Consider the following 288358-nt stretch of genomic DNA (forward strand, 5'->3'; position numbering starts at 1 on the left):
AGATTTCCCCCTTCTTTTTTTCAGCGACAAGTTGCTTGTTCAGTGTCAAAGGCCCAGAAAGTATTGAAGACAGAGACAGCCAGGCAACAAACATTTTAGACCACACCCTACTTGGCCTATAGCAGAATGATGGCTGGGCGGGGAATCAGTTATCTTGACTGGGCCTCATATGATATTCAGCAAGATAAGCTAGTGTGCGCCCCCAGTAGAGTGGCGATTGGTGGTGCGGTGTGTCGCGCTGATCACAGCAGTAACCGGGAAGTGCCGGTAATCAACTTTTTTCAGTTAGCGCTGACAAGGCGTGAGTAGGCCACTGGTCCCAGTTCCACTGCTTGCAGAAATTGCTAGCTCACTTGGCTGCCACCAGCCGCACCTGGCTGCCTTCCTCCTCCCAGTCCTCCTGACTGACATGCACACGGAGAAAGCCCGGGGCAAGGTTTGATAAAGACTTGGCACATCACTGTCTACATCACTGCTACAGCAGTCTCTCCCTTTGTCTGTCCCTGCACCGTGCTGATCTACTCACTGTCTATCCTTACTCTCTCCGCTGCCTCTCTGGCTTGAATTCTTTTAACTGTCTCCTGTGGTGGGATCCTTCCAGGCCAGCCTCCCAAGCTCCAGCCAGAGGTAAATCCCTCCCCCTGTTAAGGGGTCCCTCAAGGGCCACCGACAGCCTCCCTCAGCACTGCTTCTCCATCTTCCGCCAACTGCCCTGCTGGCATGGCTCATGTCTATTTAAAGTAATACTAAAGTCTCTTTTTTTTGTTGTTAAAAATGTTATACTTACCACTTCCGTGAAGTGGTTTTGCACAGAGCAGCCCAGATCCTCCTCTTTTCCGGTCCCTCTTCGGCGCACCTGTCCCCTCCTTCTTGTTGATTGCCCCCACAGCAAGCAACTTGTTATGGGGGCACCCAAGCCGGGCCGCAGCTCACTGTGTCCATTCAAACCCTGAGCTGCGGCTGGCCCCTCTGTCTCCTCATTGGCTCACTGACAGCAACGGGAGCCAATGGTACTTTGCTGCTGTCTTAGCCAATCAGGAGGGGGAGTCCCGGACAGCTGAGTCTCTCGTGCAACATCACTGGGTCAAGATGTGGCTCAGGTAAATATTAGGGAGGCTACTGCACACAGCAGGCGTTTTATCTTAATATGTAGAATGCATTAAGATAAGAACCTTCTGCTTTTACAACCAAGTTACAAGCATTTAAATGTAAGTTTTTTTCCTTAAAAAGTTTTTTTCCTTAAAATTCCCTCCTAAACTTGGGGTGCATGTTATACACCGGCACGTGTTATACGCCGATAAATACGGTATCTGCCTAAACTGAAGACAATTTTTTTTAAAACATTTTTTGGGGATATTTATTATCGCAAAAAGTAAACAATATTGGTTTTTTTTTCAAAATTGTCGCTCATTTTTTGTATATAGCGCAAAAAATAAAAACCGCAGAGGTGATCAAATAACACTAAAAGAAAGCTCTAATGTGTGAAAAAAAAGACGCAAATTTCATTTGGTACAGCATTGCATGACCACGCAATTACCAGTTAAAGCACCACAGTGCCAAATTGTAAAAAGTGCTCTGGTCAGAAAGGGGGTAAAACCTTCCGGGGCTGAAGTGGTTAAGGCAAAGGTTTAAAAGGAACCTGTCAAGATATAGATATAGGAGCTGCCTTTCCTGACTTATTTTTTAAAATGATATCTACCCCCTACCCCCCCACCACCAAACAAAAAGCAATATATTGTAGTTTTCCAGTTAAAAGGAGTGTCTTTGTTAGTTTCTTTTTAAGCTTTGTTTACCTTTATTTTCACCTTGAAATTCTATGAATAACACACATCCTGTCCCTGGGTGACAACGCTCACTACTTTTTCTATAGAGACATGGTTGTCCCCTGGCTGGGCTTGCCTGTATCTTTCTTTCATGGATGAGGAGAATTTACAACATACGTTTGTTTAGGAAGTGACAAGAACATTGTGTTTCTGGCAATAAGTATTTTCTGTGGTTGCTAAAAATTTTCTTATTTTTAGCCTAAGAAAAAGAAAACAAATGCAGCCGCCATGTCTAAGAACTGGTAAGCTGAAATACAGTGCATCCGGAAAGTATTTACAACGCTTCATTTTTCTGCATTTTGTTATGTTACAGCCTTATTCCAAAAATGGTTAAATTAATTATTTTCCTCAAAATTCTACAAACAATACCCCATAATGACGTGAAAGAAGTTTGTTTGAAATCTTTGCAAATTTATTAAAAAAATAAAATAAAATAAAATCACATGTACATAAGTATTCACAGCCTTTGCCATGACACTCAAAATTGAGCTCAGGTGCATCCTGTTTCCACTGACCATCCTTGAGATGTTTCTACAACTTGATTTGAGTCCACCTGTGGTAAATTCAGTTGATTGGACATGATTTGGAAAGGTGCACACCTGTCAGAGCACAAACCAAGCCATGAAATCCAAGGAATTGTCTGTAGACCTCTGAGACAGGATTGTATCGAGGCACAGATCTGGGGAAGGGTACAGAAAAATGTCTGCAGCATTGAAGGTCCCAATGAGCACAATGGCCTCCATCATCTGTAAATGGAAGAAGTTTGGAACCACCAGGACTGTTCCTAGAGCGGGCCTGCCTAGCCAAACTGAGCAATCGGAGGAAAAGGGCCTTAGTCAGGGAGGTGACCAAGAACCCAATGGTCACTCTGACAGAGCTCCAGGGTTTTTCTGTGAAGAGAGGAGCACCTTCCAGAAGAACAACCATCTCTAGAACATTCAATCAAGCCTGTATGGTAGTGGTGGTGGCCAGATGGAAGCCACTCCTCAGCAAAAGGCACATGACAGCCTGTCTGGAGTTTGCCAAAAGGCACCTGAAGGACTCTAAAGCCCCATACACACGATAGGACTTTGTACAAACTTTCCCTTGGATTTTTGTACAAAGGGCGTTGCCCAAAAGTTTGTCTTGCATACAGACGACAGGACATTTCCAGCCAACTTTCACCATATCACGTGGTTTTTCAGCTCTTTACCACCACCCTCTGGTCAACTTCTGTATTGTTGTCTGATATTGTGTGAATCTCGCCACTTTTATTGGCGAGATTGACACCTTGTGAGCCGGGTTGACACTGGTGCGGGGATCCTAGTTAGATCCCCGCCAATGCCAGGCACTGTGTTTGGTATGAATCCTGAGGGGGAACGCCGCGCCAAATTTTAAATAAAAAAACGGCATGGGTTCCCCTCCAGTGGCATACCAGGCCCTTAGATCTGGTATGGATATTAAGGGGAACCCCCTACGCCAAAAAAAACGGCGTGGGGGTCCCCCCAAATCCATACCAGACCCTTATCCGAGCACGCAGCTCGGCCAGTCAGGAAAGGGGGTGGGGACGAGCGAGCCGTGTTGATGAGGACAAGGGCCTCTTCCCAACAACCCTGGCCGTTGGTTGTTGGGGTCTGCGGGCGAGGGGCTTATCGGAATCCGGGATCCCACCCTATGTGAATAAGTATGGGGTACAGCGTACCCCTACCCATTCACCTAGGGAAAAAAGTGTCAATAAATAAAACACACTACACAGGTTTTAAAATTAATTTATTAGGCAGCTCCGGGGTCTTCTTCCGACTTTGGGGGTCTTCTTCTGACTTCGGGGGTCTCTCCGGCATCTTCCTTCTCTCTCTGGTGTCGTCTCCGTGCTCTCTGGTTCTTCTCCGGTGCCTTCTTCCTTCTGCCGGGCTCCTCCGCTATCTTCTGCTCTTTTGCCGCTCTTTTGCCAGCAGAGGAGCCCGGACATCTGGAACGTCTTCTTCCCTCTTCTCTTCCAGAGATGTTGACACGACGCTCTCCGGCTGTAATGCTGTCTGTGCGCTCTGCTATGACGTATATAGGCGGTGACCCCGCCCCCCTATGACATCACAGTCCCGGAGCATACTGGGACTGTGAGGTCATAAGGGGGCGTGGTCATAGGATGATATGACCATGCCCCCTTATGAGATCACAGTCCCAGCATGCCCCAGGACTCTGACCTCATAGGGGGGGCGGGGTCACCGCCTATATAAGTCCATCGCGGAGCGCTCAGAGACCATTCCAGCTCGAGAGAGCGTCGTGTCAACATCGGAAGAAGAGAGGAAGGAAGAAGACGATCCAGCAGTCCGGGTCACCGCTAGCAAAAGAGCGGGAGAAGATAACGGTGGAGCCGGCAGAAGATCCAGACACCGGGAGAAGATGCCGGAGAGACCCCCGAAGTCGGAAGAGGACCCCCGAAGTCGGAAGAAGACCCCCGAAGTCGGAAGAAGACCCCGGCGCTGCCTAATAAATTACTTTAAAAACCTGTGTACTGTGTTTTTTTTACTGACAATTTTTTCCCTAGGTGAATGGGTAGGGGTACGATGTACCCCATACTCATTCACAAAGGGTGGGGGGCCAGGATCTGGGGGCCCCCTTATTAAAGGGGGCTCCCGGATTCCGATAAGCCCCTCGCCCGCAGACCCCGACAACCAACGGCCAGGGTTGTCGGGAAGAGGCCCTTGCCCTCATCAACATGGGGACAAGGTGCTTTGGGGGGCCGCAGGGCGCCCCCCTCCCGCACCCACCCCCCCCATGTTGAGAGCATGCGGCCTAGTACGGCTCGGGGGGGGGCGCTCGCTCGTCCCCACCCCCTTTCCTGACCAGCCGGGCTGCGTGCTCGGATAAGGGTCTGGTATGGATTTGGGGGGGAACCCCCACGCCGTTTTTTTTGGCGTAGAGGGTTCCCCTTAAAATCCATACCAGACCGAAGGTCCTGGTATTCCCCCAGAGGGGTATTCCCTCTCGCGCCTGCCACAGTAGGAAAATGTGTTTTTCCTATTGCAGCCAGCGCGAGATGTACAGTACACTGTCGCCGAGAACCAGCGCGATCGGATCGCGCTGGAAACATTCTTGCGGCTGCGTACTGTAGTTTGTACAAAAGCCGACGGCTTTGTGTACGCACGATCGGACTTTGCTCCATCGGACTTTTGTTGCCGGAAAGTTTGTCCGTTCTCACAGCCAACAAAAGTCTGATGGAAACAGAAAAAGTTTGTCCGATGGAGTGTACACACGGTCGGATGTTGCTCCAAAACAGCTAATTTGCATGTTTGTTGTCAAAAAGTCCGATCGTGTGTACGGCCCTTTAGACCATGAGAAACAAAATTCTTTGGTTTGGTGAAACAAAGATTGAACTCTTTGGCCTGAATGACAAGCGTCATGTCTGGAGGAAACCAGGCACCGCTTATCACCTGGCCAATACCATCCCTACAGTGAAGCGTGGTGGTGGCAGCATCATGCTGTGGGGACGTTTTCAAGTGTCAGGATCAAGGGAAAGTTGAATGCAGCAATGTACAGAGACATCTTTGATGAAAACCTGCTCCAGAGTGCTCTGGACCTCAGACTGGGGCGAAGGTTCATCTTCCAACAGGACAATGACCCTAAGCACATAGCCAAGATAACAAAGGAGTGGCTATAGGACAATTCTGTGAATGACATTGAGTGGCCCAGCCAGAGCCCAGACTTGAACCCAATTGAATATCTCTGTAGAAATCTGAAAATGGCTGTGCACCAACGCTCCCCATCCAACCTGATGGAGCTTGAGAGGTCCAGCAAAGAAGAATGGGAGAAACTTCCCACAAATAGGTGTGCCAAACTTGTAGCATCATACTCAAAATACTTGAGGCTGTAATTGGTGCCAAAGGTGTTTCAATAAAATATTGAGCAAAGGCTGTAAATACTTATGTGATCTTTTTTTGTTTTTTTATTTTTAATACATTTGCAAAGATTTTGTTGAGGAAAATAATGAATTTAATCCATTTTGGAATAAGGTTGTAATATAACAAAATGTGGAAAAAGTGAAGCGCTGTGAATACTTTACCGATGCACTGTATATTTCATTTTTGTGCTCAGGTTTAGTTATCCATTAGGATCAGGGGCGTAACTACCACCATAGCGACCCATGCGGGCGCTATGGGGCCCGCAGCCAAGTGGAGCCCAGTGAGGATAAGAGCACCGCCGGCACAGTTTCCCAGCCAGGGGAAGAGAGAGGAAAGGAAGAGGCGAGCTGTCCGTATCAGCAGAGAGCTGAATTGTCAGATGTAAGAGCTTTCATTAGAACTTCCAGTGTTCCCGGGGCTCACGTCACATAGCTCCACCTTTTGGCCCGGTGCCTTTGATAGACAGAACGCTGATCCAATGCGGGACATGTGACGTCATCATAGGCGTCAGGCCAAGAGGTGGGGCTATGTGACGATGAGCCCCGGGAAGACGGGAAATTCAAATGAAAGCTATTACAGCGGGCAATCCCGCTCTCTGCTGATCCGGGTGGCTTGCCTCTTCCTCTACATAGGTGGGGCTGTATGGGGCACAGGCAGGCCAGGCTGCATTGGGCACAGGTCACGCTGTATGGGGCACAGGTCACGCTGTATTGGGCACAGGTCATGCTGTATGTGGCACAGGTCACGCTGCATTGACACTAAGGCAGCTGTGGGGGGGGGGGGCTGTTTGCAGGGGGGGCCCCATACAACATTTTGCTATGGGGCCCTGCTATTTCTAGTTACGCCTCTGATTAGGATGTAAACTCCAGGGCTGTCACTTATCTTTGTTTCACGACATCAGGAGTCCCTCACATGGAGAAAGCATGATAGCCGATAGGCACATGTATTTTTAAGGTCGGTAACTCACCAAGTAGAAAAGAAAAAGGATGAACAAATACTTGCACCTTCAAAAATCAGCAATGGCAGTTCCTAGATTTCACTTCTGACAAGTTTGCTTTGAACATTTTAGGACAATGATTCTGTGCTGGGATCCTTAATAGAATGCATTCATTATGGCCCAAAGCCATATGTGGTTTGGATTCTGAGTTGCATGCTCTTGTTTTCACTTGCAGATCGTGCAGATTAGGATGTCCAAATCTTCAGCCAAATTCAGGTCATATACAGTATGTCAGTAAACCCTCATACTTTTATTAATTTTCTGTGACAACAGGATCTTGCTGAAACTGTGGCCCCTGTTTGGTGGGGGGATGGGGGGTTCAGCAGAGAGGGAGATTTGTATTGGGAGGATGGGTTAGAGTAGTGCAGATTAGTGCTGTATGGGGAAGGGTAATTTTGTGCTGAGGGTGAGGGGAAAGTGGAGGACAGTATTGTTTTCAGGAGGAATTTTAAAGTCCCCTTACCCCTCTACTCTCTGAGTTATGTACTCCTGACACCTGCGCTCTGTCCATTATGTACTTCTGACCCCTGAACGCTGTGCAATACACACCCCTCACCCATAAACTTTGTGGGTTCCACACTCCGGACCCCTACCGTCTATGGGTTCCACACTCCTGATCACTGCACACTGTGAGGTTGATTTACTAAAGCCAAAAATACTGTGCACTGCAAGTGCAATTGCTCCAGAGCTTGGTACATAAGGTACAACTTCACTTTGCAAAGAATATTCAATCACATGAAAGGAAAATAAAAAAAAAAACAGCATTTTTGTTTGTACATGATTTGATGATAGAAACCAGCAAAGCTACCCCTCATTTCAGAGCTTCCCCTCAGATCTAGCGCAAATGCACTTAAAGTGTACTTGCGGTGCACAATATATTTGCCTTTAGTAAATCAACTTCCCTGTGTTACATATTTTCCTGTATTTTCCTGCACTTTGCACATAACATACTCCTGCACTCCATATATTATTCACTCCTGGGTCCCCACACTTTGTGCATTACATACTCTTGACCCCTGGACTCTGTGCATTACAAACCCCTGACCCCTACACTTTGTGGATTACACACCCCTGACTCTCACTATCTGTGGATAATGTAATCCTGACCCCTGCACTCTGTGTGTTGCACATTTCTGGCACATGCACCCTGTGTAATATATACTTCTGACCCATGAACTCTCTGATTACATACAATATGACCCCTGCACTCTTGCATTACACAATCTTTTCCCAGCATTTTGAGGTTTACACACCCTTGTGCTTTGTGTGTTACACACTCCTGACCCCTGCACTCTGTGTGTTATGCACCCCTAACCCTGCACATTGTGCATTACATACCCCTGACCCCTATACATTGTGGGTTACACACACTTGACCTCTTAATTCAATGGGTTATGTAATCCCAACCCTTGCACTCTATGCATTACACAGCTATGATTCATGCGTGTTACACACCCTTGCCCTTTGCACTGTGTAGGTTGTGCACCCTTGACTTCTGTGCTCTATGCTTTATACACTTCTGACCCTTGCAGTCTGTGTTTTACACATTCCTAACACATTTACTCATATACCCTGTTTCCCCGAAAATAAGACCTAGCGTGATTGTCGGTGATGGCTGCAATATAAGCCCTACCCCCCAAATAAGCCCTAGTTAACAGGCTTGTAGGTCTTATTTTCAGGGTAGGGCTTATTTTCGGGGAAACAGGGTAGGCCTTATTTGGGGGGTAGGGCTTATATTGCAGCCATCACTGACAATCACGCTAGGTCTTATTTTCGGGGAAACAGGGTATTATGTACTCCTGTCATCTAAGCTCTGTCCATTATGTACTCCCTGATACATGTGACACAGGTTAATCATAAGAAGTACACTCTCACTTAAACTGACTCTGAAGAGGACACTGATTATTGATCACTGATTTCTTAATTCCATAATTTTTAAAATTCATACAATTGTCCATCTTTAGCACTTGTCTGCTCCTCTGCTTAAAACTTGGTGCTTGGGGTTGTGAATGACCTACTCCCTGATCCTGCTTTCTGGTTCCACCACTGTCTACTATCTGAGCCCCCACACATACTGGAGCAAGGGACGATCTATAAAAAAAGTCAACAGGCTTTCTGACTTACAAGAACCAATGGGTACACAAATGGAAATACAGATTTGTTATAAAGTGCAGGCTCCAGGGCTGTCATCCTGACACTGCATTAACTCCTAAGTAAGTCACAAACTTGGAAGATTTATGCAGAATGCGATTTTTCTCCCTGGTTGCATGCTGGTTTCAGGTCAGTGGCTCACCACATACGATAATGAAATCCTGGTGCCTGTATCCTTAAAAACAAGCTAGCCCGGACAACGATGATAATGCTATCCTTATAGGTCCTCCTTAAATACAGTGGCAATGGTTCCTAGCTAGGTGTAGTAGTTCACGAATTTCACCTGGAGTTTCCCTTTAGGTTGCATTTTGGCCTCCCAATGAACTGAAACACGGACAACTGTTAGCACTGTGATCACTGACAGCTACATGTTGTATAAGCTGTGAAGTTCCATTTTCAGCAATGTATACAGTGTTCGCAGGGCTTAGCTATGTGAACATGCCACTCCCTATGAGAGGAGAAGGGATCCATCTCCAGCACATCTCCCCAGCTCACTAAGTAAAATAATGAGCCCCGGAGCACATGCCGCCTGAGATCTACATTTATGGTAACATTGAAATGATTGGCTGGGAGAAAACGTGGCGTCTGGCCAGACTTCTTGTCCAATTCAGAGAAATGCTCCGCTAGAAAAAAAAAACTTGATTTAAAGTATTTTTAACCCAAGTCTGCAGAAAATCTACTGTACCATGTTCCTTCAGAATGCCTGGAATGCAGCAAGAGATAAACAGAAATTAGGTGCTGAAAACATTTTTGCTGTAATAATTAAGCACATTATGTATTCTACAGGTACAATGCAATTTGTCCAGACAGGCTTACAGCATGAAAACAGTGATAAAGCATTATATGTGGCACAATAAAATACCTACTTTATATTACAGGGCTATTAGTACACAGTATGAAAGTCTATGGCCATATAAATGCAAGAGACCTCAGGTCAAGTGCATTTATAAAAGGAATAGGATTTTGAACTGAATTATAATATTTCATTAACTAAACCAAAAAAAGTAGACTAAAAGACAAAGAATGATGAACTTTGATTTGTACATTGATGTACGAAAGATAAACAAACATTGAGAGGTGACACACAGACAAAGCTGACAGCCATAGATAAAAATAAACTGACAATTATTGACAGACAATTATAACTGACGCATTCCCAGGTTAAATTAGCCTCTGTCTGTGACACAGTATAAATATATAATAGCATAATAATAATGGTTTAATAGCATACCCATTTGCTCACCATTCTCAGAAGCAGAACCCTTTAACTTTATTTCCTCCAACTCTCTGGGTTCCTGGACATGCGCAAGGAGTATAAATTCCTCAAATTCCCTCCCTAAGGTGCTCTGAGGCCACACCCCATGAGGCAGAGGCAAATGGACAAGCGATCTGCAGCCAGGTGATAGGCCCTCCATTGTCAGCACTGGCATGCAGGCAGCCAGGCCAGAGCCTAATAGCATGCAGTTTCTCCAGAAGACCGATATACCTATATAGGGGGCCTCCCCGATTACTACCAGGGTACTCCAGTCCCAGCCAGTGGCCCTTTGTCCTTGGATCCTTCCCTTGATCCCAGTTCAGTTTCCAGAGCTACCCTGGACTTCACAGGGAGGGATACCTAACTACCTAACTATACTCTATGAGGATAATTGCAAGTAGCTCTGTAGCTGACTTTGACTCTGTTTTTATAGTTTCTTATAGAGACTGCACTATGCAGTAACATGTTACTCTGAGTCACTGCTGTGAAGAGTCATGTTTCTGAAGCTTTCATAATCGGACTGTGCAGTGTGTAGCCAAAGGTTTGCTACTATAGTTATTACAGTTGATGTTATTTCAAATGAGTTTGGCTCCCTCTAGTGACTGTTGGGCTCTGTTGGGATTTTTCCTTAATCTTGAGAAGGAATGCAGCAAAGTATTGTGGGAGTTGTAGTTCAGAGGAAGAAGTGACTCTGTTAGCTAGATCAGCCCTGAACTACAATACAGACAATGCAAAGCGCGCAGCACTGCCTGCTAGGAGCGGTAATAAAAGGACCAGCGTGGCCTGTTTTCAGCCTCTCTGAACGCCATTCAACACCTGCCAGCAGGAGGTCTGTGTGTGACCAGGAGTGAGAGACTGCAGCCTATACAGCAGAGAGCCGGATCGCCCACCTCTGAGGGATTTCGGAGCACAGCCTTGCCATCTTAGCAAGCTGACCGGCCTCCGCTTCAGAGCAACTTGAAGCCCCTGCACTTCAGCCCTTCGGAATTTGCAGAGCGGCGCCATCTTCACCAGACGGAGACACCAGGAGGGGATTCCAGACAGAGCCTCACAGCCATTGGAGTCCATTTTGGTGAGAGGGCACCTGCCCAATTCAGTGGAGAATACAGTATTGCTGAGTGAGTTCCTTCTTCAGACTGCTGGTGAGACTTGTAGTTCCAAGAAGGTGAATCTACTTCTTCACAGGCATCAAACAGATGAACTTTGGGGCCTTGTCTTTTTTCCCCTGCGCTGTAAGGTCAGTACTGTATTGCACTCACATATAAGGAGGAATCTTCAAGTGGTTATATTTCTTCAGTTAAGCAGTCATCGGCATATCTTTTATTCTACAGTCATTTCTTTTACTTTTGCTTTGTGGATTACAAATACTGCAGTTTAAACATCAGGCTAGCTGAAGATATCCAGAGTTAAAAGAACTTTCACCATCTTCCTCTTTTATCAAGCATTGCTGCTCTACTTAAAGTTTTGAACTCTGAATTACAGCCTAGGGGGAGCCATTGAGTGTATGTTAGACTTTACACTGTGTTCTTGAATGTAAGGAATATTATACTGCAATTTGGTATGTGTGTTGAGGCCTTAGTGGGAAGGTATTTAATATATGTTTCAAAGATATTGAGTACTTATCCCTCTGTACACCTGTTCACATATACTCCTTAAAGTGAATATAAGGTTATAAGTTTTGCATTGCATACCTGAATTAAGTGATACCTATTGTCAGTTGCCACATGTGTTATTCATGCTGTTCATTGTGTTTCATTATTTACTTTAGTAAACTTTCTGAGCGGTTCAGTGACATTGTGTGAGTTTCCCATTGCTAACATCATATTGCAGAATGGAACCCAAGGTGTCAGAGGTAAGAGAGGATCTGTAGAGTCGGGGTAGCTAGTGGGGTATAGAGTCAATCATCAGCCCTCACGGGGGTACCGCTACAAGTGTATGCATGTTCTTTGCCATCATCAACCTGTTTTTCATTATTCTGCAGTGTATGCATGTTTTGCCACACCAAATCTGTTTTGCATTTGCTTCTTGCACCTGTTTAATAAACTGCGAGTTACAGTTTCTCCCTGTCTGATCATTCAGACGATTACCAATTCTGCTCAGCTGATATACTCAGGGCCATCTTTATTATTGATTGGACCCTGGGCAAACATTTTCTTGGGGTCCCCCTCAAGCAATTTCACTCCCCACCCTTACATCCCATCCCAAAAACTGGTCCAGGCTCACTGATTGGTTGCTAGAGGTTACTGCACATCCTTACCGCTCACTGATTGGTTTCTATAGATTAAAGCACATCACTACCGCTTACTGATTGGTGGCTGAAAGTTACAGCTTTTAATTCATTTTTATCTTTTTATCATCCATTTACTGTATTTACAACATATGCCTGCAGAGAAACAATAAGTAGCATACTTACGCACCAAAAACATGTCAGCAGACACAAAATGGGTACCAAATTTACACACCAGAAATAGGGGGGCACAATACTTGGGTTGGGAGAGCACATACCAGGGGGGTCAGGAGGAAAGAGTACAGGGGCTGGGAGGGCACACTACAGGGGTCAGGAGGGCACAATATGGGGGGTGGGAGGGCAAAGACCAGGGGGGTCTGGAGGGAAGAGTATGGGGGTGGCAAGGCATAGTACAGGGGTCAGAAGGGCACAGTATGGGGTCAGTTAGGCACAATACGGGGCTGGGAGGGCACACATCAGGAGGAAACAGTACAGAGGGTGAGAATGCACAGTACAGAAGTCAAGAGAGCACAATACTGGGGACGGGAGGGCACAATACAGGGGCTGGGAGGGCATACACCAGGGGGGACAGGAGAAAAGAGTACAGGGAATGGGAGAGCACAGTACAAGGGTCAGGAGGGCACAATACAGGGGGCAGGAGGGCACAATACAGGGGCTGGGGGGCACACAACAGGGGAGTCAGGAGGGAGGAGTATGGAAGAGGTGGGAGGGCACAATGCAGGGGTCAAAAGGGCACAATATGGGGGCAGGAGGGCACAGTACAGGGGCTGGGAAAGCACATGGCAGGGGGGTCAGGAGGAAAGAGTGAAGGGCTGGGAGGGCACAGTACAGGGGCTGGGAGGGCACACGGCAGGGGGGTCAGGAGGGAAGAGTGGGAGGGCACAGTACAGGGGCTGGGAGGGCACACGGCAGGGGGGACGAGTGGGAGTGCATAGTACAGGGGCATGGAGGGCACATGGCAGGGGGGTCAGGAGGGAAGAGTAGGGGAGTGGGTGGGCACAGTACAGGGGCTGGGAGGGCACATGCCAGGGAGGTCAGGAGGGCATACACCAGGGGCAGTAAAAACCTGAGGCAGTGGTAATCATTAATGAGCCCAATTTCTCCCAGTGCTACATGAACAAAACCCATCTCCCCATTTGTCAGCTAACAGGCAGCACTTCTATGCTAAGCTGCAGTGGATCAACAGATTTAGCATAGAGGTGCCTGCAAGCTAATCCAAGACATGCTGCTAGATTAGTTTACCTCCGTCCGGACACACTAGCTAGACACTCGGCTCCCACTGCTCAGTTCCCTATTGCACCACCCACATCCCGGCGGGTGCGATCTCATAGGACGGGTTCTAGTCTATCCCGCCCACTCAAACATCTATAGCCAGGAGGCTCCGCCTCACAGATGTTCCTTTGGTTTCAGAGTGCCTGCAAAACATCCGGGGGAGCGAGGTAGGGGGAGGTACAGGGGGCGGAGATTGCAGTCCGTGCGGAGAGTGGTCAGTAATCCCTGACCGCTGCTCTGATTTTTGGGAATTTACTAAAAGTCCTGACAGTTGGTGAGTATGGGCAGCACAGGCTCTAGGGGCAGCTTCTTTGGGCCCCACAACAATGACTGGGCCCAGGGCAGCTGCCCCTTTTGCCTGTTGCCAGCCCTTCTGCTGGAAACCCCACACCATCTGCTCCGGCTAACTGTTGGGGAGGGACAACGAACACCTCCTCTCCCTTCTCCCCCTGTATCCTGATCTGCTGCTGGGAAGTGACCACCTCCTTCTCACCCTGAGCCTCCGGAACCACCGCAGGTGTAGGGCAGAGATCTTGGACCCTCTGTCCGGTTGCCAGCGCTTCAGCTGGGGAAGTTCCTTGTAACTTCACAGATACTTCTGTTGGTGCTGTGCAGAGCATAGTGAAGTTTGGCCTTAATAACAGCTCCTCTTCTGCTGGAGGCTCACCAGGTTGTTCTTCCTCAACAGAAAAGTCTATCAAATCCCCTGTCTCTGCAACTGGTGTCTGGGGATAAAGGTTCACCATCTCCTGTCCCTGGAACCCAGAAGATGCTATCAGTGCTGGGCAGAGCACAGTGAAGTTTGGCCCTAATAACAGCTCTTCTTCTGCTGGAGGCTCACCAGGTTGTTCTTCCTCAGCAGAAAAGTCTATCAAATCCCCAGTCTCTGCAACTGGTGTCTGGGGATAAAGGTTCACCATCTCCTCTCCGTTGAACCCAGAAGATGCTATCAGTGCTGGGCAGAGGTTAGCAGAGCTCTGCCCTGTTGTCAGCACTTCAGGTTTGGGGATGGCAATCTTCAGATTTTCCACTGCCGATTCTCTGGCATTCTGCTGGACAGGCACATTCCTCCATCCAAGATCATCCAATGCAGAAACAGGTTCATCAAGGTCAGTCAGCACTTGCTGCATCCGCCATAAGACCTCCGCCTCCATAGCTGCGGGTGCAGGTTGGCAAAGCACACCGTTACTCTACCACATTGTCAACTCTTCAGCCAGGATTTCAGAGTTGTCAACTGGTATTTCATGATAGTCCCAGGCAAAGGGAGCACCACCCTGCTGCTGAGCAGAGTCTAACAGCTGTTTGTAGGCAATCTCCAACTCCCATTCCTGAACGGCCAGAAACTCCAAATCTTCCAGTGCCCAGTGCACTTCTAAGACATTCAGTCTCCGCTCTCTGTGCTCCATTATTTCCTCCAAACGCCACTCCCGATCACTTCCAACGTCAGGGTCCCTGGACAGCCTCCAGTATAACAATCCCAGGCCATCGTAGTCAAAGCCTTCCGTGGGGCTGTCATCCGCTGTCCATGGGCACACTTGGGCTACATACCACTGGAGGGCTCTGTAGCTCTCGTCCAACCGCATTTCTGCCCAGATCAGCCTGCTTAACTCGGCTGTCCACTCCTGGTTCGGCTGTTCCCCCAAAAACAGCATTCGCACTTCATACTGCGACCAGTACCTCACATGGATGGAGGGGAGAACTTTTCCCTGGTGTCGCTGCTCACGGGCTAGCGCTTCCTTCCAGAGTTCACAGCGGATAGAATCAAACCATCCTAGCAGGACCTGCTCTGATACTGGTCCTCTGTGCTGTATCTCCTTCTCTCGCATCCTCCTTCTGAATTCCTCATCCATGGTGGCTGGTATCTCTCCTCTCCTGCTATCCTGCTACCTTGGATCCAGGTGATGGTTTGGATGTGTTCACGGCAAGGAAGCACGATCCCACCATTCCCTCCATGGCTCTCAAGTAAGTCTTTCAGTGTGGCTCTCCTGCAGGCTGGTTTGGAGTGTCCCAGTAACTGGAGAGCAAATCCCACGGCTGCCAACCAATGTAACGAGCCCCTTTTGCTCACTCGGTTCCACTCTCCCGACACTCCTCTGCAGCTATTGAATCAGATTGCAGATCGCACCATCTGATTGCTCGGTCATCCAATGCTCCGGGATTAGAATTACAGCTCTGTGCCGTTCTAGTCTAGTTGTGATAGCTCAGAACAAACACCAGGCAGGCTGTATGTAAGTTCAACCAGGAATCTCACTTTATTGCAAAATACAGGCTTTTATACCCTAAAAGTGGAGGTGCAGACCTCCTGCTCATATTACTCTAACAATACAGCTGTAACCTAATTAACCTAATTAACATGAGCTAATTAACTAATCCCTTTAGACAGCCTAGATGACTCAGACATGACTTTTAGGCCAGACTGGCCGTCTTGTAGTTCAGAAAATCCAATCAACATTATCACAATCAACATAGACTCTTCACACAATAGCAGAGTTAATTAACACAAACAACAATGGGAATCTAATGACTCTTAGATCCCATACTATAGACTTACTTACAATACACATTTTATCAGACAACAGACAGACAGGTGCTGGAATTTACATCAGCATCTCCTAACAGTATCTGTCCCAGCATTATGAATCAGCCACTATTCCAATATGGCAAATCCTGGGTCCCCGAGTCCCCGAATCCACAGTAATACCACCTCAGGAGTCCCCAGGCATACAGCTCACAAAGAGCACCACTCCCCCAAATGCAAGGGCCCCCGATCGATCGGCAAGAGGCTAGCATACAGTCCCCTCCAAAAGTCTCTCTCCCGGCTAGGTCTGTCACAAATAGCACCAGAGTTCATGCGTAACTCTAAACTGATGACCTTTAGGGGCTTTCAAAGCATCTCCTATGAAAAATACAGGTTACTGAAGTCTTTTGTTGCTTGCAATTTTAAGGCTTGCCATGTTGGGTATCTATTTACTCGGCACAACCTCATCTTTAATATTTCACTAAAAAGTGGGTCATGTATTGCATTAATGTGCCCAGAAATTTTACCTTTATCTGTGTAGAGAACAATCCTTACACTGGCCCTAGCTGTGGTTATGCTGCAGAAGAAAGACTGTGAGCATGCTGAATGAGACAGACTGCAGACATTTTGCAGGTAGTAGGGTTGCGCATATATGCTTCAGGAAATGGACTACAAAAATGTTGCAATTGGCAGACTGCAGACATTCTGCAGTGACTGTGGACATGCTGTAGGAGACAGAGGCTACAAACAATGTATAGAAGAAAGAATTTGGAAATATGCTGCAGGAGATTGAGAATATACTGCAGGAGACAGAGGCTGCAAACATGCTGCAGGAATTAGAGACTGCAAACATGCCGTAGGAGGCAGAGACTGCAAACATGCCGCAGGAGGCAGAGACTGCAAACATGCTGCAAGAGGCGCATAAGAGGGCAAGGAGAGTGGTAGGGAACACCAGGTGAAGTGCATGCAGCTCCTCTCAGATTAGGTCTTGAGATCCTAATGCACATATAAAAAACAAACACGAGAGAATGCTTCCATCTAGGTGTAGCGATTTATTAAAAAAAAAGTATAAAAGACAATAAAAATGCACTCACTAGATAAAAGTAGATCCAGGCTTGTCATAAACCCATATAGACCTCCATAGGATCACCGTGAGGCTCCAGGCTGGAACATAAGCAACAGCAGCTTCCAGAAGTAGCAAGATGGCTGCCGTTCTAAACAGCACCTCTCTCAGCTGGGTGAAGATGACAGGAAGTGGACAGAGTACTACATACGGCTACATGTTTCAGGGCAGACAGGAGCGCCCCATTATCAAACTATCTGTGTTTGTTTTCAGTGACGGCTGGTACTTAATATTATGGGGGGTGGCAAACTAACGCCACCCCCCCCCTTGCGGGAGACGGACAGGAATTCGATGATTCCACCACACAGGAGACGGACGGGAAAGCGGCGATCGACAACCCTTACACCTCCCCGTCGAAGATGGCCAGGAAGGCGGCAAACAGAGTCCTCCTTACCTTAGGAGGCAGGAAGGAGAAGGAGCCAGGGCCAAACAGATCTGAAAGCAGTGCAGAGGAGGCAACATTTCCCAGAGAAGAGAGAAGAAACCGGTCTCCATCTCACCTCCTTCCTTCACTGCCATGGACACAGGGGCCACCGATCACACCAGGATCACACCCACTTCCCTGTCCTGGTTCCTGGACGGAGACTTCTGGGGGATAAAGAATGAGCTGCGGAGGCAGATCGCGGGGAACCCCCTCTTCCAGCAGAGGTGTGGAGAGGGTTAGGACTGCAATGCTCCTCCTCTTGGCCAAACAGGAAGTGGATCCTGAGGCTCCCTGGCCAATCTGGTCTCAGGACCCCCTTCCTGATTGGCCAGGAGGAGAATAAGGAAGACAATAGCGAATAGCGAAGGCTCTAATCATGTGCTTAAAAAAAACCCAAAACAGGTTAGGGGGCGGCACCCCTGCGCCCTGCATGGTCGGGCTGCCACTGTTTTTTTTACCATTTAAGAATTGTCTACTTCAGCAACTTTTAAAAGGCAATTTCTGGCGAAGTCTATATCTTCATTTCAGCCATTTTGACAAACTAAAATATAAGGCCCAGACACACGATCATAAAATTGTATGAAAAATACCACTTTTGAAGCGATTGTGCAATAATCTAATCATTAGTACAGAGATTACGAGAGCCGATCAGGACAGTTCACCCGATTATTATCCGATCTGACAAGCACAAAAAATATATTTGTACGATACCAGATCGTACAATTTTTGTTTAATCAGTACAGTTCTTGTTCGAAAAATACAAAACAAATACACTACAGCACATTACATTGCTTCCAAATGTTTTTTCTGTCGTACGAGAATTTTTGTAACATTAGTAAACTCTTAATTTTCGATATGAGATTAGCATGCAAAAAAAACAAACGGATGACCGATAATCTCATCATGTGTACTAGGCATTTGGGGGTTATTTCTGTTTATTTCTCCCACGTAATACAACATACTGAAATTTCACCTCCTTTTAGACAATTTCTTATCTGACCAATCGTTTCTGGAATTTCATGTCTGGTTCTTAGGTTCAAAAAAATAATAGATAAATTAAGCCCTTTGTAAAAGGAATTAAAGAGGAAGTAAACCCTGATGGATTTTACTTCCTCTTTGTTTCCCTGCAAAGGTAAAGCATAATGGGCTACTATGCATCGCATGATAAGGGACTATATACAAGATTTTAGTAATGAGAACGGTATCATTAGCAGTAATCAGCATGGATTCATGAAGAATCGTTCTGGCCAAACCAATCTACTAACCTTCTATGAGGAGGTGAGTTGCCATCTAGATAAAGGAAGGCCCGTAGACATGGTGTATCTGGATTTTGCAAAAGCATTTGACACAGTTCCCCATAAACGTTTACTGTACAAAATAAGGTCAGTTGGCAGGTACCATAGGGTGAGTACATGGATTGAAAACTGGCTACAAGGGGGCGCATGCGCAGCTGCCTAGGAGAGCGGTAATGCTATCTTAGAGCTCCGCTCCTGGGACGATTGCACCGGAGGACTACAGGTTCCAGCGGCACCGCGAACGATACACAGCGATAGCTGATACTTCCTAGAGCCCTCAGGTATCCTTATTATGGTCCTGCGGGGCCCAAAACTAAAATATAAAGCTGGTATGGCTAAAGAAGCGCCGGCCAGGCAGTCTTCCAAGATGGCGGCGGCAGTTACCTCACAGCCTTCTATACCGCACACTAGTAAAACACTGCCACATAGTGTAAAGACCCAGGATCTCACCGCTGAGTCTGACTCTGATACAGGTGGCTCACAGACTGTGATTCAATCTGACATGTTTAAAACATTTGAACGTATGCTACAGAAAGCCCTCAAACAAACTTCAGATCACATTACTGATAAATTGACAAAGGAAATAAGGGAGCTGGGACAGAGAACAGCTGAGTTGAAATTAAGAGTGGATGAAATAGATAGCCACACGCAGCACTTTATCTCTGAATTTGAGAACCTTAAAGAGGAAAATGTTATACTTCAGTCACGTTTAGAGGATCAGGAAAACAGAGACAGACGATCGAATCTGCAAATTAGGGGAATCCCTGAGACTGTCATTGATCTTCAAGCCACCATGATAGCTCTATTCCAGGAATTACAGCCTGGTATTCCTGTGGATAGACTGGAAATGGACAGAGTGCACAGGGCTTTAGCTCCTTGCAAAACTAATGGCCCCCCTAGAGACATAATTGCCAAATTTCATTATTATAAAACCAAAGAGCAATTACTTTCAGCTGCTAGAGGGAAAGATTCTCTGCAATTCCAAGGCCATGTGTATCAGCTTTTTGCAGATATTTCCCCACTCACAGTAGCAAAGAGGCGAGCACTCAAACCCCAATTACAGGTGCTACAACAAAATCAAATCACCTATCAATGGGGATTTCCCTTTTCTCTTCGATTCACATACCTTGAAACCAAGTATGTTTGTCGCTCTTCAGAGGACTTGCAGTCGGCTATGGTTGAAATGGGTATTGCAGATAAAACTACACCTAAAGAGCAACATCGTAGACGATCGGCCTCCAACTCCTCTACACAAAATACAGCAGCAGGCTTCAACAATCCCTCTTCTTCTTCACGCCAGAATATCCATAAACGTGGACGATTTGAAAATTCAACACCATCTAATGAAGACTCCATGTACTGACCTATACACTTTTTCCAGATCACAACTCATTATTCGATCCCAGTACTCAGTGCTGGTTTATGCACTTTTCTATTGACACTAACAAAGTAACAATTTTTGCTGGACTCTCGCTTTTTTTTTCCCTTTTTTCTTTTTAGAGAGTTTTAGGTTCTACTAGCTCACCTGATATTTCTTATATTTGGTTTCTTGTTCGTTTTTGATGGTCCTTTTCTTTTTCTTTTTTTTTTTACCTCTTTATAACCAAACTACCACTCTTTTTGGCCTCATTAATTACCTTTGTCTTTTCTCTTTTCAGGTTCTCATGAGGTTGTGTTTACGTGTGCATGTGTGTATGTGAGTGTATGCATATGCATGTGCATATATCTGTATGTATGTATATATACATATATACAGGTATAATAATTTTTTTTTTCTTTCTTTTTTGCTGATTGGAGTGAGCTTGGTAGTTGGTAGTTATTGTTACACATAGATTAAAAATGCTCTATTTTAGTGTTAACTACTTATATAACCCCTGTGGTTCTCCGGTGTTGATCTTCCCTTAGGAATTTCTTGCCGCCCCCTTTACCACCCTCAGACCCCTGCTATTATGTGGGATTCTGTTGGTGGCCCTGGAGCCTCTCGGAGACTTCTGATTACTCTCTCGAGATGTTCCCACACCCTATTGTTCTGTCACAAATTAGCGCTATTTGGTCCCTATTCTAGGGTAGTTCAATTTTATTATTTAACTTTTTTCTCTGTCACTTTTTTCTCTCTTTTATCTCTTCAGGTGGTGGTCCTGGTTCTTGGTATGTATTATATTCCTCATGACATAATAATATCCCTGACACTATTATGGCCCCCATAAATATTTTATCTTTAAATGTACAAGGGTTTAATATCCCACATAAACGCACAAAGGCTATGCGCTCCTTTACAGCTAAGAAAGCACATATCATATGTTTGCAGGAAACCCATTTTACAGACAAAGTTTACCCTAAGTTCCTTTCGACCTCATACCCACAATTTTATGCCGCTTCAGCCTCAGTTAAAAAGCGTGGAACTCTTATTGGCTTCCATCGCAATACTCCCTTTACCCTTGTGTCACAGTTGAATGACCCAGAAGGTAGATATACATTACTTACTGGCTATATTTCTGATACTCCCATTACGATAGTATCCTACTATGCCCCAAATAAACGCCCAGAAGCTTTTTTATCCCATCTTTTTCAACTAGTTGATACGCACAAATTTGGTACGGTTGTCTTGTGTGGAGACTCTAATGAGACGGTTTTTCCTTTCTTGGATAAATCCCCTTCAGCCCCACTTACAAGCTCTGCTAGATTGACTCTCCAATCTCTGCTTTCTACTCATAACTTAGTAGATACTTGGCGAGAACTTAATCCTTCCAGTAAACGTTTCACACACTATTCATATCCACATAACTCTTTCTCACGTATTGATCATATCTTAGCCCCATCTAGCATGATACCAGAAATTATTTCCTCTAAAATAATCTTATTTCCATGGACTGACCACTGTGCTGTTGTCACAACTTTAGCTTCCACTTTTCCCAGATCACACGACACAACTTGGTGTGTTAATAACTCCTTATTGACAAATCCATCCCTTAAAACTGAGATTGAAGAGGCAATTACTGATTATCTTTCATTTAATGACACAAATGATGTCTCCCCCCTCACATTGTGGGAGGCCCACAAAGCGGTCATTCGGGGCAGATTGATACAACAAGCATCAGCAATTAAAAAAGAACGTAAACTAATGTTTGCAAAGCTTGAGGCTGTTTACAATAAATGCCATGTTTCCTTTCAATCTTACCCGAATACCGCCAATAACTCAAAACTGGAGAAAGCTCATCTTGATCTAGACCTTTTTTTTTACTGATTCTGCTGATAAATTACTACGTAAACGCCAACATATCCAATATCTTAAAGCTAATAAACCAGATACCCCTATGGCGCGTAGTTTAAAGGCAATACAACATGCACAGACTTCTTTCAGATTGAAAATATCCCGTGATGGATATACTAGCAACCCAGTAAACATATTAGAGATATTTCGCTCTAATTTAGCTAAATTATATTCCTCTGCTCAAGACTTTGATAAAACAAAAGCAGATACTCTGTTTTCCAACATAAAGCTCCCTACCTTAGACGAGGAACAACCTGATACCCTTGAGTCCCCCATAACAGCACCTGAAGTTCTAACTGCCATTAAACTATTAAACCACATAAGAGACCTGGTCCTGATGGGTTCTCGGCATTATATTACAAACAGTATGCGCACATTTTAGCACCGATCTTGACCAGGGCCTTTAATTCTATCTTGAAAGGTTATTCATTTGGGTCTGATACACTGACCTCCATTATAGCAATGATTCCCAAACCCCGTTCCGACTCTACCTCTTGGACCAATTACTGCCCCATATCGCTCCTTAACCTAGACATTAAATTGCTAGCCAAGATCTTGGCAACTCGTTTGAATAACGTTATAGGTCGAATGATTCACAGAGACCAAACAGGTTTTATGCCAACGCGCCAGGCAGGTGATAATGTCAGGCGAGCTCTCTTACTTATTCACGCAGCTAAAATCAGACACATCCCTACATGCCTATTATTATCGTTGGATATCAGAAAAGCTTTTGATTCTGTCACCTGGCCATATTTGCAGTACATGCTTCAAAAATGGGGATTTGGGAATAATTTTCTTACATTGATCTCCTCTCTGTATAATAACCCAAAGGCATACATTAAATATGCGGGGTATAAATCTGCAATGTTAGACATTAGAAGAGGGACAAGGCAAGGCTGCCCTCTATCCCCATTGCTTTTTGCTCTCCTGATTGAACCACTAGCACAACTAATTAGGTCTCATCCAGATATTAAAGGAATCGAATTAGGCGGATATCAGCATAAGTTATGTCTTTATGCAGATGATGTTCTTATCTTTTTATCTCATCCACATATATCAGCCCCAAATTTAATAAATGTCTTGGACAAATTTGCCCAAGTATCTGGACTTTTTGTTAACCCCACAAAATCGAATGTGTTAAATATTTCTTTGTCACAAGCAGAACTTCGACACGTCCAAACCTCATTACCATTCAACTGGGTTACCCATCAAATCTCGTATTTAGGAATACAACTTACAACCTCGATTAAAGATCTATTTGCTGCTAATTATCTTCCTTTACTGAAACAAGTTACAGGCTATATGAAACAATGGACATCTCTTCCATTATCATGGTTAGGACGGATCAATGCTATAAAAATGTCTATATTACCAAAATTTTTATACTTGTTTAGGGTATTACCTATCCTGTTACCTACATATTTTTTAAAACTCACACAACGTAGAGTCATGTCTTTTATTTGGGAAAACACTAAACCCAGAATTTCCAAAACTACACTCTCAAAAAATTGAATGGCGGATTAGGTCTGCCACACTTCACTTCCTATTACTACGCTGCTCAACTATCACCCCTTCCTAAATATCACTCAATGACAGAAACACCCCTTTGGGTTTATATTGAGTCAGTTGACAGCGACCCTATATCTGTGGCCAATATGCTATGGCTCCAACCTAAAGATAGATCACATCTATCTAATCCCATAACGAAACATTCTTTGGCTATTTGGGATAAATTTAACAGAGCTTGTAATCTCCAATCCCCGCATAATCCTCTTCTTTCGTTCCTTAGGAACCCGCCCTTCTATCCTGCTTGGAAATTCCCGAAATCATTCGCTGCATGGTCTTCCATGAATTTAATTAGATTTTTTCAATTAAGTAACAATACCGCTATTCATGCATTTCCGGTGCTATGTGAAACGTATGGGCTTCCTAGATCTGAAATTTTTCGTTATTTGCAAATCAAAAATTTTTATACTCCACTTCTTACCACAGGCTCAACAATGAATCAAATGACACAATTTGAGCGTATTTGTAAAAGCGACCCACATGTGAGGGGTTTGATTTCATCTTTGTACCAACAACTTACTGAGACTCATAATGGTTCACTACCCTCTTATACAGATAAATGGGCACAGGATATGAACCGAGTGTTTGACACTAATGACTGGTCCGATATATGGTTAGCAACTAAGAATTCCTCCCCGAACTGCTATGCTTTGGAAACAAATTTTAAAGTCTTAGCACAGTGGTACTTAGTACCAGCCAGAATTGCAAAATTTATTCCGACACACCCAATTAACTGTTTTAGAGGTTGTTCTGCACCAGGTACCCACTTTCACATATGGTGGCAATGCCCCATAGCTCAAGAATTTTGGAAGAATATTTTTGGAATGGCCTCTAAAGCTCTGGAAACCTCTATTCCCCCAGACCCAGCTTTGGCACTCCTAAATTTGAAACCCACTAGGCTTACCCGCACCCAATTTCAGTTATTTATCCAGCTTAGCACTGCAGCCAAGCAAACTATAGCAAAAGCTTGGAAGTCTAAAACCTTGATTGCAGCGGAAGCCAAACACAGAATGAATAAAGCCCTCATATATGCCAAAATGACAGCTATTGAGGACAATAACATTAATAAATTTTGCAAAATCTGGCAACCATGGGTTAAACATTTCTTCTCCTATGATTTTGACCAGTCGTTACTGTTACCTTACTAGGATTCTTGATTGCTTACTGTCAAAATATCTGTTGGAGCCGGGCCACCACCTGCAGAGATTCTTCTTCTTCTTCTTCTTTTCTTTCTCTTATTCCTTTCCTTTATTTTCTTACTTTCTCTCTTCTCTACTATGATACATATTTTTGGGATACTCTTTTACTATTACTACATTATTTGCTATTTATAAATAATAGTATGATTTATTGTATCAGTATATTTATTTTGAGCAATCGAAATTCTACAAATAAGCAGGTCAGGACCCTGATTTATAATATATTCCATTTAATTTACCTCAGGTTCTCATTGTAACAAGTGTTTTTAAATGCCCCCACCCTTCCACAGCTTGCACCCATTGGGGTGGTAGGGTGGTCTGGAGGCATGGTTTATAGGTTCCACAAATTGATCAGAGGCCCTCAGCCCGATCTTATACTATATATAAGAATGTAGATAGCTCATATACTTTACGCTCTGTTTTTTTTTCTTTTTTTTCTCTTATTTTTCATTTATTAAACCTTTATTGTATATCACAATATGTTCATATATTGATCAGAAATCAAATGATTTTGACAGTATCCCTTGTACCAATGTTTATATTCTATTGTTCTTCTTTGTGTAAATCTTAATAAAAACATTGGACAAGAAAACTGGCTACAAGGGTGAGTTCAGAGGGTGGTGATAAATAAGGAGTACTTGGAATGGTCAGGGGTGGGTAGTGGGGTGCCCCAGGGTTCTGTGCTGGGACCAATCCTATTTATTTTGTTCATAAACGACCTGGAGGACGGGGTAAATAGTTTAATCTCTGTATTTGCGGACGATACTAAGCTAAGCAGGGCAATAACTTCTCCGCAGGATGTGGAAACCTCGCAAAAAGATCTGAACAAATTAATGGGGTGAGTAACTACATGGCAAATGAGGTTCAATGTAGGAAAATGTAAAATAATGCATTTGGGTGGCAAAAATATGAATGCAATCTATACACTGGGGGGGGAACCTCCGGGGGAATCTAGGATGGAAAAGGACCTGGGGGTCCTAGTAGATGATAGGCTCAGCAATGGCATGCAATGCCAAGCTGCTGCTAATAAAGTAAACAGAATATTGGCATGCATTAAAAAGGGGATCAACTCCAGAGATAAAACGACAGAACTTTTTTTCTGCCGGAACTTGGCGGAACTGCGTTCCATCACCTCTGCCAGGGAGCAGGATTTTTTTTTTTTTTAACAGTTAGTTTATGCCGCTGCCAGCCGGTGGAGTGAGCTGACAGCCGCATAAGACGACACAGCTCCTATAGTTCCGGCTGCAGCCTTAAGAGAGGGGAGGGCGAAGTGATATCCTCTCCCTGTAGCAGAGCGGATGTTCCTTTTGTGAGGAATTGTTGCCGTGTGGTGTGGTGTCCTGTTCTGTCCTCTCCTGCCCTGAGACTTCTGTCTGCCAAGACCAAGACTGCTTTCGGTAATTGTTTAACTGTCATTGTTGTCTTGTTTTTTAGATATCTGTCTATTCATGCTGCTGCCAGGATATATACATGTGGGCTGTCTCTTGCTGTGTGTATATATATGTGGGCTGTCGCTTGCTGGATATACATGTGGGCTATCTCTTGCTGTGTGTATATATATGTGGGCTGTCGCTTGCTGGATATACATGTGGGCTGTCTCTTGCTGTGTGTGTGTATATATGTGGGCTGTCACTTGCTGTGTGTGTATATATGTGGGCTGTCTCTTGCTGTGTGTGTATATGTGGGCTGTCTCTTGCTGTGTGTGTATATATGTGGGCTGTCTCTTGCTGTGTGTGTATATATGTGGGCTGTCTCTTGCTGTGTGTGTATATGTGGGCTGTCTCTTGCTGTGTGTGTATATATGTGGGCTGTCTCTTGCTGTGTGTATATGTGGGCTGTCTCTTGCTGTGTGTATTTATGTGGGCTGTCTCTTGCTGTGTGTACTTATGTGGGCTGTCTCTTGCTGAATATGGGGATATATGAAAGTGCCTCTGAGATTACTTTGGTTACTGGATATTTCTAAAGTTTTGTACATTTTATTTCTTTGCTTTTTATTAAAAAATTCTATACAAAAATCTGTTATATATCCCCCCAAATATACTTGGTTTCCTGTTCTCTAAAGGGGGCGGTGCTTGGTGTGTAGGGGTGGAGACAATGCGCGGTTCTGGGGGCGGAGACGGGTGTGACCTAGGGGAGGGGGGTGAGTTCCTGCACCTTGTCTCTGAGAAAAAAAGCCCTGTAAAACGATAATTCTCCCCCTCTACAAGACCCTGGTCCGGCCGCACCTAGAGTATGCTGTCCAGTTCTGGGCACCAGTCCTCAGGAAGGATGTACTGGAAATGGAGCGAGTACAAAGAAGGGCAACAAAGCTAATAAAGGGTCTGGAGGATATTAGTTATGAGGAAAGGTTGCGAGTACTGAACTTATTCTCTCTGGAGAAGAGAGGCTTGAGAGGGGATATGATTTTAATATAGAAATACCATACTGGTGACCCCATGATAGGGATAAAACTTTTTCACAGAAGGGAGTTTAACAAGACTCATGGCAACTTATTCAAATTAGAAGAAAAGAGGTTTAACCTTAAACTATGTAGAGGGTTCTTTACTGTAAGAGCGTCAAGGATGTGGAATTCCCTTCCACAGGCAGTGGTCTCAGTAGGGGGCATTGATAGTTTCAAGAAACTATTAGATAAGCACCTGAATGACCGCAATATACAGGGATATACAATGTAATACTGACATATAATCACACACATAGGTTGGACTTGATGGACTTGTGTCTTTTTTCAATCTCACCAACTATGTAACTATGTGTGATGGGAGTTGATTGAAGTATTGTTGATCAATATATTGCATATACTATTGTCCTCCTTCTTAATTAAGCAGTGGATTATGGTCATCCTAAACAGGATATGTAACTGTAAACTGACTGAAATGTGGATGTGCATAAACAAACAGGTAGGTATATCATGGGCCGTCCTAAGTCATTAGTACACAAATACAACTGTGGCACCTAGGATTAGGGGCTCTCATTTGTCTGTTGGAGGCACAGGTGGCTTAATTGTATAGGCTGCAGTGTCCAGTAAGCAAGGCTGCGGGGGTAAAACTTCTTAAGTGTAACACTCATTTAAAAGTTCACTGATCCATCACAGGTAGGTATGGGGAGGGAGGAACACAGCAGTGGGAGTTGGTGTTGTCAGTCCACAGCTAATCAGAAAGTTCAACTGAATAATAGCAATGTAAGATACTCTCACCCATATCTGTGTCTCCAATAGACAAATGAGAGCCCCTAATCCTAGGTGCCACAGTTGTATTTGTGTACTAATGACTTAGGACGGCCCATGATATACCTACCTGTTTGTTTATGCTCATCCACATTTCAATCAGTTTACAGCTACATATGTGTGCAGCTGCGATTCCTCTTTTTAAATGACAACGTTTTTTTTTTTAATGTTTTGGAAGGTTATACTCAGACCGCTATTTTTGGTATTTTGTCATATTTGATATTATGGTGTGTTTTTTCTAAATAAAATTTAATTACATTCAACCGTAGTGTTCAGTTACTGCGACCCCTTTGGAAGGCCTTGTCCTTTCTTTTTTTCTTATATGCAGTTTTTGTGGTCGCATGGACTGCTCCATGTTGTTGATACTATATGGTGAAAGGTTGAAATAATTACTATATTAATTATCTAAATAGTTGTATACTAATAATGCGGTAGATCCGGGCACCACAACATTTTTTCAAGGAATGCATTAAGGTAAAAAATGTTTATGCTTTATAACCACTTTAAAAGCAAACTACATTTTTTGTTTTAGCAGAAATTTGTTTATTGAGTTTTTACAATAAACTGTAAAACCAGTTAACAATAAAACATGAAAAAAACGATAATGAAAATCCAAAGACTTAGTACATACATCAGCATACGAAAAGATATGTGCACAGTTTTGTGCTGGAGGGTAAACGTGGAAATAAACAGTAGAATCTATGTGAAATACATGATAGAGCAGTTACATCCCACAGGTGTCATTATCCGGGAATTGTGAAATACCACTCAATGAAGAAGGGGGGATGAATGGGGAAAGGAATGTGGCAGTTAGGGTTGAGAGGGCCAAAAAGGGCGCCACTAGTATGGCCAAGTAGGGGGGGGGGGGGGGACGGGGAAGAAGCAACAAGGGTGTGGCCTCTGCAGGTCAAATGCAATACAGGATACAAAACACATATGTAACAGCTAGAGTGGAATCATAAACGATTCATACAGTTATGCCCTGAGCGTCAACCCAGTTTATCCAAGTTTTGTCAAATTTTAATTGGGCAGTTCCTACTGGCATACATAGTTTTTTTTAGAGGGCACAGTGACATTAAAGGATGCTTTCCAGCTTCCAAGGTTAGGTGGGTTCATGGATTTCCAATGTAGGAGTATCTCCTATCTAGCTTAGACTGATGTATAAAAAACAAAAAGCTATTGATAACTATTAGCCTCAAGAGTATCTGTAACTCCCAAAAGAAAAAGATGAGGATCCATGGATAACTTCAGAGACCCTACTGTATTTATGGTATGAACCACATCCCTTCAGTGGGTCTGGGTCTGTGGGCACGTCCAGAACATGTGAATAGATGTGCCCACCTCCATATCACAATGGGGGGGCATGTAGTCACCACTGAAGAATAGATCCAAGATAATCACTGAGGGGTGTAATATAACTGGTGTAGGAACTTAAACTGAATGAAGCAATCCTTGGCTGCAGTCATGTCTGGCAAGGAGTGTTGCAGGCATTCTTCCCAGTCATCTGTGGAGGGGATATCAGCAGAGCATTGCTTATAAAGAGAAGTCATACATGGGATGTCTATAGAAAGTAGGGTGTTATATAGGGAAGAGAGTAGTTTAGGCAGGTCCTTTTTACTTAACAGTCTCTCTCCTGGGTCAGATATTAGCGTCAGCTGTCAATTGAGTATGGACTGCAGTAAACTACATTTTTTGGGGCAAATACTTTTTATTGAAAAATATTAAAGTTTGTACAAAACACAAAAAAAATTGAAGATAACATAAACATGACTGTCACATTAAAGTGGGTAGCGTACATGTTCAAATATTAATCAGTAAGTTAATAAAACTCCCATCCATATGAGAGCCAAGTAATAAGCACAGTGACATCTCAAACACTAACAACAGGTTGTTCATACAAAAAAAGCGGTTCAGACAAATCCCACTCATCTCTAATAATGATATCATCATAATGCTAGCACTGCAAAACAAAAAAAAAAGAAAATAAAGACCTTAAAGAAGTAACAAAGCCATGTTGCACCCCATTCTCATAACCAAGTAACCGATATATATATATTAAATGAAGCATCGCTCAGTAAATTCCTCATGCCATGGTGTTCAGAAGGTAAATGATAAACTTGGTAACCAGATCTCCAGGAGAAATACTTTCAAAACTGGACTAACTAGCACTGCAATAATCTTAAGGAAACCAGGGAAGAGGGGGCCAAGCCGTCATTGCTATACAAGGTTCACAGAGCTTCGAGAACTGATTGGGAGAACCTCTCCGTGTATATATTTGTTGTTCTCTGAGTAGGGTGATATTGACCTGTTTTCTCCAATCTTCAAATGTGGGGGATTTAGAAGACATCCATCCCATGGCTATAGTTGTACGGGCATTGAACAGTAGCCGCAACACTGGCACTCAAATTGTTCCTCATCAATATCCCCAGCAAGGAGATCACTGGCGAAAGTTCCAGCTGTATGTGAAGTACTCTATTAATTGTGTCCACAATCTCTCGAGCAAACAAAATTTTAAAGTACTTTTGAACAACATTTGTCAAGTCCTTGAATGTACTGAGAATTTACTAACGAATGTTCATTTGAAAATTTGGAGTATGGCCAGCTTTATATGCACCATCATGTAGATGAAGTTTGTGGCATTGCACTTGCTATTGGCCAAGCTGTATTGCTTTACCTACAGTAGAACTATAAACTAATGTGGGGGCTTGGATTTACTAGGTGCCACATCCTTTTTAAGGTAATTATACACACCAAAAACACAAAATCTGGCAAGTGGACTTTTAAGGCACCAACTTCAAATAATATAAAAATGATGTCTTTTATTTATATATTCATTAAAAAGTGATAGTATAAAATGAATCTCATACATAGATGTTACATTGCATTGAATAGATCAATCAGTCTCATCTGAGCACTCCCAGACAGCCTGCCAAGGTATACACATGGATGGAACATGTAATAACTGATCCACAGGAGTTGGTAATGGGTAGAACAACAGTGAGAGGTACAGCTGAGGGGGCAAACCCCCCAATCTCGATGTGTTTCCTGGAACCAAATCTGCTGCTTCAGGAGATCAGATGGGATGTATAATAGACAAGAAAAGTGGCTAGTATATTAAACTCCACCAAATGTGCAGTATCCAACGGGCACACACCGGAACCACCAGATCTTCAATAGAAAGACAACCAAATGAGTCTATGAAATATCTTATGTAGTATATATGTAGAAGTTATTCCACCATGCGTGTATGTTAGGGGAGCCACTTCTGATATACTGTAAATGGCCATAACTATTGTAATAGTAAACTTGCCATATTGCATGTAAAAAGTATCCACTTATGAATGAAAAGCCAAATATTCCTGTTAAGGCCGATAATTACTGCAGGGTCTCCCATTGGTGATATAGTAGGCTCCTCCAATGGCCAATGCCTTTCTCCAAATGGACAAGGCTCCTCCAATGAATCAACCCCATTTCTAATCTAGCCTGTCATAGGAGGATCTTTATAAGCAGGCTGGAAACCAGGCAACGTCTGTGTTTTCTTTATTTTTATAGTATCTGTATTTTTTTCTGCAGTATATGTCAAATATGACACCAATTATTGTGTAATTATTTTTCGAAAGATAAAATTATTGATTAAAAATGTAAGTTTAGGACTGCCCTAATTTCACCTGTACATGTTGTGACTGGCCCCCAGATACAGGAAAGCTGGGAGGGCTTACAGCTTCTGGACTAGTCATTCCAGTTTATTGTTTCATCTTATTACATCATGCATTCTTCAAACCTCCAAAGGAGCTGCTAAAACTATAGATACAAGAGTTTTCTTAGTGCCAACTGTGACAGCTGAACAAAGAATGGACAGAGAATACATGTATAAAAACATTTAGAAGTGAAAATCTCAGAGCTCTGGTTTTCAGAATCTTTCAGCCTCCTGGGAAATGTGTGTAAATTGAGCATGAAATTCTTTATAAACCTAACTGAAAATGGAGTGATCCTTTAAATCCTGGCATGAAGCTAAAAATAAAGGGAGGCAATATAATAGCAAGAAAGCAAAGGTCCTCAAATCTGCTTGTTGTCGTGCTTCCGTTAAAGTGGTATTAAAGTGGTATTAAAAACAAAAATGTAAATGCAGCTTACCTTAGATGTGATGGTTGCATTTGTTTTCCATTTTTGTATTTTTCCTTATTTTCAACTGATGATCTGGCCAGTAAGTCTGTTGTCAGCTTCCTTTAACAGACCAAGCTGTCCAACAAAAGTGGCAGTTAAAGGGTTGGGACAAACCATTTAATGCTGAGAGAGTTGCTTACAATGGTTAACTTTTAATCATTTATATAAAACTTTTATTCCAAAAGGAAAAAAAAGACTGGTACTATAACTGCTTAAAAAGTGTTAGCAGGAAAAGCAGACCACCAAGTCATTTGCTTTCCCACACATACCGATTCCTTATTTAACCCCCAGGCACTTTCATACCTCCATTTTTGTTAAAATGGATCTAGATGTCTCATTTTCACCCAGACAAAGGGACAATATAGTATACAATATTCATCCATTGCCAATAAGTTCCAAGAGTTAGATTACAATTTTCTGACACAAGGTGATACAGGGTACCCAAGATTCTTCATAAAATGTATCCAAAAACCTTAAGCTGGCCATACAAGGATCACAATTCAGCCAGCTCAGAAGGAATTGGACACATTTTGATCTGTGTATGGGTACTGTGGTTGTAGACACCCTTTCGGGTTTTTTCTGCTCAATCAGTGTATTCTGATGCCAGAGAAGTCTCACCACATTCAGAACACAGAGGCTCAACGGGAAGGATTCCCCCATCCACCTTGAATATGTGTAATTTTTGGGTTGAACTCATCTATGGGCTGCTTAAACCTATGCTGGAGATGTGGAGAAACCGAGAGTACAATACTTAATTTTTTTCTGACCTTCTGCCAAACTTATACCTTTTTTGGACAAAAGTAAATGCATTAATAAAAATGTACTGATATCAATCTCGTGAACAATCTGGCTACATTCTTTCTTCACCATTCAGGCCTAGCAAGAGGCAGATATAGGCACTCACTTTTGATTCATTTCCTTAATGCTGCCGGAAATTGTATCTCTGCCTTATGGAAATAGGAATCTCCCCGCAGTCTTGCTTTGTAGTTCTCCAAAATGAACAACAGACATATAAAGGGCCTCACAGCCTCCCTCAATTACCAGGAAGTAAAATGTAGCTGTACCTGGTTTTACTGGGTGGAAAATGTATGTAGGCATAGGACACACATCCTGCCATGCTCCTTTTAAAGGTGAATTATACAAAAAAAAAAAAAGATTAGTTAAACCCACAAGTGCTTTTTTTTTTTTACCACTACTATTCCTTTATATTGGCTTTTGGAATGTACAAATGCAGCAATTTAGAAATTGGATGAAAGGTTTAGCACTGGGAAATACTTTTTGAAAGATAAAAAGTGCATTTTATATAAAACGATATAGATCAGACCAAAATGAGGGAGAAATGAGGAGGAAAGAGGGACAGAGGGACTTTGTTCCAAATCAGGGACAGTCCCTCAAAATCAGGGATAGTTGGGAGCTATGCCCACCACCCCCTCCCCCCTTTTTTCCACCTCTCTCTTTTTCTTTTCTCTTTTGGACTTTATCTAAAGTTTCATAACATAAAAAGACTGATAAATTACTTGTATATTGTTTAAATTGTAAAACCCCATAATGCACTATGATAGTTATGGTCAGTTTATCTATGCCTTAGATCTCCGAGGAGCGTGCCTAATGCCTTCAACTTCTCACTTGTACATTTTTCTGTCACAACTCAAGATATGCTGTATCTATGCGTGGAATCATATAAACATTATTACCATATATATTTTGTATTTGTATATGTCCCTTTGTAAAAAAAAAGGAAAACAGAAGGTAACAAAAAAAAAAAATTGCTAGCTGGACTTTGACTTTAACTTGTTAGTCAAGCCAATCTAAATCTGACAGTGCAAGGTTGTCTCCATTGCACTTTCATCCAGAGTGGAAACACCTGCAGGAAATGTGTTACTGGCCAGATCACCAGGTGAAAACAGAGAGAAGAGGTGACCGGATGCTGAGGTGAGGGAGAGTGGTGCAGCCGGACCCAGTCCCTGCTCAATCCCCGCTCCCATGCTGGATATCACAGTTTAGAGCAAAGAGGGAAGTGCCGTATGCCCGAATCATTTAGACCCTGTTGCAACCAGTGTGATCGGCGCTGTGGAAGGAGGGGAGGAGAGCCGGTCTCAGCGTCGGAAAAGTCCTCGCGCTCGAAGCTCTCCCGGGAGGACTGACAGCTGCGCGCAGACCATGTGAGAGAGAGGGGAGCGCGCTTGCCCGGGATTGAGCGTGAGCGGCGGTGGCAGCTGTGTGTACCGTGCAGACTTGTGCATCATCAGCCCTGGATCGGAGGGGTGAGTGACCCGCATCTGAGAGACCTGGGGGACACATAGGGAATGTTGGAGTTACCCTGCATGGCAATGTGAACCCCCTCCACATGGTCAGGACATTAACAACTGCTTAGCCAGTGGAGAAAAAGAGCAGTTTTTCAGGGGGAGTGAGGCTGTGGTAATTCTGCCGGGTGGTACACGCTGAAGCAGCTGGGTCAACATGACCAGAAAGAAGGCGCAGGAGGAGGCATCAGCACAGAAAGGCACAGGGGCCCCCGCACAGCGATACCCCAAGGAAAAGGGAAGCCAGGTGGCCGCCAAATTAGAATGGTTCGCCCATACAACAAACCAGTCTGCAAACCTGACACCTAAAAAGAGCAGCCATGTAGGGGGGACGCAGCATCTAGCATCTAGCCAGCCTGGGAGGAGAAGCCTAGCCCCCATCGGGGGTGCAGCTGCGAACTTGCCATTAGACCCAGGGGCGAGCGGGACGTTGGAGGGGGGTTCTGGCCCGAGCATGGAGTTAGGAGATGGCGCATCAGCACCAGCAGCCGAGAAGGAGCCATCATTGAAAGACATTTTCCTAGCAGTCAATAGCTGTAAATTATCTATCGCCGATTTATCCGTACAAATGAAAAGTATTAGAGATGAATTACTGGCGGTAAAAAATGAAATGCAAGCGGTCTGTACCCGGACAGCAGCCCTGGAAGACAGGATTAGTCAGATGGAGGATGATGTGTTTCCTTTAAGACAAGAAGTCTCAGTTATGAAAAAGCAACTTAAGGAATGCATGCAAAAAATGGATAGTATGGAAAATAGACTGCGCAGAGGGAATTTAAGGGTGTTGGGCCTTCCTGAGGGTTGTGAAGGCAATAATCCTGTAAAATTTATGGAAGATTGGTTAAAGGAGAGATTTGGGAAGGAATCACTCTCAGAATTTTTTTCCATTGAGCGTGCGCATAGAGTGCATACCAGACTCGGTCTCTGGAGCGATATCCAAGACCCCTGATTTTTAAGCTGCTATGTTTTAAAGATAAAACTACTATTCTTCGGAAGGCAAGAGAGATGAAGAATATACAATATAGGAGTGCAAGGACCTCAATATATCCTGATTTTTCTCCTGAGCTTCAGAGGCAGAGAGCAAAATTTATGGAGTGCAGGCGCAAGCTTCAACAGTTAAGAATTAACTATGCATTATTGTATCCAGCACGCTTGTGCATAGTGGCTCTGGGGGAAACTCAATATTTTGATACTCCCACTGAGGTTGCAACTTGGTTAGGAAAAAATGAAGGAAGAGTACAGCGAGAAGAAGAAATGTAGAAAAGCGAGGAGTTTAGTAGTCAACAGAGGACTCTTTCTCCCTTTTTCTTTTCTTTTTTTTTTTTTTGTATGGGTAAAGCAATATGCACATTAATATAATTTTAAGGGGGAGTGGGGATGGGGGGAGTATGTAAATTTGATTGTTTATATGCACAATGGTAATAATGGGGATAGCTCCCCTCTTATTGGGTCCGGGGGTTGCAGTTTTTCTTTTCTCACCTTAAGTAATGTGGTCGGTCACAATAGAAGCCATAGGGGTAGGCCCAAAATTGGGCAATGGGGTAAAAAATAGATGGGGGGTGGATGGGTGGGTGGTGGGAGGGGAGGAATGTATGTTTTGAGGTAAGGGTGCGAGGGGTAGGTGGAAGCTTAAGTCACAAGAATCACAAGAGTCACAATAAGAGGTGGTTTAATTTTGCTAAGAGATATAAGGATATAGGATCCACTGTATGATGAACAATGGAGGTGGCTGTAACAGACCCCGGAATTTAAAAAAGCAGATTACAATATGCTCTTGGAATGTTCGGGGAGTAAAAGATCATTTTAAAAGGCAGGCGATCCTCTCTATGGCAGATAAGGGGAGAGTCAAAATACCCTGCCTGCAGGAGACACACTTAGATAAAGATTCAATTAAGATAATGGATCATAACAAATTTCAGATACAGTATCACTCTACTCATTCCTCTTATTCAAGGGGGGTGAGTATTTTGATAAAGACAGGGTTGGCTTTCTCCTGCAGCCAGAGTAAGGTGGATATATTTGGACGGTATATTTTTCTCTATTGTTTAATTGAGAAGAGGAAATGTGTATTAGCTAACATCTACATTCCTCCCCCATTTGGGAGGGAGGTTTTGGATAACTTGACTGGATTTATGGCGGGTTTTTCAGGGGTCCCGGTAATAGCGGTCGGAGATTTCAACATGGCTATGAATAATGGAATAGATAGGTTCCCACCAAAAAACATCGGTAGAGGAGCACCCAAGAGTCCTCTTTCACAATACTGCGATGAGGTGGGATTGGTGGACATCTGGAGAAGGAGGCATCCTGAGGTGAGACAATATTCTTGTCACTCCAGGACACATGCCACCCTGTCCAGGATAGATCTAGTGCTGGGCAACGAGGAAGCTCTGAATGCAGTGGAGGAAATAGTCTACGAGCCAAGGGGGATTTCAGACCACTCACCAGTGACAATTGATATAAAGGGAGAGAGGTGTTTTAATAGGGGTGACTGGAAAGTTAATCCCTTTTGGCTCGAGATTATTGAGGATACAGGTACCGTTATGGAAAGGTTGGCGGAATTCGTAAATCTAAATTTAGGAACTGCTCCATTAGGGATAGTTTGGGATTCCCTGAAGGCCTTTCTCCGGGGAGTCTTAATACAAAAAATTTCCTATATTAACAAACAATCACAAACGGAGGAACTAAAAGCAAAGGAGAGTGTAAGAAGAGCGGAAGAACAGTACGTTGAGTCACCAACCCCACCTAAATATGAGGCGTGGGTGGAGAGGCAAAACGAGTATGGTAGATTGGTTTTGGAAAAGATGGAGAGGAAAAAATTATTTCAAAAACGGAGGTTCGTCTGCGAGGGGGACTGTGTTGGGAAGACTTTGGCCCTGATTATTAGGGCCAATGCCTCCCCAAACACCATACCAGCGATTGAAGGGAAAGAGGGAATAATTAAAAAAACTAACCCGGAAATACTAGAAGAATTCAGGGAATACTTTAAAAACCTATACAGTTCGGCACAAAGAGATGTGGATGGGGTAATGGGGGATTTCTTTGGGCGGCTAAAGTTAACCCCCCTCGCGAAAGAAGATCGGGAAATGCTAGAGGCTCCACTAACACTTGAAGAGTTAAAAAGGGTTGTGGCAGATATGGCAAATCAGAAAGCCCCAGGTCCCGATGGCCTACCCATAGAAATATTTAAAAAATATGGGAAGATCTTACTTCCCATGCTTTTGGAGGTGCTTAATGGAACTACGAAGGACAGTAGACTACCTGCGTCTATGACAGAAGCCATTATAATAATGTTGTTGAAGGAGGGGAAAAATCCGTTAGATGTGACATCATATAGGCCGATATCGTTATTATGTTCGGACGTGAAGATTCTGGCAAAAGCCTTGGCAACAAGGCTAAAAAAAATAATCCCAAAGCTAATTCATATAGATCAAACTGGGTTTATCCCGGACAGATCTACAAGTACGAACATAAGACGAGTATATTTAAACATGCAGATTCCCATAGTAAATAGTGGTAAGAGAGCCCTTCTCTCACTAGATGCAACCAAGGCATTTGACTGCCTGGAATGGCATTATATCTGGAAGGTACTAGCAGAATTTCTATTTGGCCCCAGTTTTGTCCATTGGCTGAGCTTATTATATGACAAGCCAAGAGCTAAGATCAGAGTCAACGGGGAGTGTTCAGAGCGGTTTCACTTAAGAAGGGGCACTAGGCAGGGGTGTCCTTTGTCACCCCTGCTATTTGCCCTAGCAATGGAGCCGTTGGCCGCTGCTATAAGGACATCTCAGGGGATACAGGGGTTTAGAAGAAGGAGGGGAGAGGAGAAAATAGCAATGTACGCGGACGATATTTTGTTATTTCTGGGGGACACACAGGACTCATTGAGGACGGCTATGGGGATAATTGAGGACTTTGGCCATTTTTCCAGGTTAAAAATTAATTGGGAAAAGTCAGCAATATTGCCAATAGACCCTTTGACGGAGCCCCTCCCACACCAAATTCCCCAAATTAAGGTAGTAAGTCAGTTGAAATATTTGGGGATTAATATTTCAAGGGACCCGGAGCAATATATTACAGAAAACCTAGTCCCACTTATGAAAAAACTTAAACAGAAATGTCGGGTGTGGGGACGGCTGCCTCTTTCGGTCGCCGGGTGCTGCAATTTGATAAAAATGGTTTGGATGCCGCAAATTCTATATATCCTACACAACTCACCAGTTTGGATTCTTAAACATTGGTTTAATAAAATGGATAGCATATTTAGAGAGTTGGTTTGGAAGGGCGGGGTAGCAAGGATTGGTTTGCAGGTGCTTCGGCGACCGGGTGAGAAGGGTGGGTTGGGAGTGCCGGACCCGGGTTGCTACTTCTCGGCGTCTCAAATGCAGCATGTGGGAGGGAGCAATAGGCCCGGGAATTGGGTAGCAGGGAATAATGTATTATTAAATGACACTAACCATGATACCATAGTAAAAGCGTTGGAAGCGGATTCCTTTGGCACTAGATGTCCCACCACTCGGATGATGGTCAAGAGCTGGGTTAAGGTTAAAAAAATAATGGGGTATGTGGACTTCTCGGAGTTCTCCCCAATATGGGAAAATAATAAGCTCAAGGAACTTAAAACAATGGGGAAGATTGAGGAGTGGGACCGCCAGGGCATCCATTGTTTGCCGCAGCTTTATAAGGCAGGGAGACTGAAAATATTCCAGGAGCTAGTGAAAGAATATGCGATCCCCAACCGATCATTTTATAGATACCTGCAAATAAGGCACGCCCTAGACGCACAATTTATCGGAAAGGAGCCACTATGGAGCGATATGTCCTCTCTGAGAAAACTGGTTAATGCAGAATCTACAAAAGGTTTAATTTCTGATATATATAGAAATCTGAGAGTATCGGACCAGGGGGGCAGGGGGGAAGATAAAAACAGGATGAAATGGGTGGAGGAGGTTGGGCCATTGTCAGATAGTCAATGGGAGTATGTTTTGTCCTCTGGACCCAGGGTCTCCCTCTCTCTATCACAGACAGTTTCTCATCTATATTTGATATATAGGCTGTATTTAACACCATTAAAGCTGTTTAGGATTGGTAAAAGGTTAGATACGAGGTGCCAAACATGTGGAGGAGAGAGAAGAGATCTGCTGCACATGTTCTGGCGATGTCCCAAGTTGTATAGGTACTGGAAAGGCATAGTGGATAAAATAAATTCCGTATTTGGGACGTCGCTGGGCATGGGTGTTAAGACTTGTCTATTGGGCCTAATGGAGGAAAAACAGATCGCAAGGGACACACAGACCGCAATAGTTAGGTGCCTGTTTCAAGGGAAAAAGATCATAGCTAAGAACTGGCAGAGAAAAGAACCCCCGACGATCGAAGAATGGGTGAAAGAAGTAAGGGAGGAAATTAGTAGAGAGAAGTATATATATAAGAAAAGGAGTAATTATAAAAAATTTGAAAAAACGTGGAAGCTATGGGTGATGTGGGAGGAGCATAGAATGAATGGTGGATGGGGGTGAATGTGGTATGGGAGGGTTGGGGGGGGGGGCTCAATGGCTAGGGTAAAGGGAAAAATAGGAAAAAAGAGAAAATTTTTGAACATCCCTTTGACGAATTAGTATGGTCTATAGATGTTTTTTTCATTTTGTGTATTGTTGTACAAATGAGGTAAATATAAGGACTGCATAGATGTTGGCTATGTCAGCCCTTGTTTGTGTGTTTTTTAACGTAATTTTTTCAATAAAAAGGATTTGAACTGAAAACAGAGAGAAGAAAAGCCTAAAAAAGGAAAACTAATGCAGCCAAAAAATGCACTTTTAAGGATTGGTAAGCTGAAATATAAAATATTTGTTTTTCAGTTTTAGAGGCCCTTTGTGGTTTTGAAACATTACTGATGTGCTATCCTAAAAGTCTAACCTTTGTGAGTAATGACCCTTATTCTGCATTATTTCTTTTGGATTTCCATGCACAGAACCCATACCATTTTATTGTGCAGCCATATAAATTTGCACAGAAGGCAATAAAGGGGCTGCTATTGCTGAACTACTTCTGGATCTACTAGTTACCTGTCTGTGCTTGGCCCCAATACCTCCTGAGTCTCTGACCTGGATGAAGCATGCAGCAAGGGGAGAAAAATTGAAGTCTGTATTCCTGACTTGTTCCCAGTCAACGACATAGAAAGTACTGAAGCCATTGGATCAACAAGGAAGCAAGCAATGAAGTAATTTTGGAAGACTGGATTGAAGATATTTTAGTTGTTGCTAGGGGTATGGTTTTCCATAAACTCACCATATTTCTGCATTACAACTGTGCCCTCTTTTGGCAATGAAAAGATGGTATGTTTTATATATTCAATACATATTTGAAGTTCTTGTTTTCATTTTGAGATCAGACTCTAAGTCAGGGGTATAGAATTAAAATTCACAGAGGTCCGATCAATAACATTTTCTTCCAGCAGAAGTCCGAATCGCATGTTTGTGCAGTGACTCAGGCCCTTTACATCATAGCGCCCTCCTTTATTTCACAATCCCCTTTATATCACAGTTCCCCTTCATGACCCCCTGTTCTGAACTCCCCTTTACAGTGGTGTCCTTTGCCCCCCTTCACTCCTCCCCAATGGTGTCTTCTGTCCCTTCTTCACATCGCTGCCCTCTGCAGCTCTGGCCCCCTTCACCTTACAGCCCCCTGCAGCTCTGGCCTCCCTTCACATCACAGCTCCCAGCAGCTCTGGCTCCCCTTATCAGTGCAGCCCCTTGTAACTCTGGCCTCCCTTCACATCACAGCCCCCTAGTCAGGGCTGGGCTCAACCCTTCCTTCTCAGAGCAGGCCGCTCAGCTGTCGGTTAATTGCCAGCTCCAATCTTTTCCACAGTGACTTACCTGATGATGATATCCTGTTCGTCAGTCCTACTGGTTACTTAAGCTGTCCAGTTCAGTTCCTCTCTGCCTTCGCCTTGGTCAACACATCCAGAGACTCTCTCCTGTGTACCTGCTGAAGACTTGCTTGTCTGACGTCCCTTCTGGTTCCTGATCCTGCTTGCTGTTCCACTACGCTGATTCTCTGGTTTCCTGATTTCCCGGCCTGTCCTGAAGTACGCTGATCTCTGGCTCGCTGATGTCCTGGCTTGTCTGACTATTCGCTCTGGTTACCGAACTCTGGCTATGATTTGACTACGTTGCTCTGTTTACCTTTTATTACTATTATTAAACAAGTGTGATTTTAACTGCACTTCTGTCTCGGTCTGATTCATGGTTTCTGACACCCCTGCAGCTCTGGCTCATCCACGCCACCTTCTCACCACAGCCCCCTGCAGCTCTGATCCACCCACCTCCCTTCTCATCACAGCCCCCTGTAACTCTGGCCTCCCTTCACATTACAGCCCCCTGCAGCTCTTGCCCACCCACCCCCCTCCTCATCACAGCCCTCTGCAGCTCTGACCCACCCCCCCTCTTATCACAGCCCCCTTCAGCTCTGGCCCACCCACCCCCTTCTCATCACAGACCCATGCAGCTCTGGCCCACCCACCCCCTCTTCTCATCACAGCCCCCTGCATCTCTGGCCCACCCACCCCCCTTCTCATCACAGCCCCCTGTCACTCTGGCCTCCCTTCACATCACAGCCCCCTGCAGCTCTGTGTGTTTACTACCGCTTTAAGCAAAAAGCCTATTTACACAGCTCAGTAGCACAAGCTGGTATACATGCTCGAAAAATAGATGTGCCTTGCTTTCCTTTGGTGTGCATTTTTATCTATGTTGATGACACAATAAATTGTTATGGGTCCTTGTAAGGGAAAAAATAATAAAAAGATTTGCATTATGTTGATGTGCATTTACATGCATTTCTGTACATATGTATAATATTTTTAACGCACCACGCTGCCCAAGACACCAGCTGTGAACAGGACACATAGAAAACAATTGTTTTCTGAGTGTCCTTGCGGTGACCTGCATTCTTCCAGTGCAGTAAAATGCAAGTCACTGCAGTATGTGTGGCCAGGTTGCGGGCTCTGTCCGTCTGAATGGCCAAGCTGCAATGACATCACTCTCGCCCATGTGTGCGGGAGTCATGGCCATGTCACAGCTCTCTCAATGGACACCAGTGCATAGGCACCGGTGACATCATTAGCTGACACACTAAACAGAAGATATTTACTGCACGTTTAGGAGATATTTACTGTACCTAAAGGTAAGCGTTATTATAAGCTTACCTGTAGTACAAGATAAAAAGTGGACACATATCAGGAAACTAAGGATTAATAAGAGGTTAAAATAGAACAGCATTAAAAAAATAAATTTTTTTGTCAAGTCGCTATAACCACTTCCAGACCAGAGCCTTTTTTGTCTCTTTTTGTTTACATGTAACCATTAGTATTTTTTGGAAACATTTTTAGAAACGTTATATATTTTTTTGAAGCAGAAGCCCTAGAGAATAAAATAGCAGTCGTTGCAATTTTTTATTATACACAACATTTGTGCTGCATTTTTTGGGGGGAAAATTTGTGCTGCAGTTTTTTTTGTGAATTTTAATGCAAAAAACCACAATATATAACCCTTTTTTTTTTCTGTAAAGTATAAAAGATGATGGTACACCTACTAAATAGAGACCAAACATGTCACACTTTAAAATTTTGCGACAAACAGTGTCACTTTTCCTATCCATAGGCAAAGCCTTTAAAGCGTTTACAGGTTACCATTTCAGATGTACAAAGGAGGTCTGGTGCCAGAATTACTGCCCATAATCTGACTTTCGCGGTGATACCTCACATGTGTCGGATGACCGCTACTTGCGTACGCGTGGGACCGACGTGCAAGTTCGTCTTTGCACATGATCACGGGGGATGAGGGGCACTTTAAATATATATTTTTAATTATTATTTTCTTCTTCTTTTTTTTTTTTTTTACACTGTTGCTTTAAAAAAATTGTGATCACTTTTATTGCTGTCACAAGGAATGTAAACATTCTTGTGACAGCAATGGGCATGGTTCTCTTTATGGAGAGATCTGGGGTCTATAAGACCCTGAATCCCTCCTTTGCCCTTAAAGCATTCAAAACACCAAGATCTGTGTTTTTGAATGCTTTTGATTTTTTAAAAATGGCTTCGTTGACATCTAGGTAAACCAGAAGTGATGTCAGGTCAGCGCTTCCGGGTTACCATAGCGGAGAGCCAATCAAAGATGATCCCAGTGGGATGGGAGTCCCCAAGCCAGCGGCTGGAGGTGGCGGGGGGGGTTTTTGTTCCATCCTACTGCTTGTAAAAGCAATCCAGTGGCTAGTTAGCTGCTAGGATTGCTTTTACAAGATAGCCGACCGTCAGCCATAAAAAGCAGTACCCGGTTGATGTCGGAGGCAATCCAGCAATGTATGGGTAGTAGTGAAAGTATGCAGATCAAATCTCATGTCTTTGATCTGCAGATGAATGAAACAGACTACATACAAAATCAAACAATGTTACTTTGTTTGTAGCCTGACCAATGTTTGTGGACACTGTGTCAGAACAATAATTCATAATAATTTATATTCAGCCCATCTGTATGGAGCAGGAGGGAGAGCTATAACCCCTGTAAGATTTTTTTTTGCCATCTGTGTCTCATTGGGGAGATCTCTCTTCACTTCTTATCCCATAGCTAAAACAGGAAGTGGGAGGAAATCCCTCCACAGTGAGAAACACTCATGGTTGTCACCAGGGTACCAGAACCAGAAGAACAGTGTCCCCATTGGAAGATTTCCCCTCTATTCCTGTTTTGGCAACAACCCAAAAATTGGGACTTTCTTTAAAGCTAGCCATACATTATACAATTTTCTTGTACAATATCTGTAAAATTTCCTTAAAGCTCCTTTCACACTTCTGCGACTTGGGATCCGACTTGTGAGACCCCAAGTCGCAGGACATGTGAAATTCAATGTATGTCTATGAGAGCCATACCTACTGATACTATTGAAGTCGCTGCAACTTCAGAAAAGGTTCCTGCATTACTTTGATCCGACCTTTGATGCGACTTTGCCCCAGAGAATGTAAAGTCAGATCAAAGTCGCACCAAAAGTCACATCAAAATCGCACTGTAAAATTTGCAATGCGAGTCGCACGACTTTGTCGCTTTACAAGTGTGAAAGAAGCCTTAGATTTACTTTCAACTATGTAGTGCAAGGGCCAGTCTGATTGGATACAAATTCAAAGTGTCCTTCTCCTTTCTGTCCAAAATTTTAAAAGTTTTGCTTTTAGATTCACTTTATTTTATAATAAATGAATCATATTTACAAACAAGGAAGTGTGTCTCTAACAAGAAGAAACAAACAAGTAGTCAGATATGTTCAGGCATGTCATGTCTTCTGTGAACTCACATGACTTTCTTAAAGGCTCCTCCTCAAGTTTCATGTCTGTACTTTCAGTTTCAGTACAAGCAATACGAAGCAGCAGCCATGGTCACCCTGCGCCTTGTCTTTATTTTGGTAAGTTTAAAATGTAATGATATTCTCTGTGATATACTTTGTGATCGTTCTTTCCACATAGCGGACTGTTATTACAGGAGAAATATCTAGTTGTAGTTTTAAAATGACAAATGACAGTTAGGCGTAAACAAACTAGAGAGGACATTGTAACAGTCGGGAGAACTGTTTCCAGAAATAAACTTTAATTACAGAGATGGCAGAGTGAGTGTAATGATAATGGTGATCTTGATGGCATTAGTGTCATTGCTATCAGATGTGCGCTTTCATGCTTCCTGTTTTTATGGAGTTTGTGAAGCACTCACGTTCCCTCAATACTTCAACACTTATTAACTCCCTAACCTTGTCTGTCCCTAAACCTAACTTGTCAACCTATCTTTTAAAGTTAACCCCTTTACACAGAAATGCTAAGCATTAAATCCAAGCCTAACATTAGAAGTGTATGTACAGCCAGAATTTTTTTTGTTTCGGATAGTAAATGTAGGATGTGGTTAAGTTTAGCGATGAAGATACAGGGCAAACCCAGGTTATCTCAAACCCCACAGGAAACTGTCAAGTGATAGCAGACCACCGGCCCACCCTGTAGCCAGACACAACAAAGGGGTGGGGGTGTTGGTGACATCCTTAACCACTTTATTACTGGGCCATAGCCGAAAGACAGCTACAGAGCGGCTCTCTTGTTTTGGGAGGGCATCCATGGATATGCTCCTAGAACACGCCTTCCGCGTGCCCCCTGTGATCGCTGTGTCCTTTGGACACAGCTGATCACAGATTGAGGTAAAGGGTCAATCACAGCGGCCCTTTACCATGTGATCAGCTGTATCCAATCACAGCTGATCACATGTAAAAAAAAATTTGCTGGTTATCGGCATTCCTTTAGTCAAGCGCTGTCACTGTGTAAGGAAAGGAGAGCCGATTAACAGTCAGGCTGACAGGGCACATTTACACTGATAATCAGGGCACTGATCATCAGTCCCCTGATGATCAGTGCAGCCCCATCATTGCAAATCAGTGCAGCTTATCAGTGCCCATTAGTGCAGCCTCATCAGTGCCCATCAGTGCAGCCTCATCAGTGCCCAACAGTGCAGCCTCATCAGCGCACGTTAGTAAAGAAGAAAAATTACTTATTTGCTAAATTTTATAACAGAAACTAAGAAAAACATTTTTTTCTTTTCAAAATGTTTAGCCTTTTATCGTTTAAAAAATAAAAGCAAAAAATAACAAACCCAGTAAGTAAATAAATACCACCAAAAAATGTGTCAAAAAAAAAAAAAAAAGATAAACTGACAATTCTGCGGAGACGGCATTCCGTGGTTGCAAGGGTCTCAGAGAGTGTCAGGCTGCTGAGATGATATTGCGTGATTGCAAGGGTCTCAATGAGTTTGAGGTTTCTTTTTTTTTTTTTTCTTTATGATGATATTGCGTGGTTGCAAAGATCACGACGAGTGAGGGGTTGCTGAGACGATATTGCGTTTTTCAAGGGTCTCAAATGAGTGTCAGGCTGCTGAGACGATTTTGTATGGCTGCAAGGGTCTGAATGGGTGTCAGGTTGCTGAGACAAGATTGCGTGGTCGCAAAGGTCTAGACGAATGTGAGATTGCTGAGACGATATTGTGTTTTGCAAGGTTCTCAAATGAGTGTCAAGCTGCTGAGACAATATTGCATGACTGCAGGGTCTCAATGGGTGTCGGGTTTGCAGAGACAATATTGCGTTTGCAAGAGTCTCGAAGAGTGTGAGGCTGCTAAGACGATTTGTCTGGCTGCAAGGGTCTCAATAAATGTAAGGTTGCCTGGGTGAGACTGCGTGGTCACAAAGGTATTGATGAGTGGGAGGTTGCCAGAGACGGTATTGCGTGGTTGCAAGGGTCTTGATGAGTGTTAGGCTGATGAGATGGTATTGTGTTTGCAAGGATTTCAACAAGGGTGTCAGGCTGCTGAGACAATTTTGCGTGGTTGCAAGGGTCTCAACAGGTGTCAGGTTGCTGGGCCGAGATTGCATGGTGACAAAGGGGGTTTTATTTATTATTAATTAATTAATTAATTAATTAATTAATTTATTTTTTTGACAAGTGAGAGGTTGTTGAGAAGATTTTGCGTTTTGTAAGGGTCTTAACAAGAGTGTCAGGCTGCTGAGACAATTTGCATGGTTGCAAGTGTCTCAACAGGTGTCCGGTTGCTAGGCCGAGATTACGTGGTGTCAAAGGTTTTTTGATGCGTGAGAGGTTTGCTGAGACCATGCTGCGTTTGCAAGGGTCTCAACAAGGGCGTCAGGCTGCTGAGGCGACTTTGCATGGTTACAAGGGTCTCAACAGGTGTCAGGTTGCTGGCCCGAGGTTGCGTGGTGGTAAAGGTTTATTACATATTATTATTTTTATTTATTTATTTAATGTGTGAGGGGTGGCTGAGACGATATTGCGTGACAGGCTGCTGAGACGGTTTTGCATAGCTGCAAGGGTCTCAACGAATGAGAATTGGGTTACTGAGAAAAGGATAGAAACACCTGGTTTGTTTGGCGGCTTACCGTACCCTTAAGTGAGCAGTATAATAAGGGATGAGGATACCGTCCGTTTGATTCGCAGGTTCTGTAGGAGGAACTAACAAAGTATATGGGAGACAACGAATGGTAATGAATTGATAGGATATAAAGAATGTGGTAACAAATCTTACTTGTGACAGTGGGCCATGCGATTGAGTTTGCAGCAGACTGTGGCTGGAGTGCAACATATCGGGAAGGTGTGGCGTGATGCTTTGCACAAGGCAAAACAACAAGGTTTGGTGTAGAAAATAGAACGCGAGAAGTGCGTGAACCGAACACATGGTACGGGCGACATCACGAGTGGCCACTAATTTTGACATGACAAACACGGTAACTTGTATTTACAAATTTATTGTACGTTTGGCAGAAGGAATGTATGAATGTACTACGCCTGTGCCGGATGATGTCGGGACAACAACTCGGAGGCAGGTTTTTTATGAAAGGGATGCAGAATAGGAAGCATAACGAATCGCAAGATTGCAATTGATACGGTGGTATCGAAAGGTTTGAATACTAACTGCGACAGTGAGCGGGAACCGCCGACTAAGACCACGAATGTAGAAGCTGCAATGCACTTGCGATCGAATGCACAGACTCACGAACATGAGGTGAGCTGGGAAGAGTCAGCCCAGTGACGTGTAGTATCGCGCACTAAACCGACAAAGAGCATTTGTGAGTGGGCTGCTTAAATACCCTCCGGGCTCCTCCCATAAATTCAGGCCACCATACTGGCCTTCTTATATACGCTTGCGCCGACGTCATTGGGGCATGCGCACGGAAGAAATGGCCTGCTTGTGCTGTTTCTTCAGGGCCGGTGCCATGACCATCGGCTCCCGTGTGCATGCGCGGGAGTGACGGCATCGTGAACCCAGAAATAACTCCGGGAGACATGTCGGCGGTCACATCGGTGTCTGCTGCAACAGCTTCAATCTAAGGTAAGTATTTCATAATGAGCTAGTATGTGATGCATACTAGCTCATTGTGCCTTTGTCTTACAGGTTTTTTTTTTCTTGTTTTTTTAATCCACTTTAAGCTGGCTCCCTTCAAGGCGAGTTAACGCACACACAGTATTAGACATTGTCATTTCATTCATTTAAATTGGGTTACCATTGCAGCACAATGAAGAAAAAAACTGCACCAGCAGTAGTTTTCTAACACAGTGCACCACAATGCAGGTTGTGCGTTATAGCATGTTGTAGTATGCTTCAACACAGGTGCTTTGCTTTGGTGTGCTTGGGTGAGCTTTGGTGTGCTTGGTTCAAAATAAAGGGCACCGCAACACACTAAAGCATTTATGGTGTGATACAGTGCATTGTGTAATGTGTGTGTGAAGTTGCGAACACAGGGTGAAGGTGTGAAGCCAGCCTTAGACAGTTGACCGGAAATGATATATTACAGGAATGGAGAAGTCCTTTCACAAACCTTGAAAATTCAGACTGAGCATACGATAAAAAGAAAATCCTAGGCAAAGTTAGGTCTCGTACACACAAAGTGTACTATACCATATGTTCCGTTCATGGCCATGTTTACCCTGAACAGGCAGAGCCATTGATGTAAATGAGACACAGCGGCTGCACGAACACAGCCGCTGTTGTCCAAATATTAACATCCATGTGTGTGAGTGTCCCCGAATTCATGCTGTCACATGGATGTCATATCGGGACACAGCGACCGTGCCTTTGCAGCTGCTGTGTCCCAACTGACATCAATAGGACTGTTTGCATTGGGATCCATGGAAAATCTGGGCATCCCTATGCAGGTAAACAAAGCCTTGCATAGCCATACTATATATAGTACACCTTGTGTAAACGAGGCCTTAAAGTGATTGTAAAGGCTTGTTTAAAAAAATAAAAATAACAAACATGTCATACTTACCTGCTATGTGCAGTTGGTTTTGCACAGGGCAGCCTGGATCTTCCACTTCTTGGTAGTCTCTTCAGCTCTCCTAGCCCCTCCCTCCTGTCGAGTGCCCCCACAGCAAGCAGATTGTTATGGGGGCACCCGAGCCGAGCTGCAGCTCCGTGTGTCAATTTAGACATGGAGCTGCCGTTTGGCCCCACCCACTCGCTCCCCTAATTGGTTAACTGACTTTGACAGCCACCGGAGCCAATGTCGCCGCTGCTGTGTTTCAGCCAATCAGGGGGGAGAGTGCCAGATGGCCGAGGGACTCGTGGACATTGCTGGACAGAGATGGGGCTCAGGTAAGTATTAGGGGGTGCTGGGACTGCTACCACACACAGAAGGCTTTTTATTGTAATGCATAGAGTGCATTACAATAAAAAACCCTCTGCCTTTACAACTCCTTTTAACCTTCATTACAAACCTACTTTCACGGATCTCTTGACAGCTCTGATTTTTGGGTAGACTATATGTTTGGTCTGCGCAAGAGTATTTGCAACATTCCAAGTGATAGGGCCCTGTCACACAGACCACCCAATTTGGTCCGCATGGCAGTTTTTCAGGCAAACCCGATCAGACCCTCTAGTCTCCTTTGTGGAGAAGTGGGCGTCAACGCACGTTGTCAGTTGACACCCGTTGATATCCGTTCCGATCCTGGCCACTCTGAAAACGGACAGATAGACATCCATTCCCCATTTGTTTAGTGGATCGGATCAGATGGCAGTTGGGTGTAAACAGACAGGTGGTCCGTTTACATCTGACCGCCCATAGAGGAGAACAGGCTGTGTCTGCTCTGCATAAACGGAGCAGGCACGGAGCAGCCATCTGCTTGCGGGGGGTCAGCGGACAGATTCCCTGGAGCACAATGGAGCCCGCACAGTGCGTAGGGATCTATACTGATGTCTAGTCCCTTTTCCTCTGCCTGCCTTTTTTTTTTTTTTTTTTTTTTTTGGGCAAAGCTTCCAGAGTTTAGTTCGTCTTTAATCACTTGCGGAGACACTACTAGCTAATATTGTTCTTGAACTCTTGGCCTGCTGACTGCTATTGAATCTGAAGAAAGTAGTTTGTCAACCCCCTTTAAAATAATCACATTTTGTTGCTTTGCAGCCTGGAATGAAAACCAACACAATTTTTGTTTTATCCAGCTGTACTCAGTGCAACTATAAGTGCAACTTATAACATCCAAGTGAAAGCTATAAAACCAGCATGTCAGAAAAAACAAAAACAAAATCAAAAACAGAATCACTGATTTGGAAAGAGTGTGTCAATATTTTATTGAACCTCCTTTTGCTTTAATTACAGGCTTTAGTCTGTTGGGATATGTCTCTACTAATTTTGCACATCTAGACTTTGCAGTATTTGCCCGCTCTTCTTTGCAGAACTGCTCAAGTTCAGTTAAATGTGATGGTGACCATTTGGGACTGCAGTCATTCCACAGATTTTCAATGGGCTTTAAAGCAGAACTATAGGCAAAACTTGTTTTCTTATTTTGGACAGAGCAAGGGATGGTTATAACCCCTGTGAGATTTTTTTCGCCACCTGTGTCCCATTGCGGAGATTTTCCTTCATTTCCTGTCCCATAGCCAAACAGGAAGTGAGAAGTATTCCCTGCAAATTAAGAGAATCCCTCCAGGTCCCCAGAACTAGTGTGCCCATTGGAAGATTTCCCCACTATTACTTTTCTAGGGACAATCCAAAATTTGTGATTTTCTTTTACTTTCACTTTCGATGATAATGGTAAACCTGACAAATATAGAGGGGGAATCTCCCTAACAGGGTCACAAACAGCAATAAAAACTGACAAGCGTTCTAAACCATCTCTACTGAATCCAAAACTAAAAATAGAGTATAAGATTTCCTATCATTTGAGCCCAATCTTGCCACATAGAGTTAATCCAGCTCTGAGCAATCCTCCTTTTATTGTTCAGTGAGATAAATCTTGACAAACTGAGAAAAACTTTGTCAAATCCTCCCCCTTGCTGTGAGTGACAGGTGATTTACATCTCGTGCACTAGCCTAAGACATGCATTATTTTTTAATTCCCTCCCCCACTCCTTTCTTCAGCAGCTCTGCAAGGATTGGGTGTTCCACACCTCAGCATGATTTGGCATGCTGAAGTCATGTGGTTATTTTCCTGTCTCTTCACTGGATGTTAGAGATAATAGCAGAAGTTCAGTGTAAGAAATACACAGGAGAATATGCACATTGACAAGGGGAGTGTAGATGTGGGCGGGGAGTCTACTGACATCAAGACTCTACCCATCGAGCTCCAGACAACAGACCCATCCACAGAATATGCAGTTTTTCGGGTCTAATAACAGACAGAGCTGATATCTAATAACAGCAGCTAGCTACCATAACCCCGGTATCCTCTTCTTCAGCGGGAGGTCCGCTTCAAGATAAAAGTGGCCTCTGCGGCGGATTCGGCTGCTGTCTGGTCCCCTTCGCCGCTTACCGGTGCCGTTGGTAGCGGCGGAGGCAATCAGATCCTCACCCTAGCCAGACATGGAGACAAGTGAGGGGAAGATGGCCCCCACCCGTCTCCATATCATTGCAGGGCGGAAGTGACGTTCTGCCCCGCATGTTTTAGTGCTCTTAAAGGGACAGTTTTGTTTTTTTTAAATGACATTACATTTTTTTTATTGCATTTTAGTGTAAATATGAGATCTGAGGTCTTTTTGACCCCAGATCTCATATTTAAGAGGTCCTGTCATGCTTTTTTTCTATTACAAGGGATGTTTACATTCTTTGTAGTAGGAATAAAAGTGACCCTTTTTTTTTTAAAGAACAGTGTAAAAATCAAAAATAAAAGGTAAAATAAATAAGAAATTTTTTTTTTTAAACGCGCCCCGTCCCGCCAAGCTCTCGTGCAGAAGCGAATGCATACGTGAGCAGCGCCCGCATATGAAAATGGTGTTCAAACCACACATGTGAGGTATCGCTGTGATCGTTAGAGCGAGAGCAATAATTCTAGACCTCCTCTCAAAACTCAAAACATGCAACCTGTAGAATTTTTAAACGTCGCCTATGGAGATTTTTAAGGATAAAAGTTTGTCGCCATTCCACGAGCGGGCACAACTTTGAAGCGTGCATGTTTGGTATCAATTTACTCGGTGTAACATTATGTTTCACAATATAAAAAAAATTGGGCTAACCTTACTGTTGTCTTATTTTTTTAGTTAAAAAAAGTAAACTTTTTCCAAAAAAAGTGCGATTGTAAGACCGCTGCGCAAATACGGTGTGACAAAAAGTATTGCAACAACCGCCATTTTATTTTCTAGGGTGTTAGAAAAAAATATATATAATGTTTGGGAGTTCTAAGTAATTTTCTAGCAAATATAACCTGTTTATAACTTGTAAACACCAATCTCAGAAAGAGACTCGGTCCTTAAGTGGTTAACATGGTTTCCTATGGATGTAGTTCACATGTTTGCATTTTATGGAAAGGACCAGAGACATTTTTCTGGTTTTTGGGTCCATAGACTTCAGTGGATCAAAAACATGTATTGAAAAATGCATCTGGAATATGCAAATTGCAACCTGCAAAGGTGTGAATCACGGCCCCTTTAAGAAAAATATTTTTTTTAAAATGTCCTTTAACGAAGTGCACTGTGTTCGGGCGCTGGACACAGTGCACTATGGGAAGTGCCACGTCAATGCAATCACGAGATTGCAGATGTGACGCTTCATTGGTGGGGTTTTGAGCTGCTTTCCGGCACAATCGATCGTGCCAAGCAGCATCTGCCCGACACCTGGTCGGGTGCTTTGTTCTCAGTGTGAGAAAAAAAGTCACTTCTGGTGGGCTACAAAAAGATGGCCGCCATAAGGACTAATCCCCTCCCCTCTCCACTGAACACACAGAGAAAGTCAGGAAATAGCACAGACGCGGTTTGAAGTAGTGCTGTGCTGCTGGGAACACAAATGTAAAGAGGACCCTGCTGCTCCGCTGTGGACACAGATGTAAAGAGGACCCTGCTGCTCCGCTGGGGACACAGATGTGAGGAGGACCCTGCTGCTCCGCTGGGAACACAGATGTAAGTAGGGGCTCCGCTGGGGGGCACAGATGTAAGGAGGGACTCCGCTGCGGACACAGATGTAAGGAGGGACTCCGCTGACAGGGACACAGATGTAAGGAGAGGCTCCGCTGGGGACACAGATGTAAGTAGGGGCACCGCTGGGGACACAGATGTAAGGAAGGGCTCTGCTGGGGACACAGATGTAAGGAGGGGCTCCGCTGGGAACACAGATGTAAGGAGGGACTCTGCTGACGGGGACACAGATGTAAGGAGGGACTCCGCTGACGGGGACACAGATGTAAGGAAGGACTCCGCTGGGGACGCAGATGTAAGGAGGGACTCCGCTGACAGGGACACAGATGTAAGGAGAGGCTCCGCTGGGGACACAGATGTAAGGAGTGGCTCTGCTGGGGATACAGATGTATGGACGGACTCTGCTGGGGACACAGATGTATGTAGGGGCTCCACTGGGGACACAGATGTAAGGAGGGGCACAGCTGGGGACACAGATGTAAGGAGGGGCACAGCTGGGGACACAGATGTAAGGAGGGGCTCCGCTGGGGACACAGATGTAAGGAGGGGCTCCGCTGACGGGGGCACAGATGTAAGGAGGGACTCCGCTGACCGGGACACAGATGTAAGGAGGGACTCCCCTGACAGGGACACAGATGTAAGGAGGGACACTGCTGGGGGCACCTGATGAAAGGAGGGACTCCCCTGGGGGAACCTGATGTAAGGAGGGATTCCGCTGGGGGCACCTGATGTAAGGAGGGACACCGCTGGGGGCACCTGATGTAAGGACGGACTCCGCTTAGGGCACCTGATGTAAGGACGGACTCTGCTGGGGGCACCTGATGTAAGGACAGACTCCACTGGGGGCACCTGATTTAAGGACGGACTCCGCTGGGGACACCTGATGGCATCTGGTGGCAGGTAACGTGGCAGGTGACATGCTCAGGGCTCCCACTGATTCTGCATTATGGTGAGTTGAATGATTTAATTTTATATTACAATGTAATAATAGAAATATTGCGCTTCAATCATCCTGACACCATAACAACCATGGTGCCAGGATGATTGAAGTGCTAACACCAGGTGTTTGGAGTATCTTTATCTGCTGATTGTTAAACTTTCTAGAACACACATATTTCTATGGTTGTGTAGGATCTTGGCCTGCTGTCCCTCCCTCTCTCCCTCCCTCTCTCCCTCCCTCTCCCTCCATCCCTCCTTCATCTCAGACTCTAACCACACCACCTTAGAGCCACGCCCACTATTTTGATGAAAACCACATCCATTTTCACAGAGTGGGAGGGGTCAAAAAGGAAGGGCGGGGTCTGGCGCCCCCCCATCCTAAAACTTCACCAGCCACCACTGCTGTGAAGTAAGTTTGGCTGTGTGCTTTGGATCATTGTCATGTTGGAAGGTAACTCTCCCTATTGACAACTTTCTGGCAGAGGACAGCAGATTTTCTTCTAGAATTTAATGGTATTTTGCCCCATCCATTTTTGGTCTATCCTGACAAGTGATCCAGTCCCTGCTGCAGAGAAACACCCCCATAACAGGATATTACCACCTCCATGCTTTACTGTAAGATTGGTGTTTTTTGGATTGTGAGCTGTTCTGTTTTTGACTTTTTTTCTGTTCTGACATGTTGGTGTTGTATCTTTCACTTGGATGTATTAAGTTGAACTAGTAAACACAACTGGATAAAACAGAAACTGTGTCTGTCTTTATTTCAGGCTGCAAAGAAACAAAATGTGATTATTATAAAGGGGTGATCTTTTCTATACCCACTGTATACAGTATATGCATATACAGTACTGTACATTGCATATATAAAGCAGGAAAATATACTGTGTATATGACACATATTTTCCCATCTAGTAAAAATGTCAGATATTTCTGGTTTAGTAAAACAGTTCTATGCAGTCTGAAAGTGATTTGTCTGATTTAAGCACTTCTGCTTTTTGTAACTTTTATACAGCAGTTCTGATTAGAGATAGTTGGGAGCTATGAGTATATTCTACTCTGTGGTTAACAACATAACCAATATTAAAGAAGACCACTACCATAAATATACATAGTATTTTTGTTGGCAGGGGATGTAAGCAGGCCACAATAATCCATTACGCTTTGTGAATTTCACGTGAGATTCTCTTCTTCTTTCTGATGGCTCCAACCCTTCTTTGTATCAGACGTCAGATGAATGTAAAATTTGAAGTGCCAATGTATAATTTTGCTAGGCAGTGGTAATGAAAGTAAGAGACTGTTAGATGGAGATTTCATCATCACCTTCCACTGAAAACAGAACAAATACTTTCTGTATACTACATAGTGGGGTTGATTTACTAAAACTAGAGTGCAAATCTGGTGCAGCTATGCATAGTAGCCAAATATCTTCTGATTTCAGTTTGTTCAATTAAGTTTTGACAATACAACCTGGAAGCTGATTTTTTTTTAGTTTTCAGTTTTAGTAAATTAACCCCAGTGTCTATTGCATCCTTTCTTAACTTTTTTTACTTGTTAAAGTAAACAGTTAATGAAGGTAAAAAAACAAACAAAATCAAGCTGTAAAAAATTGTAGCGTCCCCTTTGCACTAGTTGGCATTGGAAAAGTGTCACCTTGCATTGGTGGTCAATGGAAAAATGCCCCCTTAAATAGGTGGTCAGTGGAGAGAGGCCCCCTTACATTGGTGGCCAGTGTAGAAGTGACCCCCTACCTTTGGATGTCAATGGAAATTGTTCCCATACATCTCTGGAAAGTGTAGAAATCACCCCCTTTTATTGGATGTCAGTGGGAACTGTTCCCTTACATCGGTGGCCATGTAAATGTCATCCCCTGCTACTAGATGAAAGTGGGAACTGTCAGGTTATATTGGTGATCATTGTAGGTGGGATATCAATCTGCTATTGCTCACTGCCCAAGGAGCCCATGGCGACCTATGCAGCAACCCTAGGTTTCCACAAAACCCTAGCTGAGAAAGACTGTTTTATGGTCCAGTTTGTAAAAGTCTAAGAAATTGATTAAATAAGTTTAAAATGTTATGTACTATGGTCTTTCACATGTGTATATCTTTGTGTACATGCCAAGAAGTGAATGTGTGCAGACTTGACTGGTGTATGGCTGATGTGCCATCTTTTTTGTTTAATTAGTTTTTATTGAAAGAAAGAAAAGAAAAAGCATACATGTTCATTAAATCAAATAACATCCAATATACATACATGAATGGTTTGGAGAACACTTGACACGTATATAAACAAACAATAGCATACCTCTTCCTATAACGTCTCATCGAAATAAAAAGGAAAAGGAGTAAGATAAAGTGAAGAGAAGAGGCGGGAGGTGGACAAGGGGGGGGGGGGGGGGGAGAGACGGGGGAGGGAAGGAGGGGAGTAAATCCGTCCAGGTCCATAGTCCTTCATTCATTGATAATAAAATCTATGTGCAACTTCACGCGGGCTGAAACATAATATCCGCATACGCGGTAGTATATTTGAAGGCAAACCAACAGGACCATATTTTCTTTGCTAGATCTGATTTGTTTTTTAAGGTGAGGGTTATGTCTTCCATATAGTAGACATGATCCACTTTCAGTAACCATTTGCGTAGTGTTGGGATGGAAGTTTTTTTCCAGTATAAAGGAATGAGTGCCTTTGCAGCATTGAGTAAGTGTGGAGTAATTGATCTTTTATAAGGTCCAATTGGTTTACCTGTGCAATGGAACAAGACATACCACGGGTCATTAGGAACCTCCCATCCTTGGATTTCTTTGATCCAGTGTAAAATGGTCAGCCAAAATGGACGGATCAGAGGGCAGAACCACCATATGTGGGCGTGGGTTGCCCTTTCTACGCAGCCCCTCCAACACAATGGAGATGTTTGTGGGAAAAACTTATGTAGAATAACCGGCGTGTAATACCACCTTGTCAGTATTTTGTAGTTCACTTCTGCAAGTCTGGATGCTCTGGAGGACATGTGGGCTAAAAGAAGAATGGTGGACTTTTGGTTTGGCTGTAGTGATTTTTGTAAATCAACTTCCCAGTTGTGTATGAACATTGGGACGGTCGAAGAGATCAATTTAATCAAAGACTGATAAAAGTATGACACAGGTTTCTCCACTGGTTGGTCTTCTGAAAATGCAACTTCCATAGGAGATAGCTCCGCGAGAGATCTCAGAGGTTTCGGAAGAGAGCGAACAAAAGCTGCTAGTTGTCTGTACCTCCAGTGATCCATTGAGGTGATGTTGGAGTTGGGGAGTAATGTAGACAAAGGTAGTATCCCTAACGCGTTGGTAACATGATGTAGTAGGGTGTGTGGACCAAAATTCCAAACTCGAATCCCGGGTTCGGTATTTCCAGGGGGAAAGTAGTTATGTCCGGACAGGGGAAGGAGTGGAGAGTTATATGGCCACTTAAACAGCTTACAAAGCGAGTCCCATAACATGAGAGTGGAGCGAGACAACGGTGATGTACTTTTGGACAGACTTCTATATTTCCCCGGAATCCATATTTGTGAAGAAAGATCCATGCTGCTGAGTTCTATTTCCAAGGACACCCATTTTTTAGAGTCCCTATGATACTTCCAGTCAGATAGTCGTGTCAGCATCGTGGCTCTGAAGTAAGACCTAAGGTCTGGGAGGGCAAGGCCTCCCTCTCTCTTGGTTCTGATAGTAAGAGATCTAGGCAGCCTAGGTCTACTTCTATTCCAAACATATCTACCAATAACAGAATTAAGTAGTTTAAAAAACCTATGGGTATACCATAAGGTATTGTTTGAAACAAAAATAGCACCCTGGGCAGAATATTCATCTTGACAACTCCAATTCTACCAAACCAGGAATGGGCAGACTGGGACCACCTCTGAAGGTCAGTCCTAATCTTATTTAACAGTGGGATGTAGTTTGTACGAAATAGTGAAGTCAGTTTCGGAGTGAGGAAGATACCAAAGTACTTCATTTTCCGCTCCTGCCAACTAAAGGGGAAGGCCTGTTTTAATTGGAATACGGTAGAGTTGGGGAGATATTTAGAATTTCTGATTTTGACATGTTGATTTTGAAATCCGATACCTTGCTAAATTGTGAAAATTCTGATAATAGATTGGGTAGGGTTATCAGGGGTTGTTGCACATAAAATAGTATATCATCTGCATATGCAGCATACTTGTGTTTTGATTCACCTACAACTATCCCATGGATGCTTGGATTTTGTCTGACGATAGAAAGGAAGGGTTTCAATGAAAGGGCAAATAAAATTGGGAAGAGAGGGCAACCATGGCGCGTACCGTTGTGTAAAGTGAAGGGGTCACTGAGGGAACCATTAATGCTCAGTTGTGCAGTATGCTGTTTGTAGAGCGCTGAGATTTGAGCAATCAGAGATGGACCTATGCCCAAATGGGTCAACGTGGATATTAGGAACTCCCATTCCACCCTATCAAATGTCTTTTCCGTGTCAGTTGAGAGTAGAAGGGTGGGCTGGGAGCACGAAAATGCGAGATTAGTAGAAGAGATCTAAGCGCATTGTCTCTAGCTTCCCTGCCTGAGATAAAGCCTGTCTGATCCTTAGAAATCCATTGTGGTATTAGGGGAAGGAGTCTATTGGCAATGCCCTTAGCGTATAGTTTAGCGTCAATATTGAGTAATGAAATGAAATGGGGCGGTAACTCCCGCAATTAGTGGGGTCTTTACCCGGTTTGGGTATAACTGTGATGTGTGCATGAGTGGTCTCTGGACGGAGGTCACCACCCGAGGAAACCGCGTTAACGTAAGCTGACAAGTGAGGTAACAAAGTGTCTGCGAAAGAATGGTAGTAGGCCACCGTAAATCCATCCGGACCCGGTGCCTTACCTGTAGCCATGGCTTTTAAAGCGACACGAAGTTCCGAGGTGGTGATCTCCCTCTCCAATGAGTTGAGTATGTCAGGGGATAGTCTAGGTAAGTTTGCCCTATGTAAGTAATCTGCTATGAGTCGCTTCCTCTCCTCCTTATCTTTAATCAAGGGTTGAACCCGATATAGGTTCTGATAAAACTCTCTAAATTCTCTAGCTATATTAGGGGTGTCATGATACAAAGTGGATGAAGAGTTTTTAATTTTGGCTATGAAAGAGGCAGCCTTTTTTTGTTGCAGAGACCTGGCCAGCAAGGCCCGGTCTATCTCCCCACTCGTGAAAACATTACGCCACTATTTTGCCTTTTGTTTGTGTTCCAGATGAAAAAGTGATTTCAGTTCCTCCCTCTTTGTGGTCAGGGTGTGAAAAACAGTTATCGATTGGCTAGCTTTGTGTTGTTGTTCGAGTACTCTGATTTCACTAAGTAGTTTGTTCTGTTGAAATTTATGTTCCTTTTTTTTCCTGGCTCCCAATTCTATAAGTTTGCCTCATATGTGGGCTTTGTGGGCCTCCCAAAATATCCCTGTAGATATGTCAGGTTGGGCATTCTCTTGAAAATACAGGGCAAGTTCCTTACCTATAGCTTGTTTATCAATCTCCTTGGCAAGGAGTTCCTCATTAAGTTTCCAATTAGTAGATTTAAAGGGAAGGGATGGGACTTTAACAGTGATCTTAATCGGAGCATGATCCGAGAGGGGCGAGGTTTCAATTAAAGACCTCACTAATAAGGGCAAATGGTGATGGTCAATAAAGAACAGGTCAATTCTAGAGTAAGTCTGATGGACCTGAGAATATTGCGTGAAGTCTCTTTCCCTAGGATGCATAATCCTCCAGATATCCATTAATTGAGCGTCATGTAAGTTTTTCCGAATAAACCGAAGACGCGTGTGGGGAATGCTAGAGCTCCCTCTGGAAGTGTCGATAACAGGTTCCAGGGGCGTGTTAAAGTCACCGGCAAGGAGAATGCATCCATGAGAAAAGTCCCTCAATTTCTTGAGTGTGGATGAAATAAAGCCCGCCTGATTGCGATTAGGTGAATATAGAGTTGCCAAAGTACAAGGCATACCGCCCAGGGTGCCCCTAAGAAACAAGTACCGACCTAGCGGATCACTTAGCATGCAATCTAATGTAAACGCAAATCCTCTACGGAACCCAATGGCCACGCCTTTTGCTTTGTGAACATCCGAAAGACCATAATACCATGTGGGATAGTGATGTGAATGAAGTTTAACATTTGTGGTAAGCATAAGATGTGTCTCCTGCAAGAAAATCACGTCCCCCTGCAGGCGACCTAGTTCTCTGTACAGGTTGTGCCTTTTACCGGGAGCGTGTAACCCCCGTACATTAATAGAAATTAAATTTACCTTAGCCATGGGTGCCGAGAGAGGGCATACGTGCGTACATGTATCCTAAGGAAATGGACCTGAGACAGGGAAAGGAGGGACGGGGTAGGAAAGGTGGGGAGGCTGGGGAAGAGGAGGGATAGGATAAAGAAAAAGATAATGAGGAGAGAAAAGAGGAAATCAATAGCATGAACGGAACAATAAACACCTTTCACCATGAGGGTGGTGATTACTAGTGCACGCATATTAATGCCGTGCAAAAACAGGATGCGCATGAGGCCCAGCACCCCCACACCCGCATCCCACCTGGGGGCAGGGACATAGGGGCACGGGGCCACACGGCTCCTACTCATAGAGGGGCGGACACGCCCGGGCATCCAGACACAGCGACCTAGGTTTAGGTGATCAACATCTCAATGGCCCGGCGCCGACACTCCATGTCGTCAAAAGTAAAAAGTAACAACACCAATTTTTAAAACCTATTAAAAGGATAACACCACTATAAACATGCAACTGTGTGGAACTATAACTTGCAGATATAAATTACATATCCAGAGGCCTCATCCTGAGCTGGGGGCAGTGTGTGCCAAACTTAAAAAAAATAAATAAAATAAAATTAGGAACTGAAAGGCACATGCTCCCTGTTAATAAACCATTGTGAGGTTAGAGTGGTGTGGATGAGTTTGCTATGTCCTGTTTTCAAGGACCAATTGGGGATGTGAATCTGTGCAATGTTACTGCAAACAAGATACTTAAGTAAGCTTTGGGTAGGGATCCGGCTAAAGATGAACGATGTTGCGGCCGACCTTCTGCCATTTTGATTCAGAATTAGGTGGCAGAGGTGGGATGCCATCTTGCCAGCCTGGGAGATCTGGAGTTGATATGTTCATGTCCAGGCAGAACTTTTCCAGGTCCTCTGGGAATCTAAGGACGGCCGTTTTACCATGCTTGCTAGCAATGAGGGCAGCTGGGAAGCCCCATCTGTAGTTAATGGATGCATCCTTAAGTTTTTCGGTGAGAGGACGCAGGGCCCTGCGTCTCTCCAGTGTTTCCCGAGCCAGATCCGGAAAGAAAGAAAGACTAGCACCATCAAAGTCTAGTAAAGGAGACTCCCTGGCATTTTTCATGATTAGTTCCTTTTCAGGGTAGTGATGAACTCTGCAAATTATGTCTCTCGGAACATCAGAGGCAAGGTTGCGTGGACGGAGGGCTCGATGAGCGCGGTCAATTTGCAGGGGATGGTCCGCAGGCCGACCAAGGAGGCCATTAAAAATACCCCGGAGAGAGGGGAGTAGGTCGTCATCTCTTGTCGCCTCGGGGAGACCCCGAATCCTGATGTTGTTTCGCCTATTGCGATTTTCCTGGTCCTCTAATTTGTATAGAGCCATCCTGTGTGCAATAGCGAGTTGACGATTAGAGGCCTGCAAAGCTCTAATGGCGGACGCGTGGCGATCTAGGCGTTGCTCCGTCTCCTCTACTCTCTCAAGGACCTGTGAAAGATCCGACCGTACCGCTGAGACCTCCTTCCTGATAACACGATCGAGGCCCAAAAGCATGGACGCCAAGTCAGTCTTAGTGGGTAAGTCACTCACCGAGGTAGCGACTCCTGAGCGTGTGTGCGTGCTCCACTCATCTTCCGATCCGGCTGATGAGACAGGAGAGCAAGGTCTGGGCTCCGGCCTAGTGCGGGAGGCGGAGCCCGTTCTCGAGGTCACGCTGCAGGGCGAGCGGCCTAGGCCGTCAGTGTCCTCCATGTCCTCCGGTTCTGCGGCCAGAAACCTCTTGATCGAGCCTGCCGAGGTGCCCTTCTTAGGCAGGGGTTTACCGGATTGTTTCCTCATCGTTAGCAGCAAAAACGAGGTGTTGTTTGCGCGATAAAAGGCTATTTGTGTTGTGCCGGCGCCGGAGCTCGGGAGAGATGCGTCCGCTCTACAGCATGCCGAAACCACGCCCCATGAATCAACCGGCTGATGTGCCATCTACCCCACCTGCTACCCCCAACCCACAACCTTTACCCCCTTAGAATACCTAAAGAAACAAATACCCACACCTTCTGGAATAAGTGGCCGTACGGCCCCTTTATTAACAACCATAACAAAACTACTATAAAAATAAATTCCATATATATATATATATATATATATATATATATATATAAACATATATAACCCAACTTTTTTTAACTGACTGCTATGTCTGAGGTTCATGATGGAAGGTTTTCTATCGCATCGGCTGTACCACGACTACTTCAGCATCCTGGCCCCTAGCCGTAATCCCACCAGCTCAGGAACAAACTATTGCCACCTTCTTGCCCAATGCAGCCCGATGACCGATAGCCCATTATTTCCAGATAAGGAAGGTACCCATACCAAGATAGGCCCAACCCGTTCCACACCATATACTGTATACCTTCCACGATTCCTACCTTCACGAACCAGAGACCCCTGCCACAGACGCCTCACGCGTGGGCGGCCCTCCACAGCTGCAAGGCCCGCTGGAGACCCTCCTGGAGCCCAAGGAACCATATGTCTCTTTCAAAGTATTTTATTGAATTTTCAGAGAAAAAAAGGGGTTTACAAGTCATCAGCATTAAATGCAGGATAATACATCAGACAAATGCGAGTCCCCTTGGGGTAACAAATCAAACTTATGACTGTAGATATAAGCATGTCTCTGGTAAATACAGTACAGTAGAGCCTTCCTATACCAACTTTCGTTAGCGCGAACCTTATAACCCGGAGATATGGACCGGTTGGGGGAAGGGGAGGGAGGAGAGACCGACAGCGCCCCGATTGGGATCACACTGTGCCTGATCGGAGCTCTCCGATCACTCCCCAACCCTCACTTCTAAAATATAAAAAGTCTCTAGGTATCTAACAGGGCAGGAAAGCCTACTTCGAGTGCTTCCCTTGGGAGTACGACCCCCGAGGGACCCTGCTACAGCATGAATTAAACAGGCAAAGCATCATCTTGTTAAAACAATCAGAGAAATAAGAAAAAGGGGGAAAGAGGAGAGGTAGAGATGAGAAGGGGGGAAAAGAGAGAGAGAGAAAAGAGAAGTCGGGAGCCAATCCACTGGAGGGAACCCCCCCGACCCCGAAACAGGCCCACGCATCATGGTTGGACCCCTGGAATTAGGGAAATGCCTATGAAATCAGCCCACGGTTCCCAAACTGCTTCAAATTTCTGTGTGGTGTTGAGCAGGGTACTGGCTAGCTTTTCTTGGGCCATGATCCAAGAGATTTTGCGGATAGCCGCTTTAAATGAAACCCTGGGCTGCTTCCAGGCCTTAGCAATAGATAGCTTAGCTCCCAGCAAAATGAAATGAATCAATTTACGGGCCTGCTTGGGGGTCTTAGGTAAGTGGTCGTTCAATAAGGCAGCTGCGGGGGACCTCGGGATCTGGACTCCAGTAACCTTTTTGATCATGTGAAAAATCCTGCTCCAGAAAGGTCTCAATCTTGGACATTCCCAGAAGATATGGGCCAGGGATCCCCTAAGTTGACAGCCCCTAAAGCATCTGGGGTCCGTGGAGGGGAACATTTTGGCCAGTCTATCCGGTGGGAGGTACCAACGTGTGATAAGCTTCACACTGGACTCCACCAGCGAAATGTTTAAGATGCTCTTGTAAGCCCTATTAAAGGAGACCCTCCACTTCTCCAGGTCCCACTCCAAGGAAAGGTCCGACTCCCAAGCTGTCATGTATGAGGTCTTGGTGGACTGACCTGAGAGTGACTGATAGATGGTGGAGATTCCACCCCTCTGCTCCGTAGCCTGTCCACACCATATTTCATAAGGGGTGAATGCGTTGTTTGAGAGATTGTTTTTACCCAACTGAGTGAGGAAGTGTCTGATCTGTTGGAAACGAAAGAATTCGGAGTTTGGCATCTTTAGTTGATTCACACAGAAGGCTCTGGTGATGGGCCCCATTGGTGTAAAGTAGTGTCCTATCCGGTACATCCCCTTGTCCAACCACCAGCGGAATGCTTTGATGTCAGTTCCCGGGGGAAAGTCAGGGTTGTTGAAGATGTGAGCCAGGGGGTGTTTGCAGGAGGTTATGGATTGATGGTTTCTCAGAGAATCCCATAATTGAAAGGATTGTGAGAGGATAGGGGATAAAATGGGTGGACGTTTTTTTGGGGGGACCCATAGGAGGAAGTCGATAGTGAAGGAGGGTACTACCTGTCTCTCAATCTGTATCCAGTCCGGTCTTTCAGTCTTCGCATAAACCGACGAGATCTGAGCTAGCCTGGCTGATTGGTAATACCAAAATAGCTGCGGTAGGCCCAAGCCCCCTTGTGGTCTATTTAAGTATAAAGTGCTCTGTGGAAGTCTGTACCCCTTCCCCCCCAAATGAATTTTATTATTTTCCTTTGAAATGCTTTCAAGTGCTCTTTATTGATGCTTATTGGGATGGCTCTAAAAAGGTAGAGGATTCTAGGGAGTAAAGTCATCTTGACTGCATGGATCCTTCCTAACCAGGACAAGCCCCCTTTAGCCCATTTGGATAAGTCTGCCTCCAGTTTGCGGTATGTGTGAGGAAAGTTAGTTGGATAAAGGAGTTCCGTCTTAGCAGTGAGCCTTATCCCCAGATAGTCAATGTATGAGTCACTCCATTTGAATTCAAAGGCACTTTGCAGGGATGCCAAAATGGATGGGTTAAGGGAGATGCTTAAAGCTGAAGATTTGGCATAATTGACCTTCAGTCCAGAGACCTTAGAGAAGTCTTTCAGGAGTTTGCACAGGTTTGGAAGGGAGGTGGTCGGTGATGTGATAAAGAGGAGCATATCGTCCGCAAACAATCCACATTTGTGGACCTGGTCACCACAGGCGACCCCTTGAATGTTGGGATCTGCTCTTATTGCTATTGCTAGCGTTTCGATCGCGATAGCGAAAATTAGGGGGGAAAGAGGGCATCCCTGCCTAGTGCCTCTTGCAATGGTTAGGGGTTTAGAGTATTGACCTTGCAGGCGAATCACCGCTTGAGGGGAGGAGTATAGGGCTTTTAGAGTCCCTAAAAAGTTGGGACCAAATCCCCATTTCTCCAAAATGGAGAAAAGGTATGGCCATTCGATCGAATCGAAAGCTTTATGGAGATCCAGCGAGAGGATCATTCCTTCTTGTTTCGGCCCCCCTTCCCAGTTAGACTGTAGAATGGATACTATATCAATTGCTCTCCTAATTTGGTCGGGTCCTTGCCTACCAGGAATAAAACCAACCTGATCCTTGTGTACATAGAGATTGATGAAAGAGGAAAGGCGGTTGGCAAGAATTTTAGTAAGAATTTTGAGGTCATTGTTAATTAAAGATATGGGCCTGTAGTTCTCAACTTCCTCATGATTTTTGTTGGGTTTGGGAATCACTGAGATAAATGCAGTATTTAGTTGGGTTTCAAGGTGGGATCCCGTCTTTTTAGAGTTAAAGAACTTCGCCATGTACGGGGCTAGGATAGCGCCATATTCCTTGTAGTAGGGGACTGAGAGGCCGTCTGGTCCAGGGGCGGAACCAGATTTTAAACCTTTAATAACCTCTTTAATTTCGGCCTCCGTGATAGGAGCCTCCATTAAGTCTTTACACTCTCTAGATAGTGAGGGAAGTGGGAGATTCTTTATAAACTCATTATCTAAGGGCCCTTTATCCGATTGGGGAGGGTTGTAAAGATTAGTATAAAAGTCGTGAAAAGCAGACATAATACTGGCCGGATTAGCTGTCGGAGGTTGGCCTGCTATCCTCAGTTTGGGGAAGGAGAGAGAACGAAATTTAGGGGAGAGTTTAGCTGCCAACATTGAGCCAAATCTATCCTTGTGGCAGTAAAATTTGGCTCCTCCCCATCTAAGATTTTTCTCTGCTTTAGCCGTTAAAGTGAGATTCAGTTCAAGTCTAGTGGCATCAAGTTTGCTTAGGAGGGTTCTAGACGGGTTATTTTTGTGTTCCGCTTTTAGTTGAAGGAAGGATTTTTCGAGTCTAAGTATGTCGATTAAACGCTCCTTCTTAAATTTGGTCGCTAGCCTAATTATAACTCCTCGAATAGTTGCCTTGTGGGCTGCCCACAAGGTTTCGGGGGATATGTTCTCCACATCATTAAAGAGGAAGTATTCTTTAATAGATTTTGCTATTTCTTGTGTTATACTAGGGTCAGCCAGAAGGGATTCATTTAGTCGCCAGTAGAAACCTCCTCTCCCAGACAGAACATTTCTCAAAGTAAGGAGAACCAATGAATGATCTGACCATGCGGTGTCTAGTATTGCCGCCCTGGTAAACAAGGGAATGAGGGCAGTCTGGGTGAGGATGTGGTCAATTCTCGCGTAGGACTGGTGGGGAGCAGAAAAGTGCGTGAAGTCCCTTTTGTTGGGGTTCATTTCTCTCCATGCGTCCACCAGACCCTGAGCGTGAACCATCTTGGCGATCCTAGTACTGAGTTTGGATGGTCGTGTGAGTTGGTCTTTAGGGGGCTTAGTTTTGTCTAGACCCTGGTCAAACGCAACATTTGAGTCCCCCCCCAGGATGACTTTGCCTTCCAGGAGCGGTTCCACTGATGAGAACAGGTCCTGGAAGAAAGACGCTTGGCCCTTGTTTGGGGCGTAGTAGGAGACGAAGGAATATAAAACACCTTCCAGGGTACCCTTCACCAAAATAAATCTGCCCTCTGGATCCCTAAAATCAGAGAGATGTGTAAATTTGCAATTTTTAGAGAAGAGAATAGCCACCCCCTTCGTTTTGTTAGGGGCATTCGCTAGGTAAAATGATGGAAAGTGTGCATGTATGAACTTGGGGGTGTACCGGATGGGGAAGTGCGTCTCCTGCAGAAGCACCACATCGAGTCTTAGGGATTTATAATGATCCAGTGCCAGTCTCCTTTTCCTGGGAGAGTTTAGGCCCTGGACATTATGAGAACCTATTTTGAGGTCATTACTCTTCGCATTCAGGTCAGCCATCGGAGCAGAGGGGATAGTAGCTAGAAACCAACCAGTCACTTACCCTTGGGAGTCTTCTCATACCGGATTTAGGCCTGGTTGCGTGGAGGACCGACTCCGGGGCGCAGGGGGAAACCCCCCCTTGGATGGCTAGAAGAAAGAGAAGGAAAGAGATGGGGAAAAAAAAGTTATGAGACTTACTAACAGGTAAAGACATACAAAACGACATGGGTACTTGGAGTGTACCCTTGGAGTTATGCGAATCGCAATTCGCTATAGCCCCAATAACAACTTCAGAGTGCCCAGAGGGCCGTCCGAAGTTCCGACACCAAAGGACTCAAAAGGTTCTTTGGGATCGAGTGGAGGCACAAGGGTTCCACCCCGGACCCTTGTTATATCAAATTTCAAACAAAACATATGCACACCATGACGGAAAACATAAACATTGTATGGACAGCCCTAGGAACTGGGCTATAAGCACCTGAAACAATAAACAACCCGGGCAGGAATAAAAAATCAAATTCCCTGAGGATCCCATCTCCTGGACAATCAGAAAAATCCTCCCCCCCCTATCTAACTATGAGGGGGAGAATGCCAGGGGGATAACCATTCAAAAAGGAAGGCCTTCATGGCCCAGCTAACCGTATAACCCCCTGAAAGGGGGTACGAACGATGGGTATTTGAATTAAACCTAGACTGTAACCTGGACTAAGATATGACACATCCTATTGAACTACGTGAATCTAGTCCAGTGAACCGGAGCTTTGTCTTCAAGAAACCGGGAACTTCATAGAGGAGCTAATACTCTGTGGAAGGCTACTTCCTCTGAAAATGTTAGCTGGTTCGAGAGGTAGAGAAGGTGAAGCAACGAGTGGTAAGTGTTTGTTTCAAATCTCCGTTAACAAAGCAACTTTTGGAAGTAGAAAACGTTGTGTGAGGCCGTGAAGTTCGATGAGAACCTGGATGTGTGGATTGTCATGTCCATAAGACTTGAGAGGATTTGGAGCACTTGCTCCGTCAACAGGGGGGGAAAAGTCGGCCCAAAGATGCCTCTGCCGAGACTGAAGGGATAAGGTACGAGAAGGGGTCCTTAGGGCGGTCTCCCGTCCTTGCTCTTCTTGGAAGGTCCCTTTAGCCAGAGTGGAGATACAGGGCTGCCTGGAGGAGGACGTTTAGTGGAGCCCGAGGAAGAAGACGAAAAGTCCATTGGTGCTTCCTGGGAGATAAGCCTGAGTGCGAGGAACAGTCTTTCACCTTCCTGAATGCTTGCAAAGGAATGGGTCTTACCCTGAATAGTGAACTTTACTGCAAAGGGGAAGGTCCAGCGGTATTTGATATCCCGTTGAGAGAGTACCGTGAGGAGGGGTTTTAGCGTCCTCCGTCTTTGGATAGTCGTGGGGGCGAGGTCAGCGAAAATCTGGATCTGGTGACCCTGGTGTAGTAGCTTCGGGTTTTGTCGGGATTGCCGCATGACCTCTTCCTTAACCGCGAAAAAGTGCGGCTTGACAATTATGTCCCTTGGGGATCCATCTTGTCTAGGGGGACCAAGAGACCTGTGTGCTCTGTCTAGTTCAAGACGTTGGGGGGGTATGTTAGGAATAAGGGCTGCAATAATGTCCTGAACCGTGGAGGGGATGTCCGAAAAAGATTCGGGGAGGCCTCTGATCCGAAAGTTATACCTTCTGGACCGATTTTCGAGCTCGTCGATCCTAGAAAGGGCAACATCTAATTGATCCTGAATGGTCATGAGGTGTGCAGAGTTTTGGTTGGTTCTCGCGGCTGTGCATTCCACTTTGTCCTCAATGGCTTCAATTCTGGCGCCCAAATTGGACAGGTCCGCTTTAATAGTACTGGTAATCTGATTTGCTGTATTAGCCAGACCTTTCTCTAGCAGGGATGAGAATTTAGCAAACATGTCTGCCTGCATTGTTGTGAGGTCAGCTACTGAGAAGCTTGGTTGCTGGGAGAGTGAAGATGGAGGATGGGCCTGTGCAGGGAGGGCCTGAGAGCATAGCTCCTGTTGTGTGAGGCTCAGAGTCTCAGTGGAGGCCTTTGCTGCGGCCTGGGGCTTCGTATGGCCTTGCAGGTGTACATGGGGTGTTTGGGGGGGTCCCTGTGTTGCCTGAGCATATGACAGGGTCGGGGGAGAAAGTACTGGCCTGTGCTCCTGGGTCCTGGAGTGGATGCCTGCCTGCTGTGTCGGTCCATCCGTGACGGCGGCCATCTTGGGACTCCCGTCCGCGCTGACTGAGGAGAATTGGGGGCCGAGATCGCGTCTCGCCGGGGGCCCAGACATTCCTTCTGGTTCCCGGGACGTTCCCCTACTCGGGAGTGATAATGTTTAGCCTGCTATAGGGCTGAGGCGGCCGGTGTGCGGCTCGGTGGTCCGGGGTGGAGCGGAGCTCTTGGCTCAAGCAGCCATGACGGAGCTCTCGCGCATGCGCACCTCGGAACCATATGTCTATGCCCACAGCTGACAAATGTACCCCGTCTCCCCTCAAATACAGGCCATTGTCTCCTTCCAACTCGCACCAGCCCCCCACTGTGGACAACAAATTTTGCCACCACCTTGTTGACCTTAATCCTGGCCTTGTTGATCTGATCAACAGACTGAGCCACTCACCAAGCTGCCCTACCAATGATATCTGACCAGACTATGACAGTATCTGGAAAAGCTAACCTCAAGCGAAGGAAATCCCACTTAATATCTTAAATGAGTTCCCTGGATGCCCTGATACTGAGGTCATTGCCCCCAACGTGTATAAGCAGCACATCAGGAGGCCTGTACATTCAAGCATATCGCTGAATTTCCGGTAGCACTCGAGACCACAACATACTCGGTATCCCAATCTATTGTACCGTGGCTTCCCCCCCGGGAGAAACCCAGCTTCCTGCCTTCCGGCCTGACCAAAGCCCTCTTACCCCCCCAGTGAACATAGGAATGACCCAGGATCCACATCAAGCACACCGGGACTGAAAAACAGAAACACAAAAGGAACATAGACAAAACAAGACCCAATACACCATACACACAAACCTCACATTTTATGATCCCACCAGACCAGTACGGCTACCCACAGAAACAAATAAACAGACAACACTAGACAAGAAATATCACCCCATTAGCCACTGGACCCTATCAGCAATGGGATCTGCCCCCCCTTTTCCTCCAACCTTAAAGAAGATGAGGGCGTACATACAACCAAAATCGATGAGATTCCCAAGGACCAATGCGTTGAAGGATCTGGTCGCTCAAACCCCAACGCCTGTGGCCTGCCCCTATCCTGAACGAATGCGAAGAATAGTCCCTCAGAGAGAACCCTCCCACCTCCAAGCATTTTTTGAACACAGACCCAAACTGGTACCTAGACAACGCCGACCCATCCTTGTGGATCAAAAAGGGGACAGGCCGTACCCCCACCCAATCCCTAATCACTGCGACTGGGCACAGAGCCAAGGACGCCACCGCACCAAGTTCCACCGTGGCACCTCTCTCCATCTGATCAGTTATGACTTACGAATGAGCAGCGTAGCAGTATCGCCCCGTACATCTAAGACATCCAAACCCCCAGCCACTGATTTGGAAGGGCTGACCAATTCACCCACCTGTAATTCCCCCCGAAAAAATCCAAAACAAAAGCTGTCCTGAACAGCTGCACCTCAAAAGGAGAAAAACAGACACTGGGCAACACCCTCGCCAATACTTCCAATATACCCAAAGACACCGGTCGCCGGGAATCAGGCATACCTCGCCCTTTCCGATAACCCCCCAAAGCCTTCCGTACTATAAAAACTTTGTAACATCTTCCACCCCACCCAATTTAAACAAAAAGGCCAGGCCTGCCATCTTACTGTTTACCGAAGCGACAGACACCCTCTCCTCGCAGTCCTTGCCTAGGAAATACAGCAACGCATGTAGCCTGTCCTTGTCGCTGGAAAAACCCCCAACACTACTTACCAGTTCATGCCACTCCTGCCATACCCGCTCGTAAGTCCGCCAAGTAGCTTCCGCTACTGACTGCTGAACCAACGACATCACGGTGTCAAAACAAGATCCCACAAACGACTGGGGCACATGACTCCAAGCCACTACGCCTCCGGTGCCAACTGCCGGAATCTGTCCCACTGTGGACGAGAAAGCGCATCAGATACCTCGTTCTCAACCCCCGGGATATGAACAGCAAACACAAAAAAATTTAATTGCAAACACAACACCAAATGACGCAGGAAATGGACCACAGGCAAGGAAGATGCCGACAGGGAATTAATGGCATGTACCACCCCCAGATCGTCGCATTGAAACGAACCCGCCGGTTCCTGAAATCCAACCCCCAAAACTCCACGGCTAGCACTATGGGAAACCGCTCTAACAACATCAGGTTCCGAATGCGATCGGACCCCAAAAACTCCTCCGACCTCGGGTCCGCACACCACCGACCGTTAAAGTAAGCCGCATAACCCACCGACCCCGCCGCGTTAGTGAAAAGCTCCAGCTCCGCCCCCTGGACCGCAGGCCCCAGCCAAAAAGACCTGCCGTTGTACTGCTCCAAAAACATATCCCACACCCGCAAATCCTCCCGATGTTCCCGACTAATATGAACAAAATGATGTGGGGCCTTGACCACTGCAGTGGCGACCACCAAGCGTCTACAAAACATTCGCACCATTGGCATAATGCGACACGCAAAGTTGAACTTTCCCAACAATGACCGCAACTCCCTCAACTGCACCTTGGAACGTTGGACAACCTCAGCCAAAGTCGTACGAAGGTCCTCAAGCTTATCGCTCAGCAAATGGCACTCCATCAAAGTAGTATCAATGATGATTCCCAAAAACTTCAACAACGTAGTAGGCCCCTCCGTCTTTTCTTGTGCCAACGGAACCCCAAAGACTTAAAAAATATGTTGTAATGTGGCCAACAAAATGAGACAGAACCGATCCCCCGAAGCGCCTATAACCAAGAAATCGTCCAAAATAGAACTAAGGTCGGACCAGTCCCTGATGACCCATTCCAGAAAGGAACTGAACATCTGGAAATAAGAACAGTAAATGGCGCAGCAGAAAGGTGATGAATAAGCCGGAATTGATTCGGTTCTCTCTTGGGTACAACTCCCAAAGGCGAAACCAACCGGCGGCACTGGGAACAGGCCAGCTATCCTGCCCAGCACCACCTCCTTCTGCAGCTTACTAGAAACTACCTCAGGATGATCATACGCCAACTTCAGGTTAGCCGAAACAGGAGGGGCGCTATCCAATGTACTCGGGATCGGGAAGCCCTCCTTACAACCCAACCACAACGTCTGTGATGCCCCCCTGTTTGGATACATACTTAGATACGGCGCCGCTTTTTCCACCTTCACGGGAGTCATTCCTTTTTCCAGCGTCGGCCGGTTTCTTACCTTTCTTGAAGCATTTTGACAAGGGATGGGTACCTCTGCAGCCTGAACACTCGTGACGGAAACAGCAGGATCCCCCGAATTTGCAGGTGCCCTCATTAAACTGCAAGCAGAACCCCTTACGCTTTGTGGCCCATGGTGAAGAGGCTTGGGCACCCCCGGCCCCACCAAGAAAGGGGGGGGCAGCGCGACCCTGGCTTGTTTAATGAGCTTCATCCACAAGCCAATATCTGTGTGGTCCCATCGTAACGACGGTCTCACAGCCTTCCGCTGCCGGAACTGCTCATCATAGTGCAGTCAAGCCACACCTCCATAAACCCATTGGGCTTCGCTGATGGAATCTAAATAACAAAACAAAGCCGAACAGTTCTCCGGCGCTTTCTCCCCTATAACGCTCGCTAAAATGTTAAACGCCTGAAGCCAGTTGGCGGACGTCTGTGGGATAAGTTCTAAGTCTCATCAAGATTAACCTTGTGCGGGTTAAACTTCTCCAGTGGTAGTGGCGAAAAGATCTCCAAGTAGTCTCCCTTCCAAATCTTCTCCCTAACCTCCGCCTTCAGGTGGGAAGCCAGGGGGCCCTCGTAGAAAACATAGACTTCGCACTGCGTTGCATTCAACCATGAAACCATGGGAGCGAGGGGTCCTGCCACGGAACCATGCTCACTACATCCCTACAGCCTGAGACCAGAGCCAATAGAAAGTTCTGTAGCAACGCATCCCCAGAACCCGCCGCACCCTGGCCACCAAAACCACCCCCCGCTCCTGGGGGGGCCATACTACTAACCAGAGCCCCCCACTCATCTCCAGCCGCCATGACAGGCATCGGGACAGGCCCACCGCTTGAGAGGTAAACGAGAAATCCTGGACAGCAGCACTCAAAAGTAATCTTCGATCTTTATTTAAGTATAATCATAAAAATACATGCCACAGCATCACAAAGCAGGAAAGCTGACGCATTTCACACTGTAATCAGTGCTTAATCATAGCTTTGCTATGTCCAGGATTTCTCGTTTACCTCTCAATTACCAGCATTGCCTGCACCTGTTACTTCCAGCATGGAGAAAATATTTGTTCCTCACAGACCTCCTTCAGAGCGGTGATGTTTTTCTCTCACAGGCCCACCGCTTGCTAGAACCCCAGGGGAAGTACTGACAGGAGGAGCAGACACCACATTCACAGGACCAGACATAGTAAAAGGAACAGATAATGACTGACCAGGCTGCCCAGGGGAAACCAGACGCCGCTCCGGATCCCTGAAGAGGTCCTGGCTGGACCATCGCTGCAACAGGACCCTCTGAATCCATGTCCGACACCTCACCTTCAGACCGTTGGTCCCACCTGCTCACCAGGTAGAAGGGACCGGGTGCCCGGGAGTGACGTCATCAGCTGGCGCCCGGTGGACCACGCGTCTCACCTCTTCCTGACTCCCTCACTGAGCCTTCTCCCGAACCGCCGCCGCCGCCTCCTAGGGTACCTCCGCTTCTTCCCGCGTCCTGGGGGAGGGGCCCATGCCAGTACCTGCAGACCATTCACGCTGGCCCACGCTGCGAGCAGGGGAAGGCCCACATGGCTCACCGCCGCATCCTGAGCCAGCGGTGATGGAGGCCTTGAGGGGGACACAAAGGGAACCCTCGTGTTGGGTCCCGCCTGTGCCGGGGATTCCTCCCTGACCCCGCAGTCAGAGGAGGTGCGGGTCTCTTCGCCCTGGGGGCTGGAGGGTCCGAGATCAGGCTCCCTGTGTGGTGGCTCACCCTTGGGGGTCGCATCGGGGCTGAAGCGTGCAGGAGGCCGCGACTTCCTCGCGCGTGGTAAAGCAGGGGAAGGAGAAGCCGATCCCTGCCCAGACCACCAAAGCAATGCAGCCAGCTGAGAGTTCAGCCAATGAGGACCGTTAGCTACGGCAGCTGAGCGCAGCTGCCCCAGGAGTCTAAATCTAAATTCTCCATTCTGAGCACAACACAGAAATAAAAATCTCTGTGATGTTGCCTCTTCTCCTGCTGACCCCTTACTGAAACAAACCTCTGCCCCTTGGGAATGATCAGTACCTAGGCCGCACCTACTAGCCCAGTGCAAAAATCACCCCCACCCCTTGACCTGCACATTTTGCCGGAACTAACCTGTGCAACCTACCCAGCAACCCCCCAGTCATGTGGGCCCTGCACCCAGGTTCCCTTTTGTTCCAGGCCTTTTTTTTTTTGCTGCCACTGGGGCATACAGGTTTTTGAAAGGCCTTTTTTATTTAGCACATGTACATTTCATTACACAGAGTCAGTTCCATTTGTTTTTTTAAATATTCATCTATTTGTAAGTAAAATGTTGATGTGTACACACTATAGTGCACCTTATAGGAATGGAAGGCACAAAGGCAACATTATTTGGATGTTTGACATACATGGCTCCTCTGTATTCATTACTACCAGTGGCAGCTGGTGTTTTTTTTGGGGGGCGGGAAACCACCCCCCCCCCAGTCGGCCGGCGGCTTCCCCCCTTCCTTGCTGCCAGTCGGTAGGTCATCCAGCCCTGCACTTACCCCATCTAGGTTGCGGATGGGCAGCGCTCCTGCGGCTTCCATCCTGTCTCCTCCACCTCTACATCATGGCGGCTTCAGCCGTGCGTCTCCTCCCTCCTCCTCCTAGGCGTCCAATATGATCGCCTGTCCTTTCAGCCATTCGGGTGACGGGTCTCAGGACTCGCTTCCTGATTGGCCGGGAGGAGGATCAGTGTGACTTAATTTGCTATTGTCACACAACTGGGTGGGCTCAAGGCGCAGTGCTTTGCGCCCCCTGAGCCCACCCTTTTTTGAAGACGTTTAGAGCCTCTGGCTCTAATCACATGCTTAAAAAAAAACAAAACATTGAATTCATGCATCCGGCGCACTGCATGTAGATTAGGGGGCCGGACGCATGGTTGGGGGGGGGGGGGGGGGCAGCACCTGTGTGTCCCTAATGGATGGGCTGCCACTGATTACTACTTAAACTCACCCTGTCACTCAGATAAAAAAAAATTGCAGCAGTACTGTAAAGCCGTGTACACACGACCGGACTTTTCGACCGCGACCGGACTTTTCGACCGGAACAAATCCGTTGGACAATCCGACCATGTGTGGGCTTCATCGGACCTTCAGCGGACTTTTTCTGTCGAAAATCAGATAGACTTTAGATTTGGAACATGTTTAAAATCTTTCCGACGGACTCGAGTTCGGTCGAAAATCCGTTCGTCTGAATGCTAGTCCGACGGACAAAAAATGACACAAGGGCAGCTATTGGCTACTGGCTATGAACTTCCTTATTCTAGTCCCTTTGTACATCATCATGTTCAAACCAACGGACTTTCGAACAGACTTTAGTCCATTCATGTGTGGGCAAGTCCGGACGTTTGAAAGTCCGTCGTAACGACCGTTGGACCTTTGATGCTGAAAAGTCCGCTCGTGTGTATGCGGCATAAGAAAACATATTTTACATTTAGCTAATGTAGTAAGATTAATCTTTGCTCTCTTGCAGAGCTACCAACCCTGCCATCTGACACTTCAGGGTGTGTTGTATAGTGTTTCCCCTGCTGGGTGCTATAGTTCTTCCTGCCACCCACTATATATCACTGCTATGATCATCTGGTGCATGTATTCAGAGAAACAGCCCTGCCAACAGATTGATCTGTACAAGGGGATGTTTTCTGACTAATATATAGAGATGAAATATTCCAACTAATAAACAGATTTTTGTTTTTATCCAGTAAACTTTTTTTTCATAACATGAATTGGGTGAAATCCCCTTGATCAAGGTACTTTTTACATTACAAAAGGGAACTTCGATAAGAAGGGATTTTTTAAGACAATAAAACCAGTAGGTCTAAATCTGTCACCAAGCCCAGGGCTCTGCCAGGGTTTTAAGATCCTGTGTAAAAAGCACATTTGATGGTCCATAATTACATGTGTCTAGACACGGAAATGTATGCATGCATAAAATATGCATAAAGAGCTTGGTAAATATACAACTTTGAGGACAACTTGAGCATTCTTCACTTCTAGCAATGAGAATGTAAAACAAACAACAAAGTATTGTGCTAAAGGGACCAAAGTGCAATATCTTCCATTCTTTTTTTTCAAATAACATTTTTATTTTATTAAGTTTATCAAGCAGCAAATGAACATATCCTGTGCACTGTAATGTACAAAAGTCAACATAAGAGCAACAGATTAGCCTATACATACATTGTGTCCATACATAGCACTGTGAGTAATGCGTAGTCATATCTGGCCTACTGCTTAAAACGTCAATTCTCAAACTACATCTGCTACAGGCTATTACAGTCAGAGAAAAACAAGGAGACAAGAGTAAGAAGAAACAAGAAAAACAGGTTAGAAAGTACAGAGAGGGGTAAGACTAATGGAAAGGTAGGAAGGGAGGGTAGGGGGGATAGGAATGGAGGCTCGACCCTCGGCTCAAGGCGGATCCTCATGGCGGTGCCACTCCTCCCAGACCCTATTGTGCATTTCCAGCCTATCTTGTAGTCTAGCTGTCATCTTTTCCATAAGCTCTACATCTTTTATTCTAGCGCACAGATCTTCCTGGAAGGGGGGGTGGGGGTGTGCCTATTCCAGTGGAGGGCAACCAGGCATCGAGCAGCTGTTAAAATATGTCTTAGCAATTTTTTAGAGGATTTGGGAATCCATAGATGAGACACCCCTAATAAAAAAAGTTTTAGAGTCAGGGGGACTTGCACTCCCAAAAGGCAGGATAGCAGGAGCTGTGTCTCTGTCCAAAAAGGGACAATCTTGGGGCAGCTCCAATATATGTGGTAGAGGGTGTTCTCCTTATAAAGGGTACAGTAGGAGTTTTTTGCTGCCTGAGACCAAATCACCCTCCATGTCGCCTTTGAAATTACTTCCCCCAGAACTTTTTCCCAGCGAAGCATATATGCATGCTTACCTTGGGTGGTAATGTAGTGGGAGTTAAGCAGCCGGTAGATATCAGATAACAAAACTCGGCGTGCTGTTCCTTAGAAGATTATGCTCTCGAAGGGGGATGGCGCAGAAAATTGGAGATCCGGGGCAATAGTCTGGGCATAGTGACATATCTGCAAATACCCATAAAACACCTAGCGAGGCAAGTCATATTTTGTCTGTAATTGGGTAAACGATAGCATTCTACGTGACCTGGGGTGCACCAGGTCGCCCATATGAAAAAGATTCTGTGTCGCCCAAGGGAGAGACATCTGGCGTGTAAGTCTGGCAGGCAGGTCGGGGTTATAAAGAAAGGATGTGAGGAGTGACCTGTCTGAGCGGAGCCCATGGGCCTGAGAAAGTCTACGCCAGAGCGATCTAAGTAGGGTCATTGATCCCAGGAGTCTCTCTGGGTCCACCCTCATGTTCGCGCTCCAGAGCAGGCTGTTTGGGTCTATGGGGGCTAGCCATATCTTCTCAATTTCCATCCATTTATTATATGCCCTTTGAGGGAACCAGGAAGTAATGGCCCTCAGTTGAGACGCTTGGTAATACTTCACCAAGTCGGGAAATGCCAACCCCCCATCCGTTCCAGATGCCACTAGCACTGAGCGGGGTATCCTGTGTCTCTTGTAGTTCCAGACAAAGCGCACCAGCTCCGCCTGAAGCTTCCGCAATTGTCCATAGAGGACTGGAATGGGCAATGTCTGGAACAGGTACAAAAGTTTGGGGAGAATGGTCATCTTTACAGACGCCACCCTGCCCAAAAGGGAAATATGGTGGGTTTTCCATTTTTGTAAGAGATCCCTTATTTGGCGGAAGAGGGGAGGGAAATTTGCTTGAAATAGAGATGTGTAGGACGTCGTAATTTGGACCCCTAAGTATTTCAGGGCTGAGGTCCTCCAGTGATAGGGAAAACACTGCTGGAAATGTACTTCTGCAACCGAGATATTAATTGGGAGTGCTTCTGATTTGGTTGCATTAATTTTGTATCCGGAGAGGGATTTGTAGGTATCCAGTTCGGCATGTAAATTGGGTAGTGATATCCTAGGTTGAGTGAGGGTAAGAATGACATCATCCGCAAACAATGCTAATTTAAGCTCCCTCCCCCGGACCGAAACGCCCCGAATATTTGGGTTTACGCAGATGGACGCCGCCAGGGGCTCAACACACAATGCAAACAATAAAGGAGAGCGGGCATCCCTGACGGGTTCCATTCGCTATCGAGAAAGTGGGGGACAGAGCAAAAGGGGTCTTGACCTGGGACGTGGGGTTAGTGTATAAATGTTGAATGGCCCGCAGAAAGGCTCCTCGAAAGCCCATATATCTTAACGTGGCGAACAGGAAAGGCCAGCCAAGGCGATCAAACGCCTTTTCTGCGTCCAGTCCCAAGACCAGGAATGCCTGGCCCTCCCTGTTCGCCACATCGATCAAATCGATGACCCGTCTCGTGTTATCCCCCGCTTGGCAGAGAGGGACAAAGCCCACCTGATCTTTATGTATCAGGGATGGCAATATCGCATTCAGGCGAATAGATAGTAGCTTTGTAAAAATTTTAAGGTCGGAATTTAGAAGTGCAATTGGCCTATAACTAGCACAAAGGGCAGGGTCTTTATCGGGTTTTGGAATTAATGTAAGAAAGGACCTCTGCATATCAGAGGGTATAGGTATTTGTTGGAGGAAAGCATTAAAAAGTTTACACATGTGCGGCAAGAGAATAGGGAGAAAGGATTTGTAGTATTCATAGGGAAGTCCGTCAGGGCCTGGGGATTTACGGGTGGGCAAGGACTTAATGGTAAGAGCATTTTCCTCCTCGGATATATTTGCATTGAGAGAAAAAAGATCTGAGGCCTGGAGCCGGGGAATCCCACTACGTCCCAGGTATTGAGTCATTCGGTCAGTTAGTTCCGAGAAAGGAGCTCCATGAGGAATCTCGGGGTTATTATATAGCATGGTATAAAATTCCGCAAAGGTTTGCGCTATATCATGGGGATGGGAGATCAGGCAGCCCTCTTTGTTTTTAATTTGATGAGATGTAGATACGTTTGAGAGTTCAGCCAGCTTGCGGGCCAAGAGGGAGTGGGCCTTGTTACCCTTATCGTAATAGAGCTGTTTCAGTCTCCGTAAAGCTTTTTCCACCCGGCCAATAGCCAGGTCTTTGAGAGTCATGCATAGGCAGACAATTTTTTTGAGGAGGGGTATCGATGGGGAGACTTGTAAATTCTACTCCAAGGCCCTCAGCTCCCCTTCGACCCGCAGCTTAGTAGCCATTGCATCTTACTTCATGGCCGAGGCAAGCGCTATACACCGGCCTCGAAGGACTGCCTTATGGGCCTCCCAAAGAACGGAGGGGAAAACCTCAGGGGTTGCATTCTCAAGGAAGTAATACTGCAATGTTGTGTCTAGCTCCATCTTAGACAGAGGGTGTTGTAGGTAGACATGTGCATTACGTTTCGTTCCGAATCGAAATTCGGACGAATTTTTCATTATTCGGAAATTCGGATGCATCCGAATTTCCGAATTACAAAAGTGATGAATTTAAACGAATCCAAAAAAAGCGAACGAATTTGAATCGAATTCGAAAACATATTCGAATGCGAAAACATATTCGAATCGAAGTCGAAAACATATTCGAATCGAATTCGAAAACATAATCGAATTCGAAAATGAATTTGAATCAAATTTGAAAACAATAGAAATTTCGAATTTCGGAACATGGCTTCTGAAGATCGAATTTCGTTTAGAATGAATTTGAATTTGAATAGAAAAGATTAGAATAGAAAAGAAAATAATAGAAAAGAAAAAACTAGAAAAACATATATTGTATTTTATTCTATTCTGTTCTATTGTTTTTCTATTCTATTCTTTTTTATTATTTTCTATTCTATTCTAACCTTTTTTATTCAAATTCAAAATCATTCTATACGAAATTTAAATTTCGGAAAATTATTATTTATATATATATATATATATATATATATATATATATATATATATATAAAACCATTTTCAGAAATTCTTATTTCGAAAATCGAATTAGAATAGAAGAAAATAATAGAAAAGAGTAGACTAGAAAAACAATAGAATTTTATATATATATATATATATATATATATACAGAGTTCCAAAGGTTGCTGCACTTAAAAATTAGTTGCTTTATTCCATCAAATCTTTAGAAAAAGATTACAAAGCAAGTAGAGTCATTCCAAACAGAATCATTACAATCATTTGTTCAGACAAAGATTACGTTTCAGGCTGATTTGTTTGCACCCTTCCTTAGATCAGTTAGAACACATCTGAACTTTATTTTTATATATACAAGGTCGGTGGGAGGACCTGTTTGCTGACACTAGATTGAAAGCTGTGTGTGGTTCTCCTCCTCTACACTTCAATCTATATATATATATATATATATATATATATATATATATATATATATATATATATATATATATATATATATATATATATATATATATAATATTTTTTTTCTATTCTGTTCCATTGTTTTTCTATGCTATTCTTTTCTATTCGAATTTGAATTCATTCTAGACGAAATTCGAGAATGAATTTGAATTTGAATAGAAAAGATTAGAAAAGAAAATAATAGAAAATAGACTATATATATATATATATATATATATATATATATATATATATATATATATATATATATTATGTTTTATTCTATTCTGTTCTATTGTTTTTCTAGTCTATTCTTTTCTACTCTATTCTAATCTTTTCTATTCGAATTCAAATTCATTTTATACGAAATTCGAATTTCGGAAGATGGTTTTATATATATATATATATATATAATATAATATATTATATTTTTTTCTATTCTGTTCTATTGTTTTTGCATGCTATTCTTATTTTCTATTCTATTCAAAACTTTTCTATTGGAATTCGATTTCATTCTATATGAAATTAGAATTTCGCAAAATGGTTATATATAGTTTACTGCTTCAAATTCGGTCAAATTTTTTTCAAATGCGGTAGAATTTTTTGATAGTTTTTTTTCGAATGCGGTAGAATTTTTTTAAATTGGATAGTTTTTTTTCGAATGCGGTAGAATTTTTTCGAATTTGATCGTTTTTTTTCGAATGCGGTAGAATTTTTTCGAATTTGATAGTTTTTTTCCAATGTGGTAGAATTTTTTCGAATTTGATAGTTTTTTTTCGAATGCGGTAGAATTTTTTCGAATTTGATACTTTTTTTTCGAATGCGGTCGAATTTTTTCGAATACGAATACGAAACTAAACGAATCCCAAAAACAAAAGTAAAGAATGCAACTAATTTAACTAAACGCATTTAAGTTGCCAATGGCAGGGCTTACAATTAGGGGTGCCCAAATTCAATGTCATGAAAATGGGGGCATGATCCGACCAGGAGATCGGATGGATCCGCGCATCGTCGATAACCCGTAAAGTGGCATTGTTGACAAAAAGATAATCAATATGTGAGTGCATATGATGGGGTGCAGAATAGAACGTGTACTATCTTTCCCCGGGATGGAGAGCCCGCCAGGAGTTTGAACAGGGCATACCTTCTAGCGATCTGTCGAAAGAGTTTCGATTCTCTAGAGGCCCTGGTCTGTGAGTTTCGGGGGTTTGCCGCGTGGTGGTTGTACACTGATGAGTGGGACAGATTAAAGTCCCCTCCAACTATCAGAAATTCGTTGGACGTTCGAAACAGGCGTGCAAATACCTTAGTGAGGAAGTTGATCTGATGGGAATTTGGGGCATAGATAGTGCATAGGATGACCAACTGAGTCCGCCACTGTCCGCGTAATATAATGTAGTGTCCCCTTGGGTCAATATAGGACTCAGAACATTGAAAGGGTGAGCCACGCTTGAAAAGGATAGCCACTCCCGCGCACTTACGGGGGTTAAATGCCTGATAGATTTGAGGGTAACCTCTGGAGGCAAACGCAAAGGAGTCCCCTGAGTCTCCCGAATCATAATAATGTCTGCCCCAGAATGCCTAAACTCAGTAAGCGCCAGATGTCTCTTCCTGTTGGAGTTCAACCCATGGACGTTTAATGACATTACCTTAGTCATAGTGATGGGTATATGGAAAGAAAAAAATACTTAGCTGATCCAGTCGCCGGAGTGCCATGGTGCCAAAGTGAGGAGGATGCCGAGAGCCGAGGGGCTGTGCGGATGATTGTTAGGATCATGAGTCGAGCCGGGGGAAGGGTAAAGAAGGGGAAAGTAGAGGCAGGAAGAGAAGAGAAAAACAAGTCAATAATGTGCACAATAATCATAATAGACATTGCATACAAATTCTGCATGTCCTGCAAAACGCAGGATTAACTAAGTTCCAGTAGGTCCGACCGGCCAGAAGTAAAAACAACAGGCCGGGGGGACGTAAGGGAATAAAGTGAGGATACTCTAGAAACAACAATAAAACTTTAAGGGAACTCTAGGGAGTAAACCACAGGGGGGTCCGGTGAGCGGAAGAACAACCACTCAGATCTTCAATCAGAAGCGCCCATTATGCTGAGGAAAGTAACAGTGGGGGGCCTAGGGGAGCATGAACATATGTTAAGGGGTGGGCCAAAGAGATCAGCATAAGGGATGTGCTTTTTGCGGCTGAGAGAGTAAAGTACTGAGAACTTGTTCTCTACAGTCCTTTTTAGACTTGGCAGTCTTATGGGGGGAGCCTTGACCCCGAGAGCGCTTGGCCGGAGGGACCCTCTGCCAGACTGAGGGAGGAGGGGGTGGAGTAGCAAGCAAGTCCCATTCCTGGAGCCAGGGGACAGGGAACCCAAAGGTATCACAGAAGGCCTCCAAATCTTTGGGGTAACGTAGAACAGCACTGTCCATCTCTCCGCGCTGTTAGGCTGAAAGGGAAGCCCCATCGGTAGATGATATCTTTTTCTTGCAGCAAGAGAAAGGGTTGCAGGAGCCTGCATTTCTGCAAGGTAATCCATGAAAGATCTGGATAAAGCTGGATTTGTGTATTGGCGAAGACCACCTTCCAAATGGATCGAGCTTTTCGCATGATGTCCTGTTTTAGCGGGTACGAGTTGACTTTGCAAATTACATCTCGTGGTTTAGAGACTGGTCCCTTAGGACGCAAAGCACGATGAGCCCTGTCCATTTCTATGGGTTTATTTGGGGGATCTCCCAGGAGGTCGTTAAATAGGGTTTGCAGGATGGTGTGTAAGTCCTCTGGACCCTCCGATTCAGGTAGACCTCTGATTCGGATGTTGTTCCTGCGCCCCCTATTGTCTAAGTCCTCTACATGGCGTTGCATATCCCTCAACAGCATACGATAATCTGCACCCTGCAATTGAGTACGATGCACTGCTAGTTTGGTTTCCTGGATTTCTTCCTCCGCCATCTCCACCCTGTCAGCCATGTGTTTAAAATTAGCTTGTAGTGCTTGAATTTCAGCTCGTCAAGTAGATTTAACATCTTCAATTAATTGCCTAAAATCCTCCTTGGTCGGGATAGCTTGAAGATAATCTTGCCATGAGGGAGGCGGTTGAATATGGGGGTCCGGTGTCATCTGGCGAGGGGCATATTGAAAAGCAGGTGTTTGCTGATATGGCAAAAAAGTCTCGGTTTGAGCCTGGGCTGTAGACCGTGGCTGGAGGCCCCATGTGCTATTCTCCACTAAGGGCTGTGGCTGCAAAGGAGGTCGTCTCTGCGATTCCCCCACGACCGTAGAAAGCAGGGGGCTAGCAGCTTGGGCATATGTAGCAGCACGGTCCCGATCCCCTCCTACTAAGTCAGAGCTCCCGGAGCGAGATTGCCTTTGTTCTTTAGGGGGGGGGCTGGGGCCTGGTAATAGGCCTGCTGTGGTGTGTGTTGCCCCTGGAGGCCTGCTGGATGGAGCCCAGTGTCCTGCGTGTACAAAGGAGCTGGCGGGGGGGGGAACCTCCGAATCTTCAGAGGAGGTGGGGGAGCCGGGGGCCGCTGCCGACATGCCTGGATCCGAGGCCGTCCACAGCAGCTGTGGAAAGTCATCTGTGTACTGTGTGCAGGAGGCTCCAGTGAGGCCTAGTGGAGCGAGCTGTGTTCCCTGGAACAGTGCCTCCTGGGAGGCTGAGTGGGGGGAGAGACACACTGTGCCCTTCGATGCGGTCTGCGGACCGGGTGAAATCCAGTCCAGTGGAGGGGAGCTCTGTGGATGGGTTAGAGCCTGGCGTCCCGATGACTGAGTCCTCATGGAGGAGGTGGAGGAGCCCGCCGGCGCCATTTTGTCCATCCCGCCGGCCGGCATGGAAGGGGCTGTAAAGTAACCCCTGGGTGTCGCCGATGTGCCGCACGGAGGCTGGGATGATCCCCGGGCTTTAGTGGATTGGGTTCTCCTTGAACCATCCATATGCAGGTGTAGTAAAGTCCCCAAATTAGGCCTTGTAGCTGTGGGCTGAGAGGGAGCTAATGGCTCACACGTCCATGCAGGTCGGCTTCCGGTCACGCCCCCTATCTTCCATTCTAATGAGCAATGCAGTGCTAATGTCCATAAAAGCTGCTAAGTGGGAAACAGGCACCAACAGTGGTGCTAAAAACAACCTGAGTCCAAAAACCTCCACTGAAAAGCTCTAGAAAGGACCATGGGTATAAAGTGCGAATGGCAAGTATATGGCAGGTGCAAATGGCAAGTGGATACACCGTGAGGTGATTCAATGACACCAGTAAAGTAGTAAAAACAACAGGAAGTTTATTAAAAACAGTTCAAACAATAATTGATAAATAATGAACAGCCCTGGTACTCAATGGTAAAATGACCACACTGGATGTCAGAGCAAAGCAGAACTCACTCCGTAGGCATTCTCATGCGGGAAGCTGGCTGTGCCTCGGTTGGGCATTGTTGTGCTGCGATGTTGTGAGCCAAGGTGCTCTCCAGGGATGGCTGCATGAGGATGGAAAGTCGACCCAGATGACAGGGGGGACCTGGCGCACCTGGCCGGAACCTCCTGGAAGGAATTTTTCCCCCTGCTGTAGAAAATTGGAACATACTTTGCTAGGGTATTATACCTTTCTCTGGATCAACTGTGGGTTAAGGATTGTGCATATAGGATTGTATAATTTTTTTTTTTTTTTTAGTTGAACTAGATGGACTTGTGTCTTTTTTCAACCTGACTAACTATGTAACTATGACACAGGGAAAAAGTATTGAACACATGAAAAAAGAGAGGTGCAAAAAGGCATAGAAAGCCAAGACACCAGCTGAAATCTATCAGTAATTAGAAAGCAATCCTGCCCCTTGTCAGTGCAAATTAATCTCAGCTGGTTCAGTCTCAACTGATGGCCTATAAAAAGGTGTCTCATTACCAAGGTGCATTTGCAACCTTATTGTTGCAAAACATACTGATGGCATTGGTTTTCAGAAGAGGTGTCCAAGAGCCAAGGACCACTTGTGGAGCACTTCAGAAAGACCTGGAATCAACAGGTACAATTGTTTCAAAGAAAACAATTATTAATGCACTCAACCGCCATGGCCTGTATGCACGCTCACCACGCAAGACTCCATTGCTGAAGAAAAAGCATGTTGAAGCTTGTTTAAAGTCTGCTGCACAACATTTAGACAAGCCTGTAAAATACTGGGAGAATATAGTCTGGTCAGATGAGACCAAAATTGAACTCTTTGGATCCCATAATACACACCATGTTTGGAGGTCAAATGGCACTGCACATCACCTCAAAAACACCCCCATACCAATAGTGAAGTTTGGAGGTGGGAACATCATGGTGTGGGGCTATTTTTCAGCATACAGTACTGGCAAACTTCATATCGTTGAAAGAAATATGAATGGAAAAATGGACCAAGACATTCTTGATTAAAATCTGCTGCCATCTACCAGGATGATGAAGATGAAACAAGGGTGGACATTTCTGCAAGAAAATGATCCTAAACACAAAGCCAAGGAAACTCTCAACTGGTTTCAAAGAAAGAAAATAAAGCTGCTAGAATGGCCCAGTCAATCACCTGACTTGAATCCAATAGAAAATCTATGAAAAAAACTAAAACTCATAGTTCATAGGAGAGGCCCACAGAACCTTCAGGATTTGAAGACTAATTGTGTGGAAGAATGGGCCAAAATCACACCTGAGCAATACATGGGACTAGTTTCTCCATACAGGAGGCGTCTTGAAGCTGTCATTAACAACAAAGGATTTTGTTTGAAGTATTAAATACATTTCAGTTGGCGTGTTCAATAATTTTTCCCTGTGTCATTCCATTTTATTACACATAACTTCATTTCTGAACTTATTTGTTTTGGTTTCTTTGTATGTATGAATTGCATGGGTTGTTACCGACATGTGGTGAAAATTTCATGTCAATAGCACCTTTAGAAATATATTTACCTAGAAAAATGGTGACTTGTTCAATACTTATTTTACCAGCTGTATATTATACTGAAGTCCTGTGCGTAAGACTTGTAGGATACTGAGTACTAGTAAATGTAGTGAAGCTTATGCAAACATGTCACTTTAATAAAAATGCCACATCCGCCAAGAATCCTCCATTGCTTAGACTTACCTTTACCACCTCACTCCTGCCATTCTGCTCCCTCCTGGTGGATTGCAGAAACCCCAATACTCCTGGTACAGGAAAGCAGGTAACATGCCTCCCGACTCTTCACAATGCAGTTTTAGGGACTTGTACAGCAATTTGTAAAGCCCCAATGCTGCTCCATGGACCTGGAGGGGAGCAGAGCTAAATGTAAGCATAGGTGATGGAAGCGCCTAGTGTAAGGTTGGGGAAGGAGAGGGTGAATTTGAGATTTTATTATAAGTGACAAGTTTACTATAAGGGTAAAGGAGCTGCTAGAGGTGTAGAGCATGACTTGTACTGTTGTAGTATTAACCTAAACTGTATAAAGTAATGTTAGAGTATTAACCTAACCTGCATGTAGTACTGCTGTAGTACTAAACTGACCTGAATGTCATACTGCTGTAGTACTAACCTGACCTGTACATAGCACTGTTATCGTACTAACCTGTATGTGATAATAACAGTCTTGTGTGTGTGTGTGTGTGTATCTGTTATACTAACCTATCAAGTATGTAGTACTTCTGTATTACTAAGCTGACCTGGATGTAGTACTATTGTAGTAATTGCATGACATTTGTGTGGTACTATTGTAGTACTAAGCTTACAAGTATGTAGTACTGCTTTAGTACTAACATATGTGTGAACTGCTGATTGTTGCCATGCTACACAGTTGGACTCTTATGCCCCATACACACGATCTGACTTTCCGACAAAACATGGAATTTTGTTTGAAGGTTGTTAGCTCCAACTTGTCTTGCATACACATGGTCACACAAATGTTGGCCAACAATTACGAATGTAGTGACGTACAAGACGTACTACATGGTTTTTCAGCTCTTTAGCGCCACCCTTTGGGCTCATTCTGCTAATTTTGTGTTAGTAGAAGTTTGGTGAGTGTTGATTCACGCTTTTCTTTTTGCGTTTTTCATTTAGCGCTATTATTATTATTATTATTCTTAATATCACTTGAAAAAAAAGCCTTTGAAAATTTGTTTGCAATAACTTCATAAGTATCACCAGCAAAGCAGCTAGTTTACAAAACCAGCCACTTCTGCTTTTGAGCATGCGTGGACTTTTGTCCGACGGACTTGTGTACACACGATTGGAAAGTCTGACAACAAAAATTTGTTGGCGGAAAATTTGAGAACCTGCTAGCCAACATTTGTTGCCGGAAAGTCCGCCAAGAAATGTTTGATGGAGCATACACACGGTCGGACTTTCCGCCAACAAGCTCACATTCAACATTTGTTGTCCGAAAATCCAATCGTGTGTACGGGGCATAACAGTTACATACATAGTTACATAGTTACATAGTAGGTGAGGTTGAAAAAAGACACAAGTCCATCAAGTCCAACCTATGTGTGTGATTATGTGTCAGAAACTAGACATCTACTTCAACATGCTCTGCAGTCTGCAAATGTTTCCTTCTATGCATATGATATCTGATCCTAGATTGCCTCTCTCTTTTCCTGGTCTGAACAACTCCCCAAGTGCCTAGAGAATATTTTTGTTCTCCATGATCTGACTAAACGCCTGATGCCCATGGTAGCTGGGGGCCCAGGCCACCTGATGTGTCATAATGGGGGGGGCTATGCTTGTACCAACAGGAGGGTGATCACTTCTCCTAACCACCACCAACTCTGTGACCAGGTTTACACTTTATTGATAACGTATATCTGATGTGCACAATTTCACCTTTACCTCATGGTGCACTGTGGGGGTTTCCTTTGCTCCACACTTCTTGCACTCACAGGCTTAGTCAGGAAAGAAGCATAATTATAGTGGTTTTTCTTTGAACTTTACTGAAGTATCAAAAATAGGTACAAATAATAGGTCATGGGGATGAAGCTAAGGGGAAAATAATACTGGGAGTATGCTATAGGCCTCCTAACCTGAGGGAGGAAGGGGAGACAGATCTCCTATCACAATTTGGATTAGCAGCAAGGATGGGAAGTGTTATCATAATGGGGGATTTTAACTATCCAGACATAGACTGGGCGCAGGGAACCGCGCATTCATCTAAGGCTTGCCAGTTCCTAAATGTCTTGCAGGACAATTTTATGGGTCAGATGGTAGACGCACCAGCTAGAAATAAAGCGTTACTGGATCTACTGATTACCAACAATACAGACCTGTTCACGGATGTGGAAATACGGGGCAATTTAGGTAACAGCGATCACAGGTCAATTGGCTTCAGTATAAATCACACAAATAGGAAACATAAGGGGAATACAAAGACACGGAATTTCAAAAGAGCCAACTTCCCTAAACTATGAGCCTTGCTAGAAGGCATAAATTGGGATAAAATCTTAGGAACAAAGAACATGGAGGAGAGATGGGTTTGCTTTAAAAGCATATTAAATAAGGGCATTAGCCAATGCATCCCATTGGGTAATAAATTTAAAAGAGCAAACAAAAGTCCTGGATGGCTTAACTCCAATGAAAAAATGCATATAAAAGCAAAGGAGAAGGCCTTCAAAAAATATAAGGTTGAGGGATCATCGTCAGCATTCAGACTTTATAAAGAATGCAACAAGAAATGTAAGGGTGCAATAAGGACGGCTAAGATAGAACATGAAAGACACATAGCGGAGGAGAGCAAAAAAAATCCCAAGAAATTCTTTAAGTATGTAAACAGTAAAAAGGGAGGACAGACCATATTGGCCCCATAAAGAATGAGGAAGGACATCTGGTTACAAAGGATGGGGAGATGGCAAAGGTATTGAATTTATTCTTCTCCTCTGTCTTCACGAATCGGGGTCCTCTAGTAACCAAAACAGAGGACAGAATAAAATTAGACTTGGGAAACTTAACATTAATAAATCACCAGGACCAGATGGCTTGCATCCGAGGGTACTTAGGAAACTCAGTCAAGTAATTGCCAGACCATTGTTCCTAATTTTTACTTACAGTCTACTGACTGGAATGGTACTAGCTGATTGGAGAAAAGCCAACGTACAGTAGCACCAATAATAAAAAGGGCCCAAAATACATCCCTGGGAATTACAGAGCAGTTAGCCTAACATCAATAGTATGTAAACTCTTGGAGGGGATGACAAGGGACTATATCCAAGATTTTAGTCATATGAACGGTATCATTAGCAGTAATCAGCATGGATTCATGAAGAATCGTTCTTGCCAAACCAATCTATTAACCTTCTATGAAGAGGTGAGTTGACATCTAGATAAAGGAAGGACCGTAGACGTGGTGTATCTGGATTTTGCAAAAGCATTTGACACAGTTCCCCATAAACGTTTAATGTAGGGTGAGTACATGGAAACTGGCTACAAGGGTGAGTTCAGAGGGTGGTGATAAATGGGGAGTACTCGGAATGGTCAGGGGTGGGTAGTGGGGTCCCCCATGGCTCTGTGCTGGGACCAATCCTATTTAATTTGTTCATAAACGACCTGGAGGATGGAGTAAACAGTTCAATCTCTGTATTTGCGGACAATACTAAGCTAAACAAGGCGATAACTTCTCTGCAGGATGTGGAAACCTTGCAAAAAGATCTGAACAATTTAATGGGGTGGGCAACTACATGGCAAATGAGGTTCAATGTAGAAAAATGTAAAATAATGCATTTGGGTGGCAAAAATATGAATGCAATCTATACACTGGGGGGAGAACCTCTGGGGGAGTCAAGGATGGCATGCAATGCCAAGCTGCTGCTAACAAAGCAAACAGAATATTGGCATGCATTAAAAAGGGGATCAACTCCAGAGATAAAACAATAATTTCCCGCTCTACAAGACTCTGGTCCGGCCACACCTGGAGTATGCTGTCCAGTTCTGGGCACCATTCCTCAGGAAGGATGTACTGGAAATGAAGCGAGTACAAAAAAGGGCAACAAAGCTAATATAGGAAAAAAGGGGGGAGAAGGAATGGAATTGAAGACCAATTCCAAATGAAAGCAATTCATCAAAGAGGAACAGGCAATTAACAAAAATGTATATTATGTTTATTAAATGATTCACTTAAACACCAATCAATTCACTTAAACACCAATTTGAAGTGCCTTCAAACAAGCCCGGGAACTGGATGACTATATGCACTGCACTAACCATTGTACCTTCCAATTCAACATCACATTCCCCGAGCATCACCATCTGGATCTGACTGGCGATACCATGTATGTGGATGGAAGATAGCCTGACCAACTACCTGGAGATGGTACGAGCAAGATACGGCTCCTCTGTTTGATCGGTGTCACATTCCAGTGTCTACATTTGGGTGAGATCTTACCTTTTATATACCCAGCATGGGATTGCTGCATTTATCTTCAAGCACCGCTCTCCCCTAAAGCGCTGATGATCTGATCGAGTCAGTTATTTATTTAAGCCTGCTCCAATCCTCCAGTATCTACAGCTCTTTATATACAGGAACTTCCCCCCATGATATCAGTTTCCCACGGTACTGAATGTCTATTGTGAACTTTGCACACTAGGACTGCAGTTTTCGCTGCCCCAGCAGCAAGTCGGTCACCTTCAGTTCCCTTTATTGACATCCACACGGTGGACGTGAGTTCCAAACGGCTGCATTACCATCCACCTTCCCCCTACTTGAAATCAGCTTGTATGCTGATATTTACTAGGAAAATCAGCTTCCTGTTAGATGACCCACAAGGAGATATCATCTTGTATTTGCATGATAGGAGGTGTGTATGGTCTTTTTTTGTGGTGGCCATCTGTGTTTGTTCAAGACAACGTTGTCTATTTTATGAATTGGTGGTGGTACCTGTTTTTAAACTATATTTTTTGATTGGTGTTTAAGTGAATCATTTAATAAACATAATATACATTTTTGTTAATTGCCTGTTCCTCTTTGATGAATTGCTTTAATTTGGAATTGGTCTCCAACTCCATTCCTTCTCCTCCCTTTTTTTGATATGCGTAATTAATTCAGAGGAACGCACCTGTGTCATTGCCTGAGTGCCATTGGTGTAAGCAATTATCCTAATTACATACAGGCGCAGACGTTACTGAACCTCTGCCTGTTGTCACAACACTGTTAAGCAGAACCATTCAGTTCCTTTTTACCCCTCTGTTGTTTCCATGAAAGCTAATATAGGGTCTGGAGGACATTAGTTATGAGGAAAGGTTGCGAGCACTGAACTTCTTCTCTGTGGAGAAGAGACTCTTGAGAGGGGATATGATTTCAATATACAAATACTGGTGACCCCACAATAGGGATAAAACTTTTTCGCAGAAGAGAGTTTAACAAGACACGTGGCCACTCATTAAAATTAGAAGAAAAGAGGTTTAACCTTAAACTACGTAGAGGGTTCATTACTGTAAGAGCGGCAAGTATGTGGAATTCCCTTCCACAGGCGGTGGTCTTAGCTGGGGGCATTGATAGTTTCAAGAAACTATTAGATAAGCACCTGAACGACCACAACATACAGGGATATACAATGTAATACTGACATATAATCACACACATGGGTTGGGCTTGATGGACTTATGTCTTTTTTCAACCTCACCTACTATGTAACTATGTAACTATGTCATATAATTCCACACAGTTGGTAATACAGTCCAAAACATGGTATAAGTAATTCCACAACTGTTATAAAACTGCACCTCAGCCATACCTATTCTGACAAGAAATTGTTGATTGTCTGGGTTTGTTAAAAACAAGGATGGAGTAACAAACATACATGTGGTTTTGGGGAGAAAAGGGTGGGATTTGAAAGTATTAAAGGTGAAACTAAATATTCTTTTTTTATTAAAGTAAAAAATATGTTATACTTACCAATTCTGTGCAATACTATCCCTTACCTCTTCTTTGGCAGTCTACCACTGGCGCTGTCAGCTCCTCCTTCCCCCAGGTGCCTCCTTAGCAAGCCAGATGCTAAGGAGGTGCTCTTGTGCATGTGCTCCTGAGGGCGGGCCGTGTACATACATAGGCACACACAACTCAGTAAGCCAGGCCCCCACTTCCTCCTCAGAAGAGTCTGACTGACAACAGTAGGAGCCTATAGCTTCTACTGCTCTTAGTGTTTCCTGTGGAACTAGGAAGTGAGAGGAGCAGTGCTGCAGCTGGAACAATGATGGATAGAGTTGTCAGGCATGTGTTTAGGTATGGGGGTGGGTAAGATAGGTACTGTGGAGTTTTTACTTTATTGAAGAGAATGCATTAAGGTAAAAGGTAAAAAAAAAAAAAAAACATTTTGACTTTTGAACCACTTTAAAATGTCCAGGTTATAGATTTTAAAGTTCTGGGGTATGCTAAAAATTATAAAGAGAATATGATTGCAAAGGACAGTGTTGGATAAGACACATATTGATAACACATTTACTATAATTTTAGGCAAATCTGGGGAACCCTGGTAGAGAATTCCAGATAACAAACACCATACTGGTACTTTTATAAATCAAAAAATGAAAGGCTTTTTCTCATTTTTAGGTGATCATTCAAGGCAAACTTGTTTTATCTATGAAACTCCTTCAAGATTCCTCAGACAAATATATGAAGGAAAAACACGATTTATCTCACAGACTTTTCAAAAGACAAGTGCCGTGTAAGGAGGGGGAATATCTTGCAGGGGGATTTTGCTGTAAATTTTGTCACAAAGGTAAGTTTAACAAAAGTTTATTCTCAACACACCAGGTGGTCTTGTTAAAAATGAAAATCCTAACACTGTCCCAAGTGTCCTTATTCTGTTAAACACTCATGCCGCGTACACACGGTCGGACTTTTCGTCTACAAAAGTCCGACAGCCTGTCCGACAGACTTCCGGCGGACTTTCGGCGGACTTGCAGCAGACTTTCTAACGAACGGACTTGCCTACACACGACCACACAAAAGTCCGACGGATTCGTACGTGATGACGTACACCGGACTAAAATAAGGAAGTTCATAGCCAGTAGCCAATAGTTGCCCTAGCATGGGTTTTTGTCCGTCGGACTAGCACACAGACGAGCGGATTTCGGGGTCCGTCGTAGTTACGACGTAAAGATTTGAAGCATGTTTCAAATCTAAAGTCCGTCGGATTTGAGGCTGAAAAAGTCTGCTGAAAGTCCGGAGAAGCCCACACACGATCGGATTACCAGCCAGCTTTAGTCCGTCGGCGTCCGTTGGACTTTTGTAGACGAAAAGTCCGACCGTGTGTACGCGGCATAAGGCCGGGTTCACACTGGTATGACATGGAAGTTGGACGACTTCTGTTCGGACTTTGCCCTACGACTTCATGTCCGACTTCCATGTGACTTCAATGAATGGGATCCGACTTTGATCCGACAATATCAGGCCCTTTGAGTCTTGTATGAATCTTGAGGAGGGATCCCATGCCAAAATGTAAAAAGCAAAAAACAAAAAAAAAAAATGGTGTGGGGTCCCCCCAAGACCAAATCAGACCCTTTGGTCTGGTATGGATTTTAAGGGCAACCCCCACGCCAAATGAAAAAAAAAAACACATTGTGTCCACCTAAAATCCATACCAGACCCTTATCCAAGCATGCAGCTCAGCAGGTCAGGAAAGGGTGGAGATGAGCAAGCGCCCCCCCTTCTGGACCATACCAGGCCACATGCCCTCAACATGGGGGGTGGGTGCTTTTGAACAGGGGGGCTCTGTGCCAAAGTACCTGGTCCCTATGTTGATGGATACAAAGGGCCTGTTCCCAACAACCCTGGGTGGTGGTTGTTGTGGTCTGTGGGCGGGGCTTATCAGAAGCTGGAAGCCCCCTTTAACAAGGGGCCCCCAGATCCCGGCCCCCCACCCTATGTAAGTGAATATGGGGTAGTCAAATATAAATAGAACCAGTCACAGGTTTCTGACAAAGTCCTTTATTAAAGTAGCTCCAGCGTATCTTCGTCCTCCTATTTCTTCTCCCTCTGATTTCTTCACTCTGGTGATGTCTTCTTCCTCCGGTTCTTCTTGCTGCGTTGATGTCTTCTTCCTCTGGTTGTTCTCACTGCGTTGATGTCTTCTTCCTCTGCCGATTCTTCCTCCGGTTCTTCTCGCTGCGTTGATGTCTTCTTCCTCTGGTTCTTCCTCCAGTTGTTCTTGCTGCACTGATGTCTTCTTCCTCTGCCGGTTGTTCCTGCGGTTCTTCTTCCTGTGCTGATGTCTTTTTCCTCTGCCGATTCTTTCTCCATTTCTTCTCCCAACGCTAGCTACTGCTCTTATGTTAGCTCCGGCATGTGCCATTATTTATGAAGCCATGGGGCGTGACCATAGTGACGTCACTGCCCAGGGCATGATGGGGAAGTGCCGCCACAAGGGGCGGGGTCTCCAAATGACATCACCAGATGGCCATGGTCCATGGCTTTATAACTAATGGCATACGCCAGAGCTAACATAAGAGTGGGAGCTAGTGCCAGGAGAAGAACTGGAGGAAGAACCGTTAGAGGAAAGAGAAGTCAGCGCAGCATGAAGAACCGGAGGAAGAACCAGAAGAAGAAGACATCAACGCAGCGAGAAGAACCAGAGGAAGAACCGGCAGAGGAAGAAGACATCAGCGCAGCGAGAAGAACCCGAGGAAGAAGACATCAATGCGAGAAGAACCGGCAGAGAAAGAAGACATCAGTGGAGAGATAAGAAATCGGAAGAGAAGACTCACTGGAGCTACTTTAATAAAGGACTTTGTCAAAAACCTGTGTACTGGTTTTATTTATTTTTGACACTTTTTGGGGTGAATGGGTAGGGGTACAGTTTACCCCATACTCATTCACATAGGGTGGGGGGCCCCCTTATTAAAGGGGGCTTCCAGATTCCGATAAGCCCCCCGCCCACAGACCTCGACAACCACCGCCCAGGGTTGTCGGGAAGAGGCCCTTTTCATCAACGTGGCTACAAGGTGCTTTGGGGTGGGGGGCGCAGAGCGCCTCCCCCGCCCCACAGCACCCACCCTCTTTGTTGAGGGCATGTGGCCTGGTATGTTCTGGGGGGGAAAGGCACACGCTCGCTCCCCCCTTTCCTGACCTGCAGGCTGTGTGCTCAGATAAGGGTCTGGAATAAATTTTGGGGGCCAACATTTTTTTTAAAAAACGGCGTGGGGTTCCCCTTCAAGGTCCTCAGAGCACAAGTCGCATGCCAAAGTCAGATCAGTTTTTATGATGATCCAACTTTGATCCAACTTCAATGATATTGAATGGGCTGAAGTTAGACAAAAGTCAGACCAAAGAAGTGCAGGAACCTTTTTCAAAGTCGGACCAACTTGTGTCGGACCAGTTAAGATGGCTTTCATAGGGAACCATTGATTTATACACGTCATGTGACATGTGCTCCCAAAGTTGGACTGTATGTCGCACCAGTGTAAAACAGGCCTAAATGATGCACTCAAACCTAACCCCAACCTTTCCTGAATCCTCTGCACTTTACTTAAAGAGGTTGTAAACCTCCATGGGGAAGTTGTACCTATAGGTAGGCCTAGAATAAGGCTTACTTATATGTACTGTAAATATCTCCTAAACGTGCACCATTCAGGAGATATTTACTGTTTACTGTGCCGATGATGTCATTGGCGCATGTGCTCTGAAGGAACGGCCGCCTGTGCCATTTCTTCAGGCGAGTGTGTCGTGACCGGCGGCTCCTGCACACATGCGTGGAAGTGACGTCACGCGGCTCCAGCCAGTCACAGAGCTGGAGTCCACAGCCCTGGAAGATAGGCAAAGATGGATGCTGCCTGCAGCAGGAATGACTCAGGCTTCGTTTGCAGGTGTCACATAATGTACTAGTATGTGATGAATACTAGCACATTATGCCTTTACCTTGCAGGGAAGAATTAAGGAAGAAAAACCCACCAGAATTTACTTCCTCTTTAAAGCAGTATTAAACACTAAAGCAAACATTTAATAAATTGCAGTTTACCCGTTCTTAGATGTGATGGCTCCATTAGTTTCCTTTTTTAGGCTTTCTTTCTTCTATCTTCATCTGGTAATTCAAGCAGCAAGCTTGTTGTTTTTTGACAGCACCAAATCTCCAGCAGAATATATCAGTTTACATGGATGAGACAAACCACTTATCACTGGCAGGGGTGATTAAAATGATCCGCTTTTTTTCATTAATGCAAAACCTTTATCCCAAAAGGAAAAAAAAATCTGTTTGCTGTAACTGATTATAAAGCATGAGCTGGAGTTTAGCTTCAATTTGTTAGGGTATCTAAATTTGCTAATACATTAACACTCCCCTCCCCCCTAGACTGATTGCTGATGTGCCTCCTCTCCTCATTCCTCCAGAGTTGTGTCTCACTAATACTGAAGGTATGTTAGAGGCAAGATCACAAGGTGAAGACAGAGGGGAAAAAGCCAAAGAATAGACAACTGATGCAGCCACCACATCTAATGATTGTTAGCTGCAATATATTACATTTTTGGTTTTGGGTTTAAAACCACTTTATTCCCTAAAATGTTCTTTTACCTCATAGCTTCTCCCCCAACTCCTAACCCAACCTTCAAACCTTAACCTGACCCTAACTGTTTACTCTCACTGTAACTATACTTAACCAAGTCCCTAAAATGATTGCCCTATACTTAACATATCCCAAGCTAACCCTAATTTTAACCCTAACAGTTGAACTAGACCTCATAATCCTAATATTAAAGTGGGAGTAACACCCATCTCTAACTTTTACCTATGGGTAAGCCTATTAAAAGGCTTACCTATAGGTACTGTAAAAATCTCTTAAATGTGAACCGTTTAGGAGATATTTACTGTACATGCTGCCAGTGACATCACTGGCGCATGCGCTCTGAAGGAACAGCCAACCAGGCCGTTCCTTCAGAGTCCTGTGCCGTGAATGACATCATCGCGGCTCCAGCCAGTTACACAAACAAAGTTTGCGAACCCAGAAGAAAGACCGGGTGAAGATGGGAGCGACTGCAGCGGTCACAGCGCGGCGCTGGAATGCCTTGTTTTCAGGTAAGTTTAACCACTTACGGACCGCCCGCCGTCGTTATACGTTGGTACTTTGAAGAGGAATATCATTGTTATGGTAGCAGCTAGCTGCCATAACCCTGGTATCCTCTTCTTCATCTGGCGGTCCGCTTCAAGATAAAAGTGGTCTCTGCTGCGAATTCGCCGCAAGGTCACTTTTATCGGCAACGGGAGAGGGGCCCCCCTCCCGCCGCGCTCTGGTGCCCTCCGCCTCTTACAGGAGCCGTCGGTAGCGGCGGAGGCCATCAGATCCTCTCCCTAGCCTGACATGGAGACGAGTGAGGGGAAGATGGCCCCCACCCATCTCCATATCTTTGAAGGGTGGAAGCAATGTCAAAACGTCACTTCCGCCCATAGCTCTTAAAGGGACATTATTTTTTTTTACATTTTTTTAAATGACAAATTTTTTTATTTATTTTTTTATTGCATTTTAGTGTAAATATGAGATCTGAGGTCTTTTTGACCCCAGATCTCATATTTAAGAGGTCCTGTCATGCTTTTCTTCTATTACAAGGAATGTTTACATTCCTTGTAATAGGCAAAACGTGACAAATTTTTTAAAAAAAAAAGAACAGTGTAAAAATAAAAAATAAAAGGTAAAATAAATAAGAAAAAAAAGTTTTTTAAACGTTCCCCTGTCCCGCCGAGCTCGCGTGCAGAAGCGAGCGCATACGTGAGTAGCGCCAGCATATGAAAACGGTGTTTTAACCACACATGTGAGGTATTGCCGTGATCGGTAGAGTGGAGGCAATAATTCTCGCCCTAAACCTTCTCTAACTCAAAACATGCAACCTGTAGAATTTTTTAAACGTCGCCTATGGAGATTTTTAAGGGTAAACGTTTGTTGCCATTCCACGAGCGGTCACAATTTTGAAGTGTGACATGTTGGGTATCAATTTACTCGGCGTAACATCTTTCACAATATAAAAAAAAAAAATGGGCTAACTTTACTGTTGTCTTATTTTTACATTTAAAAAAGTGTATTTTTTCCAAAGAATGTGCGCTTGTTAGACAGCTGCACAAATATGGTGTGACAGAAAGTATTGCAATGACCGCCATTTTATTCTCTAGGGTGTTAGAAAAAAATATATAATGTTTGGGGGTTCTAAGTCATTTTCTAGCAAAAAAAAAACAAAAAAAAAAACAGTTTTTAACAACTGTAAACTGTAAACAACAAATCTCAGAAAGAGGCTCGGTCCTTATGTGGTTAACATAATGTGCTTGTATGCAATGCATATGAGCACATTATGACATTACCTTGCAGGGTAGCAAAAAAAAAAAAACCCAACAGTTTACTACCACTTTAAACTACTGACACAACCCTATTCCATGACTTTTATCATTCAATCATGTAAAGAAAAAAATACTGTTTTTTTATTTTTCTTGCACATGATTGGGTATTTTTTGCAATGAGAGTTTTCACCACATTCACTAAGCTAAAGAAAAATTCTCTTTGCAAAGTGCAAATTCCCCTGCAATGTGAACACCCTATTTTCCTTTTGTAAATCAACCCTATAGGCTCTATCCATTAAATTGTTTTGTAAATTGAAAGAGTACAATAGTCAGAGTTTACAAATCACAACTCTGGGGTTAGAATCCCTGCCCCCTATGATGCTATTGGCCTAATAAAAAGTTAGCATGCTTCTTGGTGCACTTTACTAAATCACTAAATTCAATAGGTAAGTCTTCACAAAGCGCTAATTGGCCTTTACACCCAAACTTGCAGCCGACATTACAGAAAAAAGTGGAATGGAAATCCTGCCTCATCTGAGCTCTAAGGTCTTATGCACACAAGAGAAAAAAATGCCACAGGTGCATTGTTACATATGGAACAATGCACACATCTGTGTAAGGATCAGTAATACCGCGATGAGTACAGAGCAATAAAATAAAAATAGAACCTTTTACATTTCAGTGCAGTAATTTACGTAGGTACATGTGTATACATATGTGCATAAAAGCAACACTGGCAACTAGAAGAGGATAAAGAATATTTTTACGCATGTATACACACATTTACTCAAGGTCTTTATGGAACATTTTACTCAGGATCTTGTTGACAGAATATCAGTAAATTCTAAACTCAAAAAGTGAAAGAAAGTCAGCAGTAGAGAAAACAACCTACTGGCAGCTGGAATAAAAGGTAAATATATAAGCCGCCTATCAAATCTCTGTATTACATAGTTAGTCTGGTTGAAAAAAAAAAAAGTCCATCTACAGTAGTTTAACCAATAATGTGTGTAATGGTTTGCTCAAACATGTGTACCACAATATTAAAAAGATACACCCATACATGCATACTGCATAACGCAGCAACCATGCATATACAGCTAGTAAATAAGTATTGAATTTGTCACCACTTTTCTAGGTAAATATATTTCTAAAGGTGCTATTGACATGAAATTTTCAACACATCCATGCATACAAAGACACCAAAACAAATACGTTCAGAAATTAAGTTATGTGTAATAAAATGGAATGCCACAGGGAAAAATTATTGAAAAAGATAACTGAAATGTATTTAATACTTTCTACAAAATCCTTTGTTGGTAATGACAGCTTCAAGATGTCTCCTGTATGGAAAGAACTAGTCACATGCATTGCTAAGGTGTGATTTTGGCCCATTCTTCAACACAGTCTTCAAAACTTGAAAGCTCTGTGGGCCTCTTCTATAAACTCTGATCTTTAGTTCTTTCCATAGATTTTCTATTGGCTTCAAGTCAGGTGATTGGCTGGGCCATTCTAGCAGCTTTATTTTCTTTCTTTGAAACCAACTGAGAGTTTCCTAGGCTTTGTGTTTGGGATCATTGTCTTGCTGAAATGTCCACCCTCGTTTCATCTTCATGATCCTGGTAGATGGCAGCAGATTTTTATCAAGAATGTCTTGGTCCATTTTTCCATTCATCCTTCCTTCAGTGACATGAAGTTTGCCAGTACTGTATGCTGGAAAACAGCCCCACACCATGATGTTCTCACCTCCAAACTTCACTTGGTATGGGGGTGTTTTTGGGGTGATGTGCAGTGCCATTTGACCTCCAAACATGGTGTGTATTATGGCATCCAAAGAGTTAAATTTTGGTCTCATCTGACCAGATTATATTCTACCAGTATTTTACAGGCTTGTCTAAATGTTGTGCAGCAAACTTCAAAGCGGAGTTCCACCCAAAAGTGGAACTTCCGCTCATTTGTCTCCTCCCCCCTCCGGTGCCACAATTGGCACCTTCAGGGGGAGGAGGAAGCGAAGAAAGGTATCCTGTTCCCACTTTTCGGAGCCAGGGCTGTGGCTGTTGACGTCACCGCTCGGCTCCCTCCTCCTTCCCCTGCCACCGGGCCAGTAGGAGAGAAGAGCAAAGCCTCGCACATGTGCAGTAGGGTTCCCGGCGTGAAGCCGTAAGGCTACACTGCTGGGTTCCCTTACCCGCAATGGCACCGGCAGCACCCGACAGCTGATAGAAACATCAGCCGCGGTGCTGACATCGCTGGACTCCAGGACAGGTACGTGTCCTATTATTAAAAGCCAGCAGCTGCAGTATGTGTAGCTGCTGGCTTTAAATTTTTGCAGCAGTGGGTGGACTTCTGCTTTAAACGAGCTTCAACATGCTTGTTCTTTAGCAATGGAGTCTTACGTGGTGAGAGTGCATACAGGTCATGGCGGTTGAGTGCATTACTTATTGTTTCCTTTGAAACAATTGTACCTGCTATTTCCAGGTCTTTCTGAAGCTCTCCACAAGTGGTCCTTGGCTCTTGGACAACTCTTCTGATAATTCTTTCCACTCCTCTGCCAGAAATCTTACGAGGAGCACCCGGTCGTGGCCTGTTTATGGTGAAATTATGTTCTTTCCACTTCCGAATTATGGCGCCAACAGTGCTTACTGGAATATCAATAGAAATTCTTCTGTAACCAATGCCATCAGTATGTTTTGCAACAATAAGGTTGTGAAGGTCTTGAGAGACCTGTTTGCTTTTACCCATCATGAGATATTTCTTGTGTGACACCTCATGATGAGACTGAACCAGCTGATATTAATTTTCACTGACAAGGAGCGAGATTGCTTTCTAATTACTGATAGATTTCAGCTGATGTCTTTGCTTTCCATGCCTTTTTTCACCTCCCTTTCTTCACGTGTTCAATACTTTTTTCCTTTTGTCATTCTATTTTATTACACATAACTTAATTTCTGAACTTATTTGGTTTGGTTTCTTTGTATGTATGGATTGCGCAGGTTGTTATCGACATGTAAAAAACATGTAGAAATTTCATGTCAATAGCACCTTTAGAAATATATTTATCTAGAATAATGGTGACATGTGCAATACTTATTTTACTTGCTGTATAAAAAGATGAGAAATTGTTATATGAAATATAAAGTCTCTAGCCTTCACCATTGAGGTGGTCTGCGATGGTCATTAATGGTCAGCGGCTGGGTCACGCTCTTAGTGGTGCACTGAGAGGCTGAGACAGCTGCCGGTCAGGCATCTGGGTGGATCCTGACATTATTGCTGGGATACATCCAGAGACTGGGCCAGCTCAGTGACGTCAGCCGACAGCAGGCATTAGCTCATGCTTGGCTGAATCTGGGTCACAGGAGTCCAGAAATAAATGCACTCCTGTGACCCAGAAGAGAAGTATGACCAAACACACTTTGTCCATACTTCTGTTTTAAAGGATAAGTTCACCTTTTCCAGAAAATAACATATGCAGTTGTAGCACCCTCCTAGCATAGGATGCTAGGTAAATTCAGTTTTGGCTCCTACTGTAGTCAAGGGAGCAGTGATTGTTTGTTCTGCTCTGTTCAGGGTTTCACAAGCTGGGAGTTACAGTAGATTTCTTCCCCCTGCATCTGAAAGAAGCTTCCAGGAGTTGGGGAGGGAGATTCAAATGAGCAGCCTGAATATTTATCATGGCCTAGCCAATCCCTTGAGAGCAGTGTCCAGAAGGCTGGGGGCGGTGATAAAATGTCTGAAGCCCTGAAGAGATTGTCTTTTCTTGGCAGGGAGAAATTCAAAGCCTCAGGGGCTACTGTCCTGAGGCCGCCTGGGAACTGTGTAGCTGTTCTTTGAGGTCTCAGCTGTGGCAGAGCTGAGGACCAGGAGTAATCTTCTGAGGAGCTGGCTGTAGGATTTCACCATAATGAACACGTCCCACTAGATAAGACCTTCTTCCCTATGTAACATTTATACTGACAGTGACACCCGATGATTATTATAAGAGACATTTTATTTCTGCCTCACTTAAAGGAACTCATGCAACAACTGATTGCACTGAACCAAATGGACAGCCAGTGTGTGAAGAATGTACCGAAGGGGTAGATTTCATGGATAAAGAAAATGGTTACCCAGAGTGCCAAAGATGCCGGAATTGTGATAGAGGCGCAGGTGAGTAGTTATTAGTAAAAGATCTTCTATAGCCATAAATGCATCTACATTACCAAAATGAAAAGTATAGCTTCACTCTTTGGCCATATGCCAGGCAATGAATTATATTCCTCAATAAAGCCACCAGCATCACCCCACCAGCAATAAGAAACAGGAGCAATGCTGGAGGCAATTTACAGCACACACTAATTTTGGTAGCATAATTAATAATGAGAAATATATGTCCCTTGCTAACAAACATTATTTTTTATCAAGTTGTTATGGGTAAAGTTCCGCTTTAACCCATAGCTAACACTTTGTGATTGCTGGTGTACATATGCACAGTGGGTTTTCCCATCATGTACAGCTTGGGGTTTTTTTTTGCAGTATGTTTTGTAGTACGTTGAAAAAAATCCTAAAGGACTGCATCTCTGATGTGTTGGCCTGCATTTTGCCATTAAAAATAAAAGGTCAAAGCAGTGTAAACATTCGAGCAGTATTAACTGTACATCAATGCAAAATGTGGTAATGCAGGTATTCTGGTGTAAATGCAACATCCATAGTGGAATATTTACTGAAACTGTACACAGAATTTGGTGTAGTTCTGCATAGTAACCAATCAGATTCTAGGTTTTATTGTTAAAGATCAGTTGAACAAGCTGAGGTTAGCTGATTGTTTACTAATATGCACAGCTGCACCCGATGTTATAGTAAATCTCCCCCATAGATTCTAATATTGTTTAATTTTATTTCTGTTGATGTATCTTTGTTCTTTGATTTACTTGCAGGTCAAGAACAGCTACATCCATGTACAATAATCCAAAATACAGTTTGCAAATGTATAGAAGGTTTCTTCTGTTCTGACGAGAACTGCAACCGATGTCAACGGTGTACACGGTCAGTGGAAAATATCTATATATTTTTTTTTATACTGTATGTAAATTTGGCATTGGGGGTGCAGAACCATTTGTCCCGGTCAGTGTCAGGCACCACTGCTTTAAGAAGGATATTCTTTACTTTGGGGATCCCTCTCAAAGCACTCCCCCAATGAACGGTATACGGGTTGGTATCAGGATGGCAGGGGGAATCGCCTTCTCCCTTTCCTGATATAATGGGCTGGTTGGGCAGGGGAATTTTTAACATTTAACATTTAAGTAACAACAAAAAGTAAACACTCAAATCAAAATCAACACACTTCATCCTTCAAATTTAGTCTAAAAACACTCTGTAGCATGACATCAACACCCTCACATTCTGCTAATGTTTACCTATCACCTGGTGCATTGCTGGGTTTAATATGAATATGACAAATGTGCAGCCAATCCAAGCATTTATTGACAGCTGTATAGTTATGTCATTAGCTTTGTTTGTCTTCTGTTTTTTTGCTCAGTCAGCCGCAGCAAATATGTGAACATCAGCATTATGCTGCAGTCATTTTTTAATAGTAAACGTCATTGGTGAAAATGTGCAATTGAAATAATATGTTAGTAAAAACACTATTTCTAAATCCATATGTTGGTTTTCTTGTACTTTATATTGTAAATTAATGCTCATATATTTATTTTAGATGTGACAATGAAATTGCTGAGGAATGTACATCCACAAAAGACACTGTTTGCAAAAGTAAGTTCCCCTGTTACTATCTATAATACATAAATGTCAAAAGAAATTAATGTCACACATAGGACAGAATAGATCAGTATACACATTGAATTAGTGTGAAGTACTTATTGCACAATATAGCGTGCCATGGTCTAGAGCACATGTGTCAAACACAAGGTCCATGGGCCGAATCTGGCCCACCAGACCGTTTCATGTGGTGCTCACATCTGTCCTGCAGCTGCAGCACTGCACCTCATCTCCACCTCACCTTTTCAGCAGTTGGTAACAGAGAGGAGAACAGAACTCCTCTGCCAGATCCATTACTTCTCTATGCAGCAGGGAGAGGCTTTTCTCTACCCCTCCCTCCTCTGTATCAGTAGTCGACAACAGAGAGGAGGACAGAACACCTCCTACAGATCCTGCACCTCTCTGTGTGGCTGAAGCACCCCCTTTTCTCCACCTCCCCTGGTACTGCATTCAACAGACTCTGGCAGCTGACTCCTCTACTCCTCTGGTCCTCCTCCAGACCCTGCAATTTCTGCTTCCCAGCCCCACCCCCAGCTTCTTTCTGGCAGCAGCACAAGGTAAGGGGGTGATGTGTGATGTAAGGGAGTGTGGGGGGACTCTTGACTTCTGATGGTGGGTGTGCTCTTGACATCTGATGTAAGAAGGGGGGGTTGCACGGGACATCTAAAAACCAGCCCTTTGTGGACAACCATAATGCTGGTGCGGGCCGCTATTAAACTGAGTTTGACACCCCTGGTCTAGAGTATGTGATGTTCAGCATAATGTATAGAGTGTAGCAGTCCACAATATAAATGAATAAATAACAGTGCACAGAGTAGAACAGTCAGAAGTACGGTATGAACTCACAGCATAGTGAACAAAGTGAAGCAATCATTAGTATGTATCATACTGTTTAGTGTACATTGTTGGCCAATCAGAAGCATGGGATATAACCTACAGCATAGTGTACAGAGTGGGAAGTCAGTAAAAGTGGTAGTCCCTGTTGTATACTTGTACCTACAGGTAATCCTAAAATAAGGCATCGTTTAGGAGATATTTACTATAGTAGCAGTAGGTGGCACATGCGCACTGCGCTCTCAATGAACAGCATACCGTCCATTGAGAGAGCCATGCCACAGCCGTGACTCCCACGTGCGTGTGTAGGAGTGACGTTATTGCAGCACGGCCAGTCAAACAGCTGAAGCCTGTGAACCTGGAAGGAAGACCGGTAAAGATGGAAGCCTTGTCAGCAGTGACAGCTCGCCAATGGAGGGCTTTGTTCTAAAGTAAGTGTTTCATAACGTGCTGGTATGCAATGCATACTAGCAAATTATCCTATTATCCCACAGGATAATAAAATAATTTGCTAGTATGCATTGCATCCCAGCACGTTATAAAACACTTACTTTAGAACAAAGCCATTTCCTTGTCAGAGAATATTCTTTTGCTTGTCTCTTTCATTACTAAATTTCAAAATCAACCTGTCCTTCTTGCTCTCCAGTCATCGGTGCTTTTGTCACTTTCTTTTCATTTATTTGAACATTTCCAAATTGTATTCATGATCAATTCACTCGTTTTACCACCTCCACTTCTATTTTTTCAGTTTTAGTAACTGTTGCATGGCCTAGGACTTTCCATTCTCAAGCTAGTTGCCATTGATTTCTTTCTTCATAATATTTCTGTCACACAGAAATTCCTCAAACAATTAAACAAGAAAGAAATCAAACAAGACATTTGAATTAATAGTACATTTTTGTTAAACTGTTTGTTAGATAAGTGGTGACTTGAAATGTGATAACCATTCAGGTTTCTTCTCACACCTTCTATCCTCCTCTCACAAATACCCATATTCTTATATCTCAAACTTTAATTTTATCAACATTGTAAAGTTGTGACACATACGAGAAATAACAACATATATTTATATCTACCTTTTACAGCCGCATCTACATTTATATATTTTTATCTGCTTTTTACATTTATATCTACATTTATATATTTTTGTCTACAAATAACACATAAGGGTTGACTTATACAAAATCTGCATAGTCATTTTCCCAGTGAAAGTACATGTACATTCATTCTGTGCAAATGGGGGAAGAACTCATGTAAATAATCTATATCCTGTGCTGTTCAAATGTAAATCATTGATTTAAAAAAGAAAATACTGCATTTGGCCACTAGATGGAGCTAAGTATCATATATAATGCCTAGAATACTTATCTTCATCTGGTGGTGAAATTCTGTATTTTCAGTCATTTACAGTTGATCAGCGCAGGAAATAACCTTTTTTACATTTGCTTTTTGTCTCATTCACACAGAAATATACATGCACTTTCACTGGGCCTATGCAAATTCTTTATAAATCAACATAGATTTGTATATTTTTGCTCCACTTTTTGTATCACAAAAACACAATTGGGTGAAGGATAGTTATTCATTTATAACTTGTATTAATTGTTTATTAGCAGTATTTTGTACCCAAAACCACATTTATTCTTCTAAATCTCTATTCTGTGTTTATATTTCCCTATGCACAATTAAAAGGGAAGTGTGGGGTAAGAAAAAAACAAACACTCACCTTGGTGGATGCAGCATTGATCTGATGCTGCATCTGTCCCCCGCTGCTTCTACACCGAGAGATCAAAGACGATAGATCACTCAGTTCCTGGTCTTCAATAAGTAGAGAGTGGTGACTGTGCCCCTCCAGCGCTCACTGAAGCTCCAGGCTGTGAAGGGGGGGGGGGGGCAGCTGGCTCAAACTCTCAGTGGCTCTTGGCTGAGCCAGCCACGGGTCAGAAATCTGGGTGGATCCTGACATTAAAGTCAGGATCTTTCCAGAGACTGGACCAGTTGAGTAATATCAGCGGATCTATCTCGGTACCAATGGAACAACATACATGTTTGAGTACAAATTGTAATTTGATTATATACATAGATAAAAAACAGGCAGTGGATGCCCGCTCCAAGGGGGGACACTTTGACTATCACTCTCTCAGATTTTCATTGATGGTCCAGTGGCTGTATTTACACACCTTGTGTACACCTGGTGTTGTTTTCAGCCAGGTCTTTCTTTCCGTGGACTGTAGACGGGGCCTGCATATTCCCTGAAGTATCTATGCAAGTTTGCTCTTTTTTCACCCTTGGGGCTATAATTGTTCATTCCGCCATATCAGCTATGGCGGAGGATTAAATTATCCACTTCTACACATCCTCCATATCCCCTGTAGGTGGTGTCTTGGCTGTGCTCCTGCATTTCTGGACTCTCAACATTGTCCTCCTGATGAAGCAGTAATAGACCGCAAAACATGTAGAAGACCATACGTCCCGTGAGGACCTACTATACCTTCGACTCCACTTTGGAGCATACTAAGTATAAGTACAACTGTATAGACACCCCTATTTTTATACTGTTTTGTCTTGAACACTGGAATGTGATATTCTTGTTTGGATCACCTGATTTTTATCTATGTGTAAAATAAAATTAAAATTTTTACTCAAACACGTATGTTGTTCCATTTGTACTGAGATAGTCCTTTTCCTTATTGGAGATCAGTTTGGGGAACTGTCTCCGCCCCCAATTCTCAAGTCTATTAGGATGATGATACCCCCCAATCCCTTTTCTAATGTTGTATTCTCCAATATAATTTTTTAATTTCCCTTGCCTGTTATTGGGTATTCTTTACAATTTTTTACCACATTCTCTAAGGTGAATGAAACATGCTCTTTTCCTTTCGTAAATAAGCCACATTATATTCCCCCACCCATGTTACACACACTGTAACTCACACCCAAAAATACACCTCAATATTACATTTACTTTCACCACCCACATTACAATGTTCTAATCTCCAGTAATTCTTTTATTTAATGTCACTCAGAATAAAATCAGCCCACCTATGGGTTTCACCCATAGGTGGTCTCAATCATAGCTGTATTACTTGTAATAAAGAGCTCTTCCTCTTCCAATTGCCCCACACATATCCATCTGACAAAAAAAAAAACTGAAAAGAAGCAGAGAATAACAAATGCTACTATATCCAATGCAATATATTCTTTATGTAATCAAAATATATTATGAAAAACCCTTTACTGAATTATAAAAATTAGAGCAACCAAAGCATATGAAGACATGTATAACTCACAGGCTGACAGTGCTGTAAACAGTTACCCCGATCACTGATAGGAGGATGGAAACCCTATTCTTTCAAACATACATTTGGCATGGGCAGCCATAACTTTGCTTCAATTTATTGATTAAATGAATAACAATAACTTTATTCTAAAGCATGCATTACATGAAATATTTATTGATTTATGGCAAAGTGTGTCTTTTTTTTCAATGTTTTTGCTTCTTTTTCAGATTTTTCAGGTAGAACCCATGCAATAGTGTGGTCATTAATAGGAGTTATTGTCTCTGGAGCAATAATTGCTCTTGTTGTCGGTAAGTATAGAAGATAAGTGTACTGTTCAGTAAGATTCAGACAAAGCTGTATCAATATTTCTGGCCTGAAAAGTGGAATTCACTAGATGCATTTATTATTATTTATTATTTGCTATTGTACAATGAATAATCTTCAGTTTGATTCACTTCAGGTGTACAAGCATCTCAAGTATGATATACTGTATATACAAAAAAAAACTGATGGGACTTTCTAGGTACACACAAATTACCACTGTATTCATAGGTTAAAACATCCTTTTCCATATGTATCGCATATGTATCTGATTTGTAAACTGAATTATTTTATTAAATACAGAATATAAAAAGCATATTTATTCAAAATAAATCAGACATGGCTGATTACACAGTACATTCTTGGATATTGCCTCACATCCTATATTCAATCATTACTCTATTGTCAGTTTATGGAATTCCATTGGTTGTTAGACTGGATTCACACCTATGCATTTTTAGTGCTTTTTACATTTTGCAGATTTGCACTACAGCCCATTTAACATGGTTTCCTATGGAACACGTTCTGTAGAACAAATCTGAAAAATGCAAAACGCGTTAAAAATGCATAGGTGTGAATCAAGCCTCAGCTATATTCCAGCAGGTGGATGAGGACTTTTATTAAATGTAATCCATTGGGCAGATAAAAACGTCTAAATGTGTTTTGTGAACCAAAGTCCACTTCTTCAGGAGAACAAAAGAGTAATGTTGTATATCCAATGGCATTTGCAAAGCAGCCACCATTTAATAAAAACACTCACACACTCTTTGCACTGAGGCAAAACAGACCAGAGAAAGGACAAAAGCAGAGGCACAAGAGGGAGCATTCTGTGGAGTTTTCTTATTTTTTCCCCCATCTTGATGCAAGTTGGATTTAACTAGGGATGGTCTTTAAGTCTAATTTGGAGATTTGGAAAGCACATCTAAAAACCCTTTTTAGTCTGTTGTTCCCACTCCCCTATTCTTCTATGGGTTCCCTGGTCAGACTTTCGCCAACGCTCACTGTTGGGTGATGTGTGTTTTTTTAACAAACGATGGCTGTTTTACAAATGCTAATGGATAGATAGATGTGCAACATTCCTCTCTTTCTCTCCTGAAGAAGTAGAGTTTGGTTCATAAAACGCATTGAGAAAAGTTCCCATTCGCCCCGTGGAGTATATTTAACAACCAATGATATATTATTGGCTTAAGAGTGACTTGAGACTACTAATGGTGCCAACATCCCAAAATGTATATAGAACACAAGTTATTGTGTGTGCGGGAGTATAAAGGCATCCAGTCTTACAAACATATGATAAATAGTTTATGAATCTTTATTGTACTAACATTAAAAAAGATGAATAGAAAACAAATGTAGGCTGTCAAAAACTCTTATGCCCTGTACACACGATAGGATTTTCCAACAACAAATGTTGGATTTGAGCTTGTTGTCGGAAAGTCCAACCATGTGTATGCTCCATAGAACATTTATTGTCGGAATTTCCACCAACAAATGTTTGAGAGCAGGTGCTAATTCCAATCGTGTGTACATAAGTCAGACGCACAAAAGTCCACGCATGCTCGGAATCAAGCAGAAGAGCCGCACTGGCTATTGAACTTCATTTTTCTCGGCTCGTCGTATGCTCTTGACGTTCGGAATTTCCGACAACATTTGTGTGACCGTGTGTATGCAAGACAAGTTTGAGCCAACATCCTTCGGAAAAAAATTCACAGTTTTGTTGTCGGAAAATCCTATCGTGTGTACAGGGCATAATACTCTCCTGAATATAGGTACACTAATGTAAACAGTCCCACATGTTTTGAGTTTCTCTCTTCTTCAGGGGCACGGATTTAATCTTAATGTCAGAAACAGGATGTATACAAGCATGCATCAAAACATTCTACTGATCAATGGTGACTACACACAAAAAAGAATTCAGTCAGTATCAGATATATTGAATTAAAGGATAAGTTCACCTTTTGTAACATGTTTCATGTTACACCCATATTCAGGGTATAACATGTTACAGATGCACCGGCCCCCGCTCCCCTTGATCCTACATTCTGACAGCTAGCAGGAGATCTTCTCCCTCCGCGACCTGTCACAATCTGCAAAAAAACAGTGTTCTGTGAATGGGAAAATATTTATAAAAATTGAAATCAGTCCATTGCCACATGCGTAATTTTTGAGGGCAGAAGCAAACAACTAGAGGTTCGGACTTTAAAGGCAATTTGGACCACATATGGGAATGGGAACACTACAAGGTCCGATAGCCTTTGCAGCTGATGGCTTGTAGTTCTCAATGAGCGACCATGGCCAGACAGATACACAGACAGTCTGCAGGACCCTAGCATTACATGCAATGATTTACAGGTCCATTACAAAAAAAAATAATAATTGCATATTTTTTTACCTGCAAAAAAAATTGCATTTATTATTTATTTATTTATTATTTATTTATTTTTTGTAAAGGTGAACTTATTTTTTTTAGAAACCAATAGATGAAACCTTGTGAGCTGCCACGTTAAGCCTAAATAACATAAATAAACACAAAAGATATAATCAGCTGCCCGCACTTCCCCAGACTATGATAATGCAATATATATATAACACACTGTGCAGCGCTAATATGTATAAAAAAAAAAAAAACAAAAACATATTAGCGCTGCACAGTGTGTTATATATATTATTCTTTAAAGGGCTTACAGTGTCAGTGAGAAGTATATGACAGTCAGCCTATAAGGATTTAACAACAACCCAGTCCATACAGTCCTGTGACGGTCAGGCCCCAAAAAGGGAAAGGACAAGGGTGCATACTGAGACCCCCATGGCAGCAGAAACATTTATAAACACATTTGGTAAAGAAAAGAACCCCAGCTTACTAATAAATCATAAATAAAGATTTATCCAACAGTGTAATCCCACCTTGCCAAAAAAAAAAAATAACACTTATATATTATTATTTTTTTATACCTTTATATTAACTAAAAACCAATATTTTTCAATCCCAATGCAAGAAAAAAATATAAAATATTTTTATTTGGCAAAAAATTTAAGAAAAAGAAAAACAGTGGAATCCGTCTTGGGGCATGACCAGCTGCACCAGTCCACCTGAGAAAGAAGCAGCAACAGCCATGCCCCAGGACAAGTCCCTTAAATATGACTAGAGCAAGAAATAAAGGGCAGGTGGGTGCTGCATGGTCATAGACACATGCACCACCGGCTAGTCTATCCCTACTGAAATACAATCCAGCAAGGAGAAAAGGGCAACTGTCCTCTTTTGGGTCCCTTGCTGCGTATGCGCACAAGGTGTCAACCAGAACAATAGCAGTGATATCACGGCAGCAGAACAGAGCGGCCATCTTGAAACAAGTGTTTGTGTTCCAAAAGGCTGAGAGACTACCAGACGGACAGGACAAACGTTTTTGAAAAATGCTCCTCCTATTTTTGATTTATTCAGCTGTTTAATGTTATTACAATAAAGATTTATAACTTTTTTAATCATATGGTTGTCTGTGGAGTTGGGTGCCTTTAAATTCCCACAGACCAACAACAACTTGTTTTATAATTAACAACCAATAAAAATGCATACACTGACAAAAGAGTAATGATTGAATATAGTAAGTGAAGCAATATCCAAAAAACGTGCTGTGTATTTAGCCATGTCTTATTTATTTTTTCTTAAATATGCCTTGCTGGCCTGCGCATTCATAAAAGGAAGGATGTTTTAACTTATAAACACAGTGGGGTTGATTTACTAAAAATAAATTTTGCATATATTTATTATTTTATTATCAAAAACTGCTGTATAATGTATGCTTATGCCCTGTACACACGGTCGGATTTTCCGACGGAAATAGTGCGATCGGATTGTGTTGTCGGAAATTCCGATCGTATGTGGTCTCCATCGGACTTTTTCCGTCGGAATTTCCGACACACAAAGTTTGAGAGCAGGCTATAAAATTTTCCGACAACAAAATCTGATCGGTTAAATTCCGATCGCGTGTACACAAATCTGACGCACAAAGTGCCACGCATGCTCAGAATAAATTAAGAGACGAAAGCTATTGGCTACTGCCCCATTTATAGACCCGACGTTCGTGTATTACGTCACCGCATTCAGAACGATCGGATTTTCTGACAACTTTGTGCGACCGTGTGTATGCATGACAAGTTTGAGCCACCATCCGTCGGAAAAAATCCATGGAATTTGTTGCCGGAATGTCCGATCAATGTCCGATCGCGTGTACAGGGCATAAGTGTGTATGTAAGTAGAAAGTAGTGTCATACCGACATCAGCCAAAACTTTTTTCTGTAGGTTCTTGGTGTGGGAAGAGCAGTAGTTGCACCTTAAGCTTACAAAATCCTTTATGCATTGCTCAGTTTGAGTTTGGGCCCATTCACACCAGTTGCTACATAGTACAGTTTATAAAATGTGCTAGCAGGGGCACGTTGTGCATGCAATGCAGCAATGCAATACAGTGTTTACTTTGTTATTTTATTCTACTTAAAAAAAAAATAATAATAATAATTTGATTCTATGCACAACAGTGCATTGTGGCATGCTGACATGCATTGTAAGGTTTTTTTGCGTTATATAAAACTGCAGACACGTTGCATTTTTATGCAGAACACACCAACACACTTGTCGGGTGCAAACAGAACACATAACGAACAATTGTTCTCGCTGTCTTTGCCTGCATTGATCAATACAGGTCAGCGCAACTCTTTGGGTGTGAACAAACTTTTACAATTGGAGGGTAAGCTAACTGCAGGGTGTAGCCCTGACAGAGCAGCTCCATTTTCATGTGAGGTTGTATATGCTTCTTTATTTATTAAGATACTTTTTTGGCTAGATAAAAATTAAATATTTTATAACTTGTATAGTTGTTGTATAATTAATTTGCATTTGTGTTTGTATTATTGTTTTACATTATTTTCTATGCTGAGCTACAGATGTGAAAAGGAGCTCAGAGCTCCACCTGCTGGCTAAAACTAAGATTGCTAAAACTAATATGCTCATATTCATGTCTACTGGACAAAAATAGACAGTGAAAGTTAGAGGCCCAGTATTAAAGCAGCAGTATCATCTTGTCATGGCCACTCTACGCGACCAGTCACAATCTGCAAAAAAACAGTGTTCTGTGAATGGGAAAATATTTATAAAAATTGAAATCAGTCCATTGCCACATGCGTAATTTTTGAGGGCAGAAGCAAACAACTAGAGGTTCGGACTTTAAAGGCAATTTGGACCACATATGGGAATGGGAACACTACAAGGTCCGATGCAGCTGGAAAAATTCTGAAAAATACTGAAACAAAAACATCAATTGCAGCCTCACTGTGCCATCAATTGCAGCCACTGTGCCCATCATATGCAGCCACTGTGCCCATCATATGCAGCCAACTGTGCCTATCATATCCTGCCACTGTGCCCATCATATGCAGACTCTGTGCCCAGCAAAAGCAGCCATCTGTGCCCATCATATGCAGCCAACTGTGCCCATCATATGCAGCTTCTTTGTCCATCATATGCAACCTCTGTGCTCATCAAATGAAGCCAACTGTGCCCCATCAATTGCAGCTTCTTTGCCCAGCAAATGCAGCCACCTGTGCCCATCATATGCAGCCAACTCTGCCCATAATATGCAGCCAACTGTGCCCATCATATGCAGCTTCTGTGCCCATCATTTGTAGCCTCTGTGCCCATCATTTGCAGCCTCTGTGCTCATCAAATGCAGCCAACTGTGCCCCATCAATTGCAGCCACTGTGCCCATAATATGCAGCCACTGTGCCCCGCAAATGCAGCCAACTGTGCTCCATCAATTGCAGCCTCTGTGCCAATAATATGCAGCCACTGTGCCCCCCCGCTGCCTGCTGTCTGCCTGTCACTTACCCCATCGTGGTGTTGGTTAGGCAGCAGGTCAGGCGGCGACCTGTAGGACGTGTAGCATAGTGATGGATGCTGTGTCCTCTGTGCGTGTCTTCTTCCTGTTTTGCTAGGCTGCCAATGAGATCGCCTCTACCTTCAGCTAATCAGTTGCCCGGTATTATCTGGGCCTCCTGATTGGCTGAGAGGTGGTTCTGTGTTAGCAAAGCAAATATTCATTTGCTTTGCTAACACACCTGGGTGCACTGTGAGCTCAATGATATGTGCTCGCAGTACACCTTTTTTTGAAGCCTATTAGAGCCTATGGCTCTAATCAGGTGCTTCAAAAACACCAGCCCGCCGCTGAAATTCAGGCGCCCGCCACTGAAATTCAGGTGCCCGGCGCCTGAAAAGGGGCCGGACGCCTAAATGGGGGTGGCTAAAACATTCATGCAATGCATGAATCTATCCATAGTACACAGAGGGGGTGGCTAGAGAGAGGGGGCTGCGCCCGAGCGTACCTAATGGACGCACCGCCACTGGTCCAATGGACACCACGGGCTCCACACTACTCTCTGCAGTTTATCAAGGGCAGGGAAAATGCAGAGTGCAGTATGGAGTAAACACTGGGGTGTCCAATGGATAGCAGATGGTGGTATTACTTTCCATTATAAACAGGCCCCATTATAAATGGGCTCCTTTCATTTCAAAATACAGAATGTAGATAAATAGATAAAGGGTGGAAAAGTATAGAGGACACACTCTATACTGAGTTTACACATTGTGTAATATATTTGTAGGGCAATAATTATCCTGAATGAAGATTGTTTGTTTTTACTGTGCAACGTTTGATCTGATAAAACTATCCACTAGTCTTTTCCTTTACTTGTAATTTTACTTTTTTTTTTTTACAATATTTACATTTTATTTTTCTATATTTCAGTGAAATACCGCAGTAAACGCGTGAAAACGGTGAGTCTGTAATATACACGATAATCCTTTAAAAAATGTAATTTGTGACATAAGTGGGCAGGCTAATCCTTGCCCACAGTGTGCAGAGTTGTGCAATCATCAATCTGCAACTAAAAGTACGCATGGGCAGTAGATGGCTCTCAAGCTATCATGCCATTTTTACTAGCCAGGATGTCTCTAGGCTTACTGGTGGTTTACTAAAAAATTGTACTAATTACATAAATTCATTGTAAACACTGCAGAATAACCTAATGAATTTATATACAGAACAAATCAAGGAACTCTAGCTAAACTTCCCTTATTTTGATGCTTTTTTTCTTGACATAGTTGAAGCATTTGGGATTCCGTTTTAGAATATATCTTTGATGATTTTTCTTTTGTCCACAGGAACAGACTACTGTTGTTACGCAAAACCTACTTTATTTTACTTTAATAAAATCTAATTTATGACATACAGGGCATCCGGAAAGTATTCACAGCGCTTCATTTTTTCCACATTTTGTTAAGTTACAGCCTTATTCCAAAAATGGATTAAATTAATTATTTTCCTCAAAATTCTACAAACCCCATATTGACAACGTGAAACTAGTTTGTTTAAAATCTTTGCAGATTTATTAAAAATTAAAAACGAAAAAAATCACATATACATAAGTATTCACAGCCTTTGTCATGGCACTCAAACTTGAGCTCAGGCGCATCCTGTTTCCACTGTTCATCCTTGAGATGTTTCTACAACTTGATTGGAGTCCTCCTGTGGTAAATTCAGTTGATTGGACATGATATGGAAAGGCACACACCTGTCTATATAAGGTTCCACAGTTAACAGTGCATGTCAGAGCACAAGCCAAGCCATAAAGTCCAAGGAATTGTCTGTAGACCTCCGAGACAGGATTGTATCGAGGCACAGATCTGGGGAAGGGTACAAAAACATTTCTGCAGCATTGAAGGTCCCAATAAGCACAGTGGCCTCCATCATCTGTAAATGGAAGAAGTTTGGAACCACCAGGACTCTTCCTAGAGCAGGCCGCCCAGCCAAACTGAGCGATCAGGGGAGAAGGGCCTTAGTCAGGGAAGTGCCAAGAACCCGATGGTCACTCTGACAGAGCTCCTGTGTTTCTCTGTGGAGAGAGGAGAACCTTCCAGAAGAACGGCCATCTCTTCAGCACTCCACCAATCAGGCCTGTATGGTAGAGTGGCCAGACGGAGGCCACTCCTCAGTAAAAGGCTCATGACAGCCTGCCTGGAGTTTGCTAAAAGGTACCTGAAGGACTCTCAGACCTTGAGAAAGAAAATTCTCTGGTCTGATGCAACATTGAACTCTTTGGCCTGAATGGCAAGCGTCATGTCTGAAGGAAACCAGGCACCGCTCATCACCTGGCCAATACCATCCCTACAGTGAAGCATGGTGGTGGCAGCATCATGCTGTGGGGATGTTTTTCAGTGGCAGGAACTGGGAGACTAGTCAGGATCAAGGGAAAGATGAATGCAGCAATGTACTGAGACATCCTTGCTGAAAACCTGCTCCAGAGCACTCTGGAGCTCAGACTGGGGCAAAGTTTCATCTTTCAACAGGACAACAACCCTAAGCACAGATAACAAAGGAGTGGCTACAGGACAACTCTCTGAATGTCCTTGAGTGGCCCAGCCAGAGCCCAAACGTGAGCCCGTTTGAACATCTCTGGAGAGATCTGAAAATGGCTGTGCAACGACGCTCCCTATCCAACCTAATGGAGCTTGAGAGGTCCTGCAAAGAAAAATGATAAAAACTGCCCAAAAATAAGTGTGCCAAACTTGTAGCATCATACTGAAAAAGAGTTGAGGCTGTAATTAATGCCAAAGGTGCTTTAACAAAGTATTGAGCAAAGGCTGTAAATACTTATGTACAGTAGCCCACAAAAGTGAGTACACCCTCACATTTTTGTAAATATTTTATTATATCTTTTCATGTGACAACACTGAAGAAATTACACTTTGCTACAATGTAAAGTAGTGAGTGTACAGTTTGTAGAACAGTGTAAATTTGCTGTCCCCTCAAAATAACTCAACACACAGCCATTAATGTCTAAACCTTTGGCAACAAAAGTGAGCACACCCCCTAAGTGAAAATGTCCAAATTGGGCCCAATTAGCCATTTTCCCTCCCCGGTGTCATGTGACTCGTTAGTGTTACAAGGTCTCAGGTGTGAATGGGGAGTAGGTGTGTTAAATTTGATGTTATCACTCTCACTCTCTCATACTGGTCACTGGAAGCTTAACATGGCACCTCATAGCTAAGAACTGTCTGAAGATCTGAAAAAAAGAATTGTTGCTCTACATAAAGATGGCAGAGGCTATAAGAAGATTGCCAAGACCCTGAAACTGAGCTGCAGCATGGTGGCCAAGACCATACAGCGGTTTAACAGGACAGGCTCTACTTGGAACAGGCCTCGCCAAAGAAGTTGAATGCACATGCTCAGCATCATATCCAGAGGTTGTCTTTGGGAAACAGACATATGAATGCTGCCAGCATTGCTGCAGAGGTTGAAGGGGTGGGGGGTCAGCCTGTCAGTGCTCAGACCATACGCCGCACACTGCATCAAATTGGTCTGCATGGTTGTCGTCCCAGAAGGAAGCCTCTTCTAAAGATGATGCACAAGAAAGCCTGCAAACAGTTTGCTGAAGACAAGCAGACTAAGGACATGGATTACTGGAACCATGTCCTGTGGTCTGATGAGACCAAGATAAACTTTTATGGTTCAGATGGTGTCAAGCATGTGTGGCGGCAGCCAGGTGAGGAGTACAACGACAAGTGTGTCTTGCCTACAGTCAAGCATGGTGGTGGGAGTGTCATGGCCTGGGGCTGCATGAGTACTGCCTGCACTGGGGAGCTACAGTTCATTGAGGGAACCATGAATGCCAACATGTACTGTGATATAGTGAAGCAGAACATGATCTCTTCCCTTCAGAGACTGGGCCGCAGGGTAGTATTCCAACATGATAACGACCCCAAACACACCTCCAAGACGACCACTGCCTTGCTAAAGAAGCTGACGTTAACCACTTCAGCCCCGGAAGGTTTTACCCCCTTCCTGACCAGAGCACTTTTTGCAATTCGGCACTGCGTCGCTTTAACTGCTAATTGCGCGGTCATGCAATGCTGTACCCAAACGAAATTTGCGTCCTTTTCTTCCCACAAATAGAGCTTTCTTTTGATGGTATTTGATCACCTCTGCCGTTTTTGTTTTTTGCGCTATACACGGAAAAAGACCGAAAATTTTGAAAAAAAATGATATTTTCTACTTTTTGTTCTAAAAAAAATCCAATAAACTCAATTTTAGTCATACATTTAGGCCAAAATGTATTCGGCCACATGTCTTTGGTAAAAAAAATGTCAATAAGTGTATATTTATTGGTTTGCGCAAAAGTTATAGCGCCTACAAACTAGGGTACATTTTCTGGAATTTACACAGCCTTTAATTTATGACTGCCTATGTCGTTTCTTGAGGCGCTAAAATGGCAGGGCAGTACAAAACCCCCACAAATGACCCCATTTTGGAAAGTAGACACCCCAAGGAAATTGCTGAGAGGAATGTTGAGCCCATTGAATATTCATTTTTTTGTCCCAAGTGATTGAATAATGACAAAAAAAAAAAAAATTACAAAAAGTTGTCACTAAATGATATATTGCTCACACAGGCCATGGGCATATGTGGAATTGCACCCCAAAATACATTTAGCTGCTTCTCCTGAGTATGGGGATACCACATGTGTGGGACTTTTTGGGAGCCTAGCCGCGTACGGGGCACCGAAAACCAATCACTGCCTTCAGGATTTCTAAGGGCGTACATTTTTGATTTTACTCCTCACTACCTATCACAGTTTTGAAGGCCATAAAATGCCCAGATGGCATAAAACCCCCCCAAATGACCCCATTTTGGAAAGTAGACACCCCAAGCTATTTGCTTTGAGGCATGTTGAGTCCATGGAATGTTTTATATTTTGACACAAGTTGCGGGAAATTGACAAATTTTTTTTTTTTTTGCACAAAGTTGTCACTAAATGATATATTGCTCACACAAGCCATGGGCATATGTTGAATTGCACCCCAAAATACATTTAGCTACTTCTCCTGAGTACGGGGATACCACATGTGTGGGCCTATTTGGGAGCCTAGCCGCGTACGGGGCCCCGAAAACCAATCACCGCCTTCAGGATTTCTAAGGGTGTAAATTTTTGATTTCACTCTTCACTGCCTATCACAGTTTCGGAGGCCATGGAATGCCCAGGTGGCACAAACCCCCCCCCCCCAAATGACCCCATTTTGGAAAGTAGACACCCCAAGCTATTTGCTGAGAGGCATGGTGAGTATTTTGCAGCTCTCATTTGTTTTTGAAAATAAAGAAAGACGAGAAAAAACATTTTTTTTTCTTTTTTCAATTTTCAAAACTTTGTGACAAAAAGTGAGGTCTGCAAAATACTCACCATACCTCTCATCAAATAGCTTGGGGTGTCTACTTTCCAAAATGGGGTCATTTGGGGTTTTTTTTTGCGACCTGGGCATTCCATGGCCTCCAAAACTGTGATAGGCAGTGAAGAGTGAAATCAAAAATTTACGGCCTTAGAAAGCCTGAAGGCGGTGCTTGGTTTTCGGGGTCCCGTACGCGGCTAGGCTCCCAAAAAGTCTCACACATGTGGTATCCCCGTACTCAGGAGAAGCAACAGAATGTATTTTGGGGTGTAATTTCACATATTCCCATGGCATGTTTGAGCAATATATCATTTAGTGACAACTTTGCGCAAAAAAAAATAAAAAAAATAAAAAATTGTCTCTTTCCCGCAACTTGTGTCACAATATAAAATATTCCATGGACTCGACATGCCTCTCAGCAAATAGCTTGGGGTGTCTACTTTCCAAAATGAGGTCATTTGGGGGGGTTTTGAACTGTCCTGGCATTTTATGCACAACATTTAGAAGCTTATGTCACACATCACCCACTCTTCTAACCACTTGAAGACAAAGCCCTTTCTGACACTTTTTGATTACATAAAAAAATAATTTTTTTTTGCAAGAAAATTACTTTGAACCCCCAAACATTATATATTTTTTTAAAGCAAATGCCCTACAGATTAAAATGGTGGGTGTTTCATTTTTTTTTTCACACAGTATTTGCGCAGTGGTTTTTCAAACGCATTTTTTGGGGAAAAAACACACTTTTTTAAATTTTAATGCACTAAAACACACTTTATTGCCCAAATGTTTGATGAAATAAAAAAGATGATCTTAGGCCGAGTACATGGATACCAAACATGGCATGCTTTAAAATTGCGCACAAACGTGCAGTGGCGACAAACTAAATACATTTTTAAAAGCCTTTAAAAGCCTTTACAGATTACCACTTTAGATTTACAGAGGAGGTCTACTGCTAAAATTACTGCCCTCGATCTGACGTTCGCGGTGATACCTCACATGCATGGTGCAATTGCTGTTTACATTTGACGCCAGACCGTCGCTTGCGTTCGCCTTAGCGCGAGAGCAGGGGGGACAGGGGTGCTTTTTTTTTTTTTTTTTCTTTATTATTATTATTTTTTTTATCTTATTTTAAAACTGTTCCTTTCATTTTTTTTTTTAAATCATTTTTATTGTTATCTCAGGGAATGTAAATATCCCCTATCATAGCAATAGGTAGTGACAGGTACTCTTTTTTGAAAAAATTGGGGTCTATTAGACCCTAGATTTCTCCTCTGCCCTCAAAGCATCTGACCACACCAAGATCGGTGTGATAAAATGCTTTCCCAATTTCCCAATGGCGCTGTTTACATCCGGCGAAATCTAAGTCATAAAATGCTCGTAGCTTCCGGTTTCTTAGGCCATAGAGATGATTGGAGCCACTCTGGTCTCTGATCAGCTCTATGGTCAGCTGGCTGAATCACCGGCTGCATTCTCAGGTTCCCTGTTGAGACAGGAGAGCCAGAGAAAAACACGGAAGACGTTGGGGGGGGGGGCATTCCCTCCCACTGCTTGTAAAAGCAGTCTAGAGGCTAATTAGCTGCTAGGATTGCTTTTACATGAAAGCCGACCGCTGGCTGAAAAGAATGATACCAAGATGATACCTAAACCTGCAGGCATCATTCTGGTATAACCACTCAAAGTCGTGAATGGCGTACCTGAAGACAAAAAAATGGTTAACAATAAAGCAAAGTAAACGGTAAAGTATAAAAAATTGCAGACCTGAAAAGCAAACATGATAAAACATAATAACAATAAAACATTGCAGAATAGAATACAGTAAAAAAAGAGCAGAACAATAGAGAGAATAGAGAGAGAGAGAGAACAATAAAATGACAACTATTATTTTTTATTTTATATTTTTGTGTTTTTTTTTTTTTTTGTAACTAACTTTTATAACTGTAACCGGTTCCAGGTTCGGGTCTCTCAAAATGCGATGGCATCTTGGGAGACCCTGTGAAAGTGTGTCCTAGTCTGTGCAATGCTGTACCCTACGCTAATACTCAACTAGTGAATGGTAGCGTTCAAAACATTCCCCAATGCAAAGACCAGGATTGTCAGGACAGGAGAGACAATAATAGCGGGTGTCACGCCTATATCCGCGCTTGCTGCAGACACGACATCTTTTTTGGGGGGGTTCGTTGGGTAGGGGTACTCGGGAGGACATAAAGAAAATGCCTCTCATGCAGCCGACTGCATTTGGTTGGGGATGTGAATGGGGGAAGTACGGGCGCTGCAGAAGTGGTGGGTTCCCAATTAGGATTGGCGAATGCAGCAGGAAGGGCATTATGGGCACGACGGGCCTGTGTTTGTCTTTTTGGTGGCAGCGGGACACTACTTGTGCTTGCCACCTCACCAGCTTGAACTGCACTTATGGGACTCGCCACGTCACCAAGTGTTACTGCAGTGCGGGTTTGACTACGACCGGGGTGTACTAGGCCGCTGGTGCTTGCCAGTTCACCAAAATGCTACAAAAAAAACTGTTAGCGATCGCAGGGATCAGGCCTGACTCTGCGAACGCTGCAGTTATGCGTTTAGTGTTTTGTAAGTGACAGTGATCGATCGATACTGCACTTGGGTGGGCTGGGCTGGGCCGGGCGGAGGGGCAAAACGCAGGTGCTAGCAGGTATCTGGGCTGATCCAGCTAACACTGCGTTTGTGGGAACCCTAAACTGCTGGGGACGCTAGTATAGATCTGATCAGATCAGATATTGATGCGATCAGATACTATACCACTAAGGGAGGTGTACGGTGCGTGCGTGGGTGTTAGCGGTACTGGCGCTAACCTGACGCTGCCTGGGGCTGGTGCTTGCCAGTTCACCAAAACGCTACCAAAAAAACTGTTAGCGATCGCAGGGATCAGGCCTGACTCTGCGAACGCTGCAGTTATGCGTTTAGTGTTTTGTAAGTGACAGTGATCGATTGATACTGCACTTGGGTGGGCTGGGCCGGGCGGAGGGGCAAAACGCAGGTGCTAACAGGTATCTGGGCTGATCCCGCTAACACTGCGTGTTTGGGAACCCTAAACTGCTGGGGACGCTAGTATAGATCTGATCGGATCAGATATTGATCCGTACAGATACTATACCACTAAGGGAGGCGTATGCTGCGTGCGTGGGTGTTAGCGGTACTGGCGCTAATCTGACGCTGCCTGGGGCGACGCATATCACCGCCGGGCGATCAGGGGGCTAAACCTTTATTCGGTAATAAACGGCGGGTGCCCTGACACTATAAAAAATAAACGAACTAACCAGCGTCACCCGTAACGGTTATACGGTGATCAGTGGTGAAAGGGTTAACTAGGGGGCAATCAAGGGGTTAAAACATTTATTAGATAGTATATGGGGGTCCCTGACGCTATAAAACGCTGACGGCGAACCTAAATATTTACCTCCCTAACTAGCGTCACCAGCGACACTAATACAGCGATCAGAAAAATGATCGCTTAGTGACACTGGTGACAGAGGGTGATCAAGGGGTTAAAACTTTATTAGGGGGGGTTAGGGGGGTACCCTAGACCTAAAGGGGGCTACCACTCACTGCCCTAACACTGTAACTGTCACAAACTGACACCAATCAGTAATCGGAAAAAAAAAAAAAAAATACTGCTTGGTGTCAGTTTGTGATGGGGGGGGGGTGGTTGGGGGGGGATCGGGGGGGCGATCGGGGGGGGGGGGTCGGGGGTGTTTTATGTGCCTGGCATGTTCTACTGTGTGTGTTTGTGTTTTGTGCACTTACATGTCTTCTCTCCTCGGCGCTGGAACGGAAACTGCCAAGCCGAGGAGATATGACATCACATCCTCTGCCTGTGTGAAACTACGCACAGGCAGGGGAGGATTCCGATTGGCTGGGAGCGATCGCGAGGGGGGGGCCATGATCGGATGGTCTCCCCCTCGCCTCCCAACGCTCCCAGTGACATGCCGACCGCCGCTGGCACCGGGGGGGGGTCCGATCGGACCCCCCGCCCGCGGGAGGCAGATCACGTACAGGTACGTGATTCTGCCTCCCCGTGCCATTCTGCCGACGTATATCTGCGTTAGGTGGTCGGCAAGTGGTTAAAGATGATGGACTGGCCAAGCATGTCTCCAAACCTAAACCCTATGGAGCATCTGTGCGGCATCCTCAAACGGAAGGCGGAGGAGCACAGGGTCTCTAACATCCGCCAGCTCCGTGATGTCGTCATGGAGGAGTGGAAGAGGACTCCATTGGCAACCTGTGAAGCTCTGGTGAACTCCATGCCCAAGAGGGTCAAGGCAATGCTAAAAAATAATGGTGGCCACACAAGATATTGAATATTGACACTTTGGGCCCAATTTGGACATTTTCACTTAGGGGTGTACTCACTTTTGTTGCCAGCGGTTTAGAAATGAATGGCTGTGTGTTGAGTTATTTTGAGAGGACAGCAAATTTACACTGTTATACAAGCTGTACACTCACTACTTTACATTGTAGCAAAGTGTAATTTCTTCAGTGTTGTCACATGAAAAGATATAATAAAATATTTACAAAAATATGAGATAATGTACATGGGATTTTTTTCGTTTTTTATTTTTAATAAATTTGCAAAGATTTCAAACTTCTTTCACGTTGTCATTATGGGGTCGTTTTTGTAGAATTTTGAGGAAAATAATGAATTTAATCCATTTTGGAATAAGGCTGTAACTTAACAAAATGTGGAAAAAGTGAAGCGCTGTGAATACTTTTCAGATGCACTGTATTGTACCCAGTTGCATCAGCTGAACTGCCCTGATAGATGTGTGATTATGTTTGCATTCAGTCTGCATATAACTTAAAGTGGTTCTAAAGGCATTAAGCATTATGCATTAAGATAAAAAGCCTTCTGTTTGCAGCAGCCCCCCTAATACTTATAGATTTAAGGGGTTATTCCCGCGCTATCAGATATGGAAATGGCTAAGATTGGAAAAGCCGCATGCACCGATAAGGTGAACACCAGGCCTTTTTGAGTAAATGGTAAAAGTGAGTGGTGCTGCGCTAATCCAAAATGGGTGTAAGTAAATGTGTCAAAAATTCAGTGCAATTTCTTAAAAAATATATGTAAATATAACCACAATAATCAATAAATAAAATGGCTGGAACAAACGTGGCAAGCATATATTAAAAAGGATGGTAGATCTAAGAATTGTGAACGTAGTGAATGTAGCTGCCTGTAACATTGGCTAGTAATAGAAACAATAAACATAAAAAATTGCAAGTAAAAACAACGTGCATCTATAAACCAGCAAAGTGTGCAGTGCAAACACAAAAGTACAATGTGCAACTTTACAAGGTGATGACTAACTAATATTCATATAATACATATGTAAAACTGACATCAAAAAAAAGAAAAGTGACATAGAAAAAAACGCATGAAAAAAAATGCATATAAAAGTCCGTTTAAAAAAAAAAAAAAAGTAGTGACAGCAACGTGCTAGCATGCACACGTTGCAATTAAAGTGCTGAGGTGAGCCACATCCAGTGTTTTCTTCGTGCACAAAAACCACTCGGATAGGTAATGGCCCCTTACCTTAGGGTAATAGGGCAAAAGCATGTATCAAGATGGTAATTAGGGCGTCCACCTATAGTCTCCAAAAGACACGTCCCTCACTGTCCTAGATCCAAGGATGGGGTCTCCTCAGGTAGAATGCGGGGGAGGATTGTAGGTGTAGGGGGTAATCGGCAAAAAGAAAAGCCAATAGTGTAATCCCGTTTAATGAGTAAATATCTCTTTATTAATAATAATAGGTACTCACATGGAGATAAAAGAACAGTGGTATCAATCCGACGAGCGGCGAGCTCGTATGCCTCTGTTAGTGTATTCAGCCTATCTCGTCCCTACGCGTGACGTCACACCACGTGACTTCATCAGGGGAACATCCCCTGATGAAGTCACGTGGTGTGACGTCACGCGTAGGGACGAGATAGGCTGAATACACTAACAGAGGCATACGAGCTCGCCGCTCGTCGGATTGATACCACTGTTCTTTTATCTCCATGTGAGTACCTATTATTATTAATAAAGAGATATTTACTCATTAAACGGGATTACACTATTGGCTTTTCTTTTTGCCGATTACCCCCTACACCTACAATCCTCCCCCGCATTCTACCTGAGGAGACCCCATCCTTGGATCTAGGACAGTGAGGGACGTGTCTTTTGGAGACTATAGGTGGACGCCCTAATTACCATCTTGATACATGCTTTTGCCCTATTACCCTAAGGTAAGGGGCCATTACCTATCCGAGTGGTTTTTGTGCACGAAGAAAACACTGGATGTGGCTCACCTCAGCACTTTAATTGCAACGTGTGCATGCTAGCACGTTGCTGTCACTACTTTTTTTTTTTTTTTAAACGGACTTTTATATGCATTTTTTTTCATGCGTTTTTTTCTATGTCACTTTTCTTTTTTTTGATGTCAGTTTTACATATGTATTATATGAATATTAGTTAGTCATCACCTTGTAAAGTTGCACATTGCACTTTTGTGTTTGCACTGCACACTTTGCTGGTTTATAGATGCACGTTGTTTTTACTTGCAATTTTTTATGTTTATTGTTTCTATTACTAGCCAATGTTACAGGCAGCTACATTCACTACGTTCACAATTCTTAGATCTACCATCCTTTTTAATATATGCTTGCCACGTTTGTTCCAGCCATTTTATTTATTGATTATTGTGGTTATATTTACATATATTTTTTAAGAAATTGCACTGAATTTTTGACACATTTACTTACACCCATTTTGGATTAGCGCAGCACCACTCACTTTTACCATTTCCCCCTAATACTTACCTGAGGTCCCTCTCTGTCCAGCGATGTCCACAAATGTCTCAGCCATCTGAGATTCTCCTTCCTGATTGGCTGAGACACAGCAGTGGTGCCATTGGCTCCCGCTGCTGTCACTAAAAGTCAGCTAGCCAATCAGGGGAGAGAGGGGGCGGGGCCGGGTCGGGGCTACGTGTCTGAATGGACACAGGGTGCTGTGACTCAGCTCAGGTGGTCCCATAGCAAGCTGCTTGCTGTGGGGGCACTGAATGGGAGGGAGGGGCCAAGATCACAGAAGAGGGACCCAAGAAGAAGAGGATCCGGGCTGCTCTGTGCAAATCCACTGCAACAGAGCAGGTAAGTATAACATGTTTGTTATTTTTATAGGAAAAAAACCCCAAAAAAACGAGACTTTACAATCACTTTAATGGTTATCATACACAGGGAAAGCAAGACTAGCTGGCTAGAATGTTTTTGAAGAGCTACAAATCAGTGTTTTGCAGGAGCCATTATTAATTAATTTTGTGCCTTATTTCACAATATAAAAATAATTTCATGTCTGTTGAATGATTAAGGCCTTATATGTGAAGCAGTGGTATGGCCTTATTAAACCTTTTAACTCCCAAATTAACCTTTCTATTTATTACTGCAATGCAACCATAGGAGTTGCTGAATTCAGGGTTCCTCACTGCTGCACAGCCAGTCACACATCATTTCCTTCTTGCATCAAACACAAAAAATCAGTTGTTTTTGTTATTTTATTAGGGGATGATAACTTGGATGTGGTAAGGGATTATGGGATGCCTAACTTGACAATGTCCATAAAACAGAACCAGGGACAACTTCCTCCCTACCTATTTACAGTTTACTCTTCTTCCTTCCTCCTTCACAAACTTGGTTCCCTTTGTACAGAACTGCTGGCTCACTCCTGGGGGAACTAACAGTATTTTTGTTAGCTCAGCAACAGCCCATTACAGGCTAGGAACTCTCAGTCCCTTTGTGAAGTAGCATATATGATGGCACAGTGGTGTAGTGGGTAGCACTCTCGCCTAGCAGTAAAAAAGGGTTGCTGGCTCGAATCTCAACCACAACACTACCTGCCTGGAGTTTGCATGTTCTCCCTGTGCCTGCGTGGGTTTCCTCCCACACTCTAAAAACATGCTGGTAGGTTAATTGGCTTCTGTCCAAAAAAAAAAAAAAAAATTGGCCCTAGTATATATGAATGTGAGTTTTGGACATTGGAGTGTGGGCTCCTTGAGGGTAGGGACTGATGTGAGTGTGCGATGTATGTGTGTAGTGCTGCATAAATTGACGGTGCTATATGGGTACCTTAAATAAATAATAATAATAGGTGAGCATCTTAATGAGACACAATGTATAGGGATAGGGGCAATTGTAGACACGCACCCACACTCACTCAGGTTGAACTTGATGGACTGGTGTCTTTATTCAACCTTACTAACTATGTAACTATGTAACTATATGGAGTAAACAGCATCTTGCACCACCTTCTGCCTCTCTGTAGACACTGATTCCAGTTCTACTGTCTGCAGAAAATGGCAGCCCACCTGTCTGCTTCCTCCTCCCAGTCCTCTTGACTGACATACACATGGAGACTCCCCAGGGCAAGATTGGGTGAAGACTTGGCACACCGCTGTCTTCAAGAGAGCACTGCTACAGATGGCAGTCTCTCCCCTTGTCTGTCCCTGCACCGTCTCTCCTTACTCTCTCCGCTGCCTCTACGGTTAGGGTCCCTCCAACTGCCTCCTGTGGTGGAATCCTTCCAGGCCAGTTTCCCGAGCTCCAGCCCGAGGTAAACTCCCGCAGTAAGGGGTCCCTCAAGAGCCACCAAAATCCTCCCTCAGCACTGCTTCTCCATCTTCCACCCGACTCCCCCTGCTGGCATGGTTTAAGGTGACCCCTCCTAGCTTCCGCCCACTATTTTCTAGAACATTCTCCAACATTCTAAAAACAGGGAGAGGCACCAGAGAGCTGCCAGGATGAGTCATCCAGCCCTGAACTCTAATAACCCAGATTCAATGACTGGGCCAGACTATAGTTTGCCTACTCTCACTTTTAGTAGCACACACTAGATGGTGCTACACATATAAAGTAATAAATATGCTACTGTTTTAGGTTTTTGTTCATTTTGGAGTCCTTTAGCATGGGTTAAAATACTCTGTGCTGTCAGAACCTTGGGAGAGCTGGACCACTGCTCTCACAAACAAGCAGCTTGGTGGGTCCAATACACCTCCTACACAGTGCTTCAGTCAGCAGCGCTCAAGCACCCCAAGAAGCAGATCAGGGAGTCAGCACAGGGTATTTTAAACCTTGCTGTAGCAATTAGAAACCATAAAAAGGGGCTTATTTATAACTGTATATGACGCCTGCTACATTACAGTAATACAGATTAAGGTTTTAAAATAAAAACTTTGTAAATGACAGTGGTGTGCTGTCATTATGCCCATTTGCCCTCAGACTCCGAATTAAGCACCCAAGTTGATTGAGAAAAAAAGGCTGCGTGGCCCTTTAAAAAGTCCTGTGTCAGATCCAGTATGTTCTGCCTCAAGTTTTGGTAGCTTTACCAAAACATCCAACAGATTCCGGGAGTTCTTAATATTGCCACTTTTTGATAGTAGAGTACCTGTCTTTGTATGCTGTGCAGCAGAGTGACATCATCCATTTAGAAGTAATTAACCCATCAGTAACCCAATCACCCAGCAGGGAATTACACTGCTGCCATATTGCATTGAATTTTCTGACAGTTTTAGAATATTCCAGCATCTGAAGGTTGAAATGGAAAGGTAATATTTAAACACAATAAATTACAAAATGGCTTGTCTGGCAAGTTTATGTTATATTATTATTAATTATTATTTTTTTAACAAAAGCAAAATTTTCCGTTAAGTTATGACTGCAGAAAACTAATTGTGCCTACTGATGTATGAAATAAAATGCAAAGAAATAATAATGAAAAAAAAACTCAATTTTGTGTACAGGAAAAACCTGAGCCTTTGGAGTCTTTAATACCAATACCTCCTGTAAGTATCAAATGCATATTGTGTGAGACTGCAACTGAGTTTAATGCTGTCAGGATAACAGAAAAATATGATTTTTTTTGCATGTATTTTCCTTTACATTATGGACATACAGCATACTTTTTTGCATGATATTACACGTTACATATATTTTATGATATTTAGAGGTTTTGTTGCACAATATTTTTTTGCACTATATTTTGTATTTTTGCGCATTGCATGAATTGATTTTTTTACACATATTGCACTTTGCACTTACATTATATTGCATACAAGTTCGGAGAGTATGAACACCATTATAATAATGATAGCGCTGTCCACTTTAGGAAAATATTAGATATTCGTGTCCAGTTTAAGAAATATATGATATTTTGGGATGGTAATGAGCAGGGCCGCTGTTAGAAATGACGGAGCCCTATACAGCATACCGGACTCCCCGGCAAAAAATTCTAAACAAAAATCCCCCCCCCCCCAGCACACAAATCTCCATCACCCCAAAAAATCACCAGCCTAGCACATATCTTCTTTCTTCTGAAACTTTTTATCCTAGCACAAATCTTCTCCCTCCCAAAGTCCTCCTGCCAGCACAACCCCCCCCCCCCAATCCTTCCTATTAGCCAAAATTCCCCCACCCCCTCCTGGCACAAAATCCCCCCATCTCCACCCCCAGCACAAATCTTCTTTCTTCAATCCCCCTCCTAGGACAAATTTCCACAAACCCCTCCTAGTAGCACAATTCCCTATAAATTACCCTTCCCAGCACAAATTCTTCCTCCCTATCCAAATCCCCCCCCCCCCCAGCACTAATCCCCCACCCTCCCTTCCAAACACAAACATCCCCTCTCCTGGCACAGATATCCGCTCTCCTGGTTCAAACCCCCCAATCCCAAACCCTCCTCCTAGCACATATCCCCCCTATTCTTCCTTCTGCTACATATCCCCCCTCCCCAAATCCCCATTACAGATAGCCGCCCTCCCCCCTCCCAACTTACAGGGGGAAGCCACTAACAGCCAGGAGGAGGTGTGCTGTGTTGTGTTCTCCTCTCCTGTCAGAAGAGCGCTGGTCTATACAGTACATAAGACTAGATCGCTCTTACTGTAGATTGCATTGCACTGTACACACACACACACACACAGCACCCCCTATCCACATTTGCTGCTGCCGGGAGCTGAGCAGCCCATGGAGGGGATGGGGACGGTGTGTGTGTTCAGTGCAATACAATCTACAGTAAGAGCGATCCGGTCTCATGTACTGTATAGACCAGCGCTCTTCTCACAGGAAGGAAGAACAAAACACAGCACGCCTCCTGACTCTACATCTCTCACTGCTCCAGGCAGCCGTCTCCTCGTCCTGGCTGTGAGTGCTGGCGGGGGCACGGGTGGGGGAAGGAGCTCAGCGGCAGACAGCCATGAGGGCCCCCTAAATCCGGGCCCTCTGTATCTCTCACCTAGCAGCTAAAAAGTAGGCGGGAGGGACAGGGGGAGAAACCGGCTTTGAGTTGCTGGGTGAGAGACGCTGTCATTCTTCATTCTCTGCTCCACCGATCCTCCTGCTGTCTGGGCCCCCTGTGTGACCGGGCCCCCTACAGGAGGGCTGGAGGTCCCCCCCTATCAGCGGCCCTGGTAATGAGCCATTAAACTTGTTTTGTTATGTTTCCAGTTTTTTTTTAATGTGTTTGAAGTGTTGTTCCTAAATACATTTTGAACAGACCATTTTTACTTTTTTTTTTTCTAGAAGCCGCCATGTCCTTCTCACCTTGAAAGTAAGATTGCCTTTATATGTAAAACACGATATGATTTAGAACATTCTTCTTATTACATGCCGTGTGATAAACTATATTATTAGCTAAGCTAGGTCTGAAAGGCTTTGTGCACACTACCAGTATTCAATCTCCTTTTAAATTTTCTTTACAAGAAGTCCAGGAGACAAAGAAAATCATGCATTGATCTGTGTGAAAAAGCGAAAACAAATATTGGGGACAAGACAGGGTTAAAGTAGTACTTATCCCTACCTTATTATCCTTCATTGATGGTTTAGAACAAAAGTTATCTTTTTCCCCAAGGTGTATCTTGCATCTTCCAGCTAATTTGCCTGCTTACTGTGTCAACCAGAACCTATAAAGCACTGGGGTCATCTAGCAAAACAGCTGGAGGAATCTAGCTTATATTCACATTCCATCAAGTCTATTTAAAGTGGTTGTAAACCAGCAATAAAAAACAAAACAAAAAAGTGCAAGACATAGACATAATGAGCCAGTACCAGTATGCATAGCAACGGCCAGCCCAAACCCCCCCCCCCCGCGGCAAAATATTTTTAAAATCAGTTTCACAATATTTTTTCGCAGTGTTTCTGGGGAAGGGAGTGGGGGGTGGGTGGCACCCACACTTTTAATTTTTTTCACAATGCTTTTTAGGGGGAGGGGGTTGGGGCAGTGGACAGTGTTGGTAGGCAGGGGAGAGTGGTGTCAGTAGTTTATTTTATTCTTTTTACACTTTTTCATTTTTTAGAATTTTTTTACAATATTTTTTGGGGGGTTTTGGTGAGATGGCAGGGGTCTAAACCTGACATCCCCCCTTTGAGACAGACAAAGGGACTGAGGACACATTCCCCAGTCCCTTTCTCAGCACTAAAGATGAATGAACAGGAGGCAGAGGCTCCTGTCCATTCATAAACTGAGCAGAGTAAACACAGTTTACTCTGCTCAGTAATCACAGGACACAGGAGCAATCTCGCTTACTGTGTCCAATTACTAGTTCCCCCCATAGCTGGCGGGAGAGGAGGGGAGCCGGCTGCAGGGGACGAGGGCGGGCGGAAGAGAACAAGGGGGCGGAGAAGGACACGGAGGGGGGCCGGGGGAAGAGTACACAGAGCAGCTGGGCATAGGTGTGCGCAGCCTATTGTATTAAGGTGTGCACCCTTAAGCTCAAACACACATGCATATGTATGTGTCTACATATATATGAACCCGGCACATTGATCTCCCTGCCGGCACAGTGAAAGAGAAGAGCATAAACACTTTTGTTATGGCAGAGCAGGTAAGAAGGAGATCTTTACCATGTTCCTGCTGCTACACAGTGCGATAACACTAATGCGCATGGGGGGATTAGGGTGTGCCTGGGCACACCCGGCACACCCTGTGCGCACGCCTATGCAGCTGGGGATGATCAGTGCGGCTGGAGGAACAGCTGTGATCAATGATCTCCCTGTATAGCTTTTTAGCCGTCAGCCATGGGAGGGAAAGAAGGAGAAGCGGCTGTCAGCTAAAAATCTATACAAAGGAGATCGTGATCACAGCTGATCCCCGCCGCACCGATCATTCCCGGGAGATCGGGAGGCGTGTGCGGGAGCCGCCGCAGAAATGCGGGAGTCTCCTGCACCTTCCGGGAGACTTGAGATGTCTGATATTAGCTCATTATGAAAAATTCACCTGAGACCGAACACCCCGTAGCGGTCCCCGTACACCGCTTTGGCTGGCGACATCGATCCCAGAGTTACTTTCAGGTATCTCAGGCTCCGGCACTGTGATTGGCCAGAGCCTCGATGACGTCACTCCCCAGCATGAGCGCGGGAGCCGCCAGTAACAGCACACGAACGTGCTATTGCTTCAGTGCGCATGTACCGATGACATCGGCACATACTCATACAGGGGATATCTCCTAAACCGTGCAGGATTAGAAGATATTCGGGGTAGCTACAGGTAAGCCTTATTATAGGCTTACCTGTAGCAAAAAGTGGTCTGTAAGGGTTTACAACCACTTTAAACCCAAGAAAAAAAAATATATATATATATATATTGCAGTTTACCCATCTGTAGATGTAGTGGCTGCATTTGTTTTCTTTATTTTACCCTTTTTCCTATAATTTAATGTGGTAATCCTGAAAGCAATGCATTTTTTGTTCTAGGGAATTACACTCAGTTAATGAACTGTATCCATCAAGAAGCCATGGTTGTAAGCCTAGTATAGGACTATAGAAACCTCCCTCTCTCCTCTTCCACTGAGAGGGTACGGCTTCTGTAGGAAGAGAGCACAAGAAGTTATCCGCTTACAAGATTTCTTGCATCTTAATATATCAGAATATGTTTTTACTTTGTCTTCTAATGTATTCACCAGAGACTACTGTAACTATGTATGCTTTTAAGTCCTCTTCATAGTTTCGCAGAGGAAGAAATATTCTTGTTTTTGTTATTTAAAAATGTTAGCAACAGAACTAGTGATCTTTGAGGGTCAGTTTTCGTTTGAGGTGGAATAGAAACATGGGAAAATGTTTTGGACCTGATTATATTTTAACCTAGCTGTATGGATACAGTATAGAAGCATATCTGATAACAGAGTTTAGGCCAATGCACACTGGATACAAAAGCTCATGTGCCCGTTTGCCTCCCTCCAAAGCAAAAGCATCAATGCATTCACCATCATGTCAGCCAATACACACACGAAATATGAAAGAACCTAATTAGGATAAACAACACAGTCAATGTGTATTGCTGGCAGTGATCAGGGTGCTGGTGTCTTCAAAGTTGGCCAGTGCTCCAAGCAATTTGTGTGTAGGCAAATTAGGTGGTGCAACCAGGGTATGTGAGAATCTATGACCATATAATCTCTTTATAGCTGAATCTTGTCATCCATTGGATGCAATTGTGTTGCTAGCTGTGATTGGGTAGTGTGATCAGGGCTAATCACAGCCCATCTGTACCATGCGATTAGGTCAGGCCTAATCGCCTGTTGCGCAAACGTTATAGCGCCTACAAAATAGGGGATATATTTATGCCATTTTTTTTTTATAGTAATGGTGGTGATCAGCAATTTTTAGTGAGACTGCGACCATGCAGCGGACAGGTCGGACACCTAACTGACACTTTTGACCCTTTTTTTTTAACCAGTGACATTATTACAGTGTTCTAAACAATGGTGATCTTGCGAGCTACCATACACAATTTGTCAGTTCTGACATATTCAGCTGCTAGCACTGATCATGTCCCATAAGGCCATGCATTCAGCAAAAAAATATAATCGAAAAAAGTGCTGTGCTAAAAAATGCCTGTGTGTTTAATACACATGTATACACACACTATAACTATGTCTGTAGTAAACCACATAAAAAATAATAATATAATGACACTGCTAACTCAAATTGGTGTAACTCTGTGCTCAATTATATTGCAGCATGTGAACTACTAATTGATTAGTATCTCTGCTTATCCTTATATCCACACTCTACTAATGCCTATAGAAAATCACATGCATATAGTGCTAATGAGTGCTACAACTAATTATTAATTAAAGTGACTCTGCGCAACACAATAAAATATATACATTAATACTCAAATATCAACATCTGTCATAAATAAATCCAATATATATATGCTAAAAATATTCACAAACGTGTTCCCGTGCACTAAGAAGTGCTATGTGCAAAGTGCTGTTTTGCTTGAGTCACAAGCTGACATGCATTATATATACAGTCCATTCACAGTTCAAAACATCCAAAGCAACTGGTGATGGCAAAACGTGTCCTTGTGTCCACTCTCGTGTTGACCCCCTTCAGTATATGCGCTCACCTTATTGTGTGTGACCCTGCAATTAAGCCTGGTCAGAACACGCATATGAGCCACCTCTGGGTTCAGAGTTTATGTTGAAATCCTGGGCTGGTTGCTGGTAACGTGTTCCACATGCGTATGATGAAAAAAAAAAACTTGATAGTGTGATATAGTTTAAACAATTTATTGTATAAATAAAACTTAGCCCCTACTGTGGGGTACTCACATTTCGTGGGTGCTACAGTGCACCACTCTTTACAAGCTCAGGGATACTGCTGAAGTGTCCTTTCCTTTAGCTGAGAACACTCCACTGCCACCTGCACTGTCCTATCCCCTCCCCCACACGTGTCGATACCAGGATTAACTCGTATCTTCCTCGGGTGGAAGACATTATTACAGTGATCAGTGCTAACTGTCACTGTCACTGTATAAATGACACTGGCAAGGAAGGAGTCAACATCAGGGGCGAGCCAAGGGTTAAGTGTGTTCCCTGTTTGTGCTTTCTTACTGGGGGGGGGGGTAGGCTCACTGCATGAACCCCCCCCCCCAGTGGTTATTGCATGAAATCACGTTCAGGTGCGTAATTTTGCACAATAGAGCCGACGTGCCGCAGTAAATATGCTGTATGCTAACATAAAAAGTGTCGCGCTGAGCAATCAGTCATAAATAATGAGCAAACTACTGCATAAATGAAGTGCTTTTGTAAATCCATAAATGCATATATAAAGAACTCATACCACATCAATGCAAAAGGTGCTTATGTGCTCAAACTTTAACATGCAATATGGGTTATTTATTAAAGGAAAATCCACTTTGCACTGCAAGTGCACTTGAAAGTAAAGTCGCTGTAGATCTGAGGGGGACATGCAAGGAAAATAAAAAGCAGCATTTTAGCTTGCACATGATTGGATGATAAAATCAGCAGAGCTTCCCCTCATTTCAGATCTACCCCTTTTATTTAGAGCGACTGCACTTCCAAGTACACTTGCAGTGCAAAGTGGATTTGCCTTTCGTAAATAACCCCCAATGTGCAAAACATGCTTAATAGTGAAAGTCCATAATAAACACAATATTGAAGATTTCCAAATTGGACAAATATAGAAGATCCTTGTGAAAAGTGCTCCAGACTTTAAAGGGGTTGTAAAGGTAAAAGTTTTTCACCTTAATGCATTCAATGCTTTCTATGCATTAAGGTGAAAAAACATCCGACAATACCGCCCCCCCAGCCCCCACATTTTACTTACCTGACCCCTCGGAAGTCCCGCGCTCGCTTCCGACAGCCTCTTCGCCACTCAGCCTGGCCGTTGATTGGCTAGAGTGGATGGATTGAGTGCAGCCATTGGCTTGCGCTGCTGTCAATCACATCCAATGACACGGCGCGCCAGGGGGCGGGGCCGAGTGATACAGTGAGCGGCTATGGCCGCCGGCTGTATCACGGGAGCCCGCCTGCAAGCACCCAACACCATGCGAGGGAGCTTGCATGAAAGTGTTGAGTCCTTGCGGGGGGAGCCGAGACAGCTGCCGAGGGACCCCAAAAGACCAGGTTCGAGGCCACTCTGTGCAAAACGAGCTGCACAGTGGAGGTAAGTATAACATGTTTGTTAATTTTTCAAAAAAATGGCTTTAGTGATCCTTTAAGGTAAGTGCCGACACTCCAGTGCTCCCCCCTATTGTGATTACCCTCACCTTAAAGTGTGTGACAGTTAAGTTTGGTCAATACACGCTGATGAACCACCCCTGGGTTCTACCACCCCTGAGTTCTATGGGAAAACTGCTCAGGTGTCCTGGATGCTCCTAAAGTGGTATCCTCATGATAATGGAGAAAGAAATGAGCTGGATAGTGTGATATCGCTTTAAAAAGTATTTTATTTAAAAAAAAAAATCCCAAGATGGGTACTCACATGTACAAGGTGCTTACAGTGCACCAAACTTCAACATCTGTGTGTGCCCGTGGCAGGGGGGAAATGGAGGAGCATGTGTGGTACCAGAGGAGCACAGGGGTACAGAGTAGTATGGGGGGACCAGAGGAGCATGTGGGGAATAGAGGAACAGAGGAAAACAGAGGAGCATGTGGGGAGGAGAGGAGCATGGGGGGACCAGAGGAGCATGGGGAGGGGGGGTACCAGAAGAGCATGTGTGGTACCAAAGGAGCAGGGGGTACCAGAGGAGCATGGAGAGGAGCAGGGAGGGACCAGAGGCGCATGGGGGGGAATAGGAGAACAGGGGGTACCAGAGGAGCAGGGGGGGGGGTACCAGAGGAGCAGGGGAGACCAGAGGAGCACAAGGGGAGGGGGTGTCAAACTGATTATTTGCCCCGGGTGAAAAAATGTCTAGCTTCGTTGGTTCCCTTGGACTGTCTATTTTCCAAAAAGGGGTCATTTGGGGGATATCTGTACAGTCCTGACTTTTCAAGCCTCAAGAAATGAGATAGGGTGTCAGTACTTTAGGACTGATCAATTTTCAGATATATACCATAGTTTGGGGACTCTATAACTTTCACACAGGCTAAATAATATACACTGATTTTGGTCATTTTCACCAAAGAAATGTAGCAGAATACACTTTGACCTAAATTTATGAAGAACAATTATTTATTTGCAAAATTGTACAACAGAAACATTTTTTTTTCTAAATTTTCTGTCTTTTTTCTTTTTATTTAGGAAAAAGTAAAAAACCCAGTGGTGATTAAATACCACCAAAGCTCTAGTTGTGTGAACAAACTGTTCAAAAAATGGAAAAAAAAATGTAGTTTGTGTACAGTGTAGCATGACTGCGCAATTGTCATTCGAAGTGTGACAGCGTTGAAAGCTGAAAATTGGCCTGGGCAGGAAGGGGGTAAAAGTGCCCGATAATGACGTGGTTAATTTTATCATTTCACATATAAAGTAGAAGTACTGCATATATAGGTAATAGAGTTCTGTCATTGGGATGATGATATGGTATCACCTGTAAGGTTCTAAAAATGGTGTGGAGAAACATAAAGAAGGCCTTTTCCATATTGGCCATTTGGACCATTTGTAATAGGGAATACTAGAATAACATATCAGGGATGACATCCTATCATGAACTTGAGCATGAGCAAGAGATGGTATGGAGTGAGTAGATTTTAAGGGAAAGAAAAGGAAGGTAAAGAGTAGAGAAGGGGAGAGATAAGAAAAGAGAAAAAATGGGGGGGTTATTTGGACATCAAACATCACCTCCCGCTGGGACTTCTGAATGACAGAAGATATATGCGGTTAACCACTTCAGCCCCGGACCATTATGCTGCCTAAGGACCAGAGGACTTTTTCCAATTTGGCACTGCGTCGCTTTAACTGCTAATTGCGCAGTCATGCAATGCTGTACCCAAACGAAATTTGCGTCCTTTTCTTCCCACAAATAGAGCTTTCTTTTGATGGTATTTGATCACCTCTGCCGTTTTTTATTTTTTGCGCTATAAACGGAAATATAAAAAAAATCCAATAAACTCAATTTTAGTCATACATTTAGGCCAAAATGTATTGGGCCACATGTCTTTGGTAAAAAAAAAGTCAATAAGCGTATATTTATTGGTTTGCGCAAAAGTTATAGCGTCTACAAACTAGGGTACATTTTCTGGAATTTACACAGCTTTTAGTTTATGACTGCCTATGTCATTTCTTGAGGTGCTAAAATGGCAGGGCAGTACAAACCCTGCCAAATGACCCCATTTTGGAAAGTAGATACCCCAAGGAAATTGCTGAGAGGCATGTTGAACCCATTGAATATTTATTTTTTTTGTCCCAAGTGGTTGAATAATGACAAAAAAAAAATATATATATTTACAAAAAGTTGTCACTAAATGATATATTGCTCACACAGGCCATGGGCATATGTGGAATTGCACCCCAAAATACATTCAGCTGCTTCTCCTGAGTACGGGGATACCACATGTGTGAGACTTTTTGGGAGCCTAGCCGCGTACGGGACCCCAAAACCAATCACTGCCTTCAGGATTTCTAAGGGCGTAAATTTTTGATTTCACTCCTCACTACCTATCACAATTTTGATGGCCATAAAATGCCCAGATGGCACAAAACCCCCCCCCCCCCCAAATTACCCCATTTTGGAAAGTAGACACCCCAAGCTATTTGCTGAGAGGCATGTTGAGTCCATGGAATATTTTATATTTTGACACAAGTTGCAGGAAAGTGACAATTTTTTTTTTTGCACAAAGTTGTCACTAAATGATATATTGCTCACACAGGCCATGGGCATATGTGGAATTGCACCCCAAAATACATTTAGCTGCTTCTCCTGAGTATGGGGATACCACATGTGTGGGACTTTTTGGGAGCCTAGCCGCGTACGGGGCCCCGAAAACCAATCATTGACCCCATTTTGGAAAGTAGACACCCCAAGCTATTTGCTGAGAGGCATGGTGAGTATTTTGCAGCTCTCATTTGTTTTTGAAAATGAAGAAATGTGACAAAAAGTGAGGTCTGCAAAATACTCACTATACCTCTCAGCAAATAGCTTGGGGTGTCTACTTTCCGAAATGGGGTCATTTGGGGGGGTTTTGTGCCATCTCGGCATTCCATGGCCTCCAAAACTGTGATAGGCAGTGAAGAGTGAAATCAAAAATTTACGCCCTTAGAAAGCCTGAAGGCGGTGCTTGGTTTTCGGGGTCCCGTACGCGGCTAGGCTCCCAAAAATTCTCACACATGTGGTATCCCCGTACTCAGGAGAATCAATAGAATGTATTTTGGGGTGTAATTTCACATATTCCCATGGCATGTTTGAGCAATATATCATTTAGTGACAACTTTGTGCAAAAAAAAAAAAAAAATTGTCTCTTTCCCGCAACTTGTGTCACAATATAAAATATTCCATGGACTCGACATGACTCTCAGCAAATAGCTTGGGGTGTCTACTTTCCAAAATGGGGTAATTTTGGGGGGGGGGGGGGGGGGTTGAACTGTCCTGGCATTTTATGCACAACATTTAGAAGCTTATGTCACACATCACCCACTCTTCTAACCACTTGAAGACAAAGCCCTTTCTGACACTTTTTGTTTACATGAAAAAATTATTTTTTTTTGCAAGAAAATTGCTTTGAACCCTCAAACATTATATATTTTTTTAAAGCAAATGCCCTACAGATTAAAATGGTGGGTGTTTCATTTTTTTTTTTCACACAGTATTTGCGCAGCGATTTTTCAAACGCATTTTTTGGGGAAAAAACACACTTTTTTAAATTTTAATGCACTAAAACACACTATATTGCCCAAATGTTTGATGAAATAAAAAAGATGATCTTAGGCCGAGTACATGGATACCAAATATGACATGCTTTAAAATTGCGCACAAACGTGCAGTGGCGACAAACTAAATACATTTTTAAAAGCCTTTAAAAGCCTTTACAGGTTACCACTTTAGATTTACAGAGGAGGTCTACTGCTAAAATTACTGCCCTCGATCTGACGTTCGCGGTGAGACCTCACATGCATGGTGCAATTGCTGTTTACATTTCACGCCAGACCGACTCTTGCGTTCGCCTTTGTGCGAGAGCAGGGGGGGACAGGGGTGCTTTTTTTTTTTTTTTTTTTTTCTTTATTATTTTTTTGCTTTTTTATCTTATTTTTAAACTGTTCCTTTCATTTTTTTTTTTTTTTTTAATCATTTTTATTGTTATCTCAGGGAATGTAAATATCCCCTATGATAGCAATAGGTAGTGACAGGTACTCTTTTTTGAAAAAATTGGGGTCTATTAGACCCTAGATCTCTCCTCTGCCCTCAAAGCATCTGACCACACCAAGATCGGTGTGATAAAATGCTTTCCCAATTTCCCAATGGCGCTGTTTACATCCGTCATGAAATGCTCGTAGCTTCCGGTTTCTTAGGCCATAGAGATGTTTGGAGCCACTCTGGTCTCTGATCAGCTCTATGGTCAGCTGGCTGAATCACCGGCTGCATTCTCAGGTTCCCTGTTGAGACAGGAGAGCCAGAGAAAAACACGGAAGACGGTAGGGGGGGGGGGGCATTCCCTCCCACTGCTTGTAAAAGCAGTCTAGAGGCTAATTAGCTGCTAGGATTGCTTTTACATGAAAGCCGACCACTGGCTGAAAAGAATGATACCAAGATAATACCTAAACCTGCAGGCATCCTTCTGGTATAACCACTCAAAGTCGTGAATGGCGTACCTGAAGACAAAAAAATGGTTAACAATAAAACACAGTAAACGGTAAAGTATAAAAAATTGCATATCTGAAAAGCAAACGTGATAAAACATAATAACAATAAAACATTGCAGAATAGAATACAGTAAAAAGAGCAGAACAATAGAGAGAGAATAGAGAGAGAGAGAACAATAAAACGACAACTATTTTTTTTTATTTTATATATATTTTTTTTTTTTACACTTTTTTTTGTAACTAACTTTTATAACTGTAACCGGTTCCAGGTTCGGGTCTCTCAAAATGCGATGGCATCTTGGGAGACCCTGTGAAAAGTGTGCCTAGTCTGTGCAATGCTGTACCCTACGCTAATACTCAACTAGTGAATGGTAGCGTTCAAAACATTCACCAATGCAAAGAACAGGATTGTCAGGACAGGAGGGACAATAATAGCGGGTGTCACGCCTATATCCGCGCTTGCTGCAGACACGACATCTTTTTTGGGGGGGTTCGTTGGGTGGGGGTACTCGGGAGGACATAAAAATGCCTCTCATGCAGCCAACTGCATTTGGTTGGGGATGTGAATGGGGGAAGTACAGGTGCTGCAGAAGTGGTGGGTTCCCAATTAGGATTGGCGAATGCAGCAGGAAGGGCACTATGGGCACGACGGGGCTGTGTTTGTCTTCTTCTTGGTGGCAGCGGGACACTACTTGTGCTTGCCACCTCACCAGCTTGAACTGCACTTATAAGACTCGCCACGTCACCAAGTGTTACTGCAGTGCTGGTTTGACTACGACCGGGGTGTACTAGCCCACTGGTGCTTGCCAGTTCACCAAAACGCTACCAAAAAAACTGTTAGCGATCGCAGGGATCAGGCCTGACTCTGCGAACGCTGCAGTTATGTGTTTAGTGTTTTGTAAGTGACAGTGATCGATCGATACTGCACTTGGGTGGGCTGGGCTGGGCCGGGCGGAGGGGCAAAATGCAGGTGCTAGCAGGTATCTGGGCTGATCCCGCTAACACTGCGTTTTTGGGAACCCTAAACTGCTGGGGACGCTAGTATAGATCTGATCGGATCAGATATTGATCCGATCAGATACTATACCACTAAGGGAGGTGTATGGTGCGTGCGTGGGTGTTAGTGGTACTGGTGCTAACCTGACGCTGCCTGGGGCTGGTGCTTGCCAGTTCACCAAAACGCTACCAAAAAAACTGTTAGTGATCGCAGGGATCAGGCCTGACTCTGCGAACGCTGCAGTTATGCGTTTAGTGTTTTGTAAGTGACAGTGATCGATCAATACTGCACTTGGGTGGGCTGGGCTGGGCCGGGCGGAGGGGCAAAACGCAGGTGCTAGCAGGTATCTGGGCTGATCCTACTAACACTGCGTTTTTGGGAACCCTAAACTGCTGGGGACGCTAGTATAGATCTGATCAGATCAGATATTGATCCGATCAGATACTATACCACTAAGGGAGGTGTACGGTGCGTGCGTGGGTGTTAGCGGTACTGGCGCTAACCTGACGCTGCCTGGGGCTGGTGCTTGCCAGTTCACCAAAATGCTACCAAAAAAACTGTTAGCGATCGCAGGGATCAGGCCTGACTCTGCGAACGCTGCAGTTATGCGTTTAGTGTTTTGTAAGTGACAGTGATCGATCGATACTGCACTTGGGTGGGCTGGGCTGGGCCGGGCGGAGGGGCAAAACGCAGGTGCTAGCAGGTATCTGGGCTGATCCCGCTAACACTGCGTTTTTGGGAACCCTAAACTACTGGGGACGCCAGTATAGATCTGATCGGATCAGATATTGATCCGTACAGATACTATACCACTAAGGGAGGCGTATGCTGTGTGTGTGGGTGTTAGCGGTATTGGCGCTAATCTGACGCTGCCTGGGGCGACGCATATCACCGCCGGGCGATCTGGGGGCTAAACCTTTATTCGGTAATAAACGGCGGGTGCCCTGACACTATAAAAAATAAACGAACTAACCAGCGTCACCCGTAACAGTTATACGGTGATCAGTGGTGAAAGGGTTAACTAGGGGGCAATCAAGGGGTTAAAACATTTATTAGGTAGTATATGGGGGTCCCTGTCGCTATAAAACGCTGACGGCGAACCTAAATATTTACCTCCCTAACTAGCGTCACCAGTGACACTAATACAGCGATCAGAAAAATGATCGCTTAGTGACACTGGCGACAGGGGGTGATCAAGGGGTTAAAACTTTATTAGGGGGGGTTGGGGGGTATCCTAGACCTAAAGGGGGCTAATACTAACTGCCCTAACACAGTAACTGTCACAAACTGACACCAATCAGTAATCGGAAAAAATAAATAAATAAAAAAACTGCTTGGTGTCAGTGTGATGGGGGGGGGGATTAGGGGGTGATCGGGGGGGGGGATCGGGGGTAAAGGGGGGTGTTTTGTGTGCCTGGCATGTTCTACTGTGTGTGTGTGTAGTGTTTTCACTCACAGTGCAGTCTTCTCTCCTCGGCGCCGGAACGGAAAATACCGAGCCGAGGAGAGATTACATCATTTCCTTTGCTGCTGTTTAGCATACAGCAGCAAAGGAATGATTTTAATGACCGGCGGCGATCGCGAGGGGGGGCCACGAACAGATGGTCTCCCCCTCATCTCTGATCGCCGCTGGTCAGAAGCGGACCGCCTCGGGCACCGGGGGGGGGTGTCCGATCGGACCCCCCGCCCGCGGGAGACAGATCACGTATATGTACGTGATTCTGCCTGCCCGTGCCACCTTGCCGACGTAAATCGGGGTGAGGCAGTCCTTAAGTGGTTAAAGAGGAAGTAAACCCTGATGGGTTTTACTTCCTCTTTGTTTCCCTGCAAAGGTAAAGCATAATAGCCCATTATGTGTCACTTGCCTGACACAGGAGCCTGCGATGTCACCGCTGTCCCCTCTTCCACAAAGCGTACATCTTCCTTCCGGGTATCGCGGCTCCGGCGGTGTGATTGGCCGGAACCGCGATGACGTCATTTCCGTGCATGTGCGCGGGAGCCGCCACTAATGGCACGATCGCCGATAGAAACGGCACGCTCAGTACGCTTGGGCGCCGTTGTCTACGGCGCATGCACCGTAGACATCGGTGCCTGTCTTTTGCAAATATCTCCTAAATTGTGTAGGTTTAGGAGATATTTCTTGCACCTACAGGTAAGCCTTAATCTAGGCTTACCTGTAGGTAAAAGTGGTCTGTAAGGGTTTACAACCATTTTAATATTGTATGATAAACCTTACAAGTATGAAGTAAAATCTGAAGACTGTCTAAAGTGTTTCCTGTCAGGGCAGTAAAGATGTGGAACTCTCTTCCACAATCAGTGGTGTCTGCAGGAAGTACTGATAGTTTTAATAGACTCTTGGACGTGCATCTTAGCAAACACAATATACAGGGATATGGGAAATGATTATCTACACAAACACACACCCACACAGGTTGAACTGGATGGTCTATTGTCTTTATTCAACCTTACCAAATATGTAACTATATGTAACCCATAAAAAACCTGGGAGATGCATCTTTTTAGTGTATCAATATTGTTACACATTTACTAAAACTGAAGAGTCCAAAATCTGGTGTAGCTGTGCATAGACACCAATCAGCTTCCAGGTTTCTTTGTCAAAGCTTAGTTGAACAAGCTGAAATTAAAAGCTGATTGGCTACCATGTACAGCTGCATCAGATTTTGCACTCTCCAGTTTTAGTAAATCAACCCCAGTGTATTAATGAAAGAAGATGTAAAAGATGTTAAACTCTTCATTCACCTTTTGTCAAAGCTCATACAATACATCTGGTTCTCCCCAATGAAACCCACTTGAGTGGGCATTACCAAAGTGGGGATGCAGGGCATAAAAGGTATGTCCTTAGTATTCAGTTCTATGGGACCTGTTTTGTTCATCCAAGATCCCTAACTGGTTTTCTGTCAGTTTCTTATGTGTCTATAATGTACATATTTGGAAAAACAAGTAGAAGATAGTGAGCCCAATTTTCAATTCCTGTTCAGGTAATTCTATAAATAAATTATTTTTGAATTCAGTAATGTTATTTACTAAAAATTTTATTTGGAATATCATAATTTTCAAATAAATGCTAATAATCCAGTAAAAAAAGTAAATTGATTTTAGCCGTGATTCCTTAAACTTAACAAAGCAATTTGAGACTAGGAATAAATGAAGTACAGAAATACCAGAATGTCGATTGTGTAAAGAATCGGCAAGATAAGCAGCCATTTGTGCACACATTTTGCCTAAATGTGGAATAGATGCATGCATTCCTACACCACCGATCATTTGTCCTGGCATTTACAATCATTATATGTGCCTTCTGTTTCATATCTATATGAATAAGAATGTAAACCTTTTTGCAAGTTGATGTTTGTACACACATTCACCTCCTACTATATTTTATTTTCATTTCAGACATTGACCTGGAAGGCCAGCTGTTTGAAATTTCTGGACTAATGGGACAGGAGTCAGTTCAAAAATTGGTGACAAAACATTTGACAGCAGTAGACCGAGAAGAAAGTAAAATGAATAATCCAAATAATGCTCGTGAAGAAAAATGTGAACTACTGAAAAGATGGTATAATGCCCATGGACGCCAAGGAGCATTTAAAATGCTTATAGAAAACTGTACAAAACTAGAAGCTGAAAAAATAATATATTCAGTTCAAAAAGAAGAGCTGTAAAGTGGTATAAAATCCAGAAAACATAATTTGAATATATCGGAGCTTGTCAATTCTTTGATGAGTTGAGTGCATTAGTATTTAAAAAAAAAAAAAAAAATTCTTGTACTTTCACCTGATGATCCGGCCAGTAAGTCTGTTATTTTTCAACTTCCTTTAACAGGAAGGCTGTCCAACAAAAGTGGCAGTTAGAGGGTTGAGACAAACCATTTAACACTGAGGGGTGCTTAAAATGATCAGCTTTTATTAGCTTATCTAAATCTTAATCCCAGAAGGAAAAAAAAATGTGGCTGTAACTGTTTAAAAAGTGTTAGGGGTAGCGGTGTTTGAATTTGTTAATCAACTCCATCTAGATATGCTAGTGCAGCTAACACTACTTTCTTCACAGACTAACAATACTGCTGTCCAGAGGCATCTCTGTTACTCCTCCGAAAGAGTGGGGACAACCCAAAACAAGAAGTGTGTTAATGGCCAGATCACCAGATGAAAATAAAGAGAGAAAAAAAAATGAAAATAAATGCACCCAATTGGTTAGCTGCAATATATATATATATATATATATATATATATGAAGAAAACTGTTCATTTGAACCAATTCATTTTTTAATACTTGAATACTGCATTTGTGGCTTTGGTCTTTTAATTAAAGGCCAAGTCCAGGTTTGGAACAAAGCTTAAGCCTCAGGTACACATGTTAGTAATTTCCGCAGACAAAACCTCGGACTTTTGTCCGAAGGCGTGTGCCTGGATTTTGTCTTGCATACAAATTGCAAGGAATTGACGGCCAACAAACACGAACGTAGTGACGTACTACGTGGTTTTTCAGCTCTTTGAGCAAAGCAGCTTCATTATTATCCCATTAAAGAAGAAGAGAATTGTGCGCTGCATTTCAAGATTTTATAATTTGCCACGTCATGAATGTTAATTCTCCATTACAAACGCTAGTTTACAAGATCGACCCCTTCTGGCTCGTCCTTGCTTCCGATCATGTGTGTTTGTACTTTGGACTTTTGTCCGACGGACTTGTGTACACATGCTCGGAAAATCCGACAGCAGACATTTGTCCGCGGAAAATTTTAAAACCTGCCATCCAACACTTGTCCGCGGAAAATCCGACAACAATTGTCTGATGGAGCGTGCAAACGGTCGGATTTTCCGCCAACAGTCTGTCATCACACATTTCCTGTTGGAAGATCCGATTGCGGCTTTACTTCCCATTCCTCCATCACCAAAACCTTGGGTCCCACTTTTTTTTTCATACTACACATGCCTTTTTCTCCAGCTGTCTTCTGTTTGGTCACATGACATGTGGGATCTCCTTGCTCCTCTGCTTCCCTCTGGTGGTGGTTGGTGGTCCTTGCTCCTGTACTGAATGGTGCTTATGTAATTGCCAATTTAGTAAAGCAGTACTGTGAGCCCAGGCAGCATGATGGCACCCCCTTCCCCCTTGGAATTCGCTGCACCTCCAATCTTCTATAAAAGTTGTGCTAGTGCCTTCATGATAAGTCTGCAGCAGGTGTAATCCTGATTGCTCACCTAGAGCGCCGTTGCCTTTGTCTTAAGTCTACACAAAGCTTGAGGTCAAATGTTAGGCATCCTCTGCAAAATTATTTCCATCTTACTTTACAGCCTGGGCTTGTATAAAAGTATGCTAGACCACAGGTTTTCTTAATACAATACTTAAAGGGTCTATATATAAAACATTTGCTGTATGAATGTTCGCTGTAATTTTTCTAATATGTTTATTTCTTGGGATTGTCTTCACCATCTAGTGGCAATATTGTTCAGATTGAAGTATTTCAGGAAAAATACTACATTATTGCCACAAGATGACTCTGGTGATCCTAGGATATAAAGATATTAAGCAAATTACGGTAATGATTTGAGGTGGAGATTTTTTTTTAAACATAGAGCCCATAGTCTGTTCTCATTCAAGTGAACGAGGACACCTCCACTTAACCAATTAGTTTGAGCAAAGGCATTGATAAGGCCTACCTCTGTATCTACAGAACAGAAGTAGGTAACGCTTTAAATTGCATATACTTTTCCTGAAGGGATTTTTTTCTGTTTTATATCCAGTTAGGTGATTTTTGGAGGTGATGCGTTTTTACTATTTGAGCTAGATCAGAATTTTAGAGATCTTTACCAGGATAGAGTTACGGTACATTTTTTCCAAGTACTCGAGTATATTTTTGTACATATTTTGTACATAGGTATTTTTGTACATAAAAAACTTGTTTAAGTAAAGCTTTACATATACAGTATGTAGCACCCTCTACCTTAGGTAGGTAGGTGCTAGTTCGGGTTTTTGTGTAAGCTGCCAGTGCAGGTAAATTTAAGCAGGCCTATACTGTGAGCAAGGCCTGTTTGTTTTGATCTGGTGGGGAGTGGTTTAGTATAGCAGTAGGTGACTTACATGTGCTTCAGCTCTTGGGCGCCTCCTCTGTTTCAAGGGAGAAGGTTCTGGAAAAGGGGCAGGGCAGAGAGCTGGAGTGACATGGGGTGCATGTGAGGAGCTCTGACCAATCCCCAACTAGGATTGGCAGGGGGCAGGCCTCCTACATATACCTATGGTCAGCCTCCTGGAGGAGGAGTTGTCGGCTGGGTGAACTGGATGATGGAGTGTTAGACTGTTGTGTTTGAGGGAACCCCTTTTCTGGGGGGGGGTGTAACCCAGGCAGGGAGCTCAAGAGCTGGGCGGGAGCCTCTCCTTACACGGTCATGGAGAGTTGTCCTGGAACAGGAGCTGGAGGAGACAGTTGGTCAGCATGTCCGGAGTAAAGTCATTCAGGAAGGATCCAGGACAGGTGTCAGTGAGTGGAAAACTCTGGAAGAGACATGCCACGGGAGCTGGATGTAGAGCCAGAGGGAGAGACTGTGGGAGTTTTGTGTCAAGTCGCTGCAGCCAGGAGGGCAGGCAGGACTTGCTGGGACCTGTAGTCCATCTAAATTTATTCTTAAGTGAATCGGTTGCTACCACAAAGGGATACTGTAGGCCCCAGCCTACAAAGGGCTATCAAGTAAAAACAATGGGACTTATTCAGAGTGAGGCCTAGTCATGTGCTGATGGTGTGACAGGAGTACTAAAGTTGGATGGTGAAGTAGTGTGTTGGAGGAAGTGTGCTGAGGTAAAAGACTGTCAAGTTTAGAGTCAGCCATCTTGTTCTGCTGAGAAGTGTGATGCAGATACTTTTATTCTACAAAGTACTAATTCATCCTATGGGCATCCCATGTCCCTTTTCCCCAATCCCCTAATAAAAACAAGCAAGAGACTGTTCATTGACTGAGAAGTGTGTCTAATGGATGTCTGGCAGCAGGGTGAAATGTGTGGATGCTGTAACATGTAGCAACCCCGCGGGATCATCGCTACAAGTATATGAACACTGGGAACTGTATTTTAGATATACATGGTATACACATTACATACATTTACTTTTTTCTAGGGATGAGCTTTGAGTCTGGGCTGAACATCCTCCAGCCAAGGCTCCAGCCGAGCTTATTTGCTGTTGGGTGACTGTTAGTATTGCGGGTTGTGGTGGTGGATCATTGTGATTTTTTTCTGGATCTACATCGCTGGACAACCCGATTGATGATGGATTCACATCAGAGGACATTATTTATTTACATTTTTTAAGTAAAGTCATTTTTTCTCAATGTGGGTGTTTTTGTTTACTGTTTTGCTTTTTTAATGAGCAATATTCGCAAAAAAGTGGTAGCTTCCCAATGTTTAGGATATGTGGCCTGGTATGGTTCAGAGATGGGGGGGTGCATGCTCACTGCCCTACCTTTCCTGGCCACCCAGGCTATATGCCTAGATAAAGGTCTGCTATGCCCTTCTAGAGTTTACACGATTTTATGTTTAGTTTTATTTTCTTATGGGGAAAGTACACATTTTGTATAAACATTGTTTATTGTTCCGTCTATTAAAAAAAGGTCTCAGTAAGGCTTCATAAAGGAACCTCATGCAGGCATGCAGCCTGGGTGGCCAGGAAAGAGATGGTTTAGCAAGCGTGCACACATACACATATACACTTTTTATAAGAAATTAGCATTGACATAAACATCACATTAAAGCGCAGTTCCACATAAAAAAAATAAAATAAAAGTCAGCAGCTACAAATACTGCAGCTGGTGACTTTTAATAATCGGACACTCACCTGTCTCAGGGTCCAGCGATGCGGGGGGGGAATGAAGCCCCGCTCGTCTCCCCCTCCGCTCGGAGGCGCCGGCATTGTAACTGTGGGCGCCTGGCTGTTGCTTCACAGCCGGGCACCCACTGCGCGGCGCGTGCCGTGACTGGCCGCGCAATCATCTGGGACCTGTGATGTGTCCCAGATGATTGTCTAGAGGGAGAGGGAGAGGTGATCTTCCTTCCGGCGCCGAGGGTGCACCAGACGGAAGTGGGAGCTGGAACCCTCTGAAAAGAGGGTATCCGCTCCCCCCCCCCAAAAAAAATGACATGCCAAATGTGGCATGTCAGGGGGTTACCTTCTCTTAAAGCGGAAGTTCAGTTATTGGGTGGAACTCCGCTTTAATAATCCCTGCAATGTTTGTAATATGACGATTTCTATCTTTTGCCTTTTTCAGGGCAAATGTAACATGTCCTAATATTTATTCCTAAGGCCCTGTTCACATTGGCATTAAAAGCGAATGTTTGAGGTGCATTTTAATGCTCCTCAAACTCCTAGTAAAGCAGTTTTCAATCAATAATATGGACACACAGAACACATTACCATAACATATAGCATTTGTGCCTCTGTACTGCACTTCAAAAATTAAGCTACATGTCGAGTTTGGATGAGTTGAAGCATGTTAACTCCTATTTAAATCCATTGTAATGTGCCACAAGCACCTGTAGTGCTTACAGCGCATCCATGGCACATTCATGATGTGTTTGCAGTGCATCTGACAAGCGTTTAATAAATATCAGTGATGTGGAAAAATAACACTTCCCCCTTAGTAAAAAAAAAACCTTGCAGGGTGTCTTTTTTTTTAATGTGCCTTAAAGGCGTCAATACTATAGGTGCGTTGGTTCGTGTTAGTGTCAGCGAATTTTTTTGCAACTGTGAACTTGATCAGACTTGTCCCGACACGCCCCCCTTCACAGCATTTTACTTGGAAGATTAGTGTTCTGCTGTTTCTCCAACCCAGCTTTTATGCAGCTGAGGACTCAGGGAGTGCAATCCCATATAACAAAAAAGGAAAAAAGTTAATTTATATATTATTTTAAATGTTTACAGAAATGTTTTGCCTTTCATTTCTATCTTAAACTGAATGGGTTGTTTTACAAGGTGATCGTTTACAATCACTTTAACCACTTAGTGACCACCCTATAGCAGTTTTACTGCTACAGGGCAGCAGCTGTGCGCAGGATCATGTATAGTATATGTGTCTCCATGTGAGGAGGTAACTACGAGCTTGGCTGTTTATCCCTGATTTTGGATACAAGAATTTGCGTTTGTAAGGACACTTACTTTAAACCAAGGACTGGTCAGACTACGGACACACAAAAGGATATCCTCTAGTCCTTCTTCCTTCCATTTGAACCTCATTTGCATGTCCATTGTGAACCAGCTGCCAACCAATACCATTTAAAAGTCGGTCTGGATTCCTGATGGCCTTCTACTGCATACGGTGTTTATCACCATAAGCCTGTTTGACATAAGAGGTATAAGCCCCTTTAAGTCTATTATTTCCAGGAAGCCTTCATACAATTGGTAGCGGTTCTTCTTACAAGTCTCTTTTCACAAGATTCTCTTTGCACTATGTTTCCAATTGATGTCATCTGTTCCATTGATGATTTTGAGATGTCAATTTACTATCAACATTTACTGATGCCAGAACTTTTTTGAATTATTGTACACTATATATCAACTTTCACTTGGTGGACATTATTTATATGTTTATATTTACGCTGTGGTATATTTGGTCACAATTTATACTGTCATTCTTTCTATATATAAGCCCTCCAAAAGTAAATAAATAGACTCATACTTTTAAAAAAGTTGTTCAGTAAAAAAAATTAACAAAAAGTAAAATAAGAAATGCCCTTCAATGTAAAAAGCAAATCATGTCATCCAGCAATGCAGATCCATGTCAATAATGATGACACTTTACCCCACGATATTTGTTAATGACATTACCCAGGATCCCCAGCCGGTGTTTCAAAGCAAAAGCTGGCATGAATCTGCCATTTAGCATTGCCATTTACAACTAAGTGACAGATCCCCTGGTTTGTTTACGTACAGAAGCCAGTCTGGGATTTGCAATTAAGTAGTGGTATTGCCACAATGCCATTTTTAAAGGAGAACATACCACTGCTGCAAACCTTCACATGCAGGCTTAAAGGGGTTGTAAACCTTCGTGTTTTTTCACCTTAATGCATCATATGCATTAAGGTGGACAAACACCTGGCAGTGCCCACCCCCCCCCCCCCAGCCCCACTATTTTACTTACCTGAGCCCTGGAATTCGATCCAGCGGGGATGCGCTGTCTCTCTGCCCGGGGGGTTCTCGGCATCCAAATAAAAGAACTCGCTGCTCCAGGTGAGACAGGAAGCCTAATGATATCACGGGTGCCCGCCTCGGCTCACCTCCGCATAGATCAACATTGAAGAAATGGCTGCACTCCATCAAAATTCTTGTTTAATAAACGAACATCCCAAGTGTTACAAACAGTTCAAATGGTAGATGCGTTTCACATACTAACAGGTGCGCTTATTCATTCCCTGTTTGTAACACTTGGGATGTTCGTTTATTAAACAAGAATTTTGATGGATCTTGGAGTGCGTTCGGGGTTCTCGGCTTTTGATTGGATAAATTGATAGCAGTGATATCAAATCCAATGACGCAGGCGCTGGGGGGCAGGGCCAAATCATACATTCGGCGGCTATGGACGCCGAATGCTGGACTCGGGAGCACGCCCGCAAGGTAACCCCCTTGGGAGAGCACTTCTCCTAGGGGGTTATCTGATGTTAGGAGGAGCCGTGAGAGCCGCCGGGTGACCCCAGAAGACGAGGTTCGGGGCCACTCTGTGCAAAACGAGCTGCACAGTGGAGGTAAGTATGATATGTTTGTTAATAAGAAAACAAAACAAAAACGAACCCTTATGCCTTGTACACACAGGCGGACTTTTCGGCATCAAAGGTCCGATGGTCTTTCCGACGGACTTCCGATGGACTTTCGAACGAACGGACTTGCCTACACACGATCACACCAAAGTCTGACGGATTCGTACGTGATGACGTACACTGGACTAAAATAAGGAAGTTGATAGCCAGTAGCCAATAGCTGCCCTAGCGTTGTTTTTTGTCCGTCGGATTAGCATACAGACAAATGGATTTTTCGACCGGACTCGAGTCCATCGGAAAGATTTGAAACATGTTCCGTCTGATTTTCGACCGAAAAAGTCCGCTGCAGGTCCGATGAAGCCCACACACGGTCGGATTGTTCGACGGATTCGTCCCATCGGACCAGTCCGGTCGAAAAGTCCGCCGTGTGTACACGGCATTACAATCACTTTAAGGCATCCCCAAAGCATGGTGTTTAAATTATATTTTTTTATGTTGCCCTTTAAGCCACATTTAAAGGTCCTCTCCCTGCTAAACAATATTGTTTACAATTTTTTTTTCAGTGGTACATGTTATCTGAGGCATATTCATTTTTAAACAAATGTTTGCAAATTAGCTGTGAATAAAGCCAGAAATAACAAGATTCACCACCCATGGACTTCAATGGAGTTTGCAGTTTGGGTTTACAGACTTCCCGCTGGGTTTGGCGAACATCCAGCAAACTGAGGTTTGCTTGGTTCGCTCATCCCTACTTTTTTCCTATCCCAGTGCATGTCTATAGATATAGATATACTGATCTGGGGTCCTACTCTGCAGTTTAATGTCTCACAGGAGTGAGATGCATAAATTGTGAGAACTTTTCATGTTTTATTTTTAGTATTTTTTTTTTTATATCTGTCAATGTATTTCTACTCAATAGCATTTAATTTTTGTGCACAGGGTTTGCTCATATAAACCTGGGACACTTTATGTGCAATTTTTTTCCTCATGGTATTTTATTTTGTATATTGTATCCTAATTATATGTGTTATTGTTTTGTTAGTACTTGCACACAATCAGTTTTAGTTTTTAACTCCATAAAGGTGTAAAGTACTTTTTTATATCTGTAAATTGATCTGTTCAAGAAACTGAAGCAAGAATGCTACCATCTTTGATGTTTTGGTATGGATACTCTGGGGTAACTCCCAAAAGTGTTTATGGAAAATAAAATTTTCAATGCTTTCTTGGATAGGGAGGTCACTGAGCATACAAAGATGCAGTGAGGGTTCTTTATCATACTTCATGTTGATGTAGTGGGGGGACATCAAGTTCTACATTTCTTATGACTTTCACAGCCTGAGTTGAGTTATCCAGAAATGGTTTGAAAAAGGGGTTAATGGGTTTTGCAGTACATCTTCCATTTTAGAAGCAAATAATCCTGATGAACAAAAAAACTGTCTGATTAATATTTATTAATAAGGCAGTGCCTTTTTCAAGACAGTGACATCCCAGTAAATGTTTTTTTTTTCAATAGATCTTGAAGGGGACAGTACTTAAGCTTGCCATAAATTATTCAGTTTTTTTGTTTTTTTAACAGCCGGAGGGCTGATCAAAAACGACTGAATGAATTGCCCGATCCACAAATTTGAGGTGTGCTATTGTATTCTTGACAGCAGGACTCCTTCACTGCCAAAATACACCGATCAGCACTGCAACCGATTGGCTGCATGTGCTGATAAAGCACAAATTTTCCAGCAGTCCCATTCGGGAGGAGTCAATAATTAAACTGACTCCTCTCGAACCAGAATGACCATGGATGGATTGAAAGTCAGCTGGTCCCTGCTAAACCTGCTGAATTTTGATCCATCTATGGCCAGATGAAATGTGCCTCTCTACTGATAGTCCTGGAGGTGACATATGCTTTGTTGGTTGTACATATATTTAGGGCGTATTCTGTTTGACAGTTCTCCTTTTGTTACATTTAGATGATAGAAACAATTGTTTAATAGTATCTAAAAAATATTCTCTATCCTACCTTTTTTATCATCAATTCAATACTCCTCTACCATTAAGATGGTAGAGGAGAAATAGTTGAAGCTACTGTGTTATATGTCTATGACCAGCATTAGGTTTAGTCCTTCTGTGTGAATGCTTATGTTGAATTTATATTATGGCACTGCTAAAAATTGTTCTTACTTACGTATATAAATTCTTATATAAAATGACTCAAATAAAATGCATTAAACAAATGGAAAAGTGTCATGAATAAACCAAGGAACATGTTCTGGATCAAGTTCTGTATGTTTGTCGTAAAATGCCACAACTGTCAACTGCTGCCACATGGAAAAAGATCCTGCAAAAAAAGTTGGCAATTACAAATTCAAATAAATTAGTCCCTCCCTCATAAGAGCATTATGTTTCAGGAGGGGGAGCCACATGCTTGTCCCCCAAAAGACTCATGGCTGGTCTTTGATCTGCTCTGTGTTCTGAGTCTGGCCTTTACTTATTTGAAAGTGACACTGATGATCTCCAATCTGTTAACTTTTATAGATGAGGAAATGGCCCGCCAACAGGAGTCACCACCACCACATGGAATCCTGAAAGCTCCAGCCATGGACAGAGGCCAGAACACCAGAAATGTAAAAGGCAGAGGAGGTGGAAAATTGCCCACAAAAGAACCAAACAACACAATTATGAGGAGCCAGAAACACAAATAGAATGTACTGAGGGGGAGACTGGGTCCCAAAGTGACAATATGGATACAATAGAGATAATTAATCTCTCTGATTTTGATTCACAAGACAGTCATATACAATTAATATGTTGTGGTCTGTCTCACCTTCTAACCATATGAACCACTTTGAGTTTTTTAAGGACCTTAATCTCTTCCTCGGGAAGATCTATTACAGACTTGTACATACAACAACATCACATGAATGCAACAGTCAGGAGCCCCTTGGGGACACCAGGGAACAGCAACCCTTGGGTGACCTTGTCTCTGATGGAAGAATCCTCCTCAGACACAGACAAGGAGGACTTTTCTCGTGATCCATGGAAGAGACAAGCGAATCTTAACATTAAGTCTACCAAGATGCCACGCTTACTTGCGATTTTTCTTGACTTAGTCCAGGAGGACCTTAATGGGATCAAATGGGACAAAATTACCAATGACAATCTTTTACCAGATGAACGAGCAGCACTTAAAAAACTAAGGGAGGCCCCTAACCTAGTTATTAAATCTAGTGATAAGGGGGGGAATGTCGTACCGCTATTGGAGCAGGACTACGAAGCCGAAATAATGAGACAACTAGGCGACCACCTAACTTATTCTAAACTTCCATCCAATCCCTTTCCTGGGATAATTAGCTCACTTAACTTTAAACTTTAACTCACTTATGAAGCTCAACTACTAACCAAAAAAGAATGAGATTTCCTTATGGTTAAAGATTTCAATATTCCCACTATGTATGTGATCCCCAAGGTCCATAAAAGTTTATCTAAACCACCTGGAAGGCCAATAATCTCTGCCAATGGAGGTCCACTGGAACAGATTGGTCAGTTCCTTGATGCCCTGATCGGTGGGATGGTTAAGGAGTTGCCATTCTTCGTTCAGGATACAAGGAATGTCCTTGAAAAGATTGCGGGGGTGGAGGTGCCAGAGGGCTCAATGCTGGCTAGCATCGATATTGAGTCCCTCTACACCTCTATCCCCCATGAATATGGAATCTCTGCTGTAGCCCATTTCCTAGACGAAAAATATCCCACCATGGGCTCCCAAAATGAGTTCATCTTAGACCTACTCGACTTTGCTCTCACCCACAATTGTTTTCAATTTGCAGGGATGTACTAGCATCAACTTAGAGGTACCTCCATGGGGGCACCTTGGGCACCTACCTATGCCTGCCTTCATCTTGGCAGGTGAGAGCAAAGTGAGGTCTATGTGTCATCGCTGTATTTACGTCATGTACAGCTCTGGATAAGATACATCAACGATGTTCTGTTAATCTGGGGTGGGACCAAAGAAGAACTGCATCAGTTAATTTCAGAACTTAATGTAAATGCCAAAAACATGAAACTTTAGTTTACCTTCCATACTGAAACGTTATTCTTTTTAGATCTATCCATTTCTATCGTCAACGGTAGAATCGAGACCAGAACTTTTAGAAAGCCAACAGCTGCCAATACCGGAAAAGAGGAAATTGTCCCCCAAAAAGGGGTTTTCTAGGCAGCAGGCATTATGGGAATGATAACACCGGGCTAAAATTTATATAAGCTTTATTAAAACATGATTTCAAGAATGACAATAGAGTTAAAATATGAGCTGTGGTACAGGAGATAATAAAAGCGCAGTGGCGCATAGAAAACTAAACACAATGGTACAAATGTTCAAGTGCTTGGATAAAAATACTGATGCGTTTCGACCCTATCGGGTCTTCTTCAGAGAATATGTATGCGCTGTAGGGAAAATTGCATGCATAAAAAATACATCAATATGACCACACATAAATATATAAAAATCTCCACGGTGGAGTGCGCATGCGCGGAGCTCGGAAGCTGGCCGCCTGAACCAAGAGCTCTGCACAGCGGTCCCAGGGTTCTACAAAATAAAGAGGAGTGTCCCCCACACACCCGGGCACATTCCTGAATGCCTGGTTCAGTGGCAAAACGAAATCTTCGGCCGCAATTAGAGGCGGCAGGCACAGCAGAGAAATCCAAGATGGCCGCCGCAGCATCTCCTCAGACACAGGAGCCCTGCATGGAGGGACAAGCGAATTTCAGGTCAGAGCCTCCCCTCATCCCTCAATACCTCACCCCAGGGATGCACACAGAATTCTTGATGTCTTTCATACCATCCCCTGCATCCACTGCGTCCCTCATCGAACGATCAATGACAGACTTCTCTCTATCACCCCTGGGGCCTATTGCGGTCCCACAAGCAGGCCGTCATTTTCACCACAACCAGACCAAAGACCCAGATCACCAAATGGAAGATCTCTTTCACAGATTCTCAGAACTTTTAGACAAAGGTCTGGCTCAAACGGCCGTAAAAATCACAGGGGATTTAAAAATGGATTTCCACAATCTGGGCAATAGAATTGACATGATCGAAAACAAAATGGAGGAAACCATAGTGGTGACGAACCAAAACTCCCAGCACATTCACACAGTACAGGAGCAACTGGATCTGGCCATGTCTCATATCGATGACCTGGAGAACAGATCCAGGCGGTACAATATTAGAATCCGAGGTCTCCCGGAGACCATTACAGATATACCAGAGGCAGTGCAGGACTTAATCAAAACCCTGATCCCCAATATCCCTCCCCATCACCTTGAAATTGACAGAGCCCACAGAGCCCTCGGACCCCCCAGGAAGGATGGCACCCTTCATCGCGAAACCCCATCACTACTCTGTAAAAGAGGAAGTAATGAAACGTGCTAGATCTGCGCCTTCTGTGTTATGCTGGGGCCACCAAGTACAGATCTTTGCAGATCTCTCCCCATCCACGATTCAGAGGAGAAGAGCTTTAAAACCATTGCTGCATGCTTTAACCCAGAAGGATATCAAATACAGGTGGGTCTTCTCTTTGCAGTCAAATTCACTGAACAAGGGAGACAATACGCTTTTTCCACCCTACTGGAAGGTGAAAGACTGCTCCTTCACCTGAAGCTCATTTCTCAAGAATCCGATATGGACTTCTCCAACACTGGCTCTGGCTCCAACAAAAGACCTGTACCTACCAGCCCACAGTCCCCCCTATGGACCAAAGGTAAAGCAAAGAAAGCCAAGGACAACGGACCCCCCTGAAGCAAGCTCCCTCAGAGATCGACCCCCTCTTTTTATGGTCCTAAAATTCGATCCGGGGGTCTTGTGACCATACTGTTGTGGGCTATCCTCAGCCCTGGTCACGGGATTTCTGTAGAACTCTCACCATTAATTTATTCAATTTAAAAGTTGTTGTTTCCTGTTCAAGTTTCCAGAACAGCCCAGGGATGACTCCAGGACTTCCGAGACTCTCCGGGTTAATCCGGTTCACTCAATATGGAACTTTCCACACCCTAAGTAAGGTTAGCACCCACAGACTTTAGAAGGACCTTCTCTATGTTACCCAGATGGTTACCCTGCAGCGGGAGACTGGAGGATTGAAAAGTATTACATTGTACCAACACCCAAGGTCGACATATGCTGAACGGGCCCTGCGGAGCTCCTCCCCGCTCCTACCGCGGGGGGGGTCCCTTAGGGAGTCGGTTAAAGAATGGAACTTCTCTCTAGCCAAATCCTCGGATGGCTGTGCATATCTTCCTCATTAACTAGCAAGTTATTTAATATATTAGGGCGTCCTGTTTCGGAATGGAACACTTGCGCCTCCACCCAACCCTTGGACACCCGATGGTCTCCGAGGGCTGAGTAGTCTGCGCCCACTTGGGGCAGACTCGACTTTTGTACCACTCACGGTCTACGGAGGGCATCTCCCCCCCTGTAGTCCTGTTATCTTACTTAGGAGAACTTCTTTTTTCTATTCTTCTCTGTCCCCCTTCCTTCCTCCCCCTCTACCCCTACTTCTTAACACAGTGCCTAATTCTATTATCTTTTGCAGACCACCACATCGACAACCGAGACCTGAGCTCTGAGACTTCCCTCAATCCCAAGGGAGTCACCTCCGAAACCAACTTGGCCTCAACACTTCTTAAGGTGAGTGGGGGTGGATCATGCTGTTGCTTCTCCCTTTTGCTCCATGGCTAAGGTTCCAGACACCAAAATTCTCATAGCCTCCCACAACATTCAGGGCCTTAACTCCCCGATTAAGAGGAGAAAGGTACTAAATTACTATAAATCACTAAAACTAGACATACTTATGTTACAAGAAACACATTTCCCTGCCCGATATAGCCCCAAGTTCCTTCACTCACATTACCCACAATTCTATCTAGCCAGCGCAGATAACAAAACTAAGGGTGTAGCGATCTTATTCTCGAAATCCTGTCACTTTGTGAAATTATCGGACTTTGTTGACCCGGAAGGGAGATTTATCCTAGTGAAAGGCATGCTTGGGGACCAACTTATTTTCCTAGTATCATATTACACACCCAACAGAGGACAATCCAAATTTTTCAGCACCCTATTGTCCACTCTCACACCGAAACTGGAGGGAACAATCATATTCGGGGGAGACTCGAATGTGGCCTTTGATCAAGGTCTAGACAAATCCAAGCCCCCTAAATCCCAACTGATTCGCCCTTCAAAAGAGAGCCTCAAAATAGCAAAAACTCTATATGCATACGGTCTGACTGATACATGGAGAGAACTAAACCCCTCCAAGAGGGATTACACCCATTACTCCCACCCCCACAATACTTACGGATGGATAGACCATATCCTTACGCCTTCCACCCTTCTCCCAGCTGTACTCACAGCCCGTATTAAGGACACAGCACACCACTCATTAGTGATTATTTCTATCCTGGCAGGGATCCCGAGAGGGTCAAACAGACAATGGAGACTGAATACGTCCTTGCTCTCTGACCCTGTCAGAGTAATAGAATTGAGAAAAGCCCTTAAAGAGTATTTTATACTAAACAGCATTGAAGGTACCTCAGCAGAAATGCTCTGGGCAGCACACAAAGCCTTCATCAGGGAAAAGCTCATTCAGATCTCTACCCGAGTCAAAAAAGAAAGGAGGGCTGATATAACACGACTAGAGCAGGATTTTGCTGTATTAAAAACACTACACAAAAAGGACCCATCCAAGGTGCCCATAAACCAATCAGATAAAGCTAGATTAGACCTAAACCTCGCCCTCACGACGAAAGCAGACAAATCGATCAGATGGAACGGACATAAATTCTACGCACAGGCAAACAAAATGGGCCCACTATTGGCGACGAAACTCTCACCTCGGCTTAGAATCCACAATATGCCCAAAATCAGGATAGGGGGTCAACCCCCCACGTCCAATCCAGTCAAAATTCTTGAAGCCTTCCGAGCATTCTACATGGAATTATACAGTCCAGACACGCAGACCCACGCAGATTCAATCTCACGGTACCTAGAGGGTATATCCATGCCCTCCCTAAAAGATGTCCACAAAGACATGATGGACTCTCCCATTACAGAGGAGGAGGTTAGGGAGGTAATCGAGAACCTCAAAACGGGGACAGCCCCAGGCCCAGATGGCCTATCCACACCCTACTATAAAACTTTCACTGACACCCTAATGCCACACCTGACCAAATTCTTTAACTCTAAAAGCAAAGGTGACCCCCTAGATATTCACCTGAATACGGCTTATATCACAGTCATCCCCAAACCAGAAAAAAACCATGAAGACATCAGCAATTATCGCCCAATATCCCTCATTAATAATGACCTTAAAATTCTCACCAAAATATTAGCAAACCGATTGGCTTCTTTCATAAGCCAATACATACATAAGGACCAGGTGGTCCTTATTCCCGGTAGACAAGACCCCAACCAAATCAGACGGGCAATAGACCTGATATCAATCCTGCAATCGAACTGGGAGGGGGGGGACCAAACAACAGGGATTCATTCTGTCATTGGACCTACAGAAGGCCTTTGACACTGTATCCTGGCCCTACATCTTTTCCCTATTGGAGCGCTGGGGCTTTGGGGCCAGATTTATGGGTATCCTACAGGCCCTCTATTCACAACCAAAGACTCTCAGGTTACAAGGACACTACTCCAAACCTATAGACATCGCCAGAGGGACGAGAAAGGGGTGCTCTCTATCTCCTCTAATTTTTGCAATAGCGATTGAAACCCTAGCGATTGCGATACATCAGAACCCTGACATTAAAGGAGTCATCTGTGGAGATCAGACGCACAAATGCGGTCTTTTTGCTGACGACATCCTATTGTTCTTGACTTCCCCCCCTCACCTCTCTCCCCAACCTCTATCACTCATTAGAAAACTTTGCTAGAATCTCGGGACACAGAGTCAATTACTCTAAATCACAAGCCCTTAACATCTCTCTTAAATCCAGAGACGGTATCTCAACTGAAACAATCTTTTAAATTTGATTGGCACAACTATACGATTCGTTACTTAGGAATTTCGCTGACGGCTAAAATAGAAACCTTATACACATACAACTACCCCCCACTATACAAGAAATTAGAGGCAGATCTCAAACTTTTGTCCAAACACAGACTTTCTTAGTTAGGTAGGATCAGTTTAATTACAATGACTTTACTCCCAAGAATCCTCTACTTCTTCCGATCCCTCCCCATCCCTATCAAAAGAGAACATCTACGCTCACTGCAAAGTAGAATATTAAAATTCACATGGGGAAACTCGGGCTGGGCCTTCCCGACTTATACAAATACTTTATTGCGGCCAGACTGACCCAACTTTCCATACTTTACTCCAGATATGAAAAACCAGATTGGGTAAAAATCGAAAGACAGGCTACCCCAGGCTACACTTTAGATGATCTCCTCTGGTGCCCTCAGAACACCAGACCGCCCATATTATCTCCAGTCCTCTCACACACTTATACCCTGTGGGACAGTATTAGGAAAAACCCTTCATTGGTCTCCTCTGGACGCCCCCTCGCACACCTTTTCCACAACCCTGATTTCCCACCTGGATTAGACATCACAGACTTTAGATGGTGGTTGGACAAGGGGCTATATCGGATAGGTCATTACTTTACCTCTAGAGGCCCCATTGGCCCCATAAGTTATTGTGTTAACAACTTAGAGCTTCCAGAATCAGAACAGTTTTGCTTCAGACAAATCTCCCACTTCTTAAACAAAATATGTCAAGACAAACCTCTGCCCCCCAAATTTACGGCATATGAGATGTGGTGTGGAGGGGCCGTGGAGCGGAGGGGAGGTATATCGGTGATCTACTCTGCCCTCACTCGCCTTGACAGAAAAACCCCTTCCATGTTGGCCTGGGAGGCTGACTTTAATTACAAGTGGGATCTAGAGACCTGGCAAGCGGCATTCGATAAATCTTATAGGGGGATCCAAAATGTCTCTTTGATGGAAGCTAACATAAAAATTTTAACTAGATGGTATCTCACCCCCACTGGGCTAGCAGCCATCTTTCCATCAGCAGATCCCCTATGCTTCAGAGGATGTAAGTTACTGGGCTCTATGGCTCACGTATGGTGGGAATGCCCCAAGATCTGCACATTTTGGAGATTGATCTTTAACATGATCAATAAGGTAACGGGTTGCCAGATCCCTAGATCTCCTGAAGTTGCCATCCTCAATGCACACATACCACATCTTCCCAAAGCCACGCTCTCCTTAATCCACTTTATTCTACTTGGGACTAAAATCACAATCGCTAAAGCATGGAAAAAACCTAAACCATCCATACAAGTAGTCAAAAGGAAAATATTGTGGATTATGACACAAGAAAAGCTATCCAGCATATTAACAAATACCAATGGTAAATTTCGGAAGATCTGGGAACCATGGGCCAACTATTTGGGAACTTCTCTTATTCCTGGTATCATAATATAGCATAACATCCATAGGCACTTTCGTTGATACTCTTCTCCCTCAACCCACTTCCCATTACCTCTCCCCCTCTTCATCCCCTCTCTCTTCTTTCTTTCTCTTCCTCTATTCTCTTCATACAAACCGGTTTACAGTATACGATTTTCAAATTGTAGTTGGAAAGGGTCTGTCCAACGGATGATGGGCTTACCGTTATAGCCCGGTCATCACTACCCAGCTGTCTTGACATGACGGAAGCAGGCGCCTGGTGAGGGTGGGGGGACTCTATCCCCGGCACAGCTTGATCCCGACAGGGGTGCTGGGTGTGGGTGGTTCCCCACTACTCTAGGGGCCCAGCCATTATCTTGCTGTTATGTCGACATTCTCAAGAGAGACGTAAAGACGACCCACCTATACTTTTTATTTCAGTTGTTTATTCTTTCATTTACTATCTTATATTGTTTGTATGTTTTTATATCACTTCGGAGGACTTCCCCCGGAGAAGTTTAATATGCCACAACTGTACCTTGTATACATTTGTTAAAATCAATAAGCATCTATTGAAAGTAAAAATCCCCACGGTGGGGATTTTTAGAGAACTTCAGGTTCAGGAGAAACGGCTATACACATGTGATTGGTAACTATGTCTTAAAATGTTTTTTTCTTTATATCTATTACATATATTTATGTGTGGTCATATTGATGTATTTTTGAGGCATGCAATTTTCCCTACAGCGCATACATATCCTCTGAAGAAGCCCCGCTGGGGTCGAAACGCGTCAGTTTTATCCAAGCGCTTGAACATTTGTACCGTTGTGTTTAGTTTTCTATGCGCCACTGCGCTTTTATTATCTCCTGTACCACAGCTCATATTTTAACTCTATTGTCATTCTTGAAATCATGTTTCAATAAAGCTTATATAAATTTTAACCCGATGTTATTCCCATAATGCCTGCTGCCTAGAAAACCCCTTTTTGGGGGACAATTTCCTCTTTTTCGATATTACTTGGGGTGTGCAGCAATCCTTTCTTTTCCCAAGTGTTCCCCTGTCTCTACAGCTGCCAATACCTTACTTCTGGCCTCGAGTCATCACGCACCATCACTTGTTAGAGGAATCCCTATAGGTCAATTTTTCCGTATCCAGAGAAACTGCTCTGATGAAGTAACCTACAGGTCAGAAGCAGAGGACCTTTACAGAAGGTTTAGAAATAGGGGTTACTCCTATAAGACAATTGGACGGGCACGGAAAAGAGCATCATCTGCTAAAAGGTAAGATCTTATTCAGCCAATAAAAGGTAGACCTCTGTCAGTTGATACATCTCCTGTCCATGTCATAAGTCGATACGGCTCTCAGTGGAATGAGGTTAGGTCTATTTTAAACAAACACTGGAATAGATCTGATGCTTTCTCACAGTTTGTTAGTCCTTGTCCTCTACTGGTGACTAGGAGAGTGAGAAATCTTCAAGACAACTTAGTCCACTCAGAATTTGTTCGGGCTCCGACAATAAGTTGGTTATCCGTCAGGTCCAGTGCGAATGGCATGTTCCCTTATGGACATTGCCATATTTGCCGGTTTGTCGAACGTACGGCTAGCTTCACCGATCCTGATGCGCAAAAAACGTACCCCATACGGCAGTTCATCAACTGCAGTACCTGAAGAGTCTTATACATCCTTGAGTGTCCCTGTAAAAGCTTTATGTGGGAAAAACCACATGTCAGTTTCACATCCGCATGGGTGAGCATCTTGCTAGCATTAGGAATCCCAAAAGCAATAGCAAGTCCAAACGTTCTCCTGTAGCTCAACATTTCGATTTCCATAGTTCGTCTGCTGAGGTTCTCAAAATTAAGGGAATAGTTCCCCTTACTCTATCCAAGCGGAGGGGGGATTTGATACCGTCCTCCTCCGTAAGGAAAAAGAGTGGATATTTTGTTTAAAAACTATGGCCCCCAAATGTCACGATCAACAATGGTCGCGACATTTGAACATCCCCTTCCCCATGATCTGGCTGCTTTGTATAGATAAGCACAGAGACCCAGTGATGATGTCATTGGGTCTAAAATAAGGCATGTAATGAAAACTTTTTTTTATTTTAAGTTTCCATTCGCACTTCGGGGAGCGTGAAGAACCAGGGAAGGCAAAATATAGTTCTCCCCTGTCTGTTTTCTTCCTTCTCTTGTCCCCCTGTATTTACTACAAATGTATTTACTACAATACACATAGTACTGAGGCAGAGTGCCATGCTGGTATCAGGAAGCTATGTACAGCACCATGCTGGCCCCTCCCACCATGATCTGCCTGCATTGCATAGATAGCCACAGAGACCCAGTGATGATGTCAATGGGTCTAAAATAAGGCATGCTAATTACTCATTAATCATTTATATTTATTTTCATCCTCTCAATTAAATAATTTCATCTAATTCAATTCCTCAATTTTGCTGTGGATATTAAAACCTACAGTTGTGCTCATAAGTTTACATACCCTGGCAAATTTATGATTTCTTGGCCATTTTTCAGAGAATATGAATGATAACACAAAAACTTTGCTTTCACTCACGGTTAGTGTTTGGCTGAAGCCATTTATTATCAGTTAACTGTGTTTACTCTTTCTAAATCATAATGACAACAGAATCTACCCAAATGACCCTGATCAAAAGTTTACATACCCCAGTTCTTAATAACGTGTATTGTCCCCTTTAACATCAATGACAGCTTGAAGTCTTTTGTGGTATTTGTGGATGAGGCTCTTTATCTTCTCAGATGGTAAAGCTGCCCATTCCTCTTGGCAAAAAGCCTCCAGTTCTTGTAAATTCTTGGGCTGTCTTGCATGAACTGTACATTTGAGATCTCCCCAGAGTGGCTCAATGATATTGAGGTCAGGAGACTGAGATGGCCATTCCAGAGCCTTCACTTAATTCTGCTGTAGCCAATGACAGGTCGAATTGGCCTTGTGTTTTGGATCATTGTGATGTTGGAATGTCCAAGTTCGCCTAATGCGTCGCTTCCTGGCTGATGAATGCAAATGTTCCTCCAGTATTTTTTGATAACATACTGCATTCTTCATACAATTTTGACCAAATTTCTTGTGCTTTTGTAGCTCACACATCCCCAAAACATCAGCGATCCACCTCTTTACCTTTCATCATAGACCCTGTTGACTCCAAATGTAATGTTTTTGGTTGTTGCCAAAAAGCTCAATTTTGGTCTCATCCCTCCAGATGACTTTGTGCCAGAAGGTTTGAGGCTTGTCTCTGTGCTTTTTGGCGTATTGTAAGCAGGATACTTTGTGGCATTTGCGTAGTAATGGCTTTCTTCTGGCGACTCGACCATGCAGCCCATATTTCTTCAAGTGCCTCCTTACTGTGCATCTTGAAACAGCCACATCACATGTTTTCAGAGAGTCCTGTATTTCACTACTGTCAGCAATATTGTCCACGATACCTGCAGAGACATCTGGAATGTCCTTTGGGATTTGGTCCTGAAGAAGCCCACTTGCGAAGATTGGTGCAAGATAGCGGAAGTTTTCTGGGATCGATGCAATTTCCCAAATTGTCTCGGGGCAATTGACGGAAAACATATGAGGGTAGTGATGCCCATTGGCAGTGGAACCAAATACTTTAACTACAAAAAATATTTTTCTTTTGTATTACTAGCAGTGGCTGATGCCAATTATTGTTTTAGCTATATAGACATAGGATCGTATGGCAGCAGCTCAGACTCCAGTATTTTCCAAAGATCATCTTTTGGAAGAATGTTGAGGAAAATGGTCTGGATCTGCCACAGGACTGTCCGTTGCCAGGAACAAATGGGCCGCCAATGCCATTTATGTATGTTGGGGATGAGGCCTTTGCTCTCAGTGAGCATCTATTAAGGCCTTATTCCAATAGGTGTCTGAGTGAAGAGAAGCAAATCTTTAATTACCGGTTAACGAGGGCAAGACGAGTGGTAGAATGTTCATTTGGCATTTTAGCAAACAAGTGGCGTTTGCTACATACACCTATTAATTTAAAACTTGAGAATGCAATATCTGCAGTAAAAGCAGCATGTGTGCTTCATAATTTTGTAAGAATTCATGATGGCTATCTTTTTAAAGATTCCCTCATGCACGATCTGGAAGGTGCACAATGGAGTGCCAGTAGGGGCACCACCAATGGTGCCACTGTGCGTGAGGGATTCTCGTCGTATTTTATGTCTGCTGCTGGTTCTGTCCCCTGGCAGCAGGATGCCATTGCATAATGTATATCATGCATTTTTTATTTTACTATTATTTCGATGTCTGTTATGTTTAATTGCATCCAAATGCAGAATAACAGGTCTTTAACACAAATTATAAAAAAGGATAAGTAGAAAACGCATAATGTAATCAGAATCATTTTTATTTTCCGGAATTTTGTGCAAGAATGCACCAAAAATATGTTTTTTTTTGAGTGAACTACACCATTTGTTGTTTTTTTATTTTGAACAACCACAACAAATAATAAAATACATCACTTTGAACAACACCAAAATAAAAGTCATACAAAAAATAAAATATATAATCAGAATCTTTTTTACAAGCAAAATCTTTTTGAAAGAAGGCAAAAAAAAAATTAAGTTCCATGAACTCGAAAAATTTTGGGTTGTTGTTTTGGCAACCACAACCAAAAACAAAACCACAGCAAAAATAATATCAAATTACAATTGCTGCTATGTTTTGTTTTCAGTGGTCCCGAAACTGAACTATTGGTTGGTCCAGGGAAATCCACTGATGGTCCTGGGTAGTATTTTCTTTCAAGAAAAGGCGTAACCTGACTGAGTGTAGGCTGCCTAAGTTGGTGAGTGGTTGGGGGGCCAAGGGTAGAGGTAGGGGGGCAGGAATTGAATGCAACATGCGTGGCCTTGAGGGATTCAGCATATTACCATACTGGTCACACTATAGCCAGTTTATTGGTGGAGCATACTGTGTACTTTGAAAGTGAGGGTATTGTTGATAAGGGGGATATTGGGGAAGGGGGGTTGCATATATACTGAGGATGTTGTTGGCCCCTCACCCACAAAGGATTGAGCAGTTGACATCAAAGCCATCCTGAGTGCATATTTTTTCTCTGGGGGTACCTGTTTACATATGCCTAAAATTACAGTGAGAAATGCTGTGTCTTCACACTGGTTTTCAGCCATTTTAGGCTCGATTCACACCTATGCATGTTGCTTTTGAGCGTTTTTGGAGGTTTTTTTTTCATGCTTGGCACGTTTTTGAGCAGCGTTTTTGTAGCGTTTTTGCGGCGTTTTTGCCGCGATTTGCGTTTTGCGTTTTTTTTTTTTTTTCATTTTTTTTTACAGTCTTAAAAAAAAATTACAAAAAAAAAAAAAATAAAAAATAAAAAAAAAAAAACGGCAAAAACGCACCAAAAACGCATCAAAAACGCTGCAAAAACGCTGCAAAAACGGTGCACTTGCGTTTTTGATGCTTGTCCATTGAAATCCATTACATGCAAAACGCTGCTTTTTGCATGAAAAAAAGTCCCCGACCCTTTCCAAAAACGCAGAGATACAAAAAAGCATTGATGTGAACATGTTCCATAGGAACCCATGTTAAAAAATTCCCATGCATTTCTGCAAAATGCAAAATGCATCAAAAAACGCGCTAGTGTGAATGGAGCCTAAGGCTCCATTCACACCTATGCATGTTGCTTTTGAGCGTTTTTGGAGGTTTTTTTTTCATGCTTGGCACGTTTTTGAGCCGCGTTTTTGCCGCGTTTTTGCCGCGTTTTTGCCGCGATTTGTGTTTTGCGTTTTTTTTTTTTTTTTTTTCATTTTTTTTTACAGTCTTAAAAAAAAATTACAAAAAAAAAAATATAAAAAAAAACGGCAAAAACGCACCAAAAACGCATCAAAAACGCTGCAAAAACAGTGCACTTGCGTTTTTGATGCTTGTCCATTGAAAACCATTACATGAAAAACGCTGCTTTTTGCATGAAAAAAAGTCCCCGACCCTTTCCAAAAACGCAGAGATACAAAAAAGCATTGATGTGAACATGTTCCATAGGAACCCATGTTAAAAAATTCCCGTGCATTTCTGCAAAATGCAAAATGCATCAAAAAACGCGCTAGTGTGAATGGGGCCTAATTGGACATCTGACTGACTACATCTAAGATTTTATCCATGGGTTTCACAGGCCTGGCACTTCCCCTTGAAGATCTTCGCAAAGGCCTAGAGACATTTCTAGGCCCTGGTTCTGCATCCTCCTCATTCATTGGGTTTATTGTTGACCTTGATTCATCTACGAACAGTTCCTTGTCAACATTGTCTTGGAATTGTTCTTGCTCCTCCTCCGCAGCAGCTTCCTCTGACTCATCTTCTGGTGCCAAATCCTGTGTGCTGTCTTCCCAGCTTGCCTGGGTTCTGAAATACAAATCACATATTTTTAAAGTAAGCATTACAATTTGATATGTAAAATTCATAACATATGCCTGCTGATAACTTACTCTCGCATTTCCAACGATTTCCAAGATCCCCGGTATGGGCATATGGGGCTAATCTTTTTGAGCCGGAACTACTCCTTCCTTCTTTTAATTTTTGTAAGTACCGGTTGTAGCAGTCTTTGAGACTTCTCCATCGAGTTTGTAACGAGTGCACTACAAAATATAAAGAAAATACCAAGTTAAAAAAAAATCTTTATTAACTGCCCATAGGTCATTCATTTGCTAGGATGCATAATTGATGTGGATGGTGGGAAAACAACCGCTAGATATATTATCCATGACACCTGCATAATATTTCATGTGCTGAAGGATGTTGACAGGGCCATCTTTAATATTATTTGGACCGTGGGCAAATATTATTTGCTGGCCCACACACACACACACACAGATTTACTTTCCTGCAGCCACAGGTTGCAGAAAAGAAACTAGCTAAATTCCACCATCAACACAGATAGTGTTGACAGGGGATTCCCTCCTGCCAAACCATTGTGATCTCCCAGCATAAGAAGCGGTCCCCACCAAGAAAGCACAGTGCACATTTTTAACACACACTCATTGGTTGCTGAATATTTAAATAGGTGCAAGGCGCAAAGTGCTAAGCAGCATATATTAAACACTTACTTTTTGAAGAATATATGCGAGCCACTTCCAACCATGCTCTCTCCTTCTTTGCATGATCTTTGTAACCTGGATCTCTGAGGTCATATATTGCCGGACGTTGTCTGACAAGCTGAATAATTTCTTCATTGTCATGAACTTGTCGCTTGTTCTTTCTAGCCCTAGGCATGCTTCCTGCTGTCTTCCACACTCACATACATCAATATAGGAAGTGATGTATTTGGGAGGAGCAGAGATCATGTGCTTCCGTAGACTTCCGTGGAAGTCGCAACAAAGTCGCGGTGTCAGACATGCGACTGCATTGTGACTTAATACCTTTCTATGGAGAACAAGTCACACCGAAGACGGAACAAAGTAGTGCAAGAACCTTTTTTGGAGTCGCTGCGACTTGAGTCGCACCAGTTAGAATGGGGACCATTGAAATACATGGGTTTTGACTTGTCATGCGACTTGACATGTGTCAAGTCGCAAAACAACTCGCAGTAGTGGAAACAGAGCCTAACTCTTTTGTTTGCAAATGTTTTTCTACTCCTGGAAAAAGTCTTTAAATATGTTCATTCTGCCTTTGTGCAGTTTCATCTTCTTCATAAATTTCATAAGAGCTTGTGCTGTTTAAAATTTACTACCTAGCCTTTTTATTATCAGCAGCATCACTCTCAGGGCTGAGCTCCCAGTTTGGTCCAAACCCAGGTTCAGATGAAACTTTGCTTTACAGACATTCTTTCGAACACCAATCTTTTAGCTATTTAGCAAGAGCCAAACATCTTAGATATGTATCGCTTACCTCTGAAGGAACCACTTCAGGCAGTACCACACTCTCTGACAAACCAAGGCTGAAGGAAAAGATGTTTTTTTTTGTGACAATAGCAAATAACAGTGATGGTAGCAATAAACAAATACCAGTTGCACTAATAACAATTTACAAACATGATCTTATCATATACATTACTGAGGGAGCCCTAAATATGCGATATATACATTCAGGGGCTATAAGTCACAGTCCCTCCTTATCACCTTCTCACTAGCCAGTAGTATACCTGTTGATGGCTGTTGTTGGGGCCCAAGACTTTGTTGGAGCATTTTTAAACAGACTCTGTGGGGTTGATTTACTAAAGGTAAAAAGGCTGTGCACTTTGCAAAGTGCAGTGGCACTGTGCAAGTGCAGTTGCTCCAGAGATTAGTAAATTAGCAGAAGCTCTGATGACTTCCATCATCCAATCATGTGCAAGGAAATTTTTTTTTAAAACTTTCCTTGCACGTGATTGGGTATTCTTTGCAAAGTGAAGCCTTACCTCATTTACTAAGCTCTGGAGCAACTGCGCTTTGCAAAGTGAACAGTCTATTTGCCTTTAGTAAATCAACCCCTGTAAGTCCAATGGAAAGGGGAAATAATCCTCAAAGTAAATCCTTGGAAATCCTAAATTAAGGTGTTTCTTTAAGTGGGAGTAGATCTCTAAGGGGGATGGCAGAAGCTCTGAACACAGTTGCAGCAATCTCAGGAAAAGCTATAGATATTCTAGATTCAGAAGTCCTCTCCCGCAGCTCGCTGGGTCCCTCCCCTCCAGCGTTTGGTCTCTATTGCATGCTTAACAGTCCTTCTGGCGTCAGTGGTCTCTTTCTTTTTTTTTTTTTTTGTTTATTTGGTTTTTAAAGGGAAACAAGTACAACAATAGCAACACAGACGTAGCCATCTCGATAATAATATTACGAACATAGGTAATGGTATAAATGGAAACATAGTAACAACGATTTTAGTAGTAAATGCTTACTAATATTACGAATTATTCCAAATATAGAAAATACAGATACATAAAGAATACAGATATTGATATAGAAGGTAGTACAAGGCACTAACAAATCTTAAATCAGAGAAGGGTGTTTGTGCCAGTTAAGGCATGGTTGGAGTCATGTGGTTACGTCAATTAGGTTCAGGGTTCTAAGAACCTATGTGGGGTACCATAGGGACCAAGGTTTCCATATAAGGTCAAAGGAGCGGAATGTTTTGTGTTGTAGGGCTAGAGATTTCTCTCATAGGAAGTGTTGGTGGGTGGTATTATCATTTCGGATGGGTTAGGGGTCAGGTCTTGTTTCCAGTGCATGGTAATTGGCAGATAGTAAGATGGTTGCCACTATATCACGCAATATGATCGGGAACTTGTCAATACCCAAATTAAGTAGGGCCAGAACAGGGTCAGTAGGGGTTAAGATACCTATTATTTCTGATATTATTTGAAATGTTCTTCACCAAAAACTACGAATAATTTTACAAGATAAGATAAGATACGCATAATATTACCTGGGGAACCACATCCGCGCCAACCTAGTGAGGAGCTCATGGGAAACATTTTGGCCAATTTATACGGGGTAAGATACCACCTGAGGAGGCTCGGTGGTTTCTTGCAGATACAACAGTTTAGTCCTGATCCAGTAACGCAGGGAGCACTGGCACACAGCAGCATCTCCAGACTCAGCAGCTCAGCCGCAACTGCTTCTGGCTGTCCACGTGGAAGACTGTTTTAGAGCCCAGGCTGCCTGACATCAGTTACTGAAAAATGAAATTATTGCCCCAACCACTGTCTGAATAATCAATATGGGGGTATTTATATACAGCTGAAATATAGAAAGATATATTTTCATTGTATTCCAGCTCTTAAAACAAATGAGCCTATTGTTTTTCTCCAAGTGTGTCCCATGAAAAGTCTGACGTGATTCAGTCCGTCGAAAGTCCGGTCGTGTGTACACAGCATAACTCACAATGCTGACATACCTGCGCCTGGACATGCCTGCTTTTTGTGATGAGTGCCAGCTTTTAATTCTTTGGGCCACAGGTTCACATTAATCTAGTACTTAACCCTAGTAGTAAAATATCTTTTAATTAAAGGGGTTGTAAACCCTTGTGTTTTTTTACCTTAATGCATCCTATGCATTAAGGTGAAAAAAACTTCTGACTCTGACCGGCCCCCTAGCCCCCTACGTTTTACCCACCTGAGCCCGTTCGTACCCTCGGCGGGGACGCGCTGTCTACCCGGGGTTCTCGGCTCTTGATTAGATAGATTGATAGCAGCGCAGCCATTGGCTCCTGCTGCTGTCAATCAAATCCAATGATGTGGGTGCCAGGGGGCGGGGCCGAGTCCGACATTCTGTGTCTATGGACGCAAATGCTGGACTCGGGAGCGCGCCCGCAAGGGAGCCGCCCAGGAGAGCGCTTCTCCAGACCTAGGGGGTTTACTAATGCGAGGAAGAGACGCGAGCAACGCCAGGGGACCCCAGAAGACGATGATTGGGGCCACACTGTGCAAAACGAACTGCACATTGGAGGTAAGTATGATATGTTTGTTATTTAAAAAAAAAAAAAAAAAAGTTTACAATCACTTTAAGGCAAATAGAATCAAATGCATTTATGTTTGTGCCCAATTACTTACATTTTAAATGCCTCCTCCCTGTTTCCCTCCATCACGGTTACCAAATGTGTAGTTGTGGGAATGCCTTGTGCATGGCCGTAGTGGCCTGCATGTGCGCTGTAGGGACCACAGGTCAGGGCATGTGGGGGCAGTGGGGGCGAATTCACTATTATAGCGCATTGCATCTGCTGGTCCTCTTAACTGCTGATGTGGCACCTCATTTTGTGCATGTGATGCGCTTGTTAATACAAAACAATACTGTGCATGCTAAGGATATTACCCCTTTACTGTGCATGTTCCTGGCAAAGCAGCGCCAGTGATCCCTTAATATACAAGTGCTGGTCAAGTTTAAGAGCACACACAGGAGAGCTTCCCCCCACTGCGCATGCACTGTCAGGACAGCATTACCCTAATGTGCATGCATCCGAGAAAATGTAAGAGGCAGCAGGGGCACACACATCCAGTGATACCCTAGGGAAACACTGGAGCCATGGGGGCACCCTACAGGTGAAGACAGCACACTGCAACATTCAGAGGCTGGTAAGGCTGGAATGACTGCACAAAACAGGGGACAGGAGGCAATGATGTACAAAGGTATGCAGCTACATTTATTATTTGATTTTATTACCAGGAGGTTTTAATATCATTTTAAATGAACAGCCAGCAGGTGGCAACATAAGCTCATGCAAATATCCTACAGCATAGATCTTTACAAGAACTTTGAGCAATACATCAAGTATTATAACATTAAAACGTTTTGTATTAAATCATTTTAATAATGAACTGGTTTTGTTAGGTCAAACCATTTAATTAATTTAGTAAAAAAATGTATCAAGCAGTAACTGAATGATGATGGACCCAAACTATCTTTATAAAAACATATTTTTTGTTTTGCAATTTACTGCACTTTTCAGCATACACAACTACAAACTGAAACTAAAATATCTCTTGTTTATAGCTATAGATAACAGCCTTTCCTTACCCTTTAACCTTTGTTTTGCTAACATTAATTGCAGCCAGTATATGAGGTTGGAGCAACCCACGTTCCCATTTTCTAAATAGCAATACAGATGGCGACAGAGGCAGTGTAAGCGGATTTGGTGGAATTCATTACCTTGCTGGTAATATTTATTCTGGCTGGATTCCTTCTTTTTGTTCTGCAAGATTTATTAGAAGGGGAGAAAAATATGAAGATTTATTAGAAGGGGAGGGGAAGGGGAGAAAAATATGCTTTAGTTCTCATAGTTTTAGACTAAATATTTAAATTCCTCTTCTCCATTGTGAATGAATTTTTAATAAAGGTCACTTGGTCTCTGACACAATTATAGAAAGTCCCTGGTTGTGTGAGCAATTCCTCTGAAAGCTTCTCAGTAAGGGATCTTTTGCACTGGAGGCCACTGAAGGGGTGGTGGGGGGTTGTGGTATAAACAGGTAGCTGAGCCATGGTTTTACCAACCCCTGGCCACCCTCTGGAATTCTAACATTACAGCCTGGCAGGACTGTACACATGCTGCAATTGTAAAGCAAAGTAACTTTAACTTTGGCTGCAGAGGCACTGCCCCTCGCCCATTGAGAGCAGTCAAAGTCACCCATTGAGAACTAAGGGGCTGGACTACAAACGCACAGCAAACACTTGGCTTGCAGTTGTGGCTTAGTCCAGCAATGTAAAATTGCCATCTGGCAATTAAAAAAAAAATTCGAAAAAAAGAAAACATACAAAACAATACTCATCAGGAGCAGCAATAACACCTCCTGAATGTCTGCCAGCTGTTGCAGACAGCAATCCACTGTATATTGATTTTTAGAAGGTGTAAAGCATTACCGCCTGTCTGAAAAACCCCTTAAAGCAGCTTTATGGCCATATAATGGTGTATTAGAAATCTGTGGATTCTGCCACATACAATACCACTGCTGCTTTACTTAATATGAACTCTTAAAGCCTGATTGAAGTCATAGACATTGATATGCAGTTGTATGGACATTAGGGTTGATTTAGTAAGGAGTATGGGCTGTTAATGAATGAGGCGAATCTGTGCTGACTTCAATCATCTAATCATATGTATATTTTCTTTGCACATGACTGTTCTTTTCAAAGGGAATTTTCAATTAGCTTCACCTTATTTACTAAGCTAAAGAAACATCCACTTTGCAAAGTGAACATGCCGACAACCTTAGTATATCAACTCCCCTGCATTAATAAACTTCATTTTTATAGTCTTACCTCCACTATGCTTGTACAGCAGTTGTGTAGTGTTATGTGTCTCTAAATGCACAAAATATAAAAAGGTATTAATATGTATATGAAATAACACTATACACCAGGGGTAGGCAACCTTTTAAGCACAGTGTGCCAAAGAAATTAACATTCTTGTGCACTCTCACGCCTCAGATCAGCCCCAATTCCTGCAACTCCACACTTCAGATCACTGTCCCTCCTGCCAATCTGTTTCACCACCGTACCCCCTTGCTCATCTGCCCCACCACTGTACCCTACCCCCCGCTCATCTGCCCAACCACTGTAACCCCCTGGACATCTGCCCCACCACTGTAACCCCCTGGACATCTGCCCCACCACTGTAACCCCTTTCTCGTATGCCCCACCACTGTAACCCCGTGCACATCTGCCCCACCACTGTAACCCCCTTTCTCATCTGCCCCACCACTGTACCTCCTGCACATCTGTCCCACCACTGTACCCCCTGCTCTTCTGCCCCACCACTGTAACCCCCTGCTCATGTGTTCCACCAATGTACCTCCTTTCTCCTTTGTACCCCCCTGCTCCTCTGCCCCACTGCTGTAACCCCCTGCTCATCTGTCCCACCAATGTACCTCCTTTCTCCTCTGACCAAACACTGAACCCCCCTGCTCATCTTTCCCACCACTGTAACCCCCTTCTCATCTGGCCCAACACTGAACCCCCCCCCCGCTTATTTGTCCCATCATTATACCCCCTGCTTTTCTGTCCCACTGCTGAACCCCCTTCTCATCCCTCTAATCACTGTACCTCCTGCATATCTGCCCCACCACTGTACCTCCTTGCTCTTCTGTCCCACCTCTGTAACCCCCTGCTCATCTACCCCATCAATATACCCCCTTTTTTCATCTGCCCCACCACTGTATCTCCCTGCACATCTGCTTCACTTCCATATTCCCATGCTCTTCTGTCTCACTACTGAATTGCCTTCTCATCTGTCCTAACACTGAACCCACTTTCTCATCTGCCCCACCAATGTACCTCCTGCACATCTATCTGACCTCTGTACCCCCCTGCTCTTCTGCCCCATCTCTGTTCCCCCTGCTCTCCTGCCCCACAACCGTAACCCCCTGCTCATCTGTCCCACCAATACACATGCTTTCACATCTGCCCCACTGCTCTAGCCCTCTGCTTTTCTGTCCCACCACTTAACCCCCTTCTCATCTGCCCCAACACAAAATAACCCAAATCGGTGTATAATATTTAGTTTGTAGGAAAGTTATAGAGTCCACAAACTCAAAATTGATAGATCCTTATCAGTGGCAGCTGGTGCTCAAAATTTTTGGGGGGTGCAAACAAATTGAAAAATTCTAAAAAAAAACATCAATTGCAGCCTCACTGTGCCATCAAACACAGCCACTGTGCCATAAAACGCAGCAACTGTGCTCAATTGCAGCCACTGTGCCCATCAAACGCTGCCACTGTGCCATCAAGTGCTCCCAATGCTGCCACTGTGCCATCAAATGCTGCCACTGTGCCATCAAATGCTCCCAATGCTGCCACTGTGCCATCCAATGCTGCCACTGTGCCATCAAATGCTCCCAATGCTCCCATTGTGCCATCAAATGCTCCCACTATGCCATCCAATGCTGCCACTGTGACATCCAGTGCTGCCACTGTGATCCCGCCCACTCGCCATCTGCCTGGCACTTACCCAGTCTCGGTGGGGCAGTGGGTGACGGCGAGCAGTGTCTTTCATGCGTCTTCTCCCCTCCATGCGTCTTCTCCCCTCCATGCGTCTTCTCCCGTCCTCCTCTTCTCCCGTCCTCTCCTATGATTGGACACCTGATAGGCGTCCAATCACAGCGCCTGACCTTTCAGCCAATCAGGCAACCAGTAACAGACCTGGCAACCTGATAGGCGGGTCAATTAGCAAAGCGAACTCCTTTGGCTTTGCTAACATTGAGCTGAGTGACAAGGAACGCACAGCGTTGCACCCGTTTCTCACTTTTTTGGACGCCTATTAGAGCCTACGGCTCTAATCAGGTGCTTCCAAAAAACACCCCCACCGCTGTAATTCAGGTGCCCGGTGACCGAAAAGGGGCCGGACACCTGAATAGGGGGTGTCAGCAGAGACCATAGATAGATTCATGCAATGCATGAATCTATCTATGGTGATTAAAAAGTGACAGGGGGGGTTGGGGGCGGGACTCCTGCGCCCTTATGGACACACTGCCACTGATCCTGATGAACTCTCATTTGCCCACAAATGTTCATGACAGTATAGATATCCCCAAATGACCCCTTTTTGAAATGTAGACAGTTCAAGGTATTTACTAAGAGGCATTGCAAGCTTTTTTAAGTTGTAATTTTTTTGTCATTATTTTTTGGAAAATTAAGAAGTTATTATAAATATTTTTTATAATGTCAGCAGTGCAGTACAGTGTCATCATATAATTGGTGTGGCGGTGATCAGGGACAACGACTAGTGACAGTACGAAAAAAATAATAATAATAATTTTTTTCTTCTATTTTTTTATGATTTTTTTATTTTAACACACTTTGACCAGAGCAATATAACCAAAGTAACATTGTACTACTCTGGGGAAGTGATCAGTATTTATTTATTTTTTACACAATATGTTTGCAAATAGCAAAGAATTTCATTACTATATGCAAACATTTTACTGAATGAAATAAATTCATTCAGTTTGTTTTGTTGTTTTTGTTGTGATAAGCTGTGTTTGGCCACAGCTGATCACATTGCACAGATAGGCCATGATTGGCCCAATCTGTACCATTTGATTACTGTGACCAATCACAGCTTGAAATGAAGCCATCCATTGTTTACAACTGTAATGTAAACTGCTGTGATTGGTTACAGCTGTTACATGGTACCGGTAGTGGACAGATTGCACCGCAGTGCGGCCCCGTAGCCACGCGCAGGGCATGATCTGGGAGGATGTCATATGATGTCCACTCGGATCAACGAGAGGTCGGCCCCATCGTCATATGCCCATAGGCCAGGCGGGAACAGGTTGAGCACCCTTGCCAGTGTTAAATGATTTGTCTCTTCTATGATAACTGATACATTCTGCTGGAGAGCTGGTTCTTTTGAAGAAACAACAGACTTGTTGACTGGATCACCAAGTGAAAATTGAAGGAAGGAAGCTTAGAAAAGAAAATGAATGCAGCAATCAAATCTAAGAATTGGTAAGCTGCAATATAATAATAAATGTTTGCTTTTGGGTTTAATACTGCTGCTTTAATTTAACTTTTACCATCAATACAGGAACACACACATTTATTGAAAAGTTTATTAGAATGTTTTGATAAATAATTCCCATACTGAACCATTACATTTTATCTTACCGTCTACCTTGAATAATCCAGACAATGAAAATAAATTGACAATTACTTTCTACTGTACTTTGTTCATTTATATTTTTACTTATAAGATATGAGTTATTTTATTTACATCCAAACAGCAGCACATTTTGGCTGTGAGTGTGGGAATGCTTACGATTTACATACAGTATCTCACAAAAATGAGTACACCCCTCACATTTTTGTAAAATATTTTATTATATCTTTTCATGTGACAACACTGAAGAAATGACACTTTGCTACAATATAAAGTAGTGAATGTACAGCTTGTATAACAGTGTAAATTTGCTGTCCCCTCAAAATTACTCAACACACAGCCATTAATGTCTAAACCGCTGGCAACAAAAGTGAGTACACCCCTCAGTGAAAATGTCCAAATTGGGCCCAATTAGTCCTTTTCCCTCACCTGTGTCATGTGACTCGTTAGTGTTACAAGGTCTCAGGCGTGAATGGGGAGCAGGTGTGTTAAATTTGGTGTTATCACTCTCACTCTCTCATACTGGTCACTGAAAGTTCAACATGGCACCTCATGACAAAGAACTCTCTGAGGATCTGAAAAAAAGAATTGTTGCTCTACATAAAGATGGCCTAGGCTATAAGAAGTTTGCCAAGACTGAGCTGCAGCATGATGGCCAAGACCATACAGCAGTTTAACAGTACAGGTTCCACTCAGAACAGGCCTCGCTATGGTCGACCAATTATAAAGTGCTGCTGCTCGTTGTATTTACAGTATATTTTGTTACATGAAGTTCAGAGCTTTTATATATAGTTTTGTAGTCTATTTAAAGTGGGATTAAAATTTTTAAAAGGGTTCAATATTGAGTTTGCCCATCCTTTGCATCTATATCAGTTTCAACACTTTTGGAAAGGCTTTCCACAAGGTTTAGGAGTGTATCTATGGGAATATTTGACCATTCTTCCAGAAGCGCATTTGTGAGGTCAGGCACTGATGTTGGACGAGAAGGCTTGGCTCGCAGTCTCCACTCTAAATCGTGCCAAAGATGTTCTATGGGGTTGAGGTCCTGATCACTTACCCAGAGTAGTGCAGTGTTACTATGGTAAAATTATATTGCTCTGGTCACAGTTTGTTAAATAAAAAATCATAAAAAAGTAAGAAAAAAGAAAATACATTTTTTTTTAAATTACATTTTTTTTGGTACTGTCACCAGTCAGTGACTCTGCTCACCACCACACCAGTTATACGATGGCACTGTACTGTAACAGTGACAATATGTAAAAAGAAAAAAGTAAACTTTTTTTGTAAAATGTCCAAAAAATGATGACAAACAATTACAACTTAAAAAACCCGCCATGCCTCTTACTAAATACCTTGGACTGTCTACTTTCCAAAAAGGGATCCCTTAGGGTATATTTGTACTGTCCTGGCATTTTAGGGCCTCAAGAAATGAGATAGGCCGTCAGTACATAACATCAGGATTGATCCATTTTTAGATATATACCATCATTTGTGGACTCTATAAATTTCCTACAGACTAAATAATATACACAGATTAGGGTTATTTTCACCAAAGAAATGTAGCAGAATACATTTTGGGCTAAATTTATGAAGAACAATTTATTTGCAAAATGTTATAACAGAAATGAAGAAAATTTTTCATTGTTTTTTCATTTATTTAGCAAAAAAAAATAAAATAAAAAAAACAGTGGTGATTAACTACCACTAAAATAAAGCTCTAGTTGTGTTTACAAAATTATAAAAATGTTGTTTGGGTACAGTGTTGCATGACTGCACAATTGTCATTCAAAGTGTGACAGCGCTGAAAGCTGAAAATTGTCCTGGGCAGGAAGGGGATATAAGTGCCCGGTATTAAAGTGGTTACATTTAGGCTGGAATTATACTTTAAGCAAAACATTCATAAGAGTTAGCTAACTCTAGGTGGTTTTCATTCAGCAGTGAGATTGAAGAGTATAGGATTTAGAACCTAATGAAATGGACATTGTTGGGTGGCAGGCAAGCTGGGCTGGATCCAGCATTAATGAATCAACTCCAAAGCAGACTCCCAATGCTGGTATACGTACTGGCAACAGTCTGCATTGAAAGTTGGCAGCCACGTGTGAGTATCTTAAAACACCGGGGCTGCCCACCACTGTGTTAGCTTATGTTGATGTAGCATGCTGATGTTTAGGCAGGGTTGCTATTAAATTTATCTGCCAAGTGATAGTTGCCTTGGCTTATTGTCAGTAGGTCAATTGAATTCACCCTAACTCTGAAATTGCTGCACTTCTCTCTTCTGTCGCTAGGTGGCGGGGTACCTGGTGACAATAGACAAGAGCTTTGCAAGGACAGACTAGGAATGAATGGGGTGTCTCAGCTAATGGGCAGGGATTTTCTTCGGTCCCTTGACCTGCTGGGAGAACCTATTTATTTGGGCAGAGTCAGGTGATCGGTGTTCTGTGCCACCTGGATGGCTGTCTGGGTAGACACGTGTTGTAATGCCCCGGGTGGCTAGGCCATAAGCCTGAGGCCTATCCTGGGGACATCTGGCTGCTAGGCTGTCTGAGGGCCTATCCAGAAGCAAGAGAGCAGCGCAGGGTTGGGACTGCTGCTTGCAGTCCAACCAGAAGCAACGGTTCTGCCGGCCGGAGAACCAGCTGTGGTCGGAGGTAAAGGGGAAGTTGTCACCACTAAGGGACCATCCAACTTACTACCAGAGACCATTGTGAGTAGCTGAAGCAAGCACCTGAGCAAGAAGTGGGGGGGGGGGGTAACAAACCTCGGGACTTTTAAGGTGTTTAAGATAGAAAAAGTGTGAAGACACAGTTACAAAATCAACAAAATTGAATATTTTATTACAAAGATAAAAGACATGAGGAAATTAAACCATCCATATCAAGAATTTTATGTTCTATTAAGAAGCATATATACAGACACTACCACTCAACATGTTTAGCTTTTTTTGAGCTTCTTCAGTAATTCTGGTGGGATGTATAATATGCTAAGGATAACAAAGGAGACAGGAATGAGACCTCATGTTGATTGTTTTGATCAAATGAAAACAAACAAACAAATCAATACTATAATATTGGCATAACATCAGTATGCAGATAATCAATAAATACAATAATGGTCAGATAAAACAAATGTAAAAAATTGTATGTAAATGTGTGAAGGGATGAATCTTACTCAGGCTGCTTGAAAAAAAACAACTTGTTTGAAGATGGAAAATTATACGTCCCATACATATTCAGAGCACCCCACCCAGGGGTTTGTTCTCATGTGGTCGCAGGAAGAAGTGAATTTAAATACACAAATCCCTGGGAAGGGGGAAAAAAGGAGGTATGTTGAAAAAGCATTAGGTATCAATTATTGAGATCAGAGGGTATCAAAAACCAAATGGAAACTATAAAGTAGTAGCATAAAGGTTACCTCGAATAAGTGCTAGAGGGATTGAACCAATGTTAATGTCCTGCTGGCCAGAAATCAAGTCCAGCATGGAGTATGCATCTAAGGAGTGTCCAGCTAGAATATGGAAGGAGCATATGCGGCTGGACCCACTTAGGGTAGATGGCACTGTTCAAGTAGTACTTAGAGAGGAAATCTAGGGAGTCATAGAAACAAAAAAAAAAGGCCAAGACTAAATATCTTGATGAATCAATAGCTAAATCTGTTATTAGCAGGACAGATGTTCACTCTCCCACTCGCAAAGCGCCTCTGACAGATAGTTGCGGCGGATGGCTGCATTCATGTGTTTCTCCTGTCCTGGCGGTGTCTGATGTCACCGCCGGGACGCAGACGTGAAGTGAAGATGCCTGTGCGCATGCGCCAGGTCTACAAAAGCGGCGCGCGAAGTGTGACGCTGTTGGCGTCACAAACATCCACACCATTTTTGTTAAGGGAATCCTTTTCCGTTTTCCCTCTTTCTCTTCATCCAATTTTTTTTTTCAATATTAGTTTTTTCTTTATATTTAATGTATTCAACGTCTGGCAATGTTAAACTATTGCAGTAAGGATTTTGATATATTTGTGCCATGTACTTGTATATTTCCTCTTCAATGTGTGGGTGTCTATGAATCTTCTCCGGGCTGCAAATTAATTAACTATTTTTCTAAATATAACGTACACTGTCTATTACTTATATTCACATTGTTTTAGCATGTGAATAAGTCCCTTATGCATGTTCTTTGTTCGCACCCACCTATTTTGTTTGTTTTTCTAGTGGCCGTAAGGACGCCCTGGGCACTAATCTAGCTGTGTGTTTAATCAATCATCCAGCTGATTGGAGCCCTAGAAGTATCAGTCCCTGGCCTGCCTATCCAGTCCTATTTTCTAATGCTCCTTTTCCTGCACTGTAATCTGTGGTTGCAGCCTTTCGGCTGCCACTCCCACTACTTGCATGACTTTACCCATATTGGCCAGTCCATCCTAGTAGGGCATTCCCTTAACAAAAATGGTGTGGATGATTGTGATGCCAACAGCGTCACACTTCGCGCTCCGCTTTTGTAGACCTGGCGCATGCGCACGGGCATCTTCACTTCACTTCGCGTCTGCGTCCTGGCGGTGTCGTCAGACGCCGCCGGGACGGGAGGAACGCATGAATGCGGCCATCCACCGCAACTATCTGTCAGAGGCGCTTTGCGAGTGGGAGAGTGAACATCTCTCCTACCTCTCTCTCTACACAATTGCTCTCTCAATGTAGGTAAGTTATTGCTCTGCATCTGTCCTGCTAATAGCAGATTTAGCTATTGATTCATCAAGATAATAAGTCTTGGCCTTTTTTTCTTTTGCTTCTATGACTCCCTAGATTTCCTCTCTGTGAGTACTACTTGAACAGTGCCATCTTCCCTAAGTGGGTCCAGCCGCATATGCTCTTTCCATATTCTAGCTGGACACTCCTTAGACGCATACTCCATGCTGGACTTGATTTCTGACCAGCAGGACATTAACATTGATTCAATCCCTCTAGCACTTATTCAAGGTAACCTTTATGCTACTACTTTATAGTTTCCATGCGTTTTTTGATACCCTCTTATATCAATAATTGATACCTAATATTTTTTCAACATACCTCCTTGTTCCCCCTTCCCAGGGCTATGTGTATTTAAATTCACTTCTTCTTGTGACCACATGAGAACAAACCCCTGGGTGGGGCGCTCTGAATATGTATGGGACGTATAATTTTCCATCTTGAATCAAGTTTTTTTCTCCAAGCAGCCTGAGTAAGATTCATCCCTTCTCACATTTACATACACTTTTTTACATTTGTTTCATCTGACCATTATTGTATTTATTGATTATATGCATACTGATGTTATGCCAATATTATAGTATTGATTTGTTTGTTTTTTTCATTTGATGAAAACAATTAACATAAGGTCTCATTCCTGTCTCCTTTGTTATCATTAGCATATTATACATCCCACCAGAACTCCTGAAGAAGCTCAAAAAAAGCGAAACATGTTGATATGGATGGTTCAATTTCCTCATGTCTTTTATCTTCGTAATAAAATATTCAATTTTATTGATTTTGTAACTGTGTCTTCACACGTTTTCTATCTTAAACACCTTAAAAGTCCTGGGGTTTGTTACCCCCCCCCCCCAATTCTTGTTTTAGAAAAAAATGGGATGTGGTGTTAAATCAGTTTTCTCTGCCTTACTTTCCAAGTAAGCTTGAGCAAGCACCTGAGCAGTGTTCTCACCAGCGGGGGACAGTGAAGAATTGGGAAAACTTCAGCAGGTGCCAAGCCAGGGACCCAGCCAGTGGAGGTGACACTTGTGGAGAATTATTGTGTGTCAAGCCAGGGATCAAGCAGGCCAGTGGGCTGAAGCTTGAGGAGTATCTGTGAGTGCCAAGCTAGGGACCCAGCAGGGACCCGGGGGTGACGCTTGAGGAAGATACTGAGTGAGAAGATTGGAAGAGCTCAGGACATCCAGTGGCGAGTGTATCTGTTAGTCTAGTGAAAGGGAGCTCAGCTGAGTGAAGTTCTACAATAGGAGATTGTAGAAGAAGTGAAGGAGTTTGTTGCAACTGATGTTAAAAACTGTTACAAGATTGTTGCCATAGGAGACAGTGGTCCTACTCATGCAGATGTGGTGTCTAGCTTGATGCCTTTCCCTGCATGGCTGTCTGCCTATAGAAGTCTTGGAGTCTGCCAATTAACATTGCATCTACTAAAGGGTGTCCTGGCCCTAACCCTCTCTCCCACAGTTCTGTTTAAGAGACAATAAATCTCTTTGCATTCAAGAAGTGTCTGGCGCCCATCAATCTACCTTGCATTACACCCACCATGCCTTGCAACCCACTTTACACAGAAGGATGTCGGCTGTCCCTAACTCTGGAGGTCACCATTGGGCCTCAAGGGGCCCAGGACTTGGCTACATTGAGTTTTGGTAGAATGTTCTGCACCAGCTCAAAAGAATTAAGCAATGATAAAAAAAATCATTATAGCTTTTTCTTTTAAGTGTTTCCAAATGTTGCTGTTATAGTGTGCAGCTGTGTAATGACTACTCCTGACAATGATTGCACTGTTTATTCAGGATGCATATAACATTTCCTCCTACGTGTTTTCACTCAATATTGGTTTTTGATTGGTATTTAGAATATGTTTATATGAAAAGTATTATTTCCTTTAGGCTTCTGGAGAAGCAAGAGTCATACAGTAACAATGATAAAAAGTTAGATATTAGTGCGGAAACACTGTGAATGTTACAGTGTCTCCGCACCAGGGTGAGGGCTGATCAGCCAGAAGATCTTAATAGTTTTATTTTTATTTTTTAACAGAGTGCTGAAACAATGTAATGTTATAGGTTACATGAAATTTAAAACAGAGGAAGTCATTTAGAGTGAATCACCAACCATGAAATTATATGAAGTACAAAAGCTATTTAACCCTTTTGTTGCTGTGGGTAGGGTCCTCTCTCTTCGCGCCTTGGCAAATAATTCTTCCATTTCACAAGCATCATTCAAACCTCCCAACTTATTGAGATGGGAATGAGAGACACCTGTTAGCAAAAGTATGTAGGCATAGGACACACCGCCTGCCACACCCCCTAAAGGAGAATTATACAAAAAAAAATGATTAGTGAAACCCTCCAGTGCTTTTTTTTTTAACCACTACTATTCCTTTATACTGGCTTTTGAAATATACAAATGCAGCAATTCAGAAATAGGATGAAAAGTTTAGCACTGGAAAACGCTTTTTGAAAGATAAAAAGTGCGTTTAAATACATCTATATAGATCAGATCAAAATGAGGGACAAATGAGGAGGAAAGAGGGACAGATGGACCTTTGTTTCAAATCAGGGACAGTCCCTCGAAATTAAGGACAGTTGGAAGGTATGATCATTGGAGCACACAGCAATATTGTGTGGCACCCCCCTGACCTCCAGAGGCGTCGGGGCGACCCCCAGAGACATCGAGGGCTGAAAGTTCAGCCCAGGGTGTGGGTTGCTAGGCATGGTGGATGCTGTACAAGGTAGAAAAGATGAGCACCAGTCACTTTTATGCTGAACAAAGGTGAGTTTATTGCTCAAGATAACAAACAAGGGAGAGAGGGGTAGGACACAGGACACCCTCAGTCAAATAAAACAGCAGATTAGCAGACCAGCAGACTCCTTAGACAAAAAGTAGAAAGGTAGACAGCAGTAAAGAAAATGTAGCCTTTAAGCTGTAACTAGCAATCTGTACTTTTGTAGCAACAGCTGTCTCCTATAGCAACTGAAAAAGGAACTGACAAAAAGGAAGGCGGGATTCTCTGGATGATTCCCATCTTGACGCTTTCCCAGGCTCTCCCCAGTTCCCAGGTCCATGGCAGAGTAACGTCTGGTACTTCATCTCAGCTCTCAATCCTTTCCTTCATGCCTCCAGCCCATAAAGAGGCAGCAAACCACTGCCTCTTTTTTTTTTCCTAACCTGAAAGGTAAAGGCATAATGTGCTAGTATGCATCACATTCTAGCACATTATGTGAAACTTACCTGCAAATGAAGCCCTCGTTGTCACCACTGGAGGCCGCATCCATCTTTGCCCATCTCCCTTCTGGGTCCATGGACTCTGACTGCGTGACTGGCTGGAGCCACGTGACGTCACTCTCGCGCATGCGGGCGGGAACTGCCAGCCTCGGCACAGGGCTCTGAAGAAAGGGGGTTTCCATACTCCGATAAGCCCCCTGCCCGCAGACCCCAACAACCACCGGCCAGGGTTGCACCCTAAAGCACCTTCCCCATGTTGAGGGCAAGCGGCCTGGTATTGTTCAGGAGGAAGGGGGCGTTCGCTCGTCCCCTCCCTTTCCTGGCCTGCCACGCTGCATTCTCAGATAAGGGTCTGACATTTTCACTTAGGGGTGTACTCACTTTTGTTGCCAGCGGTTTAGACATTAATGGCTGTGTTTGAGTTATTTTGAGGGGACAGCAAATTTACACTGTTATACAAGCTGTACACTCACTACTTTACAATGTAGCAAAGTGTAATTTATTCAGTGTTGTCACATAAAAAAAAAGATATAATAAAATATTTACAAAAATATAAGGGATCTACTCACTTTGTGATATAATGTATATATACTACACTGACTGCACGATATACTCTGAACTGTATTATATATACACTACACTGACTGCACTATATACTCTGAACTGTATTATATATACTACATTGACTAACTGCACACTACACTAACTACCCAGCCTAATCTCTATTCATTCACTATATACGGCCGCCGTGTAAGCAGCAGCCTTATATAGTGTAGGGTGTGGACATGCGTGGCCTGCCTTTGGCACCCTGCCTTTAGCCAATCATGGCTCTCACAGCACATCGCGCTGTGATTGGCCAAAGCATACAGGTCAGATGCATGCTTTGGCCAATCAGCAGCTGTCAATGCACTGCAATCTCGCAGTGCATTATGAGGCGCTCCACGGCGGGCGAACTTCCCGCAAACGTCCCATATGTTCGTTTGTTCTACTTACGTTCGACTCGAACATTGGGACCATCCACACTCAACAAAATATGTTGTATATTCACAGACTTCATAAAATATATCAAAGTAAGGCTTAAAAATAGATAATATTGGACGAAACAGCAGAAGATATGTCCAAATTACGGGAGTCCAACCATGGATAAAGATGCAAGGTTTTTTATTGGTTTGTTGTTGGCTTTTGATTCACCTCGATAGACATGTATGACAGCCCAGTAGGCACCTGAGATAGACCTACTGGACTCAGTAATCAGCAATCCATAACCCAATTTCCTTTGCTAATAATACAGTGCAACCTTGGTTTGAGAGTAACTTGGTTTGAGAGCGTTTTGCAAGACAAGCAAAATATTTTAATACATTTTGACTTGATATACAAGCGATGTCTTGATATACAAGTAGCATCATGTCACAACTGAGTATAAAAGAGAAGAAAGGCACCTCTAAGTGTAGCAATATGATTACATTTAATGAAGGTACAACATTTAGCAACTTACATTGTTGATGATTAAAAGAGGCGCATTTAAGTATGCAGGCATCCGGGGTAAAGCTGTCTACATACATCATCCTCCTCACCGCCATCAATGTTATCTCTTCCACTCTGCGCTCCACAAGCGGATCAAGCCATGCTTTAAGATCACTCTACTGCAGGGTAGTCTTAGGAGGAAAGAGAGGTGCTGGTACTACCTGATCCAGACTAACAGCTGCTGCAGAAAACTCGGGATGACTGGTGGCAGTGGGAACTAACCCTTCCACTGCTAGAACGGTAGTGTCGCTAAGTATAGTGGTCTCCGATGGAGAAGAATCCGCCCCAGCAAGGATAGTTCCACTGGAATCAGTGGCAGCAGTGTTAGATTTGGTTTCCTCTACCGTGGCATACCCACGGGCCCAATCTGCTTTCATCACTTGGGACAGTAGTGGTGGGCGAGCAGTCACCAGCAGCAGTTCTCGACAGTGGCAACACCAGCTCCAAGGGAGCAGGAACAGAACAGCAAAGCCGGAACATCGTCGGCAAACAATTCTCATGGCCGTGGAACTTTGAGAGATGTACAGTGCTATCTCTCCACGAGGCACCAAACGAAGGCCCGTGTCAGTAATAGTTTCCCCAGAGGCGAAGAAACTGGCAATGGCCATGGGGTCATACTCAGCTGAAACAGGATGGATAATTTCAGGTATGGGGGCTCCGAGATGTGCCGTGCTGTCCTCTAGGTAGCAGTATTTCAGCACGTGGTCTCAAAGTGGCGACACGCCTGACCATGTGTCCTCCTCTGCAGAGCGCTATCTCCTCCCCCTGCCAAGGGATTGGTCCACACACTTTCTGGAAACCTCAGCACCTTTGCGGCGCACCAAAACTTTAATGGAGTCCATTTTAACCCCTGCAGCACTGGTGAAAAGTGACAAAAGACCAGGCTGACACTCTCCCATGAGCAATGAGACAGTTACATAGTTAGTAAGGTTGAATAAAGACACCAGTCCATCCAGTTCAACCTGAGTGAGTGTGGGTGCATGTCTACAATTGTCCCTATCCCTGTACATTGTGTCTCATTAAGATGCTTATCTATTATATTATTATTTATTAAGGTAGCCATATAGCGCCGTCAATTTACGCAGCACTCCACACATACATTGCAAACTCACATCGGTCTCTACCCTCAAGGAGCCCACAATGCAAGGTCCCCAACTCACATTCATATACTAGGGCCATTTTTGGACAGAAGCCAATTAACCTACCAGCATGTCTTTTGAGTGTTGGAGGAAACCGGAGTACCCGGAGGAAACCCACGCAGGCACAGGGAGAACATGCAAACTCCAGGCAGGTGGTGTAGTGGTTGGGATTCAAACTTTTTACTGCTAGGTGAGAGTGCTACCCACTACACCACTACATGTTAAGACATGTTGGTTCTTCCCCACATTGTTGAAATGCACACTAACACAGTCTATGGCCCTAACCCGCTCAACCCAGTTCTATGAAGAGACATGCCTGGTAACCAACTCTACAAGGAAGGATGTCAGCTTTCCCTAACCCTTGAGGTCACCATTAGGCCTTTGGGGCCCCGGGACTTTGCTACACATCTATATATACTGTCTGCTATTTGCATTTGCATTTTATTATTGAAGATTTTCACGGATTTACCAATTTATGTGAAATCATTGTGGGTATATTTACGCTTTTGTTTGTCACTTACACTTGCACTTTTATATTGAAGATTTTACATCACCAGTCATATTACATTTTTGGTTTTGGGTTTAATAAAGTTTTAAGGCTATGACTAAGCTATAAAAAAAACACATGAGGGTAATGCCGCGTACACACGGTCGGACTTTTCGTCTACAAAAGTCCGACAGCCTGTCCGACAGACTTCCGACGTACCTTCGGCGGACTTGCGGCAGACTTTCTTACGAACGGACTTGCCTACACACGACCACACAAAAGTCCGACGGATTCGTACGTGATGACGTACACCGGACTAAAATAAGGAAGTTCATAGCCAGTAGCCAATAGCTGCCCTAGCATGGGTTTTTGTCCGTCGGACTAGCACACAGACGAGCGGATTTCGGGGTCCGTCGTACTTACGACGTAAAGATTTGAAGCATGTTTCAAATCTAAAGTCCGTCGGATTTGAGGCTAAAAAAGTCCGTTGAAAGTCCGGAGAAGCCCACACACGATCGGATTACCAGCCAGCTTTAGTCCGTCAGCGTCCGTTGGACTTTTGTAGACGAAAAGTCCGACCGTGTGTACGCGGCATTAGAGTACCAATCAGCTCAAGACCAAACATGACAATTCTATAAAGTAAAGAGAATGAGTTATGCCGCGTACACACGGTCGGACTTTTCGTCTACAAAAGTCCAACGGACGCCGACGGACTAAAGCTGGCTGGTAATCCGATCGTGTGTGGGCTTCTCCGGACTTTCAGCAGACTTTTTCAGCCTCAAATCCGACGGACTTTAGATTTGAAACATGCTTCAAATCTTTACGTCGTAACTACGACGGACCCCGAAATCCGCTCGTCTGTGTGCTAGTCCGACGGACAAAAACCCATGCTAGGGCAGCTATTGGCTACTGGCTATGAACTTCCTTATTTTAGTCCGGTGTACGTCATCACGTACGAATCCGTCGGACTTTTGTGTGGTCGTGTGTAGGCAAGTCCGTTCGTTAGAAAGTCTGCTGCAAGTCCGCCGAAAGTCCGCAGGAAGTCTGTCGGACAGGCTGTCGGACTTTTGTAGACGAAAAGTCCGACCGTGTGTACGCGGCATTAGTCGTCACATTACCCCTTCTGAGAAAGCCATACATATAACACCACCAGGTTTAATATCTATGAATACACTCCACCTCAGGGACCAGATAAACTGGCTGCATCCACAGCTTGTGTTGTGAGCTTTCAATTTTTCATTGAAACTACACATGAATGCTAAAAGTTCTCTTTTAGGCCTCGTTCACACGGGTGTGCTATAGCGTACGCCTGTGCTAGGCTGTGTTTACCTCGCATGCAGATGCACAGGTTTTCCATACATCCCTATGCAGACAGTCCTTTTCATGTCAAATGGGATACAGCAGCTGCAAAAACTTGCTGCTCCCAATATGACATCTGTGTGGGTCAGTATCCCCAAATTCACACTGTTTGCACCACACCCAGTCCAGGTCAAATTGGGAGAAACGCCTGCAACCAGTGTGAACACACCCAGACGGATGTCAGATTAGGAGCAGTGGCTGTGTCTGTGCACCTGCTGCACCCCAATTGACATCATTATCACTGCCTGCTAAGGATGAGCTCCGGCGTGTTCGCACAGCCCACGTGCAGAACCCGGCAGGAATTTGGCACTGCGCTGTGCTAATCACAGGTAGTGAGACATTTCCCGATCTCTGCACCCGTGCATCAGGACAATGTCTCACTGCCTATGATTAGCGCAGCGCAGTGCCGACTTCCTAGCGGGCTCTGCACGGGGGCTGTGCGAACACGCCGGAGCTCATCCTTACTGCCTGCATGGGGATGCACAAATCATCTGTGAATGTCTGTGCAGGAGAACACAGAATATATAAGTAAAAACGGGTATGGGATCCAATTTCCAAAGTTTGGAAATAAATGATTTTTAGTTATCACCGATTTGTCAAGTAGATGGGATAGCTCCAATGCTATAGGGATACATTTGTAAAAAGAATTGAAAAGGAAAAAGGAATATCCGCAAAAAGATAGCAGTAAGAAGGATCAACAACGGTCTATCAAAAATTAGTAAATACTTTATTGAGAGTAGAAATATCAATGATTAGATCCACCATAGGTATAATATTACCATAATAGTGGAAACCACCCCCCAGTGCACCCAATTAAAAACACAAATAAAAAAGGACAACGTTGTCACAATATGGCGCCACACCCCGGGTCCCACGTATACACTTTCATACAAGGCCTGCTAGGAAGGAATTGGTGCTGCTTTCCAAAATAAGTCCAGTGTGTAATACTAGTCATGAATCTTCCAAAGTACCACACTACACACCTTGCATGTCCATGGTTGGGACTTGTGCGATAATTGTGTAGATGGGTTGTACTCACAGATGTATTTATCACACAGGGATGATAAATAGGGGTATCCAAGATTAATTATGCAGCATGCACATACCAGCATTTAGCAAATACAGGGAGCTCACACTTTACCAGTATTCATGTAGCATAAAAGGTAAATATTTGCTCAATAGATATAGAGCAGTTCAGTCCCGTAAGATATAATGATAACTGACTGTTGACATACTGTGTATGCTTTAAAGGAACTTGACAGTCCAATACTAGCAGGAGAGAACTAATAAAGCTTGGGCTCAACAGTGAGGAAAACTCCAGCGGTAAACAGATGAAAAGAGGGGATTTGTTGCCCGAAGGCGCTCACCACTCCAGAGTAGTAGCTGCAGCAGCCGTCAGGTGTTGATAGTATTCCCCTTGTGGAAGCTGCAAATGGCGTGTAGGTGAATTCTTAGAGTTTCCCCATGTTCATTGCCGTAATGGTCTGGTATGTAGTAGTTTGGTGCTGAACATTCAACCGAATGTTTGGTATGTTTTGGTACGGAGGCCCGTAGGTGATATGGAGCAGGCTTATCAGATCATTCCATGCGGAAGTGGCGACATGATCTTACATCACCCACTTGTTGGAGGTGGGGTGCAGACAGGGATGGCGCTGCCTACGTCAACGCTTTTCGCACATGTGACCGTGCGCTTCTTCAGGACGTACAACATAAGTTGTCTTCGTTGTTTTAAAAGGGCATATGCCCAATCAGCATTGATTACGTCAGAGTTCATTTAAGGGCCATCTTGTGGTGACAGATCATATTGCAGTGATTAAAAAGACAGGGTAATGAAAGGGAAAGGGACTGGATGTTGCATAACAGTATTATCCTACATAATGGTAGCGCATCTGCACAGGACAAAGGCTCACATCTGGGACATTCGTGACCGGCTGAGTAGTATCAATTATTTTTAATTATTTTTAATTGTATCTTAGATATGACCACTGGATTTGTGCTTCTAATATTAATTAACTATTTTTTCTTGTGCTAAGGCTCAAGAAAGATCTTGAGACAAAGCTCATTGTTTAATCATTTAGGCTGCAAAGTATTTAATCTGAATATCCAGGATTTTTCTTTCCTAAGTAATACCGTGTCATAATCACATCTGCGGTCTGTTAGGTTTACAGCAAAAAAAACCCTTAACTTTCAGGCCAGTGGATTGCCCACCATGGTATTCAGTGAAGTGTTGAGGTAACGGTGTATCTTCTTTTTGCTTGATACTCATAAGGTGTTCACCAAATCTGATCCGCAGATGGCGATTGGTTTTGCCAACATAAAGTTTTTGGCACGGGCACTCCAAAATATAGAGAACCCACATTCTAGCATAGTTAATAAACTGTTTAATCTCGTATTCGTGCATGCTTTTAGAGTCGGTAAACACCTTAGTACGTTCAACATAGCTACACATCCCACAGTGTCCGCAGGGGTGCATTCCTTTCTGCCTTGGTAGGTTTGTGAGCCAATTTCTGTTTTGTGGACGAATGAACTCAGACTGGACAAGTGTATCATTTAGATTTCTGGCTCTTTTTGCCACCATATGTGGTCTATGGGGGAAAGATTGTCAATGTCATTGGCTGTCCAATTAACCTTTATTAAGGTCCTCTTGGACTAAGTCCAGAAAGACACCCAGCCATTTAATTTTTTGAAATTGAGACATAGATGTCAAATTAATTTTAAGATTGGGGCTCCTCCTCCACGATTTTGTTGTGGATTCATCGTCATCTGACGATGATCCACCCTCCTCTAGAAGCAGAGGCGGCTCTAGGCTTTGAGAGGCCTTAGGCAAAACTTAGACATGAGGTCCCACTCACACCCATAATAGGACAAATAATTCAAGCGATAAAAATGAACTGTGTAAGGAGGGTACAGGGGAAGGGTAAGTGGACACAGTACAGGGGGAGGGTAAGTGGACAAAGTACAAGGGGGAGGGTAAATTGACAAAGTACAGGGGGGAGGGTAAGTGCACACAGTACAGGGGACAGGAGGGTACAGTACAGGGGGAGGGTAAGTGGAAACAGTACAGGGGGCAGGAGGGTGCAGTACAGGGGGGAGCAGGAGGGCACAGTACAGGGGGAGGGTAAGTGCACACAGTACAAGGGGCAGGAGGGTACAGTATAGGGGGGAGTAGGAGGGCACAGTACAGGGGGAGGGTAAGTGCACACAGTACAAGGGGCAGGAGGGTACAGTATAGGGGGGAGTAGGAGGGCACAGTACAGGGGGAGGGTAAGTGCACACAGTACAAGGGGCAGGAGGGTACAGTATAGGGGGGAGTAGGAGGGCACAGTACAGGGGGAGGGTAAGTGCACACAGTACAAGGGGCAGGAGGGTACAGTATAGGGGGGAGTAGGAGGGCACAGTATAGGGGGAGGATAAGTGGACACAGTACAAGAGGCAGGAGGGTACAGTATATGGACAGTAATGTATAATACAGAGCTGCTCTCGCAGATCCTAGCTATTCTGGCAGGCTGTCACTGGGGAAAGAAAGAAAAGGAAAGAACATTCATCATATAAGTGTGTACCACAATACAATGCTATAGTGTGATAGATATCAAGAATAATTAATATATGTACATTTCAAAGTTCTGGTACAATAAATAATAAGCATAAACTTAAATGTCACGTAAAAAAAATCCAACAAAACTGTGCTGTGATAAACTTGTGCAGATCCACTGCAAACTATTTGCTCAGACTTCAGTGTACCATCACCAAAACAAAGCACATACCATTTGCTTACCAAAAAAATGTGACTCCTTAAACTTATGAGATCATCTGCTGGATATTTACAACCACTTCATTAAAAAAACAACACTGCAGGCATAGGAGCTTGGTCCGGTACCAACCACAGGGAACCCCATAAATGCAAAGAATAAAGCAATACCAGGACAAGTAAACAATTTGTTGCTTTATCCTAGTAAAGTTTGCTGTAAGTACATTACTTTAATAAAGCAACGCAGTATGTCCTGGTAATGCATACATTATGTTTTATTCTTTGCATACATGGTGGGGTTGCTGTGGTTGGTACCTGACCAGGCAGAGTGGTGAAAGGCTGCTCTTGGGAGAAAGTTACTATAACTGCATTGTCACTTTTTGAGTGAAGTGGCTGTAAATATCCCGCAGATGACAAGTGCATGTAACTTCATAAATTTAAGCAGTCAATTTTTTTGGTAAGCAAATGGTATGTGCTTTGTTTTGGTGATGGTACACCGAAGTCTGTGCAAACAGCTTGCAGTGGATCTGCGCAAGATATATATATATATATATATATATATATATATATATATATATATATATATATATATATATATATATATAATTCTTGACATCTATCACATTGCACATGAAGGATCCAATCAGGTCCACCTGTCAGTTTTTCAGGCAGACCTGATCGGACCCTCCATTCGTCACCCACAGTACACAGAACATGGAAAATTAATTATTTTAGTAAATATAAACTGCTAAATACCTTTTCTCCTCAACAGTATATAGCAGAATTGTGACTTTTATCAGTTCCTAGTAAAGCTTGTAGGAGGAGTTTTCATTCTCCCATGACCTTCTGTCTGGACAGTGCTGATTGCCCCTGTGCTAATCACATGCACTAGTCTAAGTATGCTAACAAATGAGAAAAATATAAGCTTCCTTACTGCTCAATAACCAAAAACTCTCAATAGACAATAATCACTTCACCCATTGGGGGGCAGCAAAATCAACAAGCTTTAGAATACTGGTGAGTGAAACAAAATTAACTATGTGTCATCCAATAAATCAAGTATTCTTCAAATCAAACTAAGTGAGACTGTGACTAAGTGCTACTTAAAACCCAGTCGAACAATGAAAAAAATATATAATTCCTCAAAATGTGTCATCCATAGTGTAAAATATTCTTCAACTCAATATATGATGAAAAACGTTACTACAATATGAAATGCAACTCTATATCACATAATAAATACAAAGTGATCAAGTGCAAAAAAATGTGGCAATAAATGCACCGACGTGCATATAAATCCGATTCGGAAATAGGCTCCCAGAGTCCAACACCTCCCCCAAAACAATAAAAAAATTTAATAAAATTAAAATATAAAAATAAAAATAGTGAAAAAAATAGTGACAATAAATTGTGATCAAGTCCAAAATAATGATGCTTCATGCAATGTGATTCATAGTGTCCATATAAATGGTTGATATCAGCATGCCAGTAGCGTGACTTGTGCTGGATTCATATACTTGGAAAACTGGTGCAGCACACAGGTGTTTCCCCCAGCCTCTCACCTCTATCAGCGGCCCCCAGTGGGCCAAGTCAGGCCAGTGGTTAGTAATCCTCTGTGTGTGATGGTGCTCCAGCAGCCGTCCCTCTCTTCCTACAGGTATATCTGGGTCAAAATTCTTTAGCAAGTCACCAGCGCTCCCACCGGCCCCAGAATGACAATGAAGAAGGAGATGCTCCCATAGTAAAGTACTTCCAATGCACGTTTATTAAAAAAAGTAGTAACTTACATTAAAATCTGGAAATGTCAGCAGAATGACACGTGGGTGTGACGCAACGCGTCAGGGTAGGAGGAGCCAGGTGCCGACGTTTCCCGGGGACGGCCGTACCCGGAAGCCTGAGTGTCTCTACTGTCATTCCGCTGACATTTCCAGATTTTAATGTAAGTTACTACTTTTTTTAATAAACGTGCATTGGAAGTACTTTACTATGGGAGCATCTCCTTCTTCATTGTCATTCTGGGGCCGGTGGGAGCGCTGGTGACTTGCTAAAGAATTTTGACCCAGATATACCTGTAGGAAGAGAGGGACAGCTGCTGGAGCACCATCACACACAGAGGATTACTAACCACTGGCCTGACTTGGCCCACTGGGGGCCGCTGATAGAGGTGAGAGGCTGGGGGAAACACCTGTGTGCTGCACCAGTTTTCCAAGTATATGAATCCAGCACAAGTCACGCTACTGGCATGCTGATATCAACCATTTATATGGACACTATGAATCACATTGCATGAAGCATCATTATTTTGGACTTGATCACAATTTATTGTCACTATTTTTTTCACTATTTTTATTTTTATATTTTAATTTTATTAAATTTTTTTATTGTTTTGGGGGAGGTGTTGGACTCTGGGAGCCTATTTCCGAATCGGATTTATATGCACGTCTGTGCATTTATTGCCACATTTTTTTGCACTTGATCACTTTGTATTTATTATGTGATATAGAGTTGCATTTCATATTGTAGTAACGTTTTTCATCATATATTGAGTTGAAGAATATTTTACACTATGGATGACACATTTTGAGGAATTATATATTTTTTTCATTGTTCGACTGGGTTTTAAGTAGCACTTAGTCACAGTCTCACTTAGTTTGATTTGAAGAATACTTGATTTATTGGATGACACATAGTTAATTTTGTTTCACTCACCAGTATTCTAAAGCTTGTTGATTTTGCTGCCCCCCAATGGGTGAAGTGATTATTGTCTATTGAGAGTTTTTGGTTATTGAGCAGTAAGGAAGCTTATATTTTTCTCATTTGTTAGCATACTTAGACTAGCGCCACATAACTTTGATCTGTAACACGCTACTTATTTAGGGTGGGTGAGGCCACCTCCTATGTAGGCAGCTTCTCTAATCGTTGTTTAATGCCCGTGATCCTGTGAGAATTTGGTTGTGCGCATTAGTCTTTCATCACTTTTATTTAATCACATGCACTCTCCCAAGAAAAAAGAAAAACTCTCTAGCAATACACACTGAGCATGTGCAGCTTGTCCCCTAGCCTCTGTATTATCAGGAAATAATTAGGGGACAGTAGAAGAAGAGGAGGATCAGAGAAGATAGGATTGCACAGTCTTTATACACAATGAAGAGGATTAATTCCTTAGGTTCCCCAGTGAGTATAACAAGCATGCTTTACTGCATATACAGACTGATTGTACTGTTGTGGGTTTAGTAAGACCCAAAAGCAAACATTTACTATACTTCAGCTTAGCAATTCTTAGATATGATGGCTGCATTCGTTTTCTTTTTTAGGCTTTTTTTCTTCTATTTTCATTGGGTGATCCAGCAAGTATGTTGGTTTTTTCTTTCTTTTTTTTTTTTTTTTTTTAAGAACAAGCTCTCTTCCAGTAGTATCACGAGGTGAGAAAAACTGACCAGGGTACTTACAATGGTCAGCTTTTATTTATCAATATAAAACCTTTATCCCAAAAGGAAAAAAAAAACTGTTTGCTGTAACTGATTAGAATGTGTGATCTAGAGTTTTCCTTTAATGTGTTAGTGTATTTAAATCTACTAGTACATCTAACACTCACCTCCCCCCAGACTAACAATGCTGCTGTCTGCTGGCCCTTTAAGTGTGTGCGGGACACTGGACACACAGGGTCTATGGGAAACATGTCGTGTTTGCAATCACGTGATTGCAAACAAGAAGCTCTATTGGTGTTACCTTAGAGTGTCCTGGGGGCGCAGAGGGCTGTGTCGAAACACTCCCACTCTATCATTGTTCCCTGCTGTGGTGTGTGATTGGCGGGTCCTGCGCTGTCACTTCCAAGGGGTGACACCTGATGTGAAGGACTCTGATAATGCAGATGCCTGATGTAAAGGGGGACTCTGATGGGGATGCCTGATGTAAAGGCTGACTCTGATGATGGAATGCCTGATGTAAAGGAGGACTCTGATAATGGGGATGCCTGATTTAAAGGGGGACTCTGATGATGGGGATATCTGTGAAGGGGGACTCTAATAATGGGGATGCCTGATGTAAAGGGGGACTTTAATGGGGATGCCTGATGTAAAAGGGGACTCTGATGGGGATGCCTGATGTAAAGCAGGACTCTGATGATAGGGATGCCTGATGTAAAGGAGGACTCTAATGATGGGGATGCCTGATGTAAAGGGGGACTCTAATGGGGATGCCTGATGTAAAGGATGACTCTTTTGATGGGGATGCCTGATGTAAAGGGGGACTCTGATGGGAATGCCTGATGTGAAGGACACCTGATGTGAAGGGGGACTCTGATGATGGGGATGCCTGATGTGAAGGGGGACTCTGATGATGGGGATGCCTAATGTGAAGGGGGACTGTTGATGGGGATGCCTGATGTGAAGGTGGACTCTGATGATGGGGATGCCTGAAGTGAAGGTGGACTCTGATGATGGGGATGCCTGATGTAAAGGAGGACTCTGATGGAGATGCCTGATGTGAAGGGGGACTCTGATGATGGGGATGCCTGATGTAAAGGAGGACTCTGATGGAGATGTCTGATGTGAAGGGGGACTCTGATGATGGGGATGCCTGATGTAAAGGGGCACCTTGACGATGGGGAGTTTCCTGATGTGAAGGAGGACTCTGATTGATGATGCGGATGCCTGATATAAAGGGGGCCTCTGATGATGGGGATGTCTAATGTGAAGGGGGACTCTGATGGGGATGCCTGCTGTGAAGGGGGACTCTGATAACAGGGATGCCTGATGTAAAGGGGGACTCTGATGGGGATGCTAATGTAAAGGAGGACTCTGATGGGGATGCCTAATGTAAAGGAGGACTCTGATGGGGATATCTGATGTAAAGGGGGACTCTGATGGGGATGTCTGATGTAAAGGGGGACTCTGATGGGGATACCTGATGTAAAGGGTTACTCTGATGGGGATACCTGATGTAAAGGGGGACTCCGATGATGGGAATGCCTGATGTAAAGGAGGACTCTGATGGGGATGCCTGATGTAAAGGGGGACTCTGATGGGGATGCCTGATGTAAAGGGAGACTCTGATGATGGGAATGCCTGATGTAAAGGAGGACTCTGATTGATGATGCGGATGCCTGATATAAAGGGGGCCTCTGATGATGGGGATGTCTAATGTGAAGGGGGACTCTGATGGGGATGCCTGCTGTGAAGAGGGACTCTGATAACAGGGATGCCTGATGTAAAGGGGGACTCTGATGGGGATGCTAATGTAAAGGAGGACTCTGATGGGGATGCCTAATGTAAAGGAGGACTCTGATGGGGATATCTGATGTAAAGGGGGACTCTGATGGGGATGTCTGATGTAAAGGGGGACTCTGATGGGGATACCTGATGTAAAGGGTTACTCTGATGGGGATACCTGATGTAAAGGGGGACTCTGATGATGGGGATACCTGATGTAAAGGGGGACTCTGATGGGGATGTCTGATGTAAAGGGGGACTCTGATGGGGATAACTGATGTAAAGGGGGACTCTGATGGGGATAACTGATGTAAAGGGGGACTCTGATGATGGGAATGCCTGATGTAAAGGAGGATTCTGATGGGGATGCCTGATGTAAAGGGGGACTCTGATGGGGATGCCTGATGTAAAGGAGGACTCTGATGGGGTTCGCCTGATGTAAAGGGGGACTCTGAATGGGATGTCTGATGTAAAGGGGGACTCTGATGATGGGAATGCCTGATGTAAAGGGGGACTCTGATGATGGGAATGCCTGATGTAAAGGAGGACTCTGATGGGGATGCCTGATGTAAAGGGGGACTCTGATGATGATGTCTGATGTAAAGGAGGACTCTGATGGGGATGCCTGATGTAAAGGAGGACTCTGATGGGGTTGCCTGATGTAAAGGGGGACTCTGATGATGGGAATGCCTGATGTAAAGGGGGACTCTGATGATGGGAATGCCTGATGTAAAGGAGGACTCTGATGGGGATGCCTGATGTAAAGGAGGACTCTGATGGGGATGCCTGATGTAAAGGAGGACTCTGATGATGGGAATGCCTGATGTAAAGGAGGAGTCTGATGGGGATGTCTAATGTGAAGGGGGACTCTGATGGGGATGCCTGCTGTGAAGGGGGACTCTGATAACAGGGATGCCTGATGTAAAGGGGGACTCTGATGGGGATGCTAATGTAAAGGAGGACTCTGATGGGGATATCTGATGTAAAGGGGGACTCTGATGGGGATGTCTGATGTAAAGGGGGACTCTGATGGGGATGCCTAATGTAAAGGAGGACTCTGATGGGGATGTCTGATGTAAAGGGGGACTCTGATGGGGATACCTGATGTAAAGGGGGAATCTGATGATGGGGATACCTGATGTAAAGGGGGACTCTGATGGGGATGTCTGATGTAAAGGGGGACTCTGATGGGGATAACTGATGTAAAGGGGGACTCTGATGGGGATGTCTGATGTAAAGGAGGACTCTGATGGGGATGCCTGATGTAAAAGGGGACTCTGATGGGGATGCCTGATGTAAAGGAGGACTCTAATGATGGGGATGCCTGATGTAAAGGGGGACTCTAATGGGGATGCCTGATGTAAAGGATGACTCTTTTGATGGGGATGCCTGATGTAAAGGGGGGCTCTGATGGGAATGCCTGATATGAAGGACACCTGATGTAAAGGGGGACTCTGATGATGGGAATGCCTGATGTAAAGGGGGACTCTGATGATGGGAATGCCTGATGTAAAGGGGGACTCTGATGATGGGAATGCCTGATGTAAAGGGGGACTCTGATGGGAATGCCTGATGTGAAGGACACCTGATGTAAAGGGGGACTCTGATGATGGGAATGCCTGATGTAAAGGGGGACTCTGATGATGGGAATGCCTGATGTAAAGGGGGACTCTGATGATGGGAATGCCTGATGTAAAGGGGGACTCTGATGATGGGAATGCCTGATGTAAAGGGGGACTCTGATGATGGGGATGCCTGATGTAAAGGGGGACTCTGATGATGGGAATGCCTGATGTAAAGGGGGACTCTGATGATGGGGATGCCTGATGTAAAGGGGGACTCTGATGATGGGGATGCCTGATGTAAAGGGGGACTCTGATGGGGATGCCTGATGTAAAGGGGGACTCTGATGGGGATGCCTGATGTACACCTCATATTAAGTGGTTTTATTTTCTTCTACTTGAAATGTGGATGTGATGGGCACAGGGAGGATGTATTTGATTGGCATAGTGAGGCTGCAATTGATGGGCACAGTTTTATCTAGCAGTAATGATATATAATCACCTGATAAATGGCTATTTACAGTCCTTTATTACCAACTGGTTAATTTTTCAGTTTGTTTGCGCCCCCCCAAAAATTCTGAACACCAGCCGCCACTGTTGTTTGATCCAGTCCAATACAGATTCTCAATCTTGGCATACTTAGAATTTTAGTCTGCAGCTCTATGGAGATTTGGTGCCACATGTGAGTTCCTTAAAACTGGCAGGATTCCCACCACTGTGTTAGGTTATGTTAAATTTCAGTAGAATATTCTGCACCAGCTCAATAGAACTGAGCAATGACAAAACATGATTATACGTAGTTTTTTTTTTTTGTACGTAGTTTTTTTTTTGGGAGTGTTTCCAAGTGTTAAGGACTGGGTGGGTAACCAGTTCTGACACTGATCACACTGTTTATTCAGGACACATAACACATTTCCTTCCTTATTTTGTTCCACAGAACATCAGCCTTGTATTGATGTGATACATTTATACCCCCTTTTGAAATTCTGGAGAAGTGTGAGTCATGCAGTAAAAACTCTGATTGTTATCTGAACAGGGTGATGATTACTCAGCTGGAAGACCTTAAAAATGTATTATCATAGTGCTGAATAAATATAACGTTTTACGTTGTATGAAATTCATTACATGGGAAATCATTTAAAGTGACCCAAACATGACATTTTATTAAAGGGGTTGTAACCCCTTAGCGTTTTTCACCTTAATGTATTCTATGCATTAAGGTGAAAAACCTTCTTTACTGCAGTAGCGCCCCCTGGGCCCCCTTATATTTATCTGAGCCCCGTAATTCCCGCAACGGGAACGCGCACACCAGCTCTGGCCGGTGTCTCGTGTCCTGATTGGATAGATTGATAGCAGCGCAGCCATTGGCCATCCTGCTGCTGTCACTCAAATCCAATGACGTGGCAGCCAGGGGGCAGAGCCGAGTCCTGCTGTCTGTGTCAACAGACGCAGCAGCAGGACACGGCAGCGCGCCCGCACTGGTGTCCCGTAGGAGAGCACTTCTCTGATGGGACACTCAAGAAGAGGAGGAGTCAGGAGCACCGCGGAGGGACCCCAGAAGAGGAGGATCAGAGCCACTCTGTGCATAAGAAGCATAATGAGTCTAGTGCTATATTCCCTCAAAGGGAAAAAACAGTATTAACCACTGCTAAGGGCATGAAGTGGTCTATGTCTAAACACTAGAAAACACAAAGTTGCAATAAAAAGTTGCAATAAATACATCACACGTGACATGCAAAAAATTCCAAAGTGTATTTAGCACCAGACACTTTGGAATTTTTTGCATGTCACGTGTGATGTATTTATTGCAACTTTGCGTTTTCTTAGACATAGACCACTTCATGCCCTTAGCAGTGGTTAATACTGTTTTTTCCCTTTGAGGGAATATAGCACTAGACACCTTGGATGCGATCTATTGCATTCATTATGCTTCTTATGTTTAAATCACCAGTCACTTTAACCCACAGGAGTGGTAATAACTGCCATACATATTTTACTTAAGGGAATACACACGTGACATTTTGGATAAAATTGTATATATGCAGACATTTCTTTATTAACTTTGGGACAGCGCCACACTCACACACTTTTCTTTTTTCACTTTTTCCGCTCATTCCACCCCCTGTGGAGTCAGCGTATGTGAGGGCAGCAGTCTATCAATTTAGGAATATACTTCCCACCTAGGCTTCTAATTACACCCATTAGCGCGGACTCCCTATTTCTTCTGTTACACTCTGTGCATAACCAACTGCACAGCGGAGGTAAGTATGACATGTTTGCTTTTTTTTGTTTTTGTTTTTTGTTTTTTTTTAAACCTGAAACTTTACAACCCCTTTAAGTACAAATGAAATATAAAATTTTTGCGTCTATGGACGGGGCTAGCTTTGCACCTTATTTCAACAATTCTTCTGTTTCACATTCACCAATAAAATGCTCAGTGGTATTTACTAAAATTATTTTTGCAAAAAAAAAAAAAATGGTTTTCATAGCACAGAGATACAATACAGTCACCAAAACTCACATTTACATCTTTGCAGTGCTTGAACATGCGTTATGCTGTGCGTTAATGTGTGTTTATTTTATTGGGCTGCCTAACACAGCAACACACAAAATACATAATGCATTACTGTGTATTGCAGTATGGTAATTCACACCACAGTGTACCGTCAGGCATAACGTGCAATGCAGTAATAAGCATTACCACAACCCAAAAGTGTAATTCCAGGCTTAGGCTAGGGCAACATGGGCAATTATTTCTTTGCTAGTGAGTTGTAGAACCCCCCCCTCGTTTTATTTTTTCTTGTCTCCGATCCAGTGAGATATCAGCTGCTCAGGCCAGGCTTGCTTATACACTTTGCACTCTTCAATCAATCTTTTGGAGAGTTAGTACTCCACCAGCACACGGAATAACTGCACTAAAGGCGTAACTAAAGGGGCGCAGATGTCGCAATTGTGACCTGGCCCCATACTTCAGGGTGCCCGAGCGCCCCCCCCCACCCCGTCACATTTGTCTACACCTGGATTAGAGGGGCAGCGGCATATAGCGGAACTGATGCCCTGCTCCTTCAGCCACTGAATGCCTGTGGGAGTGGGAAGAGGAGAAGCAGGCATCCAGCGACTGCAGGAGAAAAATGCAGGGCATCAGTTCTGCTATATGCTGCCTCTCCTATCCAGCCTGGTGCTAGGTGTTTCTGGCAGTCGTCATTCACCAGGACCACTGGCTCTGCCCCCTGACTCCAGCTCCCCTTTTTTGCCTCTAGGCTGGGGGGGGGGTTATTGTTGCTGAAGTGGACCTATTGCTTTGGCGGGGGCATCTATTGTTACTGGGGGATCTATTTTTGGTGGTGGGGTCTGCTATTGCTGAAGGTATCTATTTTACTGTTTTCCTTGTTATAACAAATTCTATGAAAATTACTTAGCACAAAAAAAATGATGTTTGATTCTGTATTCTCCAAAAGAGGTGGTACTGGGAGAGGTACCAAGGGACGTGCTCAAAGGTAGGTAGGGGACGGAGACAAGGGGTGACTCAGAAGGGGGTGGTATCTTCACCTATCTTCTAGTAAAAACAGCCCTGCCTCTTACACTCCCTGAGACTGAATATTTTTTTTCCTATGCCTATGCTGATGTCCCCTCTAAGAGTCGCTTCTCCAACGAGAATAAATTTAGTGCTTGTAGTCATTCCTCGTAATTGAGGTCGTTCAGGCCCCTTATTAGTTTTGTTGCCCTTCTTCGGATTCTCTCCAGTTCCAGCACATCCCTTATGAGGACTGGTGACCAGAACTGGACAGAGTACTCCAGATATGTCCTAACCAGAGTATTATTAAATGTCAGGATTATCGTTTTGTCTCTGGAGTATATCCCTTTTTTATGCATGTTAATAATCTGCCTGTTTGGTAGCTGCAGCTTGACATAGCATGCTATTGCTCAGTCTGTCATCTACTAGGACCCCCAGATCTTTCTCCATCCTTGATTCCCCCAGTGGTTCTCCCCCCTAGTGAGTAGTTTGCATTTATGTTTTTTGCCCCCAAGAGCATTACTTTACATTTCTCTACAGTAAACCTCATTTGCCATGTACAGGCTGTCCCCGAGTTACGAACACCCGAGTTACGAATGACTCCTACTTACAAACGGCCTCAAATGCCGGCCACTTGTGCTCCACACGGGTCCTGGATACCTTTCGAGCACATCCTACTACACCCCAGATAACATAACAAGTGCCCGGAACATCCCACATCCATGCACAGGCGGCAGTTACACTTACGAACGCAGTGTTCCAACCGGAAGTTACACTTACAAATGCAGTGTTGCGACTTACGAACAACTTCGACTTACGAACAAACCTACAGTCCCTATTGTGTTTGTAACCCGGGGACTACCTGTAGTTGCACACTCTATTATTTTGTTCACGTCTTTCTGTAAAATTTCTATATCCTGATGTGAAGTTATTGCCTTGCTTATTTTTGTGTCATCCGCAAAAACTGAGATTGAGCTATGTATCCCATCCTCTATATCATTCATGAATAAATTGAATAGAATTGGTCCCAAGACAGAACCTTGGGGTACCCCACTTACCACTGCAGACCAGTCTGAGTACACGTTATTTATCACCACCCTTTGGACATGCCCCTGTAACCAGTTTTTTACCCAAGAACAAAGCTTATGGTCCATGCTTGCAGACCTCAGCTTGTAAATTAGGTGCTTATGGGGAACTGTATCAATTGCTATTTCAAAATCCAGATACACCACATCCACAGGCCTTCTTCTGTCTAGATGGTAGCTCACTTCCTCGTAGAATGTTAGCAGATTGGTCTGACAAGAACGACCTTTCATAAACCCATGCTGATTACTAGTAATTATACTATTTTCTTCAGTAAATTTTTGGATATAGTCCCTTATCATGCCCTCCAATAATTTACCCACTATGGATGTTAGGCTGAAAAGCCAGTAGTTTCCAGGGATTTGTCTCTGCCCTCATTTGAAGTGAAGACATTTCCCTATCTTGATGCAATTTCTAACTGTGATAGTAGATCCAGCTCCTCCTCCTCCTCCTTCAGGTTGGGGGGCCTATAACATACCCCCACTATCAATTTCCCAATTACCTTTTCTCTTTGAAGTTCTACCCACACGGATTCCACCTCCCCCCATGTCCCATTCACAATGTCATTCCTCTCTACCACCCTTGCATCATTTTTTACTACTCACCCCCCCCTTCTAACTTCCCTGTCCTTCCGATACAAGGAATACCCCTGGATATTTGCCAGCCAATCGTGTGAACTGTCAAACCAAATTTCTGTTATTCTCACAAAGTTTAAGTCCTCCTGGGGTATTAGCAGCTCCAGTTCCTCCATTTTGTTAGCTAGACTCCTAGCATTTGTGTATACGCCTCTCAGTGTGTATGAGTGCATTTTATTTCCTCATTATGCTTCCTTGGACTTTGTTTTTGAATTGTCCACGCATTCACCCGGGGATTATCTGCTACGACTGTATTATCACTGCTGACGCCACTATTACCTTCTGTCCTTTGCTCGCTGCTGGTTATTGCTTCCTCTGACCCCCCCCCCCCAATACCTAGTTTAAAAGCCCCTCCAGCTTCGTGGCCATCTTTTTCCCAATAGAGGTGCACCATCCCCATGTAGGTGCAGCCTGTCCTTACTAAAGAGCCGGTAACTGACTGAAAAGTGAGCCCAGTTCTCCAGTAACTGAACCCCTCTTTCCTACACCAGTTCCTAAGCCACTATTCAGTTCCCTAAGCTCCTGCTGCCTATCTGGTGTGGCTCGAGGCACAGGTAGTATTTCTGAGAAAACTACCTTGGAGGTCCTTCTCAATCTATTCCCTAAGTCCTTGAAATAATTTTTTAGGACTCTCCACCTTCCTCTCACTTTGTCATTGGTACCATTGTATCCTCCCCAGCCCCGCCCAATATTCTGTCCACCCGATTTGCGATGTGTCGAACCTGAGCGCTCGGTAAACAACATACCATTCAGTGACCACGGTCTTTCTGACAGATTGCCCTCTCTGTCCTCCTAATAATTGAGTCCCCCACTACCAGCGCTTGTCTAACCTTTCCTGTATCTCTGCCCCCCTTCTTTCTGGAGCCGTCACTTCCCTGGCAGCTAGGTTAGGGAGCAATGCCACCCCTGCACTGATATCCCCAACATCATGCAACTTGGCATATTTGTTGGGGTGTACCAACTGAGGACTGGCCTCCCTAGTGCTCTTCCCTCTACCCCTCCTCCCAACTGTCACTCAGCTACCTTTCTGCATTTGCATCACAAAACAGGGGCGGTTATCTGCCATTTATTGGCAGCTGCAAAACATTTGTTTCACACAGATTGTTTCAATCACAAGTAATTGTTGCATATATGTATATATATCTCTGTAGTGGAGATATGTATGTGAGCTAAGGAAGCGTGAAACACATTAGCTGGTGATGCTGTTCTCCTCTCTTTGCGTTTTTGGACATGTTTTTATGGACTTGCTGAAATAAAGGTGATTTTACTGGACGTGCGGCCAACCAGAATTTATTTTTTGCTCATCCAGCTACCTACCTCTGGCTCCTGTGCCTCCATGTCTCCAACCTCCTCTTCACTGGCCCCTGCCAACACCTGAGAGATCCTATCAACAATTTTAAATATTTTAAGAATAAAAGTTTTACCAAATGGCTTATGCTTTAATGACATCTCTGCAACAGCAAGAAACAGTAAATACATCCGTGCTCCAGATATATACTGTATATGTAATTGCATGTCAATATGCAATATTTGCCTAAGAAAAAAAATAAGTTTTACTTTTTAAATCTATGTCACCATCTCTAAGTAATTAGCAGTGGAGGGAAAACATCTGTAGCGGTAATAAATCAAAAGCCAAAAATGTAATATATTTCAGATTACCAATCATTAGATGTGGTGACTGCATTTGTTTTCTTTTTCTTTTCACCTAATGATCTGGCCAGTAACACACCTCCTGTTTTAGAGTTCCCCCACCCTGGACGAAGGAACACAGGGGCACCTTTGGCCATACAGCATTGTCAATAAATAAACAGCCTACTGATGAAGTCTATACTTGGGTGTAACGTGTATAGGAATAGAGAGCCATGCACATTATGTCATTCCTGATTGGGTGGTGAGGTTCCCAGACCTGTGACATGATTTTATATGCTGTTTGTACTTTGATTTTATGTGAATGTTTTTATGCTACATTTTTTAAAATTAACATTGAGTATATACAGGAAGCACTATTTGCCCTCCATTTTGTGCTTTATTTATGCCACCAATTTGTTATTAGGAGACAGCCACGTGAGACCTGCTAGTAGCCGTTCATGTACCATGAGTCATCGAGGGGGGTTAAAATCCTAGTAGGAGACACTTTAACCACGTCAATACTGGGCACTTTTACCCCCTTCCTGCCCACGCCAATTTTCAGTTTTCAGCGCTGTCGCACTTTGACAATTGCGCGGTCATGCAACACTGTACCCAAACTAATTTTTTTGCATTTTGTTCACACAAATAGAGCTTTCTTTTGATGGTATTTAATCACCACTGTGTTTTTTGCTAAATAAATGAAGAAGGCTGAAAATGTTAATCTTATAAAATCAAACCTGATTTCAGTTTTTTTCCTTTTTCCAGTTTTTATGAACGCTGTTGGCTATTGTCCAGTATTCGTGTCCAAACTGAATAGGTCTAAAGTGAGTGTGCTGCCTACCTACAAGGAGATGGTGTACCTCTTAGTAAGGTTGGCTATTATGATGCAAAGTGAAGTCAACTGAAAAATGACCAGCCTTGAATACACTGCCTTTCCTTTAGGCTAGGTTCACATTTAAGCAGGTGCAAGAAGGTGTGTAATTGCGCACCTTCCTGCACTGGCAGAGGATAAACACACTACTGCATACCTCCCAACATTTTGAGATGGGAATGAGGGACACCTACTAGCAAACCTTTGTAAGGCAATATATTTACCACCGCTCAGGACGATCCAAACCAAGATGTATGTATCCTCCACCTCCAGGGAAGAGAGAGCCCCAGGTGCTGGCAATTGCTACTGCAGGTATGGATGGATGAAGAGATCTGGACAGCCGCACACCGGAATAAATTATGTTCTTCTTTATTCGTAAAACAGGATCATGGGGTACACAGGGCACCACTGTGGGTGGTACAGGACAACAGCTGACACATTTCACACTTACATTAACTGCTTACTCATAGCTCATAAGCTATAAGTAAGCACTTAATGTAAGTATGAAACACGTCAGCTGTTGTCCTGTACCACCCACAGTGGTGCCCTGTGTACCCCATGATCCTGTTTTGTGAATAAAGACGAACATAATTTATTCTGGTGTGCGGCTGTCCAGATCTCTTCATCCATCCATACTAGCAAACCTATGTAGGCATAGTACACACCCCCGCCACACCCCCTTAAAGGAGAATTAACCAAAAAAGGTTAATTAAATCCAAGGGCTTTTTTTTTACCACTACTATTCCTTTATATTGGCTTTTAAAAATTTACAAAATGCAGCAATTTAGAATTTGGATGAAAGGTTTAGCACTGGGAAACACTTTTTGAAAGATAAAAAGTGCATTTTATATATAACTATATAGATCAGACCAAATTCCAAAATGAGGGACAAATGAGGAGGACAGAGGGATAGATGGACATTGTTCCAACTCAGGGACAGTCCCTCGAAATCCGGGACAGTCGGTAGCTATGCTACTGCTTAGGAGATTTGCGGAGGTACACTACAATGCGGGAAACCCTCAATCCACGCACGTTTCATGCCCCTCATTCAAATCACACCCCCCTTGCAATCTGCAGTGGGTGTCAGTGCTATCTTAAAGTGGTTGTAAACCCCCCCAAAAAGAAACTAGCTCATTATGAATTACTTTCCTGAGATCGAAGCCCCCGCAGCGGTCCCCATACACCGCTCTGGCCGGCGACATCGCTCCTGGAGTTACTCCCTTGATGACGTCACTCCCGAGCGGGAGCCGCCGGTAACGGCACACTAGCTGAAGCAATGGCACGAACGTGCTATTGCTTTAGTGCCCATGTGCCGATGACGTCGGCACATGCTGATAGAGGGGATATCTCCTAAACCATGCAGGTTTAGGAGATATCTGGGGTACCTACAGGTAAGCCTTATTAAAGGCTTACCTATAGCAAAAAGTGGTTGTAAGGGTTTACAACCACTTTACTAACACCCCAAGCTAAGGTTGCAAAACAGAGTGTGTTTGCCTGCACCAGATTGCATTACCAAAATGACCATGCGAACCGGTTGCAGTGCAGTACCAAAATTGGTGCATGCATGACTTTGGTGTGATTTGAGCCCATTCAAAATGAGCCTGGTTTCACACTACAGTTTTCATGTAAATCGCACAGGAACTGCACCGCATTCCTGTGCAATTCACATGCAATTCTGTGTGGTGTGATTTGAGCCCATTTTGAATGGGCTGAATCGCACCACATCGCACCAAAGAAGTGCAGGCACCTTTTTTTAAAAAAAAACAACTATGGGATCTGGTTCAGACAAACACTGCGTTTGTGACCTTCTTTTGGGGTGTTGTTAACTTTGAATTGACACCTGCAGCAGATCAAAAACACAGTGTGATTGCAATGCAGTGCGGAAACGCACAGGGAGCAGTATGTATGAACCAGGGGTAAAACAGGGCCAAGGCATGCCACTGAGGGAAGCAGAAAGTCCAGCCTGGCTCTGACATTGGCAGACATGTTGTGGTGCCAACTGATGAATCAATAAGCCGGTGAGCACCACAACAAGCTTGCCAGTGCCAAGCTGGACTGTCGGTAACAAAAGCAATAGAAAACTCAGCTTAGCCTCAGTCCACTGTCAGTAACACAAGCAATGCAAAATTTAGCCCAGCCAGCCTCAATCACATACTTTGTCAGTTGAAAAACAGAATCAAAGACAGTCTCTCACTGACTCACGATTACCTAGTATGAACAGCAGAATGCCAGCAGCAGCACAGCAGTCTGAGCAGTGGTAAGTCTGAGGACACTCTCTGAGACTCTGAGACTAGGCCAGAGAGAAAGAGGGACATACCTGGACAGCACAGCAGTAGTTCATCCATGTGAGGGGCCGGTGGCTACACAGCACTTTACAAGCACTCTGCACTCCAGGGCCCAGGCAAAGCTCCTTTCCCAAGCCCAAGGTGGGAGTGGCACTGCAAGCCAACAGGAATACATGGTGTGCAGTGGGCAGGACTACACGCACCGCTGGCTCCACTGTGCTGCCTGGTGATAGATCTGTCAGCCTTCAGCCCGAGCAGGATAGACCCGCCTGGCGGTGTACCACAACATGCGTGGGGGTATGCCTAATGATCTATTACACTTACTGTAGCAGCATTATTACACTCTGTGTGTCGCTGATGCCATGTGCGGCTGCAGAGCAGGGACACCATGCATTTCATTTTCGCCCTGGGGGGTTTGACCACCCCTGACTCCCCCTTATCTATGCCCCTGTATACAGTGGGGACGGAAAGTATTCAGACCCCCTTAAATTTTTCACTCTTTGTTATATTGCAGCCATTTGCTAAAATCATTTAAGTTCATTGTTTTTCCTCATTAATGCACACACAGCACAATGTCAATATGGGGTGCTGTGTGTACATTAATGAGGAAAAAAAATGAACTTAAATGATTTTAGCAAATGGCTGCAATATACTGTAACATATTGACAGAAAAACACAGAATTGTTGACATTTTATGCAGATTTATTAAAAAAGAAAAACTGAAATATCACATGGTCCCAAGTATTCAGACCCTTTGCTGTGACACTCATATATTTAACTCAGGTGCTGTCCATTTCTTCTGATCATCCTTGAGATGGTTCTACACCTTCATTTGAGTCCAGCTGTGTTTGATTATACTGATTGGACTTGATTAGGAAAGCCACACACCTGTCTATATAAGATCTTACAGCTCACAGTGCATGTCAGAGCAAATGAGAATCATGAGGTCAAAGGAACTGCCTGAAGAGCTCAGAGACAGAATTGTGGCAAGGCACAGATCTGGCCAAGGTTACAAAAAAAATGTATGCTGCACTTAAGGTTCCTAAGAGCACAGTGACGACCAGAACCCTTCCTAGAGCTGGCCATCTGGCCAAACTGAGCTATCGGGGAGAAGAGCCTTGGTGAGAGAGGTAAAGAAGAACCTAAAGATCACTGTGGCTGAGCTCCAGAGATGCAGTCGGGAGATGGGAGAAAGTTGTAGAAAGTCAACCATCACTGCAGCTCTCCACCAGTCGGGGCTTTATGGCAGAGTGGCCCGACCAAAGCCTCTCAGTGCAAGACACATGAAAGACCGCATGGAGTTTGCTAAAAAACAACTGAAGGACTCCAAGATGGTAAGAAATAAGATCCTTTGGTCTGATGAGACCAAGATAGAACTTTTTGGCCTTAATTCTAAGCGGTATGTGTGGAAAAAACCAGGCACTGCTCATCACCTGTCCAATACAGTCCCAACAGTGAAGCATTGTGGTGGCAGCATCATGCTGTGGGGGTGTTTTTCAGCTGCAGGGACAGGACGACTGGTTGCAATCGAGGGAAAGTTGAACGCGGCCAAGTACAGGGATATTCTGGACGAAAACCTTCTCCAGAGTAGTCAGGACCTCAGACTGGACCGAAGGTTTACCTTCCAACAAGACAAGGACCCTAAGCACACAGCTAAAATAATGAAGGAGTGGCTTCACAACATCTCCGTGACTGTTCTTGAATGGCCCAGCCAGAGCCCTGACTTAAACCCAATTGAGCATCTCTGGAAAGACCTAAAAATAGCTGTCCACCAACGTTTACCATCCAACCTGACAGAACTGGAGAGGATCTGCAAGGAGGAATGGCAGAGGATCCCCAAATCCAGGCGTGAAAAACTTGTTGCATCTTTCCCAAAAAGACTCATGGCTGTATTAGATCAAAAGGGTGCTTCTACTAAATACTGAGCAAAGGGTCTGAATACTTAGGACCATGTGATATATTTCAGTTTTTCTTTTTTAATAAATCTGCAAAAATGTCAACAATTCTGAGTTTTTCTGTCAATATGGGATGCTGTGTGTACATTGAGGAAAAACAATTAACCTAAATGATTTTAGAAAATGGCTGCAATATAACAAAGAGTGAAAAATGTAAGGGGATCTGAATACTTTCCGTCCCCACTGTGTGTATATATATATATAATCAAATAAAAAATATTTTTTTCCATTTTATTTCTTTTTTCTTACAATGTTTTTTCTTTTATTTTTACTATTTTTTTAACACACTGTGACTAGAGCAATATACTATTACCATAGTAACACTGTACTACTCTGGGGAAATGATCAGGGTTTTTTACACATTATGATTGCTTATAGTAGTGAATTTCATTGCTATAAGCAAGCATCTTACTGAATAAAACTGATTAATTCAGTTTGTTTTGACAGAAAAGATGAGTCACTGGTATTTAGGATGCAGTTTTGGGGGGTAGGGGAGTGTTAGATGCACTAGCGGATTTAAATACACTAACTTTTAAGCTAAACTCTAGCTAATACTTTATAAGCAATTACAGCTTTGTTTTTTCCTTTTGGGATAAAGGTTTCACCTGTCTTCCCCAGGTTTTCCACTGAGTGCCCAAGGTATCTTTTGAGATATGGAGATGATACATTCTATGCGTTATACAGTTTTGGAGCATGGGTGCTGATTTACTAAAACTGAAGTGTGCAAAATCTGGTGCAGCTGTGCATAGTAGCCAATCAGCTTTTAACGTCAGCTTGCTCAATTAAGCTTTGACAAAAAAAACTGGAAGCTGATTGAGTTCTATGCAGAGCTGCACCAGATTTTTAGTAAATCAACCCCATTGGGTATTTTATAATCAATCTATTATTTATTTTGTCATCATATTGTAACATGACAGTTTTTAATCAAGGTAATTTGTGTTCAATTAAAAAAGATTATGTTAGATTTGATCCTTAGTGGTCATCATGGTATGTTACCAGTCCCTCAACATTTTATTCTTTGCGCCCAGAGGAGCCCCTGGCCTTTTTACCACACTAATGCCCCTGTCACCAAAATTAATTTATTGCTATGCTTTATCTGTAATCTAGACACAGATGGGGACTTTGATGATATATTTACTTTGTCTTATATCTGAACAGCAGTACCGCCAAGTGTACTTTTATAGCTGGCGGACTCTTTTTTTACATACTTGGAGATACCGACACAGGTATTTTCTGTTAATGATTCCACACTTAAATTGTTTAATGCGTATGTGTACATAATAAAGTAAATGTCTGTGCACACCAATGTTGACGTCTGTGAGCTGTTAATGGCAGCTGACGTCACAGAGAAGAATAGAGAGAAAGGAGAGAGAGAGAGAGAGGAGAAAGGGGAGAGTATGCAGCTTCACAAGGGCTGGTGCAAGGATTTTGACACCCTAGGCGAAACCTCATTTTGCCCCACTCCCCCCCCCCCCACTTGGCTCCATCCCCTTTGTCCTGCCCATGCATACCCCACCTTTTTAACCACTTCAGCCCCGGAAGGTTTTACCCCCTTCCTGACCAGAGCACTTTTTACAATTCGCCACTGCGTCGCTTTAACTGCTAATTGCGCGGTCATGCAATGCTGTACCCAAACGAAATTTGCGTCCTTTTCTTCCCACAAATAGAGCTTTCTTTTGATGGTATTTGATCACCTCTGCCGTTTTTATTTTTTGCGTTATAAACGGAAAAAGACCTACTTTTTGTTATAAAAAAAATCCAATAAACTCAATTTTAGTCATACATTTAGGCCAAAATGTATTCGGCCACATGTCTTTGGTAAAAAAAATGTCAATAAGCGTATATTTATTGGTTTGCGCAAAAGTTATAGCGTCTACAAACTAGGGTACATTTTCTGGAATTTGCACAGCTTTTAGTTTATGACTGCCTATGTCATTTCTTGAGGTGCTAAAATGGCAGGGCAGTACAAAACCCCCCCAAATGACCCCATTTTGGAAAGTAGACACCCCAAGGAAATTGCTGAGAGGCATGTTGAGCCCATTGAATATTTATTTTTTTTGTCCCAAGTGATTGAATAATGACAAAAAAAAAAAAAAATTTACAAAAAGTTGTCACTAAATGATATATTGCTCACACAGGCCATGGGCATATGTGGAATTGCACCCCAAAATACATTCAGCTGCTTCTCCTGAGTATGGGGATATCACATGTGTGGGACTTTTTGGGAGCCTAGCCACGTACGGGGCCCCAAAAACCAAGCACCGCCTTCAGGATTTCTAAGGGCATAAATTTTTGATTTCACTCCTTGCTGCCTATCACAGTTTTGAAGGCCATAAAATGCCATGATGGCACAACCCCCCCCAAATGACCCCATTTTGGAAAGTAGACACCCCAAGCTATTTGCTAAGAGGCATGGTGAGTATTTTGCAGCTCTCATTTGTTTTTGAAAATGAAGAAAGACCAGAAAAAAATTTTTTTTTTTCAAATTTCAAATTTCAAAACTTTGTGACAAAAAGTGAGGTCTGCAAAATACTCACTATACCTCTCAGCAAATAGCTTGGGGTGTCTACTTTCCAAAATGGGGTCATTTGGGGGGGGTTTTGTGCCACCTGGGCATTCCATGGCCTCCGAAACTGTGATAGGCAGTGAAGAGTGAATTCAAAAATTTACGCCCTTAGAAAGCCTGAAGGCGGTGCTTGGATTTCAGGGTCCCGTGTGCGGCTAGGCAAATAGCTCTCAGCAAATAGCTTGGGGTGTCTACTTTCCAAAATGGGGTCATAGAGATGTTTGGCCATAATGGCCATAGAGATGTTTGGAGCCACTCTGGTCTCTGATCAGCTCTATGGTCAGCTGGCTGAATCACCGGCTGCATTCTCAGGTTCCCTGTTGAGACAGGAGAGCCAGAGAAAAACACGGAAGACGGTGGGGGGGTGGGGGGGGCATTCCCTCCCACTGCTTGTAAAAGCAGTCTAGAGGCTAATTAGCCGCTAGGATTGCTTTTACATGAAAGCCGACCGCTGGCTGAAAAGAATGATACCAAGATGATACCTAAACCTGCAGGCATCATTCTGGTATAACCACTCAAAGTCGTGAATGGCGTACCTGAAGACAAAAAAATGGTTAACAATAAAGCACAGTGAACAGTAAAGTATAAAAAATTGCATACCTGAAAAGCAAACATGATAAAACATAATAACAATAAAACATTGCAGAATAGAATACAGTAAAAAAGAGCAGAACAATAGAGAGAGAGAATAGAGAGAGAGAGAGAACAATAAAACGACAACTATTTTTTTTTTTTTATTTTTGTTTGTGTTTTTTTTTTTTTTTTTTACACTTTTTTTGTAACTGTAACTTTTATAACTGTAACCGGTTCCAGGTTCGGGTCTCTCAAAATGCGATGGCATCTTGGGAGACCCTGTGAAAGTGTGCCTAGTCTGTGCAATGCTGTACCCTACGCTAATACTCAACTAGTGAATGGTAGCGTTCAAAACATTCACCAATGCAAAGACCAGGATTGTCAGGACAGGAGGGACAATAATAGCGGGTGTCACGCCTATATCCGCGCTTGCTGTAGACACAACATCTTTTTTGGGGGGGTTCGGTGGGTAGGGGTACTCGGGAGGACATAAAGAAAATGCCTCTCATGCAGCCGACTGCATTTGGTTGGGGATGTGAATGGGGGAAGTACGGGCGCTGCAGAAGCGGTGGGTTCCCAATTAGGATTGGCGAATGCAGCAGGAAGGGCACTATGGGCACGACGGGCCTGTGTTTGTCTTCTTGGTGGCAGCGGGACACTACTTGTGCTTGCCACCTCACCAGCTTGAACTGTACTTATGGGACTCGCCACGTCACCAAGTGTTACTGCAGTGCTGGTTTGACTACGACCGGGGTGTACTAGGCCGCTGGTGCTTGCCAGTTCACCAAAACGCTACAAAAAAAAACTGTTAGCGATCGAAGGGATCAGGCCTGACTCTGCGAACGCTGCAGTTATGCGTTTAGTGTTTTGTAAGTGACAGTGATCGATCGATACTGCACTTGGGTGGGCTGGGCTGGGCCGGGCGGAGGGGCAAAACGCAGGTGCTAGCAGGTATCTGGGCTGATCCCGCTAACACTGCGTTTTTGGGAATCCTAAACTGCTGGGGACGCTAGTATAGATCTGATCGGATCAGATATTGATGCGTTCAGATACTATACCACTAAGGGAGGTGTACGGTGCGTGGGTGTTAGCGCTACTGGCACTAACCTGACGCTGCCTGGGGCTGGTGCTTGCCATTTCACCAAAACGCTACCAAAAAAACTGTTAGCGATCGCAGGGATCAGGCCTGACTCTGCGAACGCTGCAGTTATGCGTTTAGTGTTTTGTAAGTGACAGTGATCGATCGATACTGCACTTGGGTGGGCTGGGCCGAGCCGGGCGGAGGGGCAAAATGCAGGTGCTAGCAGGTATCTGGGCTGATCCCGCTAACACTGCGTTTTTGGGAACCCTAAACTGCTGGGGAGGCTAGTATAGATCTGATCGGATCAGATATTGATCCGTTCAGATACTATACCACTAAGGGAGGCGTATGCTGCGTGCGTGGGTGTTAGCGGTACTGGCGCTAATCTGACGCTGCCTGGGGCGACGCATATCACCGCCGGGCGATCAGGGGGCTAAAACTTTATTCGGTAATAAACGGCGGGTGCCCTGACACTATAAAAAATAAACAAACTAACCAGCGTCACCCGTAATGGTTATACAGTGATCAGTGGTGAAAGGGTTAACTAGGGGGCAATCAAGGGGTTAAAACATTTATTAGGTAGTATATGGGGGTCCCTGTTGCTATAAAACGCTGACGGCAAACCTCAATATTTACCTCACTAACTAGCGTCACCAGCGACACTAATACAGCGATCAGAAAAATGACCGCTTAGCGACACTGGTGACGGGGGGTGATCAAGGGGTTAAAACTTTATTAGGGGGGTTTAGGGGGGTACCCTAGACCTACAGGGGGCTAATACTCACTGCCCTACCACTTCTAACTGTCACAAACTGACACCAATCAGTAATCAGGAAAAAAAAAAAAAAACAGCTTGGTGTCAGTTTGTGACAGGGGGGGGTGATTGGGGGGGGGATCGGGGGGCGATCGGGGGGGGGGTCGGGGGTGTTTAGTGTGCCTGGCATGTTCTACTGTGTGTGTTTGTGTTTTACACTTACTCGGATGTCTTCTCTCCTCGGCGCCGAAACGGAAACTGCCAAGCCGAGGAGAGATGACATCACATCCTCTGCCTGTGTGTACTATACACAGGCAGGGGATGTTTCTCATTGGCTGGGAGCGATCGCGAGGGGGGGGCCACGATCGGATGGCCTCCCCCTTATCTCTGATCGCTCCTAGACAAATGCCGACCGCCGCTGGCACCGGGGGGGGGGGTCCGATCAGACCCCCGCCCGCGGGAAGGCAATCACGTACCAGGTACGTGATTTTGCCTGCCCGTGCCGCTCTGTTCACGTATATATGCGTGAGTCGGTCGGCAAGTGGTTAATGAAGCGTTCATTAGGGATGAGCCGAACCCCCCCCCCCCCCCAATTTTTTGCGAACAGGCAAAAAATTTGTTCGAACACACAAACACCGTTAACGTCTATGGGACACAAATGTGAAAAATCAAAAGTGATCATTTTAAAGGTTAATATGCAAGTTATTGTCATAAAAAATGTGTGGGGACCTGGGTCCTGCCCCAGGGGATATGTATGAAAATACAAAAAAAAGTTTTAAAAACATCCGTTTTTTCGGGAGCAGTGTTTTTAATAATGCTTAAAGTGAAACAATAAAAGTGAAATATTCCTTTAAATTTCGTACCTGGAGGGCGTCTATAGTATGCCTGTAAAGTGGCGCATTTTTCCCGTGTTTAGAATAGTCCCTGCGCAAAATGACATTTCGAAAGGAAAAAAAGTAATTTAAAACTACTCCCAGCTATAATGAATTGTCTATGGGAGAAATCAAAAGTGTTAATTTTAAGGGTTAATATGCAAGTTATTGTCATAAAAAGAGTTTGGGGACCCGGGTCCTGCCCCAGGGGACATGTATCAATGCAAAAAAAAGTTTTAAAAACGACCGTTTTTTCAGGAGCAGTGATTTTAATAATGCTTAAAAGTTAAATATTCCCTTAAATTTCGTACCTGGGGGTGTCTATAGTATGCCTGTAAAGTGGCGCATTTTTCCCGTGTTTAGAATAGTCCTTGAACAAAATGACAATTCTAAAGGAAAAAAAGTCATTGAAAAGTAATAGCGGCTATAGTGAATTGTCGGGTCTCGGCAATACAGATAAAGGTCATTGAAAAAGACATCATGGGATCCCCCCAGTCCATTACCAGGCCCTTTGGGTCTGGTATAAATATTAAGGGGAACACCCCACGACAAAATTTAAAAAAAAATGGCGTGGGGGTCCCCCCAAAAATCCATACCAGACCCTTATCCGTGCACGCAACCTGGAACGCCGCAGGAAAAGAGGGGGGACGAGAAAGCCCCCCCTCCTGAACTGTACCAGGTCACATGCCCTCAACATCGGGAGGGTGCTTTGGAGTAGCCCCCCAAAGCACATTGTCCCCATGTTGATGGGGACAAGGGCCTCATCCCCACAACCCTTGCCCAGTGGTTGTGGGGGTCTACGGGTGGGGGGCTTATCGGAATCTGGAAGCCCCCTTTAACAAGGGGACCCCCAGATCCCGGCCTCCCCCCCTGTGTGAAATGGTAACAGGGTACAAATGATGCACGGGGACTTCCCCATGGTTTCTGACAGTGGGCAAAGGCCATGAATTCAGAAGATGCAGTCAATCCACTTGTTGATAATATTTTTCCAGATTGGACGAGCAGGATCACCGCATGGATCAGTTTGCCATGTCGTTACAAATGCTCCGGAGTCTTACGGCTCATCTGGAATCTCCCACTGTGGCTGCTCCGGTACAATCTGTGTTGCAGGCCGTCCTTGCTGCTGCTCCAGTCTCTGTGCAGGCACCCCCTCAAGTATTACCTCTATAAGATGTATGTCTGGTTCTGCTCCGCTTCCCCAGCGATTTGGGGGTGATCCAGTCCAATGCAGAGGTTTTCTCAACCAAGTTGAGATATAATTTGAGATGCTGCCCCAGGCATTTCCCACGGACAGAAGCAAAGTAGGTCTCATGATATCTTTGCTTTCTGAGAGAGCTTTGGCCTGGGCTAACACTCTATGGGAGATGCAAAAACCTGTTGTCTTGAGTTACCCTGAGTTTGTGGCTTCTTTTAAAAGGGTATTTGACGCTCCAGCACGCTCTGCTTCTGCTGCCAAGTGCCTCATGTCCACCAAACAGGGTACGAGAACTGTTGCCAACTACGCCATTGAATTCCATACTCTGGCAGCAGAGGTTGCTTGGAACAATGAGGCCCTCGTGGCTGCTTTTTCTCATGGTCTCTTGGATACCATCAAGGATGAGATAGCAGCCCGAGATATACCCACTGAACTGAAGAAGTTGATCACGTTTGCCATCCCCATTGACTCCAAACTCAGAGAGACTTCCTTTTAAGAAGCGTTTGCGGAAGTCTCCTGTACATTTGTCTCCGAACTTTGCAGTCCCATCCTTGCCTCCCTCACCTCCCATGCCTCCTGGTACCGAGTCGGTCTGTGAAGATGAACCCATGCACTTGGGCTTCACTCGTCTCTCTGCGGATGAGAGAACCCTTAGGAGGAGGGAGAGATTGTGCCTTTACTGTGGCCAGTCAGGTCACTTTTTGAAGTCTTGTCCTGCCCGTCCAGGGAACGCCCGAACCTTGAGGTCCTGTCATGGACAGACCTTAGATGGCATTGTTTCTTCCCCAGTTAACCAGAAGGATAAGCCCCTGATTTCGGTTACCCTTTCTTGAGCTGAGTTGTCCATCGAGATACAGGCTCTAATCGACTCTGTGGCTGCAGGCCTGTTCATTGATGCTGCCTTTGTATTGAAGCACTCAGTTCCGCTGCAGCTGCATGACGCTCCACTTGCCACTGAGGCTCTTGACGGGAGACCTTTACAGCCTGCCCATGTGACTAATGAGATGGTTCCGTTGTCCATGGCTGTAGGGGCTCTTCACCATGAGATAATCCAGTTCCAAGTTATTTCCTCATCTAAGTTTCCGCTGGTAATTGGTTATCCTTGGTTACAGAGGCACAACTCCTCTTTTGATTGGCTCCATGCTGAGGTTCTCTCCTGGTTGCCATAATGCAGTAAGACATGCTTCCAGAAGATAGCCAAGGTCCTGTGCACCTCTTCACTCTCCTCCCTGAAGGAGGAGTACTGCAATTTTAGCGACGTCTTTGACAAAGGTCAAGCCAGTAGTTTGCCTCCAGTAGTTTGATTGCACAATTGACCTTCAACCTGGTGCCATACCCCCTCGTAGCCAGGTGTACCCTTTGTCAGTCTTGGAGGATAAGGCCATGGAGGAGTATGTTGCAGACGCACTTTCTCGAGTTTTCATTCGCAAATCCTCGTCTCCTGCTGGTGCTGGTTTCTTCTTTGTGAAGCAGAGGAGTGGTGAACTGAAAGCTTGTATTGATTATAGGGGTCTCAATCGTTTCACAATTAATAATGTACAGTTGGGAATTCAGCTTGCTTTCTCTTCTGCACATCATCTGCAGTCTAATGGGGCCGCAGAACAAGCCAACCAGTCCTTGGAGCAATTCCTACATTGCTATATTTCTGCTGATCATAACAACTGGTCAGACCTCTTACCGTGGGCGGAGTTTGCTCACAATAGTGCCTTGAATTCTGCTTCCCAATTGTCCCCGTTTATGGCGAAGTATGGTTTCCAACCTTCTATGTTGCCTAACTTGTTTGTTCCGCAGGGTATTCGTGCATTAGAGGAGCATCTCCGTGGTCTTCGTTCCACTCGGGCACAAGTTCAGGAGGCTTTGCGACATGCTAATGATAGGTACAGACTCCATGCTGACCGCAGACGCCTGCCTGCGCCTTCCTACCAGGTTGGGGACAGGGTCTTGCTGTCATCTTGCAACCTCCGACTTCATGTTTCCTCTCTCAAGTTCGCACCTCGGTTTATTGGGCCTTTCCGTATTCTTCTCAGGATTAACCCAGTGGCTTACGCATTAGACCTTCATTTTAATATGCGTATCTCCAAATGTATTTCATGTCTCCTTATTCAAACCTTTGGTCTGCAACCGCTTAACCAAAACGGTGCCTCGTCCTTACCCTGTACAGGTAGAGAACCATGAGAAGTATGAAGTACAGTCCATTGTTGAATCCCATAGGCGCATACAGTACCTTGTGCATTGGAAAGGGTACGGTCCTGAGGAACGTTCTTGGGTCTCATCCTCGGATGTACATGCCCCTCTCCTCCTCTGTGATTTCCATAGACATTTTCCCTTCAAACCTGGTGGTCCTCTGAGGGGGAGGGGTTTGAGGAGGGGGTGCTGTCAGGGCTGGGCTCAGCCCTTCCTTCTCTAAGCTGGCCGCTCAGCTGTTGGCTAATTGCTAGCTCCTATCTCTCCACAGTGACTCACCTGTTGATATCCTGCTCGTCAGTCCTGCCTACTTAAGCCGTCCAGCCCAGATGATCTCTGCATTCGCCTTAGTCACATCTCTAGAGACACTCTCCTGTGTTCCTGTTAAAGACTTGCTTGGTTGACATTCTTTCTGGCTCCAGAGCCTGCTTGCTGTTCTACTACGCTCATCTCTGGCTCCTTGGCGTTTTGGCTTGTGTGACTATCTGTTCCGGTTCCTGAACGCTGGCTATGTTTTGACTACGTTTACTCTGTTTACCTTTTTTTATTATTATTAAACAAGTGTGATTTAACTGTACTTCTGTCTCAGTATGATTCATGGTTTCTGACAATACAGCCTAAAAAGGCACTGCATGCAGACACCTTTATTTCACTTCTTTACACTGGAGCTCTAACAAGGAGACACTTTGCACCTGCTATTTACAATACTGGATGACATTGCACAGGAAAACCTCTATCTGGGCCTTTGTTGAGCTAGCTGAAGACACTGAACATCTTCATCACCAGGACTACTCCACATCTCTTTCATCCCTTCCCCTCACTTAAAGAACTTTGTGCACTGTATCTGCACACATTAAGGGGAACTCTTCTCAAAGATCTAGTTTTACCTGTCTGGTAATTTGTGGTTCCATACTTGTGACACAGAGATTATTGGGCCTGTGACTTCAGGGGTTAAAGGGAGTAGTCTAACATAAAGGGTCGTTCTCTTTCCCTTTTCATACCTGCAGTCATAGGTCCTACCACAGTTAACTATTTGTCACTATTCATCTTTCTGTAATTCTATATGCATCGCATACCTGTTTATGTGTGTCGAGAGTAAGTTTAATGCTAAAAGTATATCTGTTTAAGCTAATTTTGTTCAGTCTATTTAAAGACCTTTCAGCAAAGATTTTTTGTTACTTTACTGCAGTCTGGTGTCTCTATAATTACAGGCGAGCACCCTGGCATGGGGGGACAGGTTGGTTGATAGTTGTACCATTGATCTTGATGGAGAAGTCAAGGAAAGGAACACAATGGGGAGGACATTTTATGAGCTCGGTTTTGGATAGATGAGTTTGGGGAAGTGGTGTGACATCCAGACTGATATGTCTGTAAGTAAATTAGTGATGCGTGTATATGTACGGTCGTACAACTATAGGCGGTGAGTACCCACTCACTAGGGTACTCGTATCCAGTTAAAATGTTCCTCCAGGGTAATAAGGTAATGGCTTAATAAGGTAAAGGTATGACTAGTAGAATGATGCCCCTATGAATGCTATGAGTGTTTTTATATACAGTATGTAAGCAGCATTTTTTAGCAGAATAAAGTGTTTCCTTTACATTTTACACTATTGGGGCATCCTCTGCACCGCCACCGACGACATCCCTTCCACACTGTGCTCCACAAGCGTTTCAAGCCTCGCTTTCAGATTGCTGTACTCCAGGATAGTCTTCCCGGTCATGATTGCAGACTGACAGCAGTGAAAGCCTCTGTAGCTCCTGCTGGATTTTGCTTCTAATCCCCTTGTGGAGGCTGCCATTTAGATAAATAGTTGTGGAACTAATCATCTGAGTTTCCATAATTTCTTATTGAGAAATTTGCTTTGATATACGAGTGCCTTGTTTCTGGAACGAATTATGTTCGCAATCCAAGGTTTTACTGTACTGTATACCATACGTAGAATTTAAAAACAATTAAAATATGACATACTGTACAACATTAGACAACAAATATTTTTAAAAGCTTTGCTTCCTGAAAAACTTTTGTTGAGTATGATGGAACCCTTCAATTGGAACACACATAAAATTTCAGAAATTTTATTGACTATAAGGTATTTAATCACGTAATGTTGTTTCTAGGCCCAGATCTAATAAAGTCTATATGTTCAGGCAAGCGCCTAAACACACAACTGAAATAAAAAAATGTCTTATCTACCAAAGGCTTTGTAATTGTGTTCAACTAATCTTTTGTTCCAGACAGTACAGGCAGGTCAGTGAAGTATTTTTTTAAAATTTTGGTTACAAAATACAGCTTAGGCCGGCCATAGGCAAGCGAATGTCTTTCCTTCAAACCAGGGTGGTAAAATAAGTTGTACAGGCACCCCTCCCCCCAGGTGGGGGTGGGGTGTACAAGCATGCTTTCCCCCCCAGGGGGATCTAATGGGGGTTGTAGAGGCACTCCTCCACCCAGGGGGATATAATAGAAGTGCACAAGCACTGCTCCCTCTAGGGTGGTATAATAAATGTGTACAGGCACCCCAGGGTAGCTTAACCACATGACGTCCAGTCGCCGTCATTATATGGCGGCAGGTCGGCTCATTCCCGTGAATCACCACACTTGTACATCGGCTCCTTTAAGGGCCATAGCAGGGGCACGCATCGCCATGATGTCCACCGGCCACCTGTAATCGCGGGCACAAGAGCCAAAATGGGGATTTGTGAAGACACAAATCCCCGTTCTGACAGCGGAGGAGAGACTGATCTGCTGTTCCTAGTAATTAGGAACAGCGATCTGTCTCCTCCTCTAATCAGTCACATCCCCCCACAGTTAGAAACACACACAAGGGAACACATTTAACCCCTCGATCTCCCCCTAGTGTTAGCCCCTTCCCTACCAGTGACATTCACTCAGTATTCAGTGCATTTTTATACCACTGATCGCTGTATAAATGTCAGTGGTCCCAAAAAAGTATCAAAAATGTCCGATCTGTCCGCCTTAATGTCGCAGTCCCGCTAAATCGCAGATTTTCACCATTATTAGTAAAAAAATAATAAAAATGCCATAAATATATCCCCTATTATGTAGATGCTATAACTTTTGCGCAAACCAATCAATATACACTTATTGTGATTTTTGTTTACCAAAAATATGTAGAAGAATACATATTGGCCTAAACTGATGAAGAAATTAAAAAAAAAATTTATTGATATTTATTATAGCAAAAAGTAAAAAATATTGTTTTTTTTTTTTTTTTAATTGTCGCTCTTTTTTTGTTTATAGCACAAAAAATCAAATACCACCAAAATAAAGCTCTATTTGTGGGAAATAAAGGACATCAATTTTGTTTGGGTACAGCGTTGCACGACTGCGCAATTGTCAGTTAAAACGAGGCAGTGCCGTATCGCAAAAAATGGCCTGGTCATTAAGGGGGAAAATCTTCCGGAGCTGAAGTGGTTATTGAAATTGTTCAGGCACCCCTCCCCGCTCAAGTAGAGGTGGGGTGTTAATAGGTGGTGTACAGGCACTCCCCCCCCCCCCTGGTGGGTATAGTGGGGGTGAACAGGCATCCTTCTCCCCCGTGGGAATAATAGGGGTGTAAATACACCTTTCCACACAGAAGGGATATAATAGTAGTGCACAGGCACCCCTCCAGCCAGGGTGCTACATAGGTTTATAAAGGCTCCCCAGATTAGTAATATTAAGGCTGACCATAGACAAAGCAAAATTATTTTCTGCAACCACAGGTTGCAGGAAAGAAATTAGCTTGATTCCCCCCTTCAACACATTTTTATTTATGATTTATTATGTATTATTCATTGATTTCCTTGTGTACAGGTATCTAATGTATTATTGAGAGTATATATTTTTTTTAGAGTATATTCTAAATATATATTATTTATTATACATCATCTTTGTATACACCACTGATATTGCTGGGTGCTGTTATCCACCAGCCACTGGTTTCCTAAATATTGGGCACTCCGGTAATACACCTCCAGGCCTCTAAAACGAGCAGCAAGCTTCAAGCGCATAGCCTTGCTCTGATTTGCCCTTACACTGATTCCACTGTGATGTCACATCCGCCCACGTGTGTGTTCCAAGCTGGCCTCATGGACTACTGGATGTTCAGACAGTGTCCTGGTGTCTCCTTCCATCTGTAGCTAATACCAGTATGTCGCCGAGTCCTGCAGGATGGGGGTCAGTGATGGTGCGCCCCCCCACCCACCCACACCTCCCCATTATGACAAGCTTTTATCTCCAGTACATCTTGTAAGTGTTTTTAACTGTGTGCTATTAGAGACAAATATATCTTTATTGTTTTATAACATGGCATTGAAATAGAAAAAATATAGCCTCTGCACAGTATGGGAAGGCCATAAGTACCATGTACAATCAAAATAGAGAAAATACATGAGTAAAACTACAAAACATTGGAGTGAAGATAACAAAAGAGAAATGTCAGCATGACTTAGAGAGACAAACCAAAAAAAAGTACAGGGGCGTAAGGAGTATGGAGGAATACAAGAAGAGAACGAGAGGAGATGGAGAGACAGGTGACCAAAGACGGTCGAAAGAGCAAGAAAGAAGAGAAAAGGGGTAAACACTAGGGAAAGGAGACAAAGCATGAGTGGGACAATGGGACCGAAAAGATGACATAATAGCAATATTGGAATATAAAGGTTAGCTGTCAAAGGGGAACGCTGGTGACAACCCTCCAATAGATCTTGAAGAGTGTCAATAGGACCACTAGATCATCCTCTTAAAAGACTAAGGTGTTGCAGTCTCAGAACTACCAATGGGTAGCAAAAAAATATATGGAACGCTTTACGAATTTGCGTGTCATCCTTGTGGAGGGGCCATGCTAATGGTCTCTGTATTGCTCTAATTTTAGTATATGTCCTGCCAAAGCATGGACAACCATGTGCTATTAAATGTTTACTCAATACTGCACTTATGAGGCGCTTCCTTCTTTCTCTTTTTTTCTGCATACAGAGTTGATTTGCTCTAGGATGGCTGTCGCAGGTGCAGTTTAGGATCATATGGACATTTAAAGTGGAGTTCCACCCAAAAATGGAACTTCCGCTTTTTGGAATCCCCCCTCCTCCGGTGTCACATTTGGCACCTTTCAGGGGGGAGCAGATACCTGTATAATCCAGGTATTTGCTCCCACTTCTGGGCATAGATAGCTGCAGTATCTAGGGATATCTATGCTATATCCAGCACCTCCTCTTTCCCCCCCGGGGAAGCACACAGGTCCCAGAAGACAGCAGGGACTGGTGGAATCGCGCTCTTCCCCTCTTTGCTTCATCAAAGAAAAAGGCCGGCACCTAGTGTAAAACCATAAACTACAGGTTTATTGCCTGTTTATATCATCATTGATGTAAATGCTCTACCTTTTACAATAAACCCGTAGTTGAGTGGAGTTCAGGATTTTTATCTGGTAACAAGGTGGAATGAAAGCTGACCTCATATGCTGTTTCCTGAGAGTGACCACGTTCCCAATTCCGTGCCTGTTTGACTCTTTGCCACTGGCATTAGGTCCACATAGTCTGGTAAGAGTACCCGATCTTTCTTATTGGTGGTAGATGCACAATCTATGGTGATTTCTTATTGGATGGTGGTCAATCCTTTCAGATATCGACTATACCTTCAATTTTATTATTGAAGTATATTCAGTTTCTGTGATCTAATTTCACTTTTTTGGACAGATTTTTTGTTTTTTTCCCCTCACGGTTATTACTTATTTACAATGTTATTCATGTCTATGGCCTATTTAGTGTTTTCACATTTATGAATTGTATGTATATTTATCAATTGTTTTTGCACCTAGCACTTTATCATTCGGATGATTTATTTTCACATTCAAGGTGTTACATATACTGTTTGCATATTTGCATGTTTTTTTTCAGTTTACACATACCATATGGATTAGCGCTGCACTTAAATAATCTTATAATCACAGGTAATCGCTAGCTGTGTGGACAGCAGTGTATAGCGGAGGCTGCCGGTGACCTGATATTATAATGGACGGGGCTGGCGGCCGCACCTACCTACTATTCTCACTGGCCCTAATCTCCCCATCAGGTACCATGTGGAAGTCATTTTAAATAACATAACTTGTCATAAAGATTGGAAAAGGGAAAACAACTATGCGCTGCTCATAGTAAGCACATCTTCACTTCTATTTTCTAACATTCTCATTCACTCTTATTCATTCTCGTTCACATGTAGTGATTTGGGATCGTGGGCGGGCAGAATCACCATGATTCTGCTCGCAATTCCAAATCGCACTGTAGTGCTGGCAAAACACAGCAAGTGTGTTTGTGTTCCATTCATTTTTAGTGGCACCAAAACACGGTGTGGTTTTGGATCCTTGCACGATAAATTGCTCAACAATCACAGCAAAACCACACCACATTTTGGTGCCACTAAAAAAAAAATGGAACAAAAACACATGTGCTGCGTTTTGCCAGCATTGCAGTGCCATTTGGATTGGAATCCAGGCGTTGTGGCATGCAAAATTTACAGCGACATTCTGCCCACAATACCAAATGCTACATGTGAACAGTCAGGGCCTAACAGGCTAGCACAACGGCACTTATAGAAGACTCAGCCCAGTGCCTCAATCAGCAAACTTTGCCAACAGTTCCCACAATCTCAGATATCTAGTGATAGTATGAATCAATGACAGGAAGTACCGTAATTCTGCACTGCAGTTTTAGCCTGAGGAGCACACATATATATACACACATATATATATATATATATATGTATATATATATATATATATATATATATATATAAAACAAAATTTGAAACTGCGCTTGCAAAATTATTAAAACCACAACTAATTGGCGATATAAACAGCGACTCTGCTGCAAGATAATTAACACAGAATAAATTCAAATATGTAACAAAAAAGCTAAGCTAAAATAAAGTGATATTAATAAGAATAATAATAATGTTCATACAATAATCTCCTTTTTTAGGGATAACCATACAAAAAAAAAGTCCAAATACAGAAAGGAAAATAGTGACAAATTGATGTGCAGAAGTAATAATCCTCTTCATAAGTGTTCAAAAACATATGAAAAGTGAACCTCCATCACCACCAGTAACACATCAGGACTGTGACATTGCCACCTTAATAAAGAGTGCAGGCTTACCGACTTTAATGGACCTTCTAATTAAAGAGGTCTGCAGAACAAATGGCCAAACCACCTGGCCAGGGGCTTCCTCAAGGAAAGACAGATATTAAACTCATTAATCATCATCTCCATTCGATAATAATAGGCATAAAACAGAAAGATTTGCAGTGTAAAAACCTTTAAGTGGTAGTAAAAGTGTTTTCGTAACTTATACCTACAGGTAAGCTTATAGGGCTTACCTGTAGGTACAGTAAATATCTTCTAAACGTGTACTGTTTAGGAGATATTTGCTTAAGCAGCTCTGGTGAGGTCACCAGCGCATGCGCACTGTGCTCTCAATGGATGGTTTGCATTCCATTGAGAGAGCTGTGTCACGGCCGTGACTCCCCCATGCATGGAGTCACGACATCATAGCTCGACCAATCAGATGCCCACAGCCCGCAAACCCAAAAAGAAGACTAGGCGAAGATAGAAGCCCTGTCAGCAACCGCTGGAGGGCTTCCTTTTCAGGTAAGTCTTTCCTAATGTGCTAGTATGCAATGCATACTGTAATGATGTGTATGCTTTATGTTATAATTCAAGTTCAATTGTTATGTCTAGTTTCTTATGCATGTTAGGAAACAGTTCACAGTTTTGGTCATGTGATATGGGGGTGGGGAGCTGTGGTTAGTTTTGTAAGATGGATGCTGCTAAATAAACATTCAGGCTCATAGGTGTGCAAAGCCTATTGCATTAGGGTGTGCACCCCAAAGCTCAAACACATATGTGTGTGTGTGTGTGTGCATGTGTATATATACTGATGGTGTAAGTAGAGCAATGGACGGTGTCAGTAGGGTAGAGTTTGGTGTCAGTAAAGTAGAGGTTGGTGTCAGTAGAACAGTGGACGATGTCAGTATTTTTTTCATTTTTATTATTTTGTTTTTTATTATTTTTACATTTTTTTTTTACATTATGTTTAGGAGCCTCATTAGGAGACATTAGTGAAATATCATAGGTCCAAACAGGGGGAACCTGCGTCACACGGGGTGATTAGGGTGTGCCCTGGCACACCTGGCACACCCTGTACGCACGCCTATGTCCATGCTCATGTTCAAGCTCCTGCTGTCTGCTATACTTGTTAAAATCATCACACATACTAGCACACACTATGCCATTAACTTTCAGTTTACTTCCACTTTAAGCTAAGACCAGTAGGCCTAGCATTGCTTGGAAAGGGTAAACAACTTCCTTAGCAAGACTCCATTGTAGCAGCATACATTAAAATAGGGATTAATAACCTCCAGGGCAGCATTTAAATGTAACAGCACAGCACTCCATACAGCTAAGGGTAAATCTCAGAATGTTCCCACTGTTATGTGAATGTGCAAAGACAAGATAGCACACACATGGGGAAAGAGGGCCTGTTCATTTGTGACAATCTTTGCCTTCAAATAATAGATAACACATTTTCTGAAAAACTACAGATCTGAGAAAAATGAAATTAAAACTGTATTGTTAAAATATGAAACAGAGCTTTGCATGCACATTGTTGGTCTTATGAAAAACTAGAGTACAGATGCCTCCACTTTTGACACTGATGTTAAACCTACTAGAATTAAAGCTTTATACTGCACAGAGTGAACACTGCAGGACCGAAGTGATTTTATAAAATCATTGCACACAGAAAATATTGTCAACTCTGGAGGTAAGAGTGAATCCATTATACATTCTATAAGGCTGCTTTCACACTGGGGCGTCGGCGCCATCGGTGGTAAAGCGCCTCTATTTCTATTCTATTCATTTTTGTGGAGGTTTTCGGCTAAAAGTGCCTAGCGACCGAAAAAGGGTTAAAACGATCCACAAAGCAGCGGTCCGGCGGCGCTGCCCATTCATTTCAATGGGCAGGAGCGGTGGAGAAGCGGTGTATACACCACTCCTTCACTGCTCCAAAGATGCTGCTTGCAGGAGTTTTTTTAACGTCCTGCCAGAGCATCGCCTCAGTGTGCTTTCACACTGAGACTGCAGGGGAGCCATTTTTCAGGTGCTTTACAGGTTCTATTTTTAGCCCAAAAGCGCCTGAAAAACGCCTCAGTATGAAAGGGGTTTCGGAATTTAATTTTAGGACAGCAAGAGCAAAAAAAAAAAAAAAGTCCAACCTGCCCACTGTGCTTATATTTAGAATGGCAGGATTGGCTTTTGAGATCACCCAGAACGCAGCCAAAGATCAGACCAATTGGTGGGTGGAATTAGGTGCCTGCCACTCCCTCCTGTTTTGCTCTCAGTGGTGCTGTGACGGTTCTGGGGTCACTCTGGAGAGATGTAGAGGAGATGCAGAGAGACGTGACTAGAGCACTGTCACCCAGACTCACCTTCCTTATCCCAAGCCAACAGTGTGCCAAGTGGTCAGACGGAGTAACAGCAGGCAGCAGTATTAACATAACAGTGTATTAGTGCCGAGTGCGTGCGGCCAGCCGCCAGTGCAACAAATTGAGCGCAGCAGCGTGGCACAACAATTTAAAGCTACACTGATGCTGGGGGGGGGTTCAACCCCCAACCCCCCCTTATCTACGTCCCTGCCAGTTATATTATATAAATGTTATATATTATATACAGGGCTTTTTTTCAGCTGGAACTTGATGTAACTCAGTTCCACCACCTCCAGCTCAGGACCTCTGCTCCTTGCTCACCACTATCACTCTGTGGCAGCCAAGCTGTCACTTGTAAACACAGAAGGCGAACTTCTGTGTTTACAAGTGACAGCTTGGCTCCCTCAGATCTACTGAGTGGCTCCCACTGAGTGCAGGATGGGGAGAAGGGGGATGCAGGTGTCCTGGGTGTGTGCAGGGCATGATTGACCGAGGAGGAGTTGCATACTCTCCAAGAAGGTTTAAAATTTGCCCCAGCCAGATTTTTAAATACATTTGATACCATGATAGATGTGGAAACGTTTTCTAGGAAACTAAATATTAAATTTTTTTTAATGGAAATGAAGTCTAAAGACATCCAGGTTAAAGATACCATCCATGAACACAGTGTATTGAAGAATAAGTCTACCTTCAATCCAAAACCAAGTCAAAAATACATAGATGTTTTTAAAAATATGGTACAGGAAGATATAAGAAAAATAGAAAGTAATAAAAAGAGGAAGACAAAGCTGGTATGGGAAGCTATCAAAGAGCTAGAAAAAAAAGAAAGAAATAGTGATTAGACCTGCCGATAATGGAGGGGGGCTTGTTGTCCTAAAAAAATCAGAGTATAAAGCAGGGATGAATAGAATTTTGGGGGACAGGGACACGTATGTTAAATTACCGGGTAACCCTACTATTAAATTAAAAAAGAAATTGGAGGAATGGCTAAAAAAGGGTACGAAAAAAGATATTTTGGATAAAAAGGAGGCAAAGTATCTTAATTTAAGAGCTCCTAAAAAAACAGTAATGTATCAATTACCCAAGATGCAAATAAATAAAATCACCCTACCAGGGAGACCTTTTTCTCGTGGGATTAATTCCCTGTTTTCCCGCATTGGTGAGTATTTTGACACTTTTTTCCAACCAATGGCGGCAAAAGGCACAGCTTTTCTGTGGGACGGGAAGGAATTAAAAAGACTAATACAGGAATTGTGTGTAGAGGGACCGGCATTGTTGGCGACAGCTGATGTTGAGTCCCTCTACACCAATATAAAGCAGAAAGTACAGCCCGGAACTGAGCGCAGCATAGGTGTAGGGCTAGCATGACTAGGGTGGAGCTGTGAGGCGGAGATAGAGGGGTTAACTAGCCAGGCAGTGGGGGGAGTTTGGTATACTTTTAGGAGGGTGGAGCTTAGGGGCAGGGGTCAGTTGGGAAGAAGTAGGTAGTGAGGAAGGTGAATTTCGGCGGTGCAGGTTAGATAGTTAGCATGGGGGATGTGGAGCGTTTGTTGCAGCAGCTGCGGGAGGAGACGGCGGCTAGGGGGACTGAGTGGCTGCAATCCACCTTGGCATCCTTGCTTCAGGGTCCCAGCCAGGCATCCACTAGCACGCCCGCACAGCTCGCGGAACGGCCACGCGCTAGGAGGTCGCGACCTCCCGAGCGTTTTAGTCCTGCGGCCGACGGGGACAGGGGGAGGACTGGAGCCAGTGAGATAGAAGGGGAGCCGCCTGTGAAGAAGTCGTCGGCGGCGAGTACACGGTCACGGCGGGCACGGGGGGGGAGCGCATCAGTGGGCCCTGCTCCCGCTCCTACAGCGGGGGAAGAGAGAAGGAGAACGGCGGCCTTGGCAGGCTCCCCGCCTGGTCGGAAGGCGGCTCGGCGGGGGAGAGAGGTCGCGACGGGTGACGGCTTGGCAGACAAGGCGGCCGGGGCCTGTATTCCAGAGAGGAGAGGCCGCAGCAAGCTGGCGGACGTTACAGGTGGAGTTCGGGGGGACCATGTCGCTTCACGGTCCAGGAACACGGCGAGGCGGGTTTCGCCAGCTCGGCCTGTAGCCCGGCAAGGCAGTGCCAGACCTCGTGTGGAGTTAGAGCGAACGGCGCAGGGTGATGACGTCACGCCTGGGCGCTCGGCGGCAACGAGGAATCCTGACCAGCGGCCTGGTGAGAGGGATCACGAGATGGCCGGGAGTTCCCAGGACAGCCTGTCTGAGGGTGAAATTGATGAGCGGCACACAGCAGAAGGACGGGAGACGACGCATAGAACTGGTGACACGGCTGGAAGTCCGGTGCAACGGAGGCAGCCAGGTGAGCGGGTTGTGGTACCTTTTTCCTCTATGGTTAGAAATGCTAGGCCCTCAAAGGGGGGGACAGTGGGGACAAATGATAGGGAGGCTGGGGAGGGTCCCAGTGCGGGTATACAGTCCATGGGAACGGCTGGGGAACAGGCTGGGGGGATGGTGCAGGTGTTATTAGCAGGTCTCAGGGAGGTGCTTGCACGCTGTGAGGCTAGCGCACGGCCGGTGAGTGGCATTTCCCCTGTGGCTGCGTGGGCAGTGCCCGGCATCGTTATGGGTCAGGGAGCTGCGCTGGCAGCCCCAGGCCCGGTGGTAGCTCCAGGAGGTACGGTATCGGTGGGGGACACGAGTGTTGGGGGGATGGGGGCGGCCAGTACAGGGCCCCCACCGGCAGCGCCGGTGGTGGCGGCTGCAGCGACCACAGTGGCTGTGGATGCGGCTGCGGCCGGTAAAGGGTCGGCTGGTCTGGATGGGTTGCGTTTGGCGGATGCTGCCAAATGTGAAGTATACGTGTGTTTTGAAGGGCCGTTGGGAGCGCACTTAAAGGCAGAGATTAAGGAGCGCATTTGGAAGGGGGAATACGTTGAAATTTTCTCTCTGTTGCCTTTGGAGAAGTTTAACCTGGACAAGGTTAAGCCGGATGAGAGCAAGAAAGAGGAAGAGGAGAAGAGGCGCTATCGCTTGATTCCACGTACGTTTGCAAATTGGTTGCAGGCGTTCGCGATTCTGGCGAGTGTGATTGGGGAAAAGGCGCCGGAGAATTGCTCGCCGCTCTTCTGTTACCTCGATTCCATCGGGGAAGCACAAAGAGTGTATGGTGGGACTGCATGGCTGCGCTACGATGAGCAGTTCAGGCAGAAAAAAGCGGTTCGCCCTTCAATAAGGTGGGATCACAAAGACATTAGTCTTTGGATGAAGCTGATGTCTTCTCCAAGGGGTTCTTTGCCGCCCTTTCAGGGTGGGGCCGGGGGTTCGGGGTTGTCTGGACAACCGGCCGGAGGGCGAGCGGGTTTCTGTTGGCAATTTAATGCGGGAAGTTGCAAATTCGGAGCCAAGTGTCGGTTCCGACATGAGTGCTCTTCATGCGGGGGCTCCCATCCGCAGTCCAGATGCTTTAAACACGGACGTGGAAAGGGAGGGGATGTTGGAAAAAGGGAAGACGCCGGTGAGGGTAGAAAGGATGGTTCCCTTTCTAAAGCGGTATCCTGATAGGGATGTGGCCCGGCTGTTGGAATTGGGTTTCAGGGAGGGGTTTCAATTGAATAGTCAGCTCAGGGTGGTTCCGCCAGCAGCAAAAAATTTGAAATCGGCAGAGGAGCACGCTGAGGTAGTTACGAAAAAATTGTTAAAGGAGGTGGCGTTGGGCCGGATGGCCGGTCCGTTTAGGGCACCGCCGGTACAAGATTTGGTGATATCCCCGTTGGGAGTGGTGCCTAAGAAGGAGCCGAATCAGTTTCGGCTCATTCACCATTTGTCCCATCCTAGGGGGGGGTCGGTTAATGATTCCATTGATCCGGACCTCTGCACGGTGTCGTACACGTCTTTTGATGAAGCAGTGGCATGGGTGCAGCGCTTAGGCCAGGGGGCCTTACTGGCTAAGACGGATATTGAGGCGGCTTTTCGCCTCTTACCAGTTCATCCGAAGTGTTGCCGATTGTTGGGTTGCCGCTGGCGGGGAGAGTATTTTGTAGATAGGTGCTTACCCATGGGGTGTGCTATTTCATGTTCGTTGTTTGAGCAGTTTAGTTCGTTTTTGGAATGGGCAGTGCGGGATACCTCCGGCCTGCACTCTGTTATACATTATTTAGACGATTTTTTGTGTATGGGGCCGGCGGGGAGCAAGGTTTGTGCATCTTTGTTGGGCACAATCCAACATGTGTTCGCCAATTTTGGGGTGCCGTTGGCTGCGGACAAAACGGAAGGCCCGGTCACCGAGTTGTGTTTTTTAGGGATTGTAATTGATACCGTGGCCATGGAGTGCCGGTTGCCACTAGATAAATTGGAAGGTTTGAGGCAGGAGGTTGCTGAGGCCATCAAGGGGAAGAAGATTCAACTTCGGGGGTTGCAATCGCTGCTTGGGAAGTTGAATTTTGCCTGCAGGATTATGCCCATGGGGCGTGTGTTTTGTCGGCGTTTGGCGGCTGCCACGGCGGGGGTGCGGGCCCCACACCACTTTATCAGGTTAGGGTCGGAACTCAAGGAAGATTTGAGAGTTTGGGATTCTTTTCTAGCGTCCTATAATGGATGTTCACTGTGGTTGGAAAAGGCTGTTTCCAATTTTGAGATGGAATTATTTACGGACGCGGCTGGGTCCGGTGGTTTTGGGGCCTTTTTTTTTCAGGGTAGGTGGAGCGCCGGGGAGTGGCCGGAGCATTGGAAGGAGGAGGGTTTGGTACGTAATTTGGCGGCTTTAGAGCTTTTTCCCATCGTGTTAGCGATGGAGTTATGGGGCGAGGAGTTTCGGAATAGGCGGGTAAGGTTTCATTGTGATAATATGGGGGTAGTGCAGGCCATTAATAACAACACCGCGTCGTCGCCACCGGTGGTGCGCTTGCTGAGGCATTTGGTGTTGCTTTGTTTAAATAAGAACTGTTTTGTTACTGCTGTGCATGTTCCTGGGATTGAGAATACTGTAGCTGATGCATTATCTCGTTTCCAGTGGGACAGGTTTCGTCAACTGGTGCCGGACGCGGAAGTGCAGGGGAGTCCTTGCCCAGAGAGTTTGTGGAGCATCGTGTTACCACGGCACAATTGTTGATTCGTAGGTCTGTCTCGGCAACTACTTGGCAAGCATACAGTAAGGTGTGGTTGGAATGGGAGGCGTTAATGCGGGAAGTAGGTGATGATGTTGGTGGGGAGAGCAAGGTACTGTTACTCCTGTACTTTATAGGACGGAATTTTGAGCAGGGGGTATCGGCGGCATATATGGCTCGCAAGTTGGCTGGTTTGGCGTTTATGTTCCAAATGGCGGGTAAGCGGGATGTTACAAAGGATTTTAGGGTACGGCGTGCTATGCGCGGATATCGCGCTGGTCGAGCGGCTGCCGACACAAGACGCCCGGTTTCATTTGCCGTGTTAGGTGAAGTAGTTACGCAGTTGGGGAATGTTTGTCGGTCTAGGTTTGAGTATGTGCTGTTTAGGGCAGCATTTATATTGACTTTTTTCGGGGCGTTTCGGGTTGGGGAATTAGTGAGTAAGAATAAAAGGGGGGAAGGCGGTGTGGATGTACAAGATGTACAGCTGCGGGGTGATGCTTTAGGTGTCTTCCTCAAGAGGTCCAAGACAGACCAATTGGGAAAGGGGGCATGGGTGGAGTTGCGGTCGGTCCCAGGTTCCCCCTTGTGTCCGGTGACGGCTGTGGGGGAATTCTGTAGGGTTAGACCTGCCGGGGGAGGGACGTTTTTTCGTCATGAGGATGGTTCGGCCCTGTCCCGCTTTCAGTTTCAGGCTGTCTTTCGGCAATGTCTGCGGGCGACTGGGCGAAAAGCGGAGGAGTATTCTTCCCATTCGTTCCGCATTGGGGCGGCTACGGAAGCGGTTCGTTGGGGTTTGGAGGAGCAGGTAGTACAGCGTATTGGGCGTTGGGAATCGGCACGCTTTAGGCTGTATGTTCGCCCTACCTTGTTGTAGAATGGGAGAGGGGGAGATTGTTGGTTTGTTGGGAACTGTATTACAGAAAGAGTGTTATAATTGATTTGCTATATTTTTCTCTGTGTTTTGTCTCTTGTTTTTTCAGGTGCAGCAACCTGCCTAGTATGGATCTTTGGACACTCTTATGTCTATTGGGGTGCCAGAAGGGCAGATGTCAGGAAGGACGGCAGGTTGTTGGGTTTGGCGGGGGAGGAAGGGACGGTGCGGTGGATCGGTTTCCCGGGGATGTTATGGTCTAGGGTTGTTCCGGAAATGCACAAGTTTGCTGGTCTTGATCGCCCTCCGGATGTAGTGGTATTACATGTGGGAGGCAATGATTTGGGAGTGAGGTGTGCTCGGGAACTGATTAGGGATATAAAATTTGATCTGCTGCGCCTGCAATCCAGCTTTCCTGACACTATATTTGTGTGGTCGGATATGGTGGCCAGGACAGCTTGGCGTTTGGCGCGCTCTGTGGCAGGATTGAATAGAGCGCGTGTGAAAGTTAATAAAGCGGTAGCAAAATTTTTTGTGAGGAATGGAGGTTTGGCTGTTCGACACAGGGAGTTGGAGGAGGAGACGTGGCGCTTTCTGCGCTCGGATGGGGTACATCTGAACGCGATTGGCATTGATTTGTGGCAGTTGGGATTACAAGATGGTGTGCAGAGAGCAGTTAGAGTTTGGAGGGCGACACACACGTAAGGTTGTCACGTGTTCGTCCCGTGGCAGTAGGTATTGGGGGTCTTTGAAGGCGGTGATGAGTATAATTGTGGTTTAAAATGGGGGTTGGGCTCATACGGATGTATGGGCGTCCTTTCCCAAAAGAAAAATGGCAACATTGGTGGTAGGAAAATTGCATCTGGAAGGATTAATGTGCTTGTCCCTGAGCTTGCGTAATGCACGGCGTGGGGCCTTACATGGGGATACCGATGCAATGAGTTGGAAAAAGTTAGAGTTTGCCTTCAAAGACCTCCTAGAAAAATAAAAGTTGTTATGCTGTATAGTTGGTTTAATGTTATTTATAGATGTATTTATAAGCATTTAAGTTATATGTTGAAGAATGTTGATATTTCTGGTATTCTTTGTTATAATAAAAGGCTGCTATGGCCATTCGACTCCAAAAAGAGAAGTTTGTGTCGTCTGGTCATTTGGGTAAGGAGTAGATAGTGAATAAGCTGGGGTAATTATTGGAGCCTCACTATATGCCACATCCCATAGTCAAGTACAGCCCGGAACTGAGCGCAGCATAGGTGTAGGGCTAGCATGACTAGGGTGGAGCTGTGAGGCGGAGATAGAGGGGTTAACTAGCCAGGCAGTGGGGGGAGTTTGGTATACTTTTAGGAGGGTGGAGCTTAGGGGCAGGGGTCAGTTGGGAAGAAGTAGGTAGTGAGGAAGGTGAATTTCCCGCCCGCCCTCCCTATAGGTATGTAGTAGTGGGTTCCGGGAGCGTGGAAAGATAATTTTGTTTCTTCAGGGGGTGTTCAATTGTCAGAGTAGGGGTAATTATTAAAAAAAAAAAAAAAAAAAAAAATGTCGTAGCGGCAGTAGGTATTGGGGGTCTTTGAAGGCGGTGATGAGTATAATTGTGGTTTAAAATGGGGGTTGGGCTCATACGGATGTATGGGTGTCCTTTCCCAAAAGAAAAATGGCAACATTGGTGGTAGGAAAATTGCATCTGGAAGGATTAATGTGCTTGTCCCTGAGCTTGCGTAATGCACGGCGTGGGGCCTTACATGGGGATACCGATGCAATGAGTTGGAAAAAGTTAGAGTTTGCCTTCAAAGACCTCCTAGAAAAATAAAAGTTGTTATGCTGTATAGTTGGTTTAATGTTATTTATAGATGTATTTATAAGCATTTAAGTTATATGTTGAAGAATGTTGATATTTCTGGTATTCTTTGTTATAATAAAAGGCTGCTATGGCCATTCGACTCCAAAAAGAGAAGTTTGTGTCGTCTGGTCATTTGGGTAAGGAGTAGATAGTGAATAAGCTGGGGTAATTATTGGAGCCTCACTATATGCCACATCCCATAGTCAAGACGCATTGGATGCGGTTAAATGGTCCTTACATAAGCATACTAGTCTAAAACAGAGCCAAATTACATTTTTAACTGTCAAACTATTTTTTTTGGTATGGAGGTGAATTTTTTAATCAGATAAAAGGGGTTGCTATGGGGGGCTAAGTATGCCCCCAGTGTAGCTAACATCTTTTTAAATAAGTGGGAAGATGAGGATATTTTTACAGAAGAATGGCCACAAAATGATATCGAAGGTACATTGATGACCTGTTTTTCATATGGGAGGGGTCTGTTGAGGACCTACAAGCCTTTATGACCCATATGAATAACAACAGATATGGCATCAAACTCACTAGTAAATGGAGTTACGAGAAATTACAGTACCTAGATTTAGAAATTTTCAAATTGGAGAATAGACTCTACACTAGAACCTTCTTCAAAGAGGTGGACAAAAACGAGTATATTCGTCCAGATCAGAAGAAATTGTAATCTGGACGAAGACTATTGGGCCCAGTCAGAAGTGCTGATGGGTAGGTTTTTGGAGAAAGGATACAATTACTCCGATCTTCAAAAAGTCAGGATGGAGGTATATAATATCAATAGGCATGACCTAATATTGGAAAAAAAGGAGAACAAATTTGAAATGGCCTTTGTTACAGGCTTTAATCTGAATTATAAAAAGGTGGAGAAGTCTTTAAAAAATTTTGGCCTATACTTCTAAACGAGATAATACTCTGAATAAGAATTTACAGTGCAAACCTTCATTCATTTATAGAAATGCCCCAGGTCTTAGAAACATGACACAAAAAACATAGTAGACCCTCCCAAAATTTGTAAAAAGACCTTTTTAGATACCATCGGCTTTCACAGATGTGGGAGATGTAAATCTTGTAGGACCACTGCTGATAAAAAAAGAAAAACAGAGGTGTTCAAGGGAAGCAATGGAAAGGAATATAAGATCGATAAATTTATATCCTGTAGTACTAGATATGTTGTGTATCTCCTTACGTGCCTGTGTGGGCTCATTTATGTGGGGAGGACCACAAGGTGTCTATATAAGAGGATAAATAACAAATATTAAAAATGGCTTCAGAAAGCACAGTATCTCAAATCATTTTAAAACCCATCACCAGCAAGAGCCATCTGTTCTAAAATTTTATGGGATAGATAAAGTCCTGCCTCATTGGAGAGGTGGTGATATGATTACTCAGCTCTCACAGGCCGAGACTCAGTAGATCTTTGAGTTTGGGTGTCTCATGACTGCGGGCATGAACATCGAAATGGATCTTAATTGTTTCTTGACTGATTATTGATTGAGGCACTTTGTCTATGTTTTACCTGTAGGTCTCCCCCCCTATATATATATTTTTTTCCCCCTTTTTTTCCTCCAATTTTCAATACTGATTATCATCCCTTTCTGTAGGACTAATATTCTTCGTGCCAGAAAGGAAATACTAAATTTGTGTATTGTTCTGGATTATAAGCAGATTTCCATATCTCACATCTATTTCCATTTTGTAGTTTTATATTTATTTCTATTTACTAATAGTGCAATTTACATTTGTTTAAAAAAAATGCAGTCCATGGTTTGATTGCATACATTACTTTCAGAAATAAAATGGATTAGTGCCATATGCGTTTTGGCCACTGGGTGGCACTAGGTGTTATTTTAGCAAGAATTAGCTTATCCGGAATTTTCACTAGGTTTGAATGTTCTTCTAATTTTAAAGGGGTTGTAAAGTTAATTTTTTTTTTTTTTTTAAATAACAAACATGTTATACTTACCTTCACTGTGCAGCTCGTTCTGCACAGAGTGGCCCCGAACCTGGTCTTCTGGGGTCCCTCGGCGGCTGTTTCAGCTCCTCCCCGCAAGCATTTACCACCTTAATGCGAGCTCCCTCGCACGGTGGTGAGTGCTTGCGGGCGCGCTCCCGTGATACAGCCGGCGGCTATAGCCGCTCGCTGTATCACTCGGCCCCGCCCCCCGGCGCGCCGCGTCATCGGATGTGATTGACAGCAGCGCGAGCCAATGGCTGCGCTGCTTTCAATCCATCCACTGCAGCCAATCAGCGACCAGGCTGAGCTGCAATGAAGATGACGAGGACGAGCAGCGAAGATTCGAGGCGTCAGGTAAGTAAAACGGGGGGCCTGGGGGCGGCGGTACTGTCAAAAGTTTTTTCACCTTAATGCATAGAATGCATTAAGGTGAAAAAATTTTTACCTTTACAACCCCTTTAAGGATGGAGATGATAGAGATGATAGAGATAGAGATGATAGAGATGATAGAGATAGATATGATAGAGATGATAGAGATAGAGATGATAGAGATGATAGAGACGATAGAGATAGAGATGATAGAGATAGAGATAGAGATATATGTTCATTCTACAGCTGATATTACGTTCTTATATATAATTTTCACTCTTTATAAAAATGTGTATATTATGAGTTGTTTATTTTAGGTTGTTTGTAAGGATGCAGCTGAAAGGGCAAGCAGAATGCTTTTTAATTGGTAACAATTCTAAAGTCGTCTCTATTTTTAATTTTAATTCTTTTGCTTTTTGAGCCGCTCGTTTTCCTGACCAATGGCAGTGAAGGCGTCTGTATTTAGGCTCCAGTAAAATGGCGCCGAGCCCATTTCCTGATGACACGCACACGAGCGTGAAATATATTGAAAGTGAGGCTTGACACGCACTACACGAGTCCTCCGCTTCCGCACAGTTGAGACGCAAGCTGAGACGAACGCTGAGCATCAGGTACATTTGTATGGTACCGGTCCGGCTTCTGCTCTCCTCTGCAAGCTGCATTTTACATTTTGCTGTACCTAACACTGAATGAACTGGAGTTGTAAGTGTTGCTTTTTAAAGATATTAAAGCACTTTATTACACTATCCATGCCTTTTTGTGACTTTTCATGGGGAACCACACTTTGCAGATGAATTGGATGTGAGTTGGTCCTTCTAAGGAGCCACATATACATAAGCACACAGATTTTCGTTTGGATTGAAATTGTTTGCTCAATATACAGCTGGTCTAAGCTGAAAGATCCATGAAGGGGCACACTGGATGCAAGAGGTCTCTCTGTTGATTACATGCCTGGTGGTCACTTGGTGGCCGATGCAATCTGGTGAGCTTTTTGATATACCACTTCGGGTGAAGCACTTTATATTGAAGTATTTGAAGCACCTTATTTGAAGCACTCAGCACTTCTATTTGAAGCATTTAGCATTTTAATTTCACATGGTGATTGGAAAAATATAGAGAAGATTTATCCCTTCATGTCTCACAGCAATGATTCATTCACATATGATATTGAGCATAATTGTTTTGCACTACTGTTGCGCCCTTTATTATTCTGCATTTGTTTATTAGTTTTCACTAATACTAGGAGCAGCATCAGCTGACAATAGTTTATAATAAATCTAATTGGCGCTGTACCCATTTTTCCTTTATATATGGTTGAGTTCCTGCACCTATTATCTGAGAAAAAAAGCCCTGATTATATATATATATATATATCATATAAATATATATCATATAAATGTTAATATCCAGTTATATTTTCGGCATTTAGGAATGCACCCAGCCCTTTTTTTTTAAAATTTACTGAGCTGACCAGAACTAGTTCTTGAGGGAGACTTTTCCACATTTTCACAACTCTTATTGCGAAGAAGTTTTTTAAATGTGGAGGTTGATAGTGCACCTTGTCTTCTGTAATGACTCTACACCAAGTTCACTCTATTGACTACTTATGTATTTATAAAGGGTGAACATGTCCCCCCTTAACCGCTTGGGGACCAGCTGCTGCAGTTTTACTGCGCAGGTTGGCTCCGCTGCGCGAAATCACGTTATTGTACGTGATCTCGCGAGGTCCGGATAGCAGGCGTGCACCCGCCGCGAGCTCCGTGAGTCCCACTGTGGGTCCGCGGGGATAACCGCGATCGTCTCACGGAGAGGAAGAACGGGGAAATGCTGATGTAAACAAGCATTTCCCCGTTCTGCCTAGTGACAGGATACCGATCACAGCTCCCTCGGGAGTGGTGATCAGTGTCATGTCACACATAGCCCATCCCCCAGCCCATCACTCCCTAGGACACACTTAACCCCTGCAGCGCCCCCTCCTGGTTTACCCCTTCACCGCCAGTCACATTTACACAGTAATCAATGCATTTTTAATCGCACTGATCGCTGTATAAATGTGAATGGTTCTAAAATAACGCCAAAAGTGTCCGATGTGTCCGCCATAATGTCGCAGTCACGACAAAAATTGCTGATCACCGCTATTACTAGTAAAAAAATAATTATTAATAAAAATGCCATAAAACTATCCCCTATTTTGTTGACGCTATAACTTTTGCGCAAACCAATCAATAAACGCTTATTGTGACTTTTTTACCAAAAATATGTAGAAGGATACATATCAGCCTAAACTGAGGAAAAGTAATTTTTTTAATATATTTTTTGGGGATATTTATTATAGCAAAAAATAAAAAATATTGCTTTTTTCAAAATTGTTGCTCTTTTTTTGTTTATAGCGCAAAAAATAAAAACCGCAGAGGTGATCAAATACCAAAGAATGCTCTATTTGTGGGGAAAAAAGGACGTCAATATTGTTTGGGAGCCACGTCGCACGACCACGCAATTGTCAGTTTAAGCGACGCAGTGCAGAAACGAAAAAAGTGCTGTGGTCTTTGGCCAGCCAAATGGTCCAGGTCTTAAGTGGTTAATCTCCTCTTCTCAAGAGAGAATAAATTCAGTTCTGCTAATCTTTCCTCATAGCTGAGCTTCTCCATGCTTTTTAACAATTTGGTTGCCCTTCTCTGCACTTTCTTCACTTGCCCAATATTCTTTTTGTGAACTGGTGCTCAAAACTCACCTATATATTCCAGATGAGGTCTTACTAAATATTTGTACAGGAGCAAAATTATGTCTCTTGCTCTGCAGTTTATACCTCTTTTAGTAATTTTAATAAAGTATGTTGCTAGCTTTAGAAACTGCAGCTTGGCATTTCATGCTGTTATTTAAGTGGTTCTAAAGGCTGAAGGTTTTTTACCTTCATGCATTCTATGCATGAAGGTAAAAAAAAAACCTTCTGTGTCCAGCAGGCCCCCCTAATACTCACCTGAACTCCATCACGATCCAGCGATTTGCACAAGTGTCTCAGCTCTCTGGGGACTCACCCTCTTCATTGGCTTAAAACAGCAGAGGAAGCCATTGGCTCTTGCTGCTGTCAATTACATCCAGTGAGCCAATGAGGAGAGAGAGGGGGTGGGGCTGAGCCACGGCTCTGTGTGTGAATGGATACGCAGAGCAGTGGCTTGGGAGTGTGCCTGTTTGGGTGCCCCATTGCAAACTGCTTGCTCTGCGGGCACTCGACATGGGGGAGGGGCCGGCAGCGCCAGCAGGGGACCTCATATTTGTTTGTTATTTCCTAAAATATCACTTTAAGTCTATGATCTACCAGAACACCCAGAACCTCTTTCCACCATTGACTCCCCCAGTTGTTCTCCTCCAAGAACATTAAACCTCATTTGCAACATAGTTGCCCAATGGAATAACGCAGCAGTGGTCCTCCAAAACAAATAACCCAAACAAGTACTTTCCAGTTAAAGAGTTGCAATCCTTATTACGAGAAAGCCAATCTTTTGTTTAAGAAAAAGAAAGGAACTTTTCACTAGTATTTAATAAAGATACTGGCATTCACATTCACTGCATTTGTTCCTGTAACTAATTGAAAAGGTTTAGTAAAAAATGTCAGTAAAGACATTTTCCTGCTACTGTAAGTTTTAATTTACATGGCTGAGAGATTACATATGGTATATATTAAAATAATGTGGGTAGGAAACAACAATATAACTTTGTTTGAAGTTGTAGGATTAGGCTGTCTGATGGTTACTTATTTCCATTTAAGACTTTGACATAAAGTAAAGGATAAAGGGAGAACTGGCCACATGCCCAGTGATCTGTCTTTATATCTTTAAAGCACAGTATACTGTACATAGTACAGAATACTTTGTTTACTAATAAGAAACAAAAGGGTTCCAGACGGCTGCACTTCTGAAAAATCCACTTTATTAAAGACAAAAAAGCCAAATAACAGGTAGGTTAACAGTTGGAGCAGGGGACAAACAGGTAGAGGCGTTTCACACTTTTAGCAGCGCTTAGTCATTGCCCCTGTGGTTATGACAACATAACTATATACCTGTATGTAATTGTGCTGTAATCTTTAATGTACTCTATCATTGTATTGTATTTGCTAATCCTTCCTAACTGAAAAGGTTTTTCCTTAACCACTTGCCCACTGGGCACTTAAACCCCCTTCCTAACCAGACCAATTTTCAGCTTTCAGCGCCCTCACATTTTGAATGGCAATTACTCAGTCATGCAACACTGTACCCGTATACATTTTTTGTCCTTTTTTTCACACAAATAGAGCTTTCTTTTGGTGGTATTTAATCACTGCTGGGTTTTTTAATTTTTTGCACTATAAATGAAAAAAAGACTGAAAATTGTGTAAAAAAAAAAAAAAAAAATTTTCTTCCTTTTTGTTATAAAACTTTGCAAATTAGTAATTTTTCTTAATACATTTCAACCAAAATTTATACTGCTACATATCTTTGGTAAAAATAACCTAAATCAGTGTATATTATGTGGTCTTTGTGAAAGTTATAATGTCCATAAGCTATGGTGTCAGGCACTAACAAGCCAGGACAGTATAAATACCCCCCAAATGACCCCTTTTTGGAAAGTAGACATTCCAAGATATTTAGTAAGAGGCATGGTGAGTTTGAAAAATTAAGATTTTTTTTACAAAATTGTCATATTAACAGGTTATTTCTCACACACAGGATATGCATACCACAAATTACACCCCAAAATACATTCTGTTACTCCTCCCGAGTATGGCGATACCATATGTGTGAGACTTTTACACAGCGTGGCCACATAGAGAGGCCCAACATGCAAGGAGCCCAATCAGGCTTTCTAGGGACATAAATTACACATATAATTTCTTAACTACCGCTTACATTTTTGAAGGCCCTGGAGCACCAGAACAATGGAAACGCCCAAAAAAATGACCCCATTTTGGAAATAGAACACCCCAATGTATATTATATGAGGCATAATGAGTCTTTTGAACATCTCATTTTTTTTCCCACAAGTTTTTGGAAAATGTGGAAAGAAAATGAAAACACATTTTTTTTTGTTTTTTTATACACAAAGTTGTCCATTTATACAATATTTCTAACACAAAGCATGTACATAGCAAAAATTACATCCCAAATATATATTCTGCTACTCCTCCTGAGTATAATGATTGCACATGTGTGAGACTGCAGGGAGCACCATCAGGTGTTCTAGGGGCATACATTTCAAATCTAATTTGACTACCTATTACACTTTTGTGAGGCACTGTTAGTGGCACTGATGGGCACTGTAGTGGTATGGATGTGGCACGGATGAGAACTGATGTAGCATGGATGAGCATGAACGAGTCATGGATAGGGATGGATGAGCCGTAGATGGGGATTACTTAGCATGGATGGGGATATATGAGCCGTGGATGGGGATAGATGAGCCGTGGATGAGTATGGATGGGGATGGCTGAGCATGGATGGGAATGGCTGAGCATGGATGGGAATGGCTGAGCATGGATGGGAATGGCTGAGCATGGATGGGAATGGCTGAGTATGGATGGGGATGACTGAGTATGGATGGAGATGACTGAGTATGGATGGGGATGACTGAGTATGGATGGGGATGACTGAGTATGGATGGGGATGGATGAGCCATGGATGGGGATGGATGAGCCATGGATGGGGATAGATGAGCCGTGGATGAGTATGGATGGGGATGGCTGAGCATGGATGGGGATGGCTGAGCATGGATGGGGATGATTGAGCATGGATGGGATGTCTGAATATGGATGGGGGTGGCTGAGCATGGATGGGGATGGTTGTGTATGGATGGGGATGGCTTAGTGTGGAGGGGATGGCTGATCATGAATGGGATGGCTGAGCATGAGTATGGATGGATGAGTCAGGAATGGGCACAGAGCAGCGCTGTGGGCACTACAGATCCAGCCCACAGCGCTGCTGCCCCTGGTCTCTCCCCCTTTCCTCTCACACTGTACCGATCGGTACGGAGAGGGGAGAGCTAAGCCGGGTATGCACCAGCTTGTTTACAACTGATCGCTCTGTCGTTTGACGAAGCCATCACGTGGTAAATGGCCGCTGTTATCGGGCATTTACCGTGATCCTTGGGACCCGGCAGTCACAGATATTCCCGGGTGCGCACCCTAGAGGGCGCGATTCTAGGAGGATGTCATAGCACTCCCTCCCAGAATTATTGTGCCGCACTGTAGTCATCCTTCAGCTATGGCACGGTTGTGAAGTGGTTAAAGTGTAAGTTCACCTTTACAGAAAAATCTGTAAGGTGAACTTACACAGGACCCCCTCCTCACCCCCCCACCAGTCCCGCTGACCTGCAGCACGGCGATCTCCCCTTCTTAGCCCTTTCTGAGCCTCTCAGAGGTCTGGGGTTTAGAAATCCCCGCTGAGAGGACAGGCTACGCGGGTTCTGATTGGTCGGCGCCGTCACATGACAATTAGAATGCTCCTAAACGTTCCTCCTGATGGGGTACATTTAGAAGATTAAAGGGGTTGTAAACCTTCCGTTTTTTTCAACCTAATGCATCCTACACGCTGGCTTCTCAGCTCTTCTCGGCCTGGTCTTCTCGGCTCTTCATTGGATAGATTGATAGCAGCGCAGCCATTGGCTCATGCTGCTGTCAATCAAATCCGAATGACGCGGCCCCTGGGGGGGTGGGACCGAGACATACACTCTGTGTCTATGGACGCAGAGTGTATGAGACAGGAGCGTTCCCGCAAGGTAACCGAGAGAGCTATTGTGGGGAGGAGCCGAGAGAGTCACTGAGGGACCCCAGAACAGGAGGATTGGGGCCACTCTGTGCAAAACGAGCTGCACAGCAGAGGTAAGTATAACATGTTTGTTATTTAAAAAAAATAAAAAATTAACCTTTACACCACCTTTAAGCTCCAGGGATTTCTAAGCCCTGGAGCCGTAAGACGGCTATACCAGTGCTCAGAACGGGATTTCACCGCACTGCAGGTCAGTGGAACTGGGGGACTGAGGAGGGGGTCCTGTGTAAGCTCACCTTATGGATTCTTCTGTAAAGGTGAACTTAGCCTTTAAATTAAGTAAATTAATATTGTTCAGGTGTGCCAGTGTTCTTGGGTCCAGGGGTGGTTCATCACTTGAAGACTGGTAGAGGGACCCAATAAATCCATCAACTTTTCCGGGTTTAGTGCTACACCAGAAAAAGTGTTGCAAACTCTTACTGAATGGCCTCCACTGTGTGTTCACAGAGGTAATTATTAGTAAAACATTAATTTATTGTTTAATTTACCATATAACTAAGTTTACTGTATGATAATATATCACGATTCATCATTAATCTATGGTAGTCAATTATGTAAAACAAGCACAGTCCATCATTTCTAGGTCACAATAATAAAACCTCAAACCCCTCACCGGACAAAGTCTTCCTCTCTCCCATTCTACCCATTTAGCAGTTATTTAAACAATAAATACCTTGTGAAAATGTGTCAAATTCTCCTAACTCTGCTGTCCGTGTCTCCTACCGCTTCCTTGAGCAACAACCAGGGAGTCTACCATTGCGGTCACCTTCTTGTGATGTCATCTGCAGTCTTCTGAATACTGAAAGAATCCCACTCCAGTGTAGCCAATAGGAAATGTTTACATCACTCAGGCAGTGACATGGACAAAGAAGGACCCTCCTCCTCTGCTTGGAAGGAAATGGAAGACTCAGGACTTAGTATGTCACATGACCATTTATTTAGGGGAATATTTGGGGCATTTCATTTAGGGATTTTAAAAACTAACTAACTTAACCTTGGGGCATTTACCTTAGGGATTTTAAAAGTGAGCCTTATAATAAAGCTTACCTGTAGGTAAAATGAATATTCTAGTGAGAAGCAGCTGGTGACATCACCGCGCATGTGCTCTGAAGGAATAGCATACCTGTGCTGTTTCTTCAGGGCTCTGTGCCGCAGCCATGACTCCCAAGCAGCTTAGTCATTCAAGCGGCCACAGCAGGGCCGTCTTTAATTTTGATTGGGCCCTGGGCAAACATTTTCTTGGGGCCCCCCCTCCATTCTGAGACATACAAAAAATAGCAGGTAGACTCAAAATCAGTTTACTGCAGCAGATCACACAGCGATTGCAATTGTTTGCCAGAGGTTACAGCCTATCATTACTGCTCAATGGCTGGTTTCTAGAGGTTACAACACATAATTTCTGCTTGCCGATTGGTTGCTAGAGGTTAATGTACATTATTAGCGCTCACTAATTGGTTGCTAGGGGTTACAGCACATCATTAGCACTTACTGATTGGTTGCTAGAGATTAAAGCAGATCACTACTGTTTGCTGATTGGTTGCTAGAGGTTCATGCACATCATTACCTCTCACTGAGCAGTGGAGCAATCCCAAATAATTGAGCAAGTAAAGGGGCACATTAATACACATACTACAGGAGAGGTTCAGAGACTGTGGACATACTGCAGAAGACAATCAGAGACTGCGGACATACTGCAGGAGACAATCAGAGACTGCGGACATACTGCAGGAGATTACCAGAGACTGCGGACATACTGCAGGAGACAATCAGAGACTGCGGACATACTGCAGGAGACAATCAGAGACTGCGGACATACTGCAGGAGACAATCAGAGACTGCGGACATACTGCAGGAGACAATCAGAGACTGCGGAAATACTGCAGGAGACAATCAGAGACTGCGGACATACTGCAGGAGACAATCAGAGACTGCGGACATACTGCAGGAGACAATCAGAGACTGCGGACATACTGCAGGAGACAATCAGAGACTGCGGAAATACTGCAGGAGACAATCAGAGACTGCGGACATACTGCAGGAGACAATCAGAGACTGCGGACATACTGCAGGAGACAATCAGAGACTGCGGACATACTGCAGGAGACAATCAGAGACTGCGAAAATACTGCAGGAGACAATCAGAGACTGCGGACATACTGCAGGAGACAATCAGAGACTGCGGACATACTGCAGGAGACAATCAGAGGCTGCGGACATACTGCAGGAGATTACCAGAGACTGCGGACATACTGCAGGAGACAATCAGAGACTGCAGACATACTGCAGGAGACAATCAGAGACTGCGGACATACTGCAGGAGATTACCAGAGACTGCGGACATACTGCAGGAGACAATCAGAGACTGCGGACATACTGCAGGAGACAATCAGAGACTGCGGAAATACTGCAGGAGACACTCAGAGACTGCGGACATACTGCAGGAGACAATCAGAGACTACGGACATACTGCAGGAGACACTCAGAGACTGCAGACATACTGCAGGAGACAATCAGAGACTGTGGAAATACTGCAGGAGACACTCAGAGACTGCGGACATACTGCAGGAGACAATCAGAGACTGCGGACATACTGCAGGAGACACTCAGAGACTGCGGACATACTGCAGGAGACAATCAGAGACTGCGGACATACTGCAGGAGACAATCAGAGACTGCGGAAATACTGCAGGAGACAATCAGAGACTGCGGCCATACTGCAGGAGATTACCAGAGACTGCGGACATACTGCAGGAGACAATCAGAGACTGCAGACATTATACAGGAGATGGTCAGAGAACTTTCAGCAATGCACAGCTTTACAGTTAAATAACACAGCTCAGGGTTTAAACAGTCAGGCATTCTATGGTTGTAAGGACATACCTGGCCAGCCAAACTTACTACATACATTCAGGACTGTGGGCGGGGCTTCCACTCTCTGCTCTCACTAAAGCAGCTGGGAGCTCCACTGATGCTTTGTTGGGTGGGCTCTGGGCCCACATCACCCGTGAATGGTCGCCCCGATGACAGCTTTGCAGAGCGCACAGAGGACACGGGAGGATGTATTCCGCACTAGTCAGCTGAGAGGGGCGGGGCCGGGAGCTCCACTGACGCTCTGACCCCGCCCACGTGCAGCCTGTGTACTGGGAATAGAGCGCCTGTAGTGAGAGCCAGTGATTGGAGTGGGAGTGTCATTGGAGCTCCCGGCCCCGCCCCCGGACCTCTGTATTCACCAGGCAGTATAGAGGGGGCGGGGCCGGAAGCTCCACTGACAGTCGCACTCCGATCACTGGCTCTCACTACAGAAGCTCTTTTCCGAGTACACAGGCTGCACGTGGGCGGGGTCAGAGCGTCAGTGGAGCTCCCGGCCCCGCCCCCTCTTAGCTGGCTAGCGAGGAATACATCCTCCCATGTCCTCTGTGCGCTCTGCAAAGCTGTGATCGGGGCCCCAATTCACGCCTGGCGCGGGCCCCCCAACAAAGATTGGGCCCGGGGCAAGTGCCCCGTTTGCCCTGCGCTAAAGACGGCCCTGGGCCACAGCCCACGAACCCAGAAGGAACACCGGGTGACAATTAAAGCCTCTGCAGCAGTGACAGTGCGCCGCTGAAGGGCTTAGTTTCAAGGTAAGTCTTTCATAATGTGCTGGTATGCGATGCATACTAGAACAGTTTGCCTTTACCTTGCAGGGAGTTTTTTTTGTTATTTGTCAATCTTTACAACCGCTTTAATTCATTCTTTGCATTAAGGTAAAAAACCTTTTAGCTGTTCCTCCCCACCCCCTCCCTAAACACTTTTCTGAGCCCTCTCTTGATCTATAGCTGTGCCGTCTCCAACACCACTGCTCTCTCTTTCTGGTCTCACAGGAGACTCTGAGAGCAGCGGGAGACATTGGCTTTCACTGCTGTCTGTCAAATCCTGTGAGTAGAGAGCAGAGGGTGTGGCTGTGTGTGTTATGGGCACATACAGCCCGGCTTGGAAGCATGCCCACATGGGTGCCCCACAGCACACAGAGCTCCCACAGGAGCAGACAGCACCAATGGGGAACTCCAGAAGAGGAGGTAAAGGGCTGCTCTGTGCAATACCATTGCACAGAGCAGGTTAGTATAACTTAATTTCTATTTGAAAAACAAATATCTTTACAACCACTATAATTATTGCCAACACACATCTATCTAGCTATTCATTAGTCATTAAAACCATCCACACTCTATTAGGATTTAGGGTGACAACACATTTCACCTGGACTACTGGCAACATCCACTATCTGAGGATCACTTGTGCTCCTCTTGTCTGAACACCTCTTGGGATGACAGCATCCACCAACAACTTCCAAGTTCCCCCAAAACCTGGACTATTGACCGCATTCTCACCCAACCAGCTGAATTCAGAAGTTACACAGCATCGATCAAATAAATATATTTTGCATTTGCAACAGATATTGAGATGACCAAACATTTTTTAAGATCCATATTCTTTTTTTTTTGCTTAACCCTCATATTTAATTTTATACTTAAAGAGCAATAATCATGCACACTTCCTAGCAATCGGTAATTAGGAAAAGTTAGAAAGTATTCGTTTACCCAAAGATCAGTTGAGTAAGTCAACAGTAAGTGGATTGAAATATGGTTACATACATAGATCTATACTCAGACAAAAGAGTTAACAAGAATATAAGAAGCAAAAAATACAAAAAATATGCATTAAAAAGATAAATTAATTAAAAGGGAGTAGGCTTGATGGACCGCTTTGTCTTTTTTCTGCTATCACTTTTCTATGTTTCTAATTGCATGTTACTACTAGGAAGATGTACTAGCAGGATGTGGAGTTCTCGAAAGAAATAATGATGAGGTTTACTGTATGTCATTGTTTTAAACTGGAAGTAAAGTTTTGTGTAACATTTTATACACATCTGTATGCCAAAGTATTTATTGCTACAGAACATATGCTGCTGGCTCTTTTTTAAGCAGCTGTGTAATATACAGTAAATTTGACTTCATGATTACCACATCTGTGAATGAAATCATGCATTAATCCATATCGCCCCTTCCTTTTTTTAATTAAAGAATCATTTTTTTACTTCCCACCTTCCAAAATATGTTTATCTGTATTTTTAACATTATATCACAAAGTGATATCTTGAATACTTTTGCTTTGTGTTCTTAACATTAAGATCAATTGCCAGTAGAAAAGGGTGAATAATGAAAATGTAAGCACATAGTAAAAATGTACTCCACAAACCACACATTTTGAAAAACTAATACTACTGTATTATATACTGTATTTTACTATAATATATTTAATTCACTGTGCCCAAGTCACTGCAAGAATTCTATATTTCTGGGTGAGTGCTTCTCCTGTTGCTGTGCTTTTTTGCCAGCTTGTACTGTATGCCACTAGGATGTATGAGTCAGCAGGAAACACTGAATGCAGGAGGGGGAACAGGTAGTTGACCCACTCAGAAGGGCCAAATACCTGCAGCGGTTGTGCTGTTTCAAGGCTTGGGCCATGGAAAGGTAAGAATCGATGGCTTCTTTTACGGGGCCGGCCTTCTTTAATAAGTGACCCTTTGGTAAGAGGGTCATTTTAAGGAAATCTCTTTTTGTGACTCTGTTTTTGTGAAACTGTTACAAAGTTCCTTAACTGGAGATCCTGCCAGTAACAGCACTTCTAGTTGCATGCTGACAATGCTCACAATTACCAGCAGCACTGACTGCCTGCCATAGGTTCTCCATAAGCTGGCCAATTGGATGCCTAGTTTGGGTTTAAATGGGTTTACATGGGTTTAAAATCTATGGAGGTGTGCTTTCTTGTGACTGTAGCCAGTGTTCTCTTGATCGAACATGATCAACCTAAAGCCAGTTATGGGATGGGAAGAAGGTACAATGATGGATGGGCATTGAAAAAAAAAACAAATGGTTTCCCAGTCTTAGTCCGTAGGGTTCAATATTGAGTTGGCCCACCCTGTGCAGCTATAACAGCTTCAACTTCTCTGGGAAGGCTGTCCACAAGTTTTAGGAGTGTGTCTTTGGGAATGTTTGACTATTCTTTCAGAAGCGCATTTTTGAGGTCAGGCACTGATGTTGGACAAGAAGGCATGGCTCGCAGTCTCTGCTCTAATTCATCCCAAAGGCATTCTATTAGGTTGAGGTCAGGACTCAGGCCAGTCAAGTTCCTCCACCGCAGTCTCGCTCATTCATGTCTTTATGGACCTTTCTTTGTGCACTGGTCCAAATCATTTGGTGAAGAGGGGTTATGGTGTGGGGTTGTTTTTCAGGGGTTGGGCTTGGCCCCTTAGCTCCAGTGAAGGGAACTCTTAAGGCGTCAGCATACCAAGACATTTTGGATGATTCCAACTTTCTGGGAACAGTTTGGGGATAGCCCCTTCCTGTTCCAACATGACTGCGCACAAGTGCACAAAGCAAGGTCCATAAAGACATGGATGAGCGAGTTTTGGGTGGAGGAACCTGCGCAGAGTCCTGATCTCAACCCGATAGAACACCGTTGGGGTGAATTAGAGAGGAGATTGCGAGTCAGGCCTTCTCATCCACATCAGTGCCTGACCTCACAAATGCGCTTCTGAAAGAGTGGTCAAGAGTTGAAGCTGTTATAGCTGCAAAGGGTGGGCCAGCTCAATATTGAACCCTACGGACTAAGACTAGGATGCCATTAAAGTTTATGTGTGTGTAAAGGCAGGCGTCCCAATACTTTTCACAATATAGTGTAATTGCAATTGAATCTTTTAGCTGGAAGGCTGTGGTTATGGATAATATAATCTATTTATTATTTGGCAGCTACTGGTGGTCTTCGTTAGGAGTGATGACAGTGATGCAGACAAAAAAGAATTACTCCTGCGCTCGTGAAGGCATTGTGGGTGTAAATTGGTAGTACTGTTTGAAGTGACAAAACTGGAGAAGATGGTCATGCGTGTCCCGCTGCCTAAGCTGACTAGGGGTGGTCTGGAAAAGACTATGTGGGAAGGGTGGATGAAAGGCACGTGATCAAACGCTTACATCAAAAGCACACAGTTTATTCATATACAATGGAACACAAACATGTAAGTAATATATAAATACACTACGTTTCGTAAGAGTTAGGTTATAAAATATGCACTTAAAGGGTAAAAGTGAGACATGCCCATACAAAGGCAAGTATTTAAAATTCATCACCTGTTATATCTCCCAACTAGCCACTCCACTCTCTATGTGTGTATATGTTAGTCTACCGGTTTGCACAGACTGTGTTCCTGTTCTCAAGGCTCTGATGAAGAGATTATCCTCGAAACGCGTCAGCCTAATTTTAAATAATTGCCTTTGTATGGGCATGTCACACTTTTAACCTTTAACTGCACATTTTGTAACCTAACTCTTACGAAATTTAGTGTATTTATATATTACTTACATGTTTGTATTCCATTGTATATGAATAAACTGTGTGCTTTTGATGTAAGCATTTGATCACGCGCCTTTCATCCACCCTTCCCACATAGTGATGACAGTGATGTTGGTGATTCTTTCATGTCACAGATGGGTTATAGGAACTTATGGCTTATTCAGACCTCATCCAAGTTTATACAAATTTATTTCTTGAAGCTTTGGATTTCAGTGTGATGTGTTGGATGATGATGCCACCCATTTAACATCCCTGAAAGATACTGAAGCCTGGGCAAGAGATACAGAGCCTTGAAAAAGTATTCACACCCCTTGAAAGTTTCCACATTTTGTCATGTCACAACCAAAAATCAAAATTTATTTTATTGGGATTGTATGTGATAGTGGTTATAAAGAAAATTACTGCACTACTAATAGTAAAATAAATTTTATGTGAAAATGTGATAAAGTGCAGAACTACAAATACATATATACCCCAGGTATAAACTGAGGGATAGGGGGGCATACACAATAGCAATTATGCTAGAATAAAAAAAAGTGCTTATAACAAAACACTAGAAGTGTTTAAAAAAATATATGAAATGTGCACTAATGATAAATCCAGTGCAATCAATAATGGCATAAATCAAGTGGCACCAAGTAATCAGGTGACACCTTGAAGACAAAGTGGTAAAATAAAAACACATGTACCAAAATACCAAATATACGTGTTATATCAGTGAATAATTAAAATAACTTTGGCATATTAATAACACAGTGTAAAGTCCATCAATGGTGAATATCATGTTGTATTCCTCTGGAACAAGCCATGGTGACATGGGTATCAGATGTATCAGATGTTAACAGATTTCAAACGCACCTTCTCCAGAGCACCTTCTTCCACATGTTTGCTGTGTCCCCCACACGGCTTCTTGCAAACTGCAAACGGGACTTTGTATGGCTTTCTTTCAACAATGGCTTTCTTCTTACCACTCTTCCATTAAGGCCAGATTTGTGGAGCGCACGACTAATAGTTGTCCTGTGGACAGATTCTCCCACCTGAGCTGTGGATCTCTGCAGCTCGTCCTGAGGTACCATGAGCCTTTTGGCTGCTTCTCTGATTAATGCTCTCCTTGCCTGGTCTGTCAGTTTAGGTGGACGGCCATGTCTTGGTAGGTTTGCAGTTGTGCCATACACTTTTCCCATTTTCAGATGATGGATTGAACAGTTCTTCGTGAGATTTTCAAAGCTTGGAATATTTTTTTATAACCTAACCCTGCTTTAAACTTCTCCACAACTTCATCTCTGACCTGCCAAGTGTGTTTCTTGACCTTCGTGATGCTGTTTGTTCAATAAGGTTTTCTAACAAACCTCTGAGGGCTTCACAGAACAACTGTATTTATACTGAGATTAAATTATACACAGGTGGACTCTATTTACTAATTAGGTGACTACTGAAGGCAGTTGGTTCCACTAGATTTTATTTAGGAGTATCTGAGTAAAGGGGGCTGAATACAAATACACGCCACACTTTTCAGATATTTATTTGTAAAAAAATTTGAAAACCATTAATTATTTTCTTTCCACTTCACAATTATGTGCCACTTTGTGTTGGTCTATCACAAAAAATTCCAATAAAATACATTTATGTTTTTGGTTGCAACATGACAAAATGTGGAAAATGTCAAGGGGTATAAATACTTTTTCAAGGCACTGTAACTGTAAAGAAAACTGAGCCAATTTAGACCACTTTTCTAGCCAGCATTCCGAGCAATCCACGTGGTCATCAGATACAGGTCAGGAGCTGTTATTCAGCCAAGATAAACTGTGATTATCCTACAGATGGTACATGGGGCTAGATGCTAACTGAGTAATATACAACAAACAATTGCATCTCCATTTAGCAATGGCCTCCCCAAGAAATAAAGGCCATCCTCTCTCCAGATTTACAGACACTACCTAAGCTTGGCCATCCACAGATTTACAGACACTAACTATGATTGGCCATCCCCAGATTTACAGACACTACCTAAGACTGCCCATATACTATTAGTATTTTTTCCATTCAACCTGCAGGCTGAACAAAAAAAAAATCGAACAGATTCCTTTGTCCATACTATACAGCATGGATGGATGAATCTACTGCTGTGGCTATTGTATTCTATCAGCTGGTACCAAAACAGCAGCTGCATCTGATTGAATTGAAAACAGTGCTCAGTGGCTTGGTATAAGCTGTGATTGTAAATAGCTGCAAAAATCCAAAGTCAATGACTGATTAAAAACACTGGTAGTTTATGCATAACAATTGGAGGAGATAATCCGCGTGCAAGCATTAACACGCTGACTTGGGCACTGATGGGTCACTGTGTCCTCGGGAAGGAAAACCATGGGGAGGTGCCAACTAACATGTCCACGGAGAAGGAATGGGCTGCAGAGAAAGCCAAGCTGGACCTGGCCGGCGCGATTGGATAATGTCACTCGAGCGCCTGGGCAGTGTTGTGTCAAAAGAGCCAACTCGTCTAAACCTCCAACCACGTCACCGGTGACTCTCTGGCAGCAGTAATTGCAGATTTTTACAACTTGGCTGTTTTCACAGTGTATGTGCTGCTTTCCGGCAGCACATACACTACTGTACATGATATAATGAGTGGACATTGTTAGTCTGCACGATAGTAACCAACATGGCCGCCTCAAAAGCAGCGACAACTTTTCTTAATCGTACATCACGGGACACAGAGCCATAGTAGTTACTGTGTGGGTTATATAGGCCACCTTTAGGTGATGGACACTGGCACACCCTAAACAGGAAGTTCAACTCCCTATATAACCCCCCCTACAGGAAGTACCTCAGTTTTTTTCCCCAGTGTCTTAGGTGTTGGTCACGAGTAAAGATGTGCTGTGCTGAGCTCCGCTGGAATATTTCTTGCTGGGGCAAGCCATGCAACCGGATCCATTCAAAGTGTCTTTTCCAGACCGAATTGAATGGCACCCGGGCCTCGTGTCCGAAGAAATGAGGTTTTACTTGTAACGCTTCTCTTTTTAGAGAGCTGGACCCCAGGATCCAGTATTTGTTTTTTTGAGCCATATTCCTGGCGGGGTGCTTTTTACAGGCCCAGGTCTGTGGATCCCCAATTAAAAGGGGGCCCCTGTCCCTGAAGGTTTTTTAACAGAGCCCACCGTGAGCGGGCGGTGAAGATCTTCTTCTTCTTCTTCTTCTTCTTCTTCTTCTTCTTCTTCTTCTTCTTCTGTCTCCTGGTCAGATAGGTCAGTGTGTGTATGTCAGGTAGGTAGGTCAGTGTATGTCAGGTAGGTAGGTCAGTGTATGTCAGGTAGGTCAGTGCATGTCGGGTAGGTCAGTGCATGTCGGGTAGGTCAGTGTATGTCAGGTAGGTCAGTAGGGGTGCAACGGATCAAAAAACTCACGGTTTGGATCATTCCTCGGATCAGGAGTCATGGTTCGGGTCATTTTCGGATCAACAAAAAAAAATCTCCCCCACTGTAATATCCACGTCATCTCCCCCACTGTAATATCCACGTCATCTCCCCCACTGTAATAATATCCACAATCTCCCCCACTGTAATAATATATTAGCAGGGTATTGGCAGAGTATTGCAGAGTATTGGCAGGGTATTGGCAGGGTATTGGCAGAGTATTGGCAGAGTATTGGCAGGGTATGGCAGGGTAAGGCAGGGTATGGGCGAGTATTGGCAGGGTATTGGCAGGGTATTGGCAGGTATTGCAGAGTATTGCAGGGTATTGGCAGGTATGGCAGAGTATTAGCAGGGTATTGCAGAGTATTAGCAGGGTATTGCAGAGTATTGGCTGGGCATTGCAGAGTATTGGCTGGGCATTGCAGAGTATTGTCAGGGCATTGCAGAGTATTGTCAGGGCATTGCAGAGTATTGTCAGGGCATGGCAGAGTATTGGCAGGGCATTGCAGAGTATGGCAGAATATTGGCACTTTTGACATCTGATCTCTCCCCTCCACTGTACAGATCAGTACACGGAGGGGAGAGAGGAACCGGCGTCATGACATGACGCTGGTTTGTTTACAAGTAATCGATCTGTCATTTGACGGATCTATCACGTGGTAAACGGTGTACCAAGATGGCCACCGCTCCGGAGCTAGGCTGAAGCTGCGGCCTTTCCTAAGGCCGAGGCGGCGGCGCGCTCCGCGGAGCGCATGTGTGCCGATCCGAACAGGTTGAACCGTTCGGATCACGGATCGGTGACGATCCATTGCACCCCTATAGGTTAGTGTGTGTATGTCAGGTAGGTCAGTGCATGTCGGGTAGGTCAGTGTATGTCAGGTAGGTAGGTCAGTTTATGTCAGTTTATATTTGGTAGGTCAGTGTATGTCAGGTAGGTAGGCCAGTGTGTGTCAGGTAGGTAGGTCAGTGTGTGTAAGGGCACTGGTAAGCCAGGCAACAACCAGCAAGTGAGCTTACCCCACCACATAACCACACAACCTACTGCCCAGCCAAAAAAAACCCGTGCCACTACCGCCCCAAACCCCCCGGTGCCGGCCTTGGACTTTGGGCTGAAGCCCCTGGTCTTTTTGCCACCTAGCAACTTCCCTGATTGTAGTATTAGATTCTTACTTCCTGGAACTAAAGCAGTGGCTGCTGGTGCTCAATATTTGGGGGGGAGGGGGGGGCCGCAAACAAAACCTCCCTCCCTCATTCACGTCGCCGCCAGCCCCCTGTGGGAAATGGACAGGAAAGAGGCCTTACCTTAGGAGATGATGAGGATGGAGGATGAGGGGTAGGGCTGCTGCTCCGAGGGAAGAGATGGGGCTTCTCCTCTTGGCCGAACAGATGTTGCTCCTCCTCCTGGCCGAACAGGAAGTGGGTCCTGAGACTCGATTGGCCAGGAGTCCTAAGACTCCCTAGCCAATCGGGTCTCAGGACCCACTTCCTGAATGACCAGGAAAAGAATAAGGAAGACAATAGCGAATATTAATTTGCTATTGTCACACAACTGGATGCACTCAGGGCGCAGTGCTCTGCACCCCGAGCCCACCCTTTTTTGCAGCCAATTAGAGCCTCAGGCTCTAATCATGTGCTTCAAAAAAAAAAACCCCATTGGAATTCATGGATTAGGGGGGCAGTGCCCCTGCACCCCTTATGGAGGGGCCGCCACTGATACCAAGTTTGGAAATAGGCCACCAGCAACTAGGACTATAATCACATGGTGTTTTCAACCACTTCAGCTCTCACATCTGTATACCTCCTATAAACCAGAGCAATGTTTACTTTTCTACTATAGACATATTGAATCGGCAAAAAAATGTCATTACTTAAGTGATATACAGTATACATTTTTTGTCACATATGAACATACTATACATCCAGTATATTTCCTTGCAAAAAATGCAATAAGCTAAAGCAATTTATTCCTTCATCTGTTCCATTTAATATTAAACTAAAATTGTAGTTCTGAAACAAAGCACTTTTTAAGCAACAGTAAAAAATTAACCATTTGCTTACTGGGCACGTATACCCCCTTCCTGCCCAGGCCAATTTTCAGCTTTCAGCATTGTCCACTCTTTGACAATTGCACTGTTTTTCTTTTGGCATCTATCATATTTTTGAGCATTCAAATTGACACCTCCTTGATGGAATTGAAATTACCTGTCAGAGGCGATAGAGGAAAAGCCGATACATGGCTCTTCCTGTTTACACCATGATCAGCTGTGATTGGACACAGCTGATCACATGGTAAAGAGCCTCCATCAGAGGCTCTTTACCGAGATCAGTGGTGCAGTGTGTCAGTCTGACACACCGCACCACCGACCCCCACGGGCGTGCGCCGGCTCGTTATCTTAAAAGATGTCATATGATAGTCAGGATAACGGAACCGCCTATAGCAAAATGACAGCCGGGCGGGAAGTGGTTAAGTACCTTTAGTAGAAAGATAATTGCATAAGGTCATCACATAGGGAAATACATTATCTGCTTCAGAACTCTGCTGCTCCTGGACCACCCAGATGCTTCCCTACGTGGTGACCTTATGCAACTATCTTTATACTAAAGGGACTTAAAGGATATTTAACCCAATCTATTACAATCTGATCTACATGCAGGACGTATGGATTCCAATTGGGGTTTTTTTTTAAATTTTTTTAAGCATGTGATTAGAGTCAGAGACTCTAGCAGGCTTCAAAAAAGGGTGGGCACGGGGCGCAGAGCACTGCGCCTGAAGCCCACCCAGTTGTGTGACAATAACGAATGAGTATGCACTATTGTAACACTGATTCTCCTCCCGGCCAATCAGGAAGCAGGTTGTCACCCAATTGGCCAAAAGGAGATCTGATCAGATTGGCTACCAGGAGGAGGGAGGAGAGGCAGGGGAAGCGAGGAAGCAGCTGACCGCGAGATGGGGTAAGTGCGGGGCCTCGACTACTGACTGACCGACCCGGCGGGGTTGCCGCCCGTTACCCCCCGTGATCCTGCAGGCCGACCGACCCCCCCCCCCCAAAAAAAACACCAGCCACCACTGGCCCCCAAGGGTCTATTCTTGGACCTCTCCTATTTTCAATCTACACCTCTTCCCTGGGTCAGCTGATAGTCTCCCATGGCTTTCAATATAATTTCTATGCTGATGACACACAAATCTATCTCTCCACTCCTCAGCTCACTCTATTGCCCCGTACACACGGTCGGACTTTGTTCGGACATTCCGACAACAAAATCCTCGGATTTTTTCCGACGGATGTTGGCTCAAACTTGTTTTGCCTACACACGGTCGCACAAAGTTGTCGGAATTTCCGATCGACAACCACGCGGTCACGTACACCACGTACGACGAGACTAGAAAAGGCCGGTTCAGAACCAAGCGCGGCACCCTTTGGGCTCCTTTTGCTAATCGCGTGTTAGTAAAAGTTTGGTGAGAGACGATTCGCGCTTTTTCAGACTCGTGGCTTTCAGATCGTTTTCTGCTGTTCAGTTTGTGCTTGTGGGTTTGTATCTGCTCTTCAGTGCGTGCAGTCAGTTCGTATCAGAGTTTTCTGTGTGATCTTGCCTGCTCGTTGCTGTTTTTCAGGTCGCTCTTCACAGGCCTTGCTGTTCTTCAGTGCGTTCTGTTACTTCGTTCTGAGCAGCCGACCGTTTTCTAGCCATGTTTCGTATGCGTACTCCTCGTACAGTTCGTGCTGTGCGGGGGCTTGGTGTTGGGGTCCTGACCTTGACACAAGTCCAGTCCATGAACAGGGTGGGGAGGAGTTCATGGACCAAGAATTGGTTGCTTCAGCGTCACCAGTTCTCTCATATGCCTTTGCTCCGTGAGATCCGTGAGAATAATCCTGATGATTTCAGGAACTTTCTCAGGATGACGGACCCCGTGTTTCACCGTTTGTTGGCTTCGCTGACCCCTTATATTAGCAGGCAAGATACCTGCATGAGGCAAGCCATCACTCCGGAGCAGAGGTTGGTCGCTACCTTGCGGTATTTGGCCACAGGGAGAAGCCTGCAGGACCTCAAGTTCTCGACAGGCATCTCCCCCCAGGCTCTTCTTTGTGGACATTTACTGCTTGTGTTTGTTTGAGCTGACCCTGACAGAAATGTGTGGAGTGCAGAAAATGTCGTGATTGTGTAACCTTATACAAAGCACTGTTGGCTGTTATTTACTAAATGCAAAGACACTTTTCACTACAAGTGCACTTGCAACTGCCTTGCAACTGCACTTGTAGTGCAAAGTGGATTTGCCCTTAGGAAATAACCCCCATTTTCTCATAAAACAACAATTACATCACCCCAAAAGTGTTGTAGCGTGAGACAATAATCCACACATTCTTGATGAACAATCTTTTTAATACCTGCACAATCACATGTGCATTTACCCAAGGTTTTTCTGACAAACCAACATGTTTGTTGTATACCAATTTTTGTGGTGTCATTATCCAAAATCAAAATGTCCATTTTATAGAAAACAGGCCTGTGTAAAACCAACAAGAAAGACACAAATCTTGATCTTACAAAGTTCACATTTGGTAGAACTGGAAGGCTATATCAGACATGAGTATTTAGGAACTGTGTTTGATATAGCGTTCAGATGGGGGGAAATCACCCCTGGAAAAGCCAAATTTGGAAGATGCACACAAATTTCCCAATGTCAACATGTGCTAGCTGCCATCACGGGGGATCAAGGGATGTGTTTTGGGGGAGAAAGCCCTTCCTCACCGCTACTTTATTATTGAGGAAGGGGTTGCACCCCCAAAACACGTCCATTGATCTCTCGTGATGGCAGATAGCACATGTTGACACACTGTGTGCATCCTCCAAATTTGGCTTTGAGAAAAAATCACAAAAACATTTCGCACATTGTAGCACACAAAAGAAGAAAGTGATTTGGAGGGGTTTTAAACTCGCCCCAAAACATCAATGATGTTTTTATATTTTGGAATAACATCATTGATGTTTTGCTTGATGTTTTCCAATTGTAAATTACACCCCATGATCTCCCCGATCAGGATCTGGGATGTGAAAGGATCTGGATCCACAACCTCACGATCACCTAAAAAGAGAGGAAACCCAAAATAAATTAGGTTTCCAAAAATGCCGCAATCCATCTCTTATCTGAGCCTGTGGTCGCAGACACTCACCTGTTGTGGTAACTACTTCCACCACGTCTTCATCCTCCTGCTCATCTTGTGTTGGGGGGATTTCCCCTTCTTCCAGAGGGGGGGGGGGCTCTGGTCTCCTCGGATGAGGGGTGTCCTCCGAGTCTTTTCTCCCCTATGTAAAACAAAAATGGTATAATTAGCACACAGATATTTAATGTCAGAACTATAAAGATGAAACATTGCTTGGAAGTGGGGTACAATTGTCTATTTTAGCCGAGTTCCAAGATGTAGCTTTTTTAGTGCCCTTTGTCAAGCTGCAATACTTTACCTGTTTGGTAAAAGCTTCACAGATGTAGCCCCCCCTATAGTATACACTGGAGCACCTGTGTGGCCCCCCTAATAAAAATGGTGTTCTTGTGTCCCACACTAGTGCTCCAGTGTCCAGATGTGAAAACAGCTGCTCAGTGTCCTCTCCTTACACACAATCTAGTTTGCATTTCATTCTAGTAACAAAGCCATCTACACAACCCAATTCTTTGAAGACAAGTATAGGGCGTCAAAATTGTGGCCAAATGCATATGGCCTAAACAATGGTATTTTATCGTCCGAAATAACAATGTGTGATCCGAACGAATAATGTGCCCATGAACATGAAAGTTGCCATTTTAAACTGTACAACAGTTCCTAAAAGCACATGGAGCAGCACGAACGTAATAAACATAAAGAATAGGAACACAGCACAACTACTTACTTTTTTGCAGCAATCTCCGGATCTTTCTGTACTGCTCGTGTTCTCGTAATTTCAGGTCCGACCACCGCTTCCTGAGCTGATCTTTCGATCGTCGTACCCCGAATTTCCGGTGCAGACTCCTGACCACTTTCGCCATGATCTTGGCCTTTCTGACATTGGGGTTGGGGTAAGGCCCATACTTTCCATCATAGTCAGCCTTCTTCAGGATGTCCACCATCTCCAACATCTCCCCAAAGGACATATTTGAGTCCTTTAATCTCCTTCTGGATCAGGACGTTTCAGGCTCCAGCCTTTCCTCCTCCTCCTCCTCGTTGCTACAATTAGCACGATCCTGCTGTCTATCCGCCATGTGCTCTTCCCCCACTGCGCCGAACGAAAAGGGGCGGGGAATAGACTAGAAAGAACGTCAGGGGCAGGCGGAGTTATACGCATGCGCAGTGTGTATAAATCGTAACGCGCGCGTCTTACGTACGATCTGTGAGCGGAGGAAGGAGCATCGGAGACGCCGATCGTGCTAACGAAGGTAGGATCTAAACTTGGGCCTATACTGCTTCGAAATGGAAGCCTATATTGTAACAAGATTAGGGGAGTTTGGCCTGACATTAGGCTTTGTCTTGTGTTGTGTCTTACAGAGAAAATGGATGGGTTCAACGACCACAATTTCCTGCCCCTGTTCATAGACAAGTACAGGGAGCTGCCCTGTCTGTGGCAAGTGAGACACCCCCACTATAATCACAAACAGAAGAGGCAGGCAGCGCTGGAGAAACTGCTGGAGTTGGTGAAGCCGGTGGTCCCCACAGCAACCATCCCTTATTTGAAAGCTAAAATTGGTGGCCTGAGGAGCACTTATCTTAGGGAGCGCAAGAAGGTCACAGATTCCCAGAGGTCCGGAGCTGCAGCAGATGACGTTTATGTCCCCAGGCTGTGGTACTATGAGAGACTGCGATTTCTGTCAGACCACACTGAAGTCAGGGAATCCCTCTCTACTCTTCCTTCCACTCTTCCTTCCACCCCAGCTGAGGCTTCCGATGTCCAACCTGGGCCTTCCAGCCAGGAAGAAATGGAGGAGCCCAGCTGGAGTCAGGTATAGCATTCTTCTACAGATTTCTGGTCAATAAATAAATGTTGTTTATTAGATGTTATTATTGATCACTAATTGCTGATTAAAAAAAGTGCTTTACATATCAATAGACAGTAGTGGGCACCCAAAATTGGGAAAAGAATGAAAACTGCTGGGCTCAGAAGGATAGTCTGTTATATTTGTTAACATTCAATTTGCAGCAGTCAGGAGGTGAAAATTGTGTGTGATTGATTAATAAAAAACTAAAACTATGTCCCTTTTTCATACACAGGAAGACCTCAGCCAGGAGGAGGCTGTGGAATGTGGCAGTCAGGAGGAGGCGGGGATTATTAGTGTCAGCCAGGAGGAGGCGGGGATTAGTGGCAGCCAGGAGGAGGCGGGGCTAAGTGGCAGCCAAGAGAAGCCTGGGACAAGTCGCAGCCTGACTGAGTCTCAGGTCCCTCCCCTCCGCCTGCCATATAAACGAGCCAGGAAGGCCACTCCGAGTCCCGTGCAGGATTCAGCGTACAGGCTGATCCAGGAGGCTTCGGCGTCCCTCCGAGCCTTCCCCAGTCCTGAAGAGGCCTTTGCCTGCATGGCTGCCACAAAATTGCAGGGCATGCAGGAGGGTCAACGCAATATCTCTGAGGACCTGATTTATAAAGTCCTTCGTAAGGGGGAGAGTGGGGAACTGACACACAAGACGGATGTCATTGAGAGGGACGATCCTCCTCCTCCTCCTCCTCCTGCTGCCACAACTCCACCACCACTGCCAAAGCCTGTAAGGAAGCGTGGAAGGAAGACCTGAGAGTGATGACCCTGGGTTCAGTCTGGTCTCACAGAAGATGCAGTCTCTCGTATGACCACAGCCTGGGGACACAGATGTCATCTGCTGCTTTCCGGATCTCTGGGACTTCTGGACCAGACTGCCCTCCCTTATGATATGGACTCCTCAGGCCACCAATTTTGCTTTTAAATAGTTGATGTCTGCCCCAGGGGTCCAAGGCTTCGCCCACTTCTGCAGTTTCTCCAGTGTTGCCTCCCTCTTTGTTTAGTTGTGAGCCCTTAATAAAATTTTTTTGGGTAAATTCTACTCTCCTGTGTGTGTTTTCATCCAAAAAGGACAGTTTGTTGGTGACGATTCAGGTACATTTCTAAAGTACAATGTGAAATTAACAAGGGACTACAACACCAAACAATCTCCTACAGATTAAATAGAACAACATATTAGTGGTGTTGTGGGAACTTGTCACCAAAAACACACACAAACATTTTCGGGAATACAAATCAAAATCACCAAAAAAAAAAAAAATAAATAAAAAAGAGAAACACAAAAAAAGAATCTACATTAAAGTCCAAAAAAAAAAAAAAATTTTGTTGTCAGATGTGAGAAATCAAAATATATTGAGGGAATCCCGATAAATAGTAACGAAATAAGTTTGTGAGAAGTGTGTGTGAATATGAGCAGCAAAACTACTTAATTCTTGTCACATTATAAAGAAGAAGAGTGTGCGCTGTATTAAACCATTTTGAACATTGCAGCGTGACGAAAGTGCTGTATCCATTCCGAACGCTACGTTTACCAGAACGAGCTGTCCCGTGTCGGAATTTCTTCTGAGCATGCGTGGCACTTTGTGCGTCGGAACAGGCCACACACGGTCGGAATTGACGCGATCGGATTTTGTTGTCGGAAAATTTTATCTCCTGCTGTCCAACTTTGTGTGTCGGAAAATCCGATGGAAAATGTCCGATGGCGCCCACACATGGTCGGAATTTCCGACAACACGCTCTGATCGGACATTGTCCATTGGAAAATCCGACCGTGTGTACGGGGCATATCAGTCTCCTCATGCATCACTAATTTAGTAACAGACATATCTGTCTCGATGTCTCACCACTTCCTCAAACTCAACTTGTCTAAAACCGAGCTCATAATATTTCCTCCCCCACGCGCCTCTTCCTTTGACTTCTCAGAACTCTCCTTTCGGCCACACATCCAATCACTTTCCAAAGCTTGCCGCCTCAACCTCCGTAACATCTCCACAATATGTCCTTTCCTAACCAATGACACCACAAAGCTCCTGATTCACTCCCTGGTTATCTCTCACCTTGAATACTGCAACTCCCTCCTCATTGGCTTACCTTTAAATAGGTTATCACCCCTTCAGTCCATCATGAATGGTCCTGCCAGACTCATCTACTTTACAAACTGCTCAGCATCTGCTACCCCTCTCTGCCAATCCCTCCATTGGCTGTCACTCACCCAACAAATTAAATTTAAAATACTCATCACAAAATTGGCCATCCACAACTCTGCCCCCAGCTACATCACTAACCTAGTCTCACAATACCAACCAAATCGTCCTCTTCGTTCCTCCCAAGTCCTCCTGTTCTCTAGCTCCCTCGTCACCTCCTCCCCTCTAGATTCCTCATCACTTCCTCCCATACTCACCTCCAGGACTTCTCCCGAGCCTCTCCCATCCTTTGGAATTCCCTACCCCAATCTGTCCGACTATCTCCAACTCCATCCACTTTTAGGTAATCCCTGAAAACTTTTCTCTTCAGAGAAGCCTATCCTGGCTCCAGCTAACAACTGTACCTTCATTTTCTTCATCAGTTCATTCCCCACAGTTATTACCTTTTGTATCACTTGACCCACCCTCTTAGATTCTAAGCTCTAATGATCAGGGCCCTCTGATTCCTCCTGTATTGAACTGCCCTAACGCTGTAAAGCATATAGGACCAAACAAGACCTGAGAATGTAGAGAGGGGACCCACTTTCATGAGCTTGTGGCTGCCCCACCCTGCTCCTTCTCTTTAAATCATGTCTAAAATAAGATTTCATGTGTTTTGCATTGTTTTGCACACTGTCCCTTTAAATGAACTAAGCGGAGGATCAGTGTGATATTTTTTCAAAACCCTGTTCACCTACGAGGCTGGAAAGAATGTGCCCATGGTTGGATCAGTACTCAAACAGGTCTTGGGGTTAAATCCGCCTGCAAAACGCCGCTGGATCGGCATTTTGCCTGCGGTATCACAGCGCTGCCCCATTGATTTTAATGGGGAGGAGCAGTGAGTTCACCGCTCCAAAGAAGCTGCTGGCAGGACTTTTTGTGATGCCCTGCCAGCGCACCGCTCCAATGTGAAAGCCCTCACTGGAGTGAATGGAGCCACTTCTTTAGGGCATTTTTCAGGCGCTTTTTTTAGTGCTGTAGCTCCTAAAAACGCCCCAGTGTGAAAGGGGCCTAAAAAAAGTCCTGCTAGCAGCATCTTTGGAGCGGTGTATAAACCGCTCCTGCCCATTGAAATCAATGGGACAGCGCGGCTATACCACCGGCAAAACCCCGCTGCTGTGGCGTTTTGAGGGCGGATTTAACCCCTTTTCGGCCGCTAGTGGGGGTTAAAACCGCTAGCGGCCGAATACCGCCAGTAAAGCAGCGCAAAAAATAGCGCAGTTTTAACGCGTGTGAAAGGGGCCTAAGACTCCCCTCACACGGACGGACCTTTTAGGTCCACCTCGGACCTGAATGGACACTCCATAGACTTCTATGGAGGGTCAGATGTCAGTGGTGACATGTCCGCTGACATCCAACCCACTCCAATCCTAAAAAGTGTAACGGAGGAAAAACCTATTTTTCCATCCATCTGCGGATCTGCCCCATTGATTTTAATGGGGAGGAGCAGTGAGTTCACCGCTCCAAAGAAGCTGCTGGCAGGACTTTTTGTGATGCCCTGCCAGCGCACCGCTCCAATGTGAAAGCCCTCACTGGAGTGAATGGAGCCACTTCTTTAGGGCGTTTTTCAGGTGCTATTTTTAGTGCTGTAGCGCCTAAAAACGCCCCAGTGTGAAAGGGGCCTAAAAAAAGTCCTGCTAGCAGCATCTTTGGAGCGGTGTATAAACCGCTCCTGCCATTGAAATCAATGGGACAGCGCGGCTATACCACTGGCAAAACGCCGCTGCGGTGGCGTTTTGCGGGCGGATATAACCCCTTTTCGGCCGCTAGCAGGGGTTAAAACCACTAGCGGCCGAATACCGCCGGTAAAGCAGCGCAAAAAATAGCGCAGTTTTAACGCATGTGAAAGGGGCCTAAGGCTCCCCTCACACGGATGGACCTTTTAGGTCCGCCTCGGACCTGAACGGACACTCCATAGACCTCTATGGAGGGTCAGATGTCAGTGGTGACATGTCCGATGACATCCAACCCACTCCAATCCTAAAAAGTGTAATGGAGGAAAATCCTATTTTTCCATCTATCTGCGGATCGGATCGGGTGACGACGGACTCTACGGTCCGTCATCATCCGATCCCCCCATAGAGGAGAGCGGCACTCTGACAGGTCTGTCCCTGCACAGTGTGCAGAGACAGACTTGTCATCTGCCTGCCCAGCGGGGATCGACGGAGCGATTCCCCGCTGAGCACAGCGGGCTCCGTACACGGGGTACAAAGTCCCATTGTGTGTATGAGGCTTAAACACCAGAAATTCAAGTTTTCATATCTTTAAAGGTCACCATACACTAGCCAATACAAACAAGTAATTCTTATAGTGCATCTTCCTATTACCGCTTTAGCCTAATGCTCTCTTTCCACTATTTCAACACCAAAGTTGCATGATTTACAATGTGCTTTTTCGGCTTGTTTTCCACTATTGCAACTTGTCATGCCACTAGGGACTGAAAAGTTGCATCACAAGTTCTACCCCATGATTTACAATGAGTACCGTTCATATGTCTGCGACTTCAAGTCGCAGCAACTTCAAAGTAGTCCCTGCACTACTTTGGTCCCACTTTGATGCGACTTGAGGTCCATAGACCTCAAAAATACACAGGCATTGCTTCAAGTTTTGGCAAAAAAGTTGGGGGAAACTCGCGGCAAAAAGCACGCAACTTTGGGCTTGCAATAGTGGAAACCGAGCCTTAATGCCGTGTCATGCGACAAATTCAAAACATCTGAGAAAAAGTCGCACTGAAGTTGGAACAAAGTAGTGCAAGAACTTTTTTTGGAGTTGCACCAATTAGAACGGGGGAACATTGAAATACATGTGTTTTGACTTGTCCTGCGACTTCACATGTGTCAAGTCGCACAACAACTCGCAGTAGTGGAAAGAGAGCTTAAGGTCACTTGGGACTGAAAAGTTGCATCACAAGTTGTACCCCTTGATTTACAATGAGTACCGTTCATATGTGTGCGACTTGCTTACGCACATGCCGTATACACAGCGGGCACACATCTTTATTACAGAAATCCATAGTTGGCATGGAAATTAACCACTTGCTTACTGGGCACTTAAACCCCCCTGCTGTCCTGACCAATTTTTAGCACTTATCCATTTTGAATGACAATTGCGCGGTCATACTTAGCCAAATGTTTTTTTTTTTTTTTTTTTAAGTTCCCACAAATAGAACATTCTTTGGGTGGTATTTGATCACCTGTGTGTTTTTTTTTCTTTTGTTCAGACAAAAGAAAAGACAGATTTTTATAAATAATTTGGTATATTTTTGGATATTTTGATATTAAATTTTGCAAACAGGTAATTTTTCTCCTTCATTGATGTACGCTGATGAGGCGGCACTGATTGGTTACACTGATAGTCAGCACTGCTTGGGATCACTGGTGGGCATTGATAGGTGGCACTGGAAGGGGGTACTGGTGGGCACAGATGAGGCAAGAATTGCCTCTTCGGGACCAATGTCCCTTGCACCTAAGCCGGTGATCAGCTTTTATTTTTATCCTCATGCTGTCAGCATGAGTAGAAAAAATAAACAGATTGGCCCTTACTTCGATCTGTGATCACCCGAGTCTCAGTGACTATGTCTTATGACAGCCTCCCAGAAATTCAGGTCCACGCTGTGGCCATCATTTGGCTATAGCACAGACACCAAGTGGTTAATAGAAAAACAGATGCAGATTTCTAGTACTGGCCAAAAATAATGTTTAGAGTCAAAGGCAAATGATGACTTTCTATTAAAGGTCTAAATGGGCCATTAACACGCATCACAATTGAACTTAGGAATGTGTCTTTGCAAAGTTAAACTCAATAAAATGCTTTCTTATTTTTGCTTGGGGATAGACTGCAGAGGGATTATAAGTTTTTGGGATATGTCTACACCCCTGAAAGGGTGAAGACACCTACCAAATTTTGCCAATTTTGCATTCAAAATTATTCACTTCCTGTCACATAGCCAAACAGGAAGCGAGGGTAAAACCCTACCAATGTATGTCCTTGGGGACACACAGGTCAATCTAAATAGTTTCCCCATTCAGGAAATTGCACTCTAGCATTTTGCCATGTACATCCCAAATTATTATGTATCTTGGGGTTTATTTACTAAAAGGTAAATCCACTTTGCACCACATTTGCACTTAGAAGTTCAGTTGCTGGAGATCCGAGGGGGACATGCAAGGAAAAGAAAAAAACAACATCTTTGCCTCTACATGATTGGATGATAAAATCAACAGTGCTACCCTTCTGATTTTCATCAACTACACTTGTATTGCAGAAAGGATTTGCCTTTAATAAACCCCCAAATTCCTAATAATTTGGGGTGTACACAACAAAGTGCTAGAGTGCAATTTGCATAATGGGGGCACTAGTTAGATTGACCTGTGTGTCCCCAAGGAAAAATTAGGGTTTTACTCTCACTTCCTGTTTGGCTATGACAGGAAGTGAAGCCAATTTTAAGAAAAGGGACAAAGCCCAACCTTTAAAAATAAATAAATAAATAAATAAATAAATAAATAAATAAATAAAAATCTCGATTTCCCTCAAATGTCCACAATTGGAAAAGGATTGGCTTCAGCTTGATTTTAGATCAGTGCTTCTCAACCCTGTCCTCAAGTACCCCCCAACAGGCCATGTTTGCAGGTTTTCCTTCATCTTGCACAGGTGCTTTAAATCAAAGTCAGTGGCCTTGTATTTTGGACAGCTATTTTAGAGAAGATAAAATTTCCTAAACATGTCCTGTCAGGGGGGTACTTGAGGACTGAGGCTGAAAACCACTGCTCAAAAAGAAAATTGAATACTTACCACTCTGAAATGTTACTTTCCTGGTCACTATCCATGGCAGCATATGCACAGTCCATGCATGTGCTACCATGAAGGCACCAGGAAAGTAACTTAAAAATAAAAAATAAAAAAAATGAAAAAGGGATTTGTCCAAGACATGCCAAGCAGCCTAGTTAAGCTGCAGCTGGGAAATCCGATGCATGAAAAGAACACACATAAAACAAAGAATTTGAAACAATTTTATTGGTACAAAAAAAAAAAAAAAACAGGACTTGGAAAAGAAGCAAGGAAAGCAAAATACACACATTTATGTTAATTTGAGACACTAACAGAATAAGTTTGACCCTTTTGCAGTGTAAATTAACAGGAGTTAAAAGGAGTGCACCCACAAATGGACATCTATTAAGGATTAAGGCTGGGTTCACACTGGTCCGACAAACGCTCCGACATTGGGAGCTCATGTCGCATGACGTGTGAAATTTAATGTTTCCCTATGGGAGCCGTCCTAACTGGTCCGACACAAGTCGTTCCGACTTTAGAAATGCTCCCTGTACTACTTTGGTCCGACTTTGATCCTACTTCAGCCTATTGACTATCATTGAAGTCGGATCAAAGTCGGATTGCCGTCTCGCATGATCCGACTTCGGCACGCGACTTGTGCTCAGATCATCTTGAGGGGGAACTCCGCGCCAAATTTTAGATAAAAATCCGGCATGGGTTCCCCCTCCAAGAGCATACCAGGCCCTTGGGTCTGGTATGGAACTTGAGGGGAACCCCCTACGCCGAAAAAGCGGCGTGGGGGGTCCCCCCAATCCATACCAGACCCTTATCCGAGCACGCAGCCCGGCCGGACAGGAATGGGGGTGGGGACGAGCGAGCGCCCCCCCCCTCCTGAACCGTACCAGGCCGCATGCCCTCAACATGGGGGGTTGTTGCCTTGGGGGAGGGGGGCGCGCTGCGGCCCCCCCACCCCAAAGCACCTTGTCCCCATGTTGATGAGGACAAGGGCCTCTTCCCGACAACCCTGGCCGTTGGTTGTCGGGGTCTGCGGGCGGGGGGCTTATCGGAATCCGGGAGCCCCCTTTAATAAGGGAGCCCCCAGATCCCGGCCCCCCACCCTATGTGAATGAGTATGGGGTACAGCGTACCCCTACCCATTCACCTAGGAAAAAAGTGTCAATTTAAAAAAAAACACTACACAGATTTTTAAAGCATTTTATTAGACAGCTCCGGGGGTCTTCTTCCGACTTCGGGGGTCTCTCCGGTTCTTCTCCACGCTCTCCGGATCTTCTGCCGGGCTCCTCCGCTCTCTTCTGCTCTTTTGCCGCTCTTTTGCTAAAGCGGAGGAGCCTGGTCTTCAATCTTCTGCCTTCTGCCTTCTGCCCTCTTCTCCTGATGTTGACACGACGCTCTCTGGGGCTAGAATGCTCTCTGTGCGCTCTGCTCTGACTTATATAGGCGGTGACCCCGCCCCCTTATGCCGTCACAGTCCCTGGGCATGCTGGGACTGTGACGTTTTAGGGGGCGTGGTCATCACCCGATGACCACGCCCCCTTATGCCGTCATAGTCCCAGCATGCCCAGGGACTGTGACGGCATAAGGGGGCGGGGTCACCGCCTATATAAGTCAGAGCAGAGCGCACAGAGAGCATTCTAGCCCCAGAGAGCGTCGTGTCAACATCAGGAGAAGAGGGCAGAAGGCAGAAGGCAGAAGGCAGAAGATTGAAGACCAGGCTCCTCCGCTTTAGCAAAAGAGCGGCAAAAGAGCAGAAGAGAGCGGAGGAGCCCGGCAGAAGATCCGGAGAGCGTGGAGAAGAACCGGAGAGACCCCCGAAGTCGGAAGAAGACCCCCGGAGCTGTCTAATAAAATGCTTTAAAAATCTGTGTAGTGTTTTTTTTTAAATTGACACTTTTTTCCTAGGTGAATGGGTAGGGGTACGCTGTACCCCATACTCATTCACATAGGGTGGGGGGCCGGGATCTGGGGGCTCCCTTATTAAAGGGGGCTCCCGGATTCCGATAAGCCCCCCGCCCGCAGACCCCGACAACCAACGGCCAGGGTTGTCAGGAAGAGGCCCTTGTCCTCATCAACATGGGGACAAGGTGCTTTGGGGTGGGGGGGCCGCAGCGCGCCCCCTCCCCCAAGGCACCACCCCCCATGTTGAGGGCATGCGGCCTGGTACGGTTCAGGAGGGGGGGGGGCGCTCGCTCGTCCCCACCCCCATTCCTGTCCGGCCGGGCTGCGTGCTCGGATAAGGGTCTGGTATGGATTGGGGGGGACCCCCACGCCGTTTTTATCGGCGTAGGGGGTTCCCCTCAAGGTCCATACCAGACCCAAGAGCCTGATATGCTCCTGGAGGGGGAACCCATGCCGGTTTTTTATTTAAAATTTGGCGCGGAGTTCCCCCTAAAGATTCATACCAAACACAGTGCCGGGCATTGGCGGGGATCCAAGTCGGATCCCCGTTCATTGAAAGTCGGACACATGCCGGCTTCATGTCGCAGGGCAAAGTCGGATCCAAAGTAGGACGGCTGTCGTGTCGCACCAGTGTGAACCCAGCCTAAAACAACATTAGGCACAACATCTTGAGAAAGAATTTTAAAAATAAGGCAGCACAGACAGTTAAATCAAAGTGAACAACGTAAAAACAACAAAATTGCCAACATAAAAAAGATTTCATGGTTAAATAACCACCACCCAAAAAAAAACAGCAAACCAAAGTAACAAATAAATTGCATAAAAACACATCTGTTTTGCAACAACATAACAAACAAAATACAAATAGAAAATACATGTGTTAGAAACTCGATAAGGACACCCAAATGTACTCTTTTTTTTTTTTTTTTTCCACTTCAGAAAACTCTCGAGAGACTATTCAGCTTGACGCTCATTCTCTGTCTCCAACAAGGTCTTGCATGGAAGAGACTTAATTTTTAATCAACATTCTCCATTTTTTAAATTTCCAGATGCCTTTGGCATCCACACCCTTCTTTTTATCCAACACGAAAAAAAAGTATAGCTTGCTTAGCCATAATCCATACATTGTTTACTGTCTAACGAAACATTTTTATATACATACAAGTTGCGTGCATCCCACAACACTTCCTTTAATGCACATAGCACTAACCACAATACTCTCTGTTTATCTTTTTCCAGTTTCCCCAAGCCATACATCATCATTTTCCACTAACTCACCTTCACTCCTGTTATTTCTTTCACCAGATCTTGACTCTTATTGATCACATCTTTCGCTACACCACACCCCCAGAACACATGCTCACTATCTTCTACACCCCCACAATTAATTCTCGGACAAATATCAGACACACGCTAATCCCTCCTTTTCATAAATAGCCTCGTAGCTAGACAGTCATGCAAACTCATCCATACTATCTGTCTCTGAACATTTGTCACCCCATATATACTCATTTTCTTCCATACTTCCCCAGCCACTGACACGTTAACTCCCCTAAGGTCACACACATACTCCTTCTCTATCAACCACTTTCTCACCTTCACTTTATCCCTCTCCCCTTCTCCTAAATCTGCCAACTTAAACTCTACCCTAAACTTTTCCAATACCCAGTAGTCGCGTGCCACCACATAAGCCACCGTATCTTTGAATCCCTTCCTAACCACTCCCATCTCCTAAACAACCACCCACCTGAAAAAGCTATCATCCTAGCACACACTCCACCATTCCTCAAATCTTTCACCACACAGAACCAATAATGCATTAACAAAAACACTCTCACATTCGGAAAACTCAACCCACCATTACATTCACGTCTACACACATATTCTCTCCTAACTCTTTCCATTTTCGACCCCCATAAAAAGGTAAACAATAACTTATTAATTTTCCTCAATCTTATCTCCCCAGGAGGGAAGATATTACTTGCATAAATCGATAATTTTCTTAGACACCAAAACCTCAACTTCTTGGCTATCTTTTCTCCCACTTCATTCCAGCACACTTCCCCTTTCATTCCATAGTCAAACACAATACCCAAAATCCTCACTCCATCCTCAACCTTCCCAATCTGATCATCCACACAATCCACTTGTCTTCCATACACACCCAAACTACACTTATTCCAATTCACACTCATTCCCGCACATACACAAAAAATTGACAAAAGTAACTTCACCCTTCTTACGCCCACCACCGACTGACACACTGCCACCACGTCATCCATATAACCTAAACATTTCACAATTTTCCCCCCACTCCCAGGCACCAAAAAGCCCCTCACCACCTTATCCCTCTGTATCATCCTTAACAGTGGATCAATAAAACAAATAAAGAGAATAGGGGACAGGGGGCACCCCTGTCTCACCCCAGATTTAACCAAAAAAGCCCGCCCCAAACTCCCATTAACCAGAACCCGACTACTGATCCCCCAATACAACCCTTTTATTACATTAATGAGCAGCTGTGTTATACCCATCCGCTTCAAAACCTCCCACAAAAACCCATGATTTGCTTTATGGTATGCCTTCTCAAGGTCAAATGATGTCAGGATAATCAAACTATTCCTATCTTTACAAAAATTAATCATATCCCTAACTAAAATTAAATTCTCTGAGATCATTTGACCCGGCACTGCACAGGCCTGCATCTCGCTAACCATCCTACTAATGACCTTAGATAATCTCCTCGCCACCATCTTTGCAAAGACCTTGTAGTCTGAATTTAGTAAGGAGGTAGGCCTCCGATTTCGAATATCCATCTTATCCCCCTTCTTATAAATTAATACCACTACCCCCTCTCTCATAGATTCTGATATAATGCCTTCCCTCATCATGTAACTAAATACTAAAAACCACATCCCGCTTAATAATATCCCAAAACAATTTAAAAAACTCACTTGGTAAGCCATCCCCTCCCGGGGGTTTTATTCGCCCCCATGCTTGCCACAGCTTCCCACACCTCCTCCTCATTCACTGCTTTCTGCAAAAAAACCTTATCATCCTCATCTAAATTATCCTCTACCATATCAAACATTCTAGTATCTGACTCATCAACACACACTCCCTCATACAATCGTTCATAAAATTTAGTCACGCATTCCAGCACATTCTCTCCCTTACATTCCCTACCTTCTTCATCATACACACCCTCAAACACTCCTTTTTCCTTACAAACCCTCTTGAAAAAAAATCTAGAACATTTTTCATCCTGCTCCAGGTGTTTAACTCTCGCTTGAAAAATAATTTGTTTTCCTCTTTCAGTTAATACCTCTTTAATCCTCTTCCTAACATGGTCTATTTCATCAGCCATGTCATAGCCCATATTTCTAAATGAATATAATGTAGCCAACCTGACTTGTAACCAAGAATATCTCCTTTTCTCACTGCTACGTTTATCCCTACTCTTTTTTTGAAAAAAGAATTTAATTTTCCTTTTGACCCAATCCCACCACCCCAAAATATTATTAAAATCTTTTTTCCTATTAACCCATCTACTATATACCTTACTAAAATGGGCTTTGACATGCTCGTCCTTCAACAATAAGCTATTTAACCTCCATACCCCTAAACCAAACTTAATACTATCTCCCATACTCAAATCAACATACACTGCCACATGGTCTGAAAAAATTACTGGCCTGTTTTTAACATTATCACATTTGAACGCATCAGAAAACAAACATAAATCAATTCTGGATTTGTGCGCCCACACATCCTGAAAAAAAAGTGAAATATGGATCCACCAAACCCAGAACAGTATGAGCATCATTGAGATGCAAGTCCTGAATTACCCCATTCAGCATAGTGCTACCTACATCTAACTTAGTCTCCGCTACTCCTATCCGATCTTTCACAAATCGGATCGTATTAAAATCACCCATGATCACACTAGGTCTCCTTCCCACTGCATGTAACTTCAAAACTTAAAAAAACTCAAGACGTTTCTGGCTATTCACAGGAGCATATAAATTAAAAAGCCTAAACTTCTGGTTAAACAAAATTAAATCTGCCATAATTAATCTTCCTGACACTAACACAACATGAGACATAATGCAAATATTTCTATTTGTAATGATAATGCCTACCCCAGCATTCCTATTTTCCCCAACTGCCGACCATATGTAATCCACCACCCACTCCGGAGGCTTGGGCGGTCAATTAAAAAACACTCCTATAGACAGATGATGTCTCCTCCATTGACCTTCAAGTCCTCAAAAATAGCACACTGTCTAGCAGGAGACCCAAAACCCCTCACATTGAGGGACACCAGCTTGATGCTCATTCACATGAAGATGTGCATCATTCACCCCCAGACCTATCACTTAAGCCAGAAAACTGACATACATTCCTCAGGGCCATAACGCTTTCATCATACAAAAACTCCTGACTAGGTGACAATGTGGCCGGCTGAAAAATTTCTGGAGTCCCTGGACTTAGTACTGGTGATTCTACCTCCACTCCAACATCCCCTAGGACCTCAAAGGGGTTAGGTGTTTCAATCCCAGCTGTCTCTACTTTCAATTTCTTAGCCCTTCTCTTCTTAGGGCTCCCCAAAGCGTCCACCTTGGTCTTGGAACCCAGTGTCTCCATCTTTTCCACCTCCTCTTCTTGGTTTTACTGCACTTCCGGCTCCCACTGTAAGGCTAACTCCATAGCCTCCTCCACTGCCCTCTCCACCTCTGCTCCACTCCCCACTGTTAATGGCTCCACACTAGTGGGTGGCACTTCTACTCTTTCCTCCACTCTCTCCTCCACACCCAGGTGCCCACTTTCTTTCTCTTCCACCACCACCTCCTCCTTCTCCTCTTCCTGTCTTTCAGGAGAGTGAGACAGCACCTGTGTGGACACTGGTCGTCCACACTCAGCTGTTCGCCTGACAGCTTCAGCATAAGACATAGGCCCTTCTTACTTTTGGACAATTCTTCACTGTATGATCACGCTGTCCACATATATCACGGACCCGCTTAATCAAGCAAGCCCCAGCCTCATGTCCCTCCTCCCCACAGTTCCGGCAGTGCATCTCCGCATTACAGTCATCTCTGGTATGCCCAAACTTCTTCTTCTGCAGTATGTCGGTTGACCAGGGTAGTAGAGAAACCCTCTATTTCCTGCTATTGAAAAATTAGCTGGTGGATGCCGCACTCCACCAATCCCTTCAGAATCCACCTTCAGCTTGACAAAAAAACTTTAATTTGCCATTAAAGATCCCCAGACGATTAGTCAACCTGAAGCCTCCCTTCACTGCAGAGCAGTATCTCTTCAAACAGGCCACTACCAAGGCAATGTCCGTGAAGGGGTTAAACAGGTGAACAACCAATGGTTTCTCCTCCATAGCATACAAGGGTTCCACTATGAAAGGCCTTATAGACTCATGGATAGCTTTCTCCTTCTCCAATTGCTTACACTTCTCAATAACTCCCATGCAAAAATTGCTATGCACAAAAGAAACATCATAGTACCTTGGTGCTGCATGGTCCTGGACACAATAGATGTGACGTGGTTCCACTGCAACTGTTTTCTCCAGCAAATCCTGAACAAAGAACTCCAAACTCACTTTATGCAGATGACCAGGCATAACCTGAAACCGCAGGGTGTTCTGAATCCCCTTTCGCTCCATTGAGCTCAACAAAGAAAAATTCAGACCATCACACAATCTTGGCTCTTTTCAGGGCAAAGTAAAGATTGCTATCTTCAAGCTTTATATAACATAGGTTTGTGTGCTAATGAGGCAATTGCAAACACATGGACAGTCCATTAAACACACAAAATGCAAGTTCACCCAATGTAGAGACTGAACTTCAAAGTGGGTACACCTGTTAAGGATGTCCTTAAATTACTAACCCAAAAAACACACTCTGAGCATGCCCAGAAACATCCAAGTGCTGTTCACACAAAAAAAGCACCACCAAAAAAAAACAAAGTCCCTGAGCATGCTCAGAACAACCCAAATGCAGCTAGCACAAAATAAGCCACCCAACTGTCCAAAATTAAGCACATCATCCAGCATGCACCAAAATTACAGATGGGACAAAACACCCCCCAGTCCAGGGGGTCAACTATAGAGCCTAACATGTGCAAAATTTATACAACAAATACCATTGCAGAAGGGAACTGACTTGGCAATTTTACTAGTCCCCACTTGGCTGGCTTATCTTCTAGTTATTGGCCTTAAAATGATTATGGGGCCCAGGTCCCACCCTAAGGGACATATATCAATGTCACCAATTGGACAACCCCAAAAACGAAACAAGGAGAAATGCCTTTAAATATGCCAAATTGCTTAAAGTGGAGTTCCACCCAAAAATGGAACTTCCACTTTTTGGATTCCTCCCCCCCTCCGGTGTCACAATTGGCACCTTTCAAGGGGGAGGAGGGAGCAGATACCTGTCTAATTTGCTCCCACTTCCTGGCATAGATCACCGCGGTGTTTGCGGTGACCTACTCCACTTCCGCCGCCTACCCCGTCCTCCCCCACTGTATTCTGTGAGACACAGAATACAGCAGGGACCTGTGAGGACACGAAGCGCGGCTCGCGCATGCGCAGTAGGGAACCAGGAAGTGAAGCCGCACGGCTTCACTTCCTTATTCCCTTACCGAGGATGGCGGCGGCAGCTGCCGAGAGCCGAAGGACAGATCGGCTTCGGTTGCCGACACCGCGGGCTCCCTGGACAGGTAAGTGTCCATATATTAAAAGTCAGCAGCTGCAGTATTTGTAGAAGATGAAGAGAGAAGCATCACACAGCGGGAGCCTCCCTCCATGCCATCATGCTGGAATACGGAGCGGCCCGAGGAGAAGAAGGGAAGAAGACGCCGCGGAGGAGATGCCGGACGAGAACACCGGAGGAAGAACCAGAAGAAGAAGATGGAGGAAGAAACCAAAGGAAGATAGAAGAAAGAAGATAGAAAATAGAAGAAATAATGGAATTGTCAAAAACTGTCTCTTGTCATTTTTAACATTTTTGACAGTTTTTTTGTGAAATGGTAGGGGTACTTTTGTACCCCCTTACCATTACACACAGGGGGGAGGGCCTGGATCTGGGGGTCCCCGTGTTAAAAGGGGCTTCCAGATTCTGATAAGCCCCCCACCCACAGACCCCCACAACCACTGGCCAGGGCTGTGGGGATGAGGCCCTTGTCCTCATCAACATGGGGACAAGGTGTTTTGGGGGGCTATCCCAAAGCACCCTCCCAATGTTGAGGGCATGTGGCCTGGTACGGTTCAGGAGGGGGGGCGCTCTCTCATCCCCCCCTCTTTTCCTGCAGCCTGCCAGGTTGCGTGCTCGGATAAGGGTCTGGTATGGATTTTTGTGGGGACCCCACGCCAATTTTTTTTTTAATCTTGGTGCGGGGTTCCCCTTAAAATCCATACCAGACCTGAAGGGCCTGGTATTGAATTTCGGGGGAACCCCACGCATTTTTTTTTTCTGAATTGTGTTTGTTTTCTTAATGCTGTTTTTATCAATGTATGTGCTTTGCCGGACCGACATTTCATTAGAACCGCACGAAGTGAACCAGCGTTAAAAAAAAAAAGTCTAGAGGTGCGCCCGTTCAACCTATGCAAATGCTTTTATGTTGCCTGACATTTACTAACATTTTGCCGGCGCACTGAACTAAAGTATTTGAACAAGCACAAATGCCGTTTGAGCATGCACAGTATATAAATTCACCTCCCGCAGTTTAAATGTATTTGCCGGCGCTGCCAGCTTGTTCCGAGAAAGTCACTTTCTCGTTCTATATTGGCCATATTTGTGACATGGCCAGTTAGTACAACACTTCCCCACATCACCCCACATCACCCCCATATTATTGACACTTCCAGCTTGTTTAAATTTGAAGTTAAACATGCAGTGCACCAGGTCTATAGTAGCGTACAGATCACCTCTTCCCATGCGCCGGGAAGAGAATAGTAAATGGGGGATCGCGCTGTGTTACCGGTGCAAATGCTTTGTAAATACGAAAATGTCATTTGCGCATCGGCGTGCACCGCAAGTCATGGCGCAAATGCTTCGTAAATCAGCCCCAAAGTGTTTAAAGAAATTGCTGAAGACTGTATTGCAGGCCCTTTTGCTTATCCACTTTTTGGAAACTTTTGAATCTGTCCATTGAGAGTGGTTCCCAAAAGAGAGCCCTGTTCCTTTGGAATCATCCTGATAGAGTCCTGACGAAGCTCACATGACCCAGTGAGCGAAATGCATCAACATCATCACGTCTTGTGAACCAGCCCCTCAGTTCATTTACACGGCCAACACATCTGTCATTCCATATCGCTCTATAGGGATCTGACAGTGCCTATGAGGACTTTACACATGGCATTACCTCCACCTCAGCACTGACACCTGCAGCCATCAGAAGACTCAGCGCTGGGGAGTCGAGCAAGCTTCACAGCAATCCGGAAGCAGCTTCTCTGGCAGTAATCAAGATTCAGGTGAATACTGGGTGAGATTGTTCATGGGACATTGTTCCCGGAGATATGTGCCAATTGGTTGAACTCACTACTGCTGTGTGGATACTCTCTTACCTGTGATTACTTGCATGCTGCTCTTTCCTTTCCCGCCGGCTGCCCCTGCTGCATACACGCTTGTTGCTGACCCATCCATCGCTGCACGAGCCTTTTTTTTATCTGTGTTTATCAGTGCCCTTCTTCAAGTGGTCAGTTCATTTCCTACAATTACTTGCCATATTCCTTTTGGCTAATTTAATCACGGACTATGTGATACCGTATTTGTGGCCCCCTGTTTTCTTTCATATGTGGCCCTTACCCCCACCATCTGCCACTGGTGACTGTCCTCCAATTGCTGTTTTGCCTCCATAAATTACTAGCTATAGTCAGTTCTCTGGTTTGATTGGATGAATGCCTGAGAGCCCAGGATGGTTTTTATCGTGTTTTTGACAACGTTGTCATGAATGTTTTTATTTTGGTGTGGTGAAGGTTTAATTTAATTTTTTTCTTTTTTTTAAAACTTATATTGGGACTTTTTGTACTAATACATTTTTCTTGATACATAGGTTGCAGTGAGTTTCCTTTTTGGAGCCCCTTTACTTTAATTGTTTTTTCTTGAACTTTATTTGAATTTTTGCATTCTCCCTTTAGAATCACACATCACTTCTATTTTCCTAAGGGAGTTCTTTGAATGATTATATTAATGACTCTTTGTGTTCAGTATCTTGGTCTACTTTTGAAGATACCATTATTAAGATTAGGTCTTTTGGCCCTGGAGCATTATTGACAAACGCTGACATAAAATCAGCTTTTAGGGAAATGCCTTCAGATGGGCTGTTCTTTATCTTATTCTTACTTTAAACATTTCTCTACTTTCCTCCATTGGGTTCCTTGTTTTGAGTAGGGTTGTGACTGTGTTGTCCATTATTTGGATGATTTCTTATTTATTGGTCCTCCCAATTCTAGTCTTTGTTCTCATTTATTGCAATTGTTTGGTGTCATTACCAACTATTTTGGAGTTGTTCTAGCTGAGAAAAAAACTGTTTTTTCTTCGTCATCTATCATATTTTTGAGCATTCAAATTGACACCTCCTTAATGGAATTCAAAATTACCTTTAAATCTTGAGAGGCTGAAATGGTTATTCTCTTCCTTTTTAACCACTTGACCTTCAGAAGGATTTACCCCCTTCATGACCAGAGCATTTTTGATCTTTAGCACTGCACTATATAACTGGCAATTGCTCAGTCATGCAACACTGTACCCAAATGAAATTGATATCATTTTTTTTTCACACAAATAGAGCTTCCTTTTGGTGGTATTTGATTACCACTGGGTTATCTATTTGTTGTGCTATAAACGCATAAAGCCCAAAAACTTAAACTTAAATATATATTTTCTACTTTCTATTATAAAAAATATCCAATAAAATGTCGTCATAAATTTAGACCAAAATGTATTGCGTCTACAAACTATGATATATATATATATATATATATATATATATATATATATATATATATACACTGGAATTTACACATCTTTTACTTTCTGACTGCCTATCACATTTCCTGAGGTGCTAAAATGCCAGGGCAGTACAACCCCCCCACCCCAAATGACCCCTTTTGGAAAGTAGACACCATAAGGTATTTGCTGAGAGGCATGTTGAGTGCATGGAAGATTTTATTTGTTGCCACA

At 43.9% G+C, this 288358-nt stretch overlaps 1 protein-coding gene, 1 long non-coding RNA gene and 1 other non-coding gene across 3 annotated transcripts; 2 read left to right on the forward strand and 1 right to left on the reverse strand.

Annotated features, from left to right (window-relative positions):
• The first annotated feature begins 26197 nt into the window (after positions 1-26197).
• Positions 26198-41525, forward strand: LOC141105295 (uncharacterized). The gene is made up of 3 exons (XR_012235554.1): positions 26198-26417; positions 40449-40527; positions 40673-41525. It is a non-coding gene; the product is annotated as an uncharacterized lncRNA (long non-coding RNA).
• Positions 41526-45016: 3491 nt separating this feature from the next.
• On the forward strand, positions 45017-156659 carry FAS (Fas cell surface death receptor). The gene is made up of 10 exons (XM_073596364.1): positions 45017-45147; positions 93994-94162; positions 103703-103840; positions 104608-104716; positions 105387-105442; positions 109791-109871; positions 116677-116705; positions 130955-130996; positions 132729-132756; positions 147097-156659. Exons 1-10 carry the CDS (start codon positions 45040-45042, stop codon positions 147363-147365), a joined length of 1029 nt encoding a protein of 342 aa, XP_073452465.1. The 5' UTR covers positions 45017-45039; the 3' UTR covers positions 147366-156659.
• A 73232-nt stretch (positions 156660-229891) lies between these two features.
• Positions 229892-229998, reverse strand: LOC141106989 (U6 spliceosomal RNA). The gene has a single exon (XR_012235759.1). It is a non-coding gene; the product is annotated as a U6 spliceosomal RNA (small nuclear RNA).
• Positions 229999-288358: the final 58360 nt, after the last annotated feature.

Source organism: Aquarana catesbeiana, linkage group LG08, assembly GCF_042186555.1.
Source record: "Aquarana catesbeiana isolate 2022-GZ linkage group LG08, ASM4218655v1, whole genome shotgun sequence".
In the NCBI taxonomy this organism is placed as follows: domain Eukaryota; kingdom Metazoa; phylum Chordata; class Amphibia; order Anura; family Ranidae; genus Aquarana; species Aquarana catesbeiana.

Excerpts from the sequence above, each read along its gene's own strand:
- FAS (XM_073596364.1), top strand. The coding sequence starts at position 45,040 with ATGACTTTCTTAAAGGCTCCTCCTCAAGTTTCATGTCTGTACTTTCAG. Across the intron at positions 94,163-103,702 it reads CTGTAAATTTTGTCACAAAG|GAACTCATGCAACAACTGAT; the intron begins GTAAGTTTAACA and ends CCTCACTTAAAG. Across the intron at positions 105,443-109,790 it reads AAAAGACACTGTTTGCAAAA|ATTTTTCAGGTAGAACCCAT; the intron begins GTAAGTTCCCCT and ends CTTCTTTTTCAG.